The following is a 288,358-nucleotide window of genomic DNA, read 5'->3' as shown; positions in this document are numbered from 1 at the left end:
TTTTATGTTATATTGTGGTATAATCATTTTAGACAGTAAAAACCTCATACATTACATGTTATCATGTCTCTACATTCATGTGGTAGAATATTTATGAAGGAGATATGCTATTGTAAATGTTATCATAAATTTAGGCTTACATTCCACCTGTAAGGATCTCAGTGTGACATGAAGTTATTTTTGCCCCATTTTCCTGTCCTTTGCTCTGTACTGAAAGACTGCATGTGAAAAAGGCATAGTCTCAAATACCTCTGAAGGCCTGAGATAACACAGTTTAAGCATCTCTCTGCGTGTGGAATCAAAGCAGGTGCTAGAAAGCTCCAGATTGTGGGAGAAGAGGAAAAATATCACCTCCACCCTTCACTCAGCACAAAGCCTAACTGGGGTCCTTTGCTGTCCTCTAGTCCACTTTGGGGCTTGATAAAAGGAGAACTGATGTCCATCTTGTGATTCCTGTGATGGCTTCCTGATGTGCTCTATTCTCTGCTCTATAGATTTGATGGAGTAATTGAACCACTAAAAATGCCAGTGCGGGCTTCAGAAAACTCCTGTGAATACCTTTGTTTGTTTAGGCACGATCACAAGAGGTAATGCTGTCAGTTTAAATCCCCATGAATTCTTTAGAGAAACAAAAAATTAATAAAAAATATGATAAAGGAATTAGACTTAAATAGTTCCTTGATATAAGGTGTTTAATTTGTATAACTGCATTTAAAGTAGGGGTAGCTAGCATTTTTTCACTCCATTCAGGAGAACTAAAGCACAGTTCTTTAAATGATGTGCCTAATATTACCTTGTGTATGAGAAGTGGCTGGAAGGAAGCCCAGTCGTCTCATTGCAGCCTTTGGTATATACCCTGAGCCAGATATGTTACAGTGTTTCCAAAACAATATGGTACAAAGCATTAATAGAACAGTTTTACTTTAAGTAAGTAAAAATAGGTTCAATTTAATTATTTGGCAGTTATAATTCTCTTAGAAATATATTTTTTCATTACCTTTGGCTGAAGGAGGGTGAGAGATAAAAGTGAAATGACCCATGTGTGCTCATGAGGTAGAGTTTCCAGTGACAGAAGCAATTGTCACTTGATGGTGCTGTGGTTCCATGACTGTCTTTCTCCAGCTTTTCCATATAACCACATCTCAGCTGCAGAGTATAAATATTCTCCAGCAAATACAGATCTCAAAAGTTCAAATAAAGACCATAATATCAAAAGTGCTTCCAATGTGGAGCCAAGAGACAGCAATGCGCTCAGGCCTGAGGAAAAGCTGCGCTTGTCTGTCAGTGTGTAGTAGTGGGTGCTTGATGGATGGCTTACAGAGGGGGTGCAGTTAGGATCCAAGTGCTAAAGGGAAAGCAGAAATACAGGAAGATGGTAAAACAAGTTATCTGAAACCAGGATCAGAAAGTTTGGAGTGCCACCAATGTAACTTTTCTCTTTGTTTTGACATTGACTTTAGACATAAGTGATAAACCTATAGAGTTGAGAGGTAACAGTGAACGGACAAGAATGCATGCTTTTTAGAATGCACCTAGTTGTCTATCAATTACACCTACAGAGAAAACATTAGCAAAATTTCAATAACTCAAACATTTATATTTTAGAGGGGTTTTGGAAAAAATGGAAGTTTCCAGGGGAGAAAGCTACCTAAAAGTATGTTTAGATATTAATGGACAGGATTTCATTAATCCCTCCCCCAAAGCCCCAAACTCATAATGTTTTACCAAATTCAATTTTCTTTTTTCTTGGTTATTTTTATTTGGGGATGAAAAGAGAAGGCAGCTGGGCAAAATAAATATAGAATGCCTAATTAGTAATGTTGCCCATCACTTCCATTTTAAGACCCTGATTTCGTTTGTTTATGAGTTTGCCAAACTTCAGCCATCTGGACTGAAATTTCCCAGCCTGTAGGCTGACTAAAAGAAACAGAGAAAAAAAAAAAAAAAAAAAAAAAAGTTATCCAGGTATTTTTAGGGATTGGAATACAGCAACATACTTTTTTTCACCATTGTAAAAGAAAAAAAAAAGGTATAATTTTCTCTGATAATTCTGGTTCTTTTTCTCCTATAATAAAAGGTCTTGAAAAACAGTAGAGAAAGGGCCATGTAGGAAATGTGGCTTTTTTTTTTTTTATGTTCCAAATACACTGCACAAGTAGGTCAAATTTAAAAACTTTTTTTTTTTTTCCAATATTTCAGAATGCCCTCAGAAGACATGTTTGCTTTAAAATTCTTCAGTCCTCCATGATTTTGGTCCTACTAGTCATGCTTCAATCTGGCGACAGTCCTTGAATCTATTGCTGACTTCCTGTGGGCCCCACAAAGTACCTGTGCTGATTGTGCAGACCACATTTTTCAACATCCTAATTTTACCTGGTTTGTTTAGTGAGAGGGTTTTTTCCCTGGTGGTTTTTTGTTTGTTTGTTTGTTTGTTTTTTTGTTTGGGTTTTTTTGGGGGGGTGGGAGGCAGGTTTGTTTGTTTGTGTGCTAGTTTTGGGGTTTTTGAAAACAAATATAAATAGAATGGGGAAAAAAATAGTAGAAACAAACAAAAAATCTTAAAAAGCTTAAAAAGAACTGAGGAAGGAAGAGTCTAGATAGAAGATTTGAGAAGAAAGGAAGTATATGGTAAAGTTTTTAAATGCTGCAATGAGCTATGAACACCAGAATGTAGTTCTCATTAGAAACAGAAATATTACCTAAAGTTTTTCTTTCCCATCATGTGTCTGCTCTCAGCATGTGTTCATGAAATGCTAAGGCCGAGTGTTTTCTTTAATCTTAATCTGCACTGATAAGCACAACATAAACCTGCTATTCTAGTCATTCAAGTGTTAAAGGTGTGTTTAGTGAATGTTTCATCACAAACCACTTGATATCCAGTGTGTGGTTTTATGTCTGATTCAACCACGGAAATTTTACAGGATAGACCCTGTAATTCTTGGTGTTGCAGACAAGTGTTAAAAAGATTTTAATGTTGCCAGGGTAATGAATGACTATATTAAAATGTCCAGGCACAGGCGGAGGTTTACACTAACATGCATAATCCTGACCTACCATGGGTTTTCTGAGCACTTAACTTTGCAACTCGAAGAATATACTTTTAATGAGTAGTTTTAAGTAACTTGGAAGTATATGCAATATCAAGAGTGCTAAATTCTTTTGAGAAAAATATTGAAGATTAAGTTTATCAGGGACAGGCAGTTTTTTGTGTGTTTCCCATGGAACACAGAGATAGTAATTCTGATACTTTTCAAGTATATTCATCTTTCACAGACACACACACATACACACACACATATACAATATCCTGTTTTGATAAGATATTGAATAACGTGGCAGCTTTGAACAAGGCATTGCACTTGAGGATTTTTTCCATGGGCTTTAAAGAACTACTGTTTAAAAGGTTTTTCTCAATAGGATGAGAGAGTCTGAGGATGTGTACAATGAACTAGATCTTGTTCAATTTTTGCTTCTGTGATAATCTGTGAAGTTGTGCAAATATTTTATATAAGTACATATTGTATAAATTTGTGTATCTAAAAATGTCTTTGACATCAATGTATATTAAGTATTTGTTAGATAGTGATAAAATGTAATCTTGGCTTTCATACAGCCTTCCTACTACAAAAAAAAAAGGGATGGCATTTTCCACTGTACCCCTTCTTGGTTTTCGGCAGATGTTCACTTACTTCCCTGATGTACAACATTATCAGCTACTTGAAGCTTTTCATACTTGCATAGTATAAGAACACACATTTTATGCCTTAAGCATACAGTGAATCTCTTACACAGGAGATTAAAGATTCAGCATTTCACATAAAAATAACTGTCATGTGATTTCTGGCAAGGTTTTAGTGAAAATCAAAATAATGTTGAAGGATGAACTGCAAAGAACAGATATGTTCAGAGTACTTGCTGTGAGAAATGCAAAGCTGATAGCAAGTGCTTCTAAGAGTGATCAAAGAGCAGACTCATGAGGACAAGAATACAACTACAGTTATGGTGAATATAATGAATAAAAAGGCATAAAATAACCTTGATGTATAATGAAGAACATAAACACACACACACACACACAAGGAGGGAAAAAAAAAGAAAGAAAAATGCTTACAGTGTGAATTTGTAAGCAGCAGCATACCAAAATTAAGGTTAAAAAAAACCTGCTGGAAGGTGGCAGTTCAGAAGGGAAGAGGTATTAACCTCAGGGTGATTTCCATCTGTTATTCTAACAAATTTGAACTAGCTGAAGTCAGGTAATGTAAGTATATGTATAATAGATAAAATTATGATTTTAACTCCTTTACATCTGTAGAAAGTATTATTAAAGTAAGCTATATTTTACCCAGGAGGAAAAAAAGAGGCTTTTCACTTTTGTTCTTTCTTTTATCTTTCACATCAACAGTTTTGTATTTCAAATATGTCTAATCTTTAAGAAATTGATGCTCTAATGAACTTCGATTACTGTTGCAATGAATGATAATTAAAAATCTGTGTAAAACTGTCAGCCATCTTTCTATTCTTGGGTGTAGTTCCTGCTGTAAAACAGATTAGTGTAATGATATATCTTAAAATGAAAAAAAGATGCTTCTGGATTCAAGCAAAATTATTTTTTAATTATTTGTTTTAATTTTGTTTTGTTCTTCAGTAAACAGGAATAGAGATGAGTGTCTCTCAGAAAATGTGTAGCAACAATCCTATACTGTGGTGCCAATGTGTAAAGGTCATGATGCATCTGTGCTAAGAGTGAGAAACTGCATCCAGATTTCCAACCTTAGGTCCTCCATCCCCATACTCCCAGTACTCTGCATTAAAGAGTAGAAGTAGAATTATTTTTTAACCATTTTTTTACATCAACAAAGCCAAAAATAGCTGTTTCAGTTCTGTATTTATGTCTTGGAAAGGAGGAGAAAGCAGCTCAGCAAACCACATATTTTCAACTGACTTTAAAAATTCTATTTAATATAATAATATTAATTCAAAATATTTTGTTTGTCAAGATGATTTATTTTTACAGATTAGTGTATATTTGTATAGCCTTTGTTACAAAACCTGTGAGAATTACCTACTGAATCTAAATTGTAAACATTATTCTTTCCACTAGGAAGGAGTGCAGGTGGATATGTGCTGACAGAGGCACTAACCAATCCATTTGTCATTTAGGTGTATCTGCTTTGGAGGCCTCTATTACTGAGGCCAGAAGAGAGAAATGACACCTGGATATGCTCAGCATAAGGTGTGATGGCCAGCTACTGCAGCATTTGCTCTGTGCTTTAGAGCACCAAGCTCAGAATAATCTTCTAAAGACATAAGTGCTCATATTCATACACTGAGCACAACATAAAAACACTTGAGCAGTCAGATGATAATTCTTCATTGCCCCACAAAAGACAGAGATAAGTGACTATTTCACCTAATGCTGTATTTAGAAGCAGCTTGACAGAAGTCACAGCAAAGTGTGACTGTGGTACCCCTAGTAATCCTTGTTATCCTACTGCTAGATCTGGCAGGGCTAAAATTATCAAACAGCAGCAAACCATCAGAATAATTTGTTTCATTTTCTGCATCTATAGGGATTTGACACATACTGGTTGATGATTTATGCCTACCTATCACAACCAGCCATAGCACAAGTATTATTGGACTGCAATAATACTTGTGTATACCATAATAAACCTTAACCTCCTTTAGTCAGCAGCCACCTAGCTACACAGGAACCATGTCTGCATATCAAAGATCTACAATGAAGCTTACTGAATACTACAGACAGGTAAAGGAAGGACAGAAATAGAAGAACAACTCTCTTCTTGAGAAAAGTTTGTCATTGTCTTGCAAAACTGCCTGCACAACTTAGAAAACAGCAAATGGTTCTCGGATTCAGACTTAATGTAATAGAAGGGATGTAGTCCAGTCCTGGCTCGCAGGTTTTATCACATGGAACAATTCTTTTCTTGTGGGAATCCCTGGGAATTTATCACTTCTATCACACAGTCCTGACACAGCCAACCCTGTAATGAGAAGGTCCAATCATCCTTCTTTGTTCACAAATTAAATCCAAAGCCGAAAATTTATTTAAATTTTCTGTGCTTTTTATGCAACTTCATAATAACACGAACCTGTATTTAAAAACCCAACAACTTGCACAGAAGATTAAGGAAAAAGTTAAGATTTAAGACAGTAAGACAGACATTAATCAAAATAGATATCATGTTTTATTGAGGGAGTCAGAGAAGTTGTATTTGCAGTCTTCTTCTCATCCTGCTATGTTCTGCCTTCTGGCAATACTTCAGTGAATATATACCAAATAACACTTTCTTCATGTATCATGTTGTTTTAATGCTTCTCCTATTAAAATGATTTCCATTGCAAAGTGGATATTACCATTATGTCAACTCTAATGACATATAACATGATATAAAAATGTTATAATGTAAGTGGTATCAAAGGTTTTGTATTCAGAATAGATTATAAATTAATGCTGTGTCAGCATGCTCAGTAGAGTGAAATGGAGGAGCAATAAATAGCAATAGCTCCAGTGGTCTATATTCACATCTCATGCTGGATTCACTCCAAAGGCTTGTCATTCTTGTTATCAGTGGTCATTTGGGTTGGAGCACTGGAAGTAGCCACATATAATGGGAAATATTGTTTTCTCATTGGAAAACTCACTGTAGAAAGAGATGCATATTTTTCCATGCCAAGATAGCGAACCAGAAAAGCTGGGAGACAACTTTGATCTCAAAAGATTGACTTGGGTGCTTCAAGAAATGGATGATTTTATGAGAGCATTTCTAAAAAGAATATAGATAAAACATATTGGTGGTGACTATATATGCACAAAAATGACTTAAAGTCAGCCAGACCACCTAGTAATAGTTACTTTCTGCTTTGGTGTACAAACGTCTCCTAAATCACAAAAATTTGTCTAGTTTTAATCATAGGAACATAGAATTGCTTGGGTTGGAAATGTCACTGAGTCCAATCCCCTCTATAATGAGAAGGGACATGTTCAACTAGATCAGGTTGTTCAATCCTCTTGTTCAACCTGACTCTGAATGTTTCCAGGGGTGGGGCAACCTACCCCAGTGTTTCATCACCTTCATCATCTCTTTTTTTTTTCCCTACCTCTAGTCTAAATATACAATCTTTCAGTTTAAAACCATTGCTCCTTGATGTATCACAACGGGCTCTGCTAAAAATCTGTCCCCAGGTTTCAATAGCCTCCTTTAGGTATTGAGAGGCCCCAATAAAGTCTCCTTGTAGTTTTCTGTTTTCTGTGCTGAACAGCTCATATCAAAGAGAGTGACTTGATGGCTACGTCAGCTGCCCCCCCCCAGACTTTAGGACATGTCTTATTGGGTCCCAAAGACTTATGGATGTTCAGGTTCCTCAGGTGGTCATGATGAACTCAATGTTCTCTTATACAGGGAGTAACTCCCCCCATCCCATGTCTTGCAGATCAGCCACTTGAGAAGCGTGAAAGAAATGCAGTCCTTGAAGATTTAAACAAAACTTTTGAGTACCTCTGCCTTCTCCTCATCCATCATTTCCAGTTTACTAGTCATGCTAACTGGTTGGAGTGCTGTGGGGTAGGATACACACTTGCTTTGAACCAGCTGCTTCCCACTAAGTCCCAACCCAAATGAGAAAAATCAAATCTTATCTATTCTTATTAGCAAAATGTTAAACATCATCCTGTTACTACAGTACCAAAGTATGTCAATATAGCAACAATTAATACTCTCAGGCTTCCAAGCTGTTCTCCCTCAATAAAACTGGCTTTATTTTCAATAGAATAAACAACTATTTCAGTTTGACTATTTTCCCTCTTTATAGCAAAAGGGAATTGTAATAAATGTTTCCTTTAAAGAATTCTTCTTCAAAATATAGCATCTGTATTGTATTTGATAACTAACTGGGATGAAAAAAAAAACCAAAAAAAACCAAAAAACCCCACAAAAACAAAAAAATCCCAACAAATCATTAAGCAGCAATATCAAACAGAAATTGGGAGCTGCTGTGAAATTGTATCTAATGGAACAACTCTCCATGCATGATAGTCACAGAACTATTAGATTGGCAGATTTTCTCTTTTGTCTCCTTAAAGGGCTGTGAGCACAGCAAGCAGTCTCAGTGTTTGCTCTGAGGCATAAATCACTGTGAAAACAACATCTTACTCTGATAAACTGGTTTAGCCACAGAGCTTCCTTTGTTGCCCTGTGTAGCTTTTGTTTAATTGTATTCTAGTTTCTCTTTAGATAAAAGATTTTCATGCAATGAGATAAGAGATATTTGTTATTAATCTAGTGCAATGGTGATCTATGATAACTAAGTTATTCCTGGAGAAAGGAGGGAGAAAAGCTAGAGATACAAAGGACCCCACAATAATAGAGTATGTTTGTAGTGTTTAGTCTATCATCTATTGCACAAATAATGTGTGAATACACATTATTTATATAAATATAAAACAAGGTATAGATAGAGAACTATTTATCTAATTCTTTATAGCAGATATTACTTTGAAAGTGTGGCTTATGAAGGAGTTATATGTATGTTATATTCTGTGCCTCCCACAGTACAGTACGCATGACATTATCTTATCAGCTTTTGTTCTTGTATAATGTTAGAAAAAAATATTTGATTGATCTGGACAAAATATCAAGTTGCAAATTTTTATGTGGGGTACTCTTTTCCCTGTTTTTTATACAATCAATAGTAAAATTAATTTTAGAAGATTGCTTATTACTGTATAACAAATTCTTAGAGGAAAAATTGTGTGCGCTCAGCAAACCTGTGTGATACTGATCAACAATGAAACTATGCAACATGCATAGTTTTACAAAACTGTAGATGACTGTGAATAGGTATTATGAAGCTAATTCCAGATTTGTTTCTTCATGTGTTGTCATCTGTGCTGCCTTCTGCAATGCTGCACATATCCTCAAGTGTATTCAACATTTATAATCCTGGATAAAAAATGAAAGTGGCAGACTTATTACACTGGATGGACAATAAATCAGCTATATCTGTGTTCCATTTTTAAGCCTGAATGTGATGAAGTTCAAATTTGGAGTTTAACACCCCCTTCCTCATGATAGCAATTACATCTCTAGTTGATCATTTTCTGAAGTGACATACATCCCTGTCCCCATTTTTCCTCTGTTTAGAGTAATATATTACTGTTTGTTTTTAAGACAAAGCAGATAAGAACCCAGTTCTTTATGATCTGAAAGGTTACAGATTCTAAATATTTAGGAATTAAATAAATACAAGTAATTGCCTACTTTGATTCAGTTATGGGAGATGTTGCACTTTCAGTTGTCATAATAGTTTGTTACTGGAATAGGTCTCCTAGTGCTGAAGAAAGGTTTATTTTTGATGAAATAGTTAAATCATTGAAACTTTTTCCTTATTAAACAAAAATTAAATTTATGAATCTCTAAAAAATTATTATTTTTTACTCTTCTTAATTGTTGCTTTACTAGATAGGGACTTATATAACACAATTATTGTTGTCATTCTGGAAGACTGATTGTCTAATTTTTCTATGGATGTCTCAATTGTTATCCCTTGACTTATCTTGGATGTGACACAGTTTTCTCCTAATGGTCCTCATGATTAATACATTTGCTGATAAAAGAATGCTGTAAATGTCCTAAAAAAGATCTGCTGTCCATCCAGTTCAGCATTGTTTCTGCAGAAAAGCTGTTTGTATTGATCAAAACTAAAGTGTATAATAGATGGTGAATTTGAGGTTGAAGACCTCTTTGCAGTTCCCAGTAAATATCAGATTAGGATTTCAGACATAAGATTTTGTTTGTTTTCAATATTTCTCCTTTAGTGGCTAATTTATAAATTGAGCGCACAAGAAAAAATGTCCAAATAAAGGCTTGAGTTGTGTTTTTTTTTTTTTTTAATTTGTTTGTTTTGTTTTTAATTTTATACATTTATAACTAAGAGAAACTACGCATCCTGTTTTAGCTCCAGCTCCATGGCAGAAGTGTATCAGCTCCAGGCCATCACTTGTTTGATTGCCTCTGAGAGTGAATGGTTGAGGATGACCATTGCCTCAGATTTGCCAGCTGATATAATAATTTGATTGCTCCCTAGTCTACTTTATGGAAAATAAGCCAAGTTAGATTTAACATTTGATTGAAAGTTTATGAAGCAAATCACCTTGCAGACTGGCAAGACATGGCATGGGGTATGGCAAGATGATGGAAACTCAGACTAATACCTCTACAGAGGCACACCGGAACCTGAGGAACACATGTGTATGTGTGGTTAGATGCACCAAGATTTTTTGTTATCTACCTTGACAGGAAAATTTTAATTGGACTCTATGTAAAAGGAGACCTCTGGGCTCTCCCTCTAGTTGCTGATTTCTGTGCTTGCATTACAGAGTGTGAAATGGTGGATTACAGTATACTCTATATTCACCTGCTACTCCTCACAATAGCGAAGGAAAGTTCTCATTTTCCAGGTCCACGAGGGAACAGTAACACTGCCATTTTTTCAGTAATTTTTACATGCCTGGAAAAATGGGACAAATATATCAGTAGTCTCCAGCAGCAGGACCCAAATCTTTTTTTCAGCTGGGTAACCATACCCATTTAATCACAGTTCTCTCTTATAGTTGCTCAGCTGGTAGCAGACCTTTAATAGCAATTTGCATTTAATCTCATCACTGATCGATCCCATTCACCCAGTTAAGACCCCTGTCACAGAACAATGAAGGAATTCTCTAAAATATTGTTCTTGGCTCAAAAGGATCAATTAAATATAAATGTCTGTTACTTTGCTGTGTTTCAATCTGTCTGACCAGCTGATAGCTCTTGAGCTGCCTTAAATTTTATAGTGCACCATCACATACTTTTTTCCTTTTACCTGAAAGTGAAAAATTTGGAAATCTAATGAAGATTTTTTTTTTAAATTACTAATAATTCCTGCTATGTGGCCTTTGCTAATAATGGTACCATTTTGTGTTCTGGGGATTCATGATGGTGTTATTCAAATAGACTTTGATTTTAAACCAATAGAGTTTTGACAGAAGTTTCCTGTTCTGCTTTTTATCTGTCAGAAATAAGTCAACCTGAACAGCAGCCATTTTGCCTCCCATTCTTCTCTAGGCTGGTTGAGAGTTACACATATATAGGCTTGCATCCTGGAAAAATCAATGCAAAATGATTCATCTGATTCTAGGGGGTGTTATGAAATTTAAATGACAAAGTGTTAGCTACTGTTCTTAAGGCACCTTCAGTGTCAGAAACATTTATTTCAATGTATGGCAACACAGTGTTTTAAGAAGCCTTGGACTATTGCTCTAATCTCTAGTCCACATGAGTGAGCTGATCTCAGTCTTCAGTTCTGGGGTTAGCATTTTAAAGTCAGAAGAAACCAAAGTGTTACCACGACCATGCCTGGCTGCCAGTATGGGAAACAGCGCATCAGGTGAAGTGATGCTTGAGTGCACATGTGTGGCTGTGCTTTTTATGAGCTATGCAGAGGCCAAACATCAGGTTTCAAAGGAACTTTCACCTGAAGAGAAACATTTTTATGGAGAGATGTCTTCAGAATAGTGGATCACATCTGGCTTTTCAGATCTTGATTTAGCATGTAAGAATGGTTAAGTTTGCCTAAGTCTTAAGACTTTGGATTTTATGTCCCTGCAACCTCAGAGCAAAACTCCACAACTTCTTTGTTTAAATGCTTCTTATCCCTGTAATAGTATCAAATCTTCAGGCATATGAACCTTCATCAATGAAAACACCCAGGGTTATTTTAAATGCTGTTTGAATGGTTTCTCTTGAAAATGGCTGCTCCCAGACAGCTAATGTGATCTGGAGTCTAGAGGGTTGTTGTCTGTTCTCATCCACACTGCTTCTGTGGAAGCACAAGGGTCTCATAGCTGTGAGAAAATCACTGCCAGACAGTGCTTTGAATAAAGTAAGATTAGAGGAGACTTATCTGACTTTTATATTCAGTAGCCCAGTATTCAGATGTAGGACACTGAAATCCAGTTCTATTCACTGTCAATGTGGGAAACCAATTAGTGAGCCAAAGATGAAGGATAAACTCTGGCTCATGTCTCTCCAACTGGCTGAACTAGTGTCTCTTCTCTTTTCCCACTCTCTGCACACTGCAAATAAAGTGTTTCCAATGTTTGCCATTATCACTGTTACTCATCTCACATTTATTGTAAAGAAAGTTTCAGAACAAAGAAAGACCTCCTATGTCTTGAGCTCTACTTTTGTTTACCCAACCATTTGGATCTGAGACAGGATAGTTCAACAATAACACTGACAGATCTGCATATATCTGAACCTTGAATTGAACAAATGCTCTCATTCTTTCACTTTTAATAATTTTGATTCTCCTGTTGGGCTTTCTGGTATGACCATAACAAATTCTGTTTTGTAAAGCTTGTGATCCATGAAACCTGGGGTTTGGTGGCTTTCTACAGGGAGCACCTATGATGTAATAATGCAGATGAGACACTCCTTAACAGCCGTCTTGGATAATATCTGAAAAAAAATTGTCCTTTTTTGAATGCCAACACTTCCTATTAACACCAAATTATTTTGAAAATGTTTCATGTAGAGAAAGACATGACTTCTAGGCATTTTAATCCTGCTTATAGTATTTTTTTTTCAGACGACTATTTTGTTAAAACAAGAAATTTCCAAAACTTTAACTCGATGCTGCATTTTAGAAAAATAATTGTTATATGGCAGTGTGGAAGGTTATTCCAAAGGCTGATGCTTTGTGCAATCAAAACCCCGTGTTGCTTTTAGGGCTTTTTTGGCCTTTGGTTTTGTAGTGAGTTTTTGTTTGATTTTCTTTGGTTGTTTTGGTTTCTCCCCTGTTGGACCACTAAGAGTTGCTCTTACTCATTCTAAGTCAAGCCATTTATTTGCTACTGAAAATATGAATGGACAATTTATGGTGTTAAAAACATGTGTAAGTCCTTCTTATTAATGAATGTAGCTAAAAAAACATAGATGAGGCTCAGTTGCTAAAACATAGGTTACCTTAATAGTCTGAGCAATGCTGGACATATTTGGGATATGGAGAAGGTCTTCCAGACTGGCAACCCAATAAACTTATTAAATACTAATCCATTAGCATTGTACATAAACCCACAAATATGTGGATTTGTAATTGCTAGCTATAATATAGCTAAGGATTTATTCTAGCTTAATTGTCAGTTTTGTTTTGTGTATAAAATATACTTGTCTAGTAAAAATGACAGTAAGCATACTTTTATCTAGTTTGATATCTAATTGTCCTATTTCATAATCTTTTAATTTCTGAAAGTCAGAATAAAGACACAAACCAGGACTAACTATGAGCAATTTTCTATTTTGGTATGACAGTTCTCTTAAGAATGTTATATTATTTTAGAGTATTGAAACAAAGTAGAAATAAAAAGTTAAAGGAAATCAGTAATACTTGTAACCATTTAGTACTTTTAGAAAAATATGCATTAGATACTGTGAGATCTCCTGGACTGGAAGATGCAGATATTGCATTTATATTCTGCTTAGTGTTTGGCACTCTGGATCAAATGACCTAATCTAAGGTCTGTAAACAATATTTGGAAACAGATAATTCTACTAGACAACCATAACATGGAAAATTAATGAGACATCTTCACAGCCAGTAAAAGATATGTGATCCAGAAAGTGTACAAGCCAGGAAACTTATTATTCCAGGAAGTTTTGTTTTCACATACTTTGGTGGAAGATAAACTCATGAGCCCTGATGGAATGCATCCATGAGGATTGAGGGATATAGTAGATAACAATTTTAAGGCCATTGCCCATAATCTTTGATCCATCAGGGAGACTTGGAGAAGCACCAGAAAACTTGAGAAACGCAAGTCACTGCTGTCTTCAAGAAGGGCAAGAAGGAGGACTCAGGGAGCTACAGGCTGGTCACCCTGGCTTTGATCTCTACAAAGGTGTCGTAGCAGCTAATCTTGAAAATCATTTCCAGGCTCATTAAAGACAGGTAAACCATGAGGAGCATTCAGCATTGCTTCACTTGTGGGAAGTCTTGTGTTACCAACTTGGTAAACTTCTTTGATGAAGTGACTGTCCTGTTGGACATAGTGAGAGCAGAGGATGTTGTCTACCTGAACTACAATAGTGCCTGTGACACTTTGTCCTGTAACAGTTCCATAAAGGAGCTGTTGATGGATCAGCAAACAGTGAAGTAGATTGAAAATTGACTGAATTTGTTGAAGTCAGATGGTGGTGATGAGCAGCACAAGTCTGATGGGATGCCAGTGACCAGCAGTGTGTCTTAGGGGTCAATACCGCATCCTGTCCTGTTCAGTATTTTCATAACAATAAGGGTGACGGATCAGCGTACCCTCAGAAAATTTGCAGATGACACCAAACCGGGAGCAGTGGCTGATATCATGGCCAGAGGGCCATGCTGCCATCCAGAGGAACCTAACAGTCAGAGCAAGAGGCATCAGGAAACTCAGGAAATTCTGAGTCTGAAGAGGAACAATCCAAGGCACCGATACATACTGGGGATAGCCCAGTTGCAAAGCAGCTCAACAAAAAAGACCTGTGGGTCCTGGTGGACACCAAGTTGGATATGAATCAGTAATGGGTTCTTGATGCAAGGAAGGCAAATGGGCCACAAGGATGATTAAGGTACCAGAGTACCCCACATGTGAAGAAACGTTGAGAGAGCTGGGGCTCTTCAGCCTTGGGACAAGAAGGATGAAGGAGGATCTTAGCTATATATAAGTACTTAAAGGAAAGGTGCAAAGGAGATGGAGCCAGCACTGGCAATGGACACAAACTCAACCACAGAAGGTTTCCTCTGTACATCAGGAAACATTTTTTTTACTGCGAGGATGGATGAGTTTATCCAGAGAGGTGGTTGAGACTCCTTCCTCAGAAATATTCAAAAGCCATGTGGACATGGTTATGGGCAAAGTGCTTCAAGTGGCCCTTTTTGAGCAGCAGGATTGGACCAGATTACCTCCAAAAGTTTCTTCCAACCTCAAGCATTTTGAGATTCTATGTGAGTCTGTGATATTTTGGATTTTTTTTACTTTAATCACTGATATGTTTGACATGGAAAAAATGTCCATCCTCTTTATCAGTTGTGCATATTAGGCTGAGTAATATGAAGCACAAATAAGCTTCACAGACAGCCCCACTCCTCCCCCCAAATGTTTAAAGTTTATACAAGCTCCTACCTTTTTAAAGTAAACTGAGTAACAAGGATTGTGTGTTTCAGACAGAAAAGAAAAATATCCAAAAGTGAATCAAGATTCAATAACAGAATTTGATCAGGTAATTTTCTTTTAAACCCTCCCATCTGTGCAACCAATAATCATAACTAGTATAATTATCCAATTGTTGTTCAGTAGATAACAATCTTATTACTGTAAACAAAATACTGTGTTAACATTAATAGCTTTTTAATGATGCCTTTTGTGCAAAGGTTACAAAGCACCTATTCTAAAATTAACAACTTGGAAATTAATGTTCTGTATACTTAGTTCTACCCACTCTTTCCACCTGGCTGGTGGAGAAATGCAGAGCACATCTATGGCCTTCCAGTCCATCTCACAACATTCTAAAAACCTTTATCCATTTGTAGATAGCTCCCCTTCTATGAAGTAGAAACATGACATCACATAAGTCTATGAATATGTCTAGTTTACCTCTTCTGTATGATTGTAATTTCAGTCATATTTTTCTGACATTTATTGTTCAAATATCAATAAATCTTTTACAGTATTGTCTCTTTGTAGCATCTATATCTAACCCTTATGATGTTTTTGGTTTGGTTTGGTTTGGTTTTCAGGGGTTTTTTGACCTACAACAAAACTAGTTTACCTGCTAACATGGCACTGGATGTCCTTCTCGGACAAAAAACTCCAAACAATAAAAAAGTGAGCATTTTCTGTACATTATTCTATTATCATTCCATTCTACCCTTGTATTTTATTTCTCTCTCTCACTTCCCTTAAGCTCTTTAAAATTACCAATGGCAATGATATCTAAACAGGAAACAATACAGGTAAATAGGTCTAATCTTCTGCTGGTTGTTCATCTGCATTGTGCTAATAACTGCTAATGCTAGAACTCTGCTTCTGAAAAGTACTTATTCAAGTTGGCAATTTAAAGGCACTTTGCTAGTTTATAGACCATGAATGTTTTGTACTTAAATAAAAATCTGGTTCACTAATCATGTTAGAGAGGGTATTTTCTTCTAGAACAGAACACCCATCCCCAGCTCATACTAGCTGAAGACTAGATGTGACAGAACTCTAGACAAATCCATGGAAGGTGAATGTAATGAAATGTTTCATATGTAAACAATGCTTCTTTCATCTTATAATTTGCAAATTTTCTGGGGATAACAGTTATTTTTAGGTATGTTTGACTGACATATTTAAAACTAGAAATAGCTTTACAGTTGGTTGAAGTACTATTCTAGGAAAAGGATTTTTTCCATGTTGATTGCAGCATTACCACAGTTACTCATTTAACCCCTTGTGTCCAGATACATGTTTAACAAATCACTGTCTTTTCCCTTAACTCTTTATTGAAACCATGTTTTCTTAATCTATTTAGTTATGTATTTTGTCACGTTGCTAAGGTTTGAACTTCTCTCTCCATTTGTCCCAAACTTCCACCCTAAATGTGGGGAGATTTACTCAATCCTTAGTGCTTGTTTTGTCTGTCGGTGCCCCAGGAGGGAAGAGATCCCTGTGCCTCATTGGCCTCTCAGCATGCCATGATGGGGACCCTTCACTGAGCAGCCCTGCTGGTTGAGAATGCGGCTCAATTGACTTATTCAGGGACACACCATCAGCATAAGGGAGATCCTTCAGCAGGTCTTCCCTCTTCATGATCCCTTAGTGGATCTTCTACTTTGTTCAGATATGTTACCTACCCGTTGCCAACCACTGCCAGCACCCATGAAGGACTCACACCAACACTTTGTGGAATATTTATTTCCATACTCTTCATTAATAAAAAATTGTGACAGGTTAAGGTTTGAGGATTGCTGCTGATAATATCTGACTGCAAAAACATATTCAAAATAATATATACACAAGCTGTAATCCCCACTAAAATATTCAGAACACAAAGAGTATGGTTTGTACCAAATAGGTGTCCCTATGGGTGAAAAGATAGGTTCAGCCCATCGACTGATGGCACTTATGATGGAGTCTTCTCTAGTTTTTCCCCATTATCAACTTACTTTTATACTATTTCTTAGTGTTTAGGTGGAGCTTGAATGACTCTAGTCATACATATCTTTTCTGCTGCTTAGTGCAAAATTCTCTCACTTTTCTCTCAAAGATACAGTCAATAAAGTACAGAGCACATGTCCAGGGAGGTAACTTTGGGATGGAGGTGTGTTGTTGGAGTCCAGGGCATTCCTTTGGCTGCCCTGGAGGGTCAGAGACCTGGACAGGGGGGTCTGGGACCCCGGCCCAGAGCCCAGAGGGACATTGGCTTTGATCTCAGTCCATGGGAAAGGCTTCCTGCACTGTGGGAAGGATTGCAAGCCACAAGAGTGTGAAAGATAGTAGTTTAGCTTATCACAGGGTGAAAAAATAGTAGATTTGGGTTTTTAGCATTGAAGTGAATGGGGGCAAGATGGAGGATTTGGGGCGTTGTCTCCTGCTTCTTCTTTCTTCTTCCCTCACTCCATTTCATCTGTGACAGTAGCACAAAGAAGTTCAAAGAGATTGGGTCAAAGCAGAGATGACCTGTTTCGTATAAGTGATAGGTATTGGCAAGTAATGATAAATAACGAATTCGTAGCAATTAGTATAAAAGATAACAACAACCCAGTCCGGGAGGAGTCGAGGAGTCACCAGATGCCCGAGCAGCTGCACAGACCTTTGTTGGGCACTGAGAAATTTGTACGATAAGAAACAATAAATGAAGTGCGCAACCTTTAAAAATCGGAACCTGAAGACTCCGTCTCTTTCTTGCATTTGGCTCAGAGCTTTGCAGAAGGCAAAAAGACTCTAAAACCACCTGAATCTCGGAGAAAAAACCTGAGAGTGCATCTTGATATTACAATTAGGTTACAATGAACCAAGCTCATTGGAGGAGAGCAACTTTACCGCAGCTCTGCCCCACCAGCAGGCCATCTCCCGTCTGCTCTGCCTGACAGGTGCTGGGCCTTTTCTCAGCTGCAAAGTAGCATCGAGTTCCCCTCCCTGCAAGGATTTCAACAGAGCCAGGCCACGGTGTCTCCACTCTGCTCCCCTCTCTGCTCCATCCCCCTCCAGGTGCTGTGGATGCAGATCGTGGGTGTGAGGAATCATCATGGAATAGCTGTTGAGCATGCCAACTGCATTCCATCCAGGGAGCAGCAACTGTGTTTTACCCTATAATTTACAGCCACAATTGCTGTTAGGATGCAAATATAACTTCTCAGTTTCCTCTAATTTGAACCTCAGCCATCTTTTCATGCACACATTAACCTGAAGTTCATGAAAGCACTGCATAGAAGAAAGTACCTTCAGAGGAGTCCTTCATTGAGCTGTGGAGTGTTGATTTAGTAAATTGGGAGTGTCATGTATGTAAGAGTGAATTTTCTGTCTGTGAAGTAGTTCATTAAAGGGTCTGTTTCAAATTAGAGCAGTTTGGCCTCAAAATATAAAAAACAAAACCAAACACTGTGATTGTGGTTGTTACCAGAAGTGGATGAGGGAATTAATATTGTTTTTTCTTTAAAGGTATTGGTTATTTGAAATTTAACATTCCCGAAAGATCTACTTTAGTTTTGGTAATTTCCCTGAACTGCTTTAGTAAATTTAGACAACTGAGCTCCTCTGAAGGGTGGGATGAAAAATCGGTAATAAAATACATATATACCCACAGGAGGTGTTCAGAGAAGTGACAGAGGTTTGTTTCCCTAGTTTTGTGCCAGTAGCTCTCTTAAACTAATTTTATTGTTGACCGTTGCAATTGTGACACTTCCAGTGAGTCTGAAAAGATAATTTTGGCTTTGTTTTCACCTTTCCTCTAATGCTAAAATAAAACAGTACAAATTAAACATAGCAAACACCATTGATATGTTTAAATAATTATTAAATTATTAAATTATTAAATTATTAAATTATTACTGATATGATTTGAAAAATAAATTTTGGATTAAAAGAACTGTTATCTGTACATACTCATGGAGTATTTAAATTCCTTTAGTTGCTGTTTATCACTGAAAAAAAATTTCTGGAAATTTTCAAACAATTTAAATTTTTTCAATCAGTTTTAATGTTTGTCATGTATATGTAGATTTAAGGAATTCTGTCAAAGACAAGTACTGACATTACCTTTGAAACATACTTCACTATAATTCTACAGTCCACCTTTAAGGCATGGGAAATAAGATCACATGTTTAATTTATTCAGGGTTGGATTGTACCAGTAATCTTGACATTGCACTGTGTAAAAGGAAATAGACATTTTTGAGTGAGATAGGTAACAATTATAGTTATCACTGGTATGTGCTAAATATGTACTTTTGATTATGACTATGAGTTTGAACATTGACTATGGAGAAAATTATAATACTGTTTCTAATTCTGAATTCTAAGGGGGAATAATAATTAAATAAATATACAAAACTTCACCCAATGTCTGGTTTGAAGTCGGTTTTATTTAAGAGGATTTAAAAGAAAAGGGACATATCTTGAGCTTTCTGATTCAACTGCAGTAAGATGGTTGTGTCTTTGAAGCGTACATCACCACTAGAAGATACTGTTGCAAAAAAAAAAAAAATTAAAAATCCCATTTTCTGAAATAACAGTAATAAAAGGTAACCAAGATTCCTGGAGTGACAGCCACTGCATTTCTATTTGTGAAATTTAACAAAACAAGATATGCAGAACACAATCTGACATTACTTCTCAACTACAGATAGTGTACATTCTCTAATGTTAATTCTATGGAACATATTCTCACAGCTGAATATGTTCCTCTTGTATTTAGTCAGACAAAGTTGTGCTGTGTTGATTCCAGAGTGATATAACACATTACATTAGACAGTGGCATGATCACAGTAGTTTTTGTTGGGATTGGTTGTCTTTTCAGTGCAAACACTACTCCTGAGCCTGTGACTGTTCTATACAATCAGATAAGTATTATAGTAAACAACAGATTTTTCCTTTGATTATATATATTTATGGTTTAGTCAGTTCTGATGAAAAGAGCCAGGCTTTGTTGGGTTTTGATGAGGTCAGCATAGCTGGGTTTTTCCATACAACATCCTGATTAAAGGAATTAGCACTATTCAAGATCAATGTAGCACCTAGTCAATAGATGACAAAGTGATAACTGATGGATAACAAAATGTAATCACTAATAGGAAATCACAGAATGAACATAGATCCTCAATCCAATGCAACTCAATGTCTCCATCAGAGATGTGAAGAAAATACAAGCAATTTTCCATCATGATTTGTAGACTACCAAGGACTGGTGAAGTGATAGATAAAAGCAGGGAGCATTTTTGAATTGAGGGAAACCATTTTTAAGAGGCTCACAGTCAGAGGAATAATGGGCTCTGTCTGCTACCATTTTTCCTAGAGTCAGATGAAAAGACATAAATATGGAGGGACAAAAGATTATTGAACATCCTGGGAAGAAGCAATGACCTTGATGAAGATTTAGTGTTTGACCATGCTGCAAAACCATCTGACCATGAATTTTCAAAACCATTAAAAAATTCAAGGGCTAAAATTGGAGGTAGACAAATTCAAAAGAAAAGAAGCACATATTCTAACAGTGATTAACCTTTCGAGAGACTTCCCTGGAGAAATGATGGAGGAACCTTCATAAAAGTTTCTGAGCTAAGACTATCTATGTAAAATTTGTACTTATTCATCCAAAAATTATTAGATTCAATGAAGGTATTGCAAGGTGAATTTTTATAGTCAATATTATATAGGAGTTTTAAATAAAAATGCATTAAGGCTCATTTTAACCTTAAGATTGGTGGAAAGAGGAAAAAAAGGACTCACATAATCTGGATTTATAATTTTTATTGAAGTTAATTTTCAAATGAAAAGCTTAAGACCATGCAGGGTTTCTCCTTCCTCCTCAAAAATATTGGCTCTGTTTTACATGCTACTTGGGAAAATAGTCAAAAAAATCAAAATACAAGTGGATGTTATTTTACAGAGTCATAGTGCTTTTCATGTTACTCCTCTAAGAAAACACCTTGTTTTCACTATCATGAAATTCTAAGTGACTGTGCTCTAAAATACTCTAAATAAAAGCACCAGAGTGTATAGAATGAATATGCAGTGAAAATATCAGGTCAGAGAAACAGATACAAGAATGGGGATAATACACAGAAGAGAATGAGCATATAATCAAGGGCAATAATGAGAGCAGACTTCAGTGTCTGTTCCTCCTCTTATGCGTCCTTTTCCTCATCCTCAGTGAGTCAAGAAGAAACACAGAAATACATGCTGGCCTGCATTAGAGGCAGCCTTATTGTACAAATAGATGACTTTTCAAAGTGTAGTTTGTAAACATAGGTCAATGTATGAGCCAGACAAATTAGGTGTTAATAGAGGCACAGTAACAAACTCCTGTTCCCAATTTTCTAGATTATTTTCCTGTTTTTTCCCCATTCTTTTTGATGTAACATATTGCCTCAGTTTAGAAATGACCCATTACTTTACATCACTGCACATCACTTTTTTCTGCTTTTTCTCCTTCAACATGACTTTCAGATTTACAGAGAATCCACTTTAGAACCCTTCTTTAATTAGGTATTGGTTAATTAATCCCTAAAGCTCCTATGTAACTAATCCCTCATTAAAAAATCCCTATGAAAAATATGCACACTTTTGTTATGTATATTTTTTGCTAGCTTCTCTTCTTTTCCTTGCCACATCTCATTCCAGTGGCAAAAAAAACAAACCAAACCAAACCAACCAACAAACAAACAAACAAACAAAACCAACCCCCCAAAAAAAAACCACAAAAAACCCCCCAAAAAACCCAACCCAACCCCAAAAAAAAAAAAAAAAAACACCAAAAAAACCCCCAAAAAAACCACACAAAAAAAACCCCACAAACACCCAAGATATCCTGAGTTCAAAAAGCTAAATGAATGAATTTTAAAGAAATAGTTCAGAATACCACCAGTGAAATCTTGGCCATGCTGAAACCAGTATGTAGTTGTTATAGATTTAATGGGGCCAGACATTCAAAACAGGACTTCCAAAAAATTTCTAGTGTTATCAAATTGCTCACAAACTTTTTACATTCATCTGAGATATGACTTCTGAGTTATACTTATATAAGATCATCAGATTTATAGTATGGAAGGCAATTTCAGTATTTGGTATGTATGTCATGTCCTAACTCCCTAGTATTCTGTAAAGTAGACTGATTTATTTATTAATAAACGGGTGAAAAACTACAACAGAACAGATGACACTTTTAAGACATGTACAGTATGTGCATCACCAGGAGGGTTGTGCATGGAATATTCTCATATACAATAATGAGACTTGCTCTTAATCAAATAATTACATTGGCGTGTGGAGGTTGCCTAGAATACAAATGCAGCATGCAAGAGATCTATCTTAGTATAAAATCTCTGGTACCTAAGTGCGTGTGTTTATTGCTGCACTGCAAAAGCAAACTCTGTGTGCTCCATAGTTGTGTCAGAGCAACAGCTTTAAGAGATCATATTTCTAAATAAGTACAATATAAAAACATGCCAAGCACATTCTATACTAGACAACTACATTTTATTTCTACTAAAATTTTGTATCTAGGTAAAAAATAATTTGCATGGCTAAAATTAAAAAAAAAAAAAATACAAACTCAAACATGACAGCATGGTTTACAATGGTTTACAACTTTCTCAGTGAATGACCATGCGTAAGTCAGAAATAAAATAAAAGACAATAAATAAATAAGATGCAAAAACTTTACAGCAGATTACAATTTCAGTAGCATTTTAATTTTAGGCAGCATAACTGTAGGTAGAAGATGAGGTAAGAACACAAGCAGGGAATAGAAAACATTCTAGAATGGCTGGCTAAAATTATTTAGCACCTAAATCATTATTTCATGTATATACGTGATTACCCACATGAAATGTACAGAATATTTGCATTATGATATATTGATTCTGAAATACTTAGGAGCATCATGCACAGCAAGGGAGGAAAATAAGTTTCCTGTAGGATGTTATTAGTCAAAATCAGAACAAAAAGCAATAAAATATAAATCCAAATACTAGGAAATTATAATTGACCTCATAATTAGTTTATAACCCATTGCTATTTTTAATAAGATGATCCCCCTAAATCTGGAAGGGAAAAAAGATTTAAAAAGTCATAGTAAAAAAGGGAGTGGAAAATGACTTGTCAGAAAGATCTGTAGAGAAATGTTGACAGAAAGAAGCACTGCAGAAGTCTCAGTAGGGTTTTTCCTGCAAGTAATAAACCTTAGGGAAGAGTGAATATATGTGTACACTCTAGATTTTTGCTTTTTGCATGCATGCTTTGAGAGTTCAAAGTCCTTTGTTTTACATAAACTCTTACTTCCTTTAGGAGACTGCTCTGTCAAGAGACCCATTGCCCTTTCCCAGAGGGTTAAAAAACAACAGATCTGGAGCTAAGGCAGAACACAGAGCTCTGGCTGCAGGCCTTATCACCAGAATTACTCCGGCTGCTGATACTCAGGAAACCTGCATAGAAGGCTGAAGGACTAGAGCTTAACCTTCCCTCAGAGGCAGTGACTTAGAGCCTGAGATCATGAGAGGATCACATTTGCAGCTCCTAAAGAAACTTATTAAATACATCTTTCCAAGACAGCTTGCATATGTATGTCAAAATAATATGAGGAATGATGTCTTCAGCTGTCCTCATTTAGGAGGCTGGGATTTTTTTTTAAGAAAAGTGAATAATCAAATGTTGTCTTCTCCAAAGATCTCATCTTCATGATTTTCCTGTCTTCATTAAAGAACTACAACCAGAATGGCATATGCTAACTAGTATTTGGTAATTTGAAAAAGTAACTTGAGTATCATCCTTTGATTAAGGACAATAGATTCTTTAAATAATTGCCTATGTAGGGTGCATCTGTATTTTGTAAGCACTATTGATACTGTGCAGTTATTGCACTCCTTTGCTTTGATTTAGTGCTCATCTTGAAACCAGCCAAGTCTATTTCAAGAGACAGTATCTTGTGAACAGTGATCAAAGTGTAAATTTATGCAAATTCAATGCTTCACCTTAATTACCTTGATGGTGCTTGTCAGCAGCCTTTTCCATGCTTTCACTGATTAGCAAGCTATCACAAATAATTATTATTTCATCTGCAATTACAATGATGCAGTTCATTGGCTTATTGCCCAGCCACAGTATTGCATCCCACCCCTTGGCCTGCTCTTCTGGAGTTGTGCCACAATGCACGTCTCAGGAATTAGCATCCCTACTTTATTCAGTCAATCACCTAAACTTCTGAACTTTATGATCCCATAAGGCAGGTTCTCTGTAACATTTTACAAGTAGGATTACTACATAAAATTGCTAAATATAGCCTGGAAAAATGTGAGGGCAAGGAAAGACTGTTTTCTCTTTTCATTTTGTACTATACCCACCTTCTCTTTAAAGCACTCTTTCATTTACCCCCCTTTTTTTTTTTTTTTTCTTCTTTTTTGTCAGCTACTAAGAAAAAAGACCTCTATCCCAGCCAAAACCAAGACAGAATTTTACTTCAGCAGATCAACTGATGCTACTGCTAACAATTGAAATAAGAAATTTAGAGGTTAACAAATTGTTTCCAGGCAACCCAAGGTTACCACTGTAAAATGGACAATACAGCAGTGAAATGTATTTGGTTCCTTCATGTTGGAAGCCTTGAGTCAATCTGAATATGAGATGCAAGCAAAGAACAACTCAGGAAGTAAATAAGTACCTGTTTGTTCGTTTTTCCAGCTGAGTAATGGAGCAGAAAAACTGACAAACACAAGCCCTGTTCCCATTTCAAACAAACAGTTTATTTTTCATTACACTGGATATGCTTGCATGTATTAAAAAGAGCATGAAGAATTTGGGGTAGTGAATGGCTGGCTGGTTTTCTTTATGAATGCTTGTACATCTCTCAAATCACTAGCTATTGCTTACAAGTAAAAAGGATGTAAATATAAAAGTTAAAAAAAAAGCAATTAAGTAGCAACATATGGTCAAATATGTAATCTCTGAAAGCAGGTATATAGAAGAAAAAGAGAGAAAAAAATATTTGTGTGAAGCCTGAAGCAATGTTTCCATACTTTAACTAAAAACTGTTTATTGACTCTTCAAGGTAAGAAGAAAAACACCTAAAAATAAATAAACATTCTAGCTGCACAAACTCAGACTAAGAAAATAAATTAGAGGATGATACAGAAAAACCAGGGCTAATGGAAGCCACCAGTTCCAAAATCATAAATGGCAAGTAGCTGTAAAACATACACCCTATATTCCATAAATGGAAAGATACATTTTTTTTCAAGTAGTCCTTGGAAGATGACATAAGGCCTCAAGCAATACCTTAGAAATACTCTTTTTATAATGATTATACCAAAGGAAAGTACTTTAATTAAATCTGTCATAAATTAAAGAGGAAAAATTCCAATTTTAACCAGAAACATGTGAAAGGTATTAAAGCACATTGCTTACCACCACACATTTTGAAACTACAATATAATGTCCCAGAAAAACAAGATCCGATCAGTAGATAGTAGAGCCAGTAACAATTTAATGTTGAAAATTTCCACAGAACACAAAGATGGCAAAACCATGCAAATCTGTCTATTTGGACTAGTCAAGTAGGAACAGGTATTTCTAAGAGACATGTAAAAGAAAACAGCATCCTGGCTGGATTCCAATCAGCACCAGAAAAAAAGTCTGCTGAAGATTCATAATTCTGTTTAATATTTTGCAAAAAAATGCATCCTAAACCCAACAACAAGTTAAGAGGTCAGTATATCTGATGAAAATTTCTCTTTTGAAAATATGAAGAAAAGCAGGTGTTGAAAATCAGCTGTTCCATAAAGCAAAATAATATTACACTCTGGTAACATCTGTGCTCAGCTGAGTCTAATGAACTCAAGAGAACTATGCAGTGAAGTAAAAGAATCTGCAGGCAAACGAGTTCAATAACTTTCTACAATCCAGTGAGTATTTACCAGACCTGTGTTGGGTATGATGGAAATGTCTACCTCACATATGGACATCTAGACTTGAACACATGGGTGTAGTGCCAGCCAAGAAGTCTGTACAGTCTGGCAGACACAGCACAGGACCTATTGGAGACTCAGGCTTTCTGTTCTGGTATCTACAGGCCAGGTGGAATACCTACATGATCTTGCCAAAACACATGCTATTGGATTAGGTCAAAACCTGCACTGATGCTTCCACAGTCAAATTTGGTGAAACATCCAAAGCAGAGAAAGATTCTCAAATATTAATATAAATTCTCAGTAGAAAAAATATAAGACCCAAACTCCCAGTGCACACAGTCCTCTGTAAGTAGCCATTGTCTAAGAAGAGCTCAGAAAATAATATAACAAGGAATATAACATCATACACCAACATTTAAAAATCCTTTTTTGTAGCAGTGTAATATTTTTCCAAATTATTTGCTTGTAAGAGGCCATCGACAATTACATGTATCTATTACAAGAGAGAAAGGTAGCAAAACAATGTAAAAAACTTCTACTACTTTGTTGGAGTCCAGGGCATTCCTTTGGTTGCCCTGGAGGGTCAGGGACCTGGACAGGGGGGTCTGGGACCCCAGCCCAGAGCCCAGAGCTCAGAGAGACACTGGATTTGATTTCAGTCCATGGGAGAGGCTTCTTGCACTGCAGGAAGCATTGCAGGCCACAAGAGTGTGAAAAATAGTAGTTTAGAATATCACAGGGTGAAAAAACAGTAGGTTTGGGATTCTTGGCATTGAAGTGAATGTGGTAAGATGGAGAATTTAAGGCGTTGTCCCTTTCTTCTTCCTTCTTGTTCCCTCACTCCATTTCTGCAGTGACGTTGGCACAAAGTAGTTAGTGAGGATTGGGTCAGAGTAAAGACGACCTTTTTAGTAATAGTGATAGACATTGGTAAGAAATAGTAAATAAAGAATACGTAGCAATTAGTATAAAAGATAAGGACAGCCCAGAGACAGGAGGAGTCACCAGATGTCCAAGCCGTGGCAAACATCTTTTGGACACTGAGAAAATTGTAAGATAAGAACTAATAAACAAAGCATGTAACCTTGAAGACTCCGTCTTTTCCTGTGTTTGGCACAGAGCTTTGCAGAGGGCCAGAACTCTAAAACCACCTGAATGCCGGGGAATTTAAATTCCTGAAAAGGAGCCCCCGACGACTGGCGTCTCTGGGATGGGCAGAAACAACTCGCCGTCCCTGAGATGGGACAGAAACAACTGGCACCCCAGATGGGACAGAAACACTACTTTATGAATTGAAACCAGTAATAAGCAAAAATTACAATATTAAATTTGTTTTATTGCCTCATCATTGGGAAACCATGTTCAATTATTATTTGAGAAGGTTCCCCTGCATGTTAGAAATTCCCTGCAATTATGACGGAAAAAATACATGGGTATTTGTGGAATTATACAAGGAAAAAAAATGATCTGGCAATCCATTTCTTTGCCTACTACTGGGAAAAGTGGACAGGATTTCTCTTTCACAGATGGGGATAAAAATCCTTCCTAATATTAAAGTGAACCTGAATTAATGAGCTGAAATAGAATGCTCTGGTACATTAGATATATTTTGCATAATGAAAAATGCAGCAAGGTATTTTGAAATGATTTAGTAAAAGATCAGTAATTTTACCCAATGCCCTAAAGCCGAGGAAGTTTGAAATAGAAAAGAACTATATAATCTAATTAAGTTCATTCTGAAGTTTTTTTAAATTGTGCATTAACCAGGGTTTTGGTCAGCTTACCTTTTAGTGAATTAATGAAGTTTAGTGCATTTTCTGGGTTGGAAAATATCCCACACCCTACCAGAACACAGGCAGAAAGCTGGTCCAGCTATTTGTGCATCAGTCATGTCATCTCACTTCTTCACTGTTATGTCCTATCAACTGCCATGAGGTTAAACATGAGGGTGCTGAGCATTACTGTGGTGCAGTAAGCACAGGTAGTATACATTCCTGAAGTTATTTTCATCACTCTTTGCAAATGGAAATGTTTACAGCTCAAGTGTTGCATGTGGGTAATCCTACATGCCATGGAATGAAATCACACTAATAAATGCTTTGCCCCACTATGTTTGATTTGTAAACCACTTCTACTGACTGATGTTCTTTGCAATCTGTAGCACTGTACCTTGTAGAGAAGAATTTTTATTAGCAAGACAGTGCAGATGAATACTTAGTGCAGAGTGTATTGATGATACAACAATTTGTACATAACAAAGGTGAGTGAGCATTTGCTAATGGAATTATTTATTTTACCAGTGGAAGAATGCTTCTGACTAAATCTGTTCCATATAAATTTATTTACTAAATCTTCTTCAGACTGTCATTTGCTCATTGTCCAAGAGCAGAAACCCTATCATTAAAAACCTAGGAGTTCATGTATCCCCTCTGTTTATACTAATAGGATTTTATCTGTGGTTCACCGGCAGCTTGACATTATACTATATAAATCCATTTTGCATTCTGTTGGCTTCACCTCTTCCTGAAAGCTACAGTAAAAACACATTGTGTGGAATTTTCTATTGCATTTGTCTTTGACCTGTTGTCTTTATCTTCCCTGAGTGTCTGAAAAACTTTTCTTGCTAATTGCTTTCAATTTCCTTTTTTATTTTGAAATAATCACTGAAGTAAAATTCAATTTAGCTTACTTCAAAGAGAAAAAAAATTAAATTGGGTAAACATAAATATTCTGTACCTGGAAACCTGGAGACAAAATTAAGAAGTATCCTTCCATCATGGCTCTTAAGTTCTGTTGATCTTTTTTACGCTTTATCAGCCAGCCCCCAGATTCCTCAGTCAGAGGCAGTCAATATTTTTATTAACTCATCCATCTACCTCATTGGTTAGTTTTAAAATCCATTATTAATACAGTATTTGATCTATGTAGCTCATAAAACCATTAATATTTCCCTCATATGCCCTGCACAGGCTGCAAGGTTATGTCTCTTGGACTGCAAAAGCTTGGATCTGGCCGCAGCACAGCTGTGTGCTGAACCCCAATCTACTGACCACCTGCAGTGCTTTTCTACCTCCAAACCTGGACCAGGGGTGGAGGAGAGGAACAGGTTTCCTGGTGATGAATTGGGCAGGGGATGGGTTAGTGCTAAGATTCATGCACAGCCAGTGATGTGTTGGCAGAGCCTGATGGAGCCTCCCTCCAAAATCAAGCCTGAGTTTGAGCCAGAGTACAAAAGGCAGTGCAGACAAAGCCTCGGTCAGCCCTTTTTCATCATCCCTCAGTTTAAAGTGATGTCTTCAGTTTCAGATATTTCCAATAGTGGGCTCAGAGGAGTTTCAAAGGGCTCTAGTTCTGCCCAGTCTATTGGAAGATGAGGTTGTCTGGGAAGATCCTACATTAACCCCTTTTGAAAAACTGTTTCAGTAGAAGCACAGACAAAATTTATTCCTACAGCTCTGGCAAAAGGTGCATAAAAACCCCCGACCAAACTTCAGAATCATAACATGGATGTTCAGAAATAGCCATCTGTCACAAACAGCTACTACAGCAACAGAAGCAATATTGAGCCTGAATTTCTGTTCTGCCGCACTATCACAAGCACAGGTGACTTGCCATGTTGGCCATATTGCTTTAGAAAACCGAAACATTTGAAGTCACCTTTAACAAAAGCTTTGGGTGCAGACAGCTGCTTTCTAATGAATATTAAATTTCATCTGAGATGATTTCCATTAAATTTTATCAAAACCAAATGTATTCTTCTAGTAATGAGATGTTCAAGACCCTCAAGGATCTTTTTCTAGAGGGTCAATAGAAAGTAAATGGCATCCAGGAAAAGAACTGTCATTGAAGCAGGTTGTTAGATTTCTTGTAAAATCTTAATGAACTAAAATGCAGCCCAGGATGACTTTTCTGTGTGATTCCCAGCAGTGTAGCCTGACTGTTCTGCAGATGTGTCTTAGCCATAAACAGCAACAGTGAAGTGTGGTGGGTCTCCTTACAGGAAAATCAGAAAATATGGAAAGGAACTGAATCAGGCTGAAGTGCATGTCAACAGCAAGTGCTATGCTGTGGGAGCAGAAGGGTGACAAATGAGTTGAGTCTGCAGAGAAATGTTGATTTATACTTAGGCTCAATCAGATTCTGGACAGGTTGTGGACCTGTTCATATCGGATCTTTCTGATAAATTTGTGCTGAGATGTCTCTCTCAGAAGCAAAATAGGTAATTTCCTGTAATAGTCTATTACTATTACTGAAAATGGTTTCTTGTCTTATAAAGTCTTTCTAAATATGTGCTTTTGTGCTATGTTACACAATAGGGTCCCAATCTCATTAAATTTTGCAATATGAATGCAAATACCTGTAGAAGCATATGGACAGAGAAAATACTTTTTTTTTTTTTTTAAATATAATCTACTTAGTCAACAAGTACACTAACTTATTCCTGTGTGTACCTAGTAGCAAAATTTTACCTGTCTTTCAAAAACTTGGAGTAAATAGAACATCCATCTGATAAGAATAGTCAGTCCCAGTAGAATGTTTCAAAACCTATTCTAAGCAAGCATCTTTATCATTCATCACATTGAAAATATTTCACTGAGACTACACAAATTCAATAAATTTTAAAGAGCTGTTGATATAGGTTTTTCAGCCTTTGAGAAAAAAAAAAAAAATCTTTGTCTCCCTTCCTTTATAATGAAAAACCTTGACAGTGTGAAGTTGGAAAACCCTACTTTGAAGAAAATGAAGAAAAATTGCAATTCAAAAGCCTGAGCCATGTGAGAATGGTGTCCTTCATTTTCATTCTATTCTTAAATTACTTGGCCTTTTTTTTTTTAACAAAAAGCCTTAAACTTTGGATAAGAAAAAGTTAGCATTTTCAGGCAGCATGAAACAGTGTACACTGCTATTTCCAGACTGTTTTATCTTTCCAGTTTCTTTGTACTGGAGAAGACAGTATTTTTTGAGGCCAGATATCCCATAGAGAAGCAGATAAGTCCAAGTAACTGGTTTATTAATTTAATTTTCTAGTTCCTAAACCCACCTGTCATCCTGACAGCTAAGTGCTGATTATGGAAAATTAAAACACAAAATTAGAATGAAGCAGAAACTGTTAATCAAATGCTAAACAAAATAAATGGGTCTTGCTTCCTGCCCTGAATTCATTGAAATTAATCATTGGTTAGATTCTACTCCATTGCTACCTGCTTGTCAGTTAATAATATAATCTTTCATAATCTTAAGTTTCCGTGTTTCCATTCCTAGGCATGAGGTACAATAGGCAACAGAAAGCAATTTAGACAGTACCATTATCTACCTTCAGACTAATTTATTAAAGATACTTTCAAACAGGTTCACTTATTTCCCTTTATCCAGTCTTCCCAAGAGAATGAGTTTTATGTGATTGAGAGAGGTTGGCCTTTTAGGGGAAGTGGGAGGAAGCTGAATCATCTTTGGGTAGGCCAACTGTTTAACCTGATGGTAACCAAATCCACTCAACTGAAGCTTCACATTGTGAATTACACAGAGAAACACCTAGTAAAGGACAGCCACACTGAGGAAAACACCCCTTTGCTTGCTCTGTGAGAGACTTTATAGCTGAAACTCTCATGATGTTGAACAGCTTAGTGAACTCATATGGAGAGAAGATCTTACAGATATCCCAGCTCTTGGAAAGCTTTAATTGAAATTCATGATCCTATTAAAAAATCTGTATGAATTTCAGTTTAATTATTTTTCACACTCATGACAGCACTTGCTAGCAGTGCTTTGGTATTTCACAGACTCAAAGAATGGTGCAGGAGGTCAGGAAGTCCAATCTTTCAATGTGGGTTCAGAGCTGCTGTCTCTGTGTAGTCTGTGGAGAAAACAAGGCTGAGATACAGCAGACTTGTAGGAGTCTTATATGCCAGTCATTTAAAAAGTGCCATGGAGACAGAAGAATTCTGCTTTTGCTCATTTAAGATTGACTCTATGGTGCAGAGCATGCTGAGGAAGATTGATAAATGTAATATAGGGAGAAATTGAACTGGAATTGAAAATCACTTGAAGTTTATTGTGGAAACTGTTTCACATATGAAAAGCAGAAGCAAAGGAAGTTCTTGTTTATCAGTCTGTAATCTGTAAGCGGCACTTCCTATGGGGGTCTGAAAGTGTCTTCACCAAAGTGTATTTGTGTGCTTATTAATTATGTGCTGAGGCAACCTGTATCAAACATAAATTCATAGCATGAGACCTCATTAAAATGCCATTAAAATATAAGGAATCTGTAGTACATTTTTGTCAACATAATAAGTAATGAAAAGCCTGTATCACGCAGTTTAGCAGTTTTGAAGTGTTAGTGAACATGTTAGCATGTTATAAACTAGGAAATTCAGAGACTGTAGTAAAAAGTGCTTTAACATGAGTAACTTTCAATGACTGGAACAAGATTATAACATTTTATTAGACAAAAAAAAAAAAAGATAAAAAATCTACAAATAAGGTAGATGTTAAATCTTTATGACTTTTAAAGCAGAACTGTTTAAAGATCAATGCAAATGTAGAAAATCTCCAATATTGTGATCTTATCTCCCATTAAAATGATCTTTTGTACTGAAATGTCACTGTGAACTATGTCTTCTTTTTTCCTTAAAATATAAAATAACACTTTTATTTTTTTCTATTTATTCCATGGGTTTAGTATAACTTTAGCCTTTGAACTTTTTATCTTTGGATGTTGCCATGCAATCATGAAAAGATTTGGTGGATAAACTAAATAAAATTAAGTAAGTGTATTTAAACATGAACAAATCTCAAGATTTCAGGCTAAGGACTATATTATACTCACAGGGTGTAAAATATATCCAGAAGACTCTGTTTTGTTCAATTTAGTTGTACAAGTGAGAAGAAGAGAAAAATTTAGAGGTAGTCGCGTTCAACAGCTGGTCTATAACTTGAACTATGATCCACTAAAATCATTGTTGGATTTATGACTATTAGAACTTTTTTTTTTAGCCAGGTAGGAGCTTGGTCTTGAAAAAAACAATTATTTAGTACATCACAATTACAATTTAGTTTTTCTTTCTTCACTATGTTCACAGCAGCAGACATACACTCCTCAGGTGTGCTGCTGTGTAGAAGTAGAACTGCTCAGTGCAAAGCAGTGGCCATAAAGGGAAATGTGTTTTGTAAGTCCAGACATTGCTGATACTTGCAAAATCTTTGTGCTTCTTTTTATACAACACACTCCTCTCATTAATGTAATTAAATGTCATCTTTGATTTAATTCCACTCCCTCTCTCCTCCATTTTTATCTTATATAATCCTATGAGGTGCAAACAGGAAGGGGAGTTTGAAATGTTTTGCGGTAGTTTGGGGTATGATCTTTAAGGCTGTTGTAGACTGTAATGCTTTCTAAATGCTTATTATCTTAAAACCCCTACAATATTCACCCTTAAAGTAAACAAAATAGAGGCCTGAAAATCATAGTCACTCAATTTTTCTTTAAGAGAAAGAGGGAAGAAATTATCAATGCTAGATTTTTCACTTGCTGCCTAGATATTCTTAACAGTGACATATACTGTTTGGGTGGAAATTTATGGCTTGTTATTCAAGAGCTAAAGCTGGATTGCCTGAAAGGATTTCTATGCAGCCATAGGTATTATAGCATGGAAATTATCTGTCCAGATCCCTCTGCTTGCATGTGGCATGGAGGGATTGGAAATGGTGCGTCACCATGAACAGGGTAGAGATGTAACTCTAAGACACCTTGGAAAGTGGACTTGGCACACAAGAAGATGAAACAGGTGTAAAACAAGTGATCGAGTGTGCAAGTTGCTCTGCACAAGTCCTGGTTGGTCTGTACATCCAGAGAGCAAAACTGATGATTAAGATGATATTTTCCACAAACGGAAATGTGGTGTAGACAGATGAGTAACTGCCCCACAACCAGCCTTAAAGACCACAGGAGCACAATAACCAAATGCTGTCTGCTTGCATTGAGTGTTTCTCAGTATAACAGGAGTTTCTTTCACTGTATTAGTCAGCATTTCTGTTGTAATGTATTGGATTTACACGGCAAGCTAATTTTTTTTTTTTTTTTTTTTTTTTTTTTTTTTTTTTTTTTTTTTTTTTTTTTTTTTTTCCTCTGAGTAGGGGGATGTAGGGGAAGGCTGTAGGGGGGGCTTCTATGTGAAGCTGCCAGGAGCTTTCCCCATGTCCAACAGAGCCAATACCAGCAGGCTCCAATACAGACCCACCTCTGGCAAATATAGAGCTCTGTGAAGATTTGAAAACTTAGTGTAGCTGCTAGAGTGTTATGTGCTCAGAGAAACCAGTGAGTAGGAGAAAGCGTTCTGGCCTTCATTGATTTCCATTTATATTGACTATTTTATCATCCTTTTATTAGAAAGTGGTTTCACTGTTGACCTTTCATATCTGCTACCCTGAGGATAGCAAAATGAAAAACATTAAATGTTATCCTTTTCCCTTAATAACAGAAATTGGATATTTTGTTTGTAAAAGGGAAACAATCTCAGTCCTGGAGTTCCTTTCACAGTGCAACAGAAAATATGTTTTGATATGTAATAGAAAGCACATCGACTTTTACTATTTTCCCATAAAATGATAAAAGATCTGATTTGATCATGTATGAGGTTCTGAACATGTGGCAGCCTTAATCTACACTTCAGGGTACCTAAAATGGTATTTCTAGTGCTTAGAAAGATTTTTAAAAAGTAAACCGTATTTGAATATAGATAGCGTGTGGTTCCTAGAAATTATTTACATTCACATCCTGAAGTGATTTACAATATAAGGTTGATATAATTCACTTTTTCCAGTAGCACTGGGTTTTAGTCATGTGTTCTTTTCTAATGAACAAACTACGAACTGTAAAACCAAGTGTAGAATTATTTACCAATGTGAATTACTTTTTTTTAAGTGGTATCAGGTCTAAGACATGCAAGTCAACTTAACATATAGATAATAGCATATACATGTATTGGTCTTGCGTGGCATTGGTAAAACAGATTCGATTTAAAAAAATTATTTCAATTTATTATCAATCAAATCAGAGTAGAATACTGAGAAATAAAACCAAACTTAAAAAAAAAAAAAAAAACAACCCTCTTCCCCTCCCTTCCTTTCTTCCTGGAAAACTTTACTCCCAGTTTTCTCTCTACCTCCTCCCCTCATAGGCTCGAGGACCTGGGAAAGAGAGGCTGCTGTCTTTTCATCACACCTTTCTATTGCTCATTTTGCCTCAGTGAGAGGTCTCCTCACAGCCTTACCTTCCTTCAGCACAAGGTTCCTCTCACAGAAGACAGTGTTCCATGAACTCCAACGTGTGTCGCTCCCACAGACTGCAGTTCCTCACAAACTGCCCCAACATGGGGCCATTCCACAGGGTACAGTCCTTCAGGAACAAACTGTTCCAGCATGGATCCCCCACAGGGTCACAAACCCTGTCAGCAAACCTGCTCCAACACTGTCTCCTCTCTCCCTGGGGCTACAGGTGCTGCCAACAGCCTGTTCTAGTATGGTCATCCCATGGTGACAACCTGCTTCAGGCATCCACTTGCTCCAGCCTGCAGTCCTCCATCTGCAGGTGGATCTCTGCCCTGCCATGGGCCTCTATAGCAGGCAGGAGCACAGCTGCCCCACCAAGGTCTTCTCCATGGGCCGCAGGAGAATCTGCACTTGCACCTGGAGTTCTTCCTCCTCCTGCTCCACTGACCTTGGTGTCTGCTGGGCTGTTTCTCTCACAAATTCTCACTCTTCTCTCCTCTGGTTGCAATAGCTTCCCCACACTAACTACTTTTCCCTTCTTAAATCTTTTATCCCAGAGGCCAAAATGTGCCCTGGAAAGAAAACACCATCTGCTTCACAGTCAGGTCCTCAGATGGCTCTAGGAAATCAATCACTGCAAAAAAATACAGGTTTTTCCCAAAAAAATTCAATCCTTGTAGGCTATGTCAGTCTGATCTGAAAGCAAAGTTTGGTTTCTTCCTCACTTCTGGGGAATGGGCAAACAATTTGCAACAACTGTTTGGAAGTGGGATAGTGTTTAGTAATATTTAATTAATTCTCATCTAATTTTTCGGTGAAGGACAAGAATAAATCTTCCAAGCTGGAAAACAGTGTCCTATCACTAGCTGCCTCTTTTAAGTAGTATTGACACTTTAAAATGTAACTATTCTATATGGTGGTCAGAGACATGGCTGTCTCACAAAGAGTGAGACTTCTTCTCACTAATCTTTATCTGGAAATGTTTTCATGTTTTAAATCAGAGACTGCATAACTGCTTCAGGGGTAGTAGTCAGATTTATAAAAGTAGACATCAGCTTTCCACCACTGAGTTCAATTATTAAATAAGAGATATTACTTTCAGAAGGTTGCTTCATGCTGCATATTCAAATGTATTGATCTCAGTCTGCTTTTAGTGGCCTAATTTTCCACATCAGAAAATGAGTAAAAAATAAAAGAAAATACTTTAGCAGTTTGCATTTGTTAAAAATTTGGTTAGCTTTCTCAGTACTAAATGAAAATAAAACAGAATGGGACTAAAGAACATTTTGCTTTCATCCATACTTCAGAAGGTCTCATCATCAGGGCAAATCATGGCAGTAGGTCACATGCAAGAATTTACTTTCCTTGTATTACTTTCCAGATTAAAATAAAAATGCCCACATGTTCCAATCTGTCTGCTTTAACAGACAGTGAAACCTACTTTAAAAACATACAGTAAAAAGAAGAATTTATTAGCAATTTAGAACTCCATAAAAATAGCACAGTGAGCACAGTCTCAGAAAATTACCAAGGACAGTGGCAATGCTAATTTATCTGGGCCACAGAATTGTGTAAGTTATTTATAGATTTTAATTTCTGGTTTAACTTAAAGCTGTTGCTTAAAGAATTCCTGAACAAGACAATTGAGCAGTTGCATGTATTTGTTAACAAGATTTACACATCTGTAGTAAAACCTTAAATAACTAAGATATATTATTTTGGCATGTCAAACATGTAAAAGAAGCAGAAAGGGGGAAAATATTTTCACATGAGTCTTAAAGGACAGTTAATAACTGTCAGAATTTAGTGATATTGTCTGCATGGTTGCTACATCAAACAAAACACAAACCTGTCTCTGGCTTCTGTGAAAACATTCAAAAAAATCTGTTATATAGACAAGTGTCACAAATGAAAAGAGTGAACCCTCATTTACACATACTACATGCACACGTCCTTCTCGTCAGAACTTCTTTAGCCCATGCATTAGCGCTCAGTACACAGGTCTTGCAGTATTTTCTTTTCTCAAAGAAATGTGAGAGAAGAGTTATTCATTGTTCCAAACATCAGATTACAAATTTAATGAATTATTGATTTCCTTTCATTGGACCAGGGAAACCTTGATAATAATGTTAGTATATATAAGGAACACATGGAATCTGGAGGGATGCTTCATGCATGATTAATTTTAACCAGTCTGATGGGATACCTTGTGACTGTTTTCTATTTTGGTTCACAAAAATCAACTTTTCCTTGGCAATGAAATACCATTGAAATATATTCTAATAACTATAATGACAGCGTATAGGAATTTTTACTGAAAAGAGATGGCCAACTTCTCAGCACCCCAAAGGTTATTTTAACAGAGAAGTGTGATATAAAGCTAAATTTTAGGTCTTATCAGGCTAAACTTTCCCAGAGACCCAAACACTGCAAACCAAAAATCCTTTTGGAAATGACAGGTTCTGAATTTCTTTGCTCTAACAACATTCTGTGACAGGCTGATTCAATGAATCCGAAAGAGATGCAAAGCAAAATGGACGCTCCAAATCCTAAATGAATCAACATTGGAAAGCATTCTTTAAAGTAATATCATTAAGTTACTTTAATATTGTAGTATTATCAGTGATTTACTACTTTATCTATAGTTATGTAAATTTTAATATGATCAGCTATTTTATCTTATTGATTTTTTTATGAGATGTAGTTTGTGTCTTGTTAAGAAACCAAGAAACAATTCTCGATACAAATCAGATAATGCAGGAAGGCAGAAGAGGCAGTATGTTAATTCAATAGATTGTTTAAACACCTAACCATGTCTAAACAGAGAAATATTGATCGTATTTTATTAATAATATATTGAGGAATCCTTCTGTAATCCTGGATGAACCTGAAATTATTTTAACCTGAATTCTTGTAAATACTTGAGATAATCAAATGAGTAATGTGATGAAGCAGCCCACGAGTATTACTGGAGTTAGAAGATAGCAAGGAGCAGAGTTGCCCAGGAATAACTCTAAAGATTTGTTTCCATTTTAACATTCCTCATATTTAAGATTATGCATTTTTGAGAAGATATGCTTTTTATTTCTTCTTATAAGAAAATCTATGTCAGGCTATGCTGGAAAAAAAATCTTGGTACCCATTAATTTCATAGTATATTCCTTGGGGTCCCTAAATTCATAAAAGAATGACAAATAACAATTTCTGGGGGAAAAAAAAATACTTTGATGAAAAAGGGGAGCTATATTGGCCACACTCTTGGCAGTTTTTCTTTCCTTGTTTGCTGTTTAAATATATTCATAAAGTTAATGAACAAATGGATGCAGTTAAGTAAATCAGAGGCAGAACACTAAATGCTAGCAGTACAATTATATATTCCCTGATGCTTCACCAGTGGACAAGAAGAAAAACTTGCAGAAATACAAAAGGAATTTTCATCTATGTTTAGGCAGCAGTATCCTGAACAATGCCAGACTTGAACTAAAACTGATGATAAGGATTTGTGGGAAGCTAGAGGGAAAGGTTTAAGATACATAAGTTATGGAAATCAGATTTTTGACACCTGTTTTCTTAGATTATCTGAACAACAAACTAGAGCCTATATATAAGCAGAGCTTCACAATATTTTTCTCTTAAAGAACCCATTCATATCCCTTTATTTACCTCTCCTTTAGATCTAGAGAACAAAATGGTCACCCAAGATGGATTTCTCCAAAGAGAGCTGAGTTTTTTCCCGCCATTTTGTCCTGATGTATATGGATGAGTAACAAAGTCCTGAGGTCTGCTGGCAGGTGATAAGGTGAGTATTTCATTTATTGGGTAGGGTGCACTTTGTTAGAGATGCCAGCTTCTTGAGGCTGACAGCCAAAAGGATTTGAAGTGAATGGAACTGTTTTTGATATTAGAGGCTTTTTCCAAGGGAGGCAGAGTTGGTGAAAGCAGAGTTTTAACCTGCAGTGCAATGTAATAATGGACAGATAGCCACTGGCAGCAAAGCAGATTCTGAGTTATCACAGCCTCTGAATGGTGTTACACTGTCAAATGATTACAATTTAAGCTTTGGATCTGAGTATCTGGCTATCAAAGAAAACCAAACCTCTATTTCTTCCACTTTGTTCTAGAATAATTTCCTTCTGTGAATACTGTTGAAGAGTTTGATTTTGTTTTCAGTATTTACTGGTAAGATGAGAGTGAGAATAGTTATTCTTTGTGAGGTATTGCAAGTGACTATTTGTCGAAAGGTAACTATGCTTATATGTATACAACTACAGGTTATTCTGTTTTATCTGCTGTTGTGCTTTGATATTTTTAACTTTCTCAAAAAATAGACTGCAATTATATATATATATATATATATACACACACACACATATATATATATCATATTATGTGAGAAATTCAGCCATGGGAATAAAAATTTCTGGATTTTATGATAATTATTCTGCCTTGCAGCCATAATAAGGTTTTCTTTTGCTAAGTACATTAGTGTATATTAGGTGTGGAAAGTGCCTGGTACTTGAGAAAGCAAAAGTATCTAATAATAGAATAAGGAGATGGAGACCAACTGCCAAAAAAAGGTGGAATCACTGGCAGCTGTGATGAATAACCTAGTAACAAAGATGAAGAAGCCTTAGCAGAAGTGCATGTATAGAGAATAAAACATAGGGTAAAAGGGGAAGTGACAAAAGGAAGAAAATGGATCTGTAGAAGAAAAAAGGCATTGGTAAATGCGTAGATGAAAAGAAAGTATCATATTATTTACCAATTAAAAAAAAAAAAAAACCAAAACAAAACAAACAAAAAAAAACAAACAAAAAAAAAAAACCACAAACAACAACAACAAAAAAACAACCACACAACAACCTAAGGAAATGACCAAGATTATTGCAATTTTAGTTTTCCCTGGAAAAAAATCAATGAAAATAGCAATTAGGGAATTTATCAACAGAAAAAATCCATTAATGAGAAATAAAATTAGTTTGGTTGACAAATCACAGGCTGTCTCTGACAGTCACAATGTTCTTTTGAGTCCTAAAAGGACAGATATGCACCAATTACATTCAGTTTAGTAAGATATTGCATCTAACTTCTACATGACTCACAAAACCCCCAGGATTTTATTCTTTTCTTGGAAGAAAAAAAAAAAAAAATCAAAATGACAGCAATGTTACAACTATTAAAATGTTGTACTTCACAAATCCTCAATGTCCTTCTGACCTAGAGTTGCAGAATAAAATTATTTTCTCCATTTTCTAGAGGAATCCAAATGTGGTGATTTGACCAAGACCACTTGAAAAATCATCATTGTAGGAAGGCATTCAAATCAAGACCCATGAACCTCAGGTCACTGACCATATTGATATAAGTAATTCTCACCAGGAGATAAAATATTAACAACACAAATTTATGAGAAGATACATGTGAGCTTTGTATGCAAATTTGCAGTAACTGAGTACCTGGGTTGTTCTACAAAATGCTTGCTTAGTCCAGACAGGTGCAGTTACTATAGCTCCTGGTTTAGTGTAGTTCTAAATTCTGCTGACAAGACAATCTGTTTATTCAGGCTTGGCTATGCAGCAATGCATCCACACCACTTCCACTTAGCTCAAGATTTAAGTAGGATGGGCTCTTTTTTACCTGCAAAAGCATGTCTAAACATACATAAAGATAAATGACTGCAAGAAAAGAATTGTCTCCTTGCATGAAAGACTCATTTTTTTCCATGGGATATTTGCCATAGTTTGCCAAGGTCTCATTATCTATCTTTCTTCTTACTCCCTAGTATCCTCACATTTCATATCAGTTTTTTTTCCTTTTCCTTCTCTGCACTGTAATTTTCCCTGGTGAGACCAAGCTCTGCAATAGTGCTCATAATTTGGACAAGAGTGTGAAAACTTTTGGCAAATAAAATTAGAGATGCTCTGTGGGAGACAAGCATGTGCTAGAATGTCCTGTATTATTTAGATGTCTCATTTTTAGATACGTTCAGTCCCATCAGTTCTGTAACAGAAGATTGTACAAATGTATGAGATTTACAAAAATTCAAAGTATCAAAGGAAGTCTATGACTTTTCTTGCAGTATGCACAGTAAGGAAGTGAAAACAAGAAAGACAGTAAGAAAATTATGAGCAAATTGTCATTAATTAACAGTATACTCAAGCTTATAATTTTGCCTAGTGAACAGCAGAAATTATAGCATAAATGGAAAAATCAAAAGACATATTCATTATAATGACTTTATAACAATGACATTAACAAAATATAGGATCAATTTTTTTTTTTGGTTCCTCTTCAAGGACTTAACAAAGGCACTCAATCTAGATTCCAACTTCTCCAGTATGACTAAATAAAAGAGACTATAGAAACCTGTGAAAGGTGACTCATATCTCCTAAGTTCTCTGCCTAAAAATGGGTATAGTTTTGATCACATCTGTGTTTTTCCAGCTTGCTTTCTGAATATATTAAGAAATGTGGTTTACCCATGCAAAGCACATCACAGTAGAGATTTCAGCCATCATATTGTTAAAATCTGTCAAGATATTATGATCTCTTAATCATAACAGAACAGAGGTTTTCTTTATATTATCTCCCTTTATGTTATTAACTTGTAGTTTTTATTTTCTTTTTCCATCACTGGATGTGCAGACTAGTTCTCCTGTGTCAAAAAGTCAGCATTTGTAGTAAAGAAAGCTGTTGATTTCAGGATTCTTTCTTGCTACTGAATTTAGAAAGAGCATACTGAGTGACTAATGTGATTGCAAGCAGAGAGAAAAGGTCTCAGTCAAAGCAAACAAATGATTCTTTGGAAAATTCCTATGTCAACTCAGTTCATCTGCCTCTTCACAGATGATCACTAGTATTTGTTTCTTATTTTCTGAATGCTCAGCTTGATGATCTGGTATCTAATTGATGGACCTGCTACTCAGTAACAGTAATCAACAGCAATGAGTAAGAGCTAAGTTTTGGACATATGAAGTGCCATTCAGTGATAAGTGTTCTGCAAATAACAGATACTAGACACGTCAAATTAGGGACCTGATCTTGCACAATATTTTCACACTTATGTTACCTGTTTTTTTCTAGTCCAAAATGGGACTGCTTTGACAGAAGTGTTAGGGTAATACATTAAAAAGGGTTTACATTCCCAAATCCAGTAGCAATGAATGCTGAAGAAAAATCTAGAAGCAAACTTTGGTTAAGGAACCATGAAACAAGGAATAGAAACATATGCTAATTATAAAGGGTGGAAAATAAAAATATTCCACTCTAAATATAGCATATGATCTTGTTATTGCAATTTTTTTTTTCACAGTGCACAAGCATCCTTACAAAGGCATTACCTAGCCTTGATTTTCTTAGCTCAGTGGTTCTAAAATTTAGGCATGAAAGGCTGATTTCAGTATACAACTAATTTTGGAGTTCTAGAGGCAATTTTCTAAAACTTGCTTTACATTTAAAGATTATTGAATTTCTACATTCTTTGGTGTGAGGAGCCAGTATATTTTACTGGTTTGTGTTTATGAATGTTCCTTGAAAACCAAGTCTTATCCTTAAGGGCCTAAATATAAATTTTGCATCTAAACGTCAAGATTTTATTATATGACATCTTGACTATTGTACGTTGTTGTGGTTTAAGCCCGGCTGGAAATTAGGCACCCACACACAACCACTTGCTCATCCTGCCTCTCTCCCATCCAACACAGTGATATGTGGAGGAGAATCAATGTTAAACTTGTAGTTTGAGATAAGAGCAGTTTAATAATCTAAAATAAAGTAAAAATACAGTAATAATGGTAAATTAAAATAATAATGCTATTAACAATAATAATAAGGGGAAAAACAAGTGATGTACAATACAGTTATCACCTGCTGATGACAGACCTGTCTTCCCAAACCCAGATCAGCCTCCATTCTGAGTGACTCCCCCCAGTTTATATACTGAGCATGACATTCCATGGTGTGGAATATCACTTTGGTTAGTTTGGGTCACCTGTCCCAGCTATGGTGCCTCCCAGTTTCTTTTGTTATCTTCTCACTGGTAGAGCATGAGACAAAGAAAAAGTCCTTGAGTGATTATAAACACTGAGCAAAAGACCAAATCATCATGTGCTATCAACACTTCTCATTCTGAATACCAATTACAGCATTTTGGTAGCTACAGAGAAATGAACTCTGCCCTAGCTGAAACCAAGACACACAAAGATGGAAACCTCAAAATGCAGACATATGTACAAGCATTATAAAAATGTACAAAGCCAGTTAATTTTAAACATGTATTTGAATGATGATGCTGACACATTTCTTTCACGATGTTACATCTATGGTTGCATCTCAATTTTGTGATAACTTTCAGCAAATATTTGAGTGCAAATTACATTTTGAACTCAAATATTAAAAGGATAAGGTTTATTAATCTTGATGACATAGATTTCCCTCTCCATACCCATGTTCCAAAGTCACTCAAAGTCTTTATCAGAAACAGAGTTTAAGAATAAGGAATTGGTTGGACAGCCACATAAAATAGTTTCAGTCAATGGTTCAGTGTCCAAACAAATACCAGTAAGAAGTGGTGTTACTCAGGGAGCAGTACTGGGATTGATGTGGACCAGTACCTTTATTAATGACATAAGAGTGAGATTGAGTGCACCTCCAGCAAGTTAGCAGATGGCTGTGTGTTTCTGCCCACCCTGGGACGGCAGTTTTTGGGACGGCATTTTTCGGGGGATCCTTTGCAGGAGTTTAAATTCCCCGGCATTCAGGTGGTTTTAGAGTCTTTTTTGCCCTCTGCAAAGCTCTGAGCCAAATGGATGAAAGAGACGGAGTCTTCAAGGTTGAGTGCTTCGTGTTTATTGTTTCTTATCTTACAATTTTCTCAGTGTCCAAAAGATGTTTGCCACGGCTCGGACATCTGGTGACTCCTCCTGTCTCTGGGCTGTCCTTATCTTTTATACTAATTGCTACGTATTCTCTATTTACTATTTATTACCAATGTCTATCACTATTACTAAAAAGGTCATCTTTACTCTGACCCAATCCTCACTAACTACTTTGTGCCAACGTCACTGCAGAAATGGAGTGAGGGAACAAGAAGGAAGAAGAAAGAGACAACGCCCTAAATTCTCCATCTTGCCCCATTCACTCCAATGCCAAAAATCCCAAACCCACTGTTTTTTCACCCTGTGATATACCAAACTACTATTTTTCACACTTTTGTGGCCTGCAATGCTTCCTGCAGTGCAAGAAGCTTCTCCCATGGACTGAAATCAAAGCCAGTGTCTCTCTGAGCTCTGGGCTGGGGTCCCAGACCCCCCTGTCCAGGTCTCTGATCCTCCAGGGCAACCAAAGGAATGCCCTGGACTCCAACAGTGCAGCTGATGCACTTGAAGAATGAGATGCCATCCAGAGACACCTTGAAAGGCTTGAGGAATGGGTCCATGTGAACCTCATGAACAAGACCAAGTTGAAAGATCTACACCTCAATGGAGCAATCCCCAATATTAATACAAACTCGGAGGTAAATGAGCAGTCCTACACACAAGGACTTGAATATATTGGAGATATTGGTGGATGAAACTGGGACATGTGACAGCAATATGTCCTTGCAGCCTAGAAAGTCAGCTGTAGCCTGGGCTGCTTCAAAAGCAGCATAGCCATCAGGGTTCTGGTAGGGGGATTCTGCACCTTTACTCTGCTCTGATGACATTCCCCCTAGAGCTCTGCATTCATTTCTAAATCGTCAGCATAGGAAAGACGTGGGCTTGTTAAAGTAGGTCCAGAGGAGGGCCAAGAAGAAAGATGAGAGAGGTGGGTCTTTTTAGTCTGGAAAAACAGAGGCTCAGTTAGACTTAACTGACAAGCTTGATTTCTAAAAGACAGCTTTTAAGAAAGGTGGAGATAATCTTTTTATCAGGATCTCTAGTTATAGGACAAGGGGCCAGGATTTTAATCTGAAAAAGGGTAGGTTTAGATGGGATGTAAGAGAAAAAAAATTTATGGTAAAGGTGGTAAGATATTGGCCCATTTTGCCAAGAGAAGCTGTGGATGCTTCCTCCATGGAAGTGTTTAAAGGGAAAGTTGAATGTGGCCTTCAAACAATCTGATCTAGTGAAAAATGTCCCTGCTCATGTCAGGGGAGTTGAAATAGATGACCTTTGAAGGGCCTTTCCAATACAAACCACTTTGTGAATCTGTGATTCTATTATTCTTATTTTATGAAATTGATTTAGTATGACATTTTAAATAGTAGGACATCTAGGACACCATAAAGGACACTGAGTTTAAGACTGATGCCAATTATTGTGATGTTGAACCATAGCGTAGCAATTACACTGTGAAGTGTCTTAGCAAAACATATAAAATATACATCATTAGGTATCTTCTGGCAGAATAAGGGAATAAAGAAATAAAGGAGGGAGGGAGACATTTAACCATAACCATTGCTACTGTTTATTCACAGAAACCTCCTAATAAGTGCTTTTATGTCTCTCAGGTTTACTTATGCAAAGTTCACATAGCAGGTTTATAATTATGAGAATTATCCTCCTGGTGTTGTTTCCCATCAGGCATTTTAGGTCCTGAAAATTACGCACATGTCTATTTTAACTTAAGGGCTGTCACCACGTTTTTCACAGAGCTGGTCAGCAGGAGTTACCTACACCCATTAAACATTCATCATTCCGGGTCTGCTGCCAACAAAGATCATTAACTGAACACTGTATTTAATCTCATAAGCATTTTCCATGCTCACAGTTTGCTAATATTTACTTACTAGGGACTGTAAAATTGCTATACTTTCTCCTGGGTTATTCAGGTAGTGCTCTATTATCACTAACTCTGAAAGACTGTGCAGGTGAACAGATAAAAGTCTGATACTATAAACCAGAACATATGAACTTCCCTTGACAGATAAATGTCCTAATTATTCATCTAGTCAGTCTTGCACATGTGCTTGATCTCCAGCAAGTTCAATATTTTGTGCTTTCTTGGAGAGTGGAATGCCTGCAAAGAAAGGATGCAGAATTAACATTCTTTCACTCTAAATAGAGTCCAGCTTGTGATTTTCAGTACTATCCAATGAAGGGAAAGCTAAGATCACGTAAAAAAATGAGTTGCACATGTTTTTCCCTGTATTCAAATCTAGTGCTTTATACTTAGAGGTGTATAATGTTCCCAGGCTTCATCTGGCTCCATTTTCCAAAGAAAATTTTTGGGAAATTACAGGCTATAATCCCTGAGCGTAAAGGATGCTTTCTGTGAATCAGTAACATGCTGAGGTGCAAGGAAGGGGCATTTATTTGGAAATATTTTCATTTTGTTACCTTAACAAGCTCTAGTTTACCTAGTTTGGACCAATCTTTGTGACAGAGACTGGAGATGTCTAGGCCTCAAAACTAGAGTGTGGGCCTGAAAATTAGACAGCATTGAGTACTGACAGATTTTTATTACTTTTTAACTTGGGGTTGGATTTGTCCTCTGGAAGAGGACAATTTCTTCCACTGGAAGAAATTAATTTAAATGTGATTGTAAGAATTTGCCAGGTTTGTGTGTCAATTGTGATTTGCAAAGGTGTCAGAACTGGTTTGGTGATTAGTCAAAAGCAAGCAGTTTGGGGGGTCTAGGTTGCTTCAAAAAAAAAAATCATCTTACCTCAATATAGTTTAATCTGTGGAAATTTTGGTAATAGTCCTGTCAAAAGGATGTGTGCTGTTGACTTCATTTAAGCCAGTTCTTTCATCTAGACAATTTTTCCTTTCAGATAATCAACCATGACAATGAGTGGGGGATTGCTTTAGAATAATCTCCTAATTATATTTCAGATGTTTATTGTGCAGTAAACATGGTTCTGGCTGATATTTTAAAGAATATAATGAGACTTGGAAACAACAAAAATCTCACACGGATTAATACCCCAAACAAATGCAGACTTTGTCTTATGAAGGAAAAGTAGGGGATACAGTATCATAAAATCATCCCAAACATACAGGAAGGTGATGCATATGATGGTAAGATGTATTTAAGGAGTTATATGCGCACAGTGGAAACTATTAGACTTCAAAAACATTGAGAAGATATAAGAGCCAAGATGTTTTTAATAAATTATTATTTTAAGTGTTTTAAGTAGATGGTTATGTAGCCTGCTGACCCTAAACCTATTATTAAAATAAGATACCATTTACCAACCTGACAGCTAGAGATGTAAGTAGTTCTAAAAACTAATTTTCATTTTTACACCTGTTTCCAATGCAGTCAAAATTTGTAGTTCAAACCAAAATTTTGCATGATTTTTTACAAAGCCTTGCAATTAAAATTTCTCAACAAAGTCTACCATAAAATTAGTTCTGAAGACATTGATAATCACATAAATTCTACAAACCAAACTAGCTCTTTCCAGTTTCAAGAACTTTATGCAGTCTCAAGTGCTTTACCTCATTCTCAATATATTTTTCCCAGACTGGCAAGTTCTATTTAACTAAACAGCACTTTGACCAGGTGAAGCAATGCACTGTGTCACTCAAATTTTTTTCTGTAATGTATTCCTAACTCTTTTCATGGTTAATTTGAGCTTTTCAATGATTTACTCATGTAATGACTACAACAAAAGAAAATACTTTGACTTTCATGCAAGAATCAGCCTCAAAGAAATGTTTGTTTTAGTCCAGTTACATCCAGGTTACTATAAAAGGCTAAATTCAACAAGACAAATTTATATTTGAGAGCTTAATTATAAGCAGATTTTTACTTCCTTATGCCTTTCCATCCTACTCCCTTATTCCAAGAACAAAAAGCAGAACTTGTCTAGCAAGGTTTTTCCTTCCCTGAACAAGGCCACACAACCTACACTTTGAAAATTAATCCACGTCATGCTTGCAGTGAGCAATGAAGTATAAAACATGCACATCTAAGGGAATTATTCTGAAGCTGTATGCACGTTGCAGCAGCCTTCTTATTAGAGGGTAGAAATAAGCCAAGACACAGACTTCTTGCTTATCACAGTGTGAAAAAGGTCCTGGTTTATTCCCCTTTACAGCTTAGCCATCCTGACTCCAAGTATTCACTGACTCTGGCTGCAGCAAGCTCCTACTGTAGGTTTCCCTACAGCCTCTGACTGCAATTTCCTGTTATTTCCTGCTAAACTATGGCTGCATGTATTAGTTTGCAGACTCTGACTGCAGGCTTTTACCTAGCTAGACTGTGGCTGCGGGTTCCAGCAACAGGCTCTAACTGCAGACTCAGACTGACCTCACAGCAGGGTTTCTCTCTCCTTAAGATGCTTCCTCATAATCCTCCAAGATGATTCCCTTCCCTAGCTAACATACATTTATCCCTTTTGTCACACTTATCTTTATTGGCTATAGATGTGACTCATTAAGGGTGAGGCTGTATTGGGTATACCCACCTGTATACCCTTCTCCTACATATGTGGAGATCCTTTCTACTTGGAGTAATACGGTCACCTTGATGAGCCTTGTTCTGACTCTTTCCTCTGCAGAGTGTAGATGAAGCACTCTCAGGCCATTTTGCTACAATAGAACAAACTTCCATCTTATATATGTACCTTGATGTTACACATTTTTGACCTTTCTTTCTCAGCTGTGGTGGTGCAGAACTGTTTTATTAGGTTTTTATAAGAAGTTTATGTTATGGTTCATTTCACTGTATCCCCAATGTTGTAACCCTTTTGTGTTGTCTGTATAATAAGGTGTTTTGTGTCAGTCCTCCCACTCCTCACCTGACTTGTAACATCCCCTCTGCCCCAACCCCCCTCTCTGGGGCAGCCTGTCTGTCACTTTGAGGAGCCCTCCCAGGTTGCGAAATCTCAGGGAGAGGGCTTCAGGTAATAGGCCCCCTGGGGGGAATTCCTTTAGCTTTAGATTTTAGTGGTCCAGGGCTTGGGGGTGGGCACACCTTGTTACCCCCTGAATCCCCTGATTTGTTGTCTTGTGGTACCCCCCTGGAACCCCTCCCCTGCTTATAGGGGGTAGGGGGAGGAAAAAACTCTCCCAGCCGCTCAGCTCGGGGCTGTGAGCCTCTCTGCTCCTCAACTCTGGAGCTAATAAACATCTTTTAACCTGCTAAGCTGAGAGCCAGCCTTTTCTCTTCTGCTGCTGTCGCTGTCATGGCACAATCGGGTCCAGCTGCTGAGCCGAGAAGCCGAAACGAACTGGGACCTTCTGTGGCTGTGTTGACCCGAGCTAGCCAGAGGTCAGCTCCCGCCCGGTGCGGGACGGAACCAGACACACTCAACTAATTTAGATATAATCTTAGATTTTTTGACCTTTTAACTTAATTGAAAGTGTGTAAAATATTTTTTTTTGTTGTTCTGCAGGAAATAAAACTATTGCAGTAATTGAATAAGTTCTTTGACCCAGGTTTCTTCCGTCTTCTAGCAAGGTCTCCAGGTAACTGGTCAAGATGGTGAGTAACGTAAAATTGGCTTACAAATGCATATGTGCATATTTATGTAATAAAAAGTAATGTACTTGTTAAATATTCTTGTACATTTTTTTATCTTCTGAAATGTCACACTATTTTATCTTCTACAAAACTTGGTTACATTTTGAATAATTTTTGAATAGTCTCTTATCAAAATCATAATTTAAAAAAATCCTTATTTCATGCTTAAAAAGCAAATGCAAAACTTATTATTTTATCTCTTTCAGAACTATTATGAGTTATATATCCACATAGAAAGTATTTTTATATAAAAATCAAGGAACAACTGCACTCTTTATATTTGTCAGAGATTTACGTTGTTTACTTTTCCAGAATATATTTAGTCTCAGATTAGGTTTTGCTTTTTTTAGGGCAAAAATTGAAGTATAGGCATAGGTGCTATTTTTTTTCTCAATTTATGAATAACTATTAATGATAATGTTTATTTAAATTTTCCTAAATAATATTAACACTTTTTCTTTATAATAATAAATATTTCCAGTTTTCAAACTCTATAAAAAATGAGTTTGCATTCTCAGCTGGAGGGTAATGACTAAATAACATCAAAGAAGACTATCTTGTATAGGATGACAACTGCAATCTACTATGAGAAAAAAACTTCCAGGCTTCCTCTGCTTTCTTCATCAACAATTTCTGAGACAATCCAAAAAAAGAATGTTGTTTTTTGACTAGAGAAGAAAGGTGGGGGAAGCAATAGATCATAGAAATATCTGTTTTATATATTTTGATTTTTATTGTGATTAACAAGTAATGTTTTCATTGAAAAAATAAAGAGCCCTCTCATGATATAATGGAAAACTTCTAATTGCAATTTCATGGAGAAATCTAATCCATCAGTAATGTCTAAATGTACATGGGGTAAGTGTCCGTGTACCTTCAAGTAATAGTCTGCGGTACTAAGGTTCAGTGGTGAGAATTTAGAAAGAAATTAAGAATCTTGTCTATGTGTGTTTCATTGGATAAAACCAGGATATCAGATGAGGCAACTGACTGTATCTTGTATTCACAAAAATTCCACATTTGGCCAGGTGTAAAATAAAAATCTCTTTGTGTCTCTGCTGGGCTACCTAGCATGGTCAGCGTGCAGGAGTAGAACAAGGAAGGGCTAAATAAGCAGCATGATTAAAACATGTGTAAGAAACTATGGGCAGAAGTAACTCACACCATAATAGCAGTTTAGCTCAAACTGGGCTTTGATACCTGTGTCTGGTTCTGTCCCCGCACCGGGCGGGAGCTGACCTCTGGCTAGCTCGGGTCAGCACAGCCACAGATGTTCCCAGTCCGGGGGGCACGCAGGCTATTACCTGCTGGTCGGATTCTCAGCAGCTGGACCAATAGTGTCGTGACAGCAACGGCAGCAGGAGAAAAGGATGGTCCTCAGCTTTGCAGGTTAAAAGATGTTTATTCAGGCTGGGCTGTGGGGAGTCCGCAGCTGGTCCAAACCTCAGGCCAGAGAGACCAACAAGCGAGAGAGAGTTTGAATCTCCCTCCTCCACCTTATAAACGGGGAAGGGGTTCTGGGGGGTGGTTACAACAAGACAACAAATCAGGGGATTCAGGGGGTAACAAGGTGTGCCCACCCCCAAGCCTTGGACCACTAAAATCCAGAGCTAAAGGAATTCCCCCCAGGGGGCCTATCACCTGAAGCCCTCTCCCTGAGATTTCACAACCTGGGAGGGCTCCTCAAAGTGACAGACAGGCTGCCCCAGAGAGGGGGGTTGGGGCAGAGGGGATGGACACAGATAAGTGGGGGACGGTAGGACTGATACAAAACACCTTATTATACAGACAACACAAATGGGTTACAGAATTGGGGATACAGTGAAATGAACCATAACGTAAAGTTCTTATAAAAACCTAACAAAACACTTCTTGCATCGCCAGATACCCAGGAAGAACTGACAATATTATACTTTGAGTCAAATTTTATAAATTCATAACTGCATGAGGAATTAGGTAGTACTGTCCTGTTTATCTTTTTGGATTTTCCTCCTGTTGATGAATATGTAAGCTTTTAAGCTAATTAAAGAATTCCTGAAAAAGGCAAAAAACTGTTCATTGAATGCTGAAAAATTCAGGTTAATTGTTCTGGATTTCTGATATCAGACCTGAGCAAGTTTGTTGGTAGTGACACCTTTAAATGTGAAACTGGCTTCTATTGCTGCGTGTCATTACCTTGGGAAAAATTTCATACCTTGGTAAAATCTTTTTGGGGCATATACCCAACTATTATAACACTAAATAATAGTATTCCTATCTCTTTTGTAAATTGCCCCTGACAGACAACTTAACACCTGGCAGTACTCTGTCTTCTAAAAGCAAATGTCAGTTACAAAATTCATATCCTCAGATAACTAATTGAAGTACCTACGCTTGAAACCCAGCCAAAGGTGGTTTCTTCTTGTATCCAAAGAAGATATCTGGGCATCTCACAGACAATTGCATTTCACTGACATGTGGTTATCACCATCTGTGAAACAGCCCTAAAAATAAATTATAAAGGTGGTCTTCTAAGTATGATTGCAACAGCTGATTACAAAAGTGGTTCCTATGGAACCATAAATAGAAATCTGCCAGTATTAAGAAATACCTAAACAATTGGTGGAATCCATGAAAATAAATGATTATTGGTCAAGTACTGGGGGGGAAAATCCCTATATATTATTCTCCTGTTCTTATGCTCTTCTCTGGTCATCAGATTATGGTAATTGTCAAAACTGTCATACTGGGCTGAGAGGACTGTTGATGATATGCACGCACACACATTCTTGAATCTCAGGAAGGATAAAGGCTTGGAACATTTGGGGTTTTTTGAAAAGGATCTGCACTTGAGGCTTTTTGACAGAGTACTACCACATCTGATGGTATCAGGTACAGATTCCTATGTGAGAAGTTTTTCTTCCAGGATCAAAGCCTAGTTTTACAATTATGCTGATGAAGGTATGATTTATACTCCCCATGCTTCAAATTACCTTCCTTTACTGCTTTTACTTCCTTCAAGGCACTCAGAACTTAAATAGATCTTGTCAGCCTACCATCTGCTTCCAGTGGCAGCCAAGGGGCAGAAACATTTATAACAACAGCAGTGAGGCTCAGAAGTGACATATCTTCCAAAAGTACTCACCTCTAATTATGAAAAGAGGCCTAAATGACAAAAAGATTTTCTTTTTTTTTTTTTTTTTTTTTTTTTTTTCATGAAAAAGGGTAGCTACTCTCCTCCTCAGAGTTCAAGAATAGGAAATGTTTAAAGTACCTTTGTGCAGTGAACAAATAGGTTGGTGAAAGAATTTTGGGAAGCTTTGAGGTCACTTAGTGCATGTTTTTATTTTTGTCTATATGTGTAAAAGGTTGATGTAAAATGCTGTCTAGGATACAGCGTGAAGTTCATTTTAGGAGAGACAAATAAGCCTCTGGCCAAGGCAAGTTTAGCTTGAAATGCAAGAGAGCACTATGACAGAAAATATATCTTGGAAGTGGAGTTTTAATTCTTCAGCAGGGTCTGAAATTCTAGAAAATAAATATGTCTTCCACATAGACACTTAAAATCACCTTAATTCAGAAGAGAATTTACAAAGAAAGCAAGCAATTTAGAAAGCAAGGTATTCTGGGGGACTGTGTCAAAGGATTTACAGAAGTCCAGATAAATTATATCTGTAGCCCTTCCCTTGTCCACCAATGCAGTCACTCCGTCATAGAAGGCCAGTAGATCGGTCAGACAGGACTTGTCCATGGTGACCTAGTGCTGGCTCTTGCAGCAGAACCCGCCAGTTCTCTGTGTGCTTTAAGAAAGCTTACAGGAAGAGCAGCTGAGGTCACTTGGTCTGTTCAGTCTGGAGAAGAGGAGACAGAGGGAAGACCTCATTGCAATTACAGCTTCCTCATGAGAGGAAGAGGAGGGGCAGGCACTGATCTCTTCTCTCTGGTGATTCATGACAGGACCCAACAGAGTGGCCTGGAGTTGTCTCAGGGGAGGTTAAGGTTGGATATTAGAAAAAGATTCTTCACCCAGAGGGTGGTTGGACGCTGGAACAGGCTCCCCAGGGAAGTGGTCACAGCATTAAGCCTGATAGAGTTCAAGAAGCATGTGAACAATGCTCTTGGGCACAGGGTGTGACTCTTGGGGATGGTCTTGGGCAGGGACAGGAGTTGGACTCCATGAGCCTTGAGAGTTTCTTCCAGTTCAGTTTATTCTGTGATTATACAGAAATACATTTCTGATTTTTTCAGAATGAGATTATAAATTTATCACTATTTTAATTAGAAGTGAAATAAATGGAAAGTGTTATCATGGAATGGTTAATAAGGAAATAACTGAGTGATAGGTAGGTAAGCATATTCATCCATAAATAAATTCATTGATGGGTTTTTCAGGCACAAGGTATTATTCAAAGTGATCTTATCTACTATTTTAAAAGATAGAAAATAAAGACAGATATAAGCAAAACACATAGCTTACTCTGACATTTCACATTAGGTCTCTGGATTATGTGAGGTTTTTAGAAGAAAAATGCACTCTTGGTTTTTAGACTGTATATTGTTCTGGCATTGAGGAATGTAATTCGTTATTCAGAAAATGGCAAAAAATTCCACATTATTGTCTCACCATTGTTTTGTTCAGTTATCAGGTTACATTTGTTGTAACAAGAGTTGATGAGAATAACAATTAAGTCAAAGAAACAAATATTTTTACCTGGTAAAAAACCCCAATCTCTGCTTATTATATCTAACTATAAATATCTAAACCACTATAGCACTACTAAAATATAATACTTCTTTTTATCCTTAGAATTTAAAGTATTTAATATTGACCGCAATTCTAGCACAACAACACAGCATTGAAGGTCTGCCTCAAGGTCACAAGACTCTTGAAAAGTTAAATTGTACAAACTGTAGCCCTTTCATGTGGCTTGAAGGCACTCAAATTATGAGAGAAAACAAGTTTCCTAGGAAATCATGTAGTTTAAATGGAAGGTCTCCCTCTGTTGTCATAGTAAAGTGCAGGGGATTGTGAATAGATGCTTGGCAAAGTAACTAGGTACAGCAGGACAAAAAAAACCAAACAAACAAAACAAACAAACAAACAAAAAAACACACAAAAAAAACCCACCAAAAAATACAAACAAAAAAACCCACAACAACAAAAAAGCCCCAACCAAACAAAAAAACCCAACAACCAACCCCCTACCCCCCAAAAAAAACAAACAAACAAAAAAAGACCCACAAAAGTGTAGCTTTTCATTCAGTTTTCAAACTCAAAAGGAAGTGCTTATTTCAAGTAAAATTCAAAATATATGCCTTTACTACAGTAGGAACAGACTTCAGCAATCATTTGTCTTTGTGTCTAAGCAGTTAAGATATGATCATACACTCTCTATGTGTGAGGAAGAGACCGCAACAAACAAGATCACCAGTTTGACCAGAACACCTAGTTCTATTGACTCTATGGTCTGTGCTATGAATGGGTAAATGCCTGCTGCCACACAGTATTACTTTTGGACCTGAAATTATGTGTCCCCTACGAGTCAAAGAACATTTTTTAACACAGAGGGAAAAATTATTTTATTTTGACCTGCAGAGCCAAATGGACAATTGGAGCCAAAAGCTTTAATGCAATTGACATTTGCCCTTCTTCCAATTTCAGCCACTTGTAGAACACATATGAAGGGATTCTTGTGCTAGTCCTGAAATGAGTGAAAGCCAGAGGCTAGTTCCATAACAGATTCAAAAGCTAAATATCAAAGGAAAGAGAAGTATTGGATTTATGGACTTTGCCATGTACAAAATGATTCTGCAAATAATTATGATTTTAAAAAGGAGAGTTCCTCAAGCTTCTCTAGCTTCTCTATGGATGTGAGAGAAGCTAGAGGATAACCACAAACATGACAGCCTGCTGCCAATCTATGCTATAAGAAGCTCAGTGGACAGATTTCTGATGTACAGGAATTAACGGCAATTAGTTGAAGAAAGCTGCTTTGAAGAGTCTTCTCTATTTGCTTATATCCATATTGGCATGCTGTGGGATAAAATATATTAAAGAAACCAGAGGCACAGTCCACAGTGCAGGTTAACCAAGGCCATCACTCAGCTATGACACTATTTCAAAATCAATACAGAAATGGACGAGTCAAGGCAGAGTATGTTCCACCACACTCACCAAGTTAATAGGCAAAGCTTTATATTGCTCATGTGCTGCTTCATTTGGCCCACTACATTGATGTAGTTGAACACTGAACACTGATGTGGTGGATAGATAGCTTTGCCCTCTTGCCTTACAATTTCTATTTCTGTCGCATTCTGTATTGCACAGATGGGTTTATGTGGATAAGAAAAACCATGTCATTTCATGTAAATTATTTTGTGTGTTATTTGAGGAAGACACTTTCATTTTAAGCCTTCAATTTTGCAGAAGGCAGAGCAAAGATGCCAGTTATTTCAACAGTATGCCCAGTATAATTTAGGTTCATTGGTAGGCTTTTTTGTAAGATTTGGTTGTTTTTCTCTGCTATTGTTTCTAACTCACGTAAGTACATAACATAAAATGGCAATCTAACAGTTTAAAGACAGAGCAAATCTATTGAGAACAAAAAGAACGACTTAGATCCTGATGACTCACCCCACTGGGAAAGCCCATAAATAAGATCTAAGGCTCATCAACACAGTGTTTATGGCTGAGCTGACTTAGGGCCATATCTCCTGCCAAAACCATGTGACACAGGAAGGGCTTATTCCTATTTTTATTTTCCTAGGACAGTTAAGGCATTCAGCTTGTTACACTTGCTCAAATATCCAGTTTATTTAGAATGCTTCAAATCAAAATGTTAATTTTTTAATACTCTCCTAGGACAGAGGTTTTCAGTCATGTCCTTCCTTGCTAGTCTTGACATGAAGTGCAATGCAACATAAAATAATTTCAGCTAAGAGATTAAAACTACATTGCTTTGTACAAGTCCAGAAGCAGCTTTGGACTACTGACTACTTGTGTAGAGACTAGAGTGTCTTGGGATCATCCAGGATCCCAACATGGTGATGCAGTTCTGCTAAGGATGGAACCCAAAAATCAGTGGCAAATGATGATAAGCAGTAGCAGCAGCGGCAATGTTACAGTCCCTTAGGGAGGGTGGGAAGGCAACAGGAATAGTGCAAAAACTTGCAGAAGAGCTGAAGAAATGGAGAAGGGATCCACAAAGATTTTGTGCAATCCAGATGATGGGAGAAAGGTTAAAAAAAAAAAAAAAAAAAAAAAAAAAAAAGTAAACAAAAAACAAGCAAAAAACCCACAACAAAACAAAACACCCAGCAGCAGATTTGGGGACTTTGCCAAAGCACACAGAGCAGACTCACCAGTCTTGGAAGCTGCCCCCAGGTATGTCTGTATGAACAGTCCCTGAAACAGCTTCCTCCCCAAGCCCAGGAATCTGGGTCCATTCCGGTTTCTGGAAGACACTGTCCACTAATGGTCTCCTAAACAACTTCCAGTCATGGTTCATAGTGGGAATGGACCACTGCCCCCTCATAGCTTGGTTATGGCTACCACTTTTGGGGAATACAGGATCTTACTAGCACAGATTTGGACTATTTCATGGGTCATTGGATCACCTGTCAACATGAATGACTTGCAATTTCCTAGGTTATCTCTAGTCCATAGCTGTGAAGGACTTGCATAATTTCACTATACTGGGACTTTTTTCCCTTTCATAACCATCTCAGATAAATAAAAAGTTTTCCCTATTTTGATATTGTTAAGATGCAATAATACAGAAGAATAGGACAACAATCTTGTTTTGTAATTAAATGATGCAGACATAACCATACAGATCACAAATAATCCTTCATAAGAAATCTTTAATAATCATAATTGGAGACCACTTTCTGGACTAGGAAATTTTCTTTTCCCTCTTCTCCTCTGATGCTCTGTTCATGTCAGAGATGAGAAACAAATTGTAGATCTGTCCCATGTGGTTACTCTTACAATGAGTCTTCTTTCCTCAGAATGCAAATTATTCTTTCAAACTATGAAACCTAGCTTCTAACCCAAATAATCAATGCTTTTCAAGTTAGAGTCTGAACAGGATGCCAGGTGGAAATGTCGTATGAGTGGGCAACATGCAGAGGTGATCATAAAGTAAATGCAAACATTATTTCTTCAATCTAGTTTTCTTTGGTTTCTCTGTAAGCAGGGATGCTTCTATTACATTTGTGGTAGTTTTCACTGCTCACAGTATATATTGATTCTGGATAGTCAGTCTGTCACTTCTGATAATTTTCTGTCATTTAGAGATGCCAAAAGATCTTTAAATGTCTGAAGAGATGCTAAAATCAAGAACACTGCTTCCTAAGTACCAGATGTTTTCTCTCTATTGGAAAAACTTTTGTCTCAGCAAAAATAATTATGACTTAGTGCCTCGTTATGTTCTAGTCATTGCTTCATTTGCTTCCTTGAATATATATTTCCTTTCTTGTTTCCATTATCTGTCTTTCATGCAGTTCAAAAAGATGAAATTTGTGTGGTTCATCCAAGGAAGGATAAGTATGCATACACAGAAACATCCATACCTATATTAAATTCCACATTAAATATGTACAATATGTGATTGTGTTCCAGTGCTAGATACCTTGTGTCCTAGATATGTTAGTAATTATTTTTGAAGTTGTTTTATTTTTAATATTAATTTTTCTTTTTTACTGATTTCTTTACATTTACATTGTTAAATTTCTTTACGTTCTCAGAAAAACGATATTTAAAGAGAAGAATACTACACAGATTTCAGTAAAATGCGTCCTGCAGGATAGCCATTCATTTTATAAATCCATTCTATTTGCCTTCCTTTCAAGCTGGTTAATTTTTGTATTTGTTTAAAAATGTAATGTTTTAATCTAGAATTATCCTTTATTTTAAGTACAAAGCAGGAAATACAAAAGCTAATTGCTTGCTGTTTATGAGACAGATCTTTATACTCCTGGCCTCACATGGTTTTGGCTGACAAGATCCATTATGTCTTATCTGAAATATAAAGCATTCTCCTAAATTTTGTATTGTCACTACCTAAGAGGAAACAAAGTTTGCCATTACAGCTGTCCAAGAAAAAGTATCTTAAAAGAGTTTTACATATTAGTTATTTTATACACTCTTACACTTAAACTTCTTATTCTCCCTGTTGAAACTTTTTTTTGTCAGTCATTCAAGTTCCAGAGTTTATTTTATTCTCTTCCTTATATTCATCCATCTGAAGTGTGAATTCTGGTGTTGACCCACTTTAATACATCGATGTATACTAGTGCTAAAGAAGAGAGGCATGTATTTTCATTATTTTCAGCTGTTACTCTTAAGATGACTAATAGTATGAAATGATGCTTAGCTAGTGTCAAAAAGCTGAAAAAAATGTTCTCTGCACTCCAGTTTTCCTTTATTAGAAGATCTTGTGATTCCTACAAAAAGAGTGGTAGGTCCATTTAGAAAATAGAGCTTTAGAAGTCATTATCATTATCACTTGCAGGTTTCCTTTACAGCAAACTAACTAGGCATGTGAGATTAGGATGTAGTTATCTGATGAAATCTACACTCAGCTTAAGAGGGAATGAATAAACCTCTGGAGACCACAGATGCCATTGAGTAAGTTTGATGGAATAAATTTAAGGTCTAGATACCCTTGAATAGATGTCAAACCTATACTGGAGATGCCTTAAGATGAGGTGATGCCACTTGATGTGATAGATGAAATTTCAATGACAAAAGATTTCACAACTTTGTAGATGTGCTACTTCAGTGGGTCAACAGCATGTATCTTTATTCATAAGTAGCATGTATTTAACTATTCATTCTGACATTTTCTGTATAATATGATGTTATAATATTTAGCAAAATAAATTATTTATCATTTTGTTTTGCACCAGATAAAAATGTATTTGTCAGGCATTCAATTTGAAAGGATTCAAACTACTTATTTGCTATTTGTTCATGGGTTTTTTTAACCCCTTTTTTGAAGGTAGCAACCTATTTACCAGTGATGGAGTGAAATTAAGCCTTTGTCATGATACTGTCAGAAAACATATCTTCACTTGTTCAATCAAAAGAGTTAATGGGACAAAGAGAAACTGTTTCAATCCATGAGAAGGAGAATTCTTGCCAAATCTTGCTTGCTGGCATTGATTCACAATTGTTTATGGCTAATAGGGCTAATAATTACATTACCTTTTACAGAATTTACAGTACTAGAAAAAAAACCCCCCAAAAGGATAATTCCAATTCCGCAAATAATTAAGAACATTTTTCTTTTCTTCAGGGTACTGACTGAACTCTATGGGTAAAAGTTGACCTGATTTATTAATTCATATATACACAGAGTTATAAATGCAAAATAGTTACTGATTTTAAGAGAGGGGCTTTTCACAAGGGCAGGTAGTAATAGAGCAGGGGAGAATGGTCTTAAGCTGAAGGAGGGCAGGCTTAGATCAGCTATTAGGAAGAAACTCTACTTAGGGGGTGAGGCACTGGAACAAGTGGCCCAGAAAGATTATGAATACCCCATCCTTGGAGGTGTTCAAGACCAGGTAAGAGGTGGCTCTGAGCAACCTGGTCTTAGTGGAAGGTTCCTTCCCTACAGCACCTGAGTTGAAACTAAAGGGTCTTTAAGGTCCCTCCCAGCCTTAATAATTCTATGATTCAATGATTTCACAGAACAAAGGATTCAATCCATGTATTTAGAAGGAATTACACATGTACATGAATTTGTGCCAATATAATTCTCAAGAGAACCTATAGTAAAGTAAAATGCTTACTCCTTTTCTTTGTATCACTCAAATATACATTAGGTTCATGACAACTTTTAATTATTTTTAACTTATACGATATCAACAACATAAATAACCACTGTCTAACTGCTTTGGTATGTATATTAGGCTGTGCATTACCCTATATTCCTATCCATTCCAAAATCTAAAATGCATAAATGCAACTCATGACTGCAGTTTATGGTCTAAGGGTGGACACTTTCTCTGCAAAGTTTATCATGAAATGAACCAAGATGCCTACGTAATGTATTACATTTGTGCTGGTTTAACCTTAACATAAGTGCATATTGTTAATTTTATAGCAAAGAAAATCAAATGGCAGCTCATCATTTTTATTTGTTTTCACATATCCCCCTGCATTGACCTTGCAGGGGGGTTATGTGCAAAGAAGAAATGTTTAAGGAAAATAATAATTAGCTGTCAGAGGTTTCTGTCAAAGACTTTGCTTTCTAACATCTCTTCAATCACAGCTGACTTTCAAGAACAAGATTCCTGTTAATATCTCCAGATTAAATTTTTCTAATTTTCAGTTTAATACAAAATTTTATTGTCAGATTATGTTAAAGCAGTGGAAACATGTTGCTTCCTAATTCTAAGAAACTTTTTAGAGACTTTCTGCATTAAATCTATTTCACTGACATATAACTTTAAAATTCATTATTTCAGAGCCATGTGTTTTTCATGGAGTTCCTTCAGTGAAAGAGTGCTGTTGCCACCTCATTGTGATCATTTGGTTGGTTTTACACTCTAATCTCAATAAAACATTATCTACATCATTTACAATCCACTGAGAGCAACAATCCACAGACAGAATAGTCAGAACACATGGAAATTTACCCTATGGCTCTTTTTGTTTTCCCCAGACTATAAAGTTTTCTTGGGGGAAACAGATCTTACTGACAGAAGGGTCATCAGCCTTCTGTGTGGACAGCAGCAGAGATGGCGGGTTTTGGAGGAGCTTGTATACCCCCACAGAAAAAGAACCCCTCTGCCTTCTGAGCTGCAAGGAGAGTCATCTTCTTTCATTCTCTTTCTTTCTACAGCAGCTTCACACATACAGTGGTGTAAAATGGAAGAGCTGCCCATCTTACAGATGTGGTACAAATTAAATTCATCCCGGTGAAGTAGAGAAAAAACAAAATTCTCAAAGGTCTCTGAAATTCTTTAATCAATTTAATCCCACCTTTCAGCATGCTTTACCATGTTTCTGGTGTTAAACAATTTCCTGCAAATTTCTGTTAATGAGATTTTGATTACAAGTTATAATGTCTGTATTTTTGTTGGCAATTATTTCTGTAGATTTCCAGATCTTCTAGGTTTTCAGTTAGGTGTTTTTTAAAGTGTGTTCTCTGTTCATACTATGATATAAAATGACTAAATATGTTCTGCTATAATAGCATCACTCTTTGAATTTGTAATTGCAACACACTGAAAACAACTTTGATGTGATAGCTTCTTGATCCTCATGTCTGTTCCTATGTCCTGATAAGAACAATAAGAACAACAAAGAAATCCAGTCAGGGATATGGACCTTGGTCAGAAAATCATCTTTTTTTTTTAAGTAAAATGCTCTTTCAGATCATGTTGGAAATTTTGCCAAAAAACAGACTTAACACATTCAGTTGTGGTGTTGGGTTTTTTTTTCTGAATATAGGCAGAAAGACAAAAACTTTGTCAATCACTTGTCATAAGGATCTTTGGTGCTTTTGGTTAATATCCCAGTGATGACAAAAAGAAAATGAAAACATATTTTTTTACTTGACATATTTCCACAAGCTTTTTTTTTTTTTTTCCGTTTATTTTTTTTCTTTTCTTTTCTTTTTTGAGGGGAGGGGAGGGGATTTTTTGGTAGGGGGGGAGGGGGGGGAGGTGCTGGGGAGGGGAGGGGGGAGGTCTTTTCTTCTTGTTTTCTTGTCTTTCTTCTTCTTCTTTTCTTTTCGTTTATTTTATTTTCTTTTCTTTCTGGTCTTTTCTGTTTTTATGTTTTTTCTTTCTTTTCTTTTTTTCTTTTCTTTTCTTTTCTTTTCTTTTCTTTTCTTTTCTTTTCTTTTCTCTTTTCTTTTCTTTTCTTTTTTTTTTTTTTTTTTTTGGAATTCTCAACCCTGTTATGATTGATAGCAAATCTGTGGATCTAACAGGCACTAGGGTTTCATCTGCAATTTAATTTATCTTTAACTCTCATCAATTTTATTGATGTCAGTCAGAAACCCCAGAGTTATTAGTTTAAGTACCATAATTAGGTTGAGACTAGGTAAAGGAGAATGAACCTTGTCAATCTGCTGAAAATAAAAGAATTGTACTTGTCACGACAATGATAAAAACAGAGGGGATGGAAGTGATTTGCCACAGCTACGCCTGTTAGTGGAACTGGCTTCCAAAACAGAGATTATCAGGATCAGACTGGATGATTTCTGAAGATAACTGGCACAAGTATTCAGTACACGTCATCCAGTAAACCAAGTTTATATAGATGGTGTGGAAGACCCACACCAAACGACTTTTTCCCATCAAAATTTACAAGAAGGAGAACATAAATCCTGACAGAACAATACCCAAGTGGTCACATATTGCCTGGAAAACACCAGATCAGAAAAGCAAACAGGATCAGATGAAAATGGATGTCCGCCGCCGTTATGTATCTCCATAAACCAACTTAATCTTGATTAAGTTCTTCATAACTCATTCTCATTACTTGTTATCATCACTCATTCTCACTGGCAGCTCCTTATATGAGAACTGCATGTTTGCAAGCCAGCTAAGTTGCTGCACTGGGATCAGTATTCAGCACCTACAGTATCTCTCTGTACAGTTTTAATTTTAAAATTTTTAAGTGTCTGTGTCGTGGGTGGTGGGGGTTTTTTTTGTTGTTGTTGTTTTTTTTTTTTAGGTTTTTTTTTTTTTTTTTTTTTTTTTTTTTTTTTTTTTTGCAAGACAGGACTTGAGAGAACTTGGTCATAAGTTTTTTATTTTAAAACTTCTGCATGATGGCAATGTAATTCACAGATATCTCCCGGCTTTATTTCTGTAGCAACAAGTATTTGTATAAGGAAACAATTTTCACCTCTCTAAGGCTGGGTTAGCTGTAACATGTTGGGAAGTGCTACTGTTTTTAACAGTCCATACTGACTGCATTATTCTGATCCTTATTTTTCTAGTCTCTGTGCACCCGCATGATAAATACTTGATGTATTTAGTAACAGCAGGGCTTCAACTGACAGGGCTGGGCAATAACCAACCACATGAAGTATCTTTTTTACCTGTGATGTTGCAGAAAATTAGAAAAATACTCAGAAGTAAGGATAAATACATGCATCTTCAGATTCTGTAGTTTTGCTTGATAAAAAAATATTTCTTTTGATTGAAAGATAATTTTTGAATATGTGTTACTATTAATTACTCTTTACCACACTTATCGACTATAATCTTAAACCCTAGAAGAAGCTAACTATTTTTATTTTCTCTATTCCCAAAGAATTTCACCGGGCCCAACCTCCAGCACTATTTCCTGAAAAGAGAGATGTCATCCCACACTTTTCCCTCAAAGCAGGTTGAAATACCTCCTGGAAAACTTCCCCAGGAAGGAAGGCATATGTCTGATTTCCCTTTTTATATGCTGTTCTCACAGACTGTCTACCAACAGTAGCAAACACACATTTGTGGTAGCTTGCATAGCCAGCAGTCACCAGGGAATGGCAGGAGCAGAAGTAATAGATTATATTTAAGGCTGAGCCTGAGACTTGTACCCATGTCTGCCATTACTCACAGAGGTGGATTTTATGATGTTGCCATTTCATAATTTGCTGGTTTGAGAACTCGATACTGTAGATGTTGTTTCCACTTTTAGTAGCCTCTGGAGTGTCCCAGATATTACTTTATATTATTGATAGCAGATGTGGCCATAGTCTCTGTGGTACATGAACATTTCTGGTGAAACTGCTATCATTTACTGTTAAATCTAATTTGAGAAAAGAAATCAACTGTTACACACTATGTATGTATTAGAAAAATAAAGGAACCAAATACTAATAACTCAAAATAATGGAAGTAGTGGGTTTCCTTCTGTGGATTCCCAGACAGCTCAATTGCAAGCCATCTAAATTGTGCCCGAGCTCTCCAGACACCAGGGGTGTTCAAAAGGTCCCAGTGTGAATTTTTCTGCTGTGAAACACAATGAAGTAATGTTCTAAAAACAATGAAACCAATCTATTTCAAAAATTTTAACACAGTAATAAAAACATATTTTATTTCTTTTATGGTTGAAGCCTAGATGTCGCTGCCATATAGAGACTCATTTGGAGAGTCCACAACCAGTCTTTTGCTCTACTGGAGAAGTTTCTGCAGTAAATCGTATGAATTATCAGCAATAGGTGGATGCAAACTTTTTGACTTTGAGTCCTTACCTTCCCTTCCTTGTAGTCCTTCAAAGCCTATTAAAAGCCATAACAAGTATTTGAATTCAATCCATTTAATTCTAGTTTCACTTTTCAATAATCTTGAGAAAAAGCAGCAGTTATTAATTATTGCCTTTTCCCAAGAGAAGGCAGTCTTCCTGATGATGAAAATTAGATATGAACTAGTCCAAATCTAAGTGTCTCCCAACACCATTAGAATTTCATCTGTGATTAGACCTGAAATTAGACCAAGCCTTTAATGAAGGTCTGAAATATTAAAAAAAAATTATTTTTATGTATGCAAATTTGCCTTATGGGTTCCAGATGGAACTGGAAATGATGAAACACCAACAGGGTTTGCTGCAGTATTTCGGAACCAAAAGCAGAACAGCTCTAAATTTCCCAAGAAAATATTTTCTTGTAAGATCTCCAGATATTTTCTAAAACTCAAACTATTCAAAGAATTCAACACAACTCTGTCTAATCATCAAAATTTTCTATATTTAGATGAATGGAACTAAAAAAGAGCATTTAGAATTTTACTTATTTTAATGAAAGCCCATGTCAAATGTGATTTCAGTGTCAAGTAGGATGAAAATAGAAAAAAATGAGACACGGAAGACTTGGAAAAATGTGTGTTGGGGGAGCAATGAGTATACTAAATATTAGTTTTAGTCATAAAGCTCTGGTAGGTTTAGGGAGGAAAACTGTTCTGTGTGTTGCAATGGTTTAAATCCACATCAAAATTATTAAGATTTTTTGTGACCTTTTTATGCTGGATCATGTTATTAGGGAACAGAAAGAAATAAAAGAGGTATAAAAAAGCGCTGCTATCTACCTTGTAATCAGTCAGCTATTACTGAACAAAAATATTTAAGATTCAAAACCACAACAATGCAGAACCAGACTGCTCTTTAAACCAAACTGGCTCTTTAAATTCTTATCCTAAGTGCTAGCAGTTGCTAAAAGAACTTTAGCTTGAAAATTCCATTAATGAGGTACCTTATTTCATGATCTGAGAATGAAGAACTTTTTCGAATATGTGAATAACTTTCTACTTTCTTTAGTCAAGGAACTGGAAAAAAAAACCAAAATATTAAATGTAATAGCAGAGCTTTGCTGCCTTTGTAGGGTTCATCAACCTACTTATCCAAAAGTGAGAAGGTATGTGGGAATATAAATAAACCAGAGTTAATCTGGTGCATGCAACCTTGTTAACCATTTAAAAATGTGATAAAGCATTGTACCCTGGGAGTGAATCAAGAAATTAATGTAAAAATTTTTAAAAATAAGAATGTCACATTCTCAAGAAAATTTTAATAGGACATGACTGTGTAATTTGCTCTTTATAACTCTTAATTCTCTTCCTGCTTTGTCTGGAAACTGGACTACCTCCCATTTGCTCTTTGAAACTTGGAATAATTAGAAGTCCATTATACTTCCCTCTCTCCAAAGACAGTACATAAATTAAGCTTCAGCAGTGTTGAAACACACACAAGAATTGATATGACCCCTTCAAAGTGTCACTTATCTGCAATGCAAATTTCTTCTGGGTGATCACATATTCAGCAAATATTTTTTTTCATTTAGAACTCAATCTTTTACAGCTAAGTAGTGTTCATTTGTTGATTCACAGTTCAGAAGTTACTGAGGTGTTTATTTTTGTATATCAAATGCACACTTCTCTAGTTATTTTTATATTCCAAAACTCCCAGTAGTCAGCCTCAAGGATACCTCAGTGCCTCTCAGCACAGTGAGATGTAAAAATATGCAGCCAGGCTTTTCTTTAAAAAGTGTCCACTTTTAGTAACTCAATAAGAAATAACAAGCAGCAAGTTCTGCTAAAGTGTATGTAGTATTTACTTTCTGTCCTCTTTCATGTTTAAATATTTTTATTTTAGATAAAAATTAATCTAGCCCAGTGCTCCCCAGATGTCTTTGGATCAAACCTCATACCCACAAAAAGGAAAAAGTAGTTGTAGAATTAGCCTGGGTCTGATGGATGTGTGTAATGTTTTGCAAGCATTTGACTATTTATTGTGATTAGTGCTTTTCATTTTAAATTTTATTCTGTGAAAAAATGTGTTCTTCCAAGATTTTCTGAAGATGCTTGAATGGGCTTTCCATGTCTTATTCTCAAACTTTGTTACAAGGTGTGTATTGAAAATGGTAATGAAAATGTTGGCTGGAAGCAGCCTCTTGCCTCTTCCTCTTATAGTGGAACCTTTTGTTCAAGGCATGAAAGAAAAATGTTGAAAATTTGCTAATTCTTTGCATAATTTCTTGCTTTTGCATTGAATAGGGCAGGCTTCTGGGAAAAAGAAGAATTTGAAAAAAATTGGTATTAACTCCATTAATTTCTGCATTAAAAATAACAAAACAAAACTCTGGATGCTTAACTTCATAACTGGAAACTGTGACTATTTTAAAATTTACTTTGTGTTTTTGCAAAAATGTGAGCAGATTTATCTCAGCATGAAAGGGAAACTTACAAGCAATTCTTTTCTTTTTCCTTATTTCTTTCAATCATTGGCTTGAATGTCCCCCAAGGATTTTTTTTTGATTGAAGTCTTCACATTAATTTCTGATGGTTTGAACTGCTTGTGCTACTGCTGCACAGTAAGATGAGCAGGGACAAAGGGCAAATCCAAGGGTGTAGACATTCACTTTAGAGGCACTCACATCACTACTGTGTCTATGAAAACATTAATGTTTGGAAAGTTGACTACACATTTATTTTAACAGCTAGAAGTCCATTTTATTGTCTGGTTCATTTTTTAAATTAAATTATAGGTTCTTTAAAAGCAGATAATTCCTTTATTTATTATATTAATCAGAATAATTTTCATTCACTTTTTCCCATTTTCATGCATCTACTCTCCATCCTCATCATAGTTAATGTCCTGATACTTTTTTTTTAAAAAAAATCCCTTGGGCATCTTTAATTTATGCCCATTTATTTTTTTACTCCTCTTAATTTTTGGGCTTTATTTCCTGCTTGAACTGACTCTGAGATACCAGATTAATCTTGTATGTTTGAACAGCTATTGTGGTGCTATTGGCTCATTCTGGATACCATAGGTAAGACTGGTTTTAATTCAGAAATTCCTAAGCCTTAAGGAGAAACATTGTTCTTTGTGTTCTCTTCTAGGTAGAACTTGCCAGGGTAAATGTAAAGCTCTAGCTCTGTGTCTTCATTTACTTGAGGTCCTTCTCTAGCTAAGTGAGTGAAGTAGGAAATTCCAGGTCATGATTAATCTTACTGATTATCTAAAATAGGCCAGAAGAATAGAGGTCTAGAAATGTCTCATTTTCTCCATTGAGTGTAGAAGGAACCAATGAGTCAACACTTTTTTTTTTTTTTTTTTTTTTTAATCGCCATCTAAATGTAGGTTAGAAGAATCATGCCAGAGATGAGTAAGGTAAAAATTCTTGGAAGCAATGAAGTCTGTGTGGGTGTTTTGTTTCATTTTTAAAAATTCTCTTTGGAATTAGAGGGAAATTATTTAAGAATATCTAGTGAAACACCAGAATACTTAGGCAGGTTAAAAAATCCCAGTTACTGGAGGATTACGTGACAGGGTAGACAAATATTTGTTCAGAATAAACTGAGGGATAGAGAAAGAAAAAGCCACTTATAATTCAGGTAAGATATATAAGAGAAAGATGAGAAAAAATATGTGGGCATATGTGGGCACTCTTGCACTGGTATAAGGGGCAAGATGCACATATTTCTCCTATTCTTGCTGTGTAACATAAGAGTAAAAAGACTGGAAAAATGATGATCATCTCTTTGCACATTTGGATACAATGAAAAATTTTCTTATGCTGTGTATGGGAACACCACATTATTTTCTGTATTCCTGAGTAGGTCTTCCTTTCTTATACACTTAAAGTTCCTCAGGAAGCCAATATGTTGAACAAATAAAAACACCTTGAAAATGGAGACAATATGAATCTTATAATCTACTCACCATCCTACATTTCTAGGATGAAGAAAATATGAAATATTATCCCTGAAGAAACTAGGACATCCTGAAACTTGTTTCTATTATGATCTCAAAGCTGCAGCATGGGTGTGAGGAAAGGAGGAAATTAACTGGGATTTAGTTAAGTATCAGAGATAGTCCTGATGGGGTGTCCAATGACAAACTGGACTATAGTGCACTTTCTGCCTCATCACTCAGCCAAAATACTTATAAGCACCTATAGCCCAGAAAATCTACAGAAAATAATGGAAACAGAGGGAGGGATAGTTTGTAAAGAGGTTATAAATTGATTTCTCTTTCCCAGTTTAAAGTCTTCACTTTGGGATTACAGAGAGCAAATGATTTTTCTCAGTCCTAGCTTAGTAATTCTTGAAGTGGTGACACGGTGGCAGGAAAGGGATAAGGCAAAATTTGTGAGATAATAAGTGCTACAAGGACTTTGGAGAAAAAGGACATAAAAGAGATTTTAAATGCAAACATTCCAGTGAGTACCAGAAAAAAGATATAAAAGATACTACCCCCCAATCTTTCCAGCTGAAGGTTTGAAGAGAGAGAAAATATTTTCTTAGCACTATTTCTCGGTTGTGTCTGTGAGTTTATAGGAGCTTGTCACACTACCCAATATATAATACCAAGATTCACAGATATTTCATGTGTTTTATAAAGTAGTTGTCTTCTGTAGAGAATAATCCAATTTTTCATTTTCAGAGCTACTTTTCTAAAATTTGCTGCCAGTTGAAACCAGGTATCTCCTGAGAAATTATTTTAAGCAAACAATGGCAACGGACAAAATATCAACAAAAATAGAATCAGCAAAAGCAGACTCTGCATGCTCTGCAAAATATGTGTCCTTTTAGGTAATAAAAGAACCCCAGCCATGAATTCCTCTAGCTCCAATTCCTTTCGCCTTTTCCCTTTGTATCCTTCTTTTCCTTCCCCTGTGATTGTTCCCTACATGTAGCTGTTAAAGATATTTTAAGTACAGACAGAGATTGCCTGTAGCACTGACTAAATGAGACTGTCACATAGGAAGGTTGTAAATGCACACAAATAATAAAGCAAAGTCTAGGACTTTGGCTACCACCACCTGCTCATAATAAGCTCTCGTGGCCTCTGGCAAAGCAAGAAACTGAAGATGAAACAATACTTTCAATTGCATAAGGAGGTTATTTTTCCTGCTTGGTACTACGCAAAAGGTGTGTCGCAGGAATCATGGTGGGTGGAGAAAAGACATCATGGGAATTCTGGTCACTGTGAAATCTTGTTGATAAAATTCAAAGAAAACTCTGAAGAACTCTCCAGAAAAAGTACAAGCATTTGTTCCATTTAAAACTGAATGATGCAGTTTCCTGATCCAGGGCTGGAAGGAAGAACAGGGTACTTCCAGCAGTGTGGATGGAGACAGAATGACTTTGTTCCTTCATCTGTGGGTACAGCTCAGACCTCTTGGTATAAGGATGTGTTGTTTGCTCACGAGCAAAGGAATGGCCGGGGAAGTATCAAAATATTTAGGAACAAAAAAAAAGAGAACACGTAAATTGTTATTATAATTAGTCAGTCCTTACAGGTCTCCCTTCTTCTACCATGTGATATTTGCCCTGCCCAACTGGACACTATCTCATCCCCAAGATATTTCAGCAGCTCTGCCCTACTTATGTCATACCAGGTACAGATGTTTTTCATTGGCCACAGCTGTCTGGTCCAGAGTTTACATCTAACTCTCTCTTCTTAAGGAAGCACATTAATTTAATGCTTGAACAGCTTGATATTTCTTTTGTCAATCAGCTTTCTTAATCTGAGGATGCTTACTGTGGTAAACAAACCTACATAGTTTTTTTACGTCATCACAAAAGATTGCCATCCTTCAACATGCATTTTCTAACTAGAAAACGAAGGTTTTTATTTTGGTACGTTCATACACAACAGCTATCAGTAGCACTCTAATCAGAGCACATTATGTGTCTTTTGATGGCACATTTCAACATTTTCTTCCATAAAGTGTCATAGGAGTCTAGTGTAGAGATTTTCTAGTCCTTAGATGATCTACAAGCACTTTTTCATTAGACTGTTCTCAAACTACTTGAGAGCCACATTTTCAAAGTATTTTTCAAATATTAGCACAATCATTAAATGAGGGCAACAGAACATCATTATTCTTCAAAGACTACCTTTATCAGAAATGTCTGGATGAAGACAGCAGTAGTATCTGAAACACATTTATAAGCCTGATTTTGGCTCTTCAGACTTGACTTGTCATAAGTTGAAATACCTGACACTGATACCAGAAAACTGTGTGTCTCATTAAGCTTCCTACCGGGCAGGGCTTTTCTCAAAAGAGGTGTAGCTATGTCAAAAGCTACAAGGGTGAGCTTGAGCTCCCCAGCCTTCTGAGAGCTGCCTCAGCTGAACAGAGAGCAGCTCCAGATCTGTGTCTTCCAAGGGGCACCACATGTCTGCGACCAAACTCAAGTGGGAAACAACTTGGTTGAGAGTGTCTGAAACCTGGTCTCATAACCACAGAGGCATGTCCTGCCAGATGCCTTGCAGAGTCTTGCTGGGCTCCTGAATTGTGGGGGAAAGAAAAAAAAAAAAAAAAAGGTAAATAAATACAGCCCCCAAAGCTATAAATTCATGGCACAAAAAGGAGCTGTCAGTCACAGTTGATTGAGCACCTCTTCAGAGAACAAACTCTCTCACTTTCCTGACATGGTTTGACGAACAGTGAAATAGTTAACAGTCTTGACATTTATAGATTCTCTTGAAGAAGTACACTCACCAGACCACACTGCTTCATGGTGGACCAGGTCATGCCTTTGCTGCCAGCTTCTACTTACAAGTCTGTAAAGCATTGGCATGGGAAGATTTTATGAAATTAAAGAGAAGAATTAATGATAATTTTAAGTGCCTCTGGCAGAAACATTTCATACATGTAAATGTATATGCAGTGGTTTTCTGTTATAAAATGAGAGTTAGTGCTTTTTTCTTTTTTGTTTTTGTATCTTTGCCAGAGATTAATTCTCTTCGATGAGAACTCTTCTGTAATCACATAAAAATATGAGACATTAAAAATCAAAAAATATCAAATTCCCATGTTTAATAATCTTAAATATCTGCTGGGGAAATAGCAAAACAAGCAGCAAGACAAAACAGAAATAATTGGTACCTAAATTGAAAAGGTGTGTATGTGCGTGTGACCAAGAGAGACAGAAATCTTTAATGAACACACCGCTGTTCACTCCTAGCCCAACAGTTAATTCTGCCCTTAAATCTCTGAATCAATATTGTTCTTTTCAGAGTGAACCCAGTAACTCTCTTCCTCCCTTAACTCTGTTTCTCATGTAGCTTCTGGGATTCCTTAACATCATTCCTAAGGCTGGAATGCTGCTCTGTGTCTCAGTTCTCACTCTGCTTTTTTAGTATTTTCATTTGTGTAGGGTTGTTAGAAGGATCTCTCCAGTTGCTGTCAGACAGACAGATGATAGAGGAACAAGGGTCATAATCCTAGTTTCTGCTGTATTGTTCCCTTTTTCCTGTCAATGGAAGAAGGGAAGTGAGCTCAGGTACACTTTGTAATATCTCAGATTGGTTCTTCTTCCCCAGAGGTATATTTAAAAATTTTTTTTTTTTTCAAACCTGAGAGAAAGCAGCTTCTTTGGATGACACAACTTGCATGCATAATCTCCAAAAAGGAGGATTATATTGTGAGGATTGAATTCCTTTGTCTGTGTTTCTTAAGCACTGAAAATGATCAGCACATTCCTGTGTAGGTACAGGCAGTTCTCCGTTAATTTAAACCTCTGTTTTCAGAGCTCTAATGTCAGAGCTTTTGTGAAACATGCTAATTTTCAAGTATTATAGCCATTCAGGGAGCTATTGTTGACTTGCTGTTTTTTGGGGTTTTTTTTAATAACATGGGATGATAATTTTAATCCTTTTAACTGCACATTTTGTGGTGATTCTTACCTTTTACATCTGTCTGGAAAAATGGACGCTCAATAATGCTGTTCTGCATTGCTACTTGTGAAAGACAAAGTGGGTCAATCACTGCAGTGAAAACAGTGTTCACCTTAACAGACATTCTGATTAAACCTGATGATTAAGCAGATGTATATTCTCTAGTGTCCTCCTAAAACCTGCATGAGATTTCAATGTCTTCTTTTACAAACAGAATTTTAGAGAAAAACCAATATAATTTAGAAACAGAAAAAATGATGCATAATCTTAGTTTATACTGTGCCCACTACAAACAAGCTAATATTCTAGTTATCTCATGTAATATGCATTCAGTACAAAATGAAAAGTTTTTTATTTAAATGACTGTGTTGCCATATTGCAATCAAATGTATAAATAAACCTTTAAACATTGCAGAAAACCTATTTTAAATGATCATTTTTGTTAAGTGTTCACTGAAATCTGTGGAAGTTTAGTCCCCATTTAAAAAGCCCCTTGTCCTTGATCATTCAATACATCCAGTGACACAGCACTGCAGAGGGATAAGCCAGATCACAGTAGGTTTGGATGCTTTTAAGCTATATTGAAAAATCTCTCTATTAATCGTTATGTCATCACAAACTAATGTGGAGAGCCTCAACTCATAAATGAAAATGTCCAGTGGCTGTTCAGATTTATTTTGAAAACTCACAAGGATTTTCAGCTGAGTACTAAAAGTAAAATATGAACTGCATTTTGAAGCTTGTGTTTTGAAAGCACATTGTGTATTAATATTTAATTTCTAATATAACAGTTCTACAATCTGTATTTATATAAAGCAGTAAGAGGTTTCAGTATAATAAAGAACTATGATATGTTTTTAATAAAGACTATTTTTACACATTAAGTTGTGGACACACTTAAGGGATCACAATACACATAGATTTTTATGCCTTCAAAAGATGGACAGTGTTTTGTTTAAAAGGACATATATGTGGATCTTTGACTGAATTCCTGAAGAAGCTCATTTCTGAGCTTATATTTCACTACAATGATTTGCAGCAAAAACTAAAGAGAAAAATACAGGTTTTATTATCAGGGAAGAAAAAGTTAATAAGCAGAATAAAGGGTGGTTCAATGGGCAACTAAAATTGTTTCTGATATTTAATTAATTATTGCACCACAGAATGTTTCAATTGCCTTGAGCAGAATTTTTCCCTTGCCTTCAATATTCCTTATATTTACTAATGAAATATAGGGTGTACCAATTACAGGAGCAAAAATATTTCTCAAACTCCATTTATTACATAAATATTTGTTCAGCTTTGTTATTTTTATGTTAATTTCTTTAACCAAGTTAACTCTATGATATCAAAGCATTTAAAGGATCAGGAGTGATTTTTTTTTGTTGTTTGAATATAATTTCTTAAGAGTCCCAAAGATTTTAGTTTCAGGTAACATAATTCATTTTTTTGCTACTAAAATCCTAGTTTGCATGATTTTTGCAAGTTATGTATTGCAACCACTCAAAAAATTAAAAAAAAAAAATTAAAAATTGATCTAAAATTTACTTTTTAATTTTGCAAAACTCAGTTCTTGACATGCCTTTTAGACTCCTTCTCAAAAGTAACAAATTTTCCAAAACTGTGTGGGAGAGTACAAAAGAACGCATCAGTGTATATTTTATTTTCTGAAGCAGCTGACCTGTGAGTTGGCATTCAGATTATTGACACCTACAACTAGGTGTCTGCATGGGGATATTTCCTTTTATTTTGTTTTGTTGGTTGTTTGGGTTTTTTTAAATCTAAAAGATGTCTATATATTGAAATGAACATGTTTGGTGGGAAAGGATAGATTTAGGTGATTGTTTTCTCTTTAAAAAATTGTCAGAGGAATTCTCTTGGTAATTCACAAGAAACAGAGAGAGCTGATGAGCTTCTGAGCTCTTTCCCGCATCCGTGTTCATAAACATCTAAAAAGTTGAATTTTTTTTTCCCACAGTGTCAGCCAAAGAAAATGTCATGATAAATTAAAGTGACTGATCTACTGTCATGATAAATTAAAGTGACATGAGAGAAATTTCCAGGTCTAGCTAAAGTCTGACCTGTCTCTTCCATCCATAGCAAAAGTAAGAGGTTGGATGATGAAATTTTATTCTTTCTTCTTCACCCACAGTGGAGATGAGATCATCTGTAGTGGGTGATTCATCCCAAATTTCTGAATCTTAAGAGCTTCTTTTTATATCTGAGTGATCTGATCAAGAAATCACCTATCTAGAGGCTACCATTCTGTAGTGAACCCCACTCTGGGTGGCCACAAACAAGAGAACACTGGCTGACCTTTTTTGTCAGCTGAAATTTGCACACTTTGGTCTTGCTGAACTACAGAGAGCACCTTGCCCTTCTGGGCCATTGTCATCATCATGAATCTCAAACATGATGTAGGCTGGGGTTGGAACACATGCCAAGGGTCAGTCTAATGCCCTGAAACTGGAAAAAAACCCCAGACTGTAGTTAATACTACATTTTCTTAACAAATAAGAGTAATTTCATGGCTATAGTATTCTCTCTGTGTTTCTAAGCTGTCATTATGCATCTACAAAGGATTCCTTGAAAATCAACTCTACAATATGAGTGTATGAAATTTCAATGTATCATTTTATGTTGGTAGGGTATGTTTTGCTGGATTTTTGTTGGCTTTTCTATCAGGGATTTTAGAAATTATTCAAAGATTACAAGGCAACACAAAGACCAGCTTTGAAAGATGGGATATACTCCTCACTATGATTTGTATGAACTAATCTCTAATGGCTCTTTGGGAAAAAAAACACCAACTGAAGCTTATATTCCATTGCATATATTAGCAATGACTACTTATTAATCTTATAACCTTTTCTAATTAACAGAGGAAATTGTAAAATGAATACAAATTGAATGTATCCAAGGGTAAAATATATTCAGCTATGGAATGTGCCTTTATGTTTGCTGAAATATCTATGAAATAAGTGGTGTGTCACACAAATAATCTGTTCCATTTCTTTTCCATTCACTTTAGTCAAGAAGAAAAGAAGTGCCAGCAGCTGGGACTTTGCAAGTAGCAATCTTATATATTGTCATAGGCATGGACAGGAATATTGCATTGTTGCTGCTGCTGTTGTTATTGCAGCTGTCGCTATTTACTACATTCTGCAGTCCTTTCTTCCAACTATGTGACTGATGAAAAGTAGAAGAGAAATCTGAAGGGCAATTTTAAACCTAACATCCTAAAGTCATAAAGTGCAATGTACAAATTGGTCCGTAGGTTGAATGATGCTCATGAAAAACATGCTACACGTAAATTGACGCTGTATGGAAATTCTGCTCCGTGTGCTTCAATCAACAAATTGTTCCATAAAACCCAGCACAGACAAAAAATACATGCAGGAACCATTATCATAAAAAAGAGGCACAAATGCCTGTACAGATTAGGACATGGTAAAATGAGGAAAAAATACCTATATTTATGTCCTAGCAAGAGTAAAACTGGTATAGTTACATGAACAAGAAGTAAAAACTATGAATCTAGTTGTAGCATTTTTTTTATTCAAGGAAGATAAACACTTTATGTGCAGTCTCTCTTATTCCACTTTCTATAGGAACTACAAAACTGCATTAAACATCCAGATTTAATTAGGCTTTCTTATCCAGGAACCAAACAGAAGTACAGGTGATACCTTACTTCAGCTGGAACCTATTTCGGCACTCTCAGCTCTGGAATAGAGGTATATGTATTTTTCATTTGTGGGAAAAAAGCTCAAATTTGAGGACTCATCTGCAGAACCAGAATAATTATTTTATTGGAATAATTACTTAGAAAAACCAGGAAACATAAAACATATGAGAATAAAAATCAGAACTATTTTTTATTTATACGTCCCATAACAAAAACTCTAAAATATCAGTTTAAGACAATTGTATCAACAATTGTATCAATTCCATGATACACAAAACAAGATAGGCATCAAGAGGCATAAAACTGGGATTAATAATTATGGGTATATATTTGCCTTTTAAATGTACATTTCTGTGTATAAGAATATATGTGTAAGACATACAGGCTTCTTTCAGTGATACCCAGTGACAGAGCAGCAGGCACAAAGTGAAACACAGGAGGTTCCCTCTTAGCGTCAGGATGTTTTTTTCCTGTGAGTGTAACTAAACATTGGTGTAGATTGCCCAGGGAGATTGTGGACTCTCCATCCTTGCAGATATTCAAATACCATTGTACCTGGTTCTTAGGAATTGGCTCTAGGTGGCTTGGCTTGGTTGGACCAGATGAACCCTGAAGGTCCCTTCCCATCTCAACTGTTCTGTGATTCTGTGAGAGCATCATTAAATCATATATGATTAAAAAAACAAACAAACAAACAAACAAAAAACCCACCAAAAACTGACTTAATGAAGTTGTCTGTTTAATTAAGAAAAGTAACTCCTAAAGTAATGCCATAAAGCAAAATTATGACTCCTTTGCAGCTGAGTAAGTTTAGCCCAGAGACATTTTATAGGTGTTAATCTGTGTGGCTGAACATAGTTATTAAATATGTTGAGTCTCTTTCCCTCCCGTCCCCAAAGCCATTTAGATGCTAAAGTTCCATGGACTGAAATTGATGAAATTATGATTAAATTGAAATTAACTGACTTCTAAGCGCCTAAAACTCTCCAAGGTATTTGGTTCTCTCTCTTCAGCAGAAAAACATGTCAGACAGGAGACTTCCACTGCCACATAATTTCCTTGATACAGCTCTTCTTGAACTGTATGACTGACATTGTGCCCTGTGAAATTACAAAAATGAAAACTGATTTTAAAAAGAGTTTTCTTACTACCACTCCACAATGTTTACAAATATTACTGAAAGAATAACTCAAAATTGAAGTGCTGCAGTCTATGTATATACAGTTTTACATTCATTTTTTCCTTCAAATAAGGTAACTCCATTATATCTTCCTGAGTGCTGTAAACACAAAACCAGAGCTGCTATAGCAGAAAACGTATTATATTAGCACAGAAACCAAGGAATATTTGTGAGAGGTGAGAGCTAAAAATGTAAAACAACAAACTATTGATTTTTTACTGCATCTGTCTCCAAAAGGCCACAGGATTCGAGGACTCTTGGTGTCTTATAAAGATTATATGGTATGGGCTATTGTGTTACCATGATAAGATAAGCAATTCCATGCAGACCAATATAAGAGCTATCGAAAAATTCATAAAGAATTGGTGATTTTAAAGTCATCTCCACACATTTGCAGTTGATATTCATTCATCAGCAGCTTTACCGGAGTTTTCATTGCGAGTTAGAATACTGCATCTTATCACCTAGTTTGGGAATACTGGATATATCTGACATAATTAGAGGAATTTCTTCACATCCAGGTTATTTGAGTTATCTATATCTATTATATAATTCAGTATTAATTTGCTACATGAAGTAAGCACGGAGACAGAGGTTTGTATGGCATGGAAAAACTATCATACATCTCAGAATCTGAGTCTTGAAATTTGCAATTCAAGCACAAGTCAAAAATCACATTCCTTGCAGATGAGTGCTCCCCTGACTGAAAAAACCCAGCAGCAATGAAAAAGAAACAACTCCTCCAATACACATACCCCCAAGAAAACCCACATTTTGCACACAGGGTAGAATGTCTTCAGGAGGAAAATTGAAACATATTAAGTTTTACTTTGAGCAAGGATTTTTGTCCCTTTTTTAGTAACATGGTGATTGCAGACATGAAGCCACCATAGTATGAATGCAACCATCCATTATAGCTGACACTAACTTCTGATGTCAGCCCACCTCCTTCTCAGCTAAAACTATGTCCTCCAACATCGCATGGCACCTTTTTTTTTTTTTTTTTTTTTTTTTTAAACTCATTCCAACAAATCTTCACAATTAGAAAAACTCATTTTCTTACTTGGAGATCCTTAGAAGGGTTTCTTGTAAAAAAACCCAACAGATTTTATAGTGAGAAGGAAACATGGCAATGCAGGAGAATCACAACTCTGCAGTGAATTCTGGTTAGTTCAAGAAGCCATAGGATGCGTTGGAAAACTGAGCTGTAACATCACAGGCAACTCCTACTCTTCAGCAAATGGATGACACAGGTGTTGAAATTGGACAAAAGCGTTGGAAGCACTAGCAATATCTAAACACTGTGTTTCAGCATGCTCTCCCATCTGCAGTCTGTCATCCATTTCTAGGCTACCATTCAAGAGTCTGGGTTTTTAAACTCGTCTCATTTTGGTCTGATTTTATATGAAAACCAGCTCCTTGTGCATACATGCATCACAGCAACTGTTGTGCACTCAGTTGTCTAGTTAGGGCACTTCCAGTGACAAACTGTGCAACTGAAAGATAAAGCTCCATGCCTCCATCTATTTGAAAGTTTCTTAATATTCTGTATATGCTTATTCCTCTTTACTTGCTGTTTCCTCAATTTGTCATACAAATGCTTCCTTCCTACTGAGATCAAACTTAAAATAAAATTTGCATTCCATGGGTAATGGTCTCCTCTCAGACACCTGGGAAATGATTCTTCTCTGGCATCTTTTATCAGAAAATCCAGTTTCCCTCTATGTTAGGGTTAGCACCAGTACAATCACAATGGTCACAACGCAGTCCTCACAGCATAATAGGCTGAGTGCACCCCACTGAAATAAGAAACAATTAGTAAGAAACAATTAGTAATCTTCACACAGATTCCATTCCACCCTGTCTTTCTGAGGAAAGGGAAATTAAACACAAGCCTGAACTGCTGCGCAGGGCTCCTGACCCATCAGCACCTGGGTTGCCTCCCTTATTGTCTGAATTAATTTTCTTCTTTTGAGATGAAACTAAAACTGGCATTTTAAACTCTTATGTTTCAGGAAACATTTAAGCCAATTCCTACTCCCCCTGTTCTCATTTTCAGGTTTCTTTCATACTTTGATTAACTTGGTTGATATCCCTTCAAGCATAGTATCAAAGTTTTATAAAGCAATAAAAACATCCCCTGGAATATATGCCAGGTCAGTTTAGTATAACATGGCACGTAAAAGTTGCCAGTTCTCGGGGTGTGACTACAAGAATAATGCCATTTGGCTATCTCCTGCTGACCTGCTTGCTCCTTGTGACGGGAAAACACCAACCTCCTCTACTTTAAAACTCTGACAGTGAGAAATATTTTGGTCTCTCTCCAGTCTGTAGGCGATACATAGTCAATGAAAGGTCTCTTGCAAAGTATTCCTCCTCCACTGCGGAGGTGGGAGACAGGCATGGGCATGGGAGAGGGTCAGAGGTATCAGCTGATACCTTTTACAAACAGTGGTTGGGCAAGCCAGAAAAATTCCATCACCTTAAAGCTACCTTCTCCTTCCCCTTCCTCCCTCCCATCCCTCTGCTCTGCCACATGGCATCTCAAACCATGTGAGGGATGGGTGAAACAGAGAACACTGAAACTTTGGCAAGGGGAAGAGCCAAAAAATTCCTAGAGCTGCCTGTTTCAGTACAAGGGGGGCAGAGAGAGAGCAAAGCCCCCAGCCCTTGCCCCTAAATATTGTTCTGCTGGGGAATGTGTCCACTACGGGTCTGCTTCTGGGGAATAAAAAAAGAAGCTGCACAGGGGAAGGTGTGATGGTTTGAAAGACTAGAAGTCACAAGACTGAAGATTGATTTTTGGGCTGAAAAAGCAGCCTTGCCTCCAGTTAATGATTACCAAAGTGACAGAGCTGGCAATTCCGGTTGTCCCAGGTAGAACAGGGCTGACAAGTTATTCTATTTAAAAAACAAACCAGTGGGGAAAAATTAAAAAATAAAAAAAAAAAAAAAAAAAAAAAAAAAAAAAAAATAAAAACAAAAAAAAACCACCACCAAACAAACAACAAAAACAAAACACCCAAGCTCTAATCTACATCTTTATCTTATTTATTTGTTTTGCTAAGGCTTTATGGCTGTGTTGAAAAAGGATCTCTCCTTTTGGGGAAATCCTGGCACTGGGGTTGACAGTTCCAGAGTTCCTACTGCTGCTTTTATAAGGGGATGTTGTGAATCATGTTTGAATTAATGGGAAAGAAAAAAAAAAAAAAGCAGTGGTATGTCATGATGACTTGATTAATGGCAAACAAGCCTCTAGTGAGGAGGCAGGAGAATCAAAGCTCTTGCAACACAACACAGAAGATTAATGCTAAGTATATTAGTATTGATGTGGGCAGTAGATTACACTTAATAAACTGTTTTAAACAGTACTAATGGCCAAAAAAATGTGGATGTAAAGAAGTCACACAGACATATAAACAATGTAGTTTCAGATGTTCTTTAAAAGATCACATGTATCATAGGTAAGCAGAATAGTTAGAGTTTAATTTGGGAATTCATCTTCATTGTTGCAGTGTTATTCAGTATTATTTCAGTATTATTTCAGTACCATGTTGCTTTTCAGGGCAAGGATAAAACCACCAGAAACACAGGGAAACACTTCTTTCCCATCATTAGGAATCAGTACTATATCTGATGAACTCCTCCAGCATGAAGAATACAGTTGCTCCCTATCATGGACCTTTTATGCGAGGCCTTTGCACACCCTATAAATTCAAAGATATGAATGTGGTAAAAGTACTACATATGATAGAGACTAATTTCTCAGCCATATGGTTTTTCTCTATTTCTGTAATCTGGTTCAAGAATCTGTGTTATCTAATACTGAGCTGAATGGGAGCTATCTGTGCTTTGGCAGTAACAGAGCACCCTACTGAAGCATTGACTGGAACAACAATGTGTTTTGAACAGTGAAATGATGCATGTTTCAGAGCCTTTTAAAAAAGAACAGACTTCACAGTGGCAGAGGGCAGTAAATACTCACAGAGCATTAATAAATATCACAAAAAAAAGGTCACCCTTTAGACAAAACTTTGTATTCCTCCGAAAAGAAAAATCTAAACTGGCTGAAAAATGCTTTTTAAAGCAATATTGAATTACAGCAGAATGTTATTTTTTATAGCAAAACATAAGGTACCTAACTCTCAGAGTTAAGTCACAGATAGCTGGAAGAACTTGGCAATTGAAAAATGATCCCCTTCTAGTTATCAGTTGACATATGGATTCATATCCCTGATTGTAGTCATCAGATATACATTCTTCCTTTTATCTTGCAATAATGCTTTCAGGGCATACACAAGACCCATTAACCCACAGAAAGCAGATGAATGACAACACTGACTTAGCTGTAAAATTATTTCTATATTTTCCACTATAGAAAGATAGTGTGTTTTTGTCAAAATTAAAGTTTTATTTAAAATATGTTCATGTTTTTCTTAAAAAAAAAGGAAAAAAGTAAAAATTTTCATAATTTTGAAAAAATATTCTAAATAAAAAGAGGAAGAACACAAAAGGAAGAAAGAAAAAGGAATAGATCAAGAAAAATAATTTTATGAAAATAGTTAATATTTGAAATAAAATACAATTAAATTTATTTCAGCTGGTTTTCCTCTCTAATTATGCAACCAAAAGTTTCAAATTAAAAGCAAAATGGCCTATTTCAGATGAATATCCTGCTTCACTTCAAATAGTTCTTTGAAAATATTGTGGTTGCTGGGAACTGTTTGCCACCATGACTGCATATTGCACAGTTTGAATCTAAACTAATGTGATAAACATTTGAAAAATAACTGAAAATACATATTCTATTGCTAGCAATCATGACTTTTCAAGTACTACATGACATCACAAAGCTTTCCATCACCTCCTGCAGCTCCAGCCTTTCATAGAAAAATGTTTTGCTGCTACTCTTTAAATTACCATGCTTTTCCGTGAAGAAAAACTGCTTACATTAGGAATATATTTATGCTTCTAGATTCCTAACACATGACATGTATTGTTATTTGATGCTTGATCATTTTTTATGATATTTCAAAGGGCACTTCACGTGCTGTGACAATGGTATGCCCTTTACCATTCTTATATCTTAGAGAAAGATAGGGGTAATATTTTCTTAGGGGATCGTAATTATTGGTGAAAACTTATTAGAATCACTTTTACACATTGAAGATGTGGCAAAATGAAGAACATCTTGCCAATGTCACCTGTTCTGGCACATGTCAGGAAGCAATTTAACAGCTACTGTGGAAACTATTATCATAAAGGTTAGCAGGGTGAATGTTGGGGGGGATGAAGCCAAAAAGCACTATAAATATGATTGCCTATATTCTGAGAATGTGAAACATGTAGGTGAGATAGAATTGAAAGTAAGTTTTGATGTTTGAGATGTATTAGATACTGGATGTCTGGAAAAACAGTTATGTGACCATCTGAAGGTTACCTGCAGCCAGACCCAGGTCAAATGGAATGTTCTGTCTCACCCCAATGTATGGTTCATCCCACACCTGTACCCCTCCCCTGAAGTATCAGGTATCTGTAACCCCATTGGCACAAGTCTGTTCCAGCCCACCTCGAGACCCCTTATCAGGGGGCTGTGAAGGTGGCTCAGCCTCTTTGCTTTTTGCTCTTTGCTCTTTGCTCTTTGCTTTTTGCTTTTTGCTCTCCTCCACTCCATACCTCTCCCTTCCCCCACTTTCCTAGGCCTTGCCACGAGCTGCAGCCTGGCAGCTCAGAGCAAGGCCTCCACATCCCTTACAATAAACCTCATCTTCTAAAACCTAACTTCAGAGATCTCTCATCTGCATTTATCTACACCGTCCTGGAGTCTACAGCAGCAGCAGCAAAGCAATTTCTACAGGTGAAGATCATAACAATTATTTTAATGGAGTTTTAGAAATTCTAGTTACATCCTTTTTTTTTCTTTTTTTTCCCCCCCAAAGTGTATTCTGAAGGTTTATAAAGAAAACTTAATGATGTGCATGCTTGTGCATGAAGAGATTTTGTGCATCAGTATTCCAGACCTGAAAGCACAACCAAGAAGACCTCTTTGCAAATATGTTAGTTGTTGGTGTGCCTTTAGGGCGAAATAGTTATATTATTTAATCTGGGAGCCATGGCAACATAGAGGTGCAAGATCAAGTACAGATTGGGTTCAAAGGATCAGGCTGTGAAGCAACATCTTAAATGAACTCAGGTCTGGCATGGATCTCCAGATACATGTATGCAAGTTAAATCAAGACTTTTTAACTGTCAGTGTTATTAATCTTACTCATACAAGGACACTGAGAAAAAGCTGAGGACGGACAATGTAGTTAAAAATGCAGCAACACACAATGGCTTCACTACCTGCTTTCAAAGGACTCCTAAAAATAAAATAGTTTAAATAAATTAGATAATTCTTTTTGCATGGAAGGCTCTAGAATCTTTCCTTCAAAATGTTTAGTGTTTAATGACTACCATTGACTGCATTAATCATGAACCATTTATATTTTCGTCATTTACCCTTGAAAGATAAGAAGCCTATGTAGCCAAGTAAACCATGTAGTCCACGTCTACAAAACTGACATTCAGAGGACCGATCAAAATTTTCAGTTGACGTTTTAGGGCTGAGATAGTACTCTCTTCTCTGCTTTGATGAAAGGAGTACCTTTGTTGATACTACTGCTTTGTTTCTCTGGTGCATTTGTTATTTTGCTCTGGTGTTTTGATCATACCTTAAACTCATTCTTTCCCTCACCATCCACATCTCAGCTAGTGTGTCTTCTCCTCGCTCAGTTTGTGGGCTACCCCTCTAGCCGTGCCTACGCAATCCCTTCCTCTGCATATGTGTCCTTTGCCACCTCCACCTCAGTTTTCCTTCTAATGCCAGGACAGTAAAGACTTAAAAGTCATCAGTACCACTACACAGCTGTAAGCGTAGCAGGACTTCCCCTGATTAAAGCATTGCTGAATAAAAAGGTGAGGCAAAGCAAGGAGAGTAGAAGAGACTTAAATGGGTGTTTTATTAGAGGCATCTACCAGTTAAGGGAACTTAGATGTAGATCCACTTATTTGCATTGGTGTATCTTCTGAAGTAGTGATTAAACTTTTTTCCTAAACCTCATTCCCCCACTTCATTGAATTTTCACCCTGAATAGCTTGTGTTAATCACTTCTTAAAGTTAGCAACAGTGTTTATATCTTCTTTAGAAAATGCTGCTTCTCTTTGATGATGAAAATGAGCAAAATTGCAATGGAATAAAGAGTACATAAACTCGATGGACAGAAATAGGAAAAAAAATACAGAAAACATTTCTGTGAAACTAACTGAATTTAACCTTTCTGCTGAGATCAGGTAACTTCTTAACTATTTGAGGCACATTTATTCTAATTAATTTCAATTATACAAAACAAAATATAAATTAATATTGAAACATGGATTAAGAAACCATAATCCTCTGTGATCACTAGATTTGATTTTCATCTAAGGTGATTAGTAAAAGTTATAGACAGTCCACTAAAAATTGCATACTATCTCTTCTAAATAATCAGTTATACTGGGTAGACTTCATAATATGATACTCTTAAATAGATTAATATGCTTTGGGTTTTCTAATTCATGTTGAGAAGTACATGCAACTTTTGTTAAGGCAATTAATAATGCATAAGATTGGAAAGTCTTCTGCTTCAACTCTGAACTTCTCTTTTTTTCACTATTTTATGTTCCAGAAAATCAGACTGACACACTAAAATCTTTAGAAATATCTCTTTCTTTCCTTGTTTCGGTTTTTTTTGTTGTTGTTGTTTTGTTTTGGTTTTGGTTTTTTGTTGTTTGTTTGTTTGTTTGGTTTGGTGTTTTTTTGTTTTTTAGGGTTCATTGCTAACTTCTCTATTGTGTTCTTCTATGAATTATGAATTGCTATAGACAGAAACAAGCAATCAGGATCACAGCCCATTTAGGCAGTTACCTGTCCAGAGGAAATCATCACCCTTTGGATATAATATTTCTTGGATATATTGTATCTTGCTGCATTGTCTGAGGGAGTCAGTGACAATAATTCATTAAAAAGTGCAAGGAAATGTATTCATGCAGAAAGGTAAGAGAAGTGTGTGAGTCTGAGTCTGAAATTTTGCTAATGTCAAATTACTTCAGTATTGAATATGGTTGTACTTAAGATTTTGGTGCACCTAATGTAGATAGATTAAGACTTTTTAAAATGAGCTTACCCAGCTGCTGGTTTGCAGTTTAACCTTGTAAGCACAAAACTGAACAAGGATTAATTTATGATTCTAAGTGATGTTATTCCTTTGGAAGCTACATTCTAAGAAGCTTTAGAGATTTATATAGTAGTAGTAGTAGAAATTTGGCATTATATTTGACATGTTACTTGACAGTACTTAGGATCATGATAGTACATTGTAATGGAAGTAGGTAAAGAGCAGAGTTATACTGAGGAAGAGAAATGAGAATGCACAATTATTGTCTTAGTGATTCATACCAAAACAAGGTCTGGGATCATAGCATCTATTTCAACAAATCTGAACTAGTTTTGATTAAAGTCTTTCATAAAAAAAAAAAAAAAAAAAAAAATTCCCTCAAAAAACAACCGCACCCGACAGATTGCTCTTTTTCGGCAGACCTGCTGAGAGCGCACTCAGGCTTGGACTCAAGTCCAATAAAGGTGTTAAACAGAGCTGGTCTGAGCACCAGGCCCTGAGGAACACCACTTGTCACTGGTCTCCACCTGGACATTGAGCCATTGACCAAAACCGTTTGAGCACAACCATCCATCCCATCCCTCATCTGCCAAGTGATCTATCTATCAAATCCACATCTCTCTAGTATGGAGACCAGGATGTTAGGGAGGTCAGCCTCAAGTGTTCTGCACAAGTCCAGGTAGATGATATCAGTCACTACTCCCTCTACCACCAATGATGTAACCCTGTCCTAGGTGGCCACCAAACTTGTCAGACAGGATTCGCGCTTAGTCAAGATGTCAATTGTCACCAATCATCTCCTTAATTTCCATGTGACTTAGCACAGTTTCCAGGAGGATCTGCTCCATGAATTTGCTAGGCACAAAGGTGAGACTGGATGACCCGTAGTTCCCTGCATCTTCCTTTTTATCCTTTTTAAAAATGGGGGTTATGTTCCCCCTTTTCCAATCAGTGGGAACTTCACCAGATTGCCACAACTTCTCAAACACCTTCCAAGTATGCAACTGTGGTGGTGCAGAACTGTTTTATTAGGTTTTTATAAGAAGTTTATGTTATGGTTCATTTCACTGTATCCCCAATGCTGTAACCCTTTTTGTGTTTTCTGTATAACAAGGTGTTTTGTGTCAGTCCTCCCACCCTCCTCGCTCTGGGGCAGCCTGTCTATCACCCCAGGGGTCCCTCCCAGATTGTGAAATCTCAGGGAGAGGGCTTCAGGTGATAGGCCCCCTGGGGGGAATTCTTTTCCTCTGAAGGTGGTTGGTCAGAGGCTTGGGGGTGGGCACACCTTATTACCCCCTGAATGCCCTGATTTGTTGTCTTGTTGTATCCTCCCTGGGCCCCCTCCCCCGCTTATAAGGTGGAGGAGGGAGAGTCAAGCTCCCTTCAGCTCTGCTCTCTCTGGCCTCAGGTTTGGACTGGCTGTGGACTTACCACAGCTGGCCTGAATAAACATCTTTTAACAAGCTGAGAGCCAGCCTTTTCTCCTGCTGCTGTTGCTGTCACGACACTATTGGGTCCAGCTGCTGCTGAGAAGCTGAGCCAGCAGGTAATAGCCTGCGTGCCCATCCAAACTGGGAACATCTTTGGCTGTGCTGACCAGAGCTAGCCAGAGGTCAGCTCCTGCCCAGAGCGGGAACAGAACCAGCCACATGCATCAATATACAATATACATCCAAGCATAAGCAGAGCTGGTGTACATTTCTTTTTTATATTTTTCTGTGGTTACTTGAAAAATTAATGTATTTTATTCTGAATCCATTTTTCCTGGTTGTTAGTTTATTTGATGTCCTTTCAACAGCATTTTATATCTGTGGAGTCATAAGCCAATGTAACCGTAGCTAATCCTGGGCTTAGCCCAATTCTATCTCCATGTGTAAAATGGTTCTTTCACCTCTCATTTAAATATTTTTGTCTTGTTTTAACAATGGAATGTAACAGATGTAGTGCTGCTTTTTGTGACCCATGTAAAAAGCTACATTTTATAGCTGAATAGTAGTTGACCATCAATGCCTTTGGATTCATCCTCTCAGAAAAGTTTTCATTGTTCTGTTTGGTTTTTATTCCTTTTTATCCAGTACATTCTACATCATGATCTTTATGGTAAACTGTATCCTAGTAACAGAAGTAATTTGCTGTAGAGTTCAGAAAAATATTAACTTGCATTGCATTTTCAAAATAAAGCAAGGCTGGAGGCAAGCTTATAAATATCTGATGGACATAGACTAAAATTATGGAATGGGAAGGGTTGGAAACACCTGGCAATTAGAACATGAAAAATGTTTTTAGAGTTTAGAGTAAATTAAAGATAGTGATACTAAAAGCAAAATGTTATACATTATTTAATCTTCTCTTTAAGGGTCTCAATCAGAAAAATTCCTGAACACAGTAGAAATTGCAAACCTTGTTTAAATGCCCTGCTGAACTATGATCTTTCTGCTTGTATCTTACAAGGTATGTGTTTAGTTATGTGATAATAGAGAATACTAGGAAATAAAATCCATTAAGTTGCTGCAACTAGTTTTATACCTAATATAAAGCAGCATAAACATTTTTAATTTAAGAAACAAACTGTAAAAAATGCCTAGCAGATGGAGCCCTAAAATATTTTTTCATGCATAATTCAGTGCAGTTTAAATGTTTGCTTGGCTGCAAAGTATTTCTGAAGATGTAAGAAGATGGAAAATGTGTCATATGCATATAACAATGTAAATGTTTTAACACTTAAACATCTACCATAGTAGAGGTTGAAAGCTGTATTTTAAATGTCATGACATTTTTTCCAGAAGTTCAGCAGTATTCTTCAATTCAAGTCCTTTCAAAACAATCATAATTGATGCTAAAAGAAAAACTAAATTGAAAAAGATCTTAAGTTACTGTTAACAAAACTCTATTCTAATTGAGATATCTCACCACAATAAAATAATTAAAGTGGCATAAAAATGACTAATATGATTTTAAAAACAAACTGCCTGACCTCTATAATTATGACAATTTCTTTTAAATACTTCCAATAAGATATTTCTTCTCTTACTGAGAATCAGAGACAAAAAGAACTGAAGATCCATGCAAATAAACCCCAAGGAAACAAACAAGTAAACAAAGACATTTATCCTTTTAAATAAGTGCTTTCAGTGAAAAATAGGCATTTGTAAAATTCTGGCTATGATGATCCATTTTAAATTTCAGACATGCCTCCCTATTTAAAAAATATTTCAAATATTTCAGGAAAAAGAAGTAGGATTCTACTCCCTAAAAACAGGTGTCATGAGATTTTATTAAATGTTTAAACTGTTTAATGTTTAAATGTTTAAGCTGTTTAAACTGTATCCTGTGTCATTTTTTTTCCTTTTATCAAACAAAAAAAAAATAAAAAAAAGAAACCAAACCAAACCACCAGAGAGAGAGCATTATTACACATGACTAATAGAATCTTCACAAAGCCACACAAGCTAGGATTGACCCATCTCATTTTTGTCTGTTCTGGGCAGAATTGGAGACAAACTCAGGTATAGATATCCTCATCTGTGCTGGCCTACAGCTGGCCTCTAGGCCTCACAGTTAAAAATAATTCCATTCTTGTAACTGAAATGTGATTGATTATATAGTTACCTAAATTATGTAACTCAAGCAGCAAGGCCAACTGGAGGGCAGGCCCAGGCCACTGGGGGCTCAGACTGCTATTGGCTGGTTGGCCAGCTGGCAACTGGCCCAGCCAATGAGGATTGACTGCATGTGCCTTCTTACTATATAAGAAAAAGAGGTCTTAATAAATCGTGCTGTTGCAACATGATCGTCATGTGTGCGTCACTTCCCTGCCTCCTGCATATCATTGCGATATCTGCTGACCCTGATGGGGTAGCAAGAGGCCCCCGTGGGTAGAGCAGAGGAGGCAGGAAGGCAGCAGGAACAGCTGCAGGCGGCGTGTAGAGCTGCTATCTGCAGCGTGTTGAGCTGCAAAGCCTGGTGAGGAGAGCCCTGTCTGGGTCCACACCCCCCCTTTTTCGTAGAGGGTTTTACACATGCTGGTGCATGAGGCTCTACACCAGAGGAGCCCATCCTCCAGGTATGGACATTTATGTTAAAGAAACAAAGTATAAAGTATGACAACTGGACTTTAAGTGCCTTGCTAATGTGGTGCAAAATCCACGAGATAGACACAACTGAAGGAGCCACTTTGGATTTTAAAATGTGGGACTGGGCTGGCAGGCACATCCTTCAAGCAGTGTCCATTGGAGACAAGGCTGCCATTGGCATTATCAAGCTGTGAGACTCATAATGGACCTGCTGAAGCTGCTACAAAGAGAGCGGAATGCAAGGGTGAGAGAGGGGACATCCCAGACCCCTTCCAAGACGGGTGAGGAGAACCGAGCACCGGGAGAGCCAGCGGAAGGTGTGGCCACTGCTCCGGGCGTGCGGGGGAGTGAAACGGCCGCACAGAACTGAGCTGCCGCACTGCGCCAGGACACTTCACCAGCTCAGTGCCCTACGGCTGCCTGGGACTGAGCCGTCATGCTGCACTGGGACGCTTCGCCCATTGAGTGCCCTACACCCACGTGGCAACGATCCATCATGCCACGCTGGGACGCTTCACCCATTGAGTGCCCTACACCCATGTGGCACCGATCCATCATGCCACGCTGGGACGCTTCACCCATTGAGTGCCCTACACCCACGTGGCACTGATCCATCATGCCACGCTGGGACGCTTCACCCATTGAGTGCCCTACACCCACGTGGCACCGATCCATCATGCCATACTGGGACACTTCGCCCATTGAGTGCCCTACACCCATGTGGCACTGATCCATCATGCCACGCTGGGACGCTTCATCTGTAGAGCACCCTGCAGCCTGTAGAGAGTGCCTTGCCACCCCGTGTCAGGACGTACAGACAGCAGGATGCCCCCCCAGCCAAGCCCAGCCCCCTGACAGTGGAAGTGGAACCTGACACTAGAAGAGCCCTGCCTAGTGCTGGAGCCGATTTCTGGAGAGATCCCAGCAATACATCACTGTGGGTGCCCAGATACCCAGCAAATGTTACATCTGGAAGCACTGGTGGACCACAGCGTCCGAAAGTCACTGCCACTGCTGCACATACGCCGCCTGCTACCGGAGCTAGAGTCACCTGTGGAACATCCACCAGTTAGGAGCACTGAAAGCCAAAGTCACCTTTTTTCTGCTGAGCACAGTGACAAAGCCATCAGAAGTACACTACCAACAGCTCTGCCTGATCCAGTTAGTGTTTGGCACCAGGTAAAGCTAGCATAAGCAATATCAAGTGAGGATTATGAAGCTGCAGAAGTGATTGATGTGCCATTATCAGGAAGTCAGGAACCTGTGTATGGCACAATTGAGACATATTGGTAAGAAGGGGTAGAGGAAAAACACAGGACAATTACACAGCTTTTCAGTGGCCATTTCTTTCCGAACTGTGTCAGCTTGTAGCCAAGTACAGTCTGGGCTCACCTGCCATGGCCAATATGCTGTGACTTTTAACAACAGAGATTACTCCCTTTGATATTTAGCAGCTTGCCAAACTAATGCTTACCACAGTCCAATATTTGGTTTTTGAATCATCATGGCAATGCAGGGCAGAAAAACATGAGCAAAGAAACCTGAAGGTCCCCCAAGAAGACCCATGCTGTGGGAACTGACAGTGGTCGGAAAATAGATTTTTAGGCTCCAGGCAGTAGCTTGAAGCCTGTGGGAAAAGCCAAGTACATAATTCTCTCACTTGGGCCTGGGAAATCATAAGGAAGAACCCCAAACCATCCCTGTAGATATCTTCTTCTGGACACCTGGTGTTTTTCCCAAGTTGTTTATTGGTAAAGATGTTTACAAGAGGGTGTAGGTTTTAAACGACCAATAATATTCATTGTACTGGAACACTGGATAAAAGAGCTTGTCTTTCAATAATCCTTTGCTATAATGCCCTCCAAAGAAACCGGAGTTCTATGTATTGTTATTTGAGCTGTCCCGAATGGTAATGTGCGTCCGGTTGTGTCCCCGCTCTGGGTGGGAGCTGACCCCCAGCTAGCTCGGATCAACACAGACACAAAGTTTCCAGTTCGTTTTGGCTTCTCGGCTTGGCAGCTGGACCCAAAGGTGACAGTCAACAGCAGCAGAAGAGAAAAGGCTGGCTCTCAGCTTAGCAGGTTAAAAGATGTTTATTAGCAGAGATCTCCAAGCTCCGAGGCGAGCGGCTGAGAACCCAGCGGCTGCGAGAGTTTGCTCCTCCCTCCTACCCCCTATAAGCGGGGGAGGGTCCCAGGGAGGATACAAAAAGACAACATATCAGGGGTTTCAGGGGGTAACAAGGTGTGCCCACCCCCAAGCTTCAGACCACTAAAATCCAGAGCCAAAGGAATTTCCCCCAGGCTACCTATCACCTGAAGCTCTCTCACGGAGATTTCACAATCCGGGAGGGACCCCGGGAGTGATAGGCAAGCTGCCCCAGAGAGGGGGGTTGGGGCAGAGGGGATGTTACATATCATGTGAGGTATGGGATGATTGACACAAAACACCTTATTATACAGACAACACAAAAGGGATACAGAATTGGGGATACAGTGAAACGAACCATAACATAAACTTCTTACAAAAATCTAATAAAACAGTTCTGCACCACCACAGTAATGATAACACAATATGAGGTAAGGGTCTCTCAACTTTTAGGACTACCACCATTAGCTTGCCCTCAGCTCCAAGCAAGCTTACATCTCCTAGTGCTGGCACAAGTGAAGGATTTGGGGATGCAAGCATTGCTTAATGTAACAAACATGGCAAATCCAACCCAGGCCTACTCAAAGATCAGACAGGTAATTAATGAGCCATATCTACAATACATAGAGAGACTGCAAGATGCAATGGAGAAACAAATTACAAACACTGAGGTCAGAAATCAAATAATTTTACAATTTGCCAAGGACAATGCTAATGAGGACTGTTGAAAAGTCTTAGAACCGCTGCCAAATGAGAACCCATCCTTGGATGAGATGATAAATGCATGCTGACAAGGTTGGATCCAATGCTCACAACATGTCCTTGTTAGCAGATTCCATTGCAGCAGCTGTGAAAGTGACACCCTGCTGCTACAGATGTGTACAACTAGGCCACCTAAAGGCCAACTGTCCCTGTAAATCTACTACCAAGGACAATTCACGGACGAAGGCATACAATCTGTAGCCAGTGTGGAAAAAACAGTCCAGTGACCAGACACTGCAGATCCCAAATTGATTCTGACAGACTTTCCTTTAAGGACCAGGGAAACGGAAGAGCCAGCGCAAAGGGGAGACGCATGAAGACACAAACATCTTCCTGTCTTCCTGTCAGAGCCTATGCAATCAGCTCACAGGAAGGAGCAGCTGGAATGGATGTTTCCATACCCATCTTAACAACCATAAGCACTCTAAAGGTAGACAAGGTCCCTCTCAAGGCCCATGGGCCCATCGGGAGAGGACTGAGTGCACTGTTGATTGGGAGATCCAGTGCTACTCTACAAGGTATTTTTGTGCACCCTAATGTTATTGATGCAGATTTCACTGGGCAGATACACGCTTTGGTTTCAATCCCTACTCCACCTGTGACAACCCCCACAAAACCACAAATTGCCCAGCTCGTCCTTTTAAAGTCTTTTCTTCTCAAAACAGAGCCTATAGAGTGAGGAGACCGAGGCATAGGATCCACTGGAGAGCCTCAGGTGTACTGGACTCAGGTTGTAAGTGATCAGAGCCCTAATATGGTATGCACTGTTGTGATGCCTCAGGCGAAGCCCTTGCTAAAGGTCAGTGGGATGGTTGACACAGGGGCAGAGGTTGCCATCATCTCTGCCCACACCTGGCCATTACCATGGCCTACCACAGCTGTAGGAGCTGCCGTTGCTGGCCTTGGGGTGACCACACAGAGCGGCTTGAGCACCAAATCTGTGCTGGTCAAAAATCCTGAAGGTCAAACAGCTACCATCCGACCACACATCACTGCAGCACCTCTCAACCTTTGGAGAAAGGATGTTCTTTCTACATGGGGAGTTGGGGTAGGAACAGATATTTAACAGGGGCAGCTGTTTTAAAGGGTGTGAAATATCCCACACAAGCCTTAAAATGGCTCACTACTTTACCTGTGTGGGTGCCACAGTGGTCTCTAGAAAAGGAGAAGCTACACGTCCTCAAAACTTTAGTGCAAAAGCAACTGGTTCAAGGGCATATAGAACCATCCACAAACCCTTGGAACACTCCAGTATGTGTCATCAAAAAGAAATACATGAAATGGAGGTTACTATATAACCTAAGAAAAATCAATGCAGCCATGGAAAGCGTGGGAGCCCCACAACCAGGCATGCCCTCCCCTAAAATGTTTCCTGTCAATTGGGACATTCTGATTGCATATCTAAAGGATTGTTTCTTTACTATTCCTCTTCATCCAAATGATACCGCAAAATTTGCTTTTATGGTGCTATCCATTAATAATGCCACACTAGTGGAACATTATCAATGGAAAGTCTTACTGCAAGGAATGAAAAACAGCCCCACAGTATGCCAGTGGTACGTGGCTCAGGCATCACCATCAGTCAGAGAACAATTTCCAGGGGCATATTGCTATCATTATATGGATGATATCTTAATAGCAACCCCAATCAAAAAAGATCTTCCATTAATTTGACCAAGCCTGATGCAAGCATTAAAAACATTTGGGCTGCAAGTGGCACCAGAAAAGGTGCAACAACAGCCACCCTGGAAATATCTCAGACTCAAAATCATAGATCAGACCATTCAGCCACAAACAATTCAACTCTCAACAAAAATTCAAACTTTAAATTATATACAAAAACTTTTGGTACCATAAATTGGCTCAGACCATATCTAGGATTGACTGCATCACAACTGGCACCCTTATTTAACATCCTTAAAGGTGATCCTGATCTGAATTCCCCCAGAAAATTAACACCAGAAGAAAAGCTGCTCTTGAAAAAGCAGAGCAGGCTGTCACAAATAGACAAGTTCACTGGATATACCCCAAAGGATGTATTACTGTGTTTATTTTCATTGTAGATTTCCATCCAACAGCTATAGTAGGGCAATGGGATACTCAGTGGTCCAACCCTTTGCATATCTTAGAGTGGGTATTTCTACCTTATCAACCTAAAAAGATGGCACCTACCATCTTTAAGTCGATCACTCAACTAATAATCAAATGCTGTCAAAGATCTTTACAATTGCCTTCAAAAGATCTTTCCAAAATTATTATACTTGTAACTCAGGAACAATTCGAATGGTGCTATGCCAGCAGCACGTGCCTTCTAATCTATATAAGGAAAAGAAGTCTTGATAAAATGGGTTGCTGCTGCATGATCCTCGTGTGTGTGTCGCTTACATTGCAATACCATTGCAATAATACATATCATTGTGATACTTATTATTTAACTTAAATAAATCTCAGACCTAGAACTATATTTCTGCCTACAGTGGTTTCTAAATTCTTCTGCAGGCAGAGAATACATCCTCCCTGTGTCATCTAAGTATTTTGATTCTACTTTCAGAGCACTACTGGCAGTGCAAGAATGAGGTCCTTTCTGCACAAGCACAGTATTTCTAAGCCTAGGATCAAAGAAGACAAGTAATACTTTCAAGCCTTCCCTCCTCGACATTTTCCTAGATGGGACAAGCAGCTAAAACAAAGCATTCCTAAGCATCTGGCTGGGTGTGAAAAGAGGGAAGGCAAGGAGTACACCGTACTTTCTCCTTTTTTTTGTACGAGCTTTGCCTCTCTGAAGCAAAGACTTCTACCCTCACCAGGTCAGGTAGTGAATAACGGAGACAGAAAATGGCTTCATAGCCATAAGGTATATCCCTCTCTGCTCCAGAGGCAATATGTGTACCTCATGCGATTAAAAACACTTAATCATTCTTGAAGTTTCATAGTAAAGCTGTCATCACAGCCCAGGTGAGTGTCCTTACCACTAGGGAATTTTACTTTTACTCTCCTCTTAGTTCTCTGGATTTAAATTTTTTTACCAAGAAGTGGCAGAGTTTCAATCAGACGATGAAGAGCTTTTTTTGGTTTTTTTTTTCCTTCCCAGTCTGTACATTTTCTTACATCTTGATTTCTACATTCCCCAAAATGGGTCTGGAGAGCAATAGGAAAAACACAGGAGATAGCTGAAACCAACCAGGTTTAGTATGTGAAGATGGAGACTCTCTACATAGCCTGGTACTGAGTGCTTAAAAACTGAGTGTCGGCAGCATTCATTTAGTATACATTACTGCAGCTGCTGGAACTCTAGCGTTCATTATTGTCATTAATCCAGAAAGGGCAGAGTGCTTAGCTGCTGGGGTTGCTCTTTTGTGGCTGAGGGTTGTGATTTGGTCGCATAAACCTTAGCATCAGAGGATTTCCATTTATTTTTGGTAAATATCATAGAGGAGAAGGACGGGACAAAAGGCAGCTCATTTTGCAGAATATTATGCTTTTTAAAAGCTTGGTCTGTGATGACACATCATTGAATGGCTCTGTTTCTCATGGGTATCAGACTGGGAAGTGTTAGGATCCAAGACTGTTATTGTAACAATCTTCCTGAAGTTTAAACAGTCATCAGGAGAGTGGCATTAATCAGTTACTTCCCAATGCATTGCATATGACAATGCAAGGTTGACACTTGCAAACTAATCAGAACATTTTCCTAAATCTGAGTATTTAGTCTGCTTGGCTGGAGGAGTTATAACATAAAAGATAACAATATGGGAAAAAAATGCAAAAAATTCTCACACATACTACAAACTTCAAGTATTCATTTTATCACTAACAGCACAGGCAAACTGTTCTTAAAGTTTGAGGACTTTTTCCTTCATTTCTTTGTTTTTCATTTGTGAGCAAGTAAGATCATATAAAACAAAAGTTATTCTCTTGCAGCCCAACTTGCATCCATCAGACTTTTGAGATGCTTTGTATCTAATCTTTTGTAATCAATATTGCTACACAAAGCAACTCCATATAAAATTCTTTTAAAATAAGTGTCAAAATGAAGAGCTCTGTCTTATAAGTTAAACTAACTCACAGTATTTTTCACATAAATGAGGTACAATAAAATATTATTTACATAAAAAGGTTTTATCATTGGACAATGGGTATTATTGGATATTAACACTGAAATAAAAAGTGTTGGAGGGTTTTTATAACTGAGCTGACCCCCACATGCCAAATTTGTTATCTTCAAATATAGCTTTGTTTTCCAAGGAAAGTACCTGTAACACCATTTTCTGATAGATAAGACTAACATTAATCTACATATGGAAACTACCATGATTTATATTAAAGGAATATTTTTTAGGCATTCAGGAGATGCTGCATAAGCATCACAAAGCCTATAATTCATATCTTCTAAGTTCAGAAATGTTTCATAACCTTGACAATGCAATTAGAGATGCACAGATAATCAAGCCAGTCTTCATCTCACGAACCAGTATAGTGGGAGATTCCAGTGGGACTCTGGAATTCAGCATCTTCCATGTGTATAAAAAACCTTCAGTTGCTGTGCCTTGTGTTGGCACAATCTCATTGGTCTCAGTACCAAACTCACAGGCTAAAGTTATTGTGGGGAGGTCTTAAGAAAAATTTGCAATATCCTTTTTTTTGCTGTACATGTGAAGTTTTAGGCAGATTCTTATTAGTTTTGATGTACATAAAAGCTACAAAGAAGAGCATGGAAAAGCCATATGATCTGCCAGGGTGTTTCTAGGACTCTCAATTATTTGCAGTTAGCAGCCTGTAAACTGGGAGTCCCCAGAGCCTGGATCAGGTCTTCTGGTCTTCCAGAAAAAAAAGTGAGACTTGCTACTTTAGAGTGTCAGACTAAGATCTGTCACCTCATGTATGATGATTCAGGAGCAGTCTGCTTGGTATAATTATTCAAAGGCAAGGGGTCCTGCATCCTGTGGGTTCCAAACTAACTTCCACCTGACATCCTGACACAGAAGGACCCTATTGCAGAAGACACAACAGTTCATTCCTTCTGGTTAGCTGCAGTCAAACCCAGAGGAACCAGCAATTTCCAGCATTTTCACAAAATCACAGAATATTCTTAGCTGAAAGGGTCCCAGAAGGATTATCAAGTCCAACTCTCAAGTGAATGGCCCCTATGGGGATTGAACCCTGAGCCCTGGTGTTATTAGTACTGCTCTCTAACCAACCTAACCAACTGAGCTAATCTCAGGGTCAATTTCCAGATCTCTGTCTTCCGATTGGAGATAACCCCCAGACACTGTGCTTCCTGGTGGTTGCCAGTGTCTTCCGATTGGAGATAACCCCCAGACACTGTGCTTCCTGGTGGTTGCCAGTGCAGAGCTTTGCCTAAGCCTTTCCTCCTGCCCGTGTACCTGGCCATACAGTTGTAGTGTTTATGGGCTGCCTCTTGCTCCTTACTGTATATTTTGGATGCTGTGCAGGCAAGGCCAGAAGAAAGGAAAATGACAGAAAAGATGAAAAGATCTGTCTTAAGCACAGAACTATTATGTTCTAGTGTAAGTAAAAACTATTGTAGTAATGTATGCCAAAAACATAACAATTTTTAATAAACATACTTTAATAGAAAATATGTTTTTTGTAGCTATGCTTGCATTTTTGTCTTTCTTTTCCCATTTTTTCCTGTATCAAGTGATATCTTAAGTGAATTTTTACATTGTCCACATATCTGAACACCCAGATCTCATATTACAATGTGAAATAAACATTGCTGGCAAGTGATGATTCTCACTGAGCTGTGAAGTATATGGACTGGACTCTCTTAGTTCTCTGCGAACTTTCAGTAGGATTTACATGATCTGACACCTCTCTCCAACGCTCCTATTTCCCTTTTTTTTTTTTTTTTTTTTTTTTTCCCCATTTTTGATTTTTCTGACCATAATTGGAGGCAACTCAGGACATCTCTGTTTTTAAGAGCTGAGAACCTGTGATATCCCCATGAGGGAAAAACATTATTTATTATTCCACGTAGTTTTCTGACTGCTAAAAAAGAGAATAAATTCAATTATAAAAATGTGACATAACTTTCTCTGAATCCCAAGTGTGTATCTTTCTTAGCCATCTATTCTCTCTCCTCCGGATCACAACCCCACATGCACTAAACTACACACAGAACCTACCTGCAAACCTCAAGTTAAGGGTATCACTTATTCCCTCATATAGGGGATCTTCTACATCCTAGTTTTCCAGCTTTTAAATTGCATCATCTATAGAGAAGGTACTAGAAAGTTCACCTTTACCAGCTTACCACTTTCAGCATTTTCTGTTCTTTCAGTATTCCCAGCAGTTAGAGAAATACTGTTTTCTTTTCCTGAGTGCAGCAGAGGAACTGAGAAATGAGTTAAATGACTTGCTTTGGGCTGTACAGGCACTCTGTCACAAATTAGGATATGATACTGTTAAATAATGCTATTCAGTTCTGAAGCTGAACTCCCAGTTTAAACTGACATATCCTACAAAGAGGCACCATGTTACAAGACTAGCGCTCATTAAATGATAGATTGAAAGTCAGTTTCCAAGTATCAGAGCAGCATATTCTCCTTGAGCCTTCCTTGTTAGTTAGTTGTGAATCATGTATATCCCACCAATAACCTATTGTTAAAACCAAAACTTTTCCTTGTTAGATCAGGTAGTACCATTACACAAATGTTATACTGCCCATCAGACTTTATTTTGCAGATAAACAAGACTGCTTTAATTACCCTGATCTGACATCTCCAGAACAGAAGGCATAGTACTGAAAACTATGATACATTTGCAATACAGGAAAGATTTCTTTTAGGTATTAAATGAAACGGTATTAAAATAGAATATGAAAAATACTGCCCTGTTCTTCACAGAATCTTTCTTGAAGGAACAATTTTAAGAATGGATTTTAGATTTTACTGCTTATGTCCAAGTATTAAATGTTGTACTAAATTATATTTTGGGAAATATGGAGTTTGTGCCACAAACAAGAAACATTTTATATTATTTGGGGCATCTCAGTTATGCTTTAATTATCTATCTTTCATAATGCAAAGTTAATTCTTGTTGGGTCTCAAATAAGCAGAAAGTTAGCAGAGTCAAGGAACCCTACAAATCAAATTTTATGACGAAGACTACTTTTCATTTTCTGATTGATTAGGGCAAAATAGCCATTACAATCAATATGACAAGCAAACAGGACTGAGTGGTAAAGAAATAGATGAAAAAGTATTTAAGGGGTGTGCATGTTTTACAAAAGGAGAGTAGAAATATGGCACCAAAAGCCAGGGGGGGTTATGAAAGAAACATTATATTCAGGCAAGAAGAAATCAGTGCAGTAGAAAAGTAATTTTTGATATTTTGATCAAGCAGCACAGAACAACAGTTGTGCCTAGCAGAAAAAAAAGAATTCTTCCACCTGCAGAAAGAAAGAAAAAGAAATAACAGCAACACAGCATCTTCCTGGAAAAAAAAAGTCAATGTGGGTGTCCTCAACAATATAAATTGAGATCTCTGTAAAGGCCACAGACCATAAACTGTGGAAACAAAGTAGATCTAATGACACCAAACCCCTTGTCTGAGTTAGCACTGTATACTGAACACACAACATATTTTTTCCTATTTTCTTCAGGAGTACTTGTTTGAAAGCTTTTGTCTATGCTGTGGCAGAGCTGTGGGAGTTGGAAAGAGCATCCCTCCACACTGTGGTGTTCTGGCACTCTGGCCACAGCCTGGGCTGCCCTTTGGTTGCAAGGAGGGATATGCTGGCACTGGTACCATGCCCCAAGGGGTTCTAGGGCCACATGGAGGGGACCAAAAATTTGGGATGTGCAGATCCTGACACAACGTTGAAAGGCAGCCACTCTCATGGAAGAATATTTGTATTCAAATCAGAAGCATATTTCTTCCTAAGGTGATGTAGTACATTCAGTGACAACTATTGGTTACGGGACTTTGCCTCCTACAGAGAATTTGCCGAGGACATAATTAAGATCATGAACACAAGGTGAAACATCAAAAATAGGACTTCAAGGAAAACAGACATTTCCCAGGACCAGCTTCTGGGTATTGTGGAGAATGAAATTTTGAATGAAACTGTAATGGAAAAATCAAATGAAGCCTAGATTTACAGACGGAGAAACACACCATTTATCACAATATGTTTTTAAAGGAAAGACTTCAACAGCTCACAAGAACTGGGTCACAATCTTAATGCTGGCTGACTGAAGCTACTGCATTACTATCATCACGGATCACTTTTGCCCCAAACAGGTTTTAATACATTGTAATGTGGGAATTAACTGCTGCTTTCTGATAAGGAGTTAAGTCACCTTCTATTATCAGGCATCAAATCATTTTAGTATTTTGCTGATATCTTTACAACTACAGTATGCCAAAGAAAATAGTTTGTCTGCCTGTAGAGTGGAAAGAATATGTGCCTGAATAAGACAAAGATAAAAATGGATACAAAAATCAGCCCTCGAGGACAGTATATTTCCCAAGACCTTGCTAAGAACTCAGAGAGAGTTATATTTGGCTTTAAGTACTCAAGCCCAAGCTTATTTTCAGAATGATAGATCCTATTCAGAGAGCTTAAAAGATGGCAAAGATATTTAAAGGAAGACCAAATTTTATTTATTTGTGATTACTTTCATCAATGGAAGAATAGGTATGATAAGTAAGTGAAAGATAAATTTGTAGTATCATGTGAATTTGGAATTCAAATAATAAATATGAACAAAATCTTTTATTTTATCAGTTGTAATATGATCATAAGGGTGTACCTATATCAGGGGTTGAAGGATTTATGTGTTATGAATTCAGCTTGTGCATATATATATACATATATGGAAATATATATGCATATATATACATATATACATATACATACACACACACACACACACACACACACACACACACACATATATATATATGGAGACATGGTACACACTCAAGCATGCAGCTGGTGCCCTTTAAGTGGTGTCCTTTTGAAACAAAGGTTGCTGCCATGCAATAGGACAGTGGGGATGCTGGGGAGCATTATTTTAATATGGACACAAGGGTTTCCACTGCCATAACTTTGTGTATTTTTATGGCATATTCAAAGTTAGACTGTTGGCAATCTGTCAGTTTTTTTCATATTTGTCACGTTTGTTGAATACAGATCTGTTGTAAGACTGCTGTTAACCTATCTATCAGTTACCAAATGACTGTTACAGGAGGACTTCTCCACTATTATCTCTCTGTTTTCAATTATTCAGTGCTGTGTCCTACTAATGGATAACACTTAGTAAAAAGGACAGGAAAGTGTGCATTTTATTATTGTGATTGACAGAACTGATAGGTAAAGTCTTTGCTGTGTAAGAAAAAAGCTCAAGCTGAAGGTCTAGAAATTATCTCCCATAGAAAATGTCTAAAAGTCCACCCATGTGTAGATGAGGACAGCAACATGTCCTTCATGCTGTGCGATAAAGACAGAGGAGAGAAGGTGCGTCTTGCCATCCCTCTCTTGGCACGTTTTCTTCTTCTGCAATACATATTTGAAGACTGGTCCTCCTTCAACACAACAAAACCTTCTGAAGACTTGTACCACAGGTTCAAGTCAGACACCCACACTCTTCTGGTCCAGTTCCTGAAAGGGAATTGCATCTTATTTATCCCAAATGCACCTGGAGTGGACTCCCTCCTGACTCATAGTCACAATAGCAAGACTGAAAGGGAGATGAGCAGCAGAGCTGGAGCCATGGCTTCCAGAGAAGGTTGTCCCATGACAGCTGGTTAGGAACAGCATGCAGGGATCTGGTGTGGTTGTCTACTGCTTGGTGTATGACCCTGAGGATTTCATAGAAACGACTCTCAGTTTCTGGAGTCAGTGGGACTTTCTCTTCAGGGTCTCTGGACAGATCGAAGAGCAGCGGCGGATCATGTCGTGTAATGAATCCTCCATGGCAGAAGCAAACGTGAGAGTCATAGCAACCATTGGAGTCCTCAGGACTGAAGTTTGGAGTGAAGAAGAAGACTTTCCAGACAGATTCACCTGCAATTTACAGCCACAAAACAGCTGGTGATAAAGTGATAAAATAACAAAATGAAAGTCCCCTGGTCTTAGGAAATTCCACCAACATGGGAAGTCAGTCTTTTGGTAAAAATACAGGACAGATACTCTGTAACAGAAACTGCAGCACACTGAAAGAGCAAAACAAGATTTAGCAAAGCAAAAATAAGCAAAACATGATGATTTTCATGCTACACATATTTATGGAACAACTATGATAATTTCATTCCCTTGGAAGAATTCTGATTAACTAAATCATAGAATACTTTAAATAATGTGTTTTACATAAACAGTGCTAAGAAGATTTGCAGAAATATATACTAAGTATTCTTCAAGGCTTATTAAAATGTATTTTTGCCCCTTGACCATATTTACCCACTGCTGGGCCTCTTTGCTTCTCATTTTGCTATTTAAAATAATTTCATTGTTACCTTTTCCCTGTCTTCCTCCCTTTGTTGTATTAAACTACTGTCCTCTGCCCCCTGCTTTCATTGCAAACATCTGGATACTCATTAAATGGGAGGACATGAAAAGGCATGAAATAATGGATGCTAAATTCCTGTCTTATGTTTCTATATGGTTTTTCCAAATATAAATTATAAATAACAGTTACAATAGCACAATTCCTAGGTGACATTCGGCTTTGCAAAATGAGAACCAAAGCTCTTCATTTATAGACTGGTCATTCTTAGCCTAATTTTCACTGTACAGAAAATGGAACTGTCCATCTTCATGTAACATCAGTTGGTATTTTCACTGTTTGAAAATCCTAGTTACTTCTTGGAATAAGAATAAGCAAATGTCAGTTGGTTCTTTCATGAAGCACTCTCAAACAGGTCAGAGGAGGACCAAAAAACACTTAACAAGAAAGCTGTGAACAAAAAAGTTGTTACTATTTTCCTCAAGTATCAGAGAACACATAGGAAAGGCAGAAACAGACAGAACAGAACTTCCAGGGTAGCACACCATCCTCCTACAACCAGTGAAGTATATAGCTCTTCAGAAACAGAATAAAGAATAATTAATTAGAGTAAGAAAAATCTGTATTTTACTCTTAATAAAAGCAGGTTACTAAACAACTGAGATCTATAACATCAAATTACCTTAAGACTTAAGATGATAAAAACACTGGAAAAATGTAGTCATCAGCAATTTACATTTCTTAGCACCTTATTTTGATTTTTTTTTAATACCTCAAGTTTTAAATACTGAGTGAAAAATCTCTTCTTGGTATTTTGTTGAATTTCGTTAAGGTCACAGAAAGTTTGTTAACCTAGTGATTTATATGTGCTATAGTAGTTAATATTTATTAATTAGTTCATCAGTGCAACAGAATGGAAGGCACTAGAAAATGGGATGGGTACAGCAGAGATAAACTGGTTACACACTAACTACATCACTCTCAGCTTTTAAAGAATAAAAAACAGTTTAAAGAGAAATGTTTCTGTGAACTTAAGAGTCACAGGCTGCAGTTCTAGACTACAGCATGGATTTAAAGGACAGTAGGTGACCTTAAGATTTGTTATAGTTTCTTTTATTCCTCTGCATTTTTCACATTAGAAGTAATTTTACCTTTAGGAACCAATTCAATGACAGAGCCTGAGGACTACCAGTTCACTTTGTCTCCATTTAAATGGGGTCGGATAGGTGATGGCTCTTATACACATTAGACTGGGAGAACCTTCTAAATGCTTCTTGGAAGTCAGCAAAGGGGAAGGACTTTTAAAGGCTGAGTGACTTGCTGGCACAGACAATAAGACGTGGGAGGTTTTAAAAGGCTCTGGCTGTGACAGCTGCAATGGCACAGTCTTACCGGGAAAAAAATGCAAGGAAATTTAAAGGAAGGCAAAGCAAGATAAGGCCAGGTAACATAAGATGGCATTCTTTCATCCACCTCTTGTAATATTTTGAAAGATTGCTCTGGCACTTGAATCTCTTGTTTTCTTAGAATTAAAATAAACAAAATCAAATACTGCCACTGAAATTTCTTTGAACTTATGCACAGAACATTTCCAAGAAACATGCCTCTTGTTTCCTGAGATTTAGAATTTACATTCTGAGAAGGCATGTAATTCTGTACTAAGCATTGGTTCAGGCTCCTTAGACATATTTAATTGGCAAGATGGAAGGTGAAAAACATAAAAAGCCAAAGGGCTTGGTTAATCAGTGCACTGTGTGTCATTGTAGACCATGCAACTCTTGCCATACCAGAGAATTTGATTCCCAACGTTATAACAATATGACAGATCAGCAGAAAAAAAAATTATATGGCTTCTAAAATGTCAGTTAAAAGAAATTCCAACAAGGCCATGCACATGAGAACTTTGTTGTCAAGCTGTCTTACCACACATCAGTCTTTCATGGTACATTTTTGCTGAATTCCACTGAAAAGAAAATTTTCAGCCACTTTTTTTTGCTGTTGGGCATTGCAGCACCACGTCTGCTCAAGGGCTTACAGACAGCAATGCAAAGTTGGGAATTCCAAATTAATGGAAGATGGTACAAGTAGTCATTATAGGTAAGAAATGGAGAAAATAAAGAAATAAGGGACTTGCATCACGATTTTTTTTCCCCCCACACATAATGAAGACTTGTTTAGGTTTCGTTATATGTGGAGCATACAGCATGTTGCAAAATCATGTGTGGGTTAGGGGACCAGACATGCATGACATCAGCTCGTGTCTGAGTGACATTGTTAGTGTTTTGACGAGCTAATGGTATTTATCAGATAAGCAGCTATAAAATGTCATGATTATGCAGTGCAAAACACTGAGCTCTGGGAGTGCAAAGCCTGTTACTGCGCAATGTTTATCTGGTGCACTGCAGCAGTGTTTCCAGAACTGCATGTTGTGCTGGGGAAGCAGCAGCAGACTTTAAACACATATTTCCTAGGAATTATAAAAACTAAAGCCTACGTGTCAGTGGCTGTGGCTGTGGAGCAGCCAGTGCAATATACCAGGAGACAAAGAACTGTCAGACTTCTAATTGGTAAAGCTGATGAACTGTATAAGGCGTGATATTAAAAAGAGAGAGCTCTCTGCCAGTCTCTCAGCTGATATAAAATCTCATTTTGTCAGAAGGTTAACTACAAGGATCAAATTAATCTCCCAGTAATTAATGGTACCTGTGTTCTCCCAAGCATCTGGATAGTAAACCCTTGTTATATAAAAAGATAACTATGTCTCTTCCCCAGTGAAGTTAGTAGTAAAACTGTCAGGGTTTTCCCAAAGTCAAGTATATCAAGCCCCTTCTGAAACAGCAGGCAGGCTCTAAGCCTGCAGCACCCTTAAAGGTCCTGTCCCAGTGCTCCACAAACAATTGCAGTCCCATTTTCCCGCAATTCTCCAGTTCTCTGAGCTGTCTAATAAGCTCACTCTCAGAATACCTCTTTCCTTTACATGTTAAGAAAAACAAAAACTAAAGAAGTTGTACTTCTAAATAGTTTCAAATTAAGATAGGTTGCCATTAGTCCAAGCAATTCTGCTACGAACACAGTTGTTCAGTTTTCCATCTCCTTGGAAGACTCCTTTTATTATCCCTAACCCAGCTATTTAACCTCCCATACAGACAATAGTAGCTCCAACAGACTGGTAGAGGCCATGAGATTACGTAAAAGTCTCTCAGTAAGATATATTAATATATTAAAGATGAAGTGACACACTGCATAGGGATTTCTGTTCTGGAAAGCCATTTCGGTCATAAAAGCACCCTTCTTAATCATTGATGGCTAACTGGTGTTTTCTGATAAGAAGTTCTTGATGTGAATAGAAGCTATTGTTGCGTTATTGCCTGGTTCATTTTCACTGAATTTAATCCATGACAGTAGCTTTATAGGTTTGCAGTTACTGTCATTTCCTTTGTTCATATTATTGAGTTGCTTCTTTCTGCAGAGGAACAAGTTAAACAGGGCTGGTCTCCACTGTACATGGGGGAGCTAGTCCCTGCTTGAATTCGGATGCCTCTGAGAGGAGCCATTTGGGTGTAGCAGACCAACATAAATTGAGACAGACTTTTTTGTGTCTCAAGTGTGCTCTGTAGCCATTGTCAACTCCCACACTCTAACTCATGCTTTTCAACATTTCTACACAGTAGTGGATGAAAACTATAACTCACTCAGAAATTACTTTCTTAATTCTTGGTATTAGATTGAATCCTTCCTTCCTGATTCGTCTAAGTTCATTCAGAATTTTTAGGTTCTCTGCTAATCTTATTCATAGCAGATATCACATATATTCAGCTCTAAGATAATTTAACAATGTAGGAAAAGCTTCAGTTGTGAAATTCTTGTAGAATTATATATAGATCTATATAGGGAAGACAATAGTCTTTGGTTACTATAATGAAATCATACATTTTCTTTTTATGACTATGTGCATTCCTCAAACAGCTTATAAAATTGCCATTTGAATTTTAAAAATTGTAACTATCGTTCTTACAATGATTTTTTTTTTTTTTAAGATATTTGATTAAGTGTCTGGGTATCTTATGATGTTATATTGCTACATCAGTCAAAAACCAGCACATCTTGTCCCAGTGTAGGTGGAGAATAACTGAGTAATATTCAAAGACACAATGTTGGTCTACAACAATCAGTTGTTGCTAGAAGAGGCTTGCATGAAGAACTGTGCAGATCTTACAGCATTTGAGTGAAAAATCATGAAAAAAACCAGCAGTAGCAGTGATTTTAAAATATTTAGAATAAAATCTACAGTATTAAGTATCCACTAAACCAGAAAGGATTGCACATTCCTGAATATCTAATAATCATACTGAACAACTGCTGCAGGAAAAAGAAAAGACACACTGAAATCATGCCCAGACTGCTGAAGACAGAAGTCTCATGACTGAGTTCATTATCTAGAGTAAGAGCTATGGTATGAGAAACTTCCACTGAATTCTGTTCAAAATTCAAGATTATCTGTTGAACTGTAGTAGATGAAAAATAATTATTTTCCTCAATTCACCATCATCTTCAAAAAGAATTGACGGATCATATGCAGTGTTTTCATGTTGAAGAAAGTCCTAAAAGGGAAGATCTGTGGGTATAGAAATTATGCTGCTAAAGTAGGACATGCTATAATGCAAAGTTATGCCTCATATTTAGATGGCTGAGGTGATAGAATACATGTTGCTCTGGAAGAAAAATTCCATCTGTAGTAATTTCATGGAAATAATCCAGACACCTGCTAAAGATTTGTTTGAAGAATATTTGCTGAATGGTCCATGTAATTTTCAGTTCATCTAAGCAGCAGCAGCTGATGGCATACTGAAGACAGAAGATAATGCTGGCACACACACACACACAAAAAAGAAACCTAATCCAAACCAGAAAAAAAAACAAAAAACCAACACAACACACACACACCCCCACACACCCCCACACCCACACACACACACACCCCAAAACAAAACAGAACAAAACAAAAAAAAAGGGCAAAAAAGCGCAACGTAAAACAAAACATCTGGTCATTTTCAATCTATATTAAAAGCCCTTGAAAATATAAAAGCTTTATTTTATTGCTTAAGAAAAAAAATAGTCTTGATTTTCATGTAGTGGTTTTCCACAGGATTCAATAAGAGATTAAGAACACTCTTTCAGTTAATCAATTAATCAATTAAGAACACCCTTGGAAACTTTGCTAAAGATGGCAAAACTCAAAGAGAAACCTATTCAGAACAGTGTTTTGTATTTTGAATTTTTTCCTCTCATTCAGGAATGCATTTTACTAACAGAAAATAAATTGAGGACAATCCTTTTCCTCTTTCATAAAGTGGATGCATTTCTTTCTGAAGTGGAAATAACATATCCGTAAGATTCAGAGAGCAATTTTTATGATACAAATCAAACATATGGGACAAACATACAACAGAAGTCATAAGCAATTTCTGCAAATATTTTTAGATAAGTTGGTGTCAGCCAAAACCAAACCCATCCCCAGGATTTTTTTAATATATTATTTTCTTCAGAAAGTTTTCAAAATCTGTCAAAAAATTAAGCAGTTGACACATGGAATGCTAGTAAAGTACTCAAAATCATTAATGAATATGAATATTATTACAGTGACTAATTTTTAAGTTACCAGACATACAGCTAAAGTCAAAGTTACTTTAAAAATGAAAAATAGAAATTTTGTAATTGCAATTGCCTGGAATTTTGTGCTGTGTCAAAGAATACTGAATAATAATTTTTTTTACTTTAAAAAGTTGAAAAAAATGGTGAATTGTTCTTCCTTACAAATGTTATTGCTAGCCTATTATTTTTTTTTATTTTTATAAAGATACTAGGTCACTTAGACAACCTTTTGGTAAAAAAAAAAATTGAAAATTTATTCAGTTAAGCATGGATGAAAAGAGAGCAAAGCACTTTCTTTTATGAGATTAAAGAAATTGCATTGAGTAAAACGAACATTTGCAAGTAATTTGGTGCAAAAAATATCACTATCAAGCATTCCTAAATATTAAAAAGAAAAAAAACATCAGAATGACTGAAATTTGGTTTTATTGTAAATAAATATGTAAATATGTATGTAAATAAATTGTAAATATGTATATGCAGTTTTGCATCTGAAATATGAGACGGCAGTTTTTATCTCAGTATTAGAAAATGCATGCACTTTCCAGAATATGAAACTAGTAAAAGATTACAAACTATGTTAAAGCCTAAATTTGCAATTTTCCTGATACTGAGCAAACAGTGCAAAAATCCTTCAAAATCCTGAATGAAAAATCTTAGCATGAAAAGGACATAGCACAGGATGTTCTCTTACAGATGATCAGCAGGGAGTCTGGTATAAATTACAAATTTGTTCCTAAGAACATTTCTAGAAGTGTATTTTCCCTTTCATGTGGACTTGTTTGAGGTAATGGTATTTCAGAGAAATCCAGTAGTTCTCCAGTTTGGACCTTTATGCAAAAGCCCAACTTGACTTCATAGTTCTCCAGGCAGCAAAAAATGTCTGAATTTGAAAAGAAGAGTTTTAGTAAAGTAATGGGAATATTTTCTTGGTTTTGTTGGATACAAAGTGGATGTAGAAATCTCCAGCTATTCTCTAGATGACAGTAAGTGATGGAAAAAGGAAAGAATACTGACTCTCATAATTTTCAGTTTAAAAATGCATGTGTATGGTGCAGTAAAAATCAGGCTTTACCTTTCAGAAATGCAATAACTGCTAGAATCTCCTTCCTCTGAGAAACAAGAACAGAGAAAGATGTCCTGTAGATGCAGATGAGATGAATATGTTTAAACTGTTTCTTATACAAAATTTAGATGGAAACACCAGCATCATTTTCATAAAAGGTTACTTATGTCTGCCATTAAATTAATACAAAATAATTTTGGAATTTTCCGGGTTTGTTTGTTTGGTCTTTTGGAATTTTCAAGGTTTGTTTGTTGGGTCTTTTGGGGGTCTTACTGGGACTTTTTGGTGTCTGTTTTTTTTGGAGGGGGGGGTGTGTGTGTATGTTTAGGGTTTTTTGTCTGGGGCTTTTTGTTTGTATTTTTGTGTGTTTGTGTTTTTGTTGCTGTTGTTTGGGGTTTTTTTTAGTAAGGATTCATTCACTGAATTGGTGTATAGAAAGTCTGGCTTTTGCCTTTCACGCTGCAGCCATATTCCTGCCCCTTAGCTTGTGATCTAAAGCAGGATAAAGGGGAGTGAAAATAATCAGAGAAAAAAAAAAAGGAAAAAAAAAGAAAAGAAAAAAAAAGAAAAGAAAAAAAAAGTTCTTTCAGCTTAAATAACTGTGATAATAAGTTTTGTTTTATGCTCTTGCTATGATTAGGAGTAGAGTAAGTATTTTTTTAAAGGACAGTACTTAATTTCATTTCATTCCCTTTATTAGTCTCTCTCTTTTTCTCCCAGAATAAGTAGGGGAATGCTGGTAGGGAAAGGAGCACTACAAATCCCAGGGTATAAATAGCTCTGCCTGAGCCTAACAATAACTCTGCTACCACTGACACAGAGCAGAGCAAAGGCAAGGAAATACTGTAACAGTATTTGTCATGCTTGTCAGGGGGAACACTTTCCTACCTAAAATACTGTGAGCAGAAATGTGTATCAGATGATTAGGTCAATTTTCTTGAGCTTGATATAAACCATTTCATGGTATCTGTTCATGCTAGAAATGCTCTTCTCTCTTTTGACAGTCATGTTATTTCACACTTATCAAATAATATGTCCATAACTGTGTCACCCAAATTCAACTGCAGCTACTCCGATATGAGACTCAAGGTAGCAAATTAAAATTCTTCATGAGATAGTTTAGGTAAATGACACTTGATGCTTGTTTTGCTTCCTCCAGTGCTGTGGTTGAAACACTGACCACAAAGAAGGGATTTAGGAGACAATTTGAGGTTTTCGGAAGCTTTCTTTTATCGTGGTACCTCCATGACATGGAGAAGATTAGGTTGAGAGAGGAGGAAAAAACCAAAGGGGGCAAACACAGAGTGAAGATGATGCTTATAAAGCAAATTAGAAAAAGCAGGGAAACAAAATATCTTCAATAATCAAGCAGATGAAAAGTTTGCAAAGAACTACCAAAAAACCCCCCAAAACCAGTAATAAGTGATTCAGATGTTTCATGCAGAGCAAAAATATATTTCATTTTGATATAATCAAAAAGAAAATAAGGAGTAAAGAAAGAAACCATAAAGATCCTAAAAAATTATCATTATCAACAACAACAAAGAACCCACTCCAAACCCACTTCTAAAACAGGAGGCTTCTCTAGAGAGAACAGTGGAAGTGAAGGAACTTGTGAGACTGAAAAACAAAAGGTAAATGACAGAAAAACCCTCATGAGGGTCAGAGTTCATCACAGCTTCTGCAGTTGCAGAAGGGAAAGACGCACACAAGGGTTTGATCAATTAAGAGGATCAAAAGGGGATTCACTATCAGTGAGACTCAAAGCTTAGAAATAAGCAGAGAAAGGGAATAAACAGATAGGAAAAGGATGAAAATGCTGTAAGAGGACACAGTTCAGAGGTGAGGAAGGGACTGCTCTCTGTCAAACAAAAATGTGCCGTAAGTAATGTGAAGACTCATAAGTTATTACTGAAGGAAAAGTGATTTTTCTCCCATGACCTACATATTATGAAGCAGACACTTGATGCTATTTAAGACCTTCAGTGGAGAACAAACACTAATCCATATCATACTGACATTTCAATGTTTTTCATGAAAGGCAGCACTCAAATCTGGAAAAGTGGTCTGCAGCATTTGCCTTCTGCTCTTGAAGAAACCTCAAGAAACAACTTTGCTGTAAACTATAACATGCGAGAGTCTAATATTAGTAAAATATATGTCTATGTATCTATGGAAACTTGTTACCTTTTGCTACAAGTTTTTGTGCAATTTCTTTGATAGATTACTTTGTCACTGTGTGTTGCTATTATGACAAGTCTGGTGACAAGGAATGAAGTTTAAATGAGACTTAGCAAAGTTTTTTAAAGTGATTTTGTGAAGGGACACCTATGCTTCCTCAATAAGAGCTGTCCCATCACCAACACTCACCACCTGCAAGAAAAAGTAAAAAATATTCTCATAGAGCTGATAGCTAACAGACAATGTAAATGACAATTTTAGTCTTGTGTTAAAAGGAAAATTGAACAAGAAAAATGAGTGGCACTTTCTTAATTACATTCTAAAGATATTTATGACAGTGTCACTCAAGTCAGGATTTGCATTTCAATATATTTCTGACCATTCTTGTCAGTTCTTTCATGACACTAATGCATGGATAAAATGCTACTTTGTGTTCCAAAACCAATTCACTCTTTGCATTTTATTTCACATTCTAATAGCTATCTTATTTATGTATATTTGTAGACAGGCCCTTTTTTTTTAATCTCTGCTGATTTAAAAGAAAAAAAATTACACTAAATAAGTTCCCTTAGTCCAAAATTCCCAGTCAACTTCAAAAAACTCCTATAGTATTCTTCCTGTCACTTAGCACAATGATACTGTTTTTCAGACTGAAAAACGTAGCGTCATCTCCAGTTTTAAATTTCTGTTACTAAAATAGGACTTAACTGCTCATCACTTTGCTGCTGCTTAGCATTCAATATGACAATCTGGTCACCTCACCTAATTTTGGATCACTGCAAACAACATGTAGGTCTTTATCACAGAATCACACAGAATCACAGAATAATGAGGTTGGAAGAGACCTCTAAGATCATCAAGTCCAACCTATGCCTTAACCCCTCAACTAGACTATAGCACTAAGTGCCATGTCCAGTCTTTTTTTAAACACATCCAGAGATGGTGACTCCACCACCTCCCTGGGAAGACAATTCCAGTGCTTTATTATTCTTTCAGTGAAAAATTTTTCCCTAATATCTAACCTGTACCTTCCCTGACGTAGCTTGAGACTGTGTCCCCTTGTTCTGTCAGTTGCTGCCCGGTGGAAGAGACCGACCCCCACCTGTCTACAACCTCCCTTCAGGAAGTTGTTGAGAGTGATAAGGTCACCTCTAAGCCTCCTCTTCTCCAGACTAAACAACCCCAGCTCCTTCAAATGTTCCTCATAGGGCTTGTGTTCCAAGCCCCTCACCAGCCTCGTTGCCCTTCTCTGGACACGCTCAAGCATCTCAACGTCCTTCCTAAACTGAGGGGCCCAGAACTGGACACAGTACTCAAGATGTGGTCTCACTAGTGCCGAGTACAGGGGAAGAATGACCTCCCTACTCCTGCTGGTCACACAATTCCTAATGCAGGCCAGGATGCCATTGGCCTTCTTGGCCACCAAGGCACATTGCTGTTTCATATCCAACCGGCTGTCGACCAGCACCCCCAGGTCCCTTTCTGCCTGAACACTGTCCAGCCACACTGTCCCCAGCCTGTAACGCTGTAGGGGATTTTTGTGGCCAAAATGTAGAACTCGACACTTAGACTTATTAAACTTCATGCTGTTGGACTCTGCCCATTCATCCAACCGATCTAGGTCTCTCTGCAGAGCCCTCCTCCCTTCCAATGGATCAACACAAGCTCCCAGCTTAGTGTCGTCTGCAAATTTACTAATGAAGGACTCAATGCCCTCATCCATGTCGTCTATAAAAATATTAAATAGAACTGGTCCCAATACAGACCCCTGAGGGACACCACTGGTGACTGGTCGCCAGCTGGATGCTGCACCATTCACCATCACTCTCTGGGCCCGGCCATGCAGCCAATTCCTAACTCAGCGAAGAGTGCTCCTGTCCAAGCCGTGGGCTGCCAGCTTATCTAGGAGTATGCTGTGGGAGACAGTATCAAAGGCCTTGCTGGAGTCTAAATAGACAACATCCACAGCCTTTCCTGCATCTACCAGACGAGTTACCTGGTCATAGAAGGAGACCAGGTTGGTCAGACATGACCTACCCTTTGTAAACCCATGTTGACTGGGTCTGATACCCTGGCCATCTTGTAAGTGCTGTGTGATAGCACTCAGTATGAACTGCTCCATTATCTTACCTGGTACTGAGGTCAGGCTAACTGGCCTGTAATTACCAGGATCCTCCTTCCTACCTTTTTTGTAAATGGGTGTCACATTGGCCAGTTTCCAATCGCCTGGAACCTCGCCAGTGAGCCACGACTCCTGATAAATGATGGAGAGCGGCTTCGCAAGCTCATCTGCCAGCTCCCTCATCACCCTAGGGTGGATCCCATCTGGTCCCATTGATTTATAAATATCCAAGTGTCCCAGCAGTTCTCTGACTGCCTCCTCTTGGATAACAAGAGGACCATTCTGATCCCTGGCACCTCCTACCAACCCCTGAGGACAGTTGTCTTGAGGATAAGCTGTCCTACCAATAAAGACTGAGGCAAAGAAGGCATTAAGCATTTCTGCTTTTTCCTCATCTTTAGTTACTAAGTTGCCTGCCTCATCCAATGAGGAACCGAGGTTGGTTATACCCTTCCTTTTATCATTGATATATTTGTAAAAACTTTTTTTATTGTTTCTAACAGAAGTTGCCAAGTTAAGTTCAAACTGGGCTTTGGCCTCCCTGATTTTTTTTCTACATGCCCTAGCAGCTCCCTTAAATACTTCCTGAGAAATCAGTCCCTCTTTAAAAAGATGATACATCTTTTTTTTATTTCTAAGTTCCTTCAAAACCTCATTGCTCATCCAGACTGGACGTTTGCCTCGTCGACTCATCTTTCAGCACACAGGGACAGTCTGTTCCTGTGCCCTCAAGATTTCCGTCTTGAAGCACACCCATCTCTCCTGGACTCCTTTGTTTTCAAGGACTGTGTCCCAAGGAACTCTCTGAATAAGTCTCTTAAATAGGCCAAAGTCTGCCCTCCGGAAGTCCAGTGTAGAGATCTTATTGATATTTCTCCTTATTTCACCAATTATCGAGAATTCTATAATTTCATGATCACTGTGCCCCAAGCGGCCTCCAACCTCCACATCACCCACCAGTCCATCTCTATTTGTGAACAATAGGTCTAACACAGTCCTTCCCCTGGTGGGCTTGCTCACCAGTTGTGACAAAAAGTTATCCTCCACACACTCTAAAAACTTTCTAGATAGCTGTTTTTCTGCTGTATTAAGTTCCCAGCAGATGTCTGGTAGGTTGAAGTCACCTACAAGAACAAGGGCTGATGATCCTGAAACATTGTTAATTGCTTATAGAATAAGTTGTCCACCTCTTCATCCTGATTGGGTGGACGATAGCAGACTCCCAGGAGGATGTCAGCCTTGTTGGCTTTCCCCTTAATTTTTACCCATAGGGACTCTACTTCATCATCATTAGTTTCAATACCTATGACATCCAAAACTCCCCTAATATAATTTCTGTGATGGCAACAATATCATAGTTCCGCTGATGCACCATAGCCTCCAGCTCTGCCTGTTTGTTACCCATGCTGCGTGCATTGATATACATGCACCTTAGCTGGGCTACTGATTTCTCCCTTAACACAGTCTTATCATCCTTGGGCCTGCTTCCACACAGCCCAGTTGCATCCCCTTCCCCCTTCAAACCTAGTTTAAAGCCCTCTCAATAAGGTCTGCCAGTTCATGGGCTAAAAACCTCCTGCCCTTAACAGAGAGATGTATCCCATCTGATTCCAGTAGAGCAGGTGCCATAAAGGTTGCTCCATGATCAAAGAATCCAAAATTTTGCCGATAACACCAACCCTTGAGCCATTTGTTAAAGATGTGGGTTCTCCTATTTCTTTCATCATTTTTCTCTGCCACCAAAGGAACTGAGCAGAACACTACTTGTATACCTGTCCTATCAACCTCTTGACCCAGTGCCCTAAACTCCCTTTTGATCGCCTTGACACCCCTTTTTTCAATCTGATCACTGCCAGCCTGGAGTATCAGCAGTGGGTAATAATCAGAGGGCCAAATCAGCCTAGGAAGTCTCTCAGTAATGTTTCGTACCTGGGTTCCAGGGAGGCAGCAGACCTCCCTGTGGGATGGGTCAGGTCGACATACGGGGCCTTCTGTCCCCCTCAAAAGGGAATCACCCACTACGATCACCCTTCTTTTTTTCTTGATGTTAGAGGTAATAATCCGTTTTTTAGACGAGTTGTAATTGGAAGTCTCACTGGGCAGATAATTTTCTTCTAAATTATCTGTCTGGCTCTCTAGATCCAGGGCCTCATACCTATTCTGAAGTGGCACCTGGCCAGGGGATGGAGGGCAGGAGGGATTATTGTTATTACCTCCCCGAGCAGGGACCCGTTCCCATTCCCCTTCATCTACCAGGTGCCCCTCTATTGCCTGAGAGTGAGAGGCATATGGGTCCTCTGACTCCTGGTGGGCCTCCCTTAAGGATGTAAGGGCTGAACTCCACCAGTCTATTTCCCTTTCACTATCTCTGATACTTCTTAATCTTTCAACTTCCTCCCTAAGCTCAGCCACTAGCGAAAGGAGGTCATTCACTTGTTCACACCCTAGGCAGGCCTTCTCCACAACATCCCCTGAAGCCAATGACAAGCTCAAACACTCCGGGCAGGAATGGGTCTGTACAGACACATCCTTTTTGGAGGGCTCTACTTGGTCACATACAACTGTACCAACCACAGATTTTGACCGGGTTGAAACCATTGTTTAGGAGAAAGCCCAAGATTAATAAACCAATATAAACACTACACCAAACTGGCAAGAACCTGCAGCCCTGCCTGCTTGCCCTGCCTGCGCGAACTGCTGTGACCCTGCGCTGTGACCCTGTTTGCCTGCTAATGTTTGCCGCACTCCGGGTCGCTGCGATCCCCAGTGGTCTCTTTTTTTTATGATGAGTCACTCAAGAACAAAGGAAGCTCCACCTCCCGTTCCTGAATGGCCCCCAATGCAAGCCCTTCACCTGCTCAGCGTTTTTATGATGAGTCACTCAAGAACAAAGGAAGCTCCACCTCCCGTTCCTGAATGGCCCTCAATGCCTTTATGTAAGCTATAGGTCTTTATGTTACCAGCCTATACTTATCTGCTTCATAACTGTTAGAGGTGTTTAGGATGAGAAGAGTTATGCCTGTTTCTCTTGTGATGACCGTGACTAGCTCAGGTTAGCCCAGCTGTAGGCATCTACACTGCAGACATGTACATGTTGTCATCACCATCCTCAGAGTTTGCTAAAAAACCAAGGTGCTATGAGTCTTGAGGGCACCAAGAAGCCTCACTGGCCCTGCCCAGCCCTGGGGCGGACCCTCATCAGCGCACTCTGCCCGTGGACCAGGATTCCCATTTCAGCTCAGCCCAAGGCCATCAGTCCTTGCCTGAGTGGTGCAGCAGTGGCCAGTTCCCAGCCCTGTCTCTGGATGTCTCTTGGCTACAGCCTCCCTTCCAGCTTTGTCTGTGCTCTCATTTCCTCCTGCTCCTGACTGCACTCCCTGGCTGGGCCTTGAATTTGACTCACCACTTTGCCAAGACTGGGGCTGTTGTGTAGTCTGTCACCAGCAGCCAGCTCTGCTCATTCTGCTCAGGTGCTGGAAGACATTTCTCTGTCACTAAAGTCACTGTTAGTGTGGGGAACACTCACAGTTCTGTTCGACTCACCTTCAGGATGAAGTGTCACCCTGCTTAGAAAGCTCAACTTTACTCTCCAATATTCTCTAGTCTGCTCTCAATTTTGTCTTTAAACATCGATCTACATGGTGCTGTTGCTTATGAAAATCCCACAGTGTTCATCCATAGGGCGTTAAAAATTTCCTTTTCTCAAGTACATGTAAAACCCACATATTTCACTGACATGGCTAGAAAATAGAAAGGTTTGACTTTCTTGTTCATATATGTTACTTCTGCATAATATTTTAAATTTATTTATCCTTAATAATCATTCAATGACCTTTGAAATACAGTCACTAACTACAGTACATCTACATCAACACTACTTATGAGATGCTGTATCTTGCTCATATAAATGTACAGTTTTTTCTGTTCCAGTTACAGAAAATAAGAACAAAATCTCATTTCAGGTTATTTCAAGTGAATTTTCTTTTTGTCATCTAATTCATCCCCCTGCCACTGCACAATTGTTCTCCACAATGTATTTTCTAAGAGCTCTCTTGATGTATGGTGTCTTCTATTGTAACTTTTGTGCTACTATCATTCATTTCCTTTATTATAGAAGACAGAGACATTTTATTGGCATGCTCCTTTCACTTGGTGTTTTATCTACTAACTTTTTCAAATACAAATCCTTCACAAACTTTTTCTGGACTTTAAATAAGGATTTTGGTGTAGATGACTGTCTCACAGCTCATTTGGTTTTCCCCATCCCTCAATTACCTGTTGTGTTATCTATTCTAAATTCAATTTCTACATCTTTTGTAGAGTTGTGTTGCATTGAAGTGATTGTTAAAATTCCTGTGAATTTACTGATGATTTAATCTTGTTTGCCTTCAGTTCAACAAAGTATTCCTACATTAGCTTAAAATAATAACCCCATGCTTAAATTTAGCAAAGTACAATGTATTCTATGACTGAAGCTGCTGCGTGCTTAACTAACTAAGCAAGGATCTGCATATGCTGCTCAACTTCCATCAAATCTCCTACTTCCAACTATTTGACAAAAAATAATGAGCAAATAATTTTTTGGCCATCTGTGTTATTGCTTAATAAAACAGTTAATAAAACCTCTTTTATTTCTTTGCAACACTGATATATATTAATGGATATACTGTGAGGAAATTATTTAATGTTGTCTCAAGGCCTATAGGAAGAAGCAACCTGAATCAAGTTCTACCAAGTCTAACCGTCCTGTTCACTGGACAACTCTACCTTGCAGAAAAAAATCAGTGTTCAGCATTCACATCTTATCTCTCTGAAGATTAAACTCATATCTTCTTAGCATCATCCTCTCCCTCCAAACACACATTCCTCAGTTACTCAGCATCTCAGTAGTAACTACTTGTTATGGCATATACATGTGCATGTATACATGGCATACTACTTCATATACCCAGGTAAATCCAGGTGGTTTTGAGTGACGTGATGCATGGACCTGGGTACAGCATTTGAACAAAGACCTTCCTAGCTCTTGGGCCTCCTGGAGAGATTCGTCAGCACAGGGTAGTCCTACACAGTGCCCACAGTGCTCAGCTGAGATGTAATCAGCTATGGAGTGAGTTCATGTCAAACAAGAAGAATGCAGCAATTGACCTCCGGAGCTCCAGCCCCTTTCCTTCATTCTCAGTGCTATATTTTCTTGCAGATTTTTGTGTGAAATAAACAAAAGTGCTAGAACTTCAGCCAGTGTTTGATAACTCTCCTAAAAATGTCTTAAAACTTCTATCTATTAATTTTCACAGGTCACAAAGGGCAAGGGGTTTTGATGATACACGAGTGGTAAAAATAACAGGTGGGGTTTTTTTTCTCTCCAGTTTCTGGAGAACAGTAGGTTGACCACTGCTGTGAATGAGGTGGTAGAAACCATGTTTGTTGCCTTTGGATTGATCTTTTATTTTTTACTAACTATACAATTCCATGTAATAATTCTAACAAGCCTCTAAGTATCTTTGAAGAAGGCACTTATCTCATAAACTTAATCCAACACCTATTATTACTTCTTGTGGCACTATGAGGTCCAAGATATGTTAAGGAAGACAGTTACTAAGAAAAGTTAAACAAAGAAAGCTTATCCTTGGGCATGAAATCCTACATCTTTTTATTGGTATAAGAGTATATTGCCATACATTATGGTTTTCTTTAAAGGCTCTAATCCCTTATTTTAAGAAGTGATATAAATAAAGAGAATATAAAACTGTTTGCAGTCTGAAGTCATTCAGTTACACACTGTACTTTCTCAGAACAACTGAAAGTGCTTTTGGCACTGCTTGGCAGATATAAATTTTATATATGCCCTCCCTCCTCACTGCAATTAAGAGTGATGACATGGTATTGTGAAATAGAAACATCTGCATACTGGTAGTTGTTTTTGGACTGTTGAATCTTGCCTTACATTTTTAATTCATAGTTCTGCAAACTCAGCCTCCATCTCTCAATTTTATCTGGCTTGTTTGTCAAAATACTCCTTACAAAATCTGTGACAATCGTAATGGCAATGTGAAAGACTAGGAAATGCTTTTCTATTTTATTCACTACCATGGCCCCTTCTAAGCATTTTTATGTTGTTCTTCATAAGGCAAATAACCTTACACATATTCCTTATCCATTACAATGGAAAAGGAAATGGATTACATGAATGATTTTCAGCTGTAAACCAGGTTTTGTTTAGCATTCAGCAGTGGTTTGCAGTAATCCTTCCTTCATACTATAGTGCACTGCACACTGACAGACATTTTACCTCAATTTCATTTGTGATTAATTAAAACATACATTCTGTAACATTTCCAAAGTAGTCTATAACTAGCTGCCATTTACCCTGAACATGTCCAAGATTAGACTCTCTCTCAAACTTTTTACTGTTACCCAGAGGGAATTCCTAACCAAGGTCTTGGCACTTAGACTCAGTAGACATAAAAAGGAACCTGAAATTCAGTTAGGATTAGAGAATAGGAAGTCTTCCAACCAAAGTGCATTCAAGTCATAGTCAGGCCAGACAGATGGATCTGCTAAACAATTTACCTGTCATCCAGATCTTCAACCTCACTTTGAAAGCTTTGACTGTTCTGCTGAATTTCATAGATCTGTCTAGTTTTAGCTTCAGAACTTTGGATCACTACTCACATAACAAACATAAAAAGACCAGAACGTTAAGCATAAAAAAGGTTATCTGCTTCCAAATCTCGCTGTGCAAGGGCAGATCAAAATTTACAGGAGGAGTAAGATACCCTTATACAGACATATTACACAGCTATACAGGTGTCCAAGAATGCAGATAGTCTAAGCCCTCCTAAAGCTTTTCCTCTACATCCCTGAGACACAATGCATTTTCACTCAGCTTTTGCAAGTATGCAGCAACTGAAATGCAAAAATGTAACAATGCAGTGTGGCAAAAAAATATCTGGGGTCAATTTGGTCCACAAAGCGAACAAATTGCCTGAAATTAGTTAGAAAAGACTAAGTATAATTATCATAGGAACTGATCTTGTATGTCCAGGCAGAGACTGCACTGACAGGCTCAGCCAAGCTCTAACGTTCACATGTTAATGGGGTAGAAACCTGTTTCTGACTCCTCCATGCCATGGTAATAACACAGATTTATTAAGCTTGACATGTAGACATTGTCCTTGCAATCATTTGCCAACATCTTAGTTTGAAAAATGCCCACTAATGGAATAATACTTTAAAATTTTCAAATCATTTATACTTAATTTTCTTGATTAAGAGATTAAAAAAAATCACATTTAAACTGTGTTAAAGAGAGTAATGTGTGGGTTTTTTTTTTCATATTTTCTATCTTCTAAATACAAACACTTCCCACGGATTAAATGCTTTGACAGATGTGCTCAAAATTTTTTTCTGAAGTGAAAGTGGCACATATACTTTTTTTAGTTCCACCTGCTAATTCCTAGACATTCAAATACATTTCTCAGAACTTAGTTCAGGGTTGTTGTTTTGGTTCTGCTTGATTTGGTTAATTTTTTTCAAAAATCAGTCTGTCATCACCATTTAAAAGCACTGGTAGATATTAAACACTTCCTATCTGGAGACCTCAAATATTTTGGAAATATAAAATGTGGGGGGGGAGGGGGAAGTGAGGCCTTTGATAATTATCAGGAGGTACAGGCTTTGTATAATCTATTTAGTATCATGTTCACAAATCCAGTTAAAGCATTTCTCAGCACATTTTCTTGATTATTACGGCCCCTCTGTAAATACCAGCATGGTTTTCTAAGCCAGACTTCTATTGCCACAACACAGTCTTGTAGTATTTGGAGCTACTCAACATTCTTGAAATCACTAGAAATCACTAGAACTTCTAAATGACCCAACAGCTCCACTAGAGCACAACTGTATGAACAGAAGCATATGAGAAAACAAGGTGCATTCTTGTATGATTTTTTGCAATTCCCGGTTGTTTTTCTACCCACTGACTGATTATGTTTCCATTGATCATGAAACTGAACTGAGACATTTGCATTTAGTACTTAGTCTTGTGCTAAAATAAGCTTATTAATGCACTTTACAAGATTTTCAGGATAAACCTCAAAACTGTCAAAGTATGATATCCAATAGAATATAGCTGTAAAAAAAGTTGGCAATTTTTGCTAATTTTGAGAAACTCAAATATCACAATCCAGATATTTTAAGTAGCATAAATAATTTTTCATAATGGATATAATTTTAGTATAATTCCTATTTCAAGTCACATAATGTATTTTCTGCCACTAAAGAGCATTCTTTAGGTACAGGTTAGATATTAGGAAAAAAATTTTCACTGAAAGAATAATAAAACACTGGAATTTTCTTCCCAGGGGGGTGGTGGAGTCACCATCTCTGGATGTGTTTAAAAAAAGACTGGACATGGCACTTAGTGCTATAGTCTAGTTGAGGTGTTAAGGCATAGGTTGGACTTGATGATCTTAGAGGTCTCTTCCAACCTCATTATTCTGTGATTCTGTGAGTCTGTGATTCTGTGATTCTGTGATTTAGTGATTACTAATCTTTTATTTACTCAAAACATAAAATTAGAGAATGAAAATCAAAATAATGTATGAAGTTCTAAAGTTTTCCTTCAAAGTTTAAAAGTGACCATTGAAAACAGGACTCCAAAAATTTTTTTACATGTTTTCTCTATTTGTTTTAAAAAAAGTCAGCAATATAAAACCTCAGATTCAGCATGACATAATAGCTACATTTTTTTCCTCTCCCTTTTTCTTGATTCTACCTTTGGTCTTCTTATTCTGATCAGCTCTGTTAGGATAAAAGCTTTCATATATTATTTAGTTTCTTCAACAAATTTACAGCTTTAAGGCAAAACTTCCCCCTCACATCATAATTCATATTGTCTTCACTTCTGTGAAACATTTAATTTCTCCTCATACTTGCACATAAGCTCATGCCTTCACAGCATATATACAAATAGTCCTCACTGATGAAACTGATTTCCTCTGGAAAAAATGATAAGTTTTATTCAATCTCTGGCTTTCTAGTAAGTTGCTTTTTGAAAACTGACCACATTGTTCAAGAGCTCCAGTTGTTCTTGGATGGAACCATAAAGGTATGTGGTCTTAGAGCCTCTGGCTACAGCTGAAAAACGGTTTTAGTAACAATTACACTGTTTTTCAGAGTAAAAAAAATCACTGTAAACTAAAAATACTACAAGCAATCCACCATTCAGTATTACAGAGCTATTAGTATCATCCTCTATGAGTGGAAGTAATAATATTAAATTTTTATATAATATTTATGAATCAAAATTATGTTTGAGTATGAGGCTTTGAGAAATCAGACAATAATACTATGCTATCATATAGAGCCCCTGATGTGTATATATATATATTAAAGAAAATAATTGTTTTAGCTTCTAATTTAGATATGCTGCATGAAACAGATATCCTATAGCCCAGCAAATTCTATTTTTATATCAATGCCTAAAACCCAGAATCTACCTACAGTAGCCAGGAATTGAATTTCTCTGTAAAACAACTTAACCATGTCTGAGACCAAAAGGTAACAGCTGATCAAAAGCAAACAGCAATGTAGTTGCAACAAATTCCCATTTGCTAAACTCGGATAATTTGAGAGATTAAGTAGAGAAAGTGCATGAAAGTGAGTCCATGACCAGCTGTGGGATAAAGTGGACTTAGACCTTGACTGAACTAAAGGATTTGCAGTTCTATGATACCGTAGTCATGAAGAACTAATGAGTCTTAATGTTTCCCAAAAGGCATCCTAGAATTAGAGAAATGCACATTCAAAAGAAATTCCAGAATTTTGAGACCCCATTTTCAGAGAATAAGTAATTCTTCACTCAGGTAGATTTACTTATTCACACTTTCCTGTCTAATGTTTCAGTCTTATACTTTCATAGTGCTGAAGTCAAAATCTTAATTAAACAATTTATACTTTGTTATTGCCTCTCTCTAATTAACTTTGTGCTTATGTATCATAGTACTGTTTTAGCAGCTTCAACAAGTGCTTAATTAACAATGCTGCCTTTTGGAAGATAAAATATTTGGAGCTTGGCATTGGGTAGAGATGGGAACTTAGCTAAAAACAAACAAACAAACAAAAAACCACCAAAACACCAAAACCAAACCAAACAAAAAACCCCCCACGTGAATCAACTAAAACCTTCCAAAATTTTGATTCTGTAAAGAGCCAGAGTAGAGAATTATCAACAACACAGTAATCAAGACATTGTTTTTGAGTCCAAGCTATAAAGCTTTGCAGCTAAGTAGTTTTGCTGTCAAGGATATAAACTAATGCTAAGGTAACTATAAGCTTTTAGGACTGATATCCAGTCTCCAACAGACAGGTAACAAGTTGTACATGAAAAATTAGCACACACCTAGTAATGACACAATTATCCTAAGGATGACTAATATTTCCTAAAACTAAAATACTTTATTGCATTAGTGCTAATTCTAAGTGCTAAATTATCATGATCTTTATTGTGGTTTTATAGTCTTGTTGACTTTTAGTGTTGTGAGTGAACCATGATTTCCAACTTACTCCTTGTACTGTGAATGCTACAAACCTATTTTGCTTTGAAATGTCAATCTTGAAGAGGACTGAGTAATTGAGTCTCAGAAATGTTCACCTTAGAGTCCCATAACCATGAGACCATAAAATTCTCCTAAATACGAGTGAACTCCATTTGAAGACTTATTTCCAATAAATTTGGGGGTAAAACTTTGAATTGATGTAAAAAAAAAAAATCACAATTCTATATTATTTCACCTAATTTTCTTTTCTGCTAGGAGGTCATTGAAAAAGCTGTGCTAAAAAGCTACAAGTGAAATGTAGTCTCTTTTGATTTCAAAAAGATTTCATACAAATCCACAACAAAACTTCTGTACCTAGAATGACACAACAAGTAATAAAATATAGAAATCTGTTTGGTGTTTTGCTGTGGGTGTTTTTACCACCTTACTTTTAGTTTTAGGAAACTATGGATACCTTAAGAAAAGAAACTTAAAAAATTAAATGTTTTACATACCCTCTGATATTTTCACTATTTTCTTCTACATTTATTTCTTCTGCCTTTCATGGCAGGGTCTTTTTATGCCATGCTGAGAAGTCACCTCGCTATTGACAGTAAAGTTTCCAGAGAATTTCTCTAATAAACTGATAGTTTGCTTTATTTTCTAGGAGTAATAATATGATGTTAGAAGCTGTGGCACACAGAATACTCCATGTGGGTTGTGCATGCATTAATTACTTCCTTGATGAACATTGCCTAAGACAACATATGCCATCTGAATATGATTTTAAAATTAGGATGAATCAGCGCTATATTCTGAACGTAATACGCAAAATGCTGCAGGCTCAAATCCAACATTGAACTAAAGATATTTTTGGAAGTGTAATGCTCCAGATATTGTTAAAGACTTACTTTTAATGTTACTGGGAATGCTGAAATTGATTTTTTGAACGTTGCAGTAAATTTTTACCTAGTCTTTTTATGTGGTTGTTGTTTTGACTACTGTTAAATTTATAAATAAATTAAAATATATCAGACAGTTGCTCTAAACTCAGATACCTTTTTCTATTTAAGCATTAGCTGTGGAGTATAAGAAAAATGCATTTAAATTTTTCTTTTGTACACGTCACAACTGACAGCAAACCATTAAAGCTGAAATTTAAATAGCATTGAATTACCTGCTTTAAATGTCTTTGCCATTATATGACCACTGAAACCTGTCAACCTCTCTGTGTTCACTAAAAATATTACTAATTTAGGTCAAGATATTTTTAATTCAATAGACCAGTATGTTATGTTTTCTATATTTAGATGAAGAAAAAGCACTCTGATATGATCACTGAAAGTCTATGTATAATGCCACTGTCAAGGGACATTCACCATGGCGTTTCACTAGGGGAATAGCCCTCTAAGACAAAAATATTCCTGCATCAATTTTATTACAACTAAAGAAAAGGTCTATTTTTTTCTAGCTAGAAATCTAGAATTTTTGTGACAATGGGAAAGTTTTACTCCTTTAGATGTTTATTCTTTCTTTTTTATCCTTTCTCATCTGTTATTTTCTGAGAAAAGATACAAGGTTGGTGTGATAAGATTTGACAAAAAAAGATGCTTTTTGTAAGGAAACAAAATGTTTCCTTGACAGCAGTGAAAGTCACATGGTAGTATCTCTCCTTTGAAGATGTTGTGCAAAAGAAGAAATTCTGTATCAAGCTTCTATCAAATTTACCTTCCTTTGTACTGTTAAGCAATGAAAGCAACTATAACTGTCGGCATTCTCAGGATCAATGTGAGTCTTTACTAATCTGTAACAACATCTTCTAAGTCCTTTGTTCCCCACAGAGAAGGCAAATAAACCATAAATTGAAAAAGCTCCTCAGGGAAGCAAGCAAAAAGAATAGGAAAAGTTAGGCAAGGGTATGGGTTCTGCCAATGGGTCTTCTGCATATGACAAGCACATCCCACATACCACAAATGAAACTGTAGCTTTTGTTCACCCTATTGTAAAGAACACAATTTCCTCTATTATTACTAAGAAAGTAATAAAAAAAAGCTTATGAGGCTTTAGAGAATGAATGATTTGAAATTTCTTGTTTATATTCAGAAAGTGGAAGTAATATTAAGAGAGCTCTTTAAAATACTAAGTACGTAGGGAAAATTCTAATACTTTGTAATTCAGAGCAAACAGAACTGTTCATTTACTTTGTGTATGTCTGGATAATTTTATTTCTTAGATGCACTAAGAGGACCAAACAAGGAAGGACAGGCATTTCTGCATTTCTGCTTGCTAGAGACAACAACTAGATTCACCTACCCTCACACTGAAAACTTGACTATAGAAGAAACATTTCAAGCTGGTTCTAGAGCTTTATAGAAGCTTTCCAGTTTCTGTTACTTGCTTAAACTCCAACTCTTGTGTTTTCCCTCTAAGTACAATATTGTGCTCACAAGCCAGTGTTATAAGCATATGAATTCATTTTACAGTTTTTAACTACTAACACTGAATGTGATAATTCAAAAAATTAACCTAGGAACAGCACCATAAATAATGCAAGCCCTTGTTTATAAGGTAACCCTCACTACCCTTTAAGGCATGCATAACATTGGGCTTTTGAAAGGTAAGGAAAAGTTGAAGGTATTCCTCATACTTAATTTCTTCAGAAAGTGGTCTTATTTTAACTCAATTACACAAGAAAGGTTGCACTTGTCCAAACAAGAAGTTGTTACAAAATGACCCATCTGAGCACATTTTTCATGTTTTTTAAAGTCTCTTTATTATGACTTCAATGTCTTGAGTCAAACTAAATCTGGAGTAACCTCTTAAAAAACCCCAAAACACTATTCTGTAAACTTATCCTATATATTCAGTCTGAAAACTGCAAACCAAAATATTTCTCTCTCATTTACTTTTTGTTTCCTTTTAACCTTCAATTTTTACAGCTGAAAATGTAGTAAAAGGCTAAATTAATGACTAGGAAGGGCCTATAACCCCTAGCCATAGAACAAAATATGTCTCATGAAATACTGCTGGATGCTGGAGAACGTTGCAATAGCGAGGAATCAAAATAGCTATGAATTCTGTGATATTACAGAAAGAATCCCTCATTGGTGAATTTGATTGAAATAATTTCAGTAACTGAGGTAGATCACAACATTGAAGAAAGTCAATATAAACACTAATTGAAATGTAACTTGTTTGTTAAGTGAAGCGAAGTGGGAAATTTCCATATAAAGATTTTCATTGAATTTCTACTGTCTTTAAAGTCATTATATTTGCACAATAAACTAGTTTGGTGCTGCAGTCTAGTCTGCCATAGAAAATCTCCTTTTCTTTTGTTTACTGAATGACATAGTCCACTAAATAACTAAATCCATTTTGAAACTCAAAAGGTGAAATGCTGCTAGTAAAGTCATTGTAGTATTTATCAGAAACATTAGTATATTTTTATCAGTAGTACCAAAATACTGTGAAGATCATAATTTCTTTGTAATGTAGACTGCATTGCATTATATTTCTCAACGTTTATTACACAGAAATATATTTCCTCCTTATCAAATCAAAAATTTGCACACAATCAGTGAAACTTGAAAGATGCAGTTTCATTCAACTACAGATTTGCTCTGTATCTGATTAATCCTTCCCTTATAATTAAGTTGTCATAGCAATGCATTTTTAATAGTACTGATTCATATGCCAGTAATATGCTGGAGACAGTGCTCTTGGTAGTTTTTCAGTATTCAGTTATGCTAAATTATAAAGTTAGCAAATACAAAAGTACTATCAACTTGCTCAAGCAGAAGAACATGTGATCAGACTTAAAACAGGCCAAAGTATCATTTGACGTACATCACAAAAAGCAATACAAAATTTGGGGTGGTTCAGCTCAAGAAAGTAAAGACAGATCCCACATCTGTTTTATTCTCAATATAAATGCTTAATGATTAAAAAAAATTACTCAATGCTTTAAAAAAAAAAACCCCTAGGTGAATACTCCCTACTAGGAAGAAAGAAAATGTAGTGGTTTTTTTTTCTGAAGGTGTTGCTTTTATATATTGGTACTTCTATGGTATACCAGGCAGATGTGCAGAAAAAGTATTAATAATGGGAAACCACTGCACTTTTTTACATGTCTTTCTCTCCGTATTTTTCACAGATAAATTAAATCACAAATATTTATAACATTTCAAAATAATAGGAAATCATCCTTCAAGGACTAGGACAATAGATCTTGGCTGTTTCCAAGGAGATTATAGCAAGTTGGACTCAGTGATCCTTGTGGGTTCCTTCCAGCTCAGCTTATGCTGTAACACTGTGATTCTGTGAAATATCAACATGCACAAGTCTGTGAGAGAAAAAGAAAATTGCCTGATATTTCATTATTTTTTTTAAATTCAGAATGTGAAGAATTATGTGCATTATTTTCTAGCATGAGGTAAAATGTGAGTCAAAGCAACATGAAGAAAAATGGTGTTAGCTTATTTCTGTGGCTGAGAAAGATGAAGGAAAGAGAAAAAAACTAAGAAATTATTTTCCTCACGACTCTCTAGAAAGCACAGGGTTGAAATTCTGAAGACTTGAGAAGATCATTGTATAGCATGCATCCTCTAAAAGCTCCTTCAAAGGACTGATGAAGGGGAAAGTACATTGTGAATGCAACAACTGACCTAACTAATATAACTTAATGAAGATGTGTATTGATTTGGTTATGAGGAACTCTTAGCCTCTAAATATATAAATGCAAAATGGTAATTGTTCACTCTGAAGTTTCTGACCTTCCCTGAATGATGCGAGAAACGTGCCTGCTAAAGTCAGACTAGAATCTTGCGAGCAAGGGAAAGATGTACAACTACTAAAAATTAATTGTACACTACATTTCTCTATTTCATGTATATATTTTTAAGAGTTAAAAATTAAACCAAAAAAGGGGGTTTAGACTGAAGCATAGTGGAAATCTAATAATGGGAAAGATGGAGTTACTAAGGGAACTGTGGGGTGATGGAGTTAAAAAGGGACCAAATAGCTAAGCAGAATTTAGCTTTCCTCTTGGTATATGCATTTTTCCTGAAGATCAAGGCTAATCCTATACTTTGAGTGTCTAGAAAAAAATAGTGGAATATTCAAGCTGTCATTAACATGCAAACAGAGCTTGTAGAAAATAAATATAGTACGAAATTTCATGATATATGCATTAATAAGTGCATATAGACAACATATGTACCATTACCTTGCACTTTAATCAATATACATACATCATATTTTCCTTAACAGTTGTAAGCTTTCTCTTCTAAGCTGTTGTTGCTTTGTTCTTCAAAAAGTGCATCTTTGAAATGAATATGAATTACATGTTTAATGAATGAATGGGCACTCCTAGTTGGACAGTTGGGGTAGGGCCCATTACCAGAGAAGTGAAGAAGATGCTGAACATGGTGTGAAGCCCTCACAGAGGACTGGTACATAAGACAATAGAGAGGAATACCTGGCTATTGTCTACTCTGACTACAATGTAAGCTGACAAGGCAAAATATCAAAAAACCTTTGTGCTTGTTTTGTCTGGAATAGAGACAATTTTCTTCACAGTAGCTACTCTGGGGCTGTGTTTCACATTTGTGCTGAAAACAGTGGTGATAAACAGTGTTGTTGTTTTTTTATTTATTACTGAGCAGACAAAGCTCTTCTGCCTCTCTCTCCACCCCACCAGTGAGCAGGCTGGGGGTGCACAAGGAGCACTTGGGAGCATTGCTGGGATAGCTGAGCCCAACTGGCCCAGGGCATATCCTAGACCAAATGACATCATATTCAGCATAGAGAGCTGTGGAAATAAGAAGGAAGGGATGATATTCAGTGATGACATTTGTTTTCCCAAGTCACCATTATGTGTGACAGAGGCCAGTTTTCCTGGAGACGGCTGAACCCCTGCATGTTAATGGGAAATAATGAATTAATTCCTTGTTTTGCTTTGCTGACATATGTGGCTTTTGCTTTATCTATTAAACTGTCTTTATCTCAACTAATGAGTCTTCTCACTTCTACCCTTCCAGTTCTCTTCCCCATCCCAGAAAGAGCCACAGAGTGGCTCTGTAAAGCTTAGTTGCTGTCTGGAATTAAACCACAACCTTCTGTACAAAAGCCACCCTTGTTGTGAAAATGTTGCCAGGTTCTGAGTGGGCTTCATCATTTGAATGCCTTGGAAAAAGGAGGAATTACATTCTACATTGCTGTTGCTCATCAAGTCAATACAGTAGACTAGTTCCCACATTGTTGCTCACATTCATTTCCCATCACATTCCCCTTCAGCACCCTGTCCTCAGACAAGGGTTATATCATCTTGCAGAGGTGTATGTTTGAGAAAAAGAGCTTCTCTGCCCACTTCTCTCATTATGATGCAGAATAACTTCATCCAACACCAGCCATAAAATGGTTCTAGATCTGATTGCTTGGTTCTTCCTTATGATTGTTTATCAAATTCAAGACCTAAAGGTACAGTAATGGTAAATAAATATTATATGTAATATTTTCCCTTTCCCTAGCTCAAAGTCCAGGACAGGTAGAGAGTCAGCCTACAAATGACCAAGAAGACAGAGTTTCAAAATACTTTAAGTCTGCATACACTATTAAACAATTCTTTCCCAAAACACTTAAATAAAACAATTCTAAACCAAAGCTTGTTTTGGATCATTATCTTGTAATTGTAACACAAGCCATCACTTCCAATGTCAACTGAGATGGGACAACTCTGTGTTTAACTTCCTTCAGCACAGAGATTTTTATTGAAAGGGAAATATGCTTTGGTTAATGTGGAAGGTCCTACCAGAAACAGGGAGCTGTTAGTTAAAAAAGAGCAAATCACTGATAAATGCTTTTTTCCTTGGCCTACAGAGCAGAATGATGCCATTCATAAAAAGCATGGAAAGGGACTATATGATACTGGACTCTATAATACTATTCATTTATTGGATAATTATGACTTTGGCTCAGTGATTCTTCTATGTTTTGCTATATGAACAATAAAAATGGCCAGGCTGGCATCATACTTGTTCTGTTATTCAGCAAACCATCCTATTACCTGTGCATTTTTAGGATAATGTAAGAGTCAACCTTGACTGCTTGATTCTGTTGCACAGCCTCTCTCTCATGAAGGTTTTAAAAAAGGGCATTTTCAGATACCATAGTTCTCAGTATTGCATTCATATTTAACATTAATACATAACAACCAAATAATGTCGAATAGTGAAATGGTGAATAGGAATGTAACAGCAAAGACAAAAGTGAAAGAGAAGGAAAAAGGCTAGATATTTTAAACAACTTTTTTGTTACTATAGCCCAAGGCTTCCTCCTGATTCTTTTCAAGCTGCAATAAAAATTATATTAAATATTTAAAATGTGAACAGGCAAGTTTACTTACTGTTTCCTGGATGCCAGCGCACTGCATTTAAATACGCATTGCAGTAATGGAAGAGAAATTCATGCTTAGATCGAGTAACTTTTCCTTGAAGTAAAGGTAGCAGATCATGTCCATCAATAATCCTGAGTTAGAAAGCATTTCAAAATCAGAAAAATAACTCAAATCTCACTTTCCTGAGAAGATATTATAACTCTGCTCATCGGCTGCTTAAGAAAAACCCAAATCTGAATGGCCACCTCCAATTGATCACTTTGGAGAAAAACCTTCAGGTGTTCTTCCCTTTGATTTTTACATTACCTAAGGGAACAATTTTACATTTTGCAATTATGGATAGTTCCCTCAACTCTTTTTTTTTTTTTTTTTTCCCACTTCTGAGAAAGTGAACAGACTTAAGAGAAAAATTGCCACAACACAGTCCTTCTGATATACCTGTTCAAGTCTTTGGGAGTAGTCTGGCCAAAGTAACCCTAAAACTAGAAAAAATACATTGTTCTGTGCTAGCATCCCCAGAAGCAGTGGTCATATCTCTCTCCAGCATATTATGTATGCCAGAATTTAAGACAGAAGTGGTAATTTCAAATTTGAAAATTAACTGTTTAAATATGCATTTATCAACTACAAACACAAACATATACAAAAATATATATTAATTCTCTAAATGCTGCTGGACAATTTGATCATGCTTTGAAGGAATCAAAAAATTTCCATAAAAATTGAGTTATAAAATAAGCAAGATTTTTAACTGATTCCTTAAATTAAACCCTTGAATTGCGGAGATTAGCTGGCAAGGGAGAAATCACAGTCTGCATTTTTGACCTGGTATGAATTACAAAATTTTCAATAGGTTTACAGTTTTACAGGAAATTACTTTTTGCTGATAAACAGATTAGCAAAGTACTTCCTTCTCGTGCATTTTGAGCAACATCTCATAAAATTTTTTTGAATCTTATAAAAAGTTTTAAAAGGTCTATGTTGATTTTCAGTACCTTTACATATATGATCATTTCCTTACCATTACATAAAACACTTTTCACATTAGTGTAACTGCTACAAGACAGGCACTAAGTTTACTTTTTTAGGTCTCATGAGATGATTGAATTATTTTTAGCAACTGTATGCAACAAAGCCATTTGAAGTAGCACTGTTCACAAAGGATGGGCAGGAAAACTTCCTGAAATTCTGAAAGTTATCTTGTCTGGTAACTGCCATCTGTGTGAACACCTGTCTGTGGGGGTCTGTTGAAACAGAGTCTTTCCCACTTTCAGGTTTTCATGGATTTTTGCCCAAGTAAGAGGCTCTTGTCTTGCAAGCTTGCTCATTAACAGATGCATGTCTACTGAACACTTTCTGTTGTAGAGCCTGTTGATGGGGAAAAATGCATCTCCAGAAAAACGTCTCCAGTACTCAAGCATTGCTACAGCTGCTGGATTCAGAGGAAAATGCAATACTTTTCTTTGCAATTACTAATTTCTCTTCTTTAACTAGGAGCATCTCTTCTGTTCCTTTTTAACCTGGTCCCTCACAGTGACAGAATATTAATAATATTAATTTTTCATATTTCTCAGGAAGATGTCAGTGGAGCTATAAGAACCCAGCTGCTGGAACAAAAATACTTCAAGTTAGTTTATGATCTAAGATGAAGCAGTATTTATGGCATAAGTCTAACACAGAAGAATCACAGTGGAGCAACGTACAAGTGGAAGTTACACAAGTATATTTTAATTTCTATAAAGGAGATTGAAGAAAACATCAGTATTTAGTATTCACTCAAGCAATATGAAAACAAAATGCATAAGATCTGCCACATAATGAATAATCAGAACTTCTGAGGTTCAACAGAAAGGTGTGGAACACTTTTCAGGACCAACCTGACTAAATTTTCATCACTTAGACTTGTCCTGCCCTGCCATTTCCTTCAAACACTCAATGAACAATAATTAGCAGAGTGACTCTGCTCACCACTGGGCTTTCCCATGTGGATTCTTGATGCTTTGTGCTCAAAAGTGGTTTGTGAGTCCTAAGTGTGTTCAAAGCATATGTGTATCAACAGTTTCCTCCACTTGATTTGGATAGCAACAGCATTTAGGCAGAAGCACCTGGCCACTGAGACTGTGTGTCTCTCAAACAGGATAAAGCCTGGGGATGTAGCAGCATCAGGAAAGCATCTTATGAATTGTGGAAGTCCCGTGGCTTTTCTTATCAGACTACAAAACTCTGCATGGGATTATTTTGACTAACTAGGTACAGACTTAAAAAACCCCAAACAAAACAAAAAAGCCCAAACAAAACTGTGAGAAAAGCTTAGCTGGCATTTTGATGTGTTTTGTGATATTAAGCAGGTCAAGAGTAAGCTTCAGAAGTTTAAAATAATTTACATTTAAAGTTTCTTTTTCCACCAAATTCACTCATGCAGAACAGAACCTTTTTTGATACATTCATTTTTGCTTTTAGTAAGTAATTCCAGGTTTGATTTGACAGTACATTGCTCTGATGGTATTCTGTTATCTTTTTGGTGCTTGGTGCTTGTTCTGTGAGTTAAGCTGTATTTATATATAACATTTCTGTAAAATATTATCAGTATGTCAATATGAAAAGGGACAACACAATATTGCAAGGACAAAACATAGTTTTATATTTACATTCTCCCCTCTATCTTAATAGATATCACCAGAATGTATAAAACACTCATGACCCCTTCTCTAAAACAGAGATGACTACAATGCATACCTGTCAGAGGGTAACTGTGCATCCACAAGTTTAACTATGGTAGGAAATAAATCCATGTTGCTTGTTGGCTCATCAATATAGGCACCAGCCTGTACCACTCCAGGCCAACGGAGAAGACCTGGCACACGAATACCTCCTTCCCAGTTTGTTGATTTTCCACCTGAAAAAATGAGTTTTGTTTGCTGAGAATTCAATTTCTTCTAAGATAATTCCACCCCAAAAGATTCCATTTCCAAATATTAAATATTTGTCTAGCTAGAATCTTTCCATTAGACATATTTATCCTATTCTTAATTTTCTAGATTTTCTACCTTCTTTTGTATTTTCTCACTGTAAATTTACTAATATGTATTAGACAGAGCTTATGAAATGCATTTAAATTACACACACACACACACACAAAAAGTAGTTGGAGATTAAAAAGCACTTCACTGGAATCTTCACACAGGAATTGGATGAGATAGTGTGCCTCGCAGATATGTGAACCTATAACCAAAAAAAAAATAGGAATCTAAAATAAGAATTCAAAAAAAAGTTATACCTAGATGTCTCAGGTATGAACCCAGAGAAGGTACATGACTTTACATGACTTTATATAGAATAAAGTACTAATTTAAGTATGTTACTGAATTCTCCAATTCAATGCATTAGAAAGAAATTCACTTCAGTGATGATAACTTTCAGATCTGTGAAGAACTTTTTGCATTCTAAACCAACACAGTTGCATCAAATGCATTATCTACCGACTGCATTCAACAGTGACTTGCAGCCATTTACTCTTTCTACAAGATGAGTTGTAGAACCTGCCCAGACCTCCCAACACCTTTTGCAGAAGGACAATGGGTTTATTCTATGACAGCATGTTCACCATTACTAAATGAATAATTGACATGACTCTACTTGAAGAGGCATCACATATGCTATTACCAATGTCCTGCACAGTTGTGACTCACAGTTGTAGAGCACTTCAGGGTGACCTTCAAAATTTATATATCACTTGAAAAAGAAACCTCCATTAAAAAGATAGGTTTTGGATGGGTTAAACATGTTCAGGGCCATCTGGAAATAAATTGAGATTATTTTATACAATTAAAATGTCTGGAAAGACAGGAATATATGGGTTGTACTCCTGCCATTAAATGAATCAATCAAATAGCAATTCATGGTTCAGTCAAAACTACTACAGGACTATTTTTTTCCTGTATCTCCCTTTTTCAAGAAAAAAAAAAAAAAAAATTAGAATAAAGTATTTCAACAGTTCTGTTTTGTCAGCATCTTAAACACCCCAAACACCTCATAGATGTCAATACCTTTGGTATTGACCCCAGGCCTTGTTATACATGCTGTCTATTTTACTGATTCTGATCTTTTCCATTTCAGCAAAGAGGGTTCAGAATCCACCTGGTTTTCTACAGGATTCTCACTGTTTGTAAAGGTAAGTAATATCTTCAAGACAGACAACTCTTTTTAGTATAAATTTATCTTTTTCTTTTCTTGTGACTGAAAGATAATTAGCTCATGATTCTTTGCTATATCAGACTTTTGCTTAATGTTTTTTGTTTTTTCACAGGCTTTATCAGAATTCATAATATTGAACAGTCAGGGACGCATCTAGTCTGACATCTAGAAAAGTTAGACTTTCTAATATTCAGCCTTATGTCAAGCAACAATATTTGCTTAAGCTTTTTTTTGAAAACAGTATCAAGATCAGATCTCAACAAGATCATCTGTCTTCTAGAACACTCTTAAAAGTCTACTGTCATCGCTGAGTTAAATGTAATTCCATTCTCATGATGAAGTGCTATTCTAAAACTCAAGAATGAGATGCATGTCCTATTTTTGTTTACATTCCAGTAAAACATTATTTTAAAAACACAGCTCTAGAGAATATGTAGATATTAATTCATAAAGTGTTATTTGGTGAGATGTAGAACATCTGTCACCAAAAGTATGCTGATCAGTTGTTAATGCTGTTGGGTCAAGATCAGTGTAGACATCAATAGGCTGCGTCCATCTTCTGTAGAAAAGATGACTCTACCCCTGTACAACAGTCATTAAGTTTTTCAAAGTTTGTTGGGAATTAGGTGTTATACAGCAGGAAAGATTAATAACCTGACTAAGCTATGGTGCATAGAAAATCCAGTTGAGTGGGAATTGTTAAATCCAAATAAAAATTCAAGCATAAGGCCATAAAAGTACAGATATCTTCAAATTAACATAATATTAGTGAATGGCTATGCCAGGGAGGTGATTTAGTTCATGAGCCAGATCCTAATTCTGTGTACACATGACAGCAGTTTTATGGCAGGATGGTGTCAACAGACAACAGTAAGAGTTGATTTATACCTTAGGTAGCTTTAGGTATGATGTTCCTTTTATTTCTGTATGCCTGAACCTAGTAAGAGTGCTAGCTAGACTGGATGTTTAAATGAAGTCTTGTTATACTGTTGTCTCCTGTGTTATCTGAAGACAGAGAGATTTCAAAGTAAGTGGTAAATCTGATTCTCACACATGTTGCAATTCTTAAAACCTAGATATTAGGTCACTTTCACAGTTCTTAGGTTCACAGGACAATTTTCTTGAATCAACAGAAAAGGACAGAAAAATCGCACATTACTCACGCACAAAGGAACACTCTACAAATTCTGATGCCCTGCTGTAAGGTAGAAAAAGCAAAATGGATTCCACAGCAGGGCTTCCTCCCTACTTACATCTATGAAGAAGTGACTGCTGTTTTCCTTTCAAAAGGCTAATTGGAGCATAATTTTTTTTTTACATCTCTGGATACTGGGAATAGCAGGGAATCAGAGCAGGAATTACAGGTCATTGCAGACGACTGTCTTCTATTCTCTCTGCTTACATGGCATTCATTTTTATTAGAATTGTCCTTAGTGACTGCAGGTGCTTTGTGCCATTATACGATTACAAATCCCTGGACATTTATCATCTTTAAAACCCTAGCTGTTAAACTTTGTACAAGATAGCTACATTCTTTTTTCCCTAAAGCAAAAATAAATCAAGGTTGCTTGAAACATGTAGCCAATATCAAAATAGATACTTTAAAAAAATCCACAAAATATCATTATTTTGAAACAAAATATCTAGATATTTAAGGACTGGCTCATTACTTTTGTATTTTGCTCAGACTTGACCACATAAAAACATAGAAAAGTCCACAACCTAGCTGCCTGTATGCCTTGCAAACACTAGGCAACATACCTTTGTGTTATTTTTGTTCTCTATAATTCTTCTAAAAATGTTTTTAAAACAGCACAAAACACACCAGGCTGTATTTTCCTGCTTAGCTATGTTTTCTGAGTAGTCGCACCTTTCAGTGTTATATTGAACAACAGCTTACATTCACCTTTCCTGAAAAATTTGCGGGAGCAGGCAAAATACAGACATAACTCTCTGCAGTCATCCAAAACATGATGTCAAATTTCCATTTTAACTTCATTTCAAATCTAAGCTAAAAGAATATATCTTTTCCCCCCCTCTCTGGTTTAAATTGACTGCTATTACTTAGCTCTGGCAACAGAGCTCTTACAAAGGATGATATATAAAGTGGAACTCTGCAGTAAATCACTACTAACATTGTGAATGATGAATGACAAAAACAATTTTAAATAGCTTTCTTAAATCAACTGGATTATAACCATACAAGCCTTTCTTTCATATATTCTTCTAAAAACAAAGCATCCAAACCAAATTTATTCACTTGAATGATAGAGAAACACAAAGATATTAATTATTCTACCCACCTATACTGGACTTCATGCCACAAATATCAACAATCAGGAGTGGTTACTATTGCTTACTTTATAAAATGGCTGAACAACAACTTATTTTCAATGACAAGTTTACTCTTTATTTTACTGATTTTTAACTTATTTCATGTACTGTTTTTGTTAATTTTTAATCTGAGCTATTCTTGTACAGGTGAATGGAATAGACATGGCTTATTTGGATGTTTCTCATCTAACATTTCTTCCAATCAAAGTGATCACTGAAGATAATTTTTGTTTCAGTCAAAATTAAAAGATGGGTTGATTATTTAAAGATCAGGATCATGTCAGAGAGAATATAAAAACACAGTACATTTGAAAAAAAAGGTCAACGACTTCTTTCTTTCAAGTCACAAGGAAACTCCAACAAATATCACTAGATATGCCACAGCATGATTCCTGGAGTCAAAGTAATGGTCAGCTTATTTTCTTTGTGGCTTACAGGAAGGAAAAGATTTACTAACAGCTTCAAGAAACCCTGCTGAACTAACTTATCACTGCAGGATATAAACTTGTTTCACAGTAATAATGTTTTTAAAAATATTGGTTATTAATTTCTTGTTTTGTTCTCATAGACCTGTAGTAGATTTTTAAAAAATCAGGGTCTAAATCCTTAGAAAACATTAATTATTATTTTTTATGGATATTAACAAATAGCCATGCTAATACCTCTTTCTAAGGCATGAAACACTTAAAATGAATGTGCTTCACACAGTTTGTCTTTATCAGTGTTTGATTCCAGTTCAGTTAGCAGCAGAAATCATGACCCACTCTGGCAGCATGACAGTAGCCAAGTGTCTGTATTGTGCTAAGTGCTCCGTAAGTACAAAGAAAGACTGTTTCAACCGCAGGTCTGAGGCACAGGCAAAATGTATATACCCAAAAGACAGAAATATGTAAGGAGATTGAACAGAAAATCCTGTATGCGACAAAGTGGGACATGTCAACAAGTGATAGCAAGGGAGGACTTGTACTGTCTGCATAAGTACCAGTTAAATACTAGAGTGAGAAAAAGTGTAGAGAAAAGTTCTTATTGCCTTCATTGTTTAGTGCTATAAATTATGCATATATATATATATATATATACACACACACACATGTATATAATAGCACACTGAGGTTAATTCAAAAAATTACTCACTAAGAAACTACATAGAAATTACCACACAATATTTAGATTCAAAATCTCAGGGTACCAAAGAAGAATATAATGGTTTCCTTTAAATCAGTCATCTTCTACATCTTTGTTAATACAGAGGAAATTCTATGCATTGATTTATTCTACTCATCTTATTTGAAAGTAGAAATCCAAAGTATTTGGAAAAACTAACCTTATATCTGCTTCTAAAGGAAAGCTATGGTGACTAGGTCAAATGGACATTCAGTGAGGCAGATAGTGAAAAACACCTAAGAAGAAGTCAGTGCAGGTATCCTGGCAACTATATACACAAGCAACACCTTAACGTTCCATACTTTCAACAGATAAATATTACAGAACTGAAAAAAAAAAACCAAAACCAAAAAAAACCTGGAAAAATTACATAGAAAGTTTTAAGAAGATAATTCAGTTACATCTATTATTTTCCTTATTTCAATAAAAAATTGTCAGTATTAATGTATTAATAAAATTATTATTATTTTTAATTTAATGAAAATATTAATGTTATCTGGTACAAATCCAAGGAGTACTTCATGAGTTCAGGTAAGAAGGCCTTCAGTTGTTGTGAAGAAATTCTTACTAAAATAGCCAATATTTTTTCATTTAGAAGCTGTATCTGGATTCAAACCTTTGAAAGATCTTTGACAAAGACCTTCAGGAAAAGTTACTGGAACATTAATAATGGGTTAGGAGACAAAGGATTGCCATGAATCAAAATGCAACTAACAGTCAGGAAACAAAAAGAGAAAACAAAGAGCCTGTGACCCTTTGCAAAAATACCCCAAAACAATAGTAAGGTACCTTGATTCCCCTTACTATTTTAGTATAATTACTTCAGTTTTGAAAAGGAAGTAATTAACTTAGGAAAATAACAAGAAATTAGGGACAAGTAAAAACTCATCAGTTAAAAATCGTAAGAGAGATGAAAGAGACAATTATCTTCTGAATTTTGTCTCTGCAGAGAGGCACTATGAAAGTAAACAAAACAAACCTAAGCTACAGAAGATTTAAAACTTTTCCCTCCTTTATGCTATATTAGTGAGGAAATGCTATTAAACTTCAAGATGTTCTGTGAAGTTTGGAACTGTCACATTTCAAAATAGGAAAAGAAAGCACAGTGTTCCCATGGATAGTGATAAAGGCTATGCTCACACTTTAGAAATTCATCTTTATATGATAAAAAAATCATACAATTAATGTTAAGAATCTTTGTAGAATCTAAATTGACAGGATTCACATCTTAAACCAAGGAACTGTTTAGGATTTGGATCTTCTCAGGGATTTTATTTACTACACAGATCCTGATAACCAACCATCAGAAAAAAGGCCGCTGGAAAGCAGTTTTGATCCATCACTTCAGTATTACTATATAATGTCTTCTGAAAAGGAATTCTGCAGAAATAAACCAGACTGTGCATGACAGCAATTGGTTAAACATCATGTTAGCTCTGGTTTATAATTTCAAGGGCTATACAAATTTATGGTGAGTTATTCTGTAGCTAGAATCCAGAGTAATAAAACCTTCAAACAATAATTTCCCCTTTTTGCACTGAGTTTTGCACCACTACCTTAACTCTCCAAACCCCTCTTAAATTTTATTATTGGTGCTTATTTGGCTAGGTATCAAGAGAAATTAGTGAGTTAGAATTGTGGAGATCAGCTGAGAGCTTTTGATTTTAGGGCAGAATCAATTATTGCTTGAGCATACTGCTCCAGCTCTGACAAGAGGGTTAAGTGGCTTGATTCCTATTTGCATTCATACAGCACTCAGATACAAAAAGATAAGTAGTGGAGATTGACTAGCAGAGACAGGGAGGGAGAAAGGATGTGTGTGTCTCACAGGTTTTTATACTACACACCACAGGAAGGAAATTCCTGGTGTGTGCACACATAAGCACAAGCAGCATAAAGACTGTCCTTTTGCTTTTTTAGGCACATTGCTTTATCAGTGCCTGAGTCTTGTGGCTTCACAGGTCTGGTTCTCATTAACTCTGCCAGAGGTGTACAGACACTTTTCATCACACATGACTTTTAGTGTGAATAAATTCCTATGTATGAAAATTGCTAGTTATGCAATTAATTGATCATTTCTACTTAAGTCCTTTTGAAAATGATGCATAATATACCTGTTAAATTAAGGAATGATTCCAGTGGAATATAAAGCAGAATTATTGTATTTTAAAATGTTAAAAGTATATTCAACTAATTGCATTGGTCTTTCAATTTCTTTTTATTTTATTAGGAATGTCTCTCATCAAATAATAATTTTGTTTCTTACACTGTGATTATTTTCTAACCCATTTGTCAGCATAGCACAGGTGTTAACTGCAAACCACATAATTTTTCCTGTTTTTTAAAAAGAAGCCCCATTACTACCCAACTAAACCTATCAATCAGATTTCTTTCTTAATCCAGGAAAGATCTATTTCAATTTTTTCTCTGCACTGTAAGTATGAATACAAAATTTTGCAAGGCTGGAGAGAAAAGACTCCGTTTAATCGAAGTTCCTCAAGAAGACATATTTCCAAGTGTATCTTTTCCTCCCTTATCATTTATCCTGTACCTTATGTCTGGCACTCTAGAAGGCAAATATTTTTTAGAGCTTCTAAAACACCTCAGGCTGTGCCTACAGCTACAGATATGTAACCATATGGTTCCTTAATTACTTAAATCACTATGCAAGGCCTATATCCTAATGTACAAGATACATTTCACTCTGGTGTTAGCCCAAGGGGACCCATCTGATAGACCTCATAACTTTGGCATCCCTTGTTTTTCTTGTGTAGCACTTCTTTCGAAGCTCTCTTAAAATATAAAGGTCATTTTTCAGACAGACACCTACTGACTAAAAACTGTGGGGTCCTCTTGCTTGAAAACCTCTCAGTATGGTTATTGCTTACACTAATTGCCTGGGTGGTTTTTTTTTTGTTTTTTTTTTGTTTTTTTTTTTCCCCTTTTTGAAGTTTTGCAGTTGATATAAAACTGGCAAGAGTGGAAGGTTGTGTTACCATCCAAAGTGACTTTGATAGGCTTGGAGAAATGGGCCAAAAGGAACCCCATTAAGTTCGGCAAAGAAAGTATCAAGTCCTGAATCTTCACAGAAATAACCCCTAGCAAAGTAAAGGCTGGGGGGTAACTGGCTGGAAAGCAGATCTGCAGAGAGAAACTGGAGGGTTCTAATGAGCAACCGGCTGAACATGAGCCAGCAATGTGCCCTTCTGGCAAGGAAGGACAACATCACTCTGAGCGCTGCATGAGGAAGAATCCTTCCGGCAAGTCCTGTTCTCTGCTCAGCACTGGTGAGACAGACCTGGAGCACCGGGTCCAAGTGCAGAACTCCCCAGTAGAAGGTAAATGGGCATACTAGAATGAGTTCAAAGGAAGGTGATGAATGATTAAGCAGCTGGAGTATTCAATATATGGGGAGAGGCTGAGAGAGATGTTCATCCTGGAGAAGAAAATGCTTGGCAGGGTCTTATGCATCTGTAGGGATTACATGGACTTAGCTGAGTAAAGAGGACAGAGACAGACTCTTTTCAGTGGGGGGCCACTGACAGGCAAGAGGCAATGGGAAAAATCTAAACCACAGAAAACTCCATTTAAACATACGAGAAAGTTTTTTTATGGTGAGCGTGATCAAACACTAGAGAAAGTTGCCCAAGGAGGCTATGAAGTTTCCATCGCTGGAGATTTTCATAACTTGGCTGGATACAATCCTGAGCAACATGCTACAGCTGACCCTGCTCTGCAGAGGCTGGGACTGCAGACCTTGGGAAGTGCCTTCCAGGCTCAACTACTATGAGATTTTGTAGTTCTCTGATACTATATATATTAAAAAAAAAAAAACCCCAAACAACAACAACAACCACAAAAAAATCCATCAAAAACAACAACAACAAAAACCTAAGGAAAATTAACTTTGTTAACTCTACAACTAAAAGTTTCAAGTTGGATGAATGACTCTCAAAAAATTGCTGAATTTCTTTGATCTTGACCCCTGAAATATGAGTGGAAAACAAATTACACAGCCTCTACCTATTGAAAGAATGAAAAGAAATTAATCTCTCATAAAGAGACAAGAAGACTCATTGAATTTCATTTAAAAGAATAAAAAGAAAGGTTTTTACTTTATTTTGATTAGATCAAAGATTTTGACCTTGGCCACATTGTACATTACAGTTTTGGTGCAAACCCAAGGAAATGCTTTCTTCTTGCATTTTTCAAGAACAATCAGAGAATATTCACCTTTATATATGCCATTGTAACCTCCATGGACTTCTCCAGCACTGGAGATTTCTTCAACATGAGCCCCTTGGTCAGATGTAAAGTATACAAGAGTTTTGTCTCTCAGATTATGCTTCTCCACCACATCCAGAATTTGCCCTAGGTGAAAGAAAAAAAAAAAAAAAAAAAAAAAAGGAAAAAAGAAAATAAAAACAAATGACAACTTTAAGAATCATAGAATAAACTAGGTTGAAAAAGACCTTTGAGATCATCAAGTCCAACCTATGACCTAACCTAACACTTCCTCATCAACTAAACCATGACACTGAGTGCAGTGTCCAGTCTTTTATTAAACACGTCCAAGGATGGTAACTCCACCATCACCCTGGCCAGACAATTTCAGTGCCCAATCACTCTTTCAGCAAAGAATTTTTTTCTGGTGTCTAACTTAAACTTGCCCTGTTGCAGCTTAAGACTGTTTCCTCTTGTTCTGTCAGCTGTTGCCTGGAAAAAGAGACCAATCCCCACCTGACTACAAACACCTTTCAGGAAGTTGTAGAGAGTGATAAGGTCACCTCTGAGTCTCCTTTTCTCCAGGCTAAACAACCCCAGCTCCCTCAGTTGCTCCTCACAGGGCTTGTGTTCCAAGCCCCTTCCCAGCATTGTTTCCCTCTTCAGGACACTGGGGACTTTAAATGACTTTTTCATTAGCCTTGGCACGTATAAATATTTCCGTCCTTATGCCTTTTTGAGATCACTTTTCACATAAACTCTCTTATACACAGCAACTGGCACATGCAGCACACAGCAGGGCACAAGCACAAAGGGCTTGTAGCAATAGGGACTATGCCTCAGTTGCTGCAGGGTTTCTTGAAGTACAGTATGAGAGGATTTGTGCCCATCAGAGAAAAGGGCTAATCCACAGAGAGCATGTGACTTTTGGAAGCAATTGCTCTCAAACAAGGAAACCCCTTAGCAAGAAGATTTGAGCCACTGAAGATATTCAATAACACTGAGGAAAGAGTCTCAGCATGCAGAGTAGATTTCACAGTTTGGGGGTAAAGCCTTGCTGCCTAGCAACCTATAGAGGCAGTAAAGCAAAAATCTCAGTGTATTGGAGTAAGACAAAATCAAAAAAAGTAAGAGAATGTATATAGCACCTTTGAAGTATGTGTGGTTCCATTATCAAACCTATTAGTCCTTAATATCTCATCATAAAGAAAAACATCAACTAAACTCAAAATGTGCACAGTAATAAACACACCCAGGTGCACACATTTAAAAGAAGCATCCACAGGGATATGTTTTTAACCTCAGGCACCATGGACTCACATTTCATTTTCACAAAGGGCTCCTCACACTACTTTGGCACTGTGGAGGGCTTTGCAGTTATATAAATTACACTGAAACCTATTTAGACCAAATTCTTTAAAGTGTCTTTCTGTATGAATGAGAATGAAGCTGCTCTTTGTAACTTGCTCCAGTGAATTTTACATTGATTAGGAATCTAAAATTACTGGTCCTGGAAAATGACCAAAGCATAAGAATATAATTCTTCACATCAGCCCCACAATGAACCTGTCCTTTAGGGATCTCAGAACATACAAAGATAATTCTGTCTTCACAACCATTTAATTTTTTATTCTTTTACTTAAGCATCCAAGAATGGTCCAATCTGAATGCTAATTTTGATCTGCTAACCTGTCCACTAAGAATTAATTCACCATCTGATGTCCAATTATTTTGTCAAAGAGGATGAGATAAGAACTTTGAAATACACAGCCTTCTACATGGTTTTCTGTTTCTGTTGCTATGCTCTTTCTCTGGATAAGGAGTAATTATATTTCTTTATTGCTACTATTTCTAGTTGCCTCTTAATGTTATATCATTCTAAAACTATCTTTTTAAAAAGGTTAGCTGTCTTAATTTTTCAAATGACTAGATCATGAGTAAAGGAATGTCAGTCACTAAATTTAGGTAGATACCTGTTGGTCTTGTTTGTGAAGTAGGAGCAAAGAAGAAATGTAAGAGTAGGAGCATTTGTTTATGTAAATTTTGAAGCCTCGTAGGAGTTGAAATTTCCCAACAGAGCTGAGAAAATCTGTTACAAAGGCTGACATTTTAAAGTTGGTGGATTGAGGGAAAATCATGCAGATCCATCTGACAAGCCATGCGCTTGCTGCATAAGGTGGACTTAGTGCCAGAAAAGAAAGAAGCAATTTCCCATTGGCTTCTGAAATTGTTTGGAGAATATACTTGCTAAGTGATTTCAGTATCCCTTGGAAATGTGTCAATGATGGTAAAAAAGTAGAGTATAAAGATAAATTAGGAAATTACGTGTAGGTATTCAGCCACAGGACCTCCAGAGTTCCCTTCCAACCTACATCAAGCTATGATTTTACGATGCAATGACAATAGTAATAAATAGTATTGTGCAAAGAAATATATGGGCAGTAATGTGCACAACAATATTTTTTTCACATACATCATGTTCCATAATGAAATTGAACTTTCAGTTTAATCTTGTATATAAAACAAAATGAAAATAAAATGAGAACAGCACTCAGTATATAACATTGAATGATCTCTGGTGATCAGAGGCATTGGCAATCATTCAATAATGGCCACTTTGATTTCCCAATTAATTTGTGAAGTTATGAGAAGCAATGAAAATTGTATCACAATCACAGATAATCAAACTTAAAATTAAAAATGAATACTAAAATTTAATGTAAGACATTATAATGACTATTTTAATGAGGTTGAGTAACTTGACTTGCTCTGAAAAAAAAAAAAAAAATTCTGACACTCAAATGCTTCCCATTTTAGAAAAATATCCAGCCATATAAAATTCATAGAAATTCTCATACAAAACTTGTTGAACTCAATGGTAAAACTTCCATTTCCTTCATTTTTTTTAAAAAAACCCAGAGATTTAAAATGCCAACATCAGGTTTAATTAATGATTGCTAAAAAGACAATTTATCTTAGCACCAACATTTTTCAGTACAGATGGACTAATAGAGGTAATTCAAAAAACAGTATGAGTCAAAAAAAAGTCAGAGTATGGCAGTCACAGCACACTCACAAGCAAACCTTCAATTTCTGTCTTGATATTGAACACTTGCACCTACTAGAGTGAAAACTGTAAATAAACAGCAAAGTGTGTGCCAGGAGATAAGCCACATTTAAGTGCATTTGAATGATGTGACTCCTGTTGCCACAAGAAATACATTCACTTACCAGTATTTCTAAATGGTAACCAGTGCAGAAAAATGCAAAGAATGCATTGTGGATGTCTATGGATAGTTATCTTTCAAATCCAACATTATAAGAATTTTGGAAGCAAATACTATCATGAAGACAAGCACTCCTTTTAATGTTTTCTTATAACTTTTTCTTTTTTTTTTTTTTTTTTTTTTTTTTAATTTTAAATTTTAACTGCCTCACTCTCACTATTTCTGTATATTTCACAGACTTTAGAATTAAGTTAAAATTGATGTATAAATATTCCCAGGCAATGGCAGTTATTTTAGCTGCCTTGGAAGAGGTGAATCACAGCTGCAAAAAGACCTTTTTTACCTGTTGACTAATAAAGAGAAGATAGGGAGATAACTGAAAACTAAATGCTTTCATATTAGACATCAAGGACAGTAAGATGAATTGTACCCAAAGTGCTAGACATGCAACTCCATGAGGAACACACTTTAATGAGTGTGGTGAACAGATAAATTATGTCTGTGTAAGAGATGATGGTAAAATTGTACTGCTTCACCCATAAAATATGAGTGGAAATATGTCGTACATCATGTGCTTTTGAGTTAGAAGAATGGGGCTTCAGCTGGCTTAGTGTCCCCTGTGAGTTCTATTGCAGGCTTCAGAAACCAATACAAATTTCAGCAGAATTTTTGGATGTCAAGGGCTTATACAGAATATGAAATGTACGATGAATATATCAAAACATTGGGAAAACCATGGTATGTTCAAGCAACTATAGCTTACTATCCCCAGAGTTGGAAATTATCAATAGAAATGGAAAGAGTTTAAATTAAAATGTCTTGCTTGAAAGCCACGTTCTGAAAAATCAACTGCTGTACTGATCTATGTGGATGGTACCAGTTAAATTTTTTCTGATATGAACAGAACATATTTGGAAAGACAACATTTCTGAATATCAAAATCAATCTAGCTGACAGAGCTCCATAATTTCTGCAGCTATTTAGCAACTAGAATTTCAGATCAAGCTACTCCTACCACTGCAATAATAGGAATGTATTCTGCAATGTAGGTGACTAACACTATAGCAGACAAAGGCGTTAGATCATTGGACATTTTTCTTTCATTTACATATTTTTAAGATACAAAACAGATTGAGGACTGTGTTAAGATGTTACTTGTTTTAATTACTGCATAAGTGTTCCAAAATTTAAATGAAACTTCTTGTGAAATATACTGAGGAGTGCTCTCTATATTCTGCTCTCCATTCTTGCTTCAAGCTGTGAAAAATTATAAAGAATTGTTTCATTATGAATGTGAAAATGCCAATTTCAGTGGAGTGACAGGCACATGAAAGTGAAAAGAGCAATTGACTCTGTTCTTTGGAAGGAAACACAGTGCCATGCTGCTATTCAACTTCTCTACCACAGCCTGAATGGTAGCTCAACTAGCCTTGCTAATGATAATTGTAATTACTGAGTTTTGACTCACGTAAAGCTCCTACTGTACACATCTACATGAAGAGAGAGGGCTTATAAAAATGACTATTCAATTGTAAACAAGGTAAAAACACTGAAAAATAATACTGTGTTTACAAACGTGTTTGCAATTTGGAAAAGCGTTCAAAGGTTTAGTCAAGCAAGCATATGAAAAAATGCATTTTATTCAAAAATTAGTTTCAATTCAATAGGAAAGAAATATTATTTGTATTAATTCAAAATCATTTAGAGTATTGCTGAAATTGTGAATAAAAAGCTAGAGGAAACAGAATACCTCTGCATAATCTAGGCTTTAGAAAAAAATAGTCTCTCTACTTGTGAGTAAAGCTTTAAAGCAGTTTGCCAGATTCAAAGACAAAACATGTATCAGAATGACAGTAAAGGATCTTTTTTAGGAAAAGACAGTTGACAGTAAAGGAAATTCCTGTTAATGTAACACTCTTTTCCAACTCCAGTAAACTTTCATATGCTTCTCTTGTATCCAGAAACTTACAGCAAGCATGAGACAATTATTGAACAAAAAGTCCAATAGATCAACCTGGGAAAATAAGCCATCACATCACTACCTAGAAGAGGTAGTTTGATTATTGTTGGGGTTTTGTTGTTTTTATTTGCTGTTCAGAATTTGCTACTGCTGCTCATGTTTGGTTTTGAATAGAATCATTAACCAGAATCACAAACGGTAGTCAGCTCCAGGCATTCACCTCTGGGAGTGGCAAGCCTTTGAACAGATGCATAAAATCCTACAAATTAATGCTACATTCATAAGTATTTGGAAACCTATATTTCTACCAGAAAATATACTGATACCTTTCAACTACATACCCATAGGTTTAATACATAGTAAACCACTTGGGAGCCCGTTTCTGCCACAGCAGTTTAAGGTTTTTCCACACTTAATAATCTCTTCAGGGCTAAAAGGCTAAGTTTTTCACCTTATGAAAACTTAATGTTGCAGCTTCTGCATACCATCATTCACAAGCCATCATTTTAATCTCTATGTTGATTTTCTGTGATGAAGAAAAGATACTTCACTCTAATGCGCTGATCTGATTACAAAAGCCACTGACTAAAACCTTTGTATTAAAACAAGCTTATAACTAAGATCAAGACATCCCTATCTTAATTTTAGCTTTTGGATATTTCAGGTTATAAATATGCAAATGTTCCTGTGGTATGCTCAGAGCCATCCAGTTTCCCTTTGATAAATATGTAAATCAGTTTGTCTCTGCAGTGGGGAAGTAATTATCACTTTCAGACCTAGTCATTGAATGCAACACTTGAGGTAAAGATGGAAAATAATAAAACTATTGACAGCAACACAAGAAGTGGCTGCACATATGGTGAACAGTACATAAACTTGTTTAACATTCAGAGCTACAACACAGCCACTGTAGAGTGGAAATGCTGGGACAAAGCATTAGGATATGCCATGGTACATTATCTAGCCAGTCAACAGAACACAACCACCAAAGAAGACAAGTGATTCTCATAAGGAGGACATTAGCATACGAACCTCAAAGGTGAGAGTGAATACTAGGTAGTACAACTCTTTGACTAGAACAGAAAATAGATGCCTAACTAAAAAAGGTATAAGGTTTTTCCTGCAGAAAGAAAGTAGAGTGTATATTCAGTACATATTTGATCAGTACTACTGCACTACTATTTCTAAAGTTACACCATGGAAACAATCCATACAATGAAGTCTTTGCCAAAAGTACAAAGCTGGAGTCTCAAACGTGTTAAACTCCCACTACGTTAGTGCGATCTTCAACGTCAACAGGAAATTCTACCAAAAAGTAGCATCTGGTTCTGAAAAAACATATCTATATTAGTGTTTTAATTTGTAACAGGAATGCGTATTTACAGTAAATCCAGTCATGGACAGTTAACATATTTATGCTTCCATAACAAAGCCTTCTTGGATTTTGCGACCTGAATTCCTTTCAAAGTCTAAATTCAAGGATGAATTCTGGGAATGTAACTAAGGCACTCACATTATTGATGGGCATTCAGTCAGGAACCACAGCAAAGCTGGCCTGAAGTAGGTTTCTCTTGTATCTTCTGGTGTGTAGACAGTCTTTTTCTAGCTCAGAAGACAGTTCAGACCTGCCACTGTTGGCAGCTCTAAACATGGTAGGATTTGATGAATCCTTCACTGAAAGTCTAGTGCAGGCATAATCCAGCTCCAGCTGTGCAAACTGTAGATACCTTTAGGGTGGGATTTACATACAGTGTACACAAAGCAAAAAGTACAGATTTTCATATGCAGCTCACCTATCCAAAGAATTTGTCCCGAAAAATTCTGAAATCTTTTCAATGTGAAGTAAGATAAGACAATTGCCCCAGATGTAACTACCTACCACTAGAAATCAGATAAGAAGTTCTTAGGTCCTGATAGCCATCAAACACTTTTTTGCTAGATTCCCCTAGACTCAGAGAGTGGGACAAATGAGTCTGTGGAAGGGCTCAGAAAAGAGCAGTCTTAAACAGAAAACAAGGCAATTTTGGTGCGGAATCAGCTATCAGTGTGAACTTGCTTTTCGTTTGGATTTGGATTGCCATGTAACTGTACACTTGCAATTCACTTGTGACTGTTTGTACACAGTTTTATAAGTATAATATATCTTTCAGATCCTCAGGATAAATAGTGAACAGCAGATTAGGTACACACAGTGCTTAGCAGCTTTGAATAAATCAACCAAATTCTGACTTATGCATAAGGTTTTCCCTAAAGATGAGCACAACATCTCTTATTTTTCTTATTCGTATAGGTTCAAATTATTTTTTAAATATGAAAGTTGGAATGATACTTTAGGTACATATAAATACATGTGCATAATAAAGCACAGAGTTAAGATGTATGAAGACCTGCAAGTACAGCAGCAATAGAGACAACGCAGGATGGAAAAGTTTCCCGTACTGCAGCACTAATGATGGATTATTACAGGTCAAAATGTAAAACTAATCAATGGCTATTTCCTTATTTGTATTTAAATTAGCTAATAAATGCATTGCTTGAATTTTTTATTTTTAGACCTTACATCTGTTGAACATAAGTCTATGTATTTCTAATATAAATCTTGATTTTTAGCCTGCTTAAAATGCTGAAAGATGGTCATGCAATTTTAGGAGGGTCCACTGCATTTGTATTTTGCATGACAGCTGTGATAACTTTTTGGGTAAATTTGCATCCTCATTCTGCACATATCTAAGATGACATTTTCACACATACAACCAAGATGAACAATGAAAAAGACATTGTCTCATTACCCACTTTGAGGTCTCCCATGTTTTGTTCCAAATTATGAAAGGGATTTCTCTAGGTGTGACCTTGACAAACTGTAGTGACAACTGAGGGATACTATTCAGTCTTGAATTTGACTATCAGGTGAATTTAAGACTTCAGGTATATTTGATCATTCCAATATATGCCGATTGTGATTGATCGCATAAATGGGGAGTGATAAAGGAAACTCTTTCCTATGTCTTCAAAACTTTAAACATTTAAAAAAAGCTTACAACATTAATGTCAGACTAAGTTTTAAATTGCATATGTATATGGTCCTAGAAACAAATGCATAATGACAACATTTTGCCAGATTAATGTATGAAGAATTATGAAGAATTTAAAGCAGGGAAAAAATTTAAACCCCCATTTTAATCCTCTGCACTTTTCTAAAAAACTTCAAAGTATTTGCCAGTTGTTTATTTCATTTTTATAACTTTTATTAAGTAAAATTCAAACTTTGAAACATTGGCTGACATTAGAGAATAATCGTTTATTGTCTTTCAGCAGCCAAAATTATTAGTCTCCGCTGAATTTGGAAGTAGGTTTTAAACACTTTCTATAAGTTACATGCCATATAGTTAAGAGCAGTTTTATCAAGATTGAATTATATTTATCATGAAATCTCAATAAATTTAATTTCTTGGTTTTCTGATTTTATTTGTGCAAATCTAATCTAACATGAAAGTACGCGTGCATTAACTCACCTCCAATACATCTCCTCTCCTTGACATGAGGATTACCATGCACACTTGTTAATTCACCTACTTCTCTAACTTTTGTGTCCAAGTGCTACTAGACACTCAAAGCCTACTGTGAAATCACCGTCTCCAAAACCTGTTACTTGATAATGAATCTGTATATAGACACTGTTACTACCAATAAGAAAGCAAACCTGACTATGAAAATTGTCTCAAGGGACTTTTCCACCAATGATGTGGAACTACTACTCCGTCTTCCCTAGATGACATTCAGATTTTAGGAAAAACAAAATACAAACAAATACATTGAGAGCCACAAATCATGATTTGGTCCTTTTTCCCCCCTCATATATGTATGTGTGTTAAACATGACAAATATATGCTGACTTAAATTCCAGAGGATCCTTTCTGAAGGCAAGTAATTTTTCAGGTTATCTTCACTGATAGATTACTAGCTCACAAAGATTACTCACTATCTCATGAAATGGCACTTGATTCCTTAATTCATATGAGTGCTCTTGAAAAAGAATTCACAGCCTATTAAAAAAAAAAAAAAAAAGTTTTTGTTGAAGTTTCAGAGTAGTATTCAGTAGCACAGGAGATGCCTATGAGGAAGAAAAAGAAAATCTGCCCTTTCTGGTCTGAGGCCTGGAAAGATTAATATGCCATTCTTGTTTTAAATTGGTTCGGAAATACTTGAGGACTCTGCTTAGGCCAAGATGTGTTTGATGCCCCTAAGACATGGTGGAACTATGAGATCAGAGAGGGCCCTGAGATCATTACACTAATTTTTTTGCCATTTCTCTAATTTTTGCTCATACAATAATAAAACAATAAAATGAGTTTGTTACATGTGGAATTAGTAATTAATCTGAGTTTACAAACGTTTAACACTATGAATCCTATGGGTCTTTTTTTTGTAATGAGAAGTTACAAAAATGGACCAATATATTTTTCTGTGTGAAGGCAAGGCAGAATTCTGAAAGGGTTCTGCCTTACATTAAGAATCAAAGTGAGGTGTGTTTTTTAGGATAAATCTGAAGACTAAATTTGAGATGAGGAAGGATCATTCACAAAAACACCAGAGATCAGCTGAAATATTTACATAGATGCATGGAACAAATTAGTCTAACTGTAATTAGACACTATTGGGGGAAGAGAGGGATTATTGCCAAGGTAAACTCTCCAAAGAACAGATGGCAAATAACCACTTGAAGGCCCCAAGCAGCACATTTCTCACTTATGGGAATAGCACTGTTCCTACGGATACACAAGCAGGTAAAGTTAGCTCCTCCTTATTAATGCATGTTTTTATGAACTAATAATTTCTGAACTTATAAAATCAAATTTAAGAATTTGTATATAAAAAGATGTCTATGAACAGGAAATGTTTGGAATTTTCACATTTCACATGGATAGCTCTGCAACACACTGGTGTTTCAGTATCACACGCAGAGAGAAGTACAATCCAGCAAATAGAGTTCTGCTCTAGAAGGCACTGGAAAAATATGGCTGGCTATACACAGGAAATGACTCTATGGTCATCTAGATTCAATAAATAAATATGGGAACATATTTAGGATAGAGTATTTGCATACAGTTCCTGATAATATATTTAATATACCAGTTCTTCCTATTTAAAACAATTATTTTCTACTATTTTACCATGAATTTCTAAAGTTAATATATAACAAGGGAAGTAATTATATGTCTCATCAAAAATCAGTTTACATTCTGAGAGGTAAATGTGAAATTATTGTCTAGTATCTTTTGCCAAGAAAGTCCTCAAAGCTCTTTTTATCTAGGCCATCTATTTTTTTACGAGCAGCACCTGGGGGTTATTGTACAAGAAGATTGGCAAACTGCAGCAGAATCACACAAAAGTTGGACTGAAAAATTTGGGATATGGAGCTTGATTGCCTCAGCTCTAAATAGGCAAGAATATTTAGGATATGTCCTGTAGAAAGGCTTTAGGCTTTTGTTGTTGTTGTTGGTTTTTTTAAGGACAACTTTCAATTTTGTGCCTTATTAAAAAAATGCTGGTAAAAAACCGCCATCATAGCAGCACTTTGCTCACAACACCCTGCTAAGATGTACAAACCTTGTTCTGCAGGATATACTTGTTACATTATGTCTCATTCTGTCCTGCTGTTGGTTTGGAAGGGACCTTCAAAGACCATCTAGCCCAACCTCCCTGCCTTAGGAAGGGACATCTGTCACTCGATCAGGTTACTCAAAATCTGGCTTAGAACGCTTCCAATGATGTAGGATTCACAACTTTTCTGGGCAACCTATACATTGACTATACTTTTCACATCAGCACAATTAGTATTCTCCTTGACTTCACTAGAAATAATGAGGCATCCTGAACTATTAATTTCTTTCAAACACCCAGCATTCAGTTATCTTTGGATTCACAGGAAGACAAAGTTTATGCTGTTTTTCTGTGCTAGGCGATTATTTTCTTTAATTTTAAAATACAGTTACATTTGTATTATTTCTTGTTTCCTGTTTTGTTTTTAAATCCTATTCTAAATAAAAAATGAAAGTAAGCTTGATTTCTAACCCACTACTATCTCAACTACTGAGATACAAGAGCCTAAAGAGCCAAAATCCTTTACCCTCACAACGGTGAAAAGGCAACAGTACTATAAAACCATGTAAACTGAAGGACCTAAGATAATCACATCTAATTATAGGCAAAGTAAGTGCTGCATTATAGACGAGTCCATCCAATAGTTTGCTAAAAGGGCACTTGCTGAAAATGGAAGATTCTTCTCTTCTTTCCCTCTTTCTCCTTATTTCTATTTTCTCTGGAAGCTGGTTAGAAAAAAAAGGAGGTTAAGGGAGAGAAGGATGCTCTGCCTCCCCTCTTGTGGAATCATAAGGCTGCAAGATCCACTAAAGCTGTGGAATATAACTTCATGCTGGTCTAAGGCAAGAATTTGATTATCATGGAGTCTTTTCTGCTCATCCAAAGTAAGCAACTCAGCCCTTAGGGGTCAGGTGTTCCTTTGGATATTGAGCTTACTACTCTAATACAAAATCAGTTCAGTGTTCTTGGGGTTACTGAAATGTGCTCTTCATAAGGAAATGTTATAAAGAAAGTTTCATGGATAGGAAGAGAGAATAATTTAAAAATAGAAGTGTGTATCCAAAGTCAAAAGAAATCAAAAACAAAAAGAAAGCATTCAAACTAGTAAAAAATAACTTGAGTACACTGTGAAATACATAAGCCCTGCCCCACAAACATCAGTATTAGAAAAGAATGATAGGAAAGAGAAATAAAGATTAAACAGCATCCTAAATAGAAAAGGAAATGCCTTTTTTTAAAATCAAGTGGTGAGGGAAAAAGCTGCAGAGCAGAATTACCACTTTACCAACCTACTTTTCACTAAATACTGCATCATTACTCTACTGCTTCCTCTAGTCCTAAAAATTCATTATTTATCTCATTATTTTATTTCTTTATTATACAGAAAGCAATAAAAAGCTTTCTTTAATGCAATATAAATAACTGTTTTTTGAAAAAAAAAAAAAATCTTCAGTAGTATTACCACCCTACCTATTATTATATTGTGTGCTTGTTTTAGCAGTCAAATGTGCCATTGAAAAATTACCAGCCAGAGTCAATAAAAAGGCAGTTCTACAAATCTCATCAGTAAGAGCTTACTACCACCTGTAATTTGAGCCCTGTGATTCAGCAATATGAAATTCTGCATGGAAATTCACTAATAGGAACCAGTCTGTTGATGAACAATACAGAATCGATATTGTCATAAGCTTTATTGTATGATTAATGCTTTCACTCAGAATTAGCGCACCTTTGAAAAGAAGCATGAAAAAGTTTCATGTCTCTCTCCAAAACACATAATGGATTATTTTAAAACATCCTCAGTATCATCACTGAAACTGAAATGTGCATGATCAGTTTTGGGGCTTTTTCTACAGCTAATTGATATGCAGCCATCAATGAAAAAATGGTAAAAAGCTGGAAGACACTCCCTGAATCATCACAGAAACTGTTCATACCATTATAGTTAATATATTGGAAAATATATTTAATCAAACTTAAAAAATACCACTTAATCACCAGGACCAGACGAAAACCTGAGTTCCTGAGTCCAGGTGCACATTCTAACCATTTCCAGTGTTCAACATGGATCGAGACTGTGGAAAAAGAATACTTATCTTTCCCCCTTCCCAAATCCCATGCCAGTTGAATTAAAGTCCTAATGCTTTACTATAGATCCTTATCTGGATTAATGGATGACTAGCAACAAAGTTCTATCTCCGTAGGTAAAACTCAACATCATCTCTGTGTCTCAGATTTTCTTCTGGGAAACAGATTAATAAGATACCCCTATCTTACAAAGGCTTTATGAAAATGCTTATTTGCAAATATGTTATACACTGTAGCAAAGTACTGACACAGAAAAGATGAGAGATGTCAAAGAATCTATCTTCAAAACAGAACTTCAATAGCATGTGTTAAATAAAACATGAGAATTCATATTTAACAATGAGGAATTCACCTACTGTTGAGAAGCTGCTCATTAAGAAGGCACTCTGTGATCAGGAGATAGCATTCCAATGGGAAAAGAAATGGCATGTAAGCATATGTTAAAAAACTGTACCACAAGACACAAGCATAGCAAGAATGATTTTTTCCTGTCTTTAAGTACTTGATTTCATAGTCTTACAATGTTCACTTGTGCCTTCTGCATGTTTGTATGCATTTCTGGGCTGTATCAGTTATGTTAATGTACTGAGTAATCCACTACAAAACTATCTGCAGATACAAGGAATAGGCATGGATGAGAAGATTTAAACACTCAGATTAAAAATCCTTGACATTTTCAGTTTCTCTGTTCCTTAGTTTTATGTTTAGGCTTCTTTCATAGACATGCAACTACCACCAGCAATATCCATCTCCTACTAGCACAATCACATTCTTTATAAAACCATGATTACAAGCTCTATTAATACCTACCTACACACACACACACAAATATATATATATATATATATATATGTATATATATATATGCTTTCAGTGTCCAACTATTGAAGAAAACGGATGGCAAAAGTCATGTTCCTAATTTGGGGCTGAAGATTAAAGGTTGACCACAGCAACACTTCTGCCAAAGTGAATAATGTCTATCATCTTGATCCCTTGCTCTGGATGACAGACTTACTAAATTCCTGTGAAGTTTTTCTAGCACAGTGCAAATGTAATTTTTCTTAAAGGCTTCAGAGTATCTGTGCTAAAAAGATTGCTATGCAAAGGCACTCGATGAGCAAAAACTTTAGCAGCTTCCTTAAAATTGTTTTTCCAGTCTGTAGTTTGGAGATTATTTACAATTTGAATAAAGTTAGCCCCATTTTGTTTCTTTATTGCAACCTTTATCTGAATATTCATACTCAGACCTGTGTCTATATTGACATTCCTGTAGGTCAATTTTGGCTTAAATCTTTGCTGTGTTCTTAATCTCACTGATAATGGTTTTCCCTACCCACCTTAAGCAAGCAGCAAAATCCAACCATACCATTTATATATAAAATTAAACTTCAGAGGTAAAGGCTAAACAAAAGGTTGGTTGTACATTTCATTAGAGAGCTTCCTATCCTCCTTGACTGGATTTATCCTCACTGCTTGAAGTGATCAGGATTCTCTCTTATTTCCAGTTTATCTAAGACAGGCTTTGAGCTTTCTCTTACTAATGGAAATGAGCTTGTCTAAGAGTAATGCTAATTTTTTTTTCACTGATTACAGCGTTTTGATCTAACACAAGGTTAGATGTCATATTACTGGTTTTGTATTAGACCAATTTTAAGAGCTTCATAATTAACAGAAAGCCTTTCCATTTTTGAATGTTACATGATTATATTTTTGTAAAGAAAAATGCACAGTGCCCTATCACACGTTGTGCTGACAATTTAACTCCTGCAATAGCAGATGCAAATGAAACTCCTTAAGCAGCTGGCAGCAAATTTTGAACGACACAGCACTATCACCACAAACTACATTACACTGAATTTTTCCACCATGGAGTACTAAGACATTATTTGAACATGACTGATTAAAAAGTGGTACAGAAACGGCCACTTAAGATGTGCCTTGTAATCTTGTGAATAATGTTCTGAGAAGGAGCTTTGCTGTATACAAAGATGTGATATAGAAAAAGGAAACTGTACCTAAGGAGGATTAGGTAGATCAGGAGGCTTATCATAGTGGAAACAGTAGTCTTTCCTCACCTAGTCACCTCTTAAATTTGGTCCCATTCAGTTATGACTGAAAGTCATTGCTCCTTAGTGACATATGAAATGGGTTTGGATTTTAGAATAGATTGTAACTGGAAAGCATCCCTATCATAAAAAGCAGAACCACAAATGTTTTTAATCAGCACCTACACTGACAATTTTCCCAGATGTGACCTAAAGAGTGAATGTGCTTCAAGAGCTTAACTACTGTCTTAGCTGAAGAAACAGTCTCTTAATGATAAGAAGAGAATAGCAAGACAGGATGGGAAAATTCTATCCTAGTCAAAGAGCACTTGTATTAGCTGGATACCTTCTTTCCCAGAGGTGCTGGTTGAACATTTTTTTATCATTTTTTCCTACCAATTTTAACATTTTTCCTATCATTTTTTATGATAGGAAAACCAGCCTAATATTAAATCTTACAGATTTGAGATGTACATCAGTATACTTTCAGAAAAGCAAGGTCAAGGAATGTACTACCAGCATCAGGCATCCATATCCAGATTTTGAATTCTATTTTTAAGTTTTCAGGCTCAGCCAACATTATGTCAGATTCATAGTAGCTGGATAAGATCAGTGCTTATCTGCTGCTTCTGATCATGTGGCATCACTCTGCTTTATCTTTTAAATCGATGTTGCACTGTTACAAATGACTCCATGAGGTGAAAAGCCATGATAAATTAGGTTTACCTTAGTGTGCAGAATTCTTTCTTTGAAAAAAAAAAAAATAAGACTAGCTCATTCACTTTCTTCTCAAAGAAATAGCATTTTCCCCCTTTTTTTATTCTCAAATTAATATTAATGATTATTTTCATTTTTAGTATAATTCAGAACTCTCAAAAGATTTGTGGTATATTTTTAGGTTGTTCCTTATAGAATTCAAAGTATACAAACACTGCAAAGTGATACAAAGACGTGAGAATTCAAAATAACACCCACTAATGATTCCACGTAAAAGAAGAAATAATGATTTCTGATGAAATATGATAATACTATGCTGTTTACCAGAAGGAAGATAGTTACTGCTCAGTATTGGAAAGAACATTAAAAAAACCCAACAACCCCCGCAAAAACCCCAAACACCCAACCTCTAGGAATGTAAGTTCAGTCCAGAATAACTTGAACTAAATATTAAAATTAAATTTTAATTACTATGTAATTAAAAACAATAAGTCAACTTTAAGAGCTTAAAGGATTGTAAGTTTAAAACAATTACTTAAAATGTGAAAAAAATTACTCCTTTTTCTCTTTGTTTTGCGAATTCATTAAACTATGTTACTTTCATCAGAGCAAGAATTCCTATGAGTCTTTTGGGCATAACTCAGTTTTCTGTCTCCTAAATATATTATGTTTTCCAAAGTAACTTTTGTTTTGTTTCTGAAGGCATTATTTTCATTTATTAATGAAGTGGTAGTACATCTATTACTAAAACAGAGAAAGATGCCACAGGGGTCATTAAAAATAATTTGCATTAAATTGGAATGGTTTTCCCTTAGACACTTCATTTACATCATTCCAGAGTACAATAAAGATTAAAAGTAGAGGATATGATCAAGTTCACATACTAACTATTCAAACATGCAAAAATTAATCAGATAAAAGGTATATAGGGATCTAGTTTTGATCATCTCACAACTGGGTGATATAGAGATCAGGAGCCACAGCTTAATCCAGCACATACTACTGATTTAATCTCCTTTACAACACTAGGAAATCTCATTATGGAATAAATAAATTAGATGTTTATCACAAAAGTCTGGAGCTGGCTTGGTGGAGCTTCTGCCCTTTTCCTCTTTGAAAGTGCCATGTGAAGATATGTATTTATACACAATTCTTAATAATGGTAACAGTGGAATCAAAGAAAAAGTATTGAAAAGTGGTCTGACTTTCAGTTAGTCCTATTAGATTGTACCCCAGCTGTCCTTCCTCAGTGAAGTATACCTTACATCTGCCTTGCTGCATTTCAGTATAGGCTATGTTGCCCCAGAGAGGTGGGTTGCAGAGTATTGCAAAAGCTTCAACAAGTCATAAATATTCCTCATGTAAAGTTCAATTTCTCCAGATATCTAAGGTTTAATTACATAATTATTTTTAGTTAAAAAAGGTTATGGATTATTATTTCTTTGTAAGGAAAATCTACTCAAGATGTCATTGGCATCCTCAAAATTTGTCTATCATTATAGTAATAGAGAATCACAAAATGGTTTGGGTTGGAAAGGACCTTCAAAGATCATCTAGTCCAATTTCCCTGCCACATTGCTCAGAGCCCTGTATAATCTGACCCTGAACACTGCCAGCGATGGGACACCCACACTCTAGGCAACCTGGTCCACTGTTTCACTGCCCTCATCACAATTACTTTTTAATAGCTAACCTAAACCTGCCCTCTTTCAGTTTAAAACCCTTGCCCCTTATCAATACAGACACTGGAAACAAGTCCCCCTCCACCTTTTTCAAAATCCCCCCTTATATAGTGAACGGCAGCGATAACCCTGGAACCTTTCCCTCCCCAGGCTAAACAATCTCAGCTCCCCAAGCTAAAGAACCTAAGCTCTTCCAGCCTTTCTTCAGAGTAGAATGTTTCCAGACCTCTGACTATTTCTGTGGCTCTCCTCTGGACCTTAATGCATTACTCCAGGTGAGGTCACAATAGAGAGGAGCAGAGGAGGAGAGTGTCATAACAATATTTTGCTTCTGTTTACTTAAGAGTTCCTTTGTTCCTCCACACTGACTTTTGAAGGTTGCATTTGATTTTGTTTCAAATATGATTTGACTTGAGTGAACAGATTTTTGTTTTGTTTTGTTTTGTTTTCTCCAGCAACTCACAGAATCAGAGAATGATAGGTGTTGGAAGGGACCTCTGGAAGCTACCTAGCCCAAGCCTGCTGCTTAAACAGGGCCACTTGGAGCCCTGGACCATCTCCAGACTCCACCACCTCTGTGGCAACCTGCGCACTAACACATCATCCTCAGAGCAGAAGAGTTTTCCTTGATGTTCAGAGGAAACCTCACATATTTCAATTTGTGCCCATTTCTTCTTGCCACTGGGCACAAATGAGGAAAGCCTGGGCCCATTCTCTGTGCACACTTCCTTCAGGTATTTATGTAGGTTGATAAGATACTCTCTTCTCCATGCTGAAGAGGGCTTCAATCCTGTTGGAGTCCAAGGCATTCCTTTGGTTGCCCTGGAGGGTCAGGGACCTGGGCAGGGGGGTCTGGGACCCCAGCCCAGAGCCCAGAGCTCAGAGAGACACTGGATTTGATTTCAGTCCATGGGAGAGGCTTCTTGCACTGCAGGAAGCATTGCAGGCCACAAGAGTGTGAAAAATAGTAGTTTAGTATATCACAGAGTGAAAAAACAGTGAGTTTGGGATTCTTGGCATTGAAGTGAATGGGGCAAGATGGAGAATTTAGGGCATTGTCCCTTTCTTCTTCCTTCTTGTTCCCTCACTCCATTTCGGCAGTGACGTTGGCACAAAGTAGTTACTGAGGATTGGGTCAGAGTAAAGATGACCTTTTTAGTAATAGTGATAGACATTGGTAATAAATAGTAAATAAAGAATACGTAGCAATCAGTATAAAAGATAAGGACAGCCCAGAGACAGGAGGAGTCACCAGTTGTCCGAGCCGTGGCAAACATCTTTTGGACACTGAGAAAATTGTAAGATAAGAACGAATAAACGAAGCATGTAACCTTGAAGACTCCGTCTTTTCCTGTGTTTGGCACAGAGCTTTGCAGAGGGCCAGAAATCTAAAACCACCTGAATGCCGGGGAATTTAAGCTCCTAAAAAAGGAGCCCCCGACAACTGCCGTCCCTGAGATGGGACACCCCAGATGGGACAGAAACAACTGGCGACCCAGATGGGACAGAAACACAATCCCAGCTCACCCAGGTGTTTTTCTTAAAAAATGCTCTAGCCTCTCTCCTTTGCTGGACACTGTTCAGTAGCTCTCTATCCCTCTGGTCCTGGGAACATATCAAGTAATACTCTTCTGATAGATTTCTACAAAACCTTTTAAGTTAGTTCAAATAAAATTTACATGTAAGATGCTTTGGGATTCCCTCCCTTCCCTTCCCTTCCCTTCCCTTCCCTTCCCTTCCCTTCCCTTCCCTTCCCTTCCCTTCCCTTCCCTTCCCTTCCCTTCCCTTCCCTTCCCTTCCCTTCCCTTCCCTTCCCTTCCCTTCCCTTCCCTTCCCTTCCCTTCCCTTCCCTTCCCTTCCCTTCCCTTCCCTTCCCTTCCCTTCCCTTCCCTTCCCTTCCCTTCCCTTCCCTTCCCTTCCCTTCCCTTCCCTTCCCTTCCCTTCCCTTCCCTTCCCTTCCAACATCAGATGACTGTAATATTTTCTTGTAATATTGACTTGATCCTAAGACAGGTCAAAAGATCATGGGAGGGAGTTAAGGTTTTTCAGCTTTCAGGGCATTCATACAATAAAGATATCCAGACAAGGCCCCCACTTTACAGTTACCTAGCCTGTGCCAGACTACAGTTTCTGAGACTTTTTTACATCTAAGCCTTTCAGCTGGGATTATCCTACAGAGGAAGAAGACCTGATATGTAGTTCTGCAACTGGTAACAGAATAATAACCAGCTATTTGCAAAAGTGGTGTTGGATTAGTGTGTCTTCACACAGCTTGCATGCAATTCTACAGGGGGCTCCAAAACTCTTTGCAGTGATCTGTTTTGGATTAGTGTAACGTAATTTACATCAAAAACAATTTCTGAACATATCCATTTTTCTTCCTATACTCAATCAGGAAAGAAGGAATGAAAGAAGGGAATAGAGGAAGGAAGAAAAGGATGATAGTGCATTCATTGATTCATTCATCATTTCTTTTTCCATTTTTAAACTGTAAGATTATTTCCTCTGTTCTCATATGAATTGTAATTAATTGCAGTAATAAGGTGCTTAGCCTGCATTGAAAGAAAATTAATGTTATTAGCCAGAGAATAATTCTCTAAGGCATGTCACATGTGGTGACATTATAACTGTGAATGCTTTCAACACTGAATTCTGTTATAGACACATCAGTATGAAAAATCAATAGACATACATAGTCCCAAAGCTTATCATGAGGCTTTGTACTTTGAATTTTTGACATGGATTGTAATCATACTCTTCAGTATTGGTTTAACAAGTCACAAACATTAAATATTGAAAGAAGTATTTTATTCATGTGTCTTTTGGGCTTTTCACCTCCTAGTATGATGATTGCCTTAAAATTGAGTAATTGTCCAATTTGGTATTGATTCTTAATAAATAAACAAATGAAAATGGAACTGTTTTGTATTTGGAATTCTGAGTCTTGAGTGGACTTCTCCAACTTAAAAGAAAAGGTTTTTCTTTCCCTCTTGAAAATGGCACCTAAAGTCTTTCTGATTCCATCTGGTCCCTCAAATGAGGAATGTTTCTGTTGCATTTCATTGTTCAATCTTTACGTCTTTTTCGTCACTGGTATCTGGCAGTACTTCTACTTGCAACTTCTACTCTTTTCTACTCCTTTTTTAAAGTCATCCACAAGGGTCTTCCACAACATGTCTCAGTCAGCAGAAAACACTGTAAATTTCTTTTAGGACATAGTTAAAGTTGATGAATTTTTACTACCAAAGGTCAGAGATTTCTGATATTGTTCTATAATGTAGTTCTCAATACGCTCATGTTTTGTTCATATGCTGTGTTGTCTTGAAAAGTCTTGCAGCATATTGTTGTATCCGGGCTATTTTGTTCTTACTGCTTTTGCAAGTTACATTAATCTATACATAAATACTAATTTCGTCAAGTGAATGATAAAACCTCTATTTCTGAAAAGCTCACAGTATTCACTTTTTCATCTTTTCTAGACAATTTTTAAAAAACTTTTCTACTGTCGCATCTTCAGAGGCATTTCCAAGAACATACTGGTTACTGACATCAGCAGTACAGTGAATCAATCTACTTTCTCTGACATAGCTGATGCATTAAAACTGGTCTTTTCAGTGGAGGTTAATGGAAGTAAGTACTCTCTTCAACTGAAAAAAAGAAAAGCTATAATAAAAGAATCCTCCTGATTCATTTGGAAATGACAGCCATAATTTTCTTTTTCATTGGGCTAATAATGGAGGAGAAAATAGCAGAGGAACTAAATACATTTTCTATATCCTGGAGCAAATATGCCATACCTCATCAGCAAGATATTACAAGTCATAAGCAAAACTGAGTAACTAGATCCCAACTGAGAAAAAAAATGTTACTTTTATACTGGTAAATTACAGTTGTGGATCTGTTTCCTGATTAAGCCAGCTCTACTGTCCCTGATGCTTCTGTAATGAACAGGAAAGGACAATACCTGAGTAATCTTGTGCATCTCCTCTAAATTTGTTCTAATTTCCTATATTATCACCATTAAATTTATATCTTTGATTTTTCCCAAGCTTTTAAAATAGCATGCTTCTGTCCTACAATTGGCTTATTTGACATGTCCTAAGAGCCTGTGGTCATTCTGGAAAAGAGCAGTGGTTTTCAATCTATTACCACCTCTGCATCATTAATAGCCTGAAACAGCAGATGTCAGCTACCCTGCTTTCCAACTTGATGTTTAAACCCTAGAGACACTCTCTGGGATGGCAAGGAAACAGTAAAATGTAATGGCAGCAGCAAATAACCAATTAGGTTGGAATAAGCTAAATATTGCTTATATTTACAACAGAAAAAGAAACAGGAAATCAAACACAGACAGTAAAACCAGCTAATGCCCAGTATATTGCTACAATGTGGATGCAAACAGGAATTATAACACATGCATTCTTTTATCTAATGCAAGTGCTCAATTGACCAAATGATGGTGGCCACTGATAGACATGGTAAAGATTCAGGGTTGATAGAACTGGAATAAAACAAAATCTGCTCTCTCTTTACGAAAACTGATTTACAAAAGAGTATTGTTCTGTTATCTCCTACATTGAAAACCCTTCCTAAGCACATCACAGTTTCCCACAATGGTTTTCCCCATTCCTGTAAATATTGCAATAAGTACATTATAAATCTCTAAGTATGCTGTGCTGCCTTTTGCCCAGTGTTTCTGCAACTAGACTTCTTGATGTAAAATATGCAAAGAATACATATTTAACTGCACATGCTGGCATAATTTATGTATGCACCAAAGCTAAATATCTGTTTATAGCTACTTAGTCAGAAAGCTTTCTTGAAGAAAGACAATTTACATTGACTTATACTGAGAAGAGAATCAACTTGGGTTATACAGGAAGGAGGACAGTAAGTCATCTTTAGCAGTTATAATACCGCTATTCTACCATAAGATTATTTATGAATATGAACTGTTACAGGTTTTCACAGGTTTCACTTGTTATCTCTGGAATCAGAGAAACACTTCAATACATCTAGAGATACAGGAAGCCTGGTGAAAGATTTAAGGACCAATTCTTCTCCAGCCATAGAGAGAATGGAAGGCCCTGAAAAGAAAATTCACTGGTTTTGACTGTTCTTCATAAACAGAAGTGGACCTCATCTTAGTGATTTCAGTAATTCAGAGAACTCAGTGAAAGAATTAGCACATTAGTTTTGCCAACAGCGCATATTATATACATAATTTAAAAATATTTTGATCCTGATATTATATGGTCAGTTTTTAAATTAATATATTGTTTTATAAGGATAATCTGAATATGCCAGATGAACTCAGAAGCTCAGAGGGTTGGATTTAACTACTCAGCTTCAAAAGTCCACAGTTAGATGTCCATACTCTGCTAAGTCTGTGCTGTACAGACCACCTTCACAGTCAAAGAAGGGAATGGGCTTTTGTAGGACGCAATAAATTTGGCAATAAGGTAGATATTGTAAAGCTCACATTATTTTGCTTTCTAAATTACTGTTTCCTTCCCTTAAGTATAACGGACAAGTATAACAGATATACTGTAGACTCAAATTTCTGGTCTTAATTTGGTGAAAATGAACACAAGTCATCATGAATTCCTTCCACTGCTGTTAGAAGCACATGTAACATACCTACACTCCAGTCCATTTCCTCCACTGCATCACCATATAAACCATGCTTGCTCTTTCCTTTGAAATTTTCTGAAGCGTATAGAGCAGTATGGACATGAAGATAAGAGAGGACAAGAAGAAATGGTGTATCAGTATTCCTAGAAAACAAAACAAACGAAAACCACAAACCCTTAGTATATCTTAAAATAAGATTGCTACAAATAAATCTTTCTTCATTAAAGTAAAAAAAAAAAAAAAAAAAAAAGAAAAAAAAAGAAAAAAAATAAGGTCTCCTTGTCCCCCAGCAAACAAACAAATACCAAAACAAAGCAAAACAAAAATGGTAGAAAGGAATACTGTAATTGATTACAGGGTAAATAAACACACACACAGTGAAAAAGCCACTCTTTTACTGAATTGAAAGCAAAAATAAATTACAAAATCTATCTAAATACTATTTGCTATATATATTGAAAAAGGACTTGTTTAAAGGCAGGAATCTAGCAGTTTCTGAATACAAACACCTCTTCTCTTTTTACAAGTATACTTTTTAAAAACCCAAATACAATTGCTGTTCAAAAACATACCCTCAGCACTGCATATTTATGTGAAACACGATTTCCTTCCTCACAAAGTCAGGTGGAAACTGATCAACTAACTGTTATGGGGACCTGGATCCTTGCTCTGGACTAAGGTATATGACCAAATCTCTTTTCTTTTGAAGCTCTGTATGTGTATGCATTTGACTCTAGATAACCTCAAAGTCATATTAATATAAAAATTTTTCTTCTCAAAGTAATGAACAGTCTCCATTGTCTTCTATTTCCTAAACAGATACGAAAGGAAGAGTGCAATAAATAGACTCTCTGTAAATTTTGCTGTTCATGTGATCTGTCAACACATTATTTATGATCAATTCCAGCAGGCTGTGAAAGCACAGCTCAAACAAGTACTTCTCCTTATGCATTATTTATACTATTTTACTTAAAATTGTGCCATCCTAGCTAAATTTACTGCTATATGCTCTAACAGCATTTGCAGTACATTATGCATATTGTAAATCTCAGATGAACCACAAAAGCAGTACCCACAAAACTTGTCTGGATCTCAAAGCACACAGCTAATTGCAGACTAGTTTTAGTTTAATTTATCGTATTTTCCCTCACCAAGCTGTGGTAGATAATACCTGTGATTCACACCAACATCAAAGGGAGACCATTTATTTCCTCAAGCAGTTGGTTCATCCACCCTTTAAAGAGGGGAGACCCAATACAGGCATGCTCATAAAAATACATTTCTTTAAAATTAACAAAAAATTCCTAAAATTTAGAACTTGAAAACAAAGTCTTTTAGTAGAAGAGATTAATTTGCCAACCATACTTTCCTCCTAAAGAAAAATAATTAAGTTTAACCTAGTATGTTTCTGAACCATTTTTCCTCTCCTCTTGGTTGGATCTGTTTTTTCAAAAGTTGCATGGAAAATTTTATCCATATTACTCGATATATGTGTTTCTGATGGGGATTTTTTCTTCATAAAAAATATTTTTTTTAGGAAACCCAAAATAAATACAACATTCCTCATGTGGAAAATGGATAAAAATATTTTAATTCTCTTTACATTTGTGCATCAGTCCTGTATTACCTTATCAACATAAAGTACTGATCCAAAAAAATTAAGACAATGTTTTTCATAAAAGATACACTTTCCACTAAGTTGTTTGTTGCTATTTGAAAGGTTGCATACATGAGAACTTTTCACAATTGTAGCAACAAATAACAGGAGATCCCTGAGTCAATTAAAAGGCTGAAAAAAATCACCAATTGAAGTTAAAAAAAAAAAGATGTATACTTAAAAGTTACATATTTAATATATACTTAAATGTAATACTGACCTTTCACTAGAGAACTTTACTGCAAGGCAGATGATTTTTGTCTTACAACTTGCATTTTTTAGTGGCTGGGATTATTGTTGACTTTTTCCTTAAACACAGTTCATTGAATTGAGATTAATATGCAAATTCTAGGGTAAAACACCACAAAAAATTATTCTGTACTTTTAACACTGCAGTCTAAATTTAGTTTTCATGCAAACTATCTTGTTGTAATGCCATAGAGACACTGCATTCTTGTAAATGCCTACTTGCTTTGCTAAAAGCTTTCATTACAAATGTTATTTCCAAAAAGTAATAATTCAAGTTCGTTTTGTTTGTTGTTTGCTAAACTCATAGAAAGACCTAACTTTCATGTAGAGTCATCAAATCAATGATTGATTTGGAAGGGCACTACATCATTCCCTTTTTTCTTACTAAAGTTGACAGCTTTTGATTGACAGCTTGCTGTTAGGTGGAGAAGTGTCTCACCAATTAATATACTATAAAAGATCAGAGGCAGCTATTCATCTCCTACCAAAACACTTTGAGGAGAATCATAACTGAATACCTTTACTCTGACCTTGAAAATGGAATGACAATACCAGCTAGTAGGCAGGAGCAAAATTTGACAAGAACAGCTTAACTCCTGAACCATTTTAAAAAACAGTTCCTTTCAAAAATATATTCCCACAGTCTTTTACACAGGCCAAACATAGAGAAACTCAATTTCAAAAGATTTGAGATTTTTTATCCTCACAAGTCACGCAGTTTTTTCAATTTATCGAGTAGCCAGAGAGATTACATACATCTGACATGAGATATTCTTCAGTGTGTTTTTAATGGATCTTGAAAACATCTTAAAGCATCACATTGCTGGTGACTCCTCTGCATTGCAAAGTTCTTTTTTATTGTGAGATATCTTTATACTACTCAAGGATTCAGCTCAGGCTTGAGCTGTAAAACACAGATTTAAAGTGGGTGAGAGAGCAATTAAAACTAATCTGACTTTGTGCTTCTAACACAAGGCATTTAACTTTTTTCCAGCAAATCTGCTCTAAATGCTTGCTGCTTTGAAAACTCCTTGGGCAATTGTTTGCTTTTCTGTGCACTTGAGTGGCACAATTGACACATCACAGGGACGGAACTCCACCCAGAGGCCCCTGGACAAGCTCCAGAATTTGGCCTGAGAATTTAATGAAGTTCATGAAGTTCAACAAGGCCAAGCGCAAAGGCCTGCAACCGAGTCGTGTCAATCCCCAGCACAAATGCAGGCTGGATGAAGAATGTATTGGGAGCAAATCTGAGAAGAATTTGGCAGTGTTGGTTGACATGAAACTCCACATTAGCTGACAAAATATGCACTTGCAGCCCATAAAGGCAACTGTATCCTGGGCTTCACCAAAACCAGCATGACCAACAAGTAATCCTTGAACACTTACAGGGATGGGGCATCTACAACTGCTTTACCTGTTCCATTGCTTCACCACCCTCCAAGTAACAAATTTCTTCATAACAACTAATCTAAATCTGTCCCCCTTTTAGTTTAAAACTATCACCTGTCACTATCTGTCCTAATAAAAATTCCTCCTCCCTCCTTTTATAAGCTCCCTCAAGGCACTGGAAGGCTGCAGTGAGGTCTCTCTTGAGCCTTCTCTTCTCCATGCTGAACAACTTAATCTTTTTCAGCCTGTCCACATGGGAAAGGAGTTTCATCACATTGAGCTTCTTCTTGATCCTCCTCTGGACCCACAGTAAGAGGTCCACATCTTTCTTGTGCCTAGCACCTCATACCTAGATACAGTACTCTAGGTGAAGCAACAGTGGGCCAACACAAACAGATAGAAACATAACATTTTCCTTTTACTAGGAAAGTTCATCTTATTCAGTAACCCCCCAGTGGATAAATTCGTTAGTGCTTATTCCCCATGGATGCCTCCTCTACATCCAGATTAGATCACCAGTAAAACAGTGCTCTTTGTGATAAGACCGGATGAATGCATTTCATTAAACTTTCTTGTTCCTGCAGCAGGAAAAGCCAAATTTTGGCTTAGTTGTATCAAAGCAGGACTGATCTACATGCTGGACTTTGTTTTGCTTGGACTGCTAACAGTGCTAAAATTCTTATTAGTCTGAATGAATCCATGAATGAATGTCCTGCTCTTTTAAAATACACACCTTCAAACACAGATGTGGTATTTTCAATTTTTTTCAAAATCAGAAAGAGAACTCCAGACCACCAGGGAATAACTTATCAGAACCAGAAAAGGTGTTGAAAATATAACAGAGAGAGGGGGGGAAATATAAATATATAGAAAACCTGACTCTTTCTAGTAGATATTAAAAGTAGGATTTGTTACTACTATATCTGCATTTTTGAAATTATTCTTCCATGCCAATAGCCAAGACACTTCTACTTCTCAAACTTCACGTCTTCATTGCTTCCTTTAAATACTTAAGGTAAACAATTCACATGTGTTTTTATTAGCTTTCTATACAACCTTTTTTCTCCCCCTCCTAAAGAGTATTTTTGTATGCATGGAGAAAGAAAAAAAGAAATTGATCATCTACTAAAAATTAAAGTCACTACTAAACCCTCTCATCCAAAAAGCTTTGGAGTCTAGTATACAGATTTCCTTCTGTTTTAGAAGTGTTCCATTTACCAGTCTGCCACACATTGCAGAATTAGTGAGGTCCCTAATCATTCTTAAATGATCTAAAGATTTATTAAAGCCTTATATGAACCCACACCTTCTTCCTGTTCAAAAGGCATAATCAGAGGTCTGAGAGAAAAGGCATGAAGATCCAGTAGAGTTGTTACAGCTTGTAAGTTACTACATTTTGTTAATATATGTGCACATATACATCATATGTATATAGACATACACCGACTCTTCTCTATAATTTTTACTTTGCTGTAAATTATAAGGAATATTCTTGTAGGATTCATAAAAAAAACACTTGATTTGAGAACTGTAGCTTCAGTACAGCATGACAACTGCTAGATCTTATGACCTGGTGATATATGAAAAACTCTAAACCACAGTCTCCTAGAGTAAATAACAAAAAAAAATGAATAGGTGTTGCAACAGTGTTTCAAGGACTAAAACAGATAAAGAGAAAATTTACAATTTGTTAACTGTTATCATAAAATTTTGAAAATTATGCTTATGCAATCTGTGACTGGTAAACCTAGGCAAGAAAGTTCTTCAAATTCACCTTCACCACAACTTTTAAATATAATCATGCTTATATTTAAATACTGTTTTCCAGAAACTAGATTTCATTAGACTTTAAAAAAATATTATTATTACTTGTGATCAGCTATAGAAATTTCTCAGAGAGGTATTCTGTATCACAGAGTGGTATTTTTGTGTTGTTAATTTCTGATACCTTAGAAACCAGACTCCGACATTTTGCAAAATTGGATTTTCTGTGCAGCTGGCCATTGAAGGGCATGCTGAAGATGTATGAGTGACAACTACATTGAATTTAACATGAAATAATTAGCATCCATTTGACTCTCAAATACACTGTAATACCAAGAGAGCATTCTGATAGGTTTAGGACATGTAAACACAGTTCCTCCCAGGAAAAAGCAATTAGAATTAACATACACAGAGCTGACCTGCCCACTTACAATTAGGGTAAGCAACTAAACAACTACGTGTTTTCACACACCAGATCTGACATTTGTAATTGCATACATTCTTCTCCAGTGCCATTTTTGGACACTGAATTTTGTATTTGCTCCCCTTCAGTCCATTAAGGAACAAACAAAAATTGTAATATGCATGAACTGGACTAAGGAAGATAAAATACAATACCACCTCTCCAAAAAACAGACCAAAGTAAGTACAACAGCATATACCTATACACCATGAAGACATTACAAGACTTTAAAAATACAAGTTCTAATAATTATACAGAATCACAGGCTGAAGTCGGCATCCAGCACTCTGAGGTAGTAGTTCTGAAGACCCCTCTCCTTATTTTGCTAGGAATCAAGAACTCTTACCATTTTATGATCTCTGTGCCCAAACAGCCTCCAGCCACCACAGCACCCACCGGTCTTTCTCTGCTCACAGACAGTGGGTCCAGGCTGGTTCACTCACTATGTCAGGAAGTTGCCATCCATACACTCCAAGCACCACTCATGCAGTTTCCTGTCCACTGCACTGAATTTCCAGTGCCAGTAAGCTGAAGCCTCCTCATGAACAAAGGCTTGTGAGACTTCTCCCAGTTGCTTATAGTACATTTTGTCTTCCTTTTCATCCTGTCAGGGAGGTCCATAACATACTCCCACCATGTTGTCTACCTTCTTGGCCTATCCCCTGAATTCTTACCCATAAACACTCAAACTTATCACTGCCATCATTAAGCTCTGCATAATCAAAACATTCCTTAATATGAAGGTCTACCCCTCTGCCTCTTCTTCTTTGCCTATTCCTTCTGAAGAATTTGATGTTTATACATGGTAAGTCACAAAAACAAAAATTACTGAGAAACAGCTAGAAAAGAGAATGTCTGGAAATCCATCACCTGAACTCGGAAGAACTTATAGAGGTAATATAGGCAATAGGTATAATAAACTTAAAAAGATAAAACATATCTTCAAAAAGATAAAATACATCTTCATATAGTTGGTACATAAATATAGCATAAAAAAAGGAAATAACAGTGCTGTTGAAGATTGGAACTTCATCATATATTTATTGTAAAGATGTTTAACCAACTAAAAGACACATATCTGATGATTTTTAGTTTGATGATGAAATGGTTATTCAGAACCAGGTAAGGTGAAAGCTTGAATTTTTCACGATTTTTTGCACTCTGGTATAATTGTGCACAAGGATTAACAGTGTACATTACCTGAGTTTGCTACTTAACGTATCAGCTAAAGAAAAGGAGTCTTTGTGACAAATTCAGTGTTCAAACATGTGGCTAAACGGCTGAAAGAAATGGAACGCTGTCAAGCACCGTGACTTCCAAAAACCTTGTGGCCCTTCACTTTTGGAACCTGGTTGCCTCTTGGTGGCCATTCACGTACAAATCACCAAAACCAGCAGAGTAGTCATAAAAGCAATGGTGCTCTGAAGTTGACAGGTATGAACTCTATCATGTCAGAACCAGTGTGTCAAAGCAAATATTGCTTTTGTTGCTCACACTAATACATGGGGCAGATCAGTTCAGTGAATATTAATCTAATTACTCATATCTCCAGGAGTAAGTTTTATGGTCATATACTTCGCATGTGGATTCATTAAAGGGCACAGTTTAGATTGCTCAAATGCCCTAATTGCTTCTCAACAGTTTAACATGTTTGGATATTATCTAATAAAACACTGACTATGAAGAGTCTGCATTATAATTCTCACTGTAATTGCAGCACTCCTGTAACAAAGTTTGTTGTAAATTATGAATATGTGCTATTAACCTTGACTTCAATTTAACATCATTGCTGTCTGAAAACTACACTGACATTTGGGGCCAAGTGCCTAAATGATGTAAAGCCATTTACCTCCAGCTGGGTCAACAAAGCTATACTGACTTAGAGGATACATTATTTTGCCAGCTCTAAACATTGGGGTCAAACAACACTAATCTATATGGTAACACGTACACATTACACATATTAATACAGTTAAAATAGTTACTAGTTTTCTACCATGGATTTCCATATTGAACTCGCCTATTTTGAGGCAAACATTTTATCGTCATGGCATTGAAATCAGTGAAACATTCACAGATACCCAAAATAGCATCACTACAGGCATTTTATATGCTTTTAATTTATGGACGAATATACCAACATACAGTTAATGTATTTGAGAGTCTTTTGAAATCACCAAATGCTTGGTCACTAAGCAAGTAATCTCTCAACAATTTTCAAATGTGTTTGTGTGTTTGTAAGAACAAACTACTTCACTGTTAAATTAGTTACAATATATCTGAGAAGGCATCTTTATATCTAGTCCCATCGCCGAGAGCAAATAAATATGTTAGTTAATTTATAAATACTTATGAGAATGTTGATTGTTGGGAAGACTTACGCATTTAAGAAATTTGTTACAAAAAACATTTTTTCAGTATAATGTGTAGAAACGGCCACATCAAATATTCATAAGGATAGAAATGATAAAAAATTGTAATATGAGATTGAGATTTTACATAAATATTTTTTCTTGCTAACAGCTAGAAGCAGCTGCTTTGTGCAGTCATTAAGTCTAGAAAGTTTAGCCAGAGATTCTTGGTATATGTTTGCATCCAGCAATGACACTATATGCATGTATTCACAGAAACTAATGCTACATACTTTAGAGAATAGTAATTCAGGGATGTAGAATAGAAATTCAGGACAATAGTAATTTTATATCTTTGAATATGATTTTATTTTTATTTATTATTTTTAAAAATGCTGCAACTTGTTTCAAAAGTGGTGGAGAAAAATACATACACATATTTTTTTCCCCAGAAGTTAAATTCATTAAATATTTTTTCTCCAAATATATTGATTTCTATTTTAGACTATACAAATGTATACCTTTTTTTACTTAATCCCTTTAAGACCCCTTTGGTGACAATTAGGGCAAAGTAAGTGACATAGCAAAAATGAACCATGACTTAGAATGGTTTTATAAATCCAGTGTTTAGGTGGCCCAATGTGATGGCTATTAAAAACATTGTTTTCAAAACACCCCTTTGTTTCACAAAATCACAGACTATAGAATGGGTAAAGTTGGAAGGGACAACAGTGGGATCATCTGGTCCAACCTCCCTGTTCAAGAGGGTCATCCCAAAGCACATGGCATAGGATTCTATCCAGGCAGTTCTTAACTATCTCCAGCGAGAGAGACTCCAAAACATCTCTGGGCAACTGTTCCAGGGCACTGTCACCACACAGCAAAGAAGTTCTTCCTCCTATTCCTCTGCATCTTCCTGTGCATCATTTTCTGACCATTGCCTCTTGTCCTATTGCTTGGCATTAGCGAGCAGAGCCTGGCTTCGTCCTCTTGACACCCTTCCTGCAGATGCTTATGTACAGTGATAGGACAGATGCTCCTGCCCCTTAATCAACTTTACTGTCCTCTGCTGGGGGATCCTCAGGGAGGTCGATTTCTCTCTCGTCCTTGGGAGCCCAGAACTGCACACAGCACTCCTGATGGGCCTCACCAGGGCTGGGCAGAGGGGCAGGGTCACCTCCCTCGACCTGCTGGCAATGCTCTTCCTAATGCACCCCAGGATCCCATTGGCCTTCTTGGCCACAAGGACATACTGCTGGCTCACGGACAGTTGTCCACCAGCATGCCCAGGTCCTTCGCCACAGAGCTGCTTTCCAGCAGGTCACTCCCAGCCTGTCCTGGTGCCTGTGGTTATTCTGCTCCAGGTGCAGAAGCTACCATCCTAATTTCAGGAAATCAAATCCTTTCAAAATTACTGTCATGAAAGTGGAATCATCTAAAATGCCAGTATATTAAAAAAATTGCCATATGAATGCCCGTATCTTAAAAAATTTGCCATATGCTGCATCAACAGAATGATGAGGAGCATTTCCCCATTCTAGAAAAGCAATGGATTATGACTCTGCATTGTGCTTTCACAGAATTAAGTCACACCACAAAAGATTTTTCATATCTCAAGTTACATGAAATTCTCAAGATTAAAGTCATTAAAAAGTTTAAAGTTAAAAAAAAAAAAAACCTGAAGCTTGTAAATGTAAACATTTTCCTTCTTATAGAGAAATTAATTACATACCAGAAAGCAGGAAACCAAACAGTCATTCCTACCAAAATGATTAACTTCAGTCATCTTTTAAAGGAAAAAATTACAATCACATATATAATGACATATTCCTTGTGACTAACAGCTTTTGTTTTTCCCCTAATTTTCAGAAACACTGTCATTATGAAATGTCAACATTAAATTACAACACAGTTAGAAACCTACCTTCCAATAAACTGTATGGCTTCTTTTGTCAGCCTCTGAGTAAGGTTCTCATAGGACAGTGGCTGCTGTATAATCTGATGGTCCCTCATTAAAAAGCAGTTTAAGTGTCGAAAATGATAGAAGAAAAAAATCAAAACCACAAGTGAAACTGTGATTATTAACAAAAAGTAACCCAATGCTTGGAAAGGTACTTTGAGAAGGCCAATGAACTGCACTATTGCCAAAGACACAAGGGCAATTCCAGCAATTTGGACTGGGATGACAAGGCCTTTCTGAACCCCTTTTAAAAATACACTGCCTTGGCCAGGTTTGCAGTCTCTAAAATTGGTCACGGGAAGGCCATAAAAGTAATCAAATCCATGACTGAGGGGGTGGTGACAGAAGTCATTACTGCTTTCACAGTTCATCCCAAGATGCCACTTTCCTACAAAGAGAGAAAGACAGGAAGTATTTTTGTAGTTAAACTCATCAAACTTACTTTTAATGAGCATTATTTCAAACATGAAACTGTCACTATCTGACGGATATCTCCCTGCTCCCAACATTTTTTGTGTGGATCCCTATTTTCTACTTAAACTGTCTTTGTGCCTTCATCAAAGGTTTTTGGGTTTTTGTTATGTCTGCCTCTTCATCTCAGTTAGAAATAGCCTGGCATGGCTGCTGCTGAAGAACATTAAATTCTGAGTGGGCTAGAAGGTTATTGAAGAGCAATGGAGCCCTAACAGACAGTCAACTTTGGAAATTAAGCAAGTGTAGTTGTCATAAGAAAATACTGTTTTGTAGCAGCTACTGACTGAAGAGGAAGAACCAACATGGAATTACAAAATACCTTTACTGAAATTTTTCTGGCAAATAATTTGCCTAGTTAAAAAAAAAAAAAAAAAAAAAAAAAAAGACAAAAGAAGGGAAAAAACCAGTAACAAATAAAAAAATAAATCAAGAATAGGAAATTATTAAAGTATTTATTATTTAAATGATTGCAAAATCTCGGAAATTGCCAACATCCCTCAAAATGTAGAGATATATATACTGAGGCTGATTATTTTGTATTTATATATTTCATATATGAATATAAATAATAAAAAAAAAAAAGGCAACAAATAAATTGCTGTCAAATACTGTCTCTCGCAGCATATTGTTCCACTGTGAATTCACTCTAATTCTGCAATATTGGTGGACACTGTATGACACAAGAAACCACTGAGTCTGATTTGCATTGTACTAATATAATCTATATTCATGCTGATTATGGTAAGCATCTAGATAATTCATTCTATGAATCAGTTACAACCTCTTACCATATGCATATGCACTGCTTAGCACAACAGACCTAATTGGTAGCTGTTATTTGAATCAAAATGCGTCATTATAAAAAAAATTCAAATTCAGTTAAGCTTATTGAGATAGATTATGGATAGAGCCATGCATGCTGGCCTTGACAAAAGAGATGACATTATATACTGCTGGGCCAAGCTTTATTTATTTTTCTGAATCAAGCACCTAAACATGACCAGCATAATTCAAAGGTTGTGATCATAAAAGAAATAAACAAGAAAATCTGCAAACCCAGTAAGCCTTCATTCCCATAACTTAGCCCAAAAAATTTTGAAATATTTGTTTGAGAGACTTCAGAATACACATTGCAGTAAATGCAAAACAGAAAAAAAAAAAGCATATACAGAATTTTCCCCTTTTCCAAACAAACCACCCCAGCTTTAGAACACATGTAAGAGAGTCCTGATGAAAACAGTCCTGAACATCTCCTGGGTCTCCAGAACAGCACATTCATCCTGCACTTTTTCCTTTGGCTGTGACAAATGCAGGTACTGCAGTACCAAAGAGGGTGAACATGGGGATCAGTTCTGCTTCTTTTAAATTTAACAAATTATCTGGGTGTTCTTATTTCTCTTCCACAAATAACAGAACTGAGGTGTAGAATGAGAATGTCATATGACTAAGTTCATCTGTTAGCAAAGGTGGAGAAAAAGCAGAAATCTTGAATCTGAGCGCTTAGATGACTCCAATTGTCCTTATACTGTCTCTTGATGGTCATAAGTTAAAAATAACTTCCTTATATCACCAAAGCAGGTATAGAACATTTTCAGGTCAGCTTATGTGCCAGTGAAATGAAGGCCTCTAAACCCTTCTCATTCCATCAGAACTTTTCCCTGTCAGATGGCCCCTCACCCAAGGTGGTATTCTGCTTTTTGTGAACAGAATGGTTCTGGTCACTACTTCTGACATAGTCCAGTGAAAATTATTGTGGTCAACTAAAAAACAAGCAGTACACACCATTGTACTGAAATTTCAAAAGGTACAATGGTGCTATAAAAGGCTAGGTAAGGCTGGAACCACAATTTTCATTTCCAGAACTCAAAGATGCAGATTTTAGAAAACAAATGCTTCAGTTTTTCTCTTAGGCTTGGATGAGTATCTTAATGGAATAATTATAAAGCCAGATGTGTAGCAAAGTGAGCATGAAACAACTGTCATCAAGTTAGATAAGTAATTTAAAGGTAGAGGCTTATAGTCATGTATGTAAATGATCTTCAGGCTTTAATTTTTTATTTTTTTTTTTCTATTACATGTTGATCTCAAAGCACCTATAATTTAGTAAGAAAATATGAAAAAGAAACTCAAACAAATTAAGTATACCTTCAAGGTCACTTAAAATGATACGGATTGGTTTTTTATAACTGGATCTCAACTATAAGCCAGGGTAGAAAAACTTGCAATAACAAATCAGAACAGGGGAAATATAGGTCTTATTTTTATCGAAAGGGCTTAGCAAGCACAACAAATTGTTCAATGTCAAGATGAACTTGGGCCTCAGAAAAAGATTTGTTGAGAAGCAACTTAAGCCAAACAAAACAAAGATCAGGTTATCAGGAAAAGCAACAGAAGCCCCAGTTCAAATTATATCAGCAGCTGTGATGGAATGACACAATTGCCATTCTCAAATGACCAGGGAGGTTTTGATAGATCCTGCACTACTCGGAAAAAGCAAGTGATGACTGGGTCCACAATACATTTTTGTTTCACTCCTTGTAACAATAACACCTGCCTTGAGCTAGTGCTTGAACAGATTACTGTAATGTGCTTTAGATTCTGGGGCCCTTCTGAATCTGAGAGCAATGCAGAATGCTCTCATCTCTTTGCCAAGTGATGCTTCATAGAATGGACACTTCACACAAGCATCATAAGCATTTCAGCAGATTCTACCAAGTTTTTGAGTGAAATTTATGCTGTTAATTGTAAATTATGAGTACTGTAATAATTTGAGACAGGCTTTTTTCCCCTCTCCGTCAGCCACAATTAAGATTTCTGCATAGCAAAAGCAATGCAATGAAAGGCTAGAGGAAGTGAGAGGCAAGTCCTATTCAGCCAAGAAACTTCACTTGAAACTCCAGTTTTCAGAAGGCAGAATCCTGAGGACACTACAGAAATACATGTTTTCCCTGTATTTTTCCCTCAGATAATGGAAAGGAAGCAATACAAAGACAGATTTTTATACAATTATATATTTCTTTTGGAATGATTTTGTGCTTCTCAGATAAATGGCAAGATACAAGACGTGCAGCAAGATGCAAACAGAAATATTTTATTTTCTTAAGGAAATATATTTCTTTGAAGTACATAGCAAAACTTATAAATGTGTATGTGTGTATATTATTAGCAAGGACAGATTTTAAGCTGTTTTATGAATAACTGTTGTATTAACTCCACTCCACAGACTCAGTCAATCTTGGAAACCGTACTACTGTGATGTGCCGAAATATTACAATACTTCATTCTGAAATAAGTAAGTACCAGTTATCAATTAGTACTTTAGTTTTGGAGATAAGACACATAGGTGGATTTTAAACTTCTCTGGATGCTGGACAACACACTGGATAGCAATAGTGAGGAAAAATTAACCTTTACTCAACTGTAATTGAGTATAGCAGTAGTTAAAATACTATCTATCAAATTTAAGGAGAATTTTTGCATTATGAATAGCTATTTCCAACAAAACATCCACATTTCTTCACACTCGTGAAATATTACATATTCTATGCATCTGTTTTGTTGCAGATCTGATTGTGTGCTTTCCTGACAGATCTATTGGTTGTCACCGTCTTTATGTCACAGGGGAAAACAATGAGGTAGAAAAGTGTATACATAAAGTAGATTTATAGCTAAAATATATTTTAGGACATATCAAACAAAAGGAAGCATTTATTCAGAAAAGAAAAAAAAAATAAAAAAGAAACAAAAATCCACCTAGGGAAGAAAAATAATGTCCTTAGAGAGGAGGTTGGAAAAAAATAGAAATGACACTACAGGCTTGAGGAACAGAAAGGCTTCAAATTCCTCGTATGCCAATCCATCACTGGTGCATGATTTGACAATTAATTGTTTGGGAACTGCTGAGTTAGACTGAACCAAGCAAAGACTCCCTGACCAACATGATGTGACAAGAATACCAGCAAAAGCAGAAAATGGACTGGTTGTGAATCAGACTGCCTATACAGTCTTCAAATCTACATAATTTTTCTTTCTGTCTAACATATGCTTTATCCCTAATTTTAATGCACTTCTTGATTTTTAGAAACCTTCATTATACTCCAAGGATATGGTACTATTACATTTTATGGTCTCATAGCTATCATTCAGGCCACTTGGAAAAATTGTTCATTAAGCATCACGGAGATAACTTCTGGAGATCTAAGTGGCAAGCTGTCATGTTGTAGCAAAAGTAGTTAAAAAAAGAACATTAACTAGGTCAGCCCCAGAAAATGAGCTGTATTACTGTGCTGGTTACAAACAAAAAACCCAGTCTTTAATTGAATCTGAAGAAATAGGAATTAAGTCCACAAGGAACATGACAGAACAAGGAAATTATGAATGGCTTTTTTGTACTATGGTTCCAATATACCTACACTAAATAAACTTCTGATAAGAATTTCTGATTTTCAGTTTTCATTGTTCCAGGAGATCATGGTATTTTATACTTTATAAGACTGGGGTATAGCTAAGTAGGATTTTTATTTAGAACACTGACACTGGTTTATCTACATAATACAGACATATTTTGAACAGTGGCATGAATTGTTAGCCTTCCTAAATAGCCTGTTTTAAAACAAAAATTACTCTCAAAAATTCAAGTTTTTATTTAATTTAAAAAACAAAATTGCATGCATCCTTCTAAATTAGTTTAGTAATATTCCAGTGTGATGTTCTCTGTACAATTATTTCCTGGCAATTCCAGCACAGAAACACATTATGTAATACAAGTTGAACTTTGCAAGAATCTTCTAAAATATAAGCAATGTAGAATAAGTTAGTGGTCAAATTATGAAAAAAACCCAGAAATCTTTAATGTTATACTTCTATGATATTAACTCCAATTCCATTTAGTATTAATCTAGCATGATTCCTTTCGCCCATCACTGGACATTTATGCCGCGATCACTCGTCTAAACTATCTTTATAATGAGAGAGAAATACATTTTTATATTAAATATCTACCAAAGAATATGAAAAACTTCCTAGAAAAGCCCATTTCTGTCTGATGACTAGGTACAATATTATTTACTTTATGGGAATTTGAACACTGGTGAAATGAAAACAACCACTGCGCTGACATGTACCCTGTGATCAATCTCTCATTGTAATTAATCTCCTATTTATACTGAAAACTTTTCAAGAGCTTGAATAATTTTCAGTTTGCTCATCATGTTTCTTCAGTACCTTGCAAAATGAGACTAAACAACAGAAGTGAATTAGACATAGTTACCTGACTAGTGTTTCACATAGGCATGGGAATGTTCTCAATTTCGTTCCAGAAAAATAAATTCATTCTGCTGTGAGGGAGAAAAGCTTAAAGCAGGCCCTTAAAAGCCAATATAGGAAGATAATGTTCTTCTCATTGAAATGAAAGAAAACAGTGCTGAGCATGTGTGCAATTTTACCTATTAGAGCTGTTGCGTACCCTTTCTGCTTCAGGAGTTTGGAAAAAGTTATTTCTTCAGAAGAAAGTCCCCCAGAAGAGGCAGAAAATAAGAAGACACCAACTCGTGAGAAGGCAGCCATTCCTAAATACAATAAAAATGAATGAGACCGGGATAATACAAAGAAGGAATTTCCATTCATTAGCTCTGCATGCACTTTTTTGCCTTAGGTGGTCTCACTTAAATGACATATTAAAATCAGACACTAAATGTTGCAAGATACAATTATCCATTTAGGCGAGTGAGGTCTTTTCTGTATTGACACCAGAAACTGAGATGTGGAGAAAAAAATCTGAGCTTATAACCATGGGGCCAGCCAACACATAAACAGCTGCAGCACTTTCCATAGATTTTCTAGGGTACAGCAAAATTTTAGGAAGTTGAACTTGCATAATTTATTTTTTTTGTACATAGGGAGGGAAGGAAGATGAGGACTAAGTGAGATCATTCCCAAGTTCTGCTTTGGGAATTTCCCTGTCCTCATATGTGGTTTTCTATAATCTTTAAGTTTTTTTGAGAGAAGGCATATTGAAATAGGTCAGTCTTACTGCTGGGCACATAAATACTACGGTCAGAAAGAGCAAGTGAGGATCTGATCCTGTAAATAGAGTGGCTTGAGCTGTCAGCATTGATGGGGTGATCCAGTGGCATGAAGACACATCATCCAATGCACACAGAGTGACTGCACTAAAGGAGCATCAGGTACTGGCTAACAAGACAACATCTAAATAAGGCACAGTCATTTCTATGTACTAAGAGTCTGAGAAATTGAAATGAGCTTATAAACTGCTCTCAGGATGAGGAACTTGAGAGCTCAGGTTCATGAAAATTAGATTACTAGGATTCCAGATGAGAGCTGGCACTGAAAATAGATGGTAAGAACAGAGAATATCTATGCAAATGTGTGCAGATGTACCTTCAGGAAGTTTAAATTATGCATCTGGATGATTACAGTGCCCAAGTTACATGACTGATGTAGACAACCAGAATCCTCCCTCGGGTATCCCTTGTGGTTACATGAGAAAAACTTGTTAGACTGGTTTATTAAAGAGAGCTCAACCTCAAATGCTGACTTCAGTTTTTCACCCCATATAGTTTTGCTGATCAATGCTTCCAATAGCTTTAGTCAGATATTTATCTATATTTTATTTATTTATATTTGTTTTTACATATTTCAAGCTCTTGAAACTGAAATCAGTGTAATTCTGTTATCAGAATGAAAATAAAGAAGAGCGATTTTTTCATTTATTTGTTTTTTTTTTTTTTTTTTTTTCTTCATTACCTTTCTCTGAGCTTGTGTCTTGTTCAATACTACACTTTGGAATCTTTTTCTTCAGCTCTATTAGTAGGAGTTTTATATTTCTAACATTTTTTCCACATCATGATTCTAGTGTCTTGTCTAATAAGCCTTTACTAGTTCTTCACTGATATTTGGAAGCAATCCATATTTAGAAATTTTGTAACTTAAGTAAGATAAAGTTCCATTTTTGTACCTACATGGAAATGTTTAAGTATGTCTGAGAGCTGATCAGTGAAGAAAAAAATTAGTTCAAGTGCTAATTTTTCAGAAATAAGAACAAGGAACTTAATGAAAAGTGACCTGTGACTTTATCTACAGTAAATATTAATAGCAATACATATGCAACAGGTATATAAAGTTTTGCTTTGCAGATGAATGTAATGGAAAATTTAGCAAGTTATATTAGCTGGCACTTTTGCAGAAGCTTGTTACTTGATTTGAGTGAGCAAGAACATATCAAGTAGGCTCCAGAGTCCTGCTTTTCTTTCATTCCCAAAAGCAAGGACAGGATGTTTTATCACTAATGAACAAGTGATCTGATTAATGCATAATGATCCTTGCTAAAAATGATGTTAAGGGAATGTTAAAGTTGCGTGGCTAAGCACTGAGAGGCTCAGACCCAGCACACTAAAATAAACAGACTAGATCTTCATTGACTCAAATAGGCTTTGGATCAGGTACTTTAAAAGTAAGAGAAATTAAATGCAGGTATTCACAGGATACTTAACACTGTGTATGGGTAGATAAGGAACAAAAATAACACTTCAAATAGATGAGAGATTTCTTGCTTTCTTCTTCCCGGTTTTGAGGGCAACTTGAGTACCTTAATGAACTGTCCTGTCCCTACCTACCCCCCTGCAAAAAAAAAGAAAACCAAAACATAAACCAAACAATTTGTCTAAACAGAAGGTTTTATCAGAAATAGAAATGTCTGAGAAGAAGTATTTACATTGAGTTCTTCCACTGAGTCTTTCTCAGAGATGAGATGCCTCTCTGTGATATTCAATACTTGGGCTGCCCACCAACACAGTGGGAACAGCCTGAATGCAACTGGGGTCATTGAATAGTTGGAGGAATTTCACAGAATCACAGAGAATCATAAGATATGCTTAGTTGGAAGGGACCAACAGGGATCATTGAATTCAACATCCAGCCCTCCACAGGACAACCCCATGACTCATGCCATGTGCCCCAGAGTATTGTCCAAACACTTACTGAACTCTATCAGGTTTGCTGCATACAGCACTTGAGGTGAGGCCAGAGAGCAGTCCAGGACAATCCCACCCCTTGCCTGGCTAGCAAGGTTGTGCCTGATGTAGCCCAGGACATGGCTGGCATTAAATAACCACAGTCAGATTGCTTAGTTAGTATTTAAACAAAAAAAATTTTTTTACTCATGAAAAAAACTTTATCTTTGTGTCAACTCTTCTGAAATGTGAAATTTCCCCATACATATGAAATATTTCAAACGTAGACAAACTCTGTTGAGCTTGATCAGTCACTGAAAGGACTGATCATTTACCATTACTTAACCTGGTAATGGTAAACTAATCAAGAAAGGCCAGACAAAAAAACCTGCATACAGTTTATTGTAAATAAAATATTTATATATAAATAAAGTCATGGGATTTTACCTGATCTTATAGGATATCTCCCTGTCAGAAAAGCTGCCCTGCTTGGGGTACAAAGTGGGGATGCTGCTATATGCTGAGTAAGTGTCACTCCTTCCTCTGCTAGCCTGTCAATATTAGGGGTTCTGGAAAAACACAAGCAGATGAAAAAAAAGTACACAAAGATGATTATTTGGAAACAGACATGGTAAGCACAAGGCATCTGAGGCAAGAACTAGCAGGAAAATCCAGTTAAAATTTACTGCATGTAAATTATCAAAAGCATGGTGTGGTTGCAATTCCAAATACTATAATGTCAAATATTTTTATATTTATATTTATAATACTGAACATCAATACTGTAACATTGCAGCAAAAATCTTTTCCCCCATTTTCTTCTATTCTTCATGGCCAGTGTTAAACTGCAACATCTGGACATACAGGACTGAAAATTGTAATTTTCCTTGACGAAAATTGTAATTTTACAACCTTTTGCCTTCAGTAATGAGGACAAGAGAGACTAGAGAAAGGTTGTGCTTCCTTACTCCCAACTTGGTGTCTCTTCTGTCTCTCCCCAGCAAAACCTTTTGGGGTAGGAATAATGTTGTGTCATGCTAAAAGCTGTTAGAAGAGATTGAACTGATTATGACTCTGTTATGCTCTATACTAACAATATCTACATGTCTGACATGATTATGTCTGCTATATTAGACCCAGGGGCACAACCTAACTTCCATTATCTGTATGGGAAACTTGTCTGCAACCTCACTCATCATGCAGATTAAAATTGGTTCCTGCAGGAAGAAATCCTGTGTCCTTGGTTCTACAGATAAAAATTACTAAAGCAGACTGGCCAGCAGCTGCAGCATGCTCTAATAGATCTCCGACCCTGGAGATTCATGAACATGACCTCAAGGCACACTAGTGCTCCCAGCATCTAAGTCTGAAGAGTCAGAAACATTAATTTTCCAATAGAATTATTTTCTATCTGTAAAGTCACCTACTGATAATGATCAGTAAGATGAAAATTCATCACATTCCAAAAATCTAATTCCAAATTCTCCCAGCAGAGAATATAGATCTTGGGGTCTTTCTGGTGCCTGTGTGGGGAGTGATCCAAGCATCAGTGTTGCATATATTTTTCCCTGTTTAAAACCAGAAGCTGTAACTTGATTTTTATTTTTTCTGAGTTATGAGAAGATTTTACTTCTAAGTAACATCAGCAGGAACAAGAGCATTTAACATTAGACAGAACAGTGCTTTTAGTCTGAATGTATTATCTAACTTTGCACCACTGAAACACAATGGCTAGATACCACTTGCTCTGTTCACACAACCATCACATATAAGCTGGTAGCAAGAAACATCCCGGGGCACACTGATGCATTAATAAAGTATATTAACATTTGTTTTAATTATTATTATTTACTACTGTATGAAGATAAATTAAGGGCAAATATCAGCTCTTTATTTCCGATTAGTTAACAACAAGCTTGTCCCAAATAATGAGTGCTTCAAAATATGTTTAATTCATAGTACTTGTGTCATGGGTATTCTAGAAGAAAATTGTTGATTATACTTTAGTTCTCTAGAGCTACTCTTATTTGGTTGGTTGCTCAACCCTCTGTTTATAATACAACTTTTCAGCAGGATAAATGCATTAGCTAAGTCTTTGGTCAAAAAAAAGAAAATAAGGATTGAATATTCAAATCTCTGGAAAAGCTATTAACTTTCGTTACTCATAAAAAAAAAGAAAATCAAAAACTAATCAAACTTCTGAATGTTCTGGCATTTTTAATTTTAAAAATCCATTGAAAACTAAATATAAAGCTCTGACTCCATCAAATTATCATCCTACCTTAAGGTTCTGTTGCCGTAGCATCCCAGATCTCCAATACCAAGATCATCAGCCATCAGTAAAATCATATTGGGCTTTGAAACACTGTGTGTTTTGATACTGTTTATGGCACACTGGCAAATTATTAGAAGTAAAAGGAGCCTCATCGTCTTCCTGGTGTGTAAGAACAGGTGGAAAATATAATAAATAGCTTGTCAATCTAATTTATTATTATTATTACACTTCGCATAGTAAAAGAAAAAAAGACTGAATGATTTTAGTTGGCTCTCTGTTTTTTGTGGGTTTTTTGGAAAGCTTTTTGAAACATTTTCTCTCCCATACTTCTTAAAAATACAAATGCATAGTTTAGTATATGGCTAATTTTTCCTTCCACTCCTTTACACAGATGCAGCCTTTAAGTAAAGACAAATAAAGAACTAGGTACAACCTAGTACACATATACACATGCACTATATAGCAATAAATCATAAGAGCTAACAATGCTTGGGGTTTGATTTTTTTTTTTTCTTTTTTTTTTTTTTTTTTAAGCTACAAATATTTGAGAAACACAGAAACTGAAATCATTTAGGACCAAAACCTCCAAGGCTCACTGCAGGGAAAAAAAAAAAAAAAAAAAAGCTAATCTCACTAATGAAGTAAATTACTAAATTTCTCTTCAACAATGGAAAAAAAACCAAAAAAACCCCAGCTGAAGTTTCTGGAAAGGAATAAATATTATGGAAAACAGGGCAAAGAGATGCACTATGAAATTATTTTAAGGAGTGTTTAGGAAAAGGCTCTTCACAAGCATTATAAATACCAGGGTCTAGAGCAAAATCAATTAAAAATATTTGACATCAGATCACAATGTTCTATAAACAATGCTCATGCCATATCAACCTAAAGCAGGAAGAAGGATGTATTATACACAATACAACATACCATTATACATTTTTATGGTAAAAGCAGAGTATTTGCATACATACATGATATGAATGCTATTTTACCTTAATCAGAACTCATTATATCTCTGTCTTAAACTGCACTGACCATGCCCTGGCTGAAACTGAGTGCCTTCAGGCTGTAGTGGACTGTGCCAGGCATACACATCAAAAAGAACAGAGACTCCTCTGTCTCTTAGTAAGATTCCGACCTCTTCTGGATGCAGGCAGCCTTTTTCAAACGCAGGCAAGGCAGGAGTCACACCTGCACTCTGCATTATTCTTGGACAAGTAGTGGAAGAAACCAGGACTAAAGTAGAAATTTGTAAGTGAAAGAGTGGAAAAAGGAGGTAGAGACAATATTTTCCAGAGAGAATGGGGATAGCCGGTCAAGAAAGAAAAATCTTCTAAATCAATGAGTTATGGTAGATAAAAGTAACTGGAGAGAAAATAAGGAAGTCAAAAATGAAAGACCTTGTACAAAGAGACTAGACATCAAGGGAGACATTCACAAAGAAATGAGGTGGGTAAAATTATTTGAGAGGAGACAAAATAGGCAGAACTAGAAGAGTTTATTTTGACTTTAATAGCAAGAATGGAAGTTGAGAACCAGCTGAAATGAGAACTGCACACAGAAATGAGGAAAAATACTAGAGAAATAAAGAAACTGGAAGGGATGACAGTGAGCAGGAGAACAAAACTGAGGAACAGAGGTGAGAGAGAACTGAGAATGTCTGGGAGAAAAGAGCTGAGGAGTTATGAGTATAGCTAATGAAGAGAAATGATTGGAAAGAACCTGGGAAGATTTGGGACTAACATAAATGAGATCAAAATAGTAGGGATCAACCAAAACAGACTGGGACTTATGATTCCCAAATTCATTACTGCTGTTCTGTCAGAAAGTATAGGTGCTAAGATGGCTTTAACTCTTTTAGTGCTAGTTCACATACAGATAAAACACTAATAAGTATCTTAACTATTCTTTACTGATTAAGTTACATTTTATTAACACTTTGGTGACAATAGTTCTAGCTTAAGACTTCAGCCAGAAGCTTCTAAAGATCCCAGCCTTATCACTGCAGTATATTGTTATCCTATTTATCCCATGGGAAGCAATCTACATTAATTCAGACATGGAAAATAAATACCCAAACTGTAAGTCTAAAGAGTAAAAGCATTTCTGCATAGGATACATCTAACTCATCTTTCATCAAATAACCATACTAATGTGGTGTAACCACACTAATATATGAACAGCTCCTACCATGGTGCAGGTTTACCTTTCTTCCCTAAAAGAATAAAAAAAATGTGATTTGCTTCCCATGCATTCCAAGAGAACAATTAACATCCAAATTGACTCAAGAGGACAGGAACAAACTGCTGCCAGATCTTGTGTTCCTACTCTTATGTTCAGACTGCAAAGGTCTCAAAGGCCAATGGCAATGAGTATGTTGAAAAAGGGGACATTATATGTTGGTGACACTATGTAGAAAGTTGCATGGATGCTAGCAAAACCTGCAGGAGGTAGCCTCATTTTATTCCTTCATTCCTCATTTTATAAATCAACAAAAAGCAGTTATTGAAGGTTGTCTCTGATACAATACTGCTGGATACTTCTCTACTCTGAAGGAGTATCTGCAGATACTCTCACACACTGAGCTATTTGCCTTCACCTGTGTTGTAATGCATTAATTTGGTTTGTATTGTGTTTCATCGGGTTGGTAATGTTTTTTCTCTGTATCACGTGGTTTGTCCCTGATCGGCTGCGCTCATCCCCAACACTGGAATGTAACCCAACTCTGTTCCACTCCCACCTTGTCCCTGATTGGGCAGTGGCTTGTACCTGCCTCTGGGCCCGTCCCCCCGGGGAAAAAGCCCCAGGACGTGCAGAGCTTATATCTCTCTGGCACTGGTGAGTGTGATTGGGATACGCAAAGCAATCACACGGAGACGAGAAATTTTCGCAGGGCAGAGGGTTCCTCTCAGAGAGCACAAGGCTGCGCCAAGGCCAGAGCCCCTCTGCCTGTTTATTTCTTACTTTTTATACATTTGTGGGTCTGGCTGTGGATTGGCTTCTGGAGTTTTCACCCCTCAGCCAAATGGCCAGACCAGCTGTCAGTTACAATTGTTTTCAGGTTAGAAATATGCAAACAAAGGACAGAGAATGAAAAACAAAGGATTTGTTTATGTTACATGTGTGAGAAAAAGGTAGAAACTGCTCCTAATATTGTACAGTAGCTAAAAAGTCTGACTCCATTTTATGAACAATCAAAAGGCTTTAAAAAACTCAGAAAAACCAGGGTGACAGGTGAGCCACCGGGAAAGAACTCCAGCCAGGCAGGGCAGGACTCCAGAATAAAGCCAATATTCCCCCGGTGAGAGAGCAGGCTCTTTCCTTTTGCCATCGGCGGTCATCTGGTCTCATAAAGAAATGCCACAACTGGCTCCAAACTTGCGGCTCGAAGCCACAAGAGGTTCCCAGAAAGCTGGAAGAACCACTTGGGGAACATGTGGCTGAAGAATCTCACACAGGTACGTGAGTCACGAAATGTAGCCCACCCACACAGAGACAGACCCGTCAGGCTTGGCATTCACTGTGGAGTCTCCAAAACACAGGATTCCACAGGCAGGGCTGCAGTTTTCTCCTTTGGACGTAAAGAACCCATCGGAGTGCTGCGAAGAAGCCCCCAGCTGGCAGGCTGCTCCCAGGGAAGGTGACCACACGTTCGTGGAAAGATGACCCTGGGATCTGGGACTGGCAGCTCTTTTTGCACCAAAAATGGTCAGTCTCAGGCAAAAGGAGTGATTGGGAAAGAAAGGAAAGATTGGTCTGAACACTGGAATTTTTGGTGAGTACCACTTTGGGTTTTCTAAGGGAAAATCTTTATAAGAGGCATTGATTCTCAGGGAAAAGGGTTCTTCCTTTTGGGGAAGGTTTTTGCTTTCAGAGTAAAACTTCAGGGTGCTTTAATAGCACGTTCCTCTCGGCAGCCTTGGGGGAGGGGGTGGAAAAAGTAAATGTTTCCCCTTTTGGCTTTTTTTTCTCTCCAGCAAGGGTTTTTTAACTTTTGGTTTCCCAGTGACAATTAAAGGGGACACAGAAACTTAAAATCTGAGCCAAAAATGGGTGCTAAGCTGTCTGTGTCTCAAAAAAGAGTCTATTATCAAATTTTAAATGCCTTGGAAAATGGCAGGACCCATTGTCCAAAGAAATAGTTAAAAAAATTAATTCGACATATATTTTCTCAATTTTCAGATGTATCATTAGAGCAAATAAGCTTCCCAGAATTTTGGGAAGCTGTAGCAAATAAATAGTTGAATCTGGCTCGTCTAATAAGAAAGAAGATGCAAATTTTGCTTTTTATAGCTTAAAAATTAAGTTTGCATTGCAAAAGCAAAATGAAAAGGGAAAAAAGCCAGTTCTTTGTGGATTTTCCCCAGTTTGTACCTTTGTAGGCAGTCCGAGTGCTCAAACCTCCCATCTCAGTGGTCCCCAGGTGGGAGGGTCACAAGATGGAGGGGATGCCTTTGTCCAAAATGGCCAAAGCCATGTGCTCCCGAGCTTTGAGGAGCTTCTCCCTTTGTCTGACCCCTCCTTCCCACAACCCCTTTCGCAATTCCTTCCTCTCCCCAGACCCCTCCCTCCCTTTGGTGCTGCCCCTGGCACCGCCCTCTCCTCTGACTCTGCCCCCTGCCCTCAAACCTCCACCCTCCGACTCCTGCCCGTGTGACTCAAGCCTCCAGCCCCTCCCTGCCCCTGGTTCCCACGGTTTCCCCACCCACAGTCCCAGTTCCCACACCCCGGGGTGGGGGAAGCCGGGAACACAGAAGCAGGAAGCGATCCCGGCTTTTCTGCCACCCCTTTCACATATCAACAGTCAAAAAGAGAGGGTGCTGTCCACAGTAATTGGGACCCCTTCCCCCAACAAGCGATTCAGGATTTATGCAAAGCTCAGGCCAAATTTGGATATGAAAGAGAACACTTTGTTTGGATTTTAAACAGTTTGCAACTGTTTAAAAGCAAATTTAGCAAGGAATACTGCAGTTCCCTTTGACCTCCAAAAAAATTTGCTTACTGAGCTTTGGCAAAATCCTGAAATGGCTGTTGATAATAAGAATTTCCCAATTCAATTAGAACATCTGTGTAGTGATGGTGAATGCGTCTCAGCCCTCAAGCAGGCTGAGGAAATTCCTTTAGCTGTTTTAGAGCGCATTAAAGATGCTGCTTCCAAAGCATTCTTTTCAATCCAGCCCGATGGGTCTTTCCAACCTTACAGGAAAATAAAGCAGCTTCCACCAGAACCTTTGGTAATATCTGTGGAGTGATTAACCCAAGGTATCGAGTTACAGGTTAAGAATGAAGGAGCCCAAGAACAGGTCCTGGAGGAGATGGCTCTGGCTGATACAGACGAACAGTGCAAGGCAGCCATCCTCAGCCTGTCCATGGAACCGGCTCCAACTTTACATGACATGCTCCAGGCGTGTGCCAGAAAGGCTCCCTTCATAACAGCTCATCAAAGCCACAGTTCCAGAGCCACCACGCCACAAAAAGCTGCTGCTGCAGACACCGTGCCTCCTGTGCCTGTGCCATGGCCACCACCCAAGAGAACAACAACGAGTCTCCTGTTCAATCAGGCTGGACACTGGGCATCTCAATGCCCTTTAAAGAAGCAATTTCTGGACTTTCAGGACAATGGGGGCGGGAGGTCTCAAGGGTCCAAAGGGATTTTTTTTAAAAAAGTAAAAAATGTAAATGTTAAATTAAATAATGCTGCTTTAACCAGTTCTGCCTTTCAGCAAAAGTCACCAGATACGATAGTAAAGGATCCAGTGACCAGAAAACAAAAAGTCCTCATGATCAGGTCATCTGGGGTCATGGGTATGCCTATGTGTCCACTCCCCCAGATCTCAAGTGGGTGAAACCTTTCATCCCTAAAACTGCAAAGCCACCTGCAGAGGCCCCACAAGTGGCCAGTGCTGCCTGGAGGAGGAGAAAGCGCTGAACCCTCTCCTTCTAAATTATCATTATTCCTTAACAGTGTTTTTCTAGACAGTTTGTTTGCACTACAGGTAATTTTTCTTCTGCAACTTCAAAGGTACTCAAGGTCCGAACTCTGAGCATCTCCCACGAACTGAGCCCTCCTCCTTCTTAATTTAACATGAAAAGGGGAAATGGTGTAATGCATTAATTGGATTTATATTGTGTTTCATCGGATTGGTAATGTTTTTTCTCTGTATCACGTGGTTTGTCCCTGATCGGCTGCGCTCATCCCCCACAATGGAATGTAACCCAACTCTGTTCCACTCCCACCTTGTCCCTGATTGGGCAGTGGCTTGGCCCTGCCTCTAGGCCTGTCCCCCTGGGGAAAAAGCCCTGGGACAGGCGGAGCCTAGATTTCTCTGGCACCAGTGAGCCACCGGGAAAGGGCTCCAGCCAGGCAGGGCAGGACTCCAGAAAAAAGCCAATATTCCCCCAGTGAGAGAGCAGGCTTTTTCCTTTTGCCATCGGCGGTCATCTGGTCTCATAAAGAAATACCACACACCTGATATCATGTCCCTGAAGTGAAATCAACAAGGAAACTGAGAAAAAAATAAATCCAAACAACTATGGTTTCTCTGGTATACTCTTTCTGCAGCAGATTTTCATGCATCTTGAAAGGATGTGCATAGAAAGCAAGAAAAATCAGATGGATGAAATTGCGTGGAACAGACAACAGCAAAGAAATTCAAAGGAGCTAAAAGGGAAGGACATGAGAAGAATGAAGCTCTGAGATTGCTGAGGGCCATCTGTATTACACCAGGGTGAAAACACAGGCACGTGTAGCCCTGACACAAAAATGATAACACAAAATCAGATTAAGCTTCCAGCTACCTAATGTTTCCTCTTTGTCCAGAACCAATTCAAATGCTCAAGAAAAGACTAAAAAAAAGGGCAAAAAAAAAATTTTAGTAGCACACCCTTTTAGCTTTTTCCAGTCAACATTAAAGGCATTTTGGAGAGGACAACATTATAATGAATATCTCTTTGTGGATCTTTAAACCTTCATGGATTTGTTACAGTGTATTTTTAACTAACTTTTGGTTTGGTTTGTTTTTTTGCATTGAAACAATTTTATTTTATTTTTTTACTTCCATAACACTCTTTAAATGTTCCTTCAGTAGACATCACCTTTGAAGGCTTGTGTTTCACATTTATCTGGCAACATTTTTCCTTCTTTTTTGCATGTGGGATACATATGTGCAATTTTCAAACTCTGCTTCACTTTCCCCATGATATAAGTAGCTTCTTCCTTTCTAAGGTAATATAAGTTGAATAGATTCAAGAGGTGCTTAATCTAAACAAAAGGCACATAAGAATTTGTATTTCACATATCCCATTTCAACTTACAATACTTTAATCACTGTACAGGAACCTATAGACATGCCTGCATACACACACAGATGTGTCAATATACAATCAATATACATATATACACATGTATGTGGCAGCACATAGACAGGTCCAACTTTTTCTACATATCTCTAAATTGTATTTTTGGGATTCTAATACATATTTTTAATTAGAATTTTAAAACCCCGAAGTATAATGAAAGAAAAGCCCCAAACAGATACAATCCACTATATCACCAAACACTTCTTTTAAGTTTCAATTTTCTGTAACAAATGCTGGTCAAAGAGTTGCCTTTTTATTTTATTTTACTTAAATCAGGATAATTGACTCAAGATATAGCTGTCATAGAACTATAGAATATCCTAAGCTGGGGACCTACAAGGTTCATCAAAGTCTAATTCCAGGCTTGGACAGCACATCCCCAAGAGTCACACCACGTGCCCAAGAGTATTATCCAAACAATTCCTGAATTCTATCAGGCTTGGTCCTGTGACCACTTCCTCAGGAAGCCTGTTTCATTGCCCAACCATCTTCTTTGTGAAGAACCTTTTCTATTATGCAACATAAACCACCCCTGGTACAGCTTCAGGCCATTCTCTCAAGTTCTGTCACTGATCACCAGAGGGATCCTCCTCTTTCCCTCATGAGGAAGTTGTAACTGCAATTAGGTCTCCCCTTCTGTCTCCTCCAGGCTGAACAGACCAAGTGATCTCAGCTGCCCCTCATATGGCTTCACCTCAAAGCCCTTCACCATCCTTGTTGCCCTCCTTTGGACTCTCCCTAATAGTTTAATGTCTTCCTCATACTGTGGCACCCAAATTTTCCCCCAGCACTGGAGGTGAGGCTGCCCCAGTGCAGAGCAGAGGTCACAATCCCCTCCCTTGCCCAGCTGGCCATGCTGTGCCTGATGCCCCCAGGACAGGGTTGGCCCTCCTAGCTGCCAGGACACTGCTGGCTCATGTTCAGCTTGTCATCGACCAGGATCCCCAGGTCCCTTTCCTGGCACTGCTTTCCAACCTCTCCTTTCCCAGTATGTTTGTACATCTAGGGTTGCATCATCCCAGGTGCAGAATCTGGCACCTGACCCTTACATGATTGGTGATTGCTCTGTCCTCTAATTTACTGAGGTCTCTGCAGGGCTTCTCTGCCTTCAAGGTAGTCAACAGCTCCTCCCAATTTAGCATTGGCAAGCTTATTTAGTATACTTTCCAGTTCTGCATTGTTTATGAAGATACCGAAGAGTACTGGGCCTAAGATGGAGCCCTGTGAAACCCCACTCTAGCAACAGGTCACCAGTCTAATGGCACCCTGCAACCCTTTGCATAACCCTTTGCACCTGACCCATGAGCCAATTACTCACCCATCACATGATATGTTTATCCAGCTGTGTGCTGGATAATCACCTGACTACTACAGACACATGAATCTTTACAAGAGCAATGAAAGTCTTTCAAACATCCCTTCCCAACTGAAACACCTCAGCATTTTTATTAACTTTGATTAAGCAATTTATCTGTAAACTACTCTTTTAATATAACAGATCCCTTTGAGAAAATGCTTAATATACATTATCCTTGAAGGTACAGTGTTTTTTAATGAAATAAGCAACATTTAAAGACACTGACCTCATTAGAAAATGCTGTGTTATCCTTAAGCAGTGTGCAAATAAAAGAAAAAAAAAGTACTTTGTTTAACTGAATGCTTAAACTCCAAAAATTTCTCTAGTCATAAAAAATCACAATGTAAACAAACTAGAGAAAACCCTGCCCTCCATAAGATTCTACAAAGAAAATTCTTCAGCTTAGTGAGAAACAAAAAAACCCCAATCCAAACCAGTAAGCTTTTAAATTTTAAGAAATGGCAAAGTAATATGTATAATTGATTATTTTCTGGCATCAGTTTAAGATTTGCTAAATTCTCTCTTTGCTTAATTCTTCTTTTACAAGTCAGTAACATCTGCTGAATCTTTGATGCAATATAACTGCTTTTCTGAAGATTTTCATTATATATCAGTATGTATCTTAACTATATATATATATATATATGAAAAGCTGCATTTAATTGACTAAAAGTTGTCTCACTGCAAGAAAATTTCACTTAATATAAGCTGTGAAAAACATTAAAACAAATAATCCTGTTTCTTAATTGCAAATAATTATTGAATCTGAATTTAATAGAGATGAAGCCACAGAGCCCTTATCAGATCTAAGTTTCGTTTAAGTATTGTTTTAAAATGGTCTCTAAAGTATTTTCTACTTTTGTCTCAACTAAATTACAAAACTTAAAAGCAGCGTTAGTAATAAATAAATATTCTTTCTGGGAGCAAATTATAACCTGACTGGAGTAAAATATAATATTTTGTAATATAATGTCATTATTTTATTTGTAATAAAAATCCTATATAATTAAATACACAGAGCACATACATTTTTACCCTGCTACTCTTTCACAATATTCTCCATTAGCCAAACGCTCATTAAAAAGTTGATTTTGGTTATGGGCTCTGGTCAGTAACGTAAGGAAGATCCTTGAAGTAAAACAGGTAGTAATCTTATTTGCCAGTTATGCACCACCCTCAGAATAAAAAATCTTTTAAAATAATGAAAAAAAAAAAAAGCCAATCATGACTATTAGTGACTATGTCATGTCACTTCCTGGAGACTAGATATAAGTATCCAAAACAACTAAAATAAATCTTTCTTACATACTTTGAGGGCTTACCTAAACTCAGCCATGAAATTTAGCTTACTTAAAAATTTTGAAAGACATTGAGTCAAGGTTATTTTAATATACACAGATGTTGAGTGAAATTACTATTTTTGACAATGCCTTCTTCAAGAGTGTCAAATGGACATGTGGAAGAACTTACGTGCCAAAAATTTTGCACTTTAGAGTGATGCAAGCAGATAAGGACTGTAAAGTTCTGCAGGATTGTGACTCCTACACATAAAATTAACGGTTTACATCCATTTGAACTGGACAACATAAAAACCACAGCTTCATCTCACTGACTGCTTACAAACTTTTGCCTAACTGCAGCCAAACAAGTCTCCTTTGAGTTTCCATTCAAATTCATTGCAGTGTTTTAAAAGAAACTAAACTGAAGTTCTAACTACAAGTAATACTGGACTAAAACACTCAACCAACACACTGCCTTCACAGGGACAGTACAGAGATTTGAAAGTTGGTATTTAACTCCTGCTGTAAGTCACTGAAGGGACAGTAGCATAACCAACCACCTAACAATGAATTTTATTTTCCTTCAATTTGAAAGCAGTACCTTTTCACTGAAATGGTAGCCTTTGAATGTCTGTCAGAGGAAAACATGAAACCAAACAGAAAAAAAAAAACCCCACAAACCCAGACACTTAACCCCAACCAAAACCCACCTCTCTCCCTTGAATTACTTAATGGAATCCTCTGGAGTCTGTCAAGATCAAATTTTGGATTTTGTAACACCATATTCCTCTACCTACAATCATTTTTCTAGACAGAGTGGTGGCTTACCAGAGAAAATTGGAGGGAAATGGCCAGTTAATTTTTCTTAAGGCTACAAGGCTAGCAAGTAACACATCAACAAAATGACCCAATATGTTATGCTATTTCCAAAATGAGGCTTCATTTAAAGAAAAAGGCATTTGAACTAGTTTGTTCTCAAAGAATATTTTTATACCAGTTCTGTTATTTATACTTTCATTATGATAACACTCTCAGTAATGCTGATTGTACCAGATAGAAAAATTAAGACAAGGCTAAATTGAATGAATAGTGATTTTACCTATGTAGAATTTATGTACCTATATGGCCCACAGCAAATAGGCATTCATGGTGGTGCAAACCAATCCATCTGAATCTATTAATCTTTAAGTTTGGCATTTAGTCTGAGCTAATTACCTAAGCTTTCTTTTTAATTAATAGCAAGATATAGGTACCTTAAGAGTTTTTTTCTGAAGACTGGTATAAAAATTTTGGAAGGGATGCTCATGACCTTTTTCCACAGACTAGAAAGCCTTAACACCTAGTTTTGACTAGATTTATGCAAAAGTAATAGTTACATGAAATAAATCCCACCCTGATGATGGATTGCCTGTATGCTCTCAGCATGAAATATGAAAAAACCCCCACCTTTTGGTAATAAACAAACATGAGGTTTTTTAATTAGTACAATGTGTTCTACCAACCTTACTGGTGTAACAATTTCTTATTCTGTGAGTAGTAATTCCTATTAGAAATCTAAGAACTGGGGACAATTCCTCATGAGTATTAGCAAAATTTTCCTCCAAGGGATTCATTTAGGTATTTTTTCTTTCCAGATTGTACAGCAATATGACGAATATTCCATCTTAAATATTTTATTCTTTCATTATTCTAAAACAAAAGAGACAAGAGTGATAGATCCAACAGCAATGATTATTTTATAGGAATATTGGTAATTCTCTAACTGAAGTCAGCTATAGCCAACATGTGTTTAGATTACAGTCACAAATCTGATTGGAAGAATAAACTTTATTTTGACATAGTTCTAAAAGAACAGAATTTATTCAAGCAGGATGATACATCAAGAAGCTCTTGTCAGAGATGACCAGCCAACAGACTGTGAGCTCAGCCCGTCTACTCCCTGCCTACCTTTCCTACAAGTGGCACACACAAGGCAACCAAAACACCCTGTGACTCACCACTGACCACTAGATCCTGTTACCTTCCTTCATGAGGTCCTTGTCACAGAAGAAAAAACATTTCAGTTCCTGATACATGGTAAAAAAAAGTCTGTTACTGGCCATGGGCACTGCTCAGCAAGTCACATGGACAGTGAACACTATGGTCATGACACCACTCACATGTACAAGTATCTTACAAGTTCTCCTTATCCCCTCACACCATGGGAAATTCATTCATTCTAATCATCAAAGGCACTGTGGTGCATGAAGCAACAAGGAGTAGCACAGGAAAACAGCCAAGCACTGACTACAGCCTTGCGTGCTACCCAGTGCCTCCCTGAAGGGACTGGGCACAATCTGCAGCAGTAACACAGCAGGAGGAGGTGTCTGGAGTGAAGATGTGGAGACTAGGAAACTGAAAGAGTGGAATCTGAAGTTGAACCTGGGAGAGTGGGAGGAAAACGGTTTTTCCTGTAAGATTAAATGTTTGTCCTTTTTTTGTTTTGTTTTGTTTCCCAATACTCCAACCAGTTAAACATTTATGATAGCTATCAATACATTATCTTGTATTCCCCAAGTGGTTTTGCCTGTGACAGGGATTTTCCTGTCTTTATTTCACCACCAGTTTTCTCACTCACGTTCCTACTATTTTTTCCCCATATCCCTAGGGAAGGAAAGGAGTGAGCAGCTGAGTGAGTTCTTGGCTGTTAGCCAGGGCCAGTCCACCCCATTTAAAATGAAAAGGAATAAATGGATCCAGTGGCAAATTACTTTCATTGATCAGCAGGAGCCAAAAATTTCTTTGCTGTTATTGAATCCATCTAGATATAAAAAGTGAACTTTTTACCAGGGAGAGAAATGGCAAAGCTCATTAAGCAAAAAATAACTTGAGATAAACTGACTTTATGGTGCTGCTGCTACAAGCAGGAGGCTCACAGGACATAAACAAACAGCTTCGCCTTCCTCTTAATTTGCATGGCTAAGAGAAATTAAAAATAGACAAGCAGTGGCTTATTAAAGACCAAGCTCCTTCCCGACAGTTTCTAAAACTGGAAAATCTGGTTTACGTTACTTTTGTCCTACAACTAGTATTTGTGGAATGTTGTCCTCATTCCACAAATGGTTATGAATGAAATTGTTTGGAATTTTTTTGACAAAAGTCTTTCTAGCAGGAAAAAAAGTGGGTTTAAACCAAAACACAGTTTTTTTCTTTTTTTAATGAGACAATTTAAAAGTGAAATTGTTGTCCCTTACTTTTAAACATGAAAAATAGCCTGTTCAGCATTTACTAGGTGAAAAAAACCCACTTTTTTTTTAATTCTTTTGGGCTGGGAGATATTTTTACTGCATTATTTTCACTTCTGTTAAAAGATTAACTCTCAAATTACCCAAATTTTAGCACCTAATGCAAAATTAAAACAAAGATAATAGCTTTTGAATTATCCATTCACCATTTATATTTCCCCCCCAAATAACATAATGAAAAAAGAGCTTCAGAAAAGGGAGGAAGGAGGAAGTAAGAAGGTACATAATTTTCTAACCGCGTTTAATGAAGAGATACTCCACCAGCATTATTCACTAAACAGTAAAAGTATGAAACAGCTTAAAAATAAAATACAATCATTGCAAAACAAAATTGAAAACAATATGTAAGGATCATGAAATCTGGAGGTCCTATAAACCAGGAAAATATTTACCCTAGAAAGAACATTCCTACAATTAGGAAAAGAAGGATGATGACGTGCATAGTGGCTATATAGCTGTCTGATCGCAAACTACATAGATTAAGAGTCTGATAAAAAATGTGGCAGACAAAAGGCATTTACAAAACAAGATATGTACACATTAATCAAATCAGTATTCCAATTCCAAAGATTTGATCATTGACTAATTTCAATAATCCTACAAAAGAATAACTGACTTTCCCATCAATAATTAAAAAAAAAGTGACTACACTTAGCTTGGCAAAATATTTGAGGCATAGACTTTAAATATCATAGGATTAAGTAAAAATTAAAATGTATGTCTTAAAATGATGGATACGAGAAACTGCAAATAATTCTAAGACTAAAAATATGTAAGACTATAATTATAATTATATAATATAATACTATGATACAAGAAGAGGAAAAGTGGATCCTTATAGACAGACAGAAAATAAGAATACCTGAATAAGCAGTGTAGAAATGCAAATATTGTATTACAGCAATACAGGAAAAGCAGCAATTTAAGCCAGAGGTATTTGGGTTTGTTCTGCCCTGTGTAAGAAGAAACTCTTGCTCCTTCTCTTCCTTCCTCCCCTTTTCTCTAGTTCTTTACTTCTTGCTTACACAGGAACTCCATGAATCTTGCAAATTCTTGCTATTAAAACAGAACAGCATTTTTTGCACATAGGAGCTGAGGCGAAATCCCAACACGACAAAATGAATTAGCACTAGCTCAGAACTATAGCAATTTATTTCATTTTCACCTTATTTTCTAAGATATTTTAAGATGATAAATAAACTAAAGGTATTTAGGAAAGGCATTTTTTTATTTTCTTATGGCACACCTTTGCTTGTGGTACACCAGCATTAGCTATTTCATTAACATTTGAAAGTTTCTCAGTAATAGCTCCAGGGGTCTCATTATCTTTTGGCTTGGTCTGGAGCATGCCGCCAGTATTTCTGAAGCAAATAATGTGCTTTTCCAATTGTATGAGAATGTTTTTAAATAAGTTTTTAAGAAAATATGTTTTCCTTTGCTTTGTGCCTTTAGGTACGATACAACCTTGTTTTTAAAGAATGGATTCTGCTCATCAATGAGAAAGAACATATCAATTCCTCTGTCCAAAATGCCTTTTTTCAGGACAATACTTCACTGCTATTAGACAACTGCTATACTAGAGAACATACTCAGTTGTCTATTATAATAATATAGGACTTTGAGATGTGATGCTAAGAGTTACTCTTTTAAGTGACTAACCCATGTCAATAGCTTCTAGTTTTCTTCATCATAATAGTCACTTCTGTCAGCAGTGCAGAATACAAACAATAACAGGGAAAAACAGATCTGTTTGAGCTCTGTACCCTAATATTTCCTTATGAGTATGGCTGATCAACTGATTCTTTAACATGGTAGACAAAAAGAAGAGGCCATTTTTGCACCAAATTTGAAACATTTGTCCAGGATGCAAAAAAATCCAAAATCAGTGTCATTGCGTACCTGAAACTCTTAAAACTTATGTGTTCAAAGCCTAGAGTGCCATAGTCACAATTCTTGTTAAGCACTTTTTAAAAAGCCATCTCAATTGTCCTGTAGTCCTCCTCTCACTTCTCATCCGAACTACTTTTATTTCATTCCTCCTCATCTCCAAACTTCCGCTCACACAATCAAGAAGCCACCCCACTAACTCTTCTGCAATCCTAATCTTTCTAAACCATGCCCTACCCTATTTCAAATCCCTTCTTACTCAAGAATCCCGTATCAGTGTGCCATCGATGTAAATACCTTTTGCATGCAGCGTCTCAACTCCTCCAATTCTGCTTGCCCAGGTGCTGCTATTTTCACTGCCTCTCTAGCACTAGTCACTGCTTTCAATGCTGCTGTGCCTTGCTGCCTGCCTCCTCCATGACTTCCCTCAACACAGGCTCTTCCACGGGCCAGCACCACACAGTGCTCCCTACTGGCGACTGGGGCTCTCCCTCTGTTAGCGCAGCCGCAGCTCTTGGACTGATGGGGCTCTAACAGAGGTCTTACTAAAATCCACCTACAGAGCATCCTAAGGGCAAAAGCAAAATAAATGTCTGTGAGAAAACAGGATGTATGGAATACATATTATTAATGAGTCACTACAAAGCTACATAGCAAACAATATGTATGGTCAGATTCTGTTCCAACACTTGTTTCAGTTCTATAGGCTTCTCTTTCATCTTCTTTCTTCCTGTCTCAGTATGGTTGCTCAGATGCAATTTTTTTGTTTAAGTCTGGCAGATATAACCTATCCAGAAGTGATGATTTTTTCCTTACCTTTTCCCTTTCTCTATTACTCTTTGCCATTCTCCTCTATCTCAGAGATTCCTCTTCCAGATACTCTCCCCTCAGCCGCTGTGTTTACTCCCAGTTTGCAAGCTGAATGTGTTTGAGGTTACAAAGAAAATATTATGTTTATTTAATATCCCTTTAAAAGTTACAGTCAAGTCTTGCAAGCTTCCAGCTTTGAACTGAATGGACTTTTTCAGATTACATACACTGCACATGAACCAGTCACTTCAAAACTACAAGCTTATTTCAGAACCTACCCCTCTCAAAAACTATTTAACAATTCATTTCCATTTGGTCCTTGAAACACACTCCATAATCAAAATTACATACACTTGTAGCATTACTTTTTAAACAACTAGAGCTTAAGTGCTAAGAAGAAAACTGCTGTGGCACAGCTGGAAAATCTAGTTCATAAAAGACCCTGCTTTCCATTTTCTTCAAAATGCTTTCACAATTCAAGTTATGCTTATACTCTTTTTAATCTGTTCAAGGAAGGGAATGTTCTATTCCATTGCAATACCTGATAACAAAGTGCATTCTGTTACAAAATAATTTGCCACTATATTTGATACTATCTTACAGACATAAGTGTATGGTTTCAGCAATCTCCTTTTCATTGTATAAAACACATTGCATTAAGTTAATGCAGAAAAGAAAACACGTTTTTATTTCTCATAACTGCTAACTTCCTGCCATGAACAATTTTTTTGAGCTGTGAAAGATTATGAACTCCACTACATATTACCCCAATATTTACAATTAAGCCATATATAAATGACAGACTTTGGGGCAGAAAAGGTATTTTACCTTGCAGCATGAAAACGTTTCAGTTTTTGCCTCTCCTACGCAAACAAGATGGCTGTGTACTTATCAGTATATAGGTACAAAGTCCAGCCACGTGAAGTGAAACAGAAGGATGAAAGGGAAGAACGACAACAGTGAAAAAGGTAATTTATACAAGACTGACAGGATTTCTTGGTAAAACACTGAATTACTAGTATGAAACAATCTCAGCATGTTCTCATAATGGATATATAGGTATGTCTAACCAAGATGCTTGTTTTAGTTTGTTATTCCTTGTTAGACTTCTTTGTGAATTTGCACTGCATTTTTGGAAAACAAGGGCTGTGCCAGAATCTCAAGTACATTTCTGCCTTCTGTACACATTGGAAGCACTCCTACAGAATATCTACACAGCAACTTTGGACAAACTGCACTGAAACACCTTTTAAAGTAGAATTTCAGATCAGTATTTTTCAAACTTTTCCACTGGAGGCACAGAATATTTTGAGATTCTCTTTTTATAAACACCATACACTATAGCCCATCCTGGTTTCTTCAGCATGCATTGTCTTAGAAATTATGTGTGCTCCCAGAAAATGATTTCTTCCAGAAAGCCCAAGGACCCTAATGTGAAAAATCATTCATTAGACTTCAAAAAGTCCTAGCTAGTTGACATATTACCTCCTTCTCAGTTATTGTCCTCCTCACCCCAATTTACCTATTTGTCACGAGGAAATTTGATCAGAAAGAGAAAGATGGATGTTCAAAGATATGAGACAACCACTGCTGATGAGACTTAATGGAATCCAAGCCTTACAACCTAAGTATGAAATTTTACGTTTTTTCCAGGCAAAACCTAAGAACTCACAATGACTGTGAGAAATCAAATTGAACCAAGATTTTTGAACAGCTGCCTAAATGCAAAGTTTAAATTACATTTCTGTGATTCAGGAAAATAGTACAGCTTGTCCTGAACGTTCTTCTGCATTTTTCCTCTATTTTAAAATAAAGTTCTATTTTAAAAACTTTGAAAGAATTTTAAATTATCAACTTTCCCCTATTTCAAATACCAACAGGAAATGCTAGCCCTACCTTAAGTCTTTGAAAAACTGCACTATTGTCATGCATTTATTCAAAGCTTTAACAAGTGAATATAAAGACATATTTTAAAAAATCTTGTCAATCTCTCTAAAATAAATAGCCAATTACTTTTTAATCCCTTTGATTAATGACTTTTTCGGATGAATAATATTTTAGAAAGTACTAAAAAAACCCCTGTATATGGACAAAAGAAGCAGTATTAGATACAACAGATGAGAAGCAATATCCACTGGCAAAACACCATTTCTTGTGTACATACACTGCAACTCTTAAATGCAGAATAGTAACTACTTACAGTAGTTTTTATTAAAACAAATTATTATTAAGCTACATTCATTCAAAACCTTGTGATTATGTAAATTTGAAGTAATGGTAAAACAAGGATTTGTATGACAAAATATAGATAAAATGAATGAAAAGCAGATTTGTCTGTGCTAATTAGCATGACAATTCAAGGCATTTGATATGGAAAACTAAAATGTGTTGTATAAAGATCTATTCATTCTAACTATAACAGTATGCAAAAAATTACAATGAGTGAAAAAATAAACATCTTCTCATATCCAAATTTGAGTACTGAATGAAGACTAAATAGAGGGGCTTTGTTTGTTTGGGTTTCTTTTCCGTCTTTGATTAAACATCACTAAAGGGTGCTAAAGTGACAATTATTTGCTGACTTCAAAGCTCGTGCAGGAGTAAAAACTGAAATGTCAACAGGGAGGCTGCATTTAGCCATGGCCAATAGAGTACTACGTTACCCAATAATGTATTCTCTGATGATCTATGTAATTTATGGATTATATTACCCATTTTGGCCAACAGGTGTTTCTGTGGTTTGGATTTCTTTTTCCACACAGATATGAACACAGAGACAGACAGGAAGAGTTCATTTCTTTTTCTTTCATAATATGTTAGAAGTATATTTTTTTAAGATACTTTGGACTTCTGGTCACAAATGGGAGTCAGTATCTACCAATTTATTTATGTTTGTATGTATAAAAGAGTTAAATTCATTGAACCAGTAAGTGACATTATGTTTTTAATTTCTGTTTGGGATGAAAAGGAGGAAGAAGGATGCATGACAATTTACTGGAAGTTAGTGGTAAGGCAGAGCTGCAGCAAGGCAGACCCTTTGTTTCAGTTCATCAAAACATCTCTGCCAAAGTTTTAGAAGTTTAGGATCCAACTTTACCACACCATTAAATGTTCATCATCCATGCACGGCACAGTGTCTCGGTAAAAACAAAACATGACACACTGCTATCTTAGCCTGCCTGGATGTCAGTGCACATGTAAATGCTTCTGCTTCCACATCACTCTGCTATAGCTAATTTCAATGGATATTTATGAAAGACACTTACCCAGAACTTAAACATAACAATTTTGCTATTCTAGGGACTTTCTACAAATTGTGTAATTGGATTCTAGAGAATATTAACAAATCTTCTTTGAAAAAAGATGCTTAAACTTCATTCTTCAGCTTAGTCTAAAAAAAAAGGCAAGTTTCCTTCTGAAAATTCTGCAGTCATGTAAGTTATCTTGACAGAAAATCATTACACGAACTTGTGAAATCTGTGGATTGCAGGGGACTTTATATCGTTCTGAGGAAGTCCCAAAGGTTTTTATACATAGAACTCTATGCCACTGTCTAAAGGTTTTGGTCTAAAGGTTTTTTAAAAGGTCGTAATTAACTTTTGTTAAGACCTACATACAAGAGTTCAGATGGAAGCATGTGCTGGCTATGCCACACAAGAATATAGATTCATGTTTTGCAGTTCCTATAACCATAGTGTCCGACTACCAAATAATACTGGTCAAAGCTACCTCAAGTCAAAAACAAACAGGATTTTTAAAGAAAGATGGGCTTGAACAGGTAGGAAAAATATTTTTCATTTGATCTACAAGATAATTTATTTTGTTTCCTGGATGTGAAACGTCAGAAAAAGTATATGGATACACAGATCTCCACATTTTGTCAGGTCTTTCAAGAATCAACAATCATCCAAATAGTGAAAAATTGAAATCAGGCAAGGTTTTACTTTATTCCACCAACTTCAGAAAGTATCAGTGCAAACATCACCCTAGTTAAAGCTGGTAGAAACTTGGTGACAAGAACGCCACATCCTGAGTGAAGCTCTATGCTCCCCTGAAGCCTGCAGGCTTTCCTCCATGCTCTGCAACTCCAGATTACATCCTAACTGTGCCCCACTTCATGACAAGTGCTTCATAGCACAAGCTTAGTTTTGGCATAGTACATCAGGATATACAGCCATCTTAATATTAAAAATCTTGTTAATAGCTTTTGGAAAATTGCTTTAGTCTAATTTTTCCAGATGAGAGCATAGTTATTGGCATAAAAAGGAAAATTCAGTGAAAAACAGATTATGGAGCTAGGCTGTCAAACATAGTCATTAATATAATATTTATTCCCTTCTGCTTGTAGCAGTCACTGGTGTAAATGACACATACAACAGTTCTGAAACAGGGATACAACAATTCATTCTGTAGCACAGATTCTTGCAGATATCTGCCTCATTACGCTTGCAAGATAGTAGTTTTTCATACTTAAAAATGCGTGAAGAGATTTTGAACTGTATGAAGAAGTAATAAGCTCTTAATGGGCTAGAGATATTGTCCCTGATCTCTTTCACTGAAGTATGACACCAACTCTTTCTAATTAGTAAAACTACATATAGATGTGAACCATAAAGAAAATTTTAAATTGGACAAATAGAAACAAAAGTTTTGAGCTTTTGGCTTGGTACAATATGGGGAACAACCCGACTAATCAACAGTAAAAAACAAACTATGGCAAAGACAGTGATTCCGCTTTTAAGTTAATTCAATTGTGTTGATCTATCTGGGACTAAAAAGGCAGCCTAATAGCAAAGAATGACCTTCTATTTGTATTTATAAACCCCACAGCTATAATAAATGTACCTGGATGCTGGAATTCTCTAAGGACATAGAAAACCTGAAATGCTGAAGAGCAATCAAAATGCTAAAAGCTTCAGAAAGCTTAATTATGACAGTGGGTTAAAAAAATGAAATTAAATTAATTAAAAAAAAAAAAAAAAAAAAAGAGTAGAGGAAAAATGCATATCCCAGCAGAGCAAAAGATTCACCGAAAGATTCAGAAAATTTAAGGCATAATGTCTGGACAGATATTTTAAGCCTATACAGTTGTATTGCAAAGAATTCATCTAGATCTTGAATGTCTCTTATGGTCTTACCTATGTGTAAGTACATGAAATGGAAATCTAGGACTTTCAAACCTGCAGTGTCAATGTAAACAATCATTCAATTTACAGAACTCAAGGTGAAATTTTTGCGATTATCTGATTAAATGGAGCTAGCTGTCTTAGGGAAAAAATTGGGGCCTGATTGGCTTGACAGCCTTGAACTTCATTGCATTCTTCTAGGTATGCCTAATATCCAACTGAATTCAGTACTTACAACTGGTGTCTATTGTTTTATAATAATTTTATGAAAACAAATGTTTGTTACTGGTCTACAAAAAATATTTTAATTGAAAGCCTAAACTAAGAAATAAAGCTACATCATTTGCTCATTTGTTTTGTTACAATACACTGAATCTATTTCCTTAAGGTAGGTAAACATACGCTGCACTTAAAGTAAGTGGATAGCCTAGTGATGGGACTATTTTCTCACCCAAAAATTAATCACTTACATGGCAGTGGTTTGTGTACAAGAGCACCTTCTGAGTTATACTACCAGTACATTTGCCCGTCTGTACATGTGAGAAGGAGAACAGGGTAGTAGCTTCTGGGGCAAGAGAATTCAAAAAACGGAATTATGACTTGGTTGGAAGGCACACTAACTCTGGCAGCCAAGGAAAAGTCCTGACTCCCATAGCAAGGAACAGTCTAGAAGTCTAACACAACTCCACTGCAATGGGGACTCAAAAAGCTGGCTAACTCTGCTAGGCATTGCCCCTTCTCCTCTCTTCACCATTTCTGCTTCTTGATCAGAGTTGCTACTTCATATGTATCAGCACAGTACTACTGATTTTCTGCCTAGATACTTCTAGAAGCTGAGACCTCCAGAATCACTGCAAAGAAAGACAGGTCACAGTACTGTATGATAGCTGGCCTCCAGCTGCCTCCCAGCACTCCCCAGGCTGTCAGCATGTTCTCCCTGATTATGCAAACATTCTGGGCTGAGTGTCAGCCAGTTCATTTATTTCTACTCAACTCTTCTGGATAGATACAAACTTTTAAGGGCACAAAGCCACAGAGTAGGCAGAATATCTGAGCTCTGGAGATTCAACTCCCCAGCATGTTGCATCCCAAGTAAGGAACATGCATATAAAACTGAGGATGGAGCAGCACTGCAGATCAGTGGCTTAGAGACCTTGTGACCCTGAGAATCACAATTCCTTTTCTTTCATCTCCATCTGAAGATCTAATTACCACAGCCTTTGAAAAGGTTGAGCTTAGGAACCCAAGACTGAAAGGGACCACTGGAAGGGTGACTGCATTCAGTTTCATCTTTACTGACAGCAAACAAGCAACTGCTCCGTTGCTCAGATGACTTGCTCAGAAAAGTTTGCAGAATGTGCATTCCACATGACAATACAAATACGAATTTTTTCTTACAACCAGTAGCAATCAAACTGTAGTAAAATGAACAAAAGAGCAATTAAATCCAAATGCAGACAAGAAATAAAACCAAGTTAGTTGCAAATATTTTAAGTTCTTGTAACAATGGGAAGTTAAATAAAAGAAAGTTACACAGCAAACTCACCTCACAGGAAAAATAAAGCAAGATACAATACGTCATATGGGGATGCAACCTCTGCTGTCCTAATCTTTCTGATAATTTAAGGCTAAGCAGGACCCAACCATTAGGCACTTCAGGATTTTCATTACAAGAATGCTGCTAATAACCTGAACAGTTTGTCTTTTTGCATCCGATATTTTACTAGAAGACCAAAAGTATGTCAACAAGCTAAGTCACAATCCATAAAAAACAGTAAATGGTGACCTTAACAGAAGCAAAAACAGCCCTAAAGCATGATATTAAGGCTTCCTTTCCCAGCTTCAGAAACTTTGTTCTGTTGTACAATCCCATCAATAAACACAGCAACTGACATCTAAAAATATCAAAGCATTACTCCCTTGTTCCCTCTTGTGTGCTCGGTTATAGCTTTTCCAGAATTTCACCTCTCATTGCTGCTTAAGAATCTTTTTATAGTGCCTCATTTAAATTTATTGAGATAAAGATGTGAGAAACATGTATCTTCACTCTCCTGCAGCTTTACACATCATCTTCCTTGCCCTTGTAACTAACGCACTTGTAATTGGTGGTCAGTACCAAAATCTAGAAAACAGATGGCCCTCCTACCCCTGCTTGCTTGGCTGATAGAAGACACATGTGATTGATTAAAGGAGCATATACATCTTTTTAACTTATGTAATCAAAAAAACATGACCTAAATCAAGAGTTGCATGGTACTATTTAATTAAGACATATGGTCATCTTCCATTCTGCACCTATAAAAACATGAATTGAAACAATACAATTGATAATCTAACTCATAATCTTAAGGTAAAAAGCCCATGTTTGGTGACATCCAGCACTGACAGGACTTTCATTTTCTGAAGGCTTATAGGCTTAAGTATAGCAACTGTTGATAATCTTAGATGATACCTGAATTTACATTTAATTCTAAGTCATTCCAAGTGATTGTTACTAATAGTGGGTTTAACAGCTGTTTATTTAAATCATTATGAAAGCTTTTAAATTACTGGATTTATTCAAGTCTTTTGATTCTTTTTTAATATTCAAACCAAAACGGAATATAATCTGTTTATCCTCTTTGTCAAGATGCCTGGAGGAAAAAAAAAATAAAGGCAGTCATTTCTGTGTGAAACACATAGTGCATGATGATCCTATAAAAGGCATAAAAAATAGGAATAAGTGAATCCATGCTTTGAGCACAATACAAAATAGTGAAATAGGAAACTGCAATAATTGAATCAAATGTATTACCTATGAAAGCACTTAAGCATATTCTGAAGCTTTTACTCTCCAGAAAAGAATTCAGTCACATAAATTTGAGTGACAAGTACAGAACTTTCAACCTCAAAGTAAAGAAAATTCAAGTTATTAGTTAAAAAAAGGTTAAGAGGACCATGTACGTAAAACATTGTGTTGCATACTTAATAACCCCATGGACACCTAAGTAAGTATTTTCACTTTATTTCACATTCAAGAACAATAAAACCATGTTATTAAGAAACCAGAGAAAACAGATTTGTTTGGAGTTAAGTAGGGCTACCTACAGGCAGTTAATTTACAGTTGTTTAAAAACCTGGACATCCAGATATATATGTACTGTATAACACCATATATCTGCTTTGGTGTATGCCCAGGTAGCATTTAATTAATTGTGAACATGTACATGAAGTTGTGTTCTTCAGACTTCCCAGGATTCAAGTCTAATTACAGAACCACATCTTAGTTAATACATCCAAGTTCATTCTTCTCAATAGGTATACATCAGGTTTGTAGGAATATAATTAATCACTGGTGTTCATAGTTACTGCACCTCAAATACAATGTGCTTTCCACAACTCTAAAGTTATTGAAGCCCCCATAACTCAAAGCCAGCTTCAAAAAGTAATTAAAAATAGTAGCAAACAAAAAATCAATTGCACAATTCTCAATATCAAATTCTCAATATCAAATTTTCACTCCCCTTCAAGAAAAAAAAACCACTCCAACCATAAAACCAAATACTACTAGTGAGTCATTATATACAGATATTAAAGACAGCTCAAACAAAACTTAGATCAGCAACTTATTCTTACTTATGTATCTATCTATCTGTTAACTATGCTTCGCCATGAATTAAAGGTGCTTGGACTTTTACTTCATTTCATTCTGTTAGTAAAAAGACTTCGTCATGCAGAAAAAACCTAAACAGTTGTCTACCTTGGGAAGATATTCCTGTGTTTGAACACAGCTTCGAAGAATCAAGTAAGCTAACATCACACTGATTATCACTGATGAGCCAGAGCAAAGCAAAGCAAATTGAGGTTATCAGCCTGTCAGCAATGTGACTATCTTGAAATGTGTACCATTGGATTTGTAAACCAACTATTTAACCCTAAAAAAGTTCAGCTTCTGTATTACACTTTAGTTTTGTGGGCTACTTTCATAGAGATTGCCTATGACTTATTCCCACTTTAAACAGTCAAAAGTTTTGGAAAACCCTTGTTTTCTCAGATGAACTGGGAATTTATATGCTAAAAATAGTGATTTTTCTCCCCTTTTTAGGAGGCTAGAAGCAATGGAAGTTGTGACCAAATACATTTTTCTAATTAGAACAATAAATCAAGGTAAAAAGAAAAAGCTACATCCATTGAGTAACAAATAAAGGTTTTACTCTGTCACCATACATACAATTAAAAACCCGCTTTTTAGAATATCTGCTAATTAGAAAGTTGACAAATCTACCTCATGTACTCCTGTCATATAACATCATTACACACCTTCTTTAAATATTTATCACAAGTGTACACTCTTACAGCAGAATCGTATTCTTTCTTAAGACAGCACAACACTACCATTGTAAGTATTGGAATTACTAGTTTTTAAATTTCTTTTAAGAAGTTAGCGCTTTTTTTGACATACTGTATTTAGGATTTTACCTCTATTGATTCTAGCTATGCTCCCACCTAAGTGTGCTACAGAAGAATCTATAAATATTTGCTGGAAACAAAACTGGGATATTGACTTGTTGCACAGTGTTTATTGCAGAAACAAAACAGCCATGGGCATTTTTAATACTCATATATTGTAAGGTTACAAAAAAAAATCTGAAAGCTCAGGAGCCATTTTCTTAAATCTGCACAGGAACCAATTTCATGACTACATGTGGGATTTTTAAAAGAGATTGAAGGTACTGCACACAATCCTTTTCCTAACCTACACAGACAGGGCCTAAGCAGCACTATCATTACAGAATGAGAGGAGATAAAAAAGAGAAAACCAACCCAAAACTCAAAAAACTTTGTTTGAAAGTCAAGTTTTATTATTCAAAAGGTACAAGTAAAGGCCAAGGACGTTTTATTCGTCTTCTTATTTCCCAAACAGGAGAAGGTGTGAGGAGAATTCTGTGCCTACATCTCACACAAACAGGGTGAGTGTATTGCAAGGGATAGGTTTTGGGAGTAGGTAAGATGCTTAACGAGGCTAAATTAAAATTCAAATATAGCTATGTGACACCTACAGTTAAGGCTTTAAAAGCCTCATTTGAATTGGCAGCACTTCACAGTTGCCAGTTCAAATGAAGGCAGTGTTACGAAAAAAGAACTGCTGCAAGGCCTACCTACAAATGAGACAGGACTTCCCCTACATGAAGGTGCAACTAATCACTGCCCTCACACTGAACGGCACCGCAGTACCCATCTTCAAGCCAGTATGTCACCTTGGGAGCCTGATACAGCTCTTTTCATGTCTGCCTCTGCAACTGGTGCTTCAATGATCGTGGTGCCCAGTGGAGAGTTACCTGCATGAAAAAATACAAAAGGGAAAACTGATGAGGTAAGTGCCCTCCTTCCCTCCCACCTGCCCAGTAAAAATCAGATGATGTGTCTATCAGGAAGATTATGCTTCAACACAGAACAGTCTTGTTTCTTGATCTTCAGAACTTGAATGTTTCAGAAAAAGACCACACAACACCCAAACCTTCAATTAACCATTCTTGCACTCAGCAACCTTTAAGAGAGATCTACTCCTCCCTCACAGATTTTTTTTTTTTTTTTTCTCTCCACTACTTTACTCTTCCCTCACAGTTTTACACAGATTTACACCTTTTTGCTGTAACTACAGTCTGGTGGTAATATCAACCCTGTAAATCTCTACACAGACATGCAGAAGAGACACGGTCTAACGTGTCAACATGAGAGCAACTCTTCCGTCTTCCCCGCCAGCAGCACCAAACGGGACTTAGGAATCACATAACGGGTCTGGTTGGAAGGGACCACCGTGGGTCGTCTGGTCCAACCTCCCTGCTTAAGCAGGGTCATCCCAGAGCACACTGCACAGAATTGGATCCAGATAGCTCTTCAACATCTCCAGAGAGGGAGACTCCACAATCTCTCTGGGCAAGAGGCGCTGTTCTGCAAAAGCGGCGCCAAGAAGAAAAATGGACTTTACTTAAAAAGTAGAACAAGACAGACCAAAGGTGCCGCTGGCCCGCCCCGCCCCGGAGTGCTACCAAAACCGCTGCCGTCCCCGCGCGGGCTGCATCTGCCTCGGCTCCGGCTGCGCTCCGGCGGCTCTGCTTCGCCATGGCCGCTTCCTCCTCTTCCTCGGCGGCCGCGCTGCGCCCGGTCACTCACCTGATCTTTGACATGGACGGGCTGCTGCTGGGTGCGTAGCCTGAGCCCCTCTCCCCTCCGCGGCCGGGCCCCCGCTTCGCCCAGCGGCGGTGGGTTCCACCGCGCCGCCGGGCCCGGTCCGCCTGCCCGGACAGCCAGGGGCCGTAGCTGGCGGCGGGCAGCCTCTTTCCCTTCCTTTCCCTTCCCTCCCCGCCTCCCGCGGCCTGAGCGGCCCAGGCTGTGGCTGCTCATTCACGGCCTACTCGCTCCGGGCGAGCAGCCAGAACGCCCCGGGCGGCGCTGCTAAAACCGGAGCGAAGGGATTAAAGCAACAGGAAACAAATAAATTCCTTCTCCTTCCGCTACTTGCTGCCTTTCCGGGGCAGATTTCGCCTTAAAGTAACAGACCCGGGGCTGAGCGTGAACGGGGTTTTTGCTCTGACTGGCGGAAAGCTGAGCAAGGGTGGGGAGAACGGTGAGGAGCAGGTTTCTGCTGAAAGCCAGGGAAAGCGGGTTTGTGTGTGTGTAATCCTATAATCCAGAACCAGTTATATTAATTTCATTCTTAGAAGTTTCAGGTAAGCGGTTTTACAGTTACTACTGCTCTTTGTCAGAGTCTGGAAACCTGCTTCACACAGACAATATTCACCTTAACAGGACAGTATTGGTAATGATACATGTATGTGATTTCTTCTATTTAAAAAAAAAAAAAAAAAAAAAAAAAACCACCCCAAAGCATGTAAAATGTGTAAAGGAATTAGGCTGAAAATACTTAAGTATCTTCTGGTACAGAGGAGTAAAAGTGACACTACCTTGGTAATTTTCATGTGCACTTCATTTCAAAAGACTTCAGTATGTTTCAGCCTCTGAATACTATGAAACCTTTAACATTTTTGGTGAACCTATTTGTTTCATGATTGGGAGGCAAAAAGGCAGTCAGGAGACTGCTTGGACTTTCCCAAGATTCCTAAATGATTCAAGAAATTTGGAATAATATGGGGGAAAGAATGATAAAAGGCAAAAATTAGATTCATTCTGCCTAACCCATCTACTGTAAATCTTCTGAATGAGACAAATGGTCATATTGATATTACCCTACATAAAACCCCCATAATTTTCTTAGGATTTTTATGTGTCACATAGTGTTCATTGGAGGTGATAAAATGAATAACATACATATTTCAAGAAGCTACAGAAATAGGCCCAAAACTACTTCCTTTCAAAGAGTACAAATAAAAGTTTTGGTATTGTATATCTATTATTACTAACTGTTTTAAGTGCCCACATAGTTGGTTGCAATTTTTAGAATCTGAAGCTTTAGGTTTTGCAAAAAAATCTTCCAACAAAGTAGTGTCTGCAAATGTATGTGACTATTTTTTAGATATTTTCACCTAAACCAAATTATTTTGTAGAACAAATATAAATTGATCTATAAATGATGAGAAAAATTGAGCATTAAATTCATCTGATGTAACATGCCATGAAATTGCTTTCTGTAATTGACATACTTGCTTCTGAGTAAAGATATCATCTGATAGAAAGATTTCCAAAATCTTTGTGAATGTAAAATCCTTAAATGAGGTCTGTCGTGTTCAAGTTTCTTGACTTTGGAAACAATCTAAGTGTTACCCTATAGAAACTGCGTCCTATACTTTATTGGCTAATGTGTGAAAGTGTTACTGAGTCTGATCAACTGATATTTTATTTCCCCCCCTCCCTCTCTAACATAATTGAGACTGATTAAGTTGTCCTTGAGTCCCACCTTGATATATCAGCTTACTTCTAATACTGAAGTTACTGCCTCTGAACTGTCTGTGGAAATAGTTCGACCCTTTCATTGAGTCCTTCTGTATCATTGTTTCAAAGTTTATCTAACACCGTTTTTTTTTCTAATTGCATTTCTAATTAATGCAATCTATATCCTTCCTTTTTTATTATTACCTAATCTTTCTCTTTGAGCTCTTGGATGAAATCTTAAGGGTTTTGCCTGTTGTTCCATTTGCCAGGAATTTAGCACTGTAAAGCAATGCATTCACTTAATAAGTGAAGTATGTGACACCACCTCTAGGTATCTCATTTTTTTATAGGTAAAATTAATTGAAGGACTTATTTTTTTGTAGGAAACTCGCACTGTAACAGAAAAACCCCAGACTTTGTGCTAATGTAGAGCATTTGCATCCTGCTTGGTTATACATAGAATACTAGAATATCTCAGGTTAAAGGGACACATACTGTGAATGACTGAGGCACAGACTCAGACCAGCAGGGAATCTGAATTACTTGTTCAAAGAATCAAGCTGGTTTTATACACTTTTCAAGGCACAGCATTTCCTTACATGATAATTCTCACTACGTGACCTATCCGAAGTTGCCACATCAGCAACACGCTTTCTAAATGTCCTTCTATGGCGTGATCAAGTGCTGTTCACTCGTCTGGCAGGCTCCTCTCACAAAGCCTCTGTGTGTGACACCTCCTGCCAAGGTCAGGTCAGCTCTCTGCTGCCATGTGCTCCTTTGTGCCACCATGTGCTGCTGCAGGCACATGCCACAGCCTGCAGCTCAACTCCATCCCCTCTTCCCAAAAAATTAGGATCACTGAGTCCACCTCCTTGCAGGACTCCTGAAAACTAAAACAGAGGACTAAGAGCCTTTTCCAAATGCTCCTTGAACGCTGACAACCTTGGTGCCATGATGACTGCTTGGGGGAGGCTGTTCCAGTGACTGATCACTCTCTAATGCGGCTTCATAATTAGCATAGTTGATTAGTGGTGCACTGTATAGTAGAAACCAGAGGAAAAGGAATAACTACATCCTAATTTTTGTTACACTGCTATACTTTCTCAAAAAAACTCCAAGACAAACAACAACGACAACAAAATGCAACAACCCCCCCCAGCACTTCAATTAAAGCATTACATTTCTTAAATTAAATTTCTACTTGACTCCCTACAACAAATAGCAACATTAATGCTCAGAATAGTAGAATGCTTTTTCTTAAAATGGGGTAGTCTGTTCCCACACAAGAGTCCTGAAGAGTTAAAATTATTAAACCTACTTATGTATCCAACACATAGTACAGGGTTAACAGATAATGATAATAATACCAACAAAAACCACAACAGAAACTAGAGATACTTGATACTTAAATAAGTCCTGTAGTTATAGTTGTACTGTTTGAATCCTGGCATTTTAGCATATTGTAAAAACATGCCAAATCAATGCTAAATATAGAGAAGGAAAAATCTATTTAACTTGTACAAAATATACAACTAGAGTAATGCCCCCCAGGGTCTCTTTTATAAGCCTACTGCATAGGTTTCTTTTTAAGCTATGACAAGTGGTTTTGTTATATAATTGTAGCCAATAGCTACCCTACCACCAAAACACAAATAGGATTGAATGTTGCCTTTGTTGATCTGTGCTTAAACTTATAGGGGGCTGAAAATGTTTAAAATTCTATACAGGCTGCATGTGTAATGTTAACCTTTCCCAATTGACAAATGAACATAGAAGAATGGCTGCAAAGATAAGATGTTTCCTAGCATTGTGCTTAAAACTGAACTAGAGCTATATTAACATGCAAAGAACATGATACTTCAGTATAGGAAGTTTAGTCATGTATCTTGTGTGTTTTGTTTTCTTTAAATTTCTGCTAGGAGTAGGGATTGTTTTACCTAAATTATTATCCTTGCCAGTGCCCCATAGTGTTGGAAAACAGTATCTTTACATGAGATGTCAGTGTGTTCAAGTATGAGAGATGGTTCCTAAAGCAGCTTAGTTTTGCAGGAATACCTTCACCATAACTCAAAGTCATGTTGGATTGTACAGGCACAGATACGTCAGCTTGTGACCTTTTCTAGAGGGATAAAAAGTAGTTAAGGCAGCTGGGATTAGAAGTTGCTGCTTTTATAGCTGCTGTCTCCTTTGTGTGAAGACCACTGTGTTTTGTGCCACTTCTAGGATACCCTTGCGTGGCTGGCCACACAGTTCATCTCTGGTCTATAATACAGAAGAAATTAGCTTGCAGTTAAATTTGTTGTAGTGTTGTGAGATTCACAAGAATTTCAGCATGTTTTCTTTCTCCCCTGTGTTACCTACTCATTGTCACAAGGTCAGAAGTCAGAAATGTACTCTTATATTCATTTTATTGCGCAAGTTGCCTAGGAGATGGCTGTTACAAGAAAACTGATGAGAGTTCCATGCTGGAGTTTGCTTATATGCATGCTTTTATTTAAAACAGCTTCCTATTTCTTCTGCATCCAAGCAAATAACACCAATTCAATTAAACATTATTCCTCTCTAAATCGGTCTATGTTATGCCTTAAGTGCAAGAATTCATCTTCCTAGGCTATAACCTGGCAATCTTTGTAAGCCTATTTTCTGCTTTTGCGTAGTGGAAACTTACTTTCTTGTCATTCTCACTTTCAATCTGATTTTGGGAACAAAGACGGAAGGGAAATACTCTCTGTGTTTAGTATTTGTAATTCGTTGCAAAACTAAAGAGATTGAGGATGTTAGATTAAAATACCCTATAGATACTTTGTGAGCAAATCTTGGACCTAAATAAACAGATCCTCATTAAGACTTAACTAACCATAAATACAGTAGATAAGGTTTGTCATATGCTTGAAAGCTAACATTTTAATTTAACAGCAAGAAAAATTTTGGCAAGAACGTAACAAACACACTAACCCAGAGTCTGACTTCTGTTATTCCCTTGATTGATTTGCAAATTACCCATCCACTTGGTTGCTTGTTGTTCGTGGTTAGAATAATCCAGAATCTGAGCTAAATTCAGCATTCAGCAGGGTGGGGTGTTTTGTGGGTTTTGATTTTGATTTCTGTAGTGGCTACCACAATTCAAAATGCCATGGGCAGCATTAATAATGATATTTTTTTCTTCTTGAGAAATTAACCAAGAAATGCTCCCAAGCTGAAAGATCCATGATTTGATTTTAATATTGCACAGAAATTACAAACAAATGCAATGTATTTTTGGTGCTTATTTATTAGTTGCCGCAGACCCAAAGAATTAGGTTATAAAGTTAAAAACAACAACAACAACAACAAAAAAGAATCTGCATGCCAAACAAGTTAATCTTGAGTTTTCCAATTTCCCTTTTAATAATGGGGCTTTTGTTTTCTGACTGTTACACACTTGCAGTTGTATAGAGAGCCTGTAGTATGTGCAGAGGTATGTTTTGAAAATGCTGGGAGTGTAAAGGTTCTGTTTAGTGATTTTAGAGGTGCATACAGCAGTTCGACCATTCATAAAAATTAGTCTCTTCCTATGCCTAAAAGCAGATTTGTAAATCTGTTTGTAGATGATAAGGAATTGTTGCGTATGTAAACTGTTCTGTGTATAAAGTTCCAATTATTTTGCTTTGAATGTAAATAATAATGTGTCATAAATGGAACAGAATTTCACACAAAGAAAAGGTGCATAGAATTTTCCATTATAATAACACAATTTCTAGCTGCTGTATTCCAATTTTCTTCTTACTTAGGAAGAAAAATAACATTAACAGCCCTGGATTTATTATTGTACATACTGGCAGTAGTTACACTCTGTACCATCTTGGACCCAGCTCTGCAGCTCTTGTTCTAAGTAGCTGTAATTCATCCATGTAGCCTTGTTGTGAGTTGGCTAATTGAGCTCTTGAGAGTGGAATTTTTCAGAACATCTTAATTTGGGCAGGGTGGTTTCTGGTATCTGAATTCTGCTGGTATGTTTTCTCTGAGGCACAATCCTGCTCTTGAATACTAGAATTCATACTTCTAATGGAGGAGGAGGAGGGGTAATTGTTACTATTTTTAACATTTTTCTTTTATATTGGCAACAGACGTTAATGGAGATGATAATTTTCACACTACAACAATTGCTCTTTTTAAGACCAGGAACTATGTTAACTAAAAATACAAAATTAATTTAGCCAAATATCTTCTCCTTTCAAACTTGATTGCATTCAATATGGACATCTCTGGCATGAAGTAGATACTGCTAGTGATTGTTGCTGCTCCTATTATGTGTTTATGTACATCTTTGTATTGATACTAATTTCTTTCACAAGCCTACTGAGAATTATATAACCCAAGATAATTTTTGTGGCTTACAATGGTTCTCTCAGTGGCTCCTGACCTTGGATTATCCATTTTCAACCCCTTTGATAATAATAATAAAATCTTTGTTCTGACTTAAGGTTTGTTGAGGTAATTGTTAAACTTCATCAATAATTTTTTTGGTACTTAGGGGAAAACTATAATTTTTTTATCTCTGTTTTTTACTTCCTTTGCTTCAATAACTGGTGAAGAATGTATCTTTAGTGGCTTTTTTTTTTTTTTTTTTTGGCAATATTTTGTTTCTTGAAGGGTTGCGTACATGTTGACAGTATCAGTTGTTGCTGTCTCCATGTATGTTTTCTGTTCTTGTGGAGCTTTTAGTAAATATTTTTTATTCTTCTTATAATGAATACCATACTCAGTAGTAGTTTAGCAGTATATCTGATTCTGCATTTTGGAGAAACTTTCATCTAAGTGTACGTTGGTCTTTCTCAAGTACTTTTCCAAGATATTGTTATATATAATAGCTGGTTTATTTTTAAAATGTATTCTTACTTTTCTTCCTCCTTCCCTTTAGAGATATATGACATATTTTTGTAAAAATCATCGAATAAGTACTAATAGACTTTGTCACATGAAACAAGTTTATTTCTAGTTCATGAATGATTTCCTTTGGGCACTGTGGTAAGAGATAGGATATAATTGAGTTACAGAATATGGCACACACCTGCAGAAGCACACATTAGCACAGATAGGCTTGTCTCCACCTGATCTTCTTGTGGGGAGGTGTCACACACAGAGCCCTAGGGAGAGGAGCCTGCCAGAAGCTGCCAGACACCTGCCAGAAGCTGCCAGATGAGTGAACAGTGTGTGATCACCCCATAGAAGGACATTTAGAAAGCGTGTTGCTGATGTGGCAACTTGTGGCAACTTGGGATAGGTCACGTAGTGAGAATTGCCAGGTAAGGAAATACTGTGCCTTGAAAAAGCTGTAAAACTCTTCTCTCTTTCTTTGTTATAAAACAAAGAAAGCTCAATTCTTTGAATAAATAATAATAAAAAATCTGAATAAATTTAAAAAAAATCTGAAGATTCCCTGCTGGTCTGAGTCTGTGCTTCAGTCGTTACAGGGCACCGCTTATGGGTTAGCACTCCAAACATTGATTTTTTTCTGTGCTGTTCATTTTTAAATTGCCTTTGCCTGTGTGCGGTTCTTTTGGATAAGTTTCACATGCAATTTGTCTCAGAGTAATGTGAGGCATTTGATAGGAAAGCCCACATTATTATTTGTCAGTCCAATCTTTCTGTCTAACATCTGTGTGAGTCCACTCATGACCTTTGTAATTATATAATATGGTCAGTGTTACAGTGTCCCATTCTTCCAGCTCATTAATGCGTGCTTGCTGACCTGCTGTAATAGGCCGTGTATCACCTTTGCTCTCCACAGGTTGAGCTCGTGCTAGGCCCTTGCAGCGGTCCTGTGCTTGCACGCGCTGCACTCGTGCACGCTGGGTTTGCTGCCAAGCTGCTCAGCCCTGGGCACGGATTGTCTGCTGTGCATAAATATGAGTTCACTCAGGTTCTCTTTCACAGTGTCACCATGTACAGGAAATAGTCTCTTTATGTCAGGACAGCTTCTGGAACGTTGTGTCTTCAAAATTATGTTCTGCTTTAATTGCCCCATTTGTGTGGAATGTAAACTGACACAGAGTACATATTCAAACTAATAGAATATACCTTTATTTGATTACTGACCAGTAATAAGCGAGATTGTATTTTTTTTTTTGGATTGTGATATTTTATGAGTTTGATGCTTGCTGTAATGCATTAATTGGGTTTATATTGTGTTTCATCAGATTTGTAATGTTTTCCCTGTTCCCCTTGGAAACTATCACGTGGTTTGTCCCTGCTCAGCTGCGCCTATCCCCCCACACTGGAATGTAACCCAACTCTGTTCCACTCCCACCTTGTCCCTGATTGGGCAGTGGCTTGTCCCTGCCTCTGGGCCCCTCTCCCCAGGGAAAAAGCCCCGGGACGAGGGGGCTCGCTCTCTCTCAGGCACCGGGGCAGACGGAAAAGAGCTCCAGCCGGCAGGAGCAGGACTCCAGAATAAAGCCGTGATATTCCCCTGGTTAGAGACCAGCCTCTTTCCTTTTGCCATCGGTGGTCATCTGGGTCTCGATAAAGAAATACCACAGCTGGTGCTACTGGTCATTTGGGAACATTTCTAAGCAAAGAGGAAAAAATTGTACTAGTGCTAGAAGGATGTAACAAAAAAACAAACAAACAAAAAAAGGATTATAGCATAACAGAAGGTTTGAAATATGAGAAATAGATGTTTTAAGGTTAAGCATAGGTATACTGAGGTGTATTTCATCAGAATAAATTTTTATATGGCAAAAATATTTTTATATTTTTCTTTGTTTTGTAATTTATGTATAGAAACCTCCTTCGACCTGTCTCTCCAGGGCAAAAAGGTATACTCATGCATGCCTGTAAAATGACATAACCTTGCATAAAGTCAGCATTCTGCTACAAGATCATTACTACCAAAAATTACACTGTGTGAAATGGTGGATCTTTTCATGCTAGGACTGAGTCTTCTCTATAGCATTATATTATTACTGGACTAACAAAATGTTCTTTGCTTTATGACTCAGGGGAGATGGAGCCATAAAGAACTTATCACAGTGTAATAAATTTCTAGTCTTTAAAAATTAAAATCTGTGTTTCATGGGGAACATGTCTCAGGAAAATGAAAGTATTTGAGCCACTAAGGTATTGTAGTATATCTAATTGCTATTCTGCTGCCTAATAACTTTCACTGTTATTATTGTTGTAGATCATATTTTTATTATATTTATCCTTCTAACATTTTTAATTTGAATGTTTTCATTTTTCATGAATGAAGGCATCTAGGAGTAAAGAGCAAGAAGTAATGTTGCTATTTGGTGTTGTGTGTTCTAAAATGTCAAATGTTTTTTGTGTCAGTTGATTTTGCATAGTTTGCTGTTTGTCATGGCTTTGTCTTTTTCAAAAAGGAAGTGAAGTATTTCCCTTCATTCTTTTGCAACATGTTAAAGAAAGCAGATAATTAGTATGTGGATTTAACAGTAACAAGATAAAATTCTAGGTTCTGAGCTTATAAAAAAGTTTTGCATCTTTACGTGTCTTTTCATAAAGTGCCAGTTGTAGTATTTTTTAATAATTAAAAAAAATAAGAGTTCTGTCTTAGGGATTAAAAAAAAAGGTTTCAGTTTTACTTGCTAATTTTACTCAAAGTTTTAAAGAACTTTTGAATGTATGGTTTAGCTGCCTATTACATGAGTCTTTATACCTTTAGAGACATCTGTATCTTTCAATAACCTCACATTGTACCACTGCAAAATTTCTGGGTATCTGTGACCCGTCACACACGGCTTCCTCTGCCCAGGCCGGACCCTGAGCATCCATCAAAGGAGAGCTTTCTGCAGTCTGCTGTGGCACCACTACTGCTCTCCAGACCATTCCTCTCCTAAGGAAAGCAGGATGGTGGAGAAGGGGGACAGTCTGCACATACATTGGGATAAGGGTTGAAGTAACATATGACATGAGTGTTTCTAGGTCCTAGGGTGCACAAATAGCCTGTGATTTCCAAAACCTATTCATTGGACCCCAAGGAGTAACTACACTTATTGATGGCAGCGTTTACAGTGTCTAAGAGTTTATGTTTATCCATGTATGTAAATATACTTTATACAGCAGTTTTCCTACTGCATCTTGGTCTCCCAGGGAATGTCTTAGCTTTGCTTGCTTCTTGGGAGGAGTCATAACATTGGAATTATTTTTTTTTATTTTATGTTTATTGTTTGTTTTTTTCTAAGATTGCTCTAAATTCTGCAGTTATCAGACATGGATATATGGATACCATACCTTGCATATGTTATATTAGTGTTGCTTTTGTCTCAAATACTTTTCATAAATAGAAGGTCTTTGAAATGTTCATTATAGTGTTAGGCTTTCTGTATTGTTAATTCATTTTTTGTTCTAGGTGTCTGTTTCTTTTACACACTCTAGAACTTTTTAAATAATATTCCTTAAGCTTGGAAATTTTCCAGTGCTATACAAAACCCTAAAATTCCTGTATAAAGCTTTAGAAATACAGGAGATGTCTTTTCATGTGTGTCCATGGATACAGTGGAGAGGATGCTTTCAATTTAAATAATTATTAAGATAATGAGCCGCTCTTCAGTAACTCTGAAGTTGTCAGAGAAAAATGCCTTAAAGATATATCAAAAATTTCTTGATGAAGTCTCATAGCATAGTGGAGAGCTAGCAGCCAAACTGGATTATAGGGCTTATGTTTATTAAACTAGGCCTTTTTTTTCCCTAATCAAAACTCCTGGTTTTAAGAGTTGACATTTCAGGACCTGTAGCTGGTACCTGTCTGCATTATACTGGTTAAAGTACTCTTGACATAAATCCTCATATTTCCCCTGCCTCTCCCATAGGCAATAATAGAAGATGTTAAATTGTGTTGTTAGCATGTTTTTTCTCTCCTCATTCCCCTGGTTAATTGAGAATTGGCTCTATGTTCTAACTTAGAAGTTTCTATTAAAAGGGGAAAAACAATATTCTTAAATTTGTTACAAAACTAGGGAAGTTATTCCTCTTTTAACCCAATCCCTTTTCTAATACTGTAGATCAACATGGAATAGATTAATGTTTTCTATTTCTTCCTTCTGTTATAATTGCAGCTTTCAGGGACTAATGTAAGTATTCCTGTTTGACCCAGATGTTTCTGTATTTGTATGTAACAAGAAAGAAGGCTTAGTACTTATTTTCCTGTGGCTACTTTTCAGTAGTTATTTAGTTTACCTTTCTCTTCATATATCTTACATACTGAAAATGTGACTTCAGCTCTCTGCTTTATATTCTAATTGTATGTATGAGAAACTACATTGATAGTCTAACGTTCCTAAGTGTAGCTCAGGAGACTTGAAATACAAAAAATACTTTTAAGTACCCATTCATTCTCTCAAGGTTGGATCCTATGTGTGCCTTTCTTGTCTCATCCTGTTCCTTTATAGTGTTCTTGTGTTGTGAATTAAAAACAGACTCGCTTTAGAAAAATAAAAACCCCAAACCTTTGTAAATTTAGGTTCAGCTGAGACTTGATCTGATTTTACTAGAAATTATTCTCACCATCTTTAAATTCTCATTTTATCTGAGTTGTCTTGACTTGGCAGCAGATTTGATAGTGCATATCAATAACTTTTCCCCAACCCCTTTTCTTTATGCCATTCTTCTACTTAGAGGTCAGCATCATATAAATATATAATTCAGAAAGATTGTATTTATTGTATTTGTGACTAGTTACAAGGTGCCCAATGCCTAGGCGGTGTAGGATATCCAAGGTGTAATATGGAGTACCTTACAGATACTGCACTTTCCTTGGGTAGAAGTAAAGGAATTTGTTACAGTATCCTATAGTTCTGTTTAAATAACAGTAGCTACTCCCTTCCTTCAAGCTATAAAAGAGTGGTATTGGTAATGCAGGCCCAGAAATGTAAATCACATATTCAACAAAATAATTTACACTTATCTATGTTTACAGCTATTGTATGACTGTACTTAATGGCAGTCTAAATTTGGAAAACGTACTACTAATTTTAATTGTCTATAGTGGAGCCTTGGAAACAATTGCAGACTACCAAGGCAATTCTTTTTTCACAGAATAATGATGATGATGCACTTTAATGGCTTTAGTACTGACAGTGTAGGTTCTTCTTATTTCCAGTTCAAGAGCTACTTAAGCTCCTCTGTGAGTCCAGTATAGGGAGTTAAATTCTCAAGAGACATGCTAGATTTTCTATAATTAATAATTAGGGTAGAGAGTACTGTCAAGAAGAAATCCCTCTCCTGAAGAAAACAGCTTTAATTTTTTTGTGTAATTTCAATCGTATTTGTTAGTGGCAAAATTTTAAAGTTGTATAGAATACAGAAATTATGAGAGGCTGACAGCCCTGTAGCAATACCACCATGATCTGTGTCAACCTAACACAAGGAGAAAATCTCCAATCTCTTTGCTTATGGCAAGGTCAATGACTAAAGCAACCCTTTGTATTAGGGGGCTTAGACAGTAGCCTTAGTCAGTAGTGTGTAGTTCTCTTTTCTCTGATTGCAATGTTCTATACAATTGGATTCTTTTATTAATAGTTAGATTTGCTCTTCAGAAAAAAAAAAAAAAAGAAAAAAAATTATTTCTGCTTGTTTATGCGTTACCAGGTTTGAATTTTTGTGCAAAATTTTTAATTTCTTTGAAAACTACTATCCACATGTTGTTAGAAATGTGGAAAGACCTAGAGTGCGTGCACCTCTTGCAGAAGAGAAAGGTCTTTAGTTGTCCAGCTGTTTTATTATTACTGAACTTGTACACCGCATAGTTATTTTTTCCTTACATTTAGGAAACATGTATGCTACCCTGTTTAACTGGTTATGCAGCTCTAACAATATGCCTAGGATGTGTTCTAACAGTTTAAAAACATATTGGGTCAAAAAGTATAGGACTTTTTACCTAAAAGTCATTAAGTTCAGTGGCTCAGTTGAATGTATTCAGCAAATAAATCAGACACTTTTCCTTTTGCTGATTGTGGGAGAAAGGCTACTGGATTTTTTTTCCTTTAGTTTTTAGATACAGTGAAGGCTTTTTTTGTAAATAAAGTAAAAAAATCTCTTGTATCTGCTTATTGAGCATATAATTTCCCAGCCTGTCTTTTGCTAGCATTGTTACAGTAAAACTAAGCACACCCTAGCGTAGTAAATCCTGTGTCAGGCTTATTAAATTTCAGCCACCGGAGATTGAAGCTGTTTGTGTCTCAAGATGTAAACTTTGACCTCAGCTTGCAGAACTGAGGCAGAAGGGAAGAAAGATTGAGGCAAAGTGGAATGACTTCTAGTTCAGTTCTTAGTATCTCTTTTCATTTTTATCACATTACTCATATGGAAGAATGAGATGATGGACTGAAATTTCTTGTACTCTTTGAGTCTCTGAACACATATTTTTTATTTAATTTAGTGGGATACACAGCAGTGTTTCTTGTAACTCTAAGCTGTCACACTCAAAACAGAGTCATAATATAATATTTCCATTATGCACTGAACCGCTCTCTAGCAAAAGAAGATTCAGCCTCTCCCCTTTGAGACAGCTAAAAATATAACCCTAACAGCTACTGTCAGAGAGTCTCCTTCCAGCTTTCTATTTCTCCTGTAGTCCTCACGTGAATTGGGTTCACTGATATGTTAGTGAGATTCTCTCCCTGAACCTTTTTGGAGTTACAATATTTTTTCAGGATTGTAGTGTGAATAAGGTTTTTGTCTTCTTATGAAACATCTCTAATGCTGTTTTATTATTTTTCCCCTGTTTCAAACAAGAGATAGTAGTATTTAGCTTAAATGGATTTTGATATTTGAAGACCTTATGCTACTTTAAAGTTGTCATAATGTGCTAAAATAATACAAGGTCAGTTTGACTCAAGCATGGGAGTTAAGATTTCTGGATCATCTCCTCTTTGCCAAGAAAGTGACCCTCTTAGAAAAGCTTCAAAAGCTAAAATATTTTACTTGAAAGTGGGTGCTGGATCCAGTACGTCAGCATTTAGGTACCTGATGTGTGCCAAACTTTTAAGTGTTGTCTGTGTCATTTCTGTTACAATAAAATAATTGTGTGCAGTTGTTAAGATCTGATTATCGAGAGATGCCTCTACCCAAATTAAGGTGCAAGCAGGATTATAAGCCAAAATCAATAGTATCGATTTTATTTAACAGGAAAATGTGAGGTAGAAAGATAAAAAGGAGAGGAGGGAGAGACAGACAGGCCAACAGATAGATTAAGCAGAATACAGTCACCACCTGTGGATCCAGCAGCATCCCAGTGGTCCTTCTTCACTCTGGGCTTCTTGGTGATGAGTGTCCCGAAGTTGTTGAAAATTTTTCATTATTTACACATTTTAGCAAACAAGGAATTGATTTTTATTTGCTACATAGTTTTCTCATTCTATTGGTTAAATGATTCCCTCACTTCTAATGCTTATCAATCCCATGCTCAGTCTTTCTGGGTTTTGAGTCTGTGGATTTCTTGAGTCCACTGACTCAAGAATCACGCACCATCAGTGGGTTCTGATCTCCCCCTTCCAGATTAAGTCTGAGCTGATTTTAGCGGTGTTGCTCAGTTGGTTTTCCTTGTCCATTATCACTGTTACATTCTTCTCCCGCAGTTTTTTTTACCTCCCTCTAGTCTGCGATAATACTTGGACAATAGTGCCACCTTATTCTTTTCTCAAGCTCCTGTCAGGTGGCTTAATCATAGTCCAAGTTCCAGGAATCAATGCAGGTATATTTGGGGGAGACACCGTTGGTGGTTGCAGATGAGCGATTGCTTCTTTACACAGTTTGCCACAATGGGCAAAGTCCTTCAGTGGTAAGAGTGTTTGAGGCAGGCAACTATCATTTTTAAGTCCTTACAGCAGCACAGAGGCTGATGAAGTTTTTTGCAGATGAAACAAAGGTGATTTGAAATCCTTTCACAGGTATTTTGCATCAGATGTTTAATTTTGAAGTGTTTCTTCCATGTTTTACAGGAACTGTAGTTGATGCTTTGCATTTGCTGTTATTTTTCAGGCTTCCTAATCAATCTGCGTCTGCCATATTAAGTAGAGATTTTATACGATGGGGGGTAGAAATTTTGGGCAATAATTTTCATGACAGAAGGCTAGCTTAAAATATTCTGGTAAGATTTTCCAGTTAATGGAAGTTCGCTCAGTCTATTTTAAGTTATAACTTAACTAGTCATGGTTCTAACTATAGAACTATAGTTAGAATTAATACTAATAACTAACTATTATAAGTTCTCTACTAGTATTACTAGGTAGACTAAAACATGTATGCAGAGAGGCTAAAGCTTTTCAGCAAAATTTCAGATACATACTGAGAGGAAAACTATGCAGCTCTTCAGCATCAGGACTGAGAATTAGTGTGTAAATACTCATGAAGAAAATGAATGCTGTTAAAAATCTGTTATTGTGTACTAAACTTTGTAAGTGGCAATTCATTGGGGTATATTGTTACAAAGACCTAGTACTGATATAGTATGACTGCACTTGAGTGGGAGACTGGCCTAATTTCCTGTGAATAGACATTCCTTTTAGCATATGAGTCATTCTCAGGGCACAGCATCTGTCAGCCTATGGTTCAGGTTCTGGAATACAAATGGTATTTTAGCTCAGAAACACAGAAGCATTCTGTGTTGGATGGGGCTCTGAGCAACCTCATCTAGTGAAAGGTGTCCCTACCCCTGTCAGGGGGATTGTATTTGAAAGGTCCCTTTCAACCAAAACCATTCTATGGTTTATGTACCTGTCTCTCACTGGTTTCAGTGAGGCTTAATTAAAAGTTTCTATGTCCAAGTATAAGTTTTATTTCATTGTGACAGTCATGATTGTCAAGCTGATTAAGTTCTAAAGCAAATCATAGTCTTCCAGTATTTCTGTGCTTTTACCAATGGTGTTGGGAAACAAAAAGACCATCATTAGTGATAGTTCTAACTTTGGATGGCCCTTCTCTGGGCTGCAGGCTGTATTTGATCTAAGACTCAGTTAGGACTTGTCTCTGGCTCACTGCCAAGTCTGGAGGCAGGACAACTCTTGCTGTCATGTGAGGCCTTTGAGTACTCTGTGAGAATGGCCCCCTATTCTGATCCTCAGTCCCACATGGTAGGTGAGGGCTGTGGTCATGCATCTTCAAACAAGCCTCTGGCTCACCTATGAGGAAGTCCCCTGTTACGTTGTGTTGGAAGTTCCTTTTATTGGTATAATGGGTTTGATTATTCTTCTACAGTTTTCAAATGAACAGTCTTTGCAGCTCATAAAACCTAATTTTCCTTATAAATATCAAAGGTCTGATTCTTTTTTGTGCATTTTAGATTACAGTTAGTATAAGGAGTTCTTGGTATGCAACTATTAAAGAATTATTGTGCCCAGGTCTTCTGCAGTATTTCTGTCACTTTGTTCTTGTATGTAGATAGTTAGCCATGATGAAATGTCCTCGCTCTTGAAAAATCAAGTAATTTGATGATGTTTGGTTTTCTGCTCTTAGTGTTATCACCACAGAGAAATCATTCCATCTACAGATTTACCACAAAAATTTTAGGCACTCTCGAGTGGACAGAAGAGATTGTCTTTATTAATCTGTAGTTCTATATGCCTTTTCTGGGGTAGTATGTTTGACGCATTGCCACCATTAAATTTAGAACATTGTCCAAGGCCACAGTGGAAAAGTAATGGTTTTGTTTTCTATTGAAGTCGCTCTGTCTTTTAAAATGTTTCCACTGTTGAGGAAACAGACGTTTTGACAGTATTACAGAAAGTGATTTAGAAACATGTAACACTGAAAGACAAATGTCTTGAATTTCAGTTTGGTCAAAACTTTATATACATATATACGTGTATAATCCCTCTGACAATATATGTATATATTCTTAGAAAGACAAAAGCTTTCTGAGAATAAAGAAATTGCTATTATGAGAGACCTGTGGTGTGCTGAAGAGAATTTACCCTATGGCCTCATTTTGTTGTGTTTCTTTTTGAAGAAGGGGGAAGGAATAACATTTCCTGGATTTTTTCCCCTTTCATAACTATTTTTTTCCCATTGTTGCTCTTTTAGGTTGTGGGTTAAACAGAACAGCTCTGGGATATCTGTTTAAGGAAGGTTATGTTTCTCATAGATAACTCTTCCCAGAGAAAGCATGTATTTGTATTTGGCTTTTTGTGGCAAGGTTTTGGTAGCAGACGAGTTGGGTGGAAGGGTGGGCTGCAGGGGTGGCTTCTGTGCGAAGATGCCAGAAGCTTCCCCAAAGTTCAGTGGAGCCAATGTCAGCCAGATCCAAGACAGACCTGCCTCTGCCCAAGGCTGAGCTCATCAGCTCATCAGTGACAGTTGAAGCACCTCTGGGATAACAGATTTAGGAAGGTGAAGAGCATCTGTTGAACAGCAGCAGCCAGGATTGAAGAGCTAGAATATGTGAGGGAAACCTGCAGGTATTAAGGTTGCTGAAGAAGGAGGGGGAGGATCTGCTCCAGGTGCTGGAGGAATCCTACTCCTGCAGAGGAAGGAGCAGCAGAGATGTGTGATTGAGCTGACCACAACCCTTCTTCTCTGTTTACCTGTGCTGCTGCAGGAGAGGAGGTAGAGAAGTTAGGAATTAAGCTAAGCCCAGGAAGAAGGGACAGGTGTAGAGGAGGGTTTTTTAAAATTTGGTGTTATTTCTATTCCCCTGCTCTAATTTCCCCAAATTATGTCTGTTTTGCCTGTGATGATAACTGGTGGGTAGTCTCTCCCTGCCCTTTTCATGAATCTTTTGTTATACTTTCATTCACTTGTCCAGCTGAGGAGGAAAATGACAGAGTAGCTAGGGACTTGGGTTGGGTACTTGGCCCAACCAGGGCCAACCCACCAGACTCTTAGTTAAGAAGATACAATTAGCTGTTCTTCTGCCTGACTTTGAAAACACAGTGACCCTTCTGGTTTCATCTATCTTGTGTGGGAGTGATTTTATACAAGTACTTTAGAACATCGCATTTCAAAACAACATTTTAAACCTTTTTTTCCATTTCTTGGGCCAGTGAACTGCTGCTCTGAGTTATCAGCAATATCTGAAAAAGAGGAGGTACACCCTTGGTGAGATTCATCCTTGTAAATACGCTATAAGCTGATAGGGTGTTCAGAGCTGGTAGTTGGTCCTCTTGTTGAGAGCATTGCTTGTATAAATTTCTGTGGTATAGTAGTTCATATAGTAATGACCATATAACTGTTGTCTGACTTGAGTCTCCCCATATACATTTAAGAAGCTGTGTCTCTGTAAAGTGTAGATTTCCACCCAACAAGCAGGTTTTGCAGGCACCGTTTCAACTGCTGTTTGCAAAGTTCTGTCTTTAATGGTTAAGAGCCTAAGAAGCCACATCAAGCAGTTTATATGAATCAATAGCTTTTCTGTTTTTAAACTAATGAGATGCTGTCACATAGATGATTTAAAGATTAATAAGTACAATATTAGAATGTTTTGTATTGTTACGTATGTTGCCTTTGTATTTCAAAGTTCAATTCCCTCGTGCTCTGGAATTGAAATACAGACTTCTCTTGACGTTTTCATGTGCTGTTTTGCATTGGTGCCAGAGTATTTGTTTATGGTTCCACATGGGAAAAGGTTGCATGCTTTTTTTGTGAACTGTTTCTTTCACTTTACTGTGGCATTAAAAAGAAGCGTAAGATGTATATATGAATACAAGATAGCATTTAGATATGTATGCTGTATTAATGTAAAGTAAAAGCCTTTTGAATTTGTTCAGAAGCTTCTTCCTTGCCCCATAGAAGTACCATGTTTCTCTGCATATAAAATGAGAAATTTGCTTCTTCTGTTAGCTGCCATTGAAGAATTCTCCCAGTAATATAAGCCCAGAGGGGCAAATATGTGATACTCATTTGGGAACAGTTTCATGCAGCTGCTGTTGTTTGAGAATCAAATTTACTTCCTTTTTAAACCTGTTAGGAATAACTTGAATTCATGGTAGGATCTCCCAGAGAAGGGCAAATAGACTGACAGCACTGAATTAGCCAGTAGCAGCATGTTTCTCTGGACTTAGTAATCACAATGGAACATGTTCATCTGCCTTGGAGTGTACTTATATTAATAGTCAAGTACAAGGGAAAATAAGAAGTAGGTTTGCAAAAATTAAAGCTTCTGAATAGACTTATACCTGCTCCTTACTAAAATGAATAATGGATCTTTTTAGTGAGTTTTTCTAAGTGCTAATCAAAAATGCAATGATTTACAAATCATTACTCTATTAAATTGGAAGCAGTAATTTTAATTTTCAGCTATTATAATTTTTTTTCTTTATCTTTGGAAGTTATGTTTTATCAATCATGTAAAATGATTTACTAAATAACTTGCTCTTTCTAAGTAACTTATGATTTTGAAGTAGCCATTATTTGGTGCTTGGTATTTTAATAGGTATTTTGGTATTTTAATAGATACTTCACCTTCCTTTAACTTCCAAGGAACAATAAGATGAATTTAAGTGGTGCTAGTTATATGAGTGAATCAGCGGAAAGGTATAAGACATGAATATGGCAGCAGCATTTCCCTTGGTTTGGTGGTCCAGACTGCCTTTAGGTTCAGTTTGACTGGTTGGGTACATGAGCGTTGATATTTAGGCATGGCTCAAATATTTCACTTGAGCCTGCTTGAAACCAGTGCTTATTTTCTCCTGTGGCAGTGAAGTGGGTTTATCTAGGATGATAAATTTAGATTTCGTTTTTCTTCCTAAACAAATTTATGGAAGGAATGGGGGAATACTACAGTAAAGAATAGAACGTTCCTTTTCCTTGTGTACTTTCAGTGCTAAGCATTTTGAAGCACATTCCTTTAATAATTAATAATGAGCCGTTAAGTCAAGAGGCTCCAGGTTGATTTATATTCATTGGCTAGTACTCATCCTGAGTTTTATGCTTTAAAAGACACTTTTGCCTGTAAAACACTGTTCTAGACATACACCATATATAAGTAAATATATAAAAATAAATGCCTGTATGATTTATATATATGTGTACAAGCATATAAATGGTTTATGTCTGTATATGTACATAACATAATAGCATAAAAAACATCAGGCTATGTTAGAAAAACAGCCTTAGGCCCTTAGGATGGATTGAAAGACTGAGTTTCATCTTCTGAGCAAGTGCTCTAGCAGTTAGGCTATTAAACAAAAGGTAATTTCTGTTGCTTGCCTTCTTCATCCCTACTTTTACTGGGCTGCTGTAAGTGATTTCAAGGTCAGCCGTTAAACTACTGTTGTTTTTTTTTTCCTTTTAGCCATCATGGGTAACCATAGTCATGTATTTTTAAACTAGCTTTCATAGTCATGAAAACGTGAATGAAGAATGTTGAGGTGGCAGTGCAAAACTGACCTTTTGACACAAATTGCAAGATAGTTGTCTACTATAGATTGTTTATATAAAAAAAATCTCCTTTAATTTCTGTTTGCACAGTTAACTCAGGAGGCTTCAGCTCTAATTCTTAAGTGATTGTGGTGGTTTAACTTTTGCGATTTCAGACCTGTTTCAGTGACAGTTGTATACTTGCTGCTGTTTTGTATTGCTCATATTGGTTTTATCTGTCTTGTTTGACTGCTGATACTGTAAGTGGAAAGTCTCAGATTCTCTCTGAAAGAAATAAGGGGAAAAAAAAGAATGGGGAATGAATTATGCACAAATGTTTATTCAGTAAGATAGACTATTGCTCCCTCAGCTATCATTTTTGTGGTTTTTTGTCTTGTGGGCGTTTTGGGTCTTTTTTGAGGTGGAGCTGTAATTTATAAATTGTGGATGGTAATACCTTGACTTCTTCTTTGTGTTGAGAGGATGTTCCTTGTCCATTCTAAGTTTGCTGTTCAGAGGCCATTGTTTTCCCATTCTTTTCTCTTTTCCTGCTTACTGAAACCACCAGTAGAATCTTGCAAGTTTTTCGATATCTGTGTGGCTTTTATCTTGCCATTGGTGTGTCCTAAATTTATAGTAAATCCATATACCATTTGGAAATGTGTTGAATGGCTCACTGTTTGATACTTACATCCTCAGTCGTTGAAATTCATGTATTTCAAGAATTGGTTCATTTGTATAACTGAATGAGCTAAGAGCAGGTACTGTCTGTGGGGAGAGAGGTTGTAGAATGGCAAGATTGATGAGAGATCCTTTAGAGTACAGAGACATAGCTGAAAGGCATCTATTCCCTGGCTTTCATGCAGTCCTACAGCATTTGTTTTACTCTTGAGTCTCACAGTTGACACAACTGGTCAGTGAGCTGCTCAGCCATGTCTTTTGTGTGTTTGGGGGAGGAAGAGCTCTGAGTACATGATTTTGTTGATACTGAAATAGGTGGGCATAAAGATCAATGACTGAGCATGTGATGCTCTGGACTAGACAAAACTAGTATTTCTGATGGGAAATCTGTCACTATTTTGGCTTTGCCACTCCTGTGTTCAAATCCCATGTTTTTTACACTCTTCAGTTGATACAATATGAGAATATACACACAAAGGCCTGTGCTCTATCTTAATCCAGAAGCGAGAGAAAATGTGAATATCATTCTAACATATGTAGAAGAAATATCTAATCTTGATTGAGCTAGTCCCAGTTGTCCCCATTTCAGCTCTTGGGTAGATTTGTTAGCAAGTTAACAATTTATACTGTACTAAATGCCACCAAATGAGTTGCAAAAAACAAAGGAGAAGTTCACACTTCTATAATTATATACTGGTCTATAATTATATTTATCTCTGGTACTCCAGCTGAGCATTTCAGTAATTTGTATGATTTTTTACACTGTTGCATACTCCAAAGAGATTATGTGAATAATGTTAAAGACTGATGGGAAAGAAAAGATCTTAGTCACCTCTGTGTTCATTCAGTATTGATGATGACAAAATGTAATGAGTCTTTCTCAGTCCTGGGCCAAAATGTTGGTAAAAATGATTGACTGGGTCTAAATTTGTCCAAATTGAATACTGAAAATTATTCTCTTCTACATGTGAATAGATATCTGCCTCACAGGTATGGATACAAGAAACCTTAAAATTCTTCTCTTTGATCACTTTTCTATCCCTTAAAAAAAAAAAAAAAACCAAAACCTTTAGTTGTCCAGGGTCTGATTTTGAATTACTGAAATATATTAAATGTACACTATTAAAACTCTGTTTAAGATGGTTTTGGCTCCTATCAGAAGTATAAATCATAGGTGTATTTCATCTGGGAAGCTTAATGCAAAATTGAGATGGGTTATTCAAACAAATAACTCAAAACTTGTAATTAGGATGAGCTATGGCTAAAAGGAGGTTTCATGTCTACTAATCTCATCTCCTTCATAAACTAGAGATTATTTTAGAATGACAATAACATAATATTCAATTAGAAGGTGTATAACTTTCTAAAAAAATAAAGTTCTGCATTCATGAAGTTATAAGTTTCTGTCTTAAATTGTCTTTATGTGCAAGTGATAAAGACGAGGCTTACATACTGTTTTGATGTTTGCTGTACCCCTAGCCTAGGTAGATCTTCACATCTAATTGTGACAGTGCAGTGATTTGAGCAGATCATGCACTCCATTTATTCAGTGTGGTGTGTTGCCAAGTGACCTGCAGGTCCTTCTGAATACATGTCAACACATTTTTGTGCCAGATCACAGACTGAGTATTCCAGTGCCTCTGCCATTTTGGTCACTTTATTTGTATTTATTGTGGCTGGCTTTTACACGCTCTAAACATTACCTGTGGAGCTGACTCTGCTTTTATATTGAAGAAGGGTCACTACAAAAATTACTAGAAGGTGATATATGACTAGGGAAAGAATATTACTCATTCCCTGATGAAATGTAGCAAGCAGATGGACATTATGTTGGCTTATACTGTCCATGTAAACGATATTTCAAGAAATGAAAGCTAGATATAAAAAGAGTATTTTGAAAACTTGTACATTTACTCAAAATTGCAGGAGCTGGAATTCTTGGTTTTCCTTCCTGTTGTTAGAACAGGCCACTGCCACATATGTCCTGCTGTGTTCTCAGTTTGTATTCCTCATGGAGGCTAGCGGCTGGGGCTGGATTTACTTGCTGAAATGTGTATGTGAGTGTGAAACACTTGGGATGCTGTAGGGCATCTGGCTGCTCATGCCATGAAGTGTGAGTCTTGTCCAAATTACCTTTTTAACATTAGATGTGTGTGGATGTCTTGGACATACCAGAGTAGATACCAGTAGGTTCTGTAATTAGACACTTGAGTTGAACTTCTAATTCTTCATGTTTGTTTCATCTCATCAATGGGTTTATTCATGTCTGGGTGATAGATATAATTTGTTTTGTATAGTAGATTTATAGCAGTGTGAAATTATACTTCACTGATATATTTAAACTCTGATCAATCCTTTGAACTGTGTGTGGTTTCTTTCTTGTTACAATGGTGAAAAAACTAGCCTTTTTTTTTTTTTTTTTTTTTTTTTTTCCGTTGTTGTTGTTGGTTGGTTGGTTGGTTGGTAGGTTTTGGGGTTTTTTTGAGATTGCTCCTTTCCAATGGGAATAAGAAATCTTGGAATTGTGTCATTATTTAGTATTTATTTACTTCTCTTTAATTATTAGGGGAAAATATACATCTTCCTTTGTCTTCAGTCAAAGGAAACATGTCCTTATCTATTATACATGCATATAGTAAATGCAGTTTTTCAGCAGTGACATTCTTTTTTCCTCAGATTTCAGATTTTATTCATGTGCTGTAGTGAAACACATCTATTTAAGCAAGTAAATTGTCCATATCCATGCTTTTGTCATCTACTCATGAAAATTAAAATCACATTGATTTTCAAGCAATATAGATATGTAGAATCTTACAAAAAGTCGTAAATCTTGAAACTGTGTTAATTCATTGCAACTGTATCCATGTCCAGAGTCCAAATGCTTATGACTTAAGGCAGAGTAAAAATGATCTCTTTGAAAGAACAGTAGAAGGTTTTGTAAGCCAGGTCTTTTAACTATAATTAATCAGGGGAGGAAAGAAGAGAAGGCTCTCTGGCATCCTGCCTCTTGGAGCATATGCATTGCTGTGTGGGACTTAGTTATATTTAAATTAAATGTAGGATTCATATGTGTTGACTGATTTGGGAATATTCTGGTTTGGTTGGTTGTGTTTTGTTTTGTTTCTCAGCACCTAGAAAACTGCATTCTAACACAGTATGATTAAATAAACCATTACCTCTTTTAATAGGTTTGACTCAAACTTGTTCATGAGTGCTCTTTTATTGACAAACTACAACATTGCATATAAGACTGCTTTGAGGTCTGCAGTCTGGACATCATTAAGCTTTTTTTAAAGGAAAATAAATAACATTTCATTAAAAAGTCAGCTATGTAATATTTAAAATGTAGGAGAGTATTAAAAGTAGTATGTTTAGCTATAAAGTTGAACCTTTCATTTCAAATATATTAATGTGTAATTATTGTAGAGACGGAGAGGAAAATGTTCGTGTTCTAGAATTTTTTGTTTCCTTGCTTTGTTTTAATTCTGCTTAGCTTGCTATGTAGGATGAGGATTGATTTTCAGTTTCAAATTTAAACTTAGGATAAGAATTTTATGTCCTTCACCTAGTGAGTCGAAGATATAGAAGAAAAACTTGTTTATTAAAAAAAAAAAAAAAAAAAAAGGAAAGTGGGAGCTACAAATATTAAAAATTGTGTTCTTAGCTTGCAGAGAGTACTAGCTGGCATTTTCAGGCAAAATGGAGGAATTTTTGTTATTTTTCTTTTTTCTTTTTTCTTTCTCCTTTCTTGTATTAGCCAGCTGAACCCTTTTCAGAGCCCATTTGCCTGTGTTTCTGTTGTGATACCTTTCCTGTGTATTTGAGGGGTCTCCAAGTTCACTTGTAATTTTTTTCCCTTAAGTGTAGTTGTTTAAGAAGGATTTACAAAGAGTAGTACAGGCAGTGGGGTTTCTGTCTCTATTTTTAAGGTAAGAGGTTTTTTTGAGCCCTTTGCTGTTGTAATGCATTAATTGGGTTTATATTGTGTTTTATCGGATTTGTAATATGTATCATGTGGTTTTTCCATACTCGTCTGTAACCTAACTCCCTTCCACTGCCACTTCTCCCTGATGGTGTCTTGTCTCTTGGATGGTGTCTTGTCCCTGCCTCTGGGACCTGCCCCCTGGGGAAAAAGCCCCCGCTTGGGCGGGGCCGAGCTCTCTGTGGCACCGGCGAGCCATCAGGAAGGGCTCCAGCCAAGCAGGGCAGGCCTCGAGAATAAAAGCTGTAATATCCCACCCGGTGAAAGAGAGCTGACTCTTTTGCTTTTGTCATCAGCTGTTGTCTAGTCTCGTGGGGAAATACAACTCTTTGCTGTTCTCTTAAAACATTCCAGACAAGTATGTTGGGTCTTCATCTGATCTTTTGGCCCAACTTCTCCTCTGAAAGGAGATATGGAGTAGAGCTCTCTGGCAGGTGGCAGAGAATGTATTCTGCACTGCTGTATGTTCACACAATGGTGAAATGGCCCCCATGTTTCTCCTTTGCTTTCAGATCAGAATTGTCTGCTGATCTCAGGATGACAGAATACTGTGGTGAAGTAGGGAGCATTTGTCAGACTGCAGGGAAGGTCTTGGCGTGTGTTGTAGTCATGGGCTCTGTGCTTCTTTCTTCAGACTTTTTTCTTCATAGTATCTTTGTTAAAGCTTAAAGTTTAATCACTCCTGCATAATTCTTGTGTACTCAGAAAGTGACACAATATCCACATGAATAATTCTAATATTTTATTATGTTCATTAAAATATTTTTACATGGCAAAGGACATGTTGATAAGTGAAGTCCCTAGTTTCTCTAAATAAATCTCATAAGAGCATCTTATTTCTTTCCTTGCTTTTGCCTTTCATTTCTAAAGTGGTGATAATAAACATGTCTTTAGAGCTACAGAATGAAGAGACATGCATGAGAAGGAAATTATGCATGGTTAACAGCAGTAGCTGACTTTTCAGAGAAAACTACTTAAAAAGATAAACAGCCTGGTAGAAAAGCCAGTGTTTGAGATCTTTGCTGAAATGAGGACAAGAGCTGGAAGTACATTTTGTCCCCATATTAGTGTTAAATTAAATGCTAATGACCTTCTTTTTCAAAAATTTGTATGGGTAGGAGGGGAGGAAAGGATGAATTGTTTGTTTGTATTAACAAAAAAAAATAGCTTTAAATGTCAAACTGCCTTTGACATACAAGCTGATAGTATCACTGCCAAAATTCAGTCTGAAGTTTACTCTTGTCCGAAATCCCCTGGAAATACAAGTGAGTGTGTTTTGCTTGAATAATCTCTTGTAAATGCAGTGGTGCCAGCAGCACTGTAATAATGACCAAAATGTCTTTGAAGGCACTTAGAAGCTTCCTCTCAAAGACACTCTTAAATAATTAAATCTTTTTTCTGTTTTTCAATTTACATGGAATATGTAATGGCATCCCCCCAAGCACCAGATTTTCTTCCTTCCTTCCTTTTCCTTCACATGAAAAGCATAAATAGAGTATTTTAATTAAGATACTGCTTGCTAACCTGGATAGTAAAGAAAGGTGATGAAAGAGCAGGTCCAGATAGTTACTTGTTGAGACCATAAGTTACCTTTTCTTAATGCAGAAATGACAGCATGAAAACTCTGGGTACCTCTGAGCTGATGGTAGTAGCCTTGGTTCCCTCTTGCAAATAAAGGGAGGCATTTTATCCACTATGCTACATGCTCTCTGGCTCCTGGCAGTTCATGCTCTGACCATTTCTGTGGTCACTTAGCAAGACCAGCTACCTATTTGTCTGTACATAGGTTAATTTTTTTTTTTTTTTTTTTTTTTTTTTACCCAGATACTGAACGTCTCTATTCAATAGTGTTTGAAGAGATCTGTGGGCGTTTTGGAAAGACCTATAACTGGGATCTGAAATCCTTGGTTCTAGGTAGACAAGCCCCAGAAGCAGCAGAGCTTATTCGAGATGCTCTAGATCTTCCAATAACCAAAGAAGAGTTAATGACTGAAAGTAAAAAGTTGCAGGAGAACATATTCCATACTGCTGAGCTGATGCCAGGTATGTTTCTTTGCAGCATTTATAAACTCTTTATGGAATTATGTAAATACTGTTTAAGGTAGAGGTTTGTAATCTACCTTCCGCAAAGCATTTGCTCTTACAGATTATGTTTCATTGCTCTTGTTTTAGAAAATTTACCTAAATCTACCTGTTTAATTACCTGTTTAAAAGGATATTTTGCCTATTAAAGTTGACAGCTTTTTTTCCCCCGTTAACTCGGAGAAAACATTTTTTCATGTTTTAAAAGAACAAAAAAGACTAAATTCATGATACATGTTGGTTCTTTTTGTTGGGATTAATCTTGCCTAACCCAAAAATTGTAATTCAAGTACAGTGTCTGAATGTGTCAGTGGAGGAGGGTTTCTTAGGTTATCCTAAGACAGGTGAGTTTCCTTACCTTCTGAAGACGTGTCTTTTGCTAGTGATTGTGCAGGATGATCAAGTGAGTAGCTTCAAGGAAGTAACTGAAGATAAGCAAGAGGATGAATCTTACCTGTAGTGTGAATGCATTCTTTTATATTCAATTACATTGAGAGAAATCTTCAGCCATGCAACACTATCAGTACCTAAAGCTATGATTGCTGCTAACTTTATGTACATTGTTAAACTTTCTGGAGCAAATATCAGTAATTTATGATGGGAAAAAAACCAAACCAAACCAAAACAAAACACACAGGAGAGGACTATTAAAAAAGTATTAGAAGTGAAGTAACTGCATGTCACCATACAAGTTTAACAGTTATTATTTTTTCTCTTTGAACATGTGCTCTTTTGTTCTGACAATTTCTACAGTGCATTAATATTTTAATTTTTAGATTTTTAATACCTTGTTTCAAAATGCATTAAGAAGATGAAAGTTAAAAATATGTGATACGTTAGGAATAAATAACAAATGGCAAAAATAAAAAGTGTGATTTTCAGCAGCTTAAAAAACTTTGGTATGTTTTGTGTCCAACCTACTTCTCTCTCTTAGTTATCTCACTAATGACTTTTATATGAAAGATTTTTCAAATTGCATCTCTCTCATTTATAAATCCACCTGAAACTGTAAGCCTAGTTAAGCTTTCCCAAAAAACCAAGAAAGTCGGATTGATGTGTTTTTTGTTTTTCATCTCAAGACTTTGGAGTAACTTTTCAAACATATCTTTTGCAGGCCAAAGAAAAAAGTCTTGTCTGGGTTTAGAAAATGCCAGATGAACAGACTGGATAAAATGTTAGGTGGCACAGAGAAGAGTTGCTGTAAAGAAACAACACAAATAATTGATCCTATTAGGTGGATATTTCATGCCTGTTGAAGGCTGTGATAATGTGGCTGAGCTGGCTTGAACAGAGTTAGAAAAGTAATGGAACAGATTAGCCAAAGAAAATACGAAGTTTTCCACTGTTCCTGCCTTCAGAAAGTGAATTTTGGCCTTTCTGAAGCCGGACTATTTTGGATGAAACTGATGCCTTAAGTTTTACCTTTCATATTTTCCAAATTCTGTACTGCATTAGTATATAACTCTGAACTTCATATAAAGTGTTAGCAAGTTCTCTTCACAGTTTAGTTAGACAGAACAATCCTTTTCCAGCCTGAGAACCAAGAACACTGTTGCAGCTTCAGGCCCAAAAAGTATAAACAACAACAAATTGAGGAGAGCAAACTGGGAAGATGGGACTTCATAACCTGAAGCTGTAATTGGACAATTGACCCCAATATGTAAATGGACCAAAACTTACAAAAACTCATGACCTGTTGTCCATCCTGGGTGTATCCTTGGCCAGGCTCTTGCACTGCCCAAGGTATATCCTTTGAAGGCCTTTTAATAAATACTTACTTTATTCCTTTAACACTCTCTAGCCTACATTCTAGGTAGCCTCTCCAAGGCATCAAGACAAGCAAAATTCATACTAGGAAAAGCAAGTAAACATTTCATTACCAAAATGGTTCAACTGATTATCTTTTCAGTTCAGCTAAATACACATAACTTGTATGGACCACTTTAGTTTCCTTTAGTCTTTTTCTCAGCGGTACATCTTTTCTTCTGAATATACACCAAACACTCTTGGACAGCTTGTTTTGTGTAATGTTACAGCAAATGAAGTGGTCTTGAATATGGGTGTCTAAAGAGCCTTGATTTCAGCACAGATGTCAGGTGTCCTCAGTTCTTGTGCTGCATAGTGTGAGTAGAAAAGTAACTTTATCTACACAGTGGTGGTGAATGAAGAGCAAGGCTATGATAGATGTATGTGCAGGAGTACTGATTGTCTGTGGAGAAAAGTGCAAAGTTGTATATGACCATTGGCATTTAACATTCTTGTTGGCAACTTGGACAGTGGGATTGAGTGCACCCTTAGCAGATCTGCTGATGATACTGGGCTGTGTGGCCCCATCAGCATGCTGAAGGGAAGAGGTGCCATCCAGAGGGACTTGCATAGGCTTGAGAGGTGTGTCAAGGAAAACCTCATGAAGGCCAACAAGGCCAAGTGCAAAGTCCTGCACCTGAGTTGAGGTATTCCAAGCACCAGTACAGGCAGCGGAGAGGATGGATTGAGAACAGCCGTAACAAGAGAAGTTTGGGGATATTGATTAATAAGAAGCTCAACACAACCTAGCAATGTGTGCTCGCATCCCAGAAAGCCAACTGTGAACTGGGCTGCATCCAAAGAAGCATGGCCAGCAGGTCAAGGGAGGCAATTCTGCCCTTGTGCTCTGTTCTTCCTGAGACATCACCTGGAGTGCTGCATCCAGCTGTGGACACCCGGCATAAGAAGGATGCGTACCTATTGGAACAAGTTCAGCGGAGGACCACAAAGATGATCAGAGGGATGAAGCATCTCTCCTTGAAGGTTGACTGAGAGAAAAGGGGTTAGTCAGTCTGAAGAAGAGAAGACTCAAGGGAGACGTGATAGCACCTTTCAGTATCTCATAAGAAATCTGGACAAGGACTTTTTACAAGGGCATGTAGTGACAGGACAAGGGGGAATGGTTTCAAACTGAAAGGGAGTAGATTTAGGTTAGATATTAGGAAGAAATTATTTTCTGTGAGAGTGGTGAGGTACTGTAAAAGATTGCCCAGAGAAACTATGGATGTCCCATCCCTGGAAGTGTTCAACGAGAGGCTGGATGGGGCTTGGACCTAGCAAAGTTGGCCCTGCCAGTGGTGGGGGGTTAGAGCTATATATCTTCAAGGTCCTTTCCAACACAAAACATTCTATGAATTCATGCACAAACTACATGAAGAAAGAATATGGTGATCAGTATAGTTCTTCCAACAAATATTTCAGTGCACAGGTCTGAAAATCTGTTGATCTGTTGATCAGTGTTCTTTTAAAGAGTCTGTAGCCCATGTTGTTTCTTCTTCAGAATATGCTGCATCTCATCTACAAGACTTAGGAAGTCTAATTGTATTAGCACAGGTTACATGGTGTAGACAAGCTCCAAAAGCATAGCAGGGAAAGAGAAACAAACCATACATGTACATCAGCAAGGGAAAAGGGAAACAGGATAAAAGAGGTAGCAGATTAACAGATTAGTCAAACATGATATGAAAATTAAAATATAAAATAGTATTTTTGACTGAGAGTAAGTAGTTCAGATTAAAAAAATAAGTAAGTTACACCACCCACAGCTACCCCTCCCAAGAAAGCATAAGTATGTAAGCAGTATAAGCATAAGTATAGATAAAATAAAATAAAATAAAAATAAAATAAAATATATATAAGGAAATATCTAGTTGGCCATGGAATACAGTTTTAGTTCTCTGATAAAAAGAATTTTGTAACATATTTCCATACTCTTATTTTTTCAAACGACCACATTTCTTATCAAAATATTTGGGAAGAAAATCTTTCCTTTGGCTTATAATTACAGTTGACAATAAAATAAATATGACTAAGAGTACTCATTAGTACATAGTACAAAGGAAAGTGGTCTTTATAGCTTACTTATATAAGGAGAATTAGTATCTTTTCAACAACAAAAAATAACTGGTAACTAACTGATTGTGATTATAAAATACAGACAAACATAGCACAGGATCATAACTGTATCACTTACCAAAAATCAGTAACTACCTGGGGAGAGAGATGTCTGTAAAATTTCCTAACTACCTCACTTTTCCAAAGTATTTTTGTAGTCTCCAAAACTATGTCAAAGCCAGCAGCAGTGAGTAGCACTAAAGTTGTTAATTTAATCAGAATTATGTGGGGCCTCTGTGAGCAAAGGTTGTTGAACTTGATCCTTGTGGAACGCTTCCATCTTAGCTTGTTCTGTAATTCTGTGAAATGAGAAGTAGTATTTTTATTAAACTAATTAAAGCGTGGAGAAGCTTTTGAACATAGTAAGTAATATCTGTTTAAAAATATCCATTTTCTATTTTGAGTTGTTTTCAGAGTTCACATGTGTTTACTTTCTTAAAAAAACCCACTATGAAAGGAAAGACACAGAATAATCACTCTAAGTTTTTATCATTTCCATACATGTAGCCTTTAGCTCTCTGTAATAATTTAATTTGAACTTCCACTTGAATCTGAAGAATAAATAGAATCTATGGAAACTTCACAGTATAACCTGATTTCATTGACTACTTGGTGCTTGCATTTAATTACGTTAAGAAATATGCTGTTTATGGTGTTTTGTTTGTATGGGAGTATTATTATTATTGCTGTTATTATTATTTACTGTCTTGAAATAAAGTAATCTGATGTTATATTGTTTCTTAGATTATTAGATGTCTAACACTGTAATTGCTTTAATAAGGACAGTGTTCATTTGGAAGAATATGAGATATTATTGTATATGATGGTTCTCTCTTCCAGCCTGCTCAAAATGTTTTTCAGTTGGTTAACACTTTAGGTAAATTAGTTGTAAACTATAAAGGAATATTATGTATGATTGTTGCCACAGATCTGAAAGCCCTGTGAGCTGTTTGGATTTTGTTTAGGGGTGGGAAAATTTGGATATGTCTGCTATATGCCCTTCCTAGCAGAGAATATTAGCTTTCAGAGAAATTAAGAGCAACAACACACGCACACACATTTGATATTTTTTTATTGCCTATTGATTTCTTGGTTTTCTTTCTGGGATTGCATTCTGGATAAAATACTATTAACCAGAAATTAGATGTAATTGATACCTAGGTGGCACTCAGGGAAGAGCTAAGCAGTGGCAAGAGAGGTATGTGGTGTTTGTGGAAGAATATGCCACTGAAAATGACACTGTTTATTTGAGGCCTTCTCAACCATGTAGGAGATGCTGTAATATAATTTTGAAGCTTAGTTTTCATAGAATCTGCCTTATGAATTCTAAGTGTTTAACTTATTACAGTCCTATTTGCAGTGTACACTTTTTCTTGAGAGAAGATTTTGTGCAGTTAATTTTTAAGGACTTTTTCTTATATAGCTTATATTCATAATTTTAGGATTGAGATATTAGAGAAGACAGGGGGGCTGTCTGTGTAGGCCTGAGTGTTTATGTGACATTGCTCCTGCATTCTGTACTGACAGCAACAAACCAGCTGTTTTCCTGAAGCTGGAAGACTGTATGACTTTGGTAGTGTGTATAAGATCATCAGATAGTGGATGATACCTTTTCAGGCTAAGGTGCTGTCAGAGCTTGCTGTGTGACTGTCTGTATGATGGTGTTATGCCTTCAAATGAATCAACTGCAAGCAGATTTATAAACACCAGTGTGGCTGAGTGAAGGTCTGTAGTGATGTAGAGTCCCCAGGCAGGTGCCAAGGAGAGCCACTTTATTGCAAAAACCAGGGTTTTTTAAGCAGTTAGCCCGTTATCAGCTATGTACTTTTAAACCATAACAAACATAATTCAACCACTATACGCCATGATGTGAACATGCAGTGGTTACATAACTTGTTTTTCTACCCCTAATTCAAGTGAATCTCTTTCCCACAGTCCTTTTCTACTTAGCCAAAGTAACAGGCCTGAGCCATGACTTTACAAAGCCTTCCTTTTGTAAGGTTTTACCTATGTGCCACACACCAGACATTCAGTTGGGGAGCAGAGAAAACTGAAATTAAGGTTCAGTCCTGAAGCGGCATCTGTAATTTTCTTACTTATCTCATATGTTCTCCCAGTTTATCATGGAGATCACTTTCTTGTTTATCTTGAAGAACATTCATACATACTACTGTAACAAAAGTTTGGTTGGAGACTAACATTGGAAAAAAATAGAAGAGCTTTATAGTCTTCTTTATCTGAAAGCATTTCAAAAGAAATAGATCAGAATCTAGGCATACAGAAGCAGTACAACTTAAGAGCACTGTTTTGTTCAGGGATGGATAAATACAAGAAAAGGGATGGTACAAAATTTTGAAATTATATAAAATAAAATGTAGCAAAAATGTATGTGCTGTTCACTGTTCTAAAGTATTGTGCATGACACAGAGATCATGTTTATATAAAGTTAAAAGGAAAATAAAAATTCCCTTTGCTTTCCATCAATTTGAGTTAGTTTTCAGGACTTTCATCTTGTAAATTTTCACTTCATGATCAATAATGTCATTTGATTATAAAATGTGATAGCTTAAAAGGAATAGTGTAGAGAACAGTGTTGTAATAGCTTGTTAATCATTAGATAGGGATTCTCATTATATCATTTTAGTGTAACATTATTTGGTTTCCTGAACTCTTGGTGTACGTGTTTGTATTAGTCAATTAGAAGGAAAATGTGACAGTTAGCCCAAGGGTTTTGTTGTTCAGTATAAATCTTATTTTTACTTTCTCGGTTGATCCAATATATTTGTCACTGTAATATCAGCTGAATCTAAAGAGAACATGAACCACATCTGGAGTCTAATAGAGGGATGAAAGTTCATTTTTCAAAAAAATAAAATATATATGCTTTTCCACAATTTTCAGAACAAAAGAGCCTATCTCTTTCTTTTAAATGTGTCTGTGGTCTCAGAAAAAATAGGTCCTTTCTGTTGGTTTAATTTGTTTTCTTTTTTACTTAAAGTTGATAGCTTCATTGACATTTGTGATTAATTGGGTTTCAAAGATGCTGACATTTAAAGTTGCTCCTCCTTCTTTGCAGCTTCTGTAACAAAGCTCTGCTTGCAATTCTTTCCACCTAATTTTCTGTTCAATGGTCACTGGTGCTTAACTGTTGTAGTTAGTATATATTAGGCTTCTGTGTGGATCTGAAACTTCTTATTTAAAGAGATAGCATAAAGATACAGTACTTACCTCTGACTATCTGAAAACAAGAGTACATTTGGGAGTAAACCATAGCAGTGTGGGATATTTATTCCTAATTTTTTTATAACTACTTGAAGAATTTATGTTGTTCTGCATAAGATATTTATTGCCTGTATGCCACATTTGGAGTGTATTCTTAGGCTGTAAAAACAGATCCTTATTTCTTTTTATCTTTCTTTGGTTTTTATTCTTGCTTTGTATGACTACATTTTCAGTAGGAGAGGTGGAGGGTAGTCCCAAGAAGTTAGCAGAGGGGTCCCTCTGGGATGGATGGACCTTGACCGTTTACATGGTAGCCACAAGCAAGTTAGAAGTTAGGGAGATCATGGGAATTTTCAGTATACTTCTTCAAAGCCATTGAATTTTGAATTGGTTGGTTTTGGTTGTCATTTCATTGAAAAATCTTCGTAGCTATAGAAGATATAATGACACAGTATTTGCCAGGGAAAGTTTCTTACAGATCTTTAAAGGAGTTCCTCAATTCCCCTTCTGTTTTCTTTAAAAAAAAAAAATTAGAAAGATACTAAGGAAGATATTATCTTCTTAATGAAGACTTACATGCTGAATTAGTACAATAATCATGTCAGTAATTTGATGTGGTGGCAAGGTGTCTGGAGCTAAACTGGTGGTAATTGATGTAAACAAAAATGGATTTTCCTGATCTTTCGCTTGTACAAGAGGAAAGCAAACCTGGAACGAAAATATTTTTCAGCTGCTGCTGTTTTGAGTTTGTCAAGTTATATTCCAAGTGCAGTTTAATTCTTTTTCTGGGCAACTGATTTGCCCCTGCATCTTTTTTTCCTACCTTGCTCTATTTACATGTGTGCAAATAATATTTTTTAAGTGGCATATTCTTTGAATAATGTAAATATTTGCTCTCTGGAGATATTAGGGACAATTGCATTTTAGCTCCCTTGTTGTGAGGGAAGCAAAAAAGAGAAATCTATGACACATGCATACACGTTTATGCACTGAAATCATTATGTGCTCGAGGAATACAAGAGAGAACCCTGAAGAAACAACCTTTCTGGAACAGTGCTTTTCTGTGGCTGGCTATCTCCAATAGAAACAAACTAAGAGGTGAACTGAAGCTGTGTTACTGTGGGACTGAAGAAAATTAGCTGTTTGAAAAGAGCACAGCTTTAGAGAAAACTAACCATATGATAGCAAGGATGTAGGAGGCAGGAAGAGTCTTCTGCTTGTGTAATCTTTGGACATAAGTAACAGTACACATATGTTTGTTAGCCTTGCTAAATATTGCAGTTTATTAAGTTCCTTAGAATGAATGCATTTTATTTTAGGGAAGAGACACTTTTGCTACTGCTTTACATTAAGAAGCTTTAATGTTTCCATAAATTTTAGACTTACATGGTTCAGAATGAAGGTATAAACTATCTGGACTAAAAAGCTAGCTTGTATTTAACATCATATTTTAGGACATAGTAGCATCATTTGGGGAAAAGTGCACTTGCTTAGTATAACACCTGAAGGAAGCGTAGGAAGGCTTTTAAATGGCTGATGTATTGACCTTAGAGGAGCAGTAGTGCTTGCTGTGTCTGTCCATCTCAAAATCTAACATTAGAGAAGTGCATGTATTTAAAGTGTAAAGGCCATCTTCAAATATAAGCATGGAGCTGGAAATGTCACTTATTAATTGTTTGATTAGATTTTGGAGAATAAATGAGAAATCTACAGAGATTCATACTTACAAGTCCTATTTCCAGATAAGTGGATTAGTTACTGCACCATTCATTAATCTACACACTTTATTATCAGTAGTACTTATAACTTCTCAAAGTTGGGCATATACTTGGGAATAATGGAGATAATGTTGTTTATAGAATTGAATGACTGGATCACAAGGGAAGTACAAATCAGAGGTGGTGAAGTGGCAAAGGAGGAGTAGGAATGGTTTACAGGAGTGGAGACCAGACATAACAATGACAGTGAATCAGGAGGAAGAGAATTACATTATTTTATATAACCAGGCATGAACAGGATAAGAATTAATGTAGTTGGAAGATGAAAACAAAATTGTGCTCAAGTTGTTTCAAAGAACCAAAACTCATCTGGAGTCTACTAGAACCTAGACTATCTGAAACTAATATCCTGTGTCCAGTACAGGTAGGATTAAAGCCAAAAAGTACAGCTGAAATTATTTTACATGTATGGAGAATTTCCTCTTGTGAATTGATAAAGACCAGTCATCCACACTTGTTCTTCATTAGATAATGCTAATTATTTTGTCTGGAAAAGGTATCCAGCATTTAGAATGCTTCAGTAAAGGACCATTAAAACCTGTTCAGAGAAAACTCAAAACTTGAACCGAATAAAAAAGTATGTTTCCCTCTTACACAGACTGGTTGTGTTTTCTCTGTTCACTGCATTAACCTTCCCTAGAAGACTGGATCAGATTCAAGTTTCTACCCATTAGGCTTGAAGTGTTCATTACTCTGGGTTCACAGCATCAATAGATAAAGCTCTGGTATTAACTGTGACTGACAGCTGCTCTCCTCTGCCCAAGTGATTCTTGCTTTAGTAATTGTAAAAGAGAGAAACTGAGCTCTCTTACAGTCTTGTTTGAGCCCCTTGGATACCTACCAGAAATTAAAACTCTGCAGTCCACTGAGAAGGGTATACTTTTTTTATTTTTTTTTCCAGGATCATAACTCTATATGAAAGGAAATGTTCTCCCAAACTCTTAAGAGTTTCAACTAATAAACTTAAATAATGTGGAGACATTCCTTAATGAGTTTCTAGTGGCTCTTGTTATGTAGTGATGTTAATTTTGACATATTTTGAGAAAGGCATTGTTTGATGACAGAAGAAGTATGCATATAACTTACAGAATGTTCCATGATTTTTGAGTGTAGAAGGAACATTTCTGATATATCAAGAATTTTGTTTTACACTGACTGTTTGATATAGGTTTATTACATTCAGTAAGAGAGCATTGTTGAAGTATTGCTAAATGCTTTGTAATTGGGTATAAACATTATTAATGCTTTGTAATTGGGTATAAACATTAATACATATACCAACTTACATGCATATTTGTAAAAACTAAAATGTATGTATTTATCTTGCAGGGGTCAGTAAGCTGATCCATCATTTACGCAAACACAAGATACCCATAGCTGTTGCCAGCAGCTCGAGTGAAGAGTCATTTCAGAGAAAAATAACCAGACACAAAGACTTATTTGGTCTTTTTCATCATATTGTGTTGGGAGATGACCCTGAGTTGAAGCGTGGCAAGCCACATCCTGATCCATTTTTACTTTGTGCAAAGAGATTTCACCCTCCTGCATCGCCAGAGGAGGTAAGAGGGGTAGGACACAAATTAAATTTAGGAATTTTCTGTTTGGGCTGTATTTGTATTTTGATTTTAAGATGATAAAGACTTAGATTAATATAAATTTTATAAAAATCAGCAACTCCGGTTTTCAAATATGTTTGTGCTGTCAGAGAAAGATTTCCCCCCACTACATCTGGAGTTTGTTATGCAGATTGCCCTGATTTGCTACATGGCAGCATGCAGTAATAGGAAAGTGTAATTATTTTCTGCTGTATACATAAATCTGCAAGCTTAACTTCACTATTCAAGGTTTGGAAACAGTTATTTAAACATAGTGAGTTTATTTTTTGTGCATTCATGGCTGATTTATCTCTTATGTGTCAAAACATTAAATATAGGTCTTCGTGAAGAGGACATATATTTTTCTGAAGCTACATCTTTCTGCTACCAGTCTAAATCTCTGAGATCATAGTTCTTGTTTCCAATTTAAAACTATCAGTTTGAGCAATCTTTCTCAAATAGTAGATGTGTTTAATTTTCCTGTCTTATATATAACTTTACAAATTATTCTGAAATAGAAATCTGTAGGAAGAATATTTTACATAAACTGAGAGTTAGTTAAAATAATTTCTTAATTTTTATTTTAAAGTAAATTGCCTTTATTCTTAGAATATTTTTTCTCACTTCTTCTCTATTCCAAGTGGAACATAAGTTCTGAAGTTTTGGAGTTAGTTTCATTACTGCAGAAAAATGCATTACATGCTAATTTTAATGATAAAAATATAGGTTGATTTGACTGTGATTACTGTTCTCTCAGTAGAATTCTTAGGGAAGAAAAAGGCTACACAAATACATATGGAATCATTAGCTAAGATTCCTCACCTCTCATACTTCGATTTCTCACTGAGAGTCTAAATGGAATTTTCATTTTTGAAGTGAATTTTGATGCAGTGTGGTTTCTGTTGAACAGAGTTAACCAGCTGGGTTTGGGTTTTGGTTTGGTTTGATTTTTTTCCTGTTGCAATTTCTCTTGATGTTCTGTACATGTGAATCTACTTCATTTATAAGCTTGCATGTTCAGAAATGATACACCAAATGTGCATAAACAAGGAAATTGAACGTCAGCTGTGTTAATGGCAAATTCAACTATAATTTCCTTGGAGGAGCAGAAAGACACTTTCCCAAAACACTTAGTTTATATGGTTCTATTTCAGAAAACCCACAAGGTGGTAATACTTAAAAAGAACAAAAAGATTAAAAAAAAAAAAAAAAAAAAAAAAAAAAAAAAAAAAAAAAAAAAGCAAAAAAAATCCCAGTGAACCAGTGACACTGTGTAGATACTTGTATCCTTTAGCTGTGTTAGCATTGAAAAATATGTATGAAGAAATAGTAGCATCTGTATTACGCTTAATATTTTTAAACTTTAAGGATATGTTAGACAATCAAAGTCACATTGTTAATAGTAGTTTTGTACTTTTAATTTTGTTAACTTTTCTTTGAATAAGAGCATAGATGTTTGAATCCATATTTTTCCTTTTTTAGATGTTTACAGCATAAAATTCCTTTAGTGCAGATAATTCAGCTGAACTTGTTTGTTTGTTTGTTTCATGTACAAAACTCACAAATGGTAAAGTGTGGGAAATTCACACGTGCACAGAATTCCCAAGAGTAGGGAAATGAAAATAGTACATGAGAAATTATCCAAAACATTTGTGTCCAGTTGCAGTGCAATGGTGTCATCTCACATGATGCTGGGGAAACCCAGCTAGCTCGCACTCCCCGGCACGCACCGAGATTGGCTGAGCAGAGCTGCCGAGTACCGCAGCAGCAGGGCTGCTCTCTATGGCTGTCGGTTGTGATGCGCCGTGGATGGGAGCAAAGAACTGGGAAGGGTTTCTCGTGTGCATCTCAGAGGATTTTATTCTCTAAGGAGTGCAGTGACGAGTAAACTGAAGAGACCAGGGCTTGCACAGTCTTTTAAACGGGGGAGGAATGGGAAGAATACAATTCTTCAACAAGTCAGGGATATAACAGGAAGGGGATTAAGGAGGGGTTCACAATATGACAGCCTATAGGAAATGCAATGGGAGTGGAAAGGGTCACATGGACCAACAGGGCGTAGAGGAAAAGGGGAATTCTAGGGAGGGGTTTAGGCGGAGGGTAGGGACAACAGGGATTGACAGAGAACACTCCGGAACTAAGGGAAGGGACTAGGGAAGATTGACACTATGCGAGTGAGGTAACAGGTGGGTCTAGAGAGTGAATGACAGCTGGAGGAGGGAGGAGAAAGCTTGGGGTAAAACCAAGCATATCAGGGGCTTAACAGGAACAAACCATTGGAGAATAACTTCCCAACAACTTAACAAAAATAAACACCACAGTCATGTGCAATCTTTTGTCCCAAGCAGTGAAATAATAGAGCTACAGGTTTGGCTTTCATGCCAGCAATCATTAACATGCAAGGTTGCAGCCAGGTATCAGAAGGTAAAGGTAACCTCCACATAAGCAAATGATTGGATTCAAGCAAAACAGATTGTTAGAGCATCATAGGTATTGCTTAGGCCCATACATCTATGCTATATATTATTCGAATGTTTTCTATTGGATTGAATTTACTGTGATCCCAGGCCCAGGTAAGGTTCTTTGGAGCATTATGTATTCTTAAACATTGGAGGTTGCTTGATGAGTGCCTGCAGAGAACTTCCCTGGTGCTGCCCGCTAGAGCAACCTAGTACATACCAAAACTACCCAGTGAAAAAACTATCAGGTTCAAAGTGAGAACTTTCAAGTTTGCTTCAAAACTTTGTTGCTGCTTTTAGCAAAATATACATTGTAGGCATAGAAAACCAAATCTAGAATTTGCTGTAGTGTCAAATCAGCCAGTGGCTATTGCTGTGTAGGCATACTTCTGCAAGCAGACCAGTATTTAAGTATGATAACTGCTTTGCTGTCATTGAAGGATGTCATAAGCATCCATTTTTGATATTTCTTAGATGTTGACCTTTTGATTTGCACTTTTTGGTTAACTAGGAACTTGATAAGCATAATGATAAAATGATAGCACAGAAATTTCAAAACGATACCCTGCAAATTCAGCCTATCTTGTGCTGCATGAACATCATATGAACTTCCAACACTAATAATGCTTAGTCATAGAAGTAATTAAGTAAATCAGTCAGGTAATCAAAATATGATCTGGAATTTAAATAATAGAAATTTTGTATTTTAAAAATATATATATTTTTTAAATATATTCCAAATTCTGCTTTCAAATGCACAGATGCAACTTGTATAAAAACCATCTGGAGCTGTACATGTGTAGAAACAATGTGTTCTTGAATATTATAGAAATTTCAGGCCCCAACAACACTGTGTTCTTTTTCATACATTTTATTTAGATGATCGAAAAACATTTTTCAATAGCAATAGCGTAGCATTATTTCTGTTTGAATTCTGGTCAGGTATAACAGATATAGCTATACTATATCTGTCTGCATAGATGATTTGCCTTAACAGATACCAGCTCGACCAGTCTAGCTTTAAGTAAACAAGTCCCTAGAGAGAACAAAGGTAGATCAAATTCAGACCAAGACAGAGGACCTCAGCCTACTGCTGTGAAGCACAGATACACCCATATCATTGACCAGTGAGCTGGGAAGAGTTAAGACCCTTGGCCAATTATGTCTGTAAGTGCAAGAAATTTAAAAACCATATAAAAGAGGCTGACAGACAATGTATGAAGCTGTTGCCACACGATTCTCAAGTGTGTGTATGTCACATCCCTGCCTTTGACTCCATTGCAACAGTCAGGGAAGACTTAAACAAATTGGACATTAATAAATCCAAGGACCCTAATGGATGCACTCTCAAGTGCTGAGAGATCTGGAAGTTGTCATTGAAAGACCACTTTCCGTAATCATTGATCTGGCGTGGCCATTGGGAGAAGTGCTCAAAGGCTGGAGACAGCAAATGGCACTCCTGTGTTGAAGCCAGACAAGAAGGATGACCCGAGAACTACAGGCTTCTCAGCCTCATCTTGATCCCTGAAGTAAGATCATGGAACAACTTATCATGAAAATTGTTTCCAGGCACAGTAAGGACAAACAAACTAGGGGGAGTAGTCAGTATGGCTATACCAAGGGAAAGTCCTGCTTGACAAACCTGATTGACTTCTTTGATGAAATAACTCTCCTGGTGGACATGGTGAGAGCAGTGGCTGTTGTCTACCTAAACTACAGTAGTGCCTGTGACACTCTCACACATATGATGTGGATGGGCAGACAGTGAGGTGGTTCAAAAACAGTGGCCCGGCCCAGAGGGTTGTGATCAGTGGTGCAAGTCTAGTTGGGTGTCAGTGCTTAGTAGTGCGCTCCAGGGGTGAATACTGGGTTTTACATCTGTTTTTACCTGGTCTTATAGGTTTTACCCTGTTTTAACATTTTCTTTAGTGGTGTGGGTGAATTAAGAGAATGCTCAATAGGGTCTTATTAATGCATATGAATACCTGGAGATTGTAATGAAGAAGGAGACAGTGGTGCCCAGTGATGGAAGCAGAGGCAGTGGACACAAATATACGCAAGAGTCTGTCTGAGCACAAGGAAACACTGTGGTTTTTTTACTGTGAGGATGGCCAAGCACAAAGGTTGCCCAGGAGGTTGTGGAGATTTTCAAAATTTGTCTGGACACAGGCCTGTGCAACGGAGGAGGTTGGACCAGATGAGCTCTGGAGGTCTCTTCCAATCTCACACATCTTGTGATTCAGTGATTAATTTCACAGATTTGATCTGGGGGAAAAAAAAGGAAAAATAAAAAAAAAGCTTTTGCTGAAAAATATTTTTCTGTTCCACTTTAATTTATAGAGCTCACATTATTTAAAATCATGCTTTTGGAATTTTAATGACTAGATTATTTATTTTGGATTTAAAAGAGTTTATAGTAACCAGGCCATTTGTGTGTATTTTAAAAATTTATACATATATATATATATATATATACATATATATATATATATATACATACATACCAACTATAACTTTTCAGTGCTATCTTGAAGAAGTTTTCCTTTGTAATAACAAAAATGATATGCAAACAAATTTATTAAAAATATGGCTCTGAATTAGAGGGTTTCTGTCATCCGCATGACAACATTTATACATATTTCCAATATACTTCTGTCATCAAAACTGCAGAGATTAATTAACTTCCTGCTTAAGGGTATTGAAGGCTAAGGCATTTACTTCCAGCATTTTGGTTTATTTGCCTATAGCTTTTCTGTAAAATAAAGGACATTAGTAGTAGTTTAAAAGCAAATTAATCCATTTATATGGACTTTTTAAACAGAGGGATAGATTGTAGTTATACAAATGGTCATAACTCTCTTATGAAGAATCAATCTGTTCTATTTAAAAAGTTCCAAGTGATATAAATCATTGCCTTAATTTAAAACACTATTTCTTTGCAGTTTCTTCCATTTCTAATTAATTAATTGATCCCATAGTTACAAATAATCTCTGTACCAAATCTAGAGAGAGCTCATTAAAATTTTTTCAGACTGATTAAATGGCATTAGGATTTATGAGTCTCAGTGGGTATTTTGTCATAGAACAGAGAAGTTCAAAGAGAAATTTTCTGCGACTTTTTTGCTCTAGAAGATATAAGGAAAGAACAGTAGATTCAGAACATCATGGCATTTAAATATTTTGTAATTTTATTCTGTATTATACAAATACAACAGGATAAACAAGGCTGATTTAGTACTTAATGTGGCTGTTGTTATTGGGAGCTTTTGTAAAAAAGGATGCTAAAACAATTTTTTTGTATTATGCCCATAATTTTTTTAAATTTTCTACTTTTTTCCCCCACTCAACTCCTCCATTTTTAGTGTATGCATGTAGTGTATATATTTTACTCACTATGATTTTCAGATAAGCAAGTATTTAATTAGTGATGTTGCTATTATTTCTTGTATATACCTGGAGGTTTAATGTATTAAGACTACTTTATTTAATGTACAGAAATTACAGACATGAACAGCCGTTCTAGATGGTGCACTGAGCTGTAAATTGGAATCCCTACTGTTCAAATCAAATGTCACCATAAATCTGTCCTTTTTCCATTTTATGAATTAATTTGTTTATACTCTTTCCTGAATGTTTACAATGCACTTTTTTTTTTTTTTTTTTTTTTTTTTTTTGAGATTTTAGAAATAAAGGCATTAAATGTGAAAACATGGACATTTTTCAGCTTAGTTCAAATATACATCAATGGCTGTTTCTTCAAGCTTGACTCTAGTCTTTCTTTGCATAGGCCTAGATTACCATTTTTTTTCTCATCTGAAACAGCCTTTTAAATAACTGTTCATGGTATAAACCATTCCAATTTACTCAAGCCCTGCTGTATTATTTCTTTGGACTCACAGTTCTTAACAGCTGTTTTAGCATATCATTAGATACTTGTTTTTTCCAGTGGATATTGCCATGCGATGGCAATGGTCAGAGTTTAATGTGCTAGGCTGCATTCATGAAGAGAGATGACAGTTTGTAGATGATCACTGTTGTTCTCAGTCAGTGTGGTCTGACAGAGGCAGATATAACACTTGCCAGTGGCTGCTTAGGGATCAGTGTTGCTCTGCAACTCTTTCTGGCTGATGGTGCATTTTGAGGTAAAAGGCAGAATTTGGTCTTTCTTTTCAGAAGCCACTGGACTTTCTTTTCTGTACTGATGTATTACAGTTCAGTAATTAATTAGGCATTTTATGGGTTAGAGTCAATAAACAACTGCTTGCCTTGTCTGATTTGTTGATGCCAACTCCAGTGTAGCCATGTGGTTAGTAGACAGAATGAAGGTCTGGGATGTTTGAGTGTTTCTGGGGTATGTTTTCTTGTCATCCCTCGTCTGCAGTTTTGTACTCTGTCAGTGTTCCTGTTAGCCTTGCATTTTGTGCTACACAGTGACCAGCTTCCAAACACAGCAAAAATTCTCCCATGATGTGCTGTGGTGCGGATGGTACACCCTGGGAGGTGGTAACTGGTTCAGTGCCTCAAGAGGATGAAACCACTGCTCCTGAGTACACACACCTTGCTTAAGTGTGTTGCAGCAAAAGCAGAGTTCACTCCCTTAACAAATTTAGATTTCACAGGTTTCACTGTTATTGTACATAGAGTGATTAAAAGGCAAATGAGCTAATATCCCAGCATTTGTGTGTACCCAGTTTAGTTTAGTTCTGTCGTGTAAAACACGCCCTGAAGTGATGAAAGTGTATAGCAGGTGAAATCTGAAAGGCTGTATCTATGGACTTGAGAACAGAATGTTTCATCTTGTCTGCCTTCCAACCAAGACGTGGTGCCAAGTCCAAGGAAATTCCCTTTTTCTGATTTTGTAGCTTTTTGGAGAAATGAGGTTTTTTGCTTTTATGTATGCATCCAAAATTGCCCAGTCTTAACAGCTTGTGTCTTTTTATCAGGAATTAAAAATATCTAGCAGTTAGTCTTTTGTAAAGCATAATTGGAAAAGTAGTTTCAGCACATTTCTCCACTGCCAAGAAAAATTCTCCATAGAGAACACAACAGCAATCTGGAACTTTTGCTTTCCTTTTAGAGCAGATCAGAAGAGAGTTTTATCCTTGTCTTGTCCACTGTGTGGACTACTTCCTGAAAAAATGAAGGAAAAATATCTTTTTGCGCACTTTTGAACCTGAGAAAATCAGTCTTCCAACCTTTGGGCTTCCTTGGGAATTGTCCTAGTTACCACATGATGCATCAGCTCTTTGGTCAGAAAGAATTCCTGAAGACTTTACTTTTCTTGTTCTGCAATGTGACTGAAGGCATTTCTAGTTGTTTTTTGATTATTTAGTGTACGTTGCTGGCCTAGTTCTTGAATTCCTGCTATTATGGGGCACTGCAAAATAATAAACAGCATAACTTTTTTTTATGTGTTCCTCTCCCTTCTGGATAAACTATTAATATCGGACAAACACTGGAAAAATTTAAAGGAATAAATTATTAATAAATCATAATTTTAAATTGCATACTAAGCAATTTAAAGTAATTAGATATTGAACAATATAGTTTTATATCAATTTTTAGAAGTTTTACAGCTTGGGATGCAAAGATGCAGAACTCCAGTGGAACAATGCACTGTTGAACAGCCTGTTGGCTGAATCCTGCACCTTCCTCAGTTGCTACATAGTCTAAGCATGTAGCCCTTACTTGTGTCTCCCAGGCTGGATGACAAAGACTGTTAGGAAGCTTGCCTTCCAGCTGTAGAGAAAAGAACACGCGGTGTTTCACCATGTCTTACAGTCTAGGACTTTTGAAGATCTGTTTGTTACAGCCCATAGGTAGAGGGTGTGACATTGGTTATAGATTCTTGACAGGTGAAACAAAGGCACTGGACCACATGTCAGGGAATTCTTATGTTTTCTTATACAGTCTTCTGAACTGTGGCAACCAGCCCAATGTTTACACTTAAAAGGTATTGGCTAATACAACCTTAAATTCTTACAATGCATTTCCACAAAAGGTATTGGCTAACAAGCCCTTAGTTTTGTACAGCACACGTCACAACTCCCACAAAAACCTCTTCAGAAGGTACTGGCTCACAAACACACTACCACACCACTGCACAAACATAATGAGTTGGGGAACTCAAGCTGGGGAGTACAAGTCTTAAAGAGGAGCAAGAAGTTGGCTCAGGACAGCACTGCTCGGTCTCCATGTGACCCTCTCCTCTGATCACCTTTCCTGTAGCAAAACTGAATATTTGAGACAAAACATGCTTAGATCTGGTCCTCTGCACTGCTATACACAGGCATCCTTTCCCTAAATTCATAATAGGCCACTATTTTATACTTAAAAGATAATTAGAGGAAGGAGACTCTTTGTTTGTTTGTTTGTTTTCAGGCATTTTTCCAATTATCACGCTCTCAGTTCCTGTGATGGATTTACTCCGTCCCTTTTCTTCTGAAGCATTTGTACTTGTGTGTTCACATGTGCACTCAACCACACTCCCAACCTACCCCTCCCCATGCTAGCAGTCTTTATTATATATTTGTGGAAGAAAAATGAGATGTTGTATGGCTTGCAAGTAATTTAACTTTTAAGTGTTCCAGACATTGCCCTTGTTACTGCAGTGCATGTTTATTTATGGATGTATTTGTCTTACCGAGATGAAAAAAGTCATTGAAATTCCATGCAAAAAGTAACCTGGTCAAGGTTTGCTTTCACTGAAGGTATCTTAATGACTGGAAGAAGAAAGAAGGATTATAATTAGTTCTTAGTCTTTGGGGTACTCTACTTGGGGGGGGGGGGGAGGGGTATGGAGAGGTAGGAATACTTTTTTTCCCTTGCATTTGTCTTGATAATGTATCAAGTAGCTGCTAAGGGACTTGATGAAATGTGATGCAGAATAATAAATTATGCTCTGCAGCCTTCTTTGCTTCTACGTGAGGTGAGTGTGTAAGCACAAAGAGACTTTGCACCTCCAAATTCAAAAAACCATTATATTCAGATTAGCAGGTCACTGGAGATACGTTGCTAATTGTTTTAGGGAACTCATTATGTGTATTATCACATATTAATTATGCATGGTAAGTAGGAAAAAAGAGGGGGAAAATCCTTGTTTTATGATAACTTGCTCACTGAGTTATCTTTTCTTACTTTCAAGACCTTGAGCATTTTCTTAGAGTGCCAAACAGCAGTCATAGAATAATTAGATTTTAATTAACAAGAATTTTCACAAAAAAATGTTTTTAATGTCTTTTGAGTTATAGCAAGCATGAATAAATCCTCTTTCAATAAGATCTAGTGCACTGATTCTCTCTGTATCTGGAGTTACCTTTGTAATCACACAGAGCTTGTTGTAACAAGCAGTGGTTTCAGGACAAAGAATGAAAACTGAAAGAAAGAATTGCATGCTTGGCAACATTTTTTGGTTGCTTCTTTGTAAACTACTGTCATAGATAAACCTCTGGAAACCTTTGAAAGACTACAGTCAGCTATATGTTGTTTTAATGCACTAAGGCTAGGTAATGATGAGTTTATTTTTTTGCTCTTCATTTAAATTACTTGCTCTTTGTGGAGATGTGGTTGTAGCCAGTTTTCATAGAGTTCGTATTACATGGTAGGGTTCTTATTATTCTGTTGTATGATAAAGAATTTGTAAGAGTCTGTCTTTTTGGCATGATTGCAGAAAACCTACATATAAAAACATCAATTAACACTGGTAAATTATTTATAGTCTAAACAAGGCAAAGCTTTTTGCTCAGACTCATTGCTGTATCACAAAGTGCGTGCACTTAGAAGGTGATTACAAAGTGTACTCCATAAAGCAGTATTGGAGATTTTTTTCCATTATTATTGTGATAGGTGTTATAAAGATTAAAGATCTTGTAGTATACAAAAGAACTGAAGACATCAAGACTTGACTGCAAAAAAAGAATGCTTAACATTTCCATTTCACCGTCTTTTTATCTTAGAATAACAGCATAATTCAAAGCTAAGAAGGAAATGGTTCAAGTTAAACTTCAGTAAGACTGAAGTGATTCTGACTTAAAGCAGAATACAATTCCAAGCAGTAGTAGAAATGCTGCCCTCCTATTCCTTATAAAAAGAAAAAAAAAAGAAAAAAAAAGCTTTTCATTTTTGTTTAAATGATACTAAAGATAGGAATTTCTGTTCATGTGCAGATTCAGTGTCCAGTCCAGCTTATTTGGTAGCATCTCTGATGACAGCTAATAATCACAGCTTAACAATCACCTTTTAGCTAGGGAGGGTTAATTTATGCACTTAAATTCTTAAATTCTCCTCCCATATCAAGTTGCTTTTAACAAAAAACTTTAGAGAGTTCCTTTTGTCCTCAACTTCAGAACTATTACAGACTCAAAATATTACTGATTCAAAAAAGTGCCATGGGCAAAATCATAATAGTGTGTAACTTACTGCTTTTTACTTTCAATGATGCAGTTATTCCAAGCAAATTAAAACAGAACCTTTCATTTTAGAAAAAATGATCGTGTATCTGAGGTAGAATGCATTTGCAATCTTTTAGATTAGCTACAATATATAGCTGTGATATCAGTTGCAAGTTTTTAAATTTCCAGGCTAAAAATTTTGATTGAGAAGATTTTTATTTTTAATTTCAGCAAAAAATGTTTGCAGGTTTTTTAAGATGTTCCTCACAACATAATATTTTTGCAATTACAGCAATAACTAGTACAATGGTCATATGATAATTTCATGAAGAGTGATATTATGTAGAGTAGATGTTTGAAGTTTGGAAAGATGGAAATCCTGTAGCCAGGTGTTCTAGAAGTCAGGAATAATGCTATGACTCTATGATACTATGACCAATACTGCATCTGGAATCTCTCCTGGTTTCCTGATGTTTGTATGCTGCTCAGTGTGGTCAACATATTTGCATTTAAGTACATGTTAAACTGTGAGGGGATAAAAAGCATCTTATTCACGTATGCTGAATCACAGGCATGGAGACTGCTCTTTACAATTGTTGGAGCACTATGAAATAAATGTAAACATCTAAGACTATAAGAAGTACAGATGTAGCTTGTAGAAACTAACCACTATACACACACACTGACTGGCATTTTTTAATGAACATTGTGGGTTTTTAGTGGACAAGATTCCAATTTCTTATTTTAGATGGCAAGCAAGTATTGTCCCTCAATTCTCCTCAGAGCTAGAGTTAACAGAGGTCATTCCTGATAGAAATAAGTAAATCAGACAGCTTTGCTTTCACCTGTGTTCTCTGCTGCCCTGGTCCAACAAGGAGCAAAAGCGATTTAGGCAAGACAAATTTTAGTTCATAGCCCAGCATTAAGAAAGGGAGGAAGAAGAGCATATACCAATGATTCCTGAAAGAGTGTATTTTTAAATATACTGATGGAGAAGAATGAAAAATGTAGGCATAAAGATTGTACAAGGCACAGAGGTCAGCATGGTATAAGACATACAGTTGAAAGTGGGAGAAAGAGATAAAGAATGCAATTAAGTGAAAGGATAGAAGATGTCTAGGGATTAGAAGGAAAAAAAAGCAAGACATAAGTAATTGTGGATAAGATAATATAGGGCCTTGAAGGTGAAAATGAAAACCTGAATTTGTAACTGCACTAAGTAATCTATACCTTCATTATAAATAATAAAGAGTTAATAATGTGCAGTAGCCCATTTATCCTTACGGCTTTCTCAAGCATTTTGTAGGGAGCATAGATGAAGAGTGAGGAAATAGTCTATAAGTTAATGATGTATATACTGAAATAGTAAAAACATTTACTTTTTTGAGGCTAAGCATTCTGTCTCAGGAGGATTGGTAGATGAGGTGACAGACCTAATGTTACAACAAAAACTCTTCAAACATTTAGAGTCAAAATTTAAAATCTCATGAAGGTAGTGGAAAGAAGAGTCAGCTGTAAATGTGTACTTTGGCATGTCTCTCAAAGTAAGGAAGTTTTCTTTAGAAACACTGATGTCAGAGTTTCATCTTTTATTCTAGTATTGCATTCACTAGTAATTCCAAAGTGTTTGGACAATTTATTATTGTCCTTTTCTCCTGCCTATTGATTTTTTATTTTTTTTTTCCCCCCCTTATCATCTTTGTAATCAGTTGAAGAGCAAGTGTGCTTGAAAGGTGATTGTTGACTTTGAGTAGGCTGGTAGAAAACTGTTTTGGTGATATGCTCATATTTACAACTCCTCTTTACAGCTAATATTAGTGACAGCCTTAGTTTTAAGATGATTAATATTTAGTTCAGTAACTTCCTTGTTTCTCTGATTTTGTTTAAATAATACAGTGCTAATGAATGGTGAATGAAATGTTTCATAAGCCAAATACAACTTCAGTGTAGTTTTTCTCAGAAATTTTGAAATGTGTCTATTATTTGCTAGAACAATTCAGTCACACCAGCTTTCACACCACTTTTAAAAATCTGTCAATTGAGTCCTTAGATTCTCTGTCTGAGTTGAGTATGTGATCTGGTTTGCTGTAAAGTGATTACTAGTAAGAGCTTCAGGCTCAATGTCAGTCCAAGGATGAAGAAATCCGTCACAGAATGCTGTATTTTAATAAAAGGATTTCAGTTACTCGGAAGTATAAAGACATAATAATGCTTGTGACATGGTGTGGTGTATTTCTTTAGGATCAAACTGAACATTGGAATAATAGCAGTATTGAGAAGAAAGGAAAAATAGGATGTCTGATTTGAGCATTGCTTTTTCTTCTATTGATTTCTATATTTAGTGTAGTGTATGGCATGTCAGGACCTGGCTATAAAGACCTGTAAAAGAAAGTACTTGGATTCCTGGCCTTGCATGTTAGGAATCATAAACTTGCATAGAATTGGATGGATCCTAAGGAAGATGTTCTACCAGATGCAGAGGTTGGGGTTTGTGTTAAAATAAAAAAAAGCTGAGGTGACAGGAGGTGGAGGATCCCAAATCACACTTTCCCAACAGTTCCTACGCCTGTCACAGAAGGCATCATCTCATCAGGGGCACATCTCTGTATGGTCAGGGCAGCACAGAGTCCCAACAGCGGACAGAAGCTCAGATTAAGAACTCAAAGGGAGGGACAGCCTGTTGGGGCCCTCCCAGGGCTGTTTTAGAAGCACTATCAAGGTAAATCTATGCTGGATCAATCCTTATGGACTGAGGGGAGATGCTGCCTAGGGTGTGGCATTCAATATGTGATGCAGAGGAAGAGAATTTGGGATTTGATCAGGATTTATTAAAGGGTAATAGAGGGATAAGGGGTTAAAAAACATTGGAAGTGTGTCGCTAGAGGACATGAAGAGAAATGATACTCACACTTAAGTCCTCAGGGCAAAAAGAAGGGAAGTTTCTTTAGATGACCTTGTTTATATAGATTCTGGACAATGACCAGGGATTGGAGAACAAGGTTACCACCTCTCCATCTCACTGGCCAGTTAACCAATTGTCCCTCGTCAGAGAGGAATGCAAAAAACAACTACTTTATTTATGTTACAAGCATGAGAAGACTCCACTACAGAAATGTAAACATTCAGAAGGCTAAACCTCAGGGCAACAGATGTGTAAACAGATGACACATTTGGCTGGCCATGCACTGCTTCTTAGCAGTGCAGTCTGTCCTGTTAGCAAATTCCACTTCTAACTCTTCCTGGCTGAAGGGCATCTGGTCTGTGGTCTCTGTGTGTGTGGCCAGCAACAAGACCCAAAGATCCAGTTAGAGGCCCATGTGTTCATGATGCCAGCAGCTGAAGCAAGCATGGATCTGGATGCTGGTAACTGGGCAAAATGACGTGCCAGCCCGCAGCCTGAGACTGCAGGTCATGGGCCCAGCCCAGGCATCTGCAGAGCCAGTGGCCAGGCTGAGTGCCTGGCATGTGAGCACTAGAGAAGAGGCAGCTGAATGACCCTGTGGGTCCTTGGGCGTGCTGAGTATAACTGGATTGATCTGTGTATTTAGCCTTATGTTTGTTTGTTTGTTTGTTTATTTATTTATGTGTGTGTTTGCTGGTGTCTTTTGGGAAATATGTGCTCAACCTTGCTACTCTTTGGGCTGGGGGTATGAAGCTGTGGCTGCCTCACTTTTGTCAGGCTATTTAGATGAGGCTCTGTCCCCAAATAGCAATAACCCATTCCCTAGCATCACGTTTCTCTCTATGAAGGGAGACTGGATAGCCTGGTCATGTTCTAGGTATGTATCATGCTCCTTCTGTTTCAGTCTCCTAATAAACTGTCTCCTTTCTAAACATCTCTCAGAGCCATTTGAGCTGAGCTGCATAGCAGAGAATAAGCAAACATGGAGCTGTCTCCCTATTCTGTTTCCTCTTCCCCTCTCCATGCTGCGCAAAGATGGGGGATGTATTCTCAGTTGAGGTAGTCGCCATAAAAGTCTGTTTTAATTTCTAACTTTATGGTTTTTTATATATTTGAGCAAATAAGTTTGTAAATACTTCTTTCTTTTTCACTTAGAATTTCTCTTACTACCCTGCCTTCCTTCTTGCTTCAAGAGGAAGAAAAGGAGTAGATTGTTTAAGCAAAATCTGGATTTTCTGTTTACAGAGCAGTAAATGTTCTTAAATGAACTGCAGTTGTATATGCTGTAAAATTGCTTTTGTTTGACACGTTAATAAATCTTAAAGGTCTGAATGACTAGAGATATTAAAAGCTTATGTTGCCTGATAAAACCAAACAAACCAACCATCTTTTTGCATTTCTTTATAAATACAGCAAAGTGCTCAGCGTTATTTCAAGTGACCATGGCTTTTTTGGGTGGGGGTTGTTTGTTTGTTTGTTTGTTTGGTGTGGAAAACATAAACCAAAATCACCTTAATTGGCAAATGTTTAAAACAAGTACCCGTGTTCGTGGTGTAGACACCTTCAATTAACTTTTGCAGCAATAAGCCTAGGAATTTTAGAGAATTTAAATCAGTGTTTTCAAACTTATACCTACTTATACCTATGTTCATCTTGTGGGGTTACTGTTATGTCACTTTCATGCATAGTTATGTGAGACAAGTCTACTCTGTATTTACCCTGCAATAAGGATCCTTCCATCAGCTGGATTTAGGTACTCAGTTGTCCCTGGATCCCAGTCTTGCACTTCCGTCATGCCACAGAGTCTCTCCTGTGCACACACAGACATATCTCTTGGACAGCCCCAGATGCCACAGTCTTTACAGCGGCTGGCCAAGGCTGCCCTGTGCCTACCCTGTCCCTCCAAGAGCCAGAACTGACTGTGCTTTTGCCCATAGAATCATGCCTGGATTCCAGGACACTTCAACTACTTACCAGCTACTCCAGCATGCTCTTTTTGCTAGCCCTCACACCCTCACTTGCCCACCCATCGTCACTGCCCTGCTGCACTGTGGGCATTTGGGACTCCTGATCCCATGGCAGGACTGACACTGAGACCTCCATGCACTTTTGAGTGCACAACAGTAAGCCCTTGACCACAAAAACCATTAGAAGTGGAGTTTAATTGGTGGAGACAGGACAGACTACACATACTGATGCAGCTATGACCAAGAACAGATGGACCCTACTAACACCCCACCAGGCCCCTCTGTCTCACATTCCCAACAGGGTGCCCTGACCCATGGAGCTTCTCCTGTTGGCAAGTCTGTGTGGGTCTGGCCTTGTGGCATGAGGAGTGGCTGGACCAGGGCCTCACAGGGCTGCTGGGGCTCATCCTGCCCCATTGGGTAGCACAGGAATGAGCTTCTGGTAGGCTGATGGTGTGTGTGACTGCTGGGTTATGTCTGTGAGCAGCTGGCCAAGGGTGTTTCAGGCTGCCCCCACCTGCCCTTGTTGTTACTGCCATTCTTCTTCCCCTGTACACTTCTATCATATAAACTAATGTGTGTGCACGTATATGTATGTATTCCTGTATATGAAAATGTACAGATCCCCCTCTGTAGAAACTTGGCAATTTTAAGTGCTCATATTCCAAACAAGTTCTTTGAAATTAGTAGCAATATGATGTTTCATGACCACAGGAAGGAAAGATTCTTATTAATTAAGATCAGCCTACCTGAGTTCAAGGGAAGTAGTAAGGAAGGCAACCAAAGCAGAGGGAAAAAACTTTTTTAGTTTATAGAGGAAGTAGAACCTTGGCTGAAGAGAACCTTGGCTGGAAGCCTGTGGTGCTACCACTGCAAAGCAGAAGAACGTCTGTTTGAGAAAAACATTTTGAGTGACATGAGCAACATCTTCGCTCTTCATCAAGGTGTAAGATACTGGGTATCTATGTGAACTAGCTCAAAAGGACAATTGTCACTTGATTTTGTCAGATTTTCTTCTTGGTACTTTTGGTAACAAGGTTAAAATGTGACCTAGTTAAGCGTATAATAACAGTGTTTCTAGAAAGTGTTTCTTTCCAATTTTAAGCCATCATCTTGCTATCCGGTAGAACTACATGTTAAATTCCTACTTTTGCTGTCATTGAGGAGACTGTTTTCTATGGCTTTAAAAGTATTGAAGTGGTTTTTTCTGCAGATGCAGGGTCAGTGGAGAAAAAAGATTTCTCACACTGTTCTGTTTGCTAAGACTAGAACATACAAACCTGTGAAGACTATGAAAGAGGTGTTTTTAGCCACACCTTCAAGACCTGCATACCCAGAACATAAATCCCAGAGTCAGTCTTTATGTGAGGATGAGATTTTTAGTCCTCAGTCTTTAGACATATTTGATATTTGATTTATCAATTTGCTCAATTTAATGATGAATCTTACCTATAGCTCACTAGAAACAGCTGGAATTAATTAGGAAATACTTGAAATATAATAGAAATAGAATATAATAGACCACTACATCTTCTTTAAAAAAAAAACAAAAACAAAAGGAAAAAAAAATTTACCTGAGCCGTTTTCTTTGTGGTGAATCACAAAGTTTGAGATTCTCTTTTGCTTATTCATCTGACAGGCAGCCTATCCTCTTTTAGTTTTTGTAGTCACAGCATATTTCACCTGGTAGCCAGAACAAATAATTCAGTGGACTGTGAGGCAGTAATACTTTTTCACCTTGACACACCTGCTGCAGTCTAGTTTCCCTAGGGAATCTTTATATAATGTCTGGGTGCTGAAGCTTCCAAGTTATTGGTAAAATGCTACTCGTAGCACTCAGTTGCTTGTCAATTTATCCAGATTTTTGGCAATATCTTGGCATCTATTTCTGAACTGATTGTGTTACTGTATTAGAGGTACTTTCGTTCAGGTCATGTGTTGTGATGGTTAGAGCAATATAAATTCACTCCATCCAGTATGCCACGGTAGTCTAACTAATATATAAATACACATAATTTGGTTTTAAATAGAAGAAAAACAGAATGGCCTGTGTTTACGCAGAGACAACTTAGATTTTTTTTCCAAACAAGTCTGTGTTATAAGCACATTAGCTCTCATTTAGGTGCTTCTCCATAATTTGACTGCAGGCATTTGCAGACAAAACAATTTGTCTTTGACTTAACTGTGAAGAAATGTGTTTATATCATTATTGGGGTGACTGAGACACTTCCTAATGTAGTGTTTTATATTCTCATCATAGGCTTCCTAATGGTCACTTAGCAGTACGTTTTGTCTGTATTTTTTGCACATTTGTCATTCAGACCTTTAAATTTAGAAGTTCCATTACAGTGCCGTCTGTCTCTGCACTAAAGAATCTAGCTGCACACTTTTGAACAAGGTAGAAAACCCAATTGATTCCCTGTGGTCAGACAAAATGTAATTACAATGTCTGGTGGACAGTGAGTTGACCATGAGCCAGCAATGTACCATTGCAACAAAGGTGGCTGATGAGGAGGAGTCTTGCCAGCAGATTGAGAGAATTGATCCTGCCCCTCTACTCAGCACTGGTGAGGCCATACCTGGAAAATACTGGGTGCAATTCTGCACTTTCTAATACAAGAGACATATTGAGCTGCTGGAGGGGGTCCAGCAAAGGGACACCAAGATAATTAAGGGACTTCAGCATATCGCGTTTGAGGAAAGGGAAAGTGATCTTGGAGCAGCGAAGGCTCAGGGAAACATTAATACAAGTAAATACCTGAAGAGAGAATGCAAAGATCCAGGCACTTTTTAGTGGTGCCCAGTGACAGAGCCAGAGGTAGTGGACCCAAACTGAAAGACATGAGGTTCCCTCTAAGCGTCAGTAAACACTCTTTCAGCCTGAGGGTGACTGAGCACTGTTGCAGGTTATCCAGAGAGGTGGTGGAGTCTCACTCCTTGGAGATACTCAAACACTGTCTGGACCTTGTCCTGGGCTGCAGGTGTCCCTAGTTGAGCAGGAATTGGCACAGGTGACCCTCAGAGGTTGCTTCCAATCTCAGTCACGGAATCACAGAATCACAGAATATTCTGAGTTGGAAGGGATCCACAAGGAGCATGAGTCCACCTCTTCAGTGAATGTCCCGTACAGAGATCAAGCCCACAACCTTGGCATTACTAACACCATACTGTAACCAGCCATCCTGGAATCATGTGATTCTGAGTCCATACAATACTTATATATAATTTGCTTATTTTCTGCATATATATGTATATTATGTGGGGTCCATTACATAGCAATAAGTAGTTAATAATCACATAGCAAAATAATATGGTAGCAAGCTTTAGAGTAAGAATTCAAACAGTCACAGAGACGTGGACACAATTTAAATGGGAAACTAGTCCTCATCCCTTTCTCGTTGAAAGTCAGCAAATGTAGAATACTTCAGCAGATTCACTAAGTGATTCTTACTTTTAATATAAAATCATTATTGTGTTGGATGAACAAGGAGTTTTCACTTAAGCATATGGCCTGATGAAGCATTTTGAGGAATTTGCCCATGAGGAGTTGTTTGCAAACACGTGGTAGTTTTCCTTTTGAATTAGTCTGCCATCTGTCATCTTTATACCCTGTTGAATCTGAACATTATTTGTGGTTGAAATATACAGAACAGGAGGGGGTTTTAGATAAAAATGATATTAAGAATTTCTAATGAGAACCCAGATACTGATAAACTTGTTTCTTTGAAGAACTGAGTACCCAAAAGGAGTTCTGGCAGAAGTTATGTGACAAGCATTGTAACTAGTTGCTGATACCATGGCTGGTATTCCCAAAGTAATGTTCGTGTTAAGCCAGTGTCATGGCTCTGTTACTGATCTAATATATATCTTCAGCTGACTAAGCCTTATGCCACAGAGAGAGAGAGACTGTCTGTATGGAGACCATATATACCATGCATTTATCCATATGCATACATGCATAGAGTTAAATAAAGATGTTGTTCTATTTTTGTTCATCGTTTGCTTTTATGCATTGATTTATATGCATACCTTATTATTTTCATGGAAAATGACCTGTTACTCTTCCTATAAGCATGCCTGAGTAAAAATAAGAACTGAGAGCCTTTGGTTGAAGTGACTATTAACATTCTCTTATCTGGTAGAATTGATCTAATAGAAAAATAGGTACAGCTTGATAACTGTGTGTCGTCAATGCATTTTAAAAAGTGTTTCTATGTGGTATATAAGATAGCTAGATCATATTAGGGGAATTTCAACAAAAGGATGTTGAAATATTTTAAGACTTAAATAACTTGTTACATGTGAATTCATTTTAGGAGTATATTAATTTTCTTATTTACAGAAATATTTGGGCTTGGAGTTTACAGTATGAAGAAATTTTCTAGAGGAGCAGTCTGTTTTAATGGTTGATTCACATAAAACTGCTTGATATTCACTGGCTTTCCGTCTCTGCATTTTTCATAGCTTGAAATATCTACGTAACTATTGCTTCCCTAAAATAAACAAAGGATAAAAAAGCTGATAAAAACAAGCTAGAGATTAATGTAAAAAACACAACTTTTCTACTGGAATATTAAAAAAATTAATTATTACTCTTTTTTTAAACTTTCTTCTTACTATTTAGTACATTCTTATTAAAAATGTTGGTTTTACCCATAATAATTTTATTGATCTAGTAGAACTTGAGTGCGCTTACAGTTAGTCCCTCATTCAGGGTTAGGAGACTGGGTCCATTGAATTAATTATTTCTCATAATAAATAGTTCAAAAAGGGTATATCATACATAGCGTATGTAGAAATAGCAGTTTTATAATTAATTCTTTTACTTTTGGTGGTAGATTTCACATTCTTTAGGAGTACTGTATTTAGCACACAAATAATTCCTCAGGTAAAGAGAATTATGTAAGAAATTTTGAGTTTTCAGTTTCATTTGCTTGCAGTCAAAGCAGCTCTGCAAACTAAGAGGCTGAGAAATCATCTTTTGAAATCACAGGGACAGTTACTTAAATAGATTAGGTAATTGATGTAATGAGGCTTTTCATTTCAGATGTGGTATTTTTAGAATGCTGTTGCAAAAATAAATTATGGAATGATGACATTCCGAACCATAACCCAATGCCCACAGGTGGGCTATTGTTGAAAGAGCATGTTCATAAGTACTTGCACAGCCGTTTTTTGGGTTTACATTGACAATCAGCTTCAGGCATCCCAGGTATAATAAGATGGTAGGTTGAAGGGATGAACCTGTATGACTCAGATATTGCCCAAAAGGAACATTTATATTCTTCTTAACTTTAGGAGTTAATATTCTTTCCAACCCAGTTTTGTACATTCTTTTCCACTTTCCTCTGAAAATCTATATTGAGAAGAGAGAATTGCCAATTTTAATGTTGGGTTGTTGGTGTTTTGTTTTGGGGGTTCTTTGGGTGGTTTTTTTTTGTTTGTTTGGGGGTTTTGGGGTGGTTTTTTTTTGGGGGGGTGGTTTTTTTTGTTGTTGTTGTTGTTGTTGTTGTAGTAGTTGTAGTTGTAGTTGAAATACATGGAAAATAATTATTAGAACTTGGTTGGTGTTTTGTTGGTTTTATTTAAAGGTGATAGTTTCTGGCTTTGTGCTTGGAGTTTTATGCTAATAATCTTAAGTATTTTCTACAAAGACTTTCAGCTTTGAATTTTGGAAGAAAGGCTCTTTTCTTCCTGACCAGGAAGAGTTAAAGTGTAATGCAGCTATATCTCACAAAGTCGCTCCAGTCTGGTGACGCTCTTGTGTACAGTTCAGTGAGAAGCTTGTACTGAATAGAAAACAAGGGACCTTTTCCATGACGTTTTTGCACTCCCAATGAAAACCTGTTTAAAGGTTAATGCTTCTTCTCACCCTTTCTCTCTTTATTGAAGGAATTAGGAAATGACATTATATCTGAGGCATATGTGGGCTGTTATTAACACTTCCATCAAAGATTATACAATCATTAAATAATGCTTAGATAAAATTCATGTAAATTTCACTATGCAGGCTGATCTTTCTGTGTGGGAAAATAACTCTGGTCAAGGAGGCATTACAGAACAAAACCAAACTATTGCCAAAATAGATTTTAAAAAAATTAGCTTGCTCCATTAGAGTCAAGTACCTTCTGCAGCACCTGCTGAGGCAGTTGTAGGCAAGTGATGGTGTCCAATTACCCAAAACAAACATGAAGGGTACCTGCTCTGGTAGCCTGCACCTGTGGGTTTGTCCACATTCCCTGTGGCAAAAAGTTAATTGCTTTTATTCAGAAAATATTTTTGGTGCCTACTTCCAGTTACAGTTTGAGAGTTAGAATTTGATGCATCAAAACAGTTCCTCCTTTGGGTGTACCTGATTTGTAACTCTGATGTGTTTTTTCATTAGATGAGCCCAGCCTCTTCTCCAAGGTGTAGAGTGATCATGCAGTAGGCAACAGGCAGAAGGTGGGACACAAGAAATTCCTACATTCTTGGAAAACCATTTTCACCATAGGGCTGGTTTCACCATATGGTTTCACCGTATGGGAACAGGTGTCCAGGAGGTGTGTGGAATCTGCATACCCAAAAATGCTCAAAGCTCACCTGGCCAAGGACCTGAGCAACCTGCTTTGGCTGGATGTGTGTTGAATAGGGTGTTTCCAAGGCCTTCAGGCACCCCCTCAGTGTATTTTGTCCTGCTGGTCTGAGCTCTGCATGCAAGGTGCCATGCTTGAATATGTTGTGTATTACATGTCAAGGAAGTCAGTGGGTTTGATAAAGATAGTTCTCTGTGGAGGGGAAGGCATCACAAATTAACTATTTCATTGTACAGAATTACGAGATAAGTGACATAAAACTCCAGCATGTTATGCAATACGAGTAGCCTCGGTAGAGAACATCTTGAGTATTTGCCTTGTGTTCTCCATAAAAGAACAATACCCTTCTATGGCTAATCCAAGCTGCAGTTGATTGAGTTAGATTTCTGCTGCTGGGATAATCGGACACTGTTTCAGAAACGCCTGAGAATTTCTTGAGGCCTGTAACACAAGTTACCATACAAAGTTCCCAGTGTGCTGTCCTCTAAACACACAGTGCTCTGTGAAAAGAGTGCTCCAGCCATCCGGAATGATCAGAGTAACCCCGCATGTAAATGTGACCTTCTCCCTGCCTCACAGAGCCGCTGTGTCTGGGGCTGATTGTCACTCACAGAAACACTTCCTTTCATTTGATCAAGTCTTGAAAACAAGCAAGAAATATGAAATTTCTCCTCCTTCTTCTCCAAGGATCCAAACAATTTTATTCCTTCTGACCTTCCTTGAGATGATATTCTGTGAACTGGTTGGTGAGAGAGGAACTGCTAGTGTGGTCTGAAATGTAAAGTGATATTTATGTGAGAGTTATAATCCCAGAGTAAACTAATTATGTGCAGATGTAACACTTTCTTTTTTCTTTTTTCTTTCTTGAAATTGTGCTAATGATTTTTTGTTTTGTTAGTTTTATGGTAAATAATTTGATTCTTATATTGGTCTGCAATAAAGTCCTAGTAGTGAGCTAATAAAAATCTAAATTAAAAAGCATATGTGCATGTAATTTCCAAACTGTTCTTAATATGAATCATTGACTCATAAAAAATGGTGGCTGTAGTTAGTATGCTAAATGATTTTAAGTTTCCAGTTTATTCATTTGTTATAGCATTTAAAAACATCTTGGCTTACTCCTCATTTTCCTTAATGAAACTAGGGGCTTGTGGGGCTGTAAGCTGCATTACTTTGTTAACAGCATATTTAATATGATTCTGTTATCCCTGGCTGGTCAAGTTGGCCCATCCTTAAAATAAAATGAAATGTGATTCATTATTGTATTTACAATTGGAATTTTTCCCAACTATATCTGGAAGGAGTGTAAATCCAAAGATTAGGAGAGAGACATTAATCACATTATTTCATTATTGTTTTTTCTTAATTCATCAGAAAATTAAGACAGCAGGAGACCAAATTTCAAATATTGCAGCTGCTTAAAATGGATTAATTCAATAATGTTTAAGTAACTTTGATGGTAATTGGGTCAATTTTCCCCTTGTTCCCAGGTATTTGGAAAATCAATACATAGGAAAGAAGAAAACATAAGCTGAACTAAAAAATAGCCCAATATCTGTGTTGTGATGTTAAAATTGCTGTTTCCTCTCTCTTTTTGTGAATTTCCACCACCTCCCATAAATGACAAACAGCACCTTTTTAGCATCTCAGCATTTTGTATGGGATATGGATGGATCTGTGTTATTATGGTTCTTGGAAATTTCTGTGTCACTCATATGACTAACACAGTTGGTTGGTACTGAAATTATTTTGAAAACCTAAAAGAAATTAAGCAAGGAAAAATTACAAAAGTTGTTGAACAAACTACAAACCATGATTGAAGTAATAATATCCTTCAGACTGATAATTTACATCTTAGATGCTACTTAATTTTGAATTTCAACCATATATTATGGACTAGTTTTTCACAAAGAAAATAAAAATACTTCTGGCAATGAACAGTCAGTAAGTTATCTTTAGAAATGAAAGTCCTGAGCATGTTCTAGTTTATGGAAATCAAGTGTCATTCTGATATCCATGTGACCTGGCTGTACTTGGTGAATTTCTTCCTGCAGCTTGTCTTGGGGCTTTTTGTTTGGTTTGGTTTTGTGGGTTTTTTTAGAGATATGATGATATTTAAATTAGTCCTTAAACACTTACAGAAGACTGTATTGTGCATATATGCATAAATTAATGTATAAAAGTACCAAATATTTCTACAGTGCAAATTTTACAAATCACCCATCAGAGTTTTGACCAGCTGATTAGATTGTGAAAGGGGAAAACATCAATTAAAGAAGTTACAGAGTATAAGATGCAATCCATCAGAAGCCCAAACATAATATGTCACATTCTGATACCAAATGTTTCTGTGCCATTTGAGGACAGATGATGAAAACTTCCTTTTCATTCTTTCTTTAAAGAACAATAGCTGTTAGTGTTAAACTTGCAGATGAATTCTGTGCATATAAATCACATTTTTAGTCTCATCCTTCAGTCTCTTTTGGAGCTGATATAGTAGTGTTGTATGTGGTCAAGGATACTTGTTTGATAAGCACTCCCTATGCATATATATTACATTCACAGGTCTTCCAAAATCTTAATTTTAAAACTGATTTTAATCTTTTATCCTTCTGGCCTTCTTGGTTATCACTAACCACAATAATACTTATGGATATCTCTGCTAGTCACATAATTATTCCATCCAGACTTTTGCAGTATATAGGGTAGAGAGGGCCTGCTGTACATACCAAGAGCCTAAATAGCACTCTTTTCTTATATTCTTACATTTAATGTTGGAGGATGAGGTAATGCGGTGCTACAGTAATATTATTTCTTACTCTGGTTAAGTGATTAATTTTTCTCTTTCTAGATTCATAGAGTAAAATATAAATTAATATACTTTGCTATACTTTTCTAAGCATTTAGTTAATTCCAAAGTGAGAACTGTCCTATATTAGTATGACCTTTTGAGAGATCTCTCATAAGAGTAGTATTGATCAGTGACACAAGTTTTAGAAATAATGCACAGAAGCAGCCAGAATCTCAGCTGAAGTCTGTATAAATCTCATCTGTCTCTCAGTTGGAGTGATGCTGATGTTGCAATACTTATGCAAAATGAGAAAGAACTTGGCTCTTTCATATCTCTAAATTTAGTGTGTGGGTGGTCCAGGACGGTGAAGAGTTTATAACATCTCTGTGTATTAATAAATCTGTTTTGTGTGTGAACCTCTGTAAACCTTTCATCATCCATGAAAAATGTTACTGTGCTGTTGACAATAAGTTTCAGTAGAACAAAAGACTTTAAGGAAGAACTAGTACACTTATTTCCTGTAACACGCAAGACACTGTAGTTATGGGTCATTTGCCTGGTGTCTTTGGTAATTAAGAGTTTTAATTGTGTCTAGTTCCAGGGAATTAGTTAAGCTTTCCATTATGCATATTGCCTTCCATTATCATCGACTCCTCTTGTACAGTAAGCTTAGTGACATCATGGAAGTCAATTAGGTCTTTCAAGGCAGAGTAGTGAAGTACATTCTTTTGTATGAGCTGGATCAGAAAAGGTTTCTGAAAGGCCTTGATAAGGCTCTTCTGTGCAACATTTAAGCTTATTCTTCAAAAAGCAAAGCCTGCCAGAGTTTCATTTATTGTCCTTAGAGTGCTTAAGGTCATGAACTTAAGCTATTGTTATGAACAAAACCGATAGGCAGAGCCAGGCTTCCATTCTAATAGCAATTGTACCAAGCTTTCCAGGATCAGCTGGTTATATATTTGTAGTTAGTAATTGTGATAATGATCAACATTTGAAAGTATCACGTTGTTCAAACTGGAATGCAGTGACTGGATGAAGGAAATGAGCACAAAAGAGATGGGTGTGATTCCTTTGGCTCACAAAAAGCATTAATTAAATTTTACTTTGTTACAGTCAAGGTAGAAAGCACCTTTTACTTTTCTCTTGACAGACTCCAAGTTGTTATTGATATGTTGAAAGGCAAGAATCAATATTTTAAAAATAAAGGAAATCAGGAGAGGTTTCTTTCATTTTTCCCCTTCCACAGTCTCGGATAAATGTATATATAGAGAGAGCAGATATTTAATACATCTTTCAAAATCTTTTTATTTGAATGTAATAAAGCTTTTGCAAGTTGCAACTTGGTTCCCTTAGAGCAGAGCTGAAACAAGTACTGTGCATCCTTTATGTTCTGTAGTGAAACAGTTATGTGTTTGAGAACCTAAAAGGTGCAGTATGATGTATGGTCATAGAGTCATAGAATATTCTGAGTTGGAAAGGACTCACAAGGATCATGAAAGTCCAACTCCTGGCTCTGCACAGGACACCCTCAGGAACCACACCATGTGCCTGAGAGCATTGATTAGCAGATGTGAGGAAAATTGCCCTAACCATCCCAATAGCTGTTTTCAATTACTAAAATTACTTGTGGCAGTGATTTTGGCATTAGTAGCAGTGCTAATAATATTGATAATAAATGCAGTTCAAATGGGAGAAGTGTTAGAAACCATGTGTCAGTATAGGTCAGAATTTTTTAGGTCCTTGGATGCTAAAAGTTGCTTTGGGTTATCCATGACCAAAAATTCAAACTGAATTTGAACTTCATGAACAGGAAGAGGCAGGAAGAGATGCTTCATTATATAAATTCTGGAAAGAGGTCCAGAAACATTATCTTTCATTATATAAAATTTCAGATTATATGATTTATATATCTTTGTTTATTATTCAATATTCTGACATTAAATTATAAAATCCACATAAATAATGCATGATTGTTTTTAACAGCTTTGCTTCCAAACTGCAATCTGGAATGATTGTGGCTATTGTAAGGCATTGAAGTTCTACCTAACTAAACTCTCTCTTCTCTAAATGTAACCATCCAATAGAATTGCTTATTTTCTTTCTCATTATTGCTTTGGAAGAATTAAGCAAATAGAGTACGACTTTGACAGCACTCTTCTGATAAGTAGTGTCTGTCTCCACTCATCCAAAGTCCTACAGTTGACCTAGGTAATTTATTGTTCCCCATGTCTTGTGTATATAGGAAATGCCATACCTGTGAGTGAAAGCACTGCTTTTGCCTTTTTGCAGGTTGTAAAGTTGGTTTGGAAAAGTTAAACTGCCTGCTTATAAAGATATTGAGGCACTTGCTTAATTTTACTTTAAGCTTATGATTAAACACATCCCTATAAAAGCACTTAGGAACATCTGGATAAGCAGTTTCTGGGATTTAAGTAAGTGTATTGATGTATTTTGAATTGAAATTAATTAAAGGTTAATTGCCATGCAGATGTTCAAACTGAGAGGTTTGCTCTTGTTCTAATTAGAGGTGTCTAAGCCAAGAACAAAATTTAGTTTTCCTACTAAGCTTCATTCAGGATCATTCTTTTAAAACAGGCTATTAGAAGTCCATAGTAACATTATAATTATTTTTTCCCCCCACCTCCTTGTTTCTCAGTGTCTTGTGTTTGAAGATTCACCACAGGGAGTCAAAGGAGCCCGGGAAGCAGGAATGCAAGTGGTTATGATTCCAGATGAAAAATTAAATCCAGATCTTACAAAAGAGGCAACATTGGTGCTGAAGTCCATGGAAGATTTCCAACCAGAACTGTTTGGTTTACCAGCATATGATTGATACTTAATGCCTATGAACATGTTCTTAACTGGAGATAAATTAAAAGTGAAATTAAATTTTGATTTTATGATTGCTTTTCATCTGTTACTCTCTTCCTCAAAACTAGAGCACAAAAGTCCTGTTAGCACTCAGTCTTTTGCATACTACCTTTGTTAAATGTCTGGGATGTTTATGATGTGTCCTTTTGAAAAATGCTAAATTAAAGCAGCATCTTTCTATTATGTGAATCCAGCCTTTTTCTATTCACATCATAATGTTTTCTGGGAATATAATGGAACTATTTAGATGATTTATTGTAACGGCATTGGAAGCTTCTTTTTCTGTTTCCACTTGGATTACTTACTGTTTACATCTTAATCAAAAATCTGTTCCGGATTGTCTTTTATCCCATTAAAAATTTTTGACACAATTATTGCTATCAATATGTTTATTCTTTTCCTCATCCCGTTGACGCCTTGGAATGGCTACCTAGAACAGAGGCTAGACAATGTTAAAAGAATAAAGTGTGTGTTTGATAAAGGCCTTCAAACCTTGGGCCGTCAAAAGCCTCCCAGAGGCTACAGCCATGATAGACAATGGTCACGAGTTTTTCAGACAGATATGTTTGGTCTATTTGCATATCGGGGTTAACTGTACAATTACAGCTTCAGGTAGTGAAGTCATATTCCCCCAGCTCACTCTCACTCACAAAATTCACTTTTGTTTATAGTTTTCATGGCCTGAGGCTGTAGGGTGTCCTTGTGTTCCAGGCCCAAAGGAATTGTCTTGTCTAACCACACCTTGAAGACAGCAGTTTGTTACAGTGTGTTAATTGGGTTTATATTGTGTTTCATTGGGTTTGTAATGTTTTCCCCTTTCTCCTTGGAAACTGTATCACGTGGTTTATCCCTGCTCTGCCCCGCCCATCCTCCGACACTGGAATGTAACCCAACTCTGTTCCAGTCCCACTTTATCCCTGATTGGGTAGTGGCTTGTCCCTGCCTCTGGGCCCTTCCCCCCTGGGAAAAAGCCCTGGGAGAGGGAGGGGTGGTCTCTTTTGCATGGAAACAGGGACAAGGAAGGAGCTAGCTACTGGCTCCGGACTTGCTAAGGGGCTGGAACCCAAATAAAGCCTTGATTCCCCCCTGGAAAGAGCAGACTCTCTTTCTTTATGCCATCGACAGTCATCTGGGTCTCTCAAAAGAACTCCCACAGCAGTTAACACTTTATATGAAGTTTAGAGTTATGCACTAATGCAGCACTGGATTTGAAAAATATAAAGGCTAAAATCTTAAGGCATCACCATACTTGCCCATCTATTCCACTTGGATTGTGTTGTCTTTGTTCTTTTGTTCCCCGCTTTTTTGTAACATTGTACTTTCTGTGTTTGGTTTCTTAGAGGTTGAATGAGATGACTTCCAGACATGCCTTAAAACCTCAATTATTCTGTAATTCTGTTGTTATATTTTCTGATTTTGATCACCTGCTAGGAGATATACAAGGTTATATGACCTTGGAATTTAGCCAAAATGTTTTGTATCTTCTTTCTTTAATTTCCTTTTATCCTTCTTATAGTCCATGTCTCATGTACCCTTCTTTTTCATTCTTGTGAAATAAGTATGTCTTGTCTCTGTGCTTCAATTCTGATAAAGCTGTAGCCCTAACTCCTTTATCCAAATAGCTTTCTGTAGGCTGTCCTTAATTTCCATTTTTATCTTGTCCTTGAGCCCTTGTTTTTTGCCAATTTTCCTACAGAGAGTTTTGCTATGTGTTTTTAAAGTGCAGAAATTGAGGATTTGGTTAAGATAAATACTTAAAAATTATTTTACTGGCTACCATAATTTTTATTAAATTTTTCTTTTGTCAGATGTCCATCTTACTTCTGTCTCCTTCTGGTATCTTATCTGTACAAGGGTAAGGGCCTCTTTATATAATGCTAGATACATGGACGAGTTTTGGTGGAGTCCACAATTACATCTATAACATGATGGAAGCAGTGTCTTTTAACTTTTCTAAAGAAAGCTATAGTATTTATGTGGCTTTTTGACAATTTATAAAATTAATTATTGTATTCAGCACTTAAATCCCTACATATCTAATGAGTATCCATGAGGTACTTCACAGTCTTGGTAAAATATCAAACGCCATAAAGACAAGAAATCTGAAATACTTTAAAACAGATAATTTCCATGTATTATGAGAAGGCTGCTCTGACCTTGGGTTTTTAAATATATGTTTATATATGCTCTTCCTCACAAAAATATTTTATAGGCATTCTTGGTGTTTAACTGTTTTAGATATAACAGTGTTTTGTCAGGAACAGAAATAAATGAATTATAGACCCTTCAGTATTCATAGTGAATTTCCTTAATTTTCTTCCTTCCTGTATTTATAAAAACTTCAAATTTTTACATATTTTATGTGGACTGTTATTACTTTCTTTTATAGTAGTCTGTTTATATCTCAAGAAATTAAGGACATTTTTTTCTACAGAGTCAGTCAGATCTTACCTAGATTATGCCAGAATATTTTTATACATATAGTATACTGCTTTGCAGTTAAATACTTTCCATTCTAAGGATCTGAGGGCATTAAAAAAAAAAAAAAAAGAAAGAAAAAAGAGAAAAGTAATTATTGATTCAGTGTAAGTATTCTTCATAGTATGTTGTTTCTTCTGGCCATGGATATTGCTGTCATAACTGTTGTGTTGTAGTAACAAAAACTAGTCCCATCTAACCCGAACTCCATTTCTGGTCTTCCCAGACAAGATAACAAAATTATTGCTGTATAATTCCTCCTTTGACTTATGTTACATAGCACAAAGTTTTACCGTAGAGTAATAATTCTGAGCTTTCAAGTGTAAAACAGGTGCCTGTTGGGATCTCCTCCGTTCATAATTACTGAATTTCAACAAGGAAGTTAATATGTAGAAGAAGCTTTAATAAGCTGTAATTAGTAACTTTTTCAAAGTTTTGCATCTATTTAATTTAACTGGTGAATTTTGCAAAAAACAGAAGTGAGACATCTCATTTATACTTTGAAGGAGTTGTCATCAAAGTAATGGTTTGGGGTTTTTTTAGATGTAGATGCAATAAATATATCACTGACAAAATCAGAATTAATTCATGACCATCACAGTAAGATCAGCATAGTTCTAATCTAACAGCCTTATCTTTATGAAAATGAATAATCAGGAAAATACTGTTCCTTAACTCATCAGCTAATCCTATTGCATACAATTATTTTTCCATTTATTTAGTATCCCACCTGACAATTGATAGTGAAATTATGGCCCCAAACAGAAGTCTGTGAACCTGAGCCATATGCCATAACTTTCCCATCATTCTGGTAAAATTTCTTCCATGTACTTTTCAGCTTGTTGTTCATCAACTTCCTGGTCCTGTACTGAGCCATTTAACTCTTACTAAAGTATACTAAAGTAATATTGACTGTTGTTAGCTTTTCTTGACTGAATGAGAAATCAAAACAGCACACAAAATTAAATCCTTCTTCTACAGTAGCCCTAAAAATCCTGTCATCTTCATTATATTCGAGGGAGATATTCATGTCACCAGTAGATGACTGTAGCCCGCCTGATTAACCATGTACCAAGTATCAACATATGTTTGTATATATTTCTTTACCCAGTTTTTTGGTTGGATTTGTGGCTCTGTAGCTCAATCATCTCAACAACATCTGTGTCAGAAAAGAAAAAAAGGAAAAAAGGATTAAAAACTTGGATCCCCTCCCTTCCTTCCATCTGCTGCTTTCCAGATGAAGTCCTGTTCTGACTGAACTGAAAAAAAACCATACCAGATCCTGGCTACCGATCATGAGAACATGTGAGCAATCAGGACATTTGAATGCTCCATCTGTGTTTTTATGAAGAGGACTGTTAAAAACTAATCCAAAAAGTCTATTCTCTAACTCAGCAAACAGGCTTCAATCCTAGTAAATAGTTAACACATGCTTAATTCATTTTTATTAAGTAAAGAATAAGCACCAGCTTAATTTTAAGGATACATTTAATTTTATTTGGTTTAATATAGAACATGTGCTTCAGGGATATACTGAGAAGAATTCTAGCCTCCAGAAAATAAAGGCAAAAATTCATGACCAAGTTTTTACCATTGGAAAATAGGATCAACACAGCAAAATGGAGCTAAATTCAGTCAGGCAATTAAAAAAAAAAAAAAAAAAAAAAAAAAAAAAAAAAAAAAAAAAAAAACCCACAAGTTTGTGATGTACAAACTATTGTATTGGAACTTAAATTCCTTTCCACCTCACAAAGTGAATTAGGATTTACATTTTACTGGAACTTCCATGGGATTAATTTTGGTAGAATTTCCAGGTTGCAAAGATCTACATAAATGGGGTTTCATTGAATATATTCAAATAAAAATTCATTGCCTTGGAACAGGATTAATTTTAAAATGCAGTCTGACTTCTGTGAAGCTTGGCATTTGCCTTCTACAAATAAAGACCAAAAAAATGACAGATAGTCATTCCTCATTTGGATTAGATGTCTTTCTAAAGAGTGCTATACTTAAACCAAAGAAACCTCAAACCAAAGAAACCTCTGCCCAGAATCACTCATGTAGCATCTATTCCAAAAAATACCTTCAGTAGAATCCAAGTTAGGGGGAAAAAAAAAAAATCACAATAAGAAAAAAAATTGCAGTTATTTTCTACTACTTTAAAATTCATATGTATCTTCAACAAATAGAGAATGAAGCTTTCTTGCTAGCTCTAGATACTGGTTACCCATACAGAAATCTGCCTTTTTTTTTTTTTTTTTTTTTTTTTTTTAATCTAGAAAAATTTAGACACCAAAACACCAAAAACACTTGCAAGGCAGTAAATTACACAATTCCACCAGCCATATTTAAAAAAAAAAGGTACTATTTTTTAATATTAGAATAATGTTAAACAATGAAAATATAGCAACACTTTTTTTTTCCAATTAATTTGTTTCCGTGCATTTGCTCCTAATTTAACCAGTTTGTATCTTCACTGAATTTACTGTGTTTTGAAGTCCTACTGAGAAGTAGGACTGCTTTTTGTGTCAGAGTAATGGAAATAAATGGAAATAGTGGAATGGAGAAAAAGGAGTTCTCTCAGAACACTTCTCTGTCCCAAGGGAAATATGACTCTCATCAACATTTTATGTTAACCTTCCCTTTGGCCAACAAGTCTAAGTTGTGGGTCTAATTACCTTATTATGATGAAGGACAGAAGAAGGGCAAGGACTCAAATTAAAGCCTGACCTGGCAAGGGAGGGCAGGAGCCTCCCTTGCCATGGAGAATGTAAACCCCCTCCCTGCAAATTATTATAATTTTGAAATTAAGGGTCTCTCAGGCAAAGATGTGAGGATAGGAATAACAGTTCTTTACTAGTATGTGTAACAAGGCAAACAAACAATAACTATGGCATTAACAACAAAACAGAACCAGGAACTTTGTGACAGCGTTCTCAGCCGAGACGGGAAGTGATGGAGGAGAGCCTTTGCTTCACAAAACCCGGGGGCAGTCTGACCACGGTGCCCCTGCATGACTCTGAGGACCACCAGGCTGGAATGGCAGGAATGAGCCAAAATCCTGGGCTGGTGGATGAGATGTACCAGAAGCTCTGCGGTGGTAGCTGGGGCTGCAGGATGTCCTGGCAGGGCAGCTGCTGCGGGGCTACAGCGTAGAAAGACCCAGAGCAGTGCTGAAGAAGCGGTGGGGGTGGGACAGGGCTAGCCCAGCTCCAGCAGGGCAGGAGAAGGCCAGCTCAGGATTCCTGGACACATGGGCAGATGGTGGTAGGCCCCTAGTACTGCACTCTGGTGGTGACAGTGAATTCTCACCACAGTAAACAACAACTTGACCCTCTTCTTTCTGATGCTGAGAGTGAGAGAGAGCAGCTGCCCTGAGCCCTGTCCTTCTCTTCCTCCCAAAACTCACGGTATCTTCCCCCTTCAAGAGAAACTCCCAGAGACAAAAGAAGTGTAGCCAGATGCTACACTCATCTCCCGATTTTAGCAACTTTTTTCTTAAGTACCCCTAAGTACCCAGTAGTTAGTTTCCTAACAACTTATGGGAAAAAATTCTATAAGTAAAATGAAGGAAGAAACCCAACGCCCAACAAGCCCCTTCCAAGACCCAAGGAAGCCAACTCCAGCAGGAGGGCTCACTGCATGTGCCAGTGGCTGTGTTTACACCAGGCAGCTCAGTGTTAAAAAAAAAAACCAAAAAACCTATAGAAGGCAGAGGTCAGCATAAGAGAGTCTCTTGGTCTCTTCTGCTCTTCAGCCCTTTGATTTTTGGGCCTTAAGCCATCATATTCAATATGTTAGGTGCTGGCTCACTCTGGTGATTAAAACTAGCTTCAGCAGAGGCAGAGAACATTCCAGCTCTCGCTTCTCTCTGTGTGGCTCTGTACCCAGAATATCTGCAATATGAAACTGGAACATGAATTAAAACATTAACAGGATCATTGTTATTATCCAAAGTTCCTGTGATTTAAAAAGTAGCAGAGAGGGAATTATTTAGTGGAGAAGAACAGAATGGTAGAAGAATGGTAGACCACAACTTGACCCATGGTATAAACCATCTAGGACCTAGCACTCCAATGAAATCAAAGAAGACAAACAGTAAAGTCTACTGTGTCTGGTTTCGTCCCGCACCAGGCGGGAGATGACCTCCGGCTAGCTCGAGTCAACCCAGCCACAGAAGGTCCCAGTTCGTTTCGGCTTCTCGGCTTAGCAGCTGGACCCAATTGTGTCATGACAGCAACAGCAGCAGCAGAAGAGAAAAGGCTGGCTCTCCGCTTAGCAGGTTAAAAGATGTTTATTAGCTGACGAGCTCCGAGCTGAGAGAGCTTGAAACTCCCTCCTACCCCTTATAAGTGGGGGAGGGGTTCCAGGGAGGATACAACAAGACAACAAATCCAGGGGATTCAGGGGGTAACAAGGTGTGCCTACCCCTAAGCCCTGGACCACTAAAATCCAGAGGAAAGGAATTCTCCCCAGGGGGCCTATCACCTGAAGCCCTCTCCCTGAGATTTTGCAATCTGGGAGGGCTCCTGGAGAGACAGGCTGCCCCAGAGCGAGGAAGGTGGGAGGACTGACACAAAACACCTTATTATACAGAAAACACAAAAAGGGTTACAACATTGGGGATACAGTGAAATGAACCATAACATAAACTTCTTATAAAAACCTAATAAAACAGTTCTGCACCACCACAGTCTACCACTTATCCTTAGCAAAACTGTAAAAGCAGTAATTATGATGGAAAACTTTCTGCACTAACAGAAGCAGAACTCAACTCAAAAACATATGCAAAGGCACTCTTATGAAACACAGGTTTCTACAGATAAGAGTCAACCCCTATGGCAACTAGAGCAATTTGCCTCTAGAAGAGGATATTGATTTTGACTGCATTCATCCATGCTATCATGGTTACTTGAGTAAAATGTATTATGGGGTGTTACTGACTACTCTTTGACAGAAACAACTTTTAAAGAACTTCGGAAGTTGGATAACCGAGGTTAATTAAGTTTCTTGTAAATTTGACAAAGCAGTTTCCGCTGTATCATCTCAACGTCTTGCTGGTAATTTAATTGATTACTTCTACCTACATACCTAGAGTGTGGGCAGTGTGTCTAATAGTAATAGTATCCAATCCAAATCACTGTATGGCTGCAGGTAAAACTGCTATCTTACACTCCAATGTGATAAAATGAAAAACATTAGGAATTTCAAACTAGAGGTTCTTTGTCCAGATAGCCCTCTTACTTTTTGTGAAAAGGAAGTGTTTAGTAGGAGATCACATAGATCTACAACTGATAGAAAATAACACTTGCCACCGCCACCAGCTCCTCACAAAATTATATAGCTTGTTAGGGGGAAAATATAAATATGGTATTTCTACAAAGTAGTTTTTATTTCTAATTACTTTTTCCAAAGGCAGTGTAATAGGAACATGTAGGGGAAAGAGGAAGACACACAC

General features: G+C 36.9%; 2 protein-coding genes across 10 annotated transcripts; one reads left to right on the top strand and one right to left on the bottom strand.

The window, feature by feature from the left end:
• Positions 1 to 77,017: 77,017 nt before the first annotated feature.
• Positions 77,018 to 215,242, bottom strand: STS (steroid sulfatase). 9 transcript variants are annotated; one of them, XM_040056440.1, is made up of 12 exons: positions 215,197 to 215,242; positions 214,281 to 214,361; positions 187,947 to 188,099; positions 186,113 to 186,234; positions 183,140 to 183,262; positions 177,186 to 177,609; positions 167,392 to 167,528; positions 144,441 to 144,578; positions 135,252 to 135,411; positions 132,525 to 132,646; positions 77,694 to 77,827; positions 77,018 to 77,372 (listed from the first exon to the last, which is right to left on the bottom strand). In XM_040056440.1, the coding sequence occupies exons 3-12, from the start codon at positions 188,090 to 188,092 to the stop codon at positions 77,037 to 77,039; spliced, it is 1,842 nt and encodes a 613-aa protein (XP_039912374.1). In that variant the 5' UTR covers positions 188,093 to 188,099; positions 214,281 to 214,361; positions 215,197 to 215,242; the 3' UTR covers positions 77,018 to 77,036. The 9 variants fall into 9 exon arrangements, with proteins under 9 accessions (XP_039912374.1, XP_039912373.1, XP_039912371.1 ...); XM_040056439.2 differs by lacking the exon at positions 215,197 to 215,242 and having other exon boundaries at positions 214,182 to 214,322; XM_040056437.1 differs by lacking the exons at positions 214,281 to 214,361; positions 215,197 to 215,242 and adding an exon at positions 211,838 to 211,920.
• PUDP (pseudouridine 5'-phosphatase) lies at positions 214,264 to 281,004 on the top strand. The gene is made up of 5 exons (XM_040056446.2): positions 214,264 to 214,396; positions 214,722 to 215,227; positions 241,694 to 241,912; positions 252,202 to 252,431; positions 280,208 to 281,004. The coding sequence occupies exons 2-5, from the start codon at positions 215,146 to 215,148 to the stop codon at positions 280,382 to 280,384; spliced, it is 708 nt and encodes a 235-aa protein (XP_039912380.1). The 5' UTR covers positions 214,264 to 214,396; positions 214,722 to 215,145; the 3' UTR covers positions 280,385 to 281,004.
• The last annotated feature ends 7,354 nt before the right edge of the window (positions 281,005 to 288,358 follow it).

The sequence above is a fragment of the Hirundo rustica genome, chromosome 2 (genome assembly GCF_015227805.2).
Source record: "Hirundo rustica isolate bHirRus1 chromosome 2, bHirRus1.pri.v3, whole genome shotgun sequence".
In the NCBI taxonomy this organism is placed as follows: Eukaryota; Metazoa; Chordata; class Aves; order Passeriformes; family Hirundinidae; genus Hirundo; species Hirundo rustica.
The sequence above is the reverse complement of the archived record's forward strand: the minus strand, read 5'-3'. Positions and strand labels throughout refer to the sequence as shown.

What these genes read in the sequence shown, in the direction of transcription:
- STS (XM_040056437.1), bottom strand. Translation starts at nt 211,857, where the DNA reads ATGCTTAAGTGCTTTCATAG. An exon ending in GAGATATCCTATAAGATCAG is followed by an intron (nt 183,263 to 186,112) that starts GTAAAATCCCAT and finishes TATTGTATTTAG; the next exon opens with GAATGGCTGCCTTCTCACGA. An exon ending in GCCATACAGTTTATTGGAAG is followed by an intron (nt 167,529 to 177,185) that starts GTAGGTTTCTAA and finishes TTTGTTTTCTAG; the next exon opens with GAATACTGATACACCATTTC.
- PUDP (XM_040056446.2), top strand. Translation starts at nt 215,146, where the DNA reads ATGGCCGCTTCCTCCTCTTCCTCGGCGGCCGCGCTGCGCCCGGTCACT. An exon ending in CATGGACGGGCTGCTGCTGG is followed by an intron (nt 215,228 to 241,693) that starts GTGCGTAGCCTG and finishes TTTTTTACCCAG; the next exon opens with ATACTGAACGTCTCTATTCA. An exon ending in CTCCTGCATCGCCAGAGGAG is followed by an intron (nt 252,432 to 280,207) that starts GTAAGAGGGGTA and finishes CTTGTTTCTCAG; the next exon opens with TGTCTTGTGTTTGAAGATTC.